General features: G+C 43.0%; 4 protein-coding genes, 1 non-coding gene and 1 pseudogene across 15 annotated transcripts; 5 read left to right on the plus strand and 1 right to left on the minus strand.

Annotated features, from left to right (window-relative positions):
* Positions 1-17,659: 17,659 nt before the first annotated feature.
* On the plus strand, positions 17,660-84,607 carry PIWIL2 (piwi like RNA-mediated gene silencing 2). Of its 2 annotated transcripts, XM_065947127.1 has the most exons (22): positions 17,660-17,851; positions 19,295-19,382; positions 19,547-19,685; positions 20,179-20,382; positions 20,984-21,094; positions 23,049-23,166; positions 23,620-23,744; positions 24,600-24,680; positions 24,953-25,066; positions 46,443-46,631; positions 47,245-47,329; positions 48,011-48,100; positions 50,126-50,266; positions 52,965-53,078; positions 54,348-54,536; positions 56,718-56,819; positions 57,391-57,507; positions 58,067-58,155; positions 59,025-59,130; positions 82,865-83,118; positions 83,548-83,655; positions 84,451-84,607. In XM_065947127.1, exons 1-22 carry the CDS (start codon positions 17,660-17,662, stop codon positions 84,605-84,607), a joined length of 2,913 nt encoding a protein of 970 aa, XP_065803199.1. The 2 variants fall into 2 exon arrangements, with proteins under 2 accessions (XP_065803199.1, XP_065803200.1); XM_065947128.1 differs by lacking the exon at positions 83,548-83,655.
* On the minus strand, positions 49,667-49,801 carry LOC136143915 (small nucleolar RNA SNORA70). Its single transcript, XR_010658416.1, has one exon. It is a non-coding gene; the product is annotated as a small nucleolar RNA SNORA70 (small nucleolar RNA).
* An 11,027-nt stretch (positions 84,608-95,634) lies between the features above and the next one.
* On the plus strand, positions 95,635-143,644 carry SLC39A14 (solute carrier family 39 member 14). 2 transcript variants are annotated; one of them, XM_065901483.1, is made up of 10 exons: positions 95,635-95,784; positions 98,802-99,084; positions 127,620-127,894; positions 129,857-130,043; positions 133,373-133,542; positions 135,474-135,596; positions 136,304-136,492; positions 136,643-136,850; positions 137,898-138,082; positions 140,418-143,644. In XM_065901483.1, the coding sequence occupies exons 2-10, from the start codon at positions 98,970-98,972 to the stop codon at positions 140,562-140,564; spliced, it is 1,599 nt and encodes a 532-aa protein (XP_065757555.1). In that variant the 5' UTR covers positions 95,635-95,784; positions 98,802-98,969; the 3' UTR covers positions 140,565-143,644. The 2 variants fall into 2 exon arrangements, with proteins under 2 accessions (XP_065757555.1, XP_065757556.1); XM_065901484.1 differs by lacking the exon at positions 98,802-99,084.
* Positions 143,645-160,494: 16,850 nt separating this feature from the next.
* Positions 160,495-160,824, plus strand: LOC136176874 (centrin-4 pseudogene; annotated as a pseudogene).
* Positions 160,825-164,127: 3,303 nt separating this feature from the next.
* On the plus strand, positions 164,128-243,470 carry PPP3CC (protein phosphatase 3 catalytic subunit gamma). 5 transcript variants are annotated; one of them, XM_065947599.1, is made up of 15 exons: positions 164,129-164,558; positions 197,203-197,400; positions 197,740-197,864; positions 204,243-204,354; positions 211,261-211,406; positions 214,432-214,571; positions 217,791-217,868; positions 218,100-218,194; positions 221,765-221,890; positions 222,824-222,895; positions 233,266-233,292; positions 234,180-234,261; positions 234,891-234,988; positions 241,822-241,851; positions 242,967-243,470. In XM_065947599.1, exons 1-15 carry the CDS (start codon positions 164,510-164,512, stop codon positions 243,182-243,184), a joined length of 1,596 nt encoding a protein of 531 aa, XP_065803671.1. In that variant the 5' UTR covers positions 164,129-164,509; the 3' UTR covers positions 243,185-243,470. The 5 variants fall into 5 exon arrangements, with proteins under 5 accessions (XP_065803675.1, XP_065803671.1, XP_065803673.1 ...); XM_065947601.1 differs by lacking the exon at positions 241,822-241,851 and having other exon boundaries at positions 164,131-164,558; XM_065947600.1 differs by lacking the exon at positions 233,266-233,292 and having other exon boundaries at positions 164,132-164,558.
* Positions 243,471-255,727: 12,257 nt separating this feature from the next.
* On the plus strand, positions 255,728-281,294 carry SORBS3 (sorbin and SH3 domain containing 3). 5 transcript variants are annotated; one of them, XM_065946732.1, is made up of 21 exons: positions 255,728-256,176; positions 258,645-258,786; positions 259,013-259,130; positions 260,588-260,781; positions 261,827-261,890; positions 264,522-264,560; positions 265,019-265,112; positions 267,144-267,234; positions 267,543-267,629; positions 267,725-267,778; positions 269,304-269,390; positions 269,849-269,895; positions 270,334-270,467; positions 270,689-270,741; positions 270,869-270,915; positions 271,079-271,193; positions 273,223-273,348; positions 274,873-275,184; positions 275,951-276,054; positions 276,644-276,750; positions 280,459-281,294. In XM_065946732.1, exons 1-21 carry the CDS (start codon positions 256,121-256,123, stop codon positions 280,518-280,520), a joined length of 2,133 nt encoding a protein of 710 aa, XP_065802804.1. In that variant the 5' UTR covers positions 255,728-256,120; the 3' UTR covers positions 280,521-281,294. The 5 variants fall into 5 exon arrangements, with proteins under 5 accessions (XP_065802804.1, XP_065802801.1, XP_065802803.1 ...); XM_065946729.1 differs by lacking the exon at positions 255,728-256,176 and having other exon boundaries at positions 265,046-265,112; XM_065946731.1 differs by lacking the exon at positions 255,728-256,176 and having other exon boundaries at positions 259,058-259,130.
* Positions 281,295-282,407: the final 1,113 nt, after the last annotated feature.

Consider the following 282,407-nt stretch of genomic DNA (forward strand, 5'->3'; position numbering starts at 1 on the left):
TTGCTCCGCGGGATGTGGAATCTTCCCGGATCAGGGATGGAACCCATGTCCCCTGCGTTGGCAGATGGATTCTTATCCACTGGGCCACCAGGGAAGTCCTGATTATTTTTCTGATCAGAATGTTTGGGAGGCAAATCAAGGTAGCCTCCTCTGGGAGGTGTCCCTTGATGGGGTTTGTTGTCTCCCTGGTGATGCTAAGAGTTACATCTCTTTTGAAAAACATCTCTTCCCTTGCTCTTGGGTTCTTGTCAAAACTTGTTAAAACAAACACTTATAGAGGGCTTGTGATCAGTATTGGGGCTGGGAGGGGAGGTTAACTCAGACTCAATAACTAACAATGTGGGGAGGGTCAAACAAGCCTCCCTCGTCAGATGGAAATGGTGTATTTAGGTCTTCTCGCCCCAGGGACGTTTTCAGGTTTACATGACAAACAGGCAGCCTCGCTTCCGGGGAAAATGTTGTCCTCCGCTCCACACCCTGAAGCAAAGCCACTCACTCGGTGGACTTCTCAGTCCACAGTGCTGTGGTTTAGTCTCTGAGTCATGGACAACTCTTTTGCGACCCCGTGGACTGCAGTACACAGGCTTCCCCGTCCTTCACTATCTCACAGAGTTTGCTCAGACTCGTGTCCATTGAGTCAATGATGCCAACCATCTCATTCTCTGTCACCCTCTTCTCCTCTTGCTTGCAGTCTTTCCCAGCATCAGTGTCTTTTCCAGTGAGTCGGCTCTTCACATCATGTGGCCAAAGTACTGGAGATTCAACTTCAGCGTCAGTCCTTCCAATGAATATTCAGTGTTGATTCCCTTTAGGATTCACTGGTTTGCTCTCCTTGCTGTCCAAGGGACTCTCAAGAATCTTCTCCAGCACCGCAAATCAAAAGCAACAATTCTTTGGCACTCAACCTTTTTTATGGTCCAACTCTCACATCATATATGACTACTGGAAAAATCAGTTTTGACTATAGCCTTTGTCATCAAGGTGATGTCCCTACTTTTTAATAGGCTGTCTAGTTTTGTCATTGCTTTTCTTGCAAGGAGCAAGCATCTTTTAATTTCATGGCTTCGGTCACTGTCTGCAGTGACTTTGGAGCCCAAGAAAATAAAATCTGTCACTGTTTCCATTTTTTTCCCCATCTATTTGCCTTGAAGTGATGGGACCAGATGCCATGGTCTTCGTTTTCTGAATGTTGAGTGTTAGGCCTCAGTGGTTCCCCTAAATGTCTGGGCCTGATTCGCTGATCGTTTGGCTAAGCGGAATTGCATGGTGCCCGTGGTGGACACCGTGTTGTGGCTATTCAGCTACATGGAACAGAAAACAGACGCAATCACTCTGCTTGGTGGGCAAAATTCAAAGCCGTTCTCACAGCTCCAGCCAGTAATCCTTGGTGAAATTTATTGTATTTTTGCTGACTCTTGTTTAGGCTGTTGACAATGGCCCAGCTGTTTGATGTGCCACGTGGAAAACCACAGACAGGCAGACTGAAGGCTTCCCTTTTTGGGTCACCAACCATGGACACAAATTATGGCTGCTGGTGGAAACATCTGGTCACTCCTATAGGTGCCCCTGGTGAGGGCCCATTCCCTGACAAGACTGACTGGAATGAAGCTGTGGATTGAGCCTGCACCACCCAGATAGCCATCTTTGCTGCCTGCACCCATCATTGAACCAGACATGCAACACACCTACCACCATAGACTGGGTATGTTTCGGATGCACCAGCTACTACTGCATGCCAGACCTGCACCTCCTAATAAAAGCTCAACTGTTGGTCTGGGTGAAGAAGGCCCATTGCACAGAGAAAAGCCATCGAGCCTGTGTCCCCTTCCTGGGGCTCACTGCTATCCACATTTTCTCAGGTTATAGTGTTGTTGTCTCAATCCTGTCAGCTGACTCTGGCCAGACACTATAGCCCTTGAAACTAATCTTCGCTACATTTTTGGCTTTTTAGACATTTGCAGTCTGATGATGACGTACCTTTACTCTCAACGGGCTCTCAAACCCAAAGGTATTTGCTGGACTTTCCTATTGGCCAACCATCCATAGGCATGTGGGCTTGTTGAGCATGGGAAAGGCCTCCTCAAAAATCAACTCAGGTCTTTCCTGGTGATGCAGTGGTTAGGAATTCACTTGCCAATGCAGGGGACACAGGTTCTATCTCTGGTCCAGGAAGATTCCACGTGTCGGGGCAACTAGGCCCATGCATCACAACTCCTGAGCCTGCATATGCTGAGCCTGTGCCCCACAAGAGAAGCCACCACATTGAGAGGTCCAAGGACCACAACCAGAGAAAGCCCATGTGCAGCAACAAGGACCCAGCATAGGGAAAACTAATAAAGTAAAACAAAAATTTAAAAATCAACTCAAAGGGATTTCTGATCCTATATCCACCACCCTGTGGGCCATGAGCATTATTAGCAAGGCAGTGTGGTCACTACATATGATTTGCCGGGAGCCAACACACGGGACCCCACCCTTGGAAAGGCCATAGGGGAGAAAAACCTTCCGAACAAGGGCGAATCAGGTTATCAGGGATTTCGAAAAGGTCAGCTCACGAGACCCTGCCCCTAACAAGGGCGAATCAGGTTATCAGGGGTTTTTTGAAAAGGCCAGCTCACGAGATCCCACCCATGACAAGGTCATGAGGAGAAAGCCTGATAGGCAAGGCAGATCAGGTTTTCAGGGATTTCGGAAAGCTGCCCCCGGCTCTCACCTTAAAGATGATATCTGTCTTTCTGATGCCTGCCTCAATGGACTACTCCCTAATTTCTCTGACACAGGCAGGAAGGCCTTCCCCGATCTCTTCCCAAATAAGAATCAATTTAGAATTTTAATCAATAAGTTTCCCAGGTGGTGGTATTTTATGAAATTATTTAGGGTGAAAGGAGTGTTTTAATTCAAACTCCTTTGCTGGTAGTTTTGTTAGCCAAATGCATTTATGCGCTTGGTACTAATATACATGATTGCTTATAATATCCTAATCATAAAATAACATAAAGAACCTGATTATATAAAAGCCCTAATAGATATAGAGCCCTTTTAAGGGGTAAAGGAGTCCTATTGGAAAACATAAGAAAATTATTCTATAGGTGGTTATTGGGTTGTGATTTGCTTGCTATGTTTTACTTGCTGTGTTTTGCTTGCTGTACTTTTGCCTTTGATGTGCTAAGGTTGTGTTATAAAAACCATTGTTAATATAGTTGAAGATCTAGGGAAATAAAAACTTAGCCCTAGTGTAGTAACATTGAGATGGTTGTTAATTGTCAGCCAGGAGTACTAGGTAGAAACTGCCTCACTGAAGCCGCAGAGTCTGTATGGGGTAAACTTCTTAGATAAACGCAACTGACAACTTTTGCAGAAAGATTAATTTTTGTATTAACAAGAATATAATTCTACTCTGTACTACTTCTCTATGACCCTGTTACCTTTCAGTTAAGGTCACCATAAAAACGGAAAATAGGTTTACAATCACCTGATCTGCATAGAATGTTAAGAGCCTCAAAGATAATATGCTAACAATTGCTATAGAATTTAGAAAGCAAAAAAATCCTGCTTTTCCTAAAAAACAAAATGATGTAATGCTAATCCTGTGTAATCATTAGTAAGCATCTTGTACCTTGAAAACGTTCTGTAAAAGGGTATAAAACGAGTTGTCAAAAAATAAAACACGGACTTGGCCCCATCAAGGCTAGTCTCACGTCTCTCTCTCTCTCGCCGACGCCGTTCATCCTGAGGGTACCCCCTGGATCCTGCCGAGGCTGGACCCCGGCAATGATTGTTTTAAGAAAGCTGTCTGGTCTTGGCCACTCCCTGCGGACTAACCAGAATGAAAAGGTGGAGTGTTATGTAGACCTATTTTGAGAGCTGGGGATCCCCTTTTAGGCAAAATGTTTCTTTATTTCTCCTAATGGCAACCCCAGCAGGCATGATTGCTTCACTCTTTAGTGGCTGCCTGGCCAAAAGGGGACCTAGGGGTTTCAAACCAAATGTTAAGTTTGGTTTTTAATATTAATTCTTTATACAATTTGTTAACATTCACACTCTGAAGTAATATGCAGTGTGTAATATGCAGTGATTTTGAATTCTTTTCCCCAAGAATTTTGTCCCCAAAACTGAGTAACAAGTTTGTTTTTTAATTCAGTTCCCAAACTGGGTCCTGAGGCAAACGAAGGTGCCTTGGTAGCAAGCCCATGGAGCACCGTGGAATACAGTTGACTCTTGAACAAGTGAACCCTTGAACATTGCATGATCTTGCACGTATGTGAGGTTTTTTCAAAAGTAAATATTGTAGTTCAACAAAACTTGTGGTTAATTGGATCTGTGGATATGAAACCTTGAATACAGGTGAACCGTGTATAGAGAAAGCTGACTCCAAGTTGGGCTTCCTTGGTGACTCTGACAGTAAAGAATCTGCCTACAATGAAGGAGACTCAGGAGACATGGGTTCGATCCTCAGATTGGGAAGATCCCCTGGAGAAGGGAATGACTACCCACTCCAGGATTCTTGGCTGGAGAATTCCACTGTCTACGGGGTTGCAAAGAGTTGAACACAACAGATATTCAACTATGTGGAGGATCTGTGCCCCAATTTGACATGTTGTTCAAGGGTCAACTGTATTTTATTCATTACTTAATTTATTTTTATTGGAGTACAGTTGATTAACCATGTTGTACCAGTTTTAGGTGTACTGCAGAGTGATTCAGTTATACATATACAAATATCTATTCTTCTTTAGATTCTTTTCCTATATAGGTTATTCCAGAATATTGAGTTCCTAGGCCAACTATATTTTAAATGTGCAAGAGATGCACAGTGATACTCAATATTTGTAAGTAACCATGCAAACAACAAGTACAAGGTAGATCATTGGTTTCAACATTAGATTGTTTTCCTTTTAATAAGTGATATCTTTGCAAAGTTGGGTTTTCTGCACTTGCTGTGATAAAAAGCAAACACTGCGTGAATCTCAGTGTGGCGTAGGAAATGCCTACGGCACCACCCAGTCTGAGTTCAAGGTCTGAGGAGTAGTACAGCACCCAGCACATCCCGTTAGCAAATGATTATGATTATAGCAGTCCTCCACCCGGGCCACCTTATCCACAGGGTTTATGTTCCAAGACCCGTAGGAGATGTCTGAACCTCAGATAGTATTGTTTTCATTGCTTAAATCTTCTGTGATTATTGGGTGACTTTTTCTCTCTTGGAGAAGGAAATGGTAACCCACTCCAGTACTCTTGCCTGGAGAATCCCATGGATGGAGAGGCCTGGTGAGCTGCGGTCTATGGGGTTGCAAAGAATCAGACACGACTAAGCAACTAACACACACACACTCTTTTTCTCTAGTGATAGTTTTTGCTTTAAGATTATTTTACTTGACACTAATATAGTGCTTCCTTCCTTTTCTTCCTTCCTTTCTTTCTCCTTCAATTTCTTAATTTCTTTCTTTCTTTCATACTTGCCCACTGCATTTCCTTTTAATCATTTAACTTTTTATCTTTTTCTATTATTCTGCTTTATGTCCATCTTTTTCTCCTAAACACCATATAGTTGGGTTTTGCTTTTTTAAATCTGTCTGGTAGTCTCTGCCTTTTACCTGAAAAGTTTAGCCCATTCATTGTAATTACTAATGCAGGTGGGTTTATTTCTACTGTTTATGTTGTGCTTTCTCTTTGTCCAGATTTTTCTCACCTTTGTTCTTTTTTGCCTTTCTTGTTTGGATTGATTGAATTTTTCTCATTTTATTATCTTTTTCCTCTCCTGATTGGAAATATATGGGTTTTATTTCTTTTGTAAATAGCACAAATTTGAACAGTCATATGATCCAGCAATTCCACTTTTAAGTACTTTCCAAAGAAAACAAAAACACCAGCTCCAAGGATATATGCATACCCTACCATGTTCATTGCAGCATTATTTAAACAGCCAAGATGTGGAAACAGCTGAAGTATCTATCAATGGATGAATGGATAAAGAAAATGTGATATGCATACATATGCATGCATGCATGCACAATGGAATATTATTCAGCCATCAGAAAAGGTGAAATCTTGTCATTTGTGACATGCATGGAGCTTGAGAGCATTATGCTTAGTGAAATAAATCAGAGAAAGACACAAACTGTAAGATTTCATTTATATGTGAAATCTAAACAAACAAGCAATATATTTGTGTGTGTGTGTATATATATATACACACACACACATAGATAAAAAGATTGGTGGTTACCAGAAGTGGGAAGTGCAGAGGTGGGAGAAACTGGTGAATGTGGTCATAAGATACAAACTTCCAGTTACAAAATAAAAAATCCTGAGGAAGTAATGTATAGCATGGCAATTCTGGTTAATAATGCTGTATTGCATATTCAAAAGCTGCTGAGAGTAAATCTTCAAATTCTCATGACACAACAAAATAATTTATAACTCTGTAAGGTGATGGTTGTTACCTAGACTTCTTGTGGTGATCATTTTGCAATGTATACAAATAGTGATCATGTTGTACACCTGAAACTAATGAAATATTACATGTCAATTACTCCTAACTAAAATATTTTAAATATATCTATATTTAAAATTTAGATTTCTCATGCAGCCCAGTGAGTAAGACTCTGCAGGAGGCACATGTTTGATTCCTGGTCAGGGAACTAAACATCCTACATACCAGGCAGCAAGGCCAAAAAAATAAATAAAGTACATTTAATATGTATTCTGAGAGAGTGTAGAGTTAATTATTATCTTCCTCCAGAAACTTTTAATGCTTTTATTCTAATGACCTCTCTCCTGACCTAATATGCTATTTGGAGGACTTCCCTGATAGTCCAGTGGTTAAGAATTCATCTGCCAATGCAGGGGACACTGGTTTGATCACAGATCTGAGAAGATCTCCACATGCCTCAAATCAGCTAAGCCTGTGCACAACTACTGAGTTTGTGCCCTAAAGACCATGAGCTGCAACTATTGAGCCCAAGAACCAAAACTACTGAAGCCCATGCACCTAGGTCTGTGCTCCGCAACAAGAGACTCCATTGCAATGAGAGTGGTGTACCCCTCTAGAGGGTGGAACCCACTCTCCACAACTAGAAAAAGACTGCATGCAGCAGTGGAAACCCAGCCAAAATAAATATTATTCTATTTTTCTTAACCTTGTAATTCTATCATTTTTTTTTTAAAATTTCACTGTATTGCGCACCTCTTATGCCCCGTTGTAGTTTCTCTCAGTCTTACCTGTCCCTTTATTTAGCCAGTGCTGTGGTAAACAGTTTTCTGTGGGCATTCACAAGATCTACAGGGATATCTCTTCAAGAAAATTGGAGAGTCCAAGGGAACATTTCATGCAAAGATAGGTACAATAAAGGACAGAAATGTCAAAGACCTAACAGAAACAGAAGAGATTAAGAAGGGTTGGAAAGAATACACAGAAGAACTATACAAAAAAAGTCTTAATAACCTGGATAACCATGGTGGTGTGATCACTCACCTAGAGCCAGACATCCTGAAGTGTGAAGTAAAGTGGGCCTTAGGAAGAACTACAAGGAACAAAGCTAGCAGAGGTGATGGAATTCCAGTTAAGCTATTTCAAATCCTAAAAGGTGGTGCTGTTAAATTGCTGTACTCAATATGTCAGCAAATTTGGAAAACTCAGCAGTGGCCACAGGACTAGAAAAGGTCAGTTTTTATTCCAATCCCATAGAAGGGCAATGCCAAAGAGTGTTCAAACTACTGACAATTGCGCTCATTTCTAGCAAGGTAATGCTCAAAAATCCTTTAAGCTAGGCTTCAGCAGTATCTGAACCGAGAAATTCCAAATGTACAAGCTAGATTTAAAAAAGGCAAAGGAGCCAGAGATCAAATTGTCAACATCTGTTGGATCATTAAAAAAGCAAGGGAATTCCAGAAAAACATCTGCTCCACGGACTATGCTAAAGCCTTTGTGTGGATCACAACAAACTGTGGAAAATTCTTAAAGACATGGGAATATTAGACCACCTTACCTGCTTCCTGAGATAGTTGTATGCAGGTCAAGAAGCAACAGTTAGAACTGGGCATGAAACAACGGACTGGTTTGAAACTGGGAAAGGAGTACGTCAAGGCTGTATATTGTCACCCTGCTTATTTAATTTCTATGCAGAGTACTTCATGCAAAATGCTGAGCTGGATGAATCACAGGCTGGAATCAAGATTTCTGGGAGAAATATCAACAGCCTCAGATATGTAGATGATACCATTCTAATGGCAGAAATCAAAGAGGAACTAAAGATCCTCTGAATGCGGGTGAAAGAGTGATAAAGTGGCTTAAAGTTCAACATTCAAAAAACTAATATCATGGCATCTGGTCCCATCATTTCATGGCAAATAGATGGGCAAAAAGTGGAAACAGTGACAGATTTTATTTTCTTGGGCTCCAAAATCACTGTGGACAGTGACTGCAGCCACGAAATTAAAAGACACTTGCTTCTTGGAGGGAAAGCTATGGGAAACCTAAACAGTATATTAAAAAGCAGAGACATCACTTTCCTGACAAAGGTGTTTATAGTCAAAGCTATGATTTCTCCAGTAGTCATGTACAGATACAAGAGTTGGACTGAGCATAAAGAAGGCTGAGCACCAAAGATTGATGCTTTTGAACTGTGGTGCTGGAGAAGACTCTTGAGAGTCCCTTGGACTGCAGGGAGAGCAAATCAGTCAATCCTAAAGGAGATCAACTCTGAATATTCATTAGAAGGACTGATTCTGAGGTTGAATCTCCAATACTTTGGCCACCTGCTGTGAAGAGCTAACTCACTGGAAAATACCCTGACACTGGGAGAGATTGAGGGCAGGAGGAAAAGGGGGAGACAGAGGATGTGATGATAGCATGGCGTCACTGACTCATTGGACATGAGTTTGAACAAACTCTGGGAGATGGTGAAGGACAGGGAAGACTAGTGTGCTGCAGTTCACAGGGTCGCAGAGCCGGACACAGCTTGGTGACTGAACAACAGCAACAGGGACTCAAGCTGATAATGCCTAGCCTCAAGCTTGCCCTGGGTATCCCTTGCTTTCTGCCCCGTTGCTTCTGCATTGATGCCAAGTCATGGAGCATGATGGTGCACTTAAAAAGTATAGGGATTAATACTCTTTGAGGTGAGACTTTGATCAAGGGAGAGGACAGTCAATGCATATAGGTATCCTCCCAGCTCTTCCAGATAACAACCTGTCAGGACTAGTAGTCTTTTTTTTTTTTTTTTTTTTTAAGATTTATTTACTTATTTTTGGTTGTGCTTGGTGTTCACTGCTGCACACAGGCTTTCTCTAGTTGTGGAGATCGGGGCTACTTTTTTGTCCCAGTGAGCTGGCTTCTCATTGCAGTGGCTTCTCTAGTTGTGAAGCCCAGGTTCCAGGTATGCAGCCCTAAGCAGTTGCAGCACGTGGGTTCAGTGGCTGCAGCTTGCAAGGCTCTCGAGCACTAGCTCAGTAGTTGTGGCCCAGGGGCTTTGTTGCTCTAGGCCTGTAGAATCTTCCCAGACCAGGGGTCGAACCGGTGTCCCTTGCATTGGAAGGTGGATTCTTACTAACTGGACTACCAGGGAAGTCCTCATGTTTTTTGTTTGTTTTTATAATTTTTCACTGAGAATCTTTAGTTTAATTTGATCATTGTGTGATCCAGAATATTCTGTTTTTTGGTTGCATTGTTTAATTGCCAGAGTCTCATCTAGACATCATTTAAATGAGATACTGGTGAGACTTGAGGTCTGATTCATCCTGAGCCAATATTCTGTTCCAGCTATGAGGAGGAAATAGCTTTGTTATATAGGCTTGTGGTAGCAGTGGCAGCCCTGGTCATAGCTGAATCTCCTTTGGGCTTATTCTTCCCTTTTCTTAAGTAATTCAGAGTGTTGAACTGCACTCCTAGTGTAGGGGGCCCAGGTTTAATCACTGGGCAGGAAACTAGATTCTACATGATGCAACTAAGGTTCTTCATTCCACAGCTAAAGATCCTGTGTGCTAAAACTAAGACCCAGTGTAGCCAAATAAATAAATATATTTAAAAAAATACACAAAAACAAAACTTTATTTCATCTAGTCATATAGCCAGTGAGAATTCCTGAGTATGACTCAGGAAACTCAAACAGGGGCTCTGTGACAACCTAGAGGGGTGGGAATGAGATGGGAAGTGGGAGGGAGGCTCAACAGAGAGGGGACATATGTATACCTATGGCTGATCCATGTTGATGTATGGCAGAAACCAACCTAATATTGTAGTTATCCTTCAATTAAAAATAAATTAAGAAGAAAAAGGAAAAAAAAAGCCCTTATTTCATCCAGTCTCTGTTCCCATTGGTCCACACTGGACGTATCTCTGCTGATATAATGCCATTTTTCCTCCAAGTTTCTGCTGAATTGGCTGATTAACTCCATAGTGAATCATGGTTAATCTCCCAATAGAGAGATTTTCTAGCCACATCCTTGGGTGTTCTCTCCAGAACAAACTTTCTCACTTTTGCACCATAGATAGGCTGTGTGTGTGTGTGTGTGTGTGTGTGTGTGTGTGTGTGTGTATTAGTGACTCAATCGTGTCCAACCCTTTGCAAACCCATGGACTGTAGCCCACCAGGTTCTTCTGTCCTTGGGATATTCCAGGCAAGAATACTAGAGTGGGTTGCCATTTCTTTCTCCAGGGGCATCTTCCTGACCCAGGGATCAAACCCAGGTCTCCTGCATTGTAGGCAGATTCTTTACCGACTGAGCCACCAAAAAATTTCCCAACTCTTCAAATTCTGGTTCTTTTTTGTTTAATCTTTCTTTCAACTTATCTTTTTCCTCTTGCATTTTGTTCCCTGGGTTGGGAAGATCCTCCGGAGGAGGGCATGGCAACCCACTCTAGTATTCTTGCCTCAAGAATCCTATGGACAGAGGAGCCTGGCAGCCTACAGTACATAGGGTTGCAAAGAGGTGGGCACAACTGAAATGACTTAGCATGCACGCACTCCTTATCTAAACACCCAAGTTTGTAACTTGTGAGTTCTACCTTCCACAAAGCACAAGCCTACAATTCAGTCAGTTCTTGGCCACTTTATAACAAGGATCACCTTTTGTCCAGTTTCCTGGATGAGGAATAACATATTCCTCATTTCAGTCTGAGACCTTACCAGAAACACCTTTAATATCCATACTTGTACCAACAGTTTCTACAAGGGAATCTAGGGTTTTTCTAGCCTGTTTCTCATAAGTCTTCCAGTTATATCCATCACCCAGTTCAAAAATCACTTTCACATTTTTATGTGTTTGTTACATCAGCACTCTGCATTTAGTTAGCGTTCTCTAGTGAAACAGAAGTATTAGGATATGTAGATATGTATATGAAGCATATATACATGACTTTATACTAAGCATGGGCTTCCCAGATGGTTCAGTGGTAAAGAATCCGCCTGCAGATGGAGGAGACGTGACTTTGATCCCTAGTCCAGGAAGATCCCCTGGAGAAGGAATGGTAACCCACTCCAGAATTCTCGCCTGGAAAATCCCATGGACGGAGAAGCCTGGTGGGCTACAGTCCATGTGGTTGCAAAGAGTCAGACACGACTTAATGGCCAAACAACAAAAATAATACAAAGCTATTATAACACGTGATTATGGAGGCTGACAAATCCTGGGATCTTCAGTGGAGTTGCAGGAGAGCTGATGGTGGTGCTCCAGTCTGAAAGCTGGCAGGCTCAAGACCCAGGAAGAGCAAATGTTTTACTTTGAGTCAAAAGGCAGAAAATGGCTTGGAACGTAAAGAATCCGCCTGCAATGCAGGAGATATGGATTCGATCCCTAGGTCAAGAAAATTCCCTGGAGAAGGAAATGGCTACTCAATCCAATATTCTAGCCTGGAGAATCCTCATGGACAGAGGCGCCTGAGGGCTACAGTCCGCGGGGTCACCAAGAGTCGGACACAACTGAGTGACTAAGCACACACAAAGGCAGGAAAGGGTGATGTTTCAGCTCAACTGTAATCAGGTGAGAAAAATTCTCTCACTCCCAAGCCTTCTTGTCCTAGTGAGGCTCTCAACTATTTGAATGAGACCATCCACAGTAGAGAGGGCAATCTGTTTTACCTAGTCTCCTGTTCAAATGTTAATTTTATGCAGAACACCCTCCCGTAAACACTCAGAATAATGTTGGACAAAGTATCTGGGTACCTGTGGCCAAGTCAAATTGATATGCAAAAGGAACCATCACAGGGAATTTCCTAGTGGACCAGGGTTTGATCCTTGGTCAAAAAAAAAAAAAAAAAAAAGATTAAATTGTAACTATCACAGTTATTACCTGTGCTATTTATTATAGCCATTCTAGTGGATGTGAAATACTGTGTGCGTGTTTTCAGTTTGCATTCCCATAATGGTTAGTGGTGTTGAGCATATTTTCATGTACTTTTTACCTATTTGTATAAATTTGGTGAAAGATCAATTCATATCTGTTGCCCATTTAAAAACCTGGATTGTTTGTCTTCTTATTGAGCCTAATCTGTGTATTTAAATTTTAATTTAATTTAATTTTTTTCATTTATTTTTATTAGTTGGAGGCTAATTACTTTACAATATTGTGGTTTTTGCCATACATTGACATGAATCAGCCATGGATTTACATGTGTTCCCCATCCCGATCCCCCCTCCCACCTTAAAATTTAATTAAAAAAAAATTCCAACAAACAAGCAAAACTCACCCATTTTATTAACCCTCATGTGGTTTGTAATTTATCTTTTTCTAGTGAGTTCCTGTGTGGGAACTTTAAGGGCCAGGGTGAGTATGTATTTCTCCTGGGAGGATCTGTATTTACCTCTGCCTGGAACTCAGATATACTACAGATGTAGATCCAATTTCAATTAAGCTCTCTGTGTAGTTTCTAGGCCAAAGAGGTAATGTCATTTTCTGCCATTAATCTTGCTGTAGCTCTGCGTGACTTTATTTTCTCAATAACAATTCAGTATTTGTGGTCAGAATGGAAATACTTATTGGAGACAGTAGGCCAGAGTCTTTGATGTCACAATTGCCTGGAAAAATCCAGACTGTATATAGTGACACGGCTGTCCTCATCCTGAATTTTAGAGCCTGGCAAGGCCAAGTGGATGGAACTTGGTGCTATGAAAATATACCACCTTATATCATCTGTAATTTAATTTTAAATACGTTAAACAGTACAACATGTGTGTAGTATTTTAAATCAATACCCAAAGGGTTGTTAATTAACAATCAAAGTGCCCTGTTGTGGAATATAAACTCCAGGAGAAGTTTGTTTTTCAAAGTTTCCAAGCAGATGTCCACACTTTAGAGCTTCAACTATCTTTATTTCCAACCAACACTGAGACTGTGGATTTCCCTTTGGTGAAATAACTAGTACTTGTTATGCGTGGATTGGCTAGAAATGTTGTATAGCATATTTCTATACCCTGCTGAAGCTGAAGCTCCAATACTTTGGCCACTTGATGTGAACAGCCAACTCACCGGAAAAGACCCTGATGCCGGAGAAGACTGAAGGCAGGAGGAGAAAGGGCGACTGAACACCACCACCACCAATATCTTGTCTACTTTTGCATGATAGGATATAGAAATCTAGAGAATCCAATGTGTATATCCTTTGCAATGATGCTCTTTCAAAACTGACAGCTTCAGAAAATTGAGAATTGTTATTGCGAGAAGCTGCTGAGTCCTGTCCCTAAAATATTGTTACCAAAAATAGGTATGGAACTATTTTTGAGTTGTTACTAAATGTTTGCATGGGCAATAGAATTCAGTATACATGTTATTATAACACTAATGTTGTAAATTAGGAAGGTTGTGAGGTAGAACTTAAATATAACATTAAACAAATTACATCTACAAAGATGCCAATTAGATTCCTGCTTTGGAAAACCTCCTGCTCCAATAGGTTTCAAATTCTATTCTGATTTGGGAAGGAGAGGAGAGTCCTCGAATGTAGGGATTAAAGCAAGGTATGCAATATCTGAGGCTTGGAAAAGCCTTCTCTAGCCCTATTCCATAAACAGTAGTTGCATGTCTCTACAGTATCAGTCAAGGTCTCTGGAAGCTTGACCTCTGGAACCACCTCAGAAACCCGGGGGTTGGAGAGGGGTGCAGTTAGCTGCCAAAATAATTGAGGAGGGAGAGAAATTTTTATGTCTTTGGAAAATATACTGTAGCTGCAGAATTAACCACCAATGCTTTTACATAATTTGAAGATAACTCTTCTTGGCTCACAGATTCAGGTATCTATAAACAATAATGATAGACAACATTTATGGAAGGCAATCTTGTCCTGGTGCAAAGTATTTTACACACATGCATGTACATTTCCTACGTGGCCCAGTGGTAAAGAATCCATCTGCCAATGCAGGAGAGGTAAGAAATTCCGGTTCCATCTCTGGGTGGGAAAAATCCCCTGGAGTAGGAAATGGCAACCTTTTCCAGTATTCTTGCCTTGAAAATTCCATGGACAGAGGAGTCTGGCAGGCTACAGTCCATGGGGTCACAAAGAGTTGGACACTACAGAGCATACACATGCAATTTCCATACAACCCTATGAATGGATGATTTTATTCCAGTTTTACATATAAAAATAGTGGGGCACAGAGACCGCATAATTGTTTGACTATAACTCAAGCTCATTTCTATGCACCACCATCCTCAATATCTTCTAAAGGGGAAAGCTATGCCTGTGCGTGCTGTCATGTCTTTGAGCTCCCACGGACTGTAGCCAGCCAGGCTCCTCTGTCCATGGGATTCTCCAGGCAAGAATATTGGAGTGGGTTGCCATTTCCTCCTTCAGGGAATCTTCCTGACCCAGGGATCGAACCTGCGTGTCCTGTGTCGCCTGCATTGCCGGGGTGATTCTCTACAGATTGAGCCCCAATGGGAAGGTTGAAAGCGAAAGTGAAAGTCGCTCAGTCGTGTCCGATTCTTTGCCACCCCATGGACTGTATAGTCAGTCCATGGAATTCTCCTGGCCAGAATACTGGAGTGGGTAGCCGTTCCCTTCTCCAGGGGATCTTCCCAACCCAGGGGTCGAGCCCAGGTCTCCTGCACTCCAGGCGGATTCTTTACCAGCTGAACCATGAGGGAAGCCCCAATGGGAAGGTTGAGGAAAGTCAATTTCTACATGAGCATGTAAGCTAACTCTGTTTACATGAGTTGCTCTCAGTAAGACAGTCGGGATATTGAAAGCGTAATACACTTCAACGCTTAATTTCACTCCTAACTTTTGGACCCCCTACTTCCCTCCCCCGCTTCGAGCACCCCTTCCGGGTGAACCTCGCCGCCACCACCGCATGAGACGGCTGGAATGGGAGAGGGAGGGGCTTTTTGCAGAACAGCCAATGAGATGGCTGGTTCTTGTGACTGGCACGTCATTAGGCCAATGGGTTCAGCCCCTGAGGCCTCGCGAGAGGACGGGAACTCGAGGTCTAGAGCATGTGGGATTTTGGCGTGGTGGGAACGTTGAGCGCTGGCGTCTCCTGAGGTGCAGCTAGGCTGCTCGGTGGGGTCCAGCGCCGGTGAGAGGACGGGACGCAGGTGTAGAAGACCAAGGAGGCAGACGTCGCTCTGCTACAGGTCAGGTGCGCTCTCACTCAAGTTCTTGGTGGTAAGCTGGGGTCCCTGTGGCCCTCTTCACCCCTCCCCTTGGGAAAGCTCGGAGTCTGTGGGCCCTTGGGTGGAGGCTGGGCCTGGGGCGTGGGCGGGAAGTCGTTATTTGAGGTTGGGGGTGTAGGAGGAAGCCAGGCCCTTGAGAAGGTGGAAAGGAGGAGGGAGGAGGCTCTTGGCAGGGAGGCGGTTGAACGCGTTGAGTGTTCCCTTGGGCAGGAACAGTGGGCCAGACCGCTGGCGGAGCCTTGGTTTGGGGAATGATGCTTTCTCCATGTGGAAGAAGCGTAGGGGCCTTCCCTTCTGGTTACATCCCAGTCATAGACCCCAGTCTGGAGCTCGCACCTGGAGGAGTGCGGAACATAGTCCTCGCCTGTCCTGGGACCTGTCTGTCCTGGGACTCTTCCGGGTTGGGCCTTAGAGTCAGCCAGCTATTTGTTAACTAATCAAAGGAGAAAATCCACAGTAAGGGAGGGCTTTCTGGAGGAGGTGCTTGACTCTGTAGAAGTGATGGTGGAGGTGAGAGAGGGGTGAAGAAAGAAGAGGATTCCAGAAGTCCTGTAATTGGTAGGCGTCACGGTGCCTCTCAGTGTATACCAGTCAGACTGCTAATTGCTCTGGTTTCTTACAGTGGTGGTAGGAAGGTGTGAGCCAAGAGGTCAGGCTAACTGAAAAGGAGTTTAAACAATTATAGCGGAGAATTCTAGTAGCCTTTGAGGAGGAGGCATGCCTTTCTGTTTTAGTGTAAAAAATAATAGTTTGTATAAAAAAGTTTTGCCAGATCCTGAACCACCTTCATCTGTAGAATTGACTTAGAAATTGTGTGTCAGCCTTTTCTTTTATGTGCATGACCTGATTTCTCAGTAATTTATAGTTAAGACAGGTTAGTGAAAATTAAGAAGAGGCTTACTTGTTAATTACAGAAGCTTCTTTGGGGATTGGGGTGAGTCAGGACAGTGAAAAGGAGCCCCTGAAAGAAGGAGTCCTGGGCCTTTGCTAGGGGTCCAGTAGTTAAGACTCCACTTCAGGGGGCATAGGTTCGATTCCTAATTGGGGAACTAAGATCCTATATGCTTGTGAAAGTGAAAGTTGCTCTGTTATGTTGGACTCTTTGCGACCCCAGGGGCTATACAGTCCATGGAATTCTCCAGGCCAGAATACTGGAGTTCCCTTCTCCAGGGGATCTTCCCAACCCAGGGATTGAACCCAGGTCTCTCACATTGCAGGCGGATTCTTTTCCAGCTGAGCTACCAGGGAAGCCTGGCATGGCCTTCTAAAAAAAGGGGAGTCTTGAAGTCTGTAGATTATATAAAGTGATTTTGAAAAGGCTTAGTGAGTCTGAGACTTGTGGGCCGAGAAGAGCATCATCCCCGGTTACCTTAAGGGTAGGGGCAAGTGTTAAATGTCACCTGTGAGACTAAGCAGGAATCCTAGGCTCAAATCAGGAAAGGTCTATATGGTGGAGACCTCAGTTCTGATAGCGTTTGAGAAAAGAGCTCTGTCGAAAGGAATTGGATAAAGATTCAAAGAAGCACACTAAGGAATCAAGGAGGAGATGGAATAGTTTACTATGAAAACAGACTGGAAAAAAGATTAAATCCCTGGTAGAGAGGCCCAAAATAAAGCAAAACTGATATTTATTTATTGACAGAAAATTTTTGTGATATGTTAACTATATACTTACTTATAAAGTAAAATTATGCCCATACATAAAAAATACTTCTGCTACAACTGGTAGTTAACTGCAGGACTCAGTTCTCAAAGAAGCTCTTTGGGTAGAAACTATGAGTAAATACGAGTAAAATTAAGGAGGGTTTGGCCTTTAAGAGATTTCTGATTGAGAGTATTTAGAACATTCTGGGCTAAGTAGAAACTTTTGAATATAATATATTGTGAATATAATATAGGAGTATCATTGGTCTGATCCAAAGTAGCTTTTTTTTAATGCTTTGTGAGTCTGTTGTGAAGGAAAAGGAAACCCTTTGGGAATCATGTAAACTATAGAATGATGGCAGGTAATTAGCAAGGATAGATTGACACCCATGTCCTCTGCAGCCTTGCAATGGATCCTATCCGACCACGCTTCAGGGGCCTGTCTCCCGTGCACCCATCTCAGTCTGTGCGGATGCCAGGCTCTTGGCCACAAGCTCCAAAACCTTTGGACCCATCTCTGAGCGGGGCAGGACCTGCAGGCAGGGGCCATGTGTTTGGAAAGCAAAAGGAGCCGAGTCCACAGAGTGAGCCAGTGCAAAAGGTAAGATCATGTCTGTGTACATAGTAGCAGCATGCAGCTTATCGTTAGAGCAAATAATGGATTTCAGAGTACTTAGGAAACTGGGAAGCCCCATATGAAAGCAAGGGTTGTTTTTATTTCCCCCTTTAACAAGTAGTTTCATCTTCTAGGAATATATTTCAAGTTCTTGAATTGCAGGTCTAGAAAAAGTGCCTCATAATGAATGTTAGATGGACTTGGGTAAATGGCTTAGCTTCCTGGCTTCTAAAAGTATAAATATGTACATACATACTTGACAGGTTTAGAGATACAGCCTTTAGTGTTTAGATTTCCACTGTGGGTTGGACTCTATGGTATTAGCCACCGTTGCCTCTGAGGTCATAATTGTTAAGAATAGTTCCTTTCAGAAGGCTTTTTGCCCAAATCTTAAAGAAAAAAAGGATCTTCGGCTATTGTTACTGCTGTGTATATACTTATATGGATGTGCATGCTTAATTTCCTGATTATATAGTAATTTTTAAATTGTTTTTTGCCTGTGATTAACAAATTTCAAAGAATGGAGAGTTAGCAGATATAGGAAGAACCTAATAATGCAGTTGTGACCATGTTAAGTAGTGTTGACCATGTTAGATGTAACGTTGTTCTATAAAAAGAAACACTGATGACAGTAATCCTGTGTTTTCACTCAGATGGATTGCTTGAGTCTATATGTGCGACTCTGATTGGTGTGACAGTAGTAAACTTCCAAGCCACAGGAAAACAGTAACAAGTCTTGTTGAGGATTGTTTAAAAAAAACACACAAAACCCCAAGACTTCTGATACCCTTAAATTACATGTTTTTTGGGAAAATTTATTAGCTGGTATGCTTGTGCCCTCTTACCTTAGGTGTACAGAAATGAACTAGAAAAGTGGTTCTGTTTTATTTGGAATACTTACATTAAATCATGAACTATCAGTTCAGTTGCTCAGTCCTGTCCAACTCTGCGATTCTATGGACTGCAGCCAGCCAGGCTTCCCTGTCCGTCACCAACTGTTGGAGCTTGCTCAAACTTTGTCCATCGAGTCTGTGATGCCATCCAACCATGTCATCCTCTGTCATCCCCTTCTCCTCTTGGCTTCATTCTTTCCCAGTGTCAGGGTCTTTTCTAATGAGTCAGTTCTTCGCATTGGGTGGCCAAAGTATGAACTATATTTATGCTTAAAAACCTAGTATGAACTATATTTATAAAATCATGAACTATAATTATGTTTAAAAGCCTAATATGGCATAGTTATAAGTGTTCTTAAAGAAAACCATAAGAATTTAAACAATTTTTATGAGGTACTTTTATCCTTTGTTCTTGACATTTATAGAATTTGAAGTGGACGATTTTTATTATTTACCAAGGTTTGAAGAAAACCAACAATATTTCTGGCCTTTTAAACTGTATCTTAGAGTAACATGATTCTCTGACTTTCTGTAGGAGTCTGTGGGTTTAGTCTCAATGTTCCGAGGACTGGGCCTTGAAACAGCATCCCAGACCCCTCTGAAACGGGAGATGCTTCCTTTAGGTATGTGGAAAACTAACTTGAGAAAAGGTGATGTTGTGTGATGTGATCATTGATGTGATCATTGCTTTGTTCTTAAATTAACACAGTTTATCTTCAAAAAAAATTACTGTATTTTACAAAATGTTCAGCTTTCAGTTACAGCTGGGATCTGACCTTTCCTTTAGGTAGAGGCATTTTAGGTCTAGGCTTACCTACCAATATGGCATGCAAAGACAAAGAAGAACCCCATCCCACTTTTCTGGATCCTTCATTGTTGGCAGCTGGGGATATCAAGATGGCAGAGGCCTCCGTTGGTTGGAATAGGTGGGTAAAGTTGCCCCCTTGGGTAGCTATCAAATTTAGGTGAAATAGCTCCAAGTCCAAAGAGAAACTCTAAAGTGGGTTATATTGTCTCCCAAGGAAACAGTGCATGGTTTCATGGTAAGAATGGCCTTTTTCCAAAAGTAGTCAGTAACTACTGACCCAATCAGTCTTTGAACAAGGTAAAAGCAGTTTTCCACAGCACAGTTCACCACCCTGTTTGCTATAAGTCAGACTGATGGTGGTGATTCTTTATCCCAGGTGGGTCAGACTTCCACCTCAATTTCTGCTTTGGAAGTTGGCCCTCAGAGTCCACATTAATACTAATTGATGAGTGAGTCTTGTTGGCATATTGGATTCAGAGAGAATCCCAATGCTTGGGTCCCTTTTGCTGACTCCTCCAGGGAAAGAATGAGATTTGAGGACTCATTTAGTTGGGAGCATAGATAGAAGCATGATTGAGAAAGTCCTGATTTGTCTCTCTTCAACGATGCAGGATGCTCAGAAGAGGAAATTTGGATGCATCTTTGTTACCAGTGGGAAGAGCAGCTGGTGGTTTAGGCAGAGGAATATACAAGGCTCCCAGTGCTCTCAGCCTGGCTTCTCAGGATCCTGCCCAGCTCTCACCTCTGCCTCCTCTGCCCCAGGCCCCACTATACTCTCTTGATAGCCCTCCACTTGGAACTGCAGAGCGCAAGAAGTAAGTCGGGAGTGCTGCCTTCCTGCTTGGGGATGGTGTAGCGGAGGCCTTCTCAGAGGGTTGCACACCCTGTGCCGTTGTGTCTAAAGTCCTCCCTGGTGGTAGGCACCACAGGGTTTTTTGTTTCGTTTTTTGACAGTGGAGAGAATGACAGAAGAGGTAGACAATTCCTGATGAGGTGAAATGGGGTTAGTGCTGATAATATGTATCAATCAACTCATGGCTTTTCATTTCCTTCCCAATTCAGACATAGATAATTCCTTGTCATGTTGTAGATAAAGAAGTTATCTGGGAAATACATTGCAGTTGTTCATTTTTCTCTACAGAACTAATTCTTTTGTTCTTAGTTAGCTGGCCTAGTTATTCTAGTGATATTACTAGGATGAATACGGTGACCTTGCTGCTCTAATTAGAAATTGCAAGAATTTACCTTCTTTCTTTCAAAGCTTCTTTTGTATGTCTTGAGGGCCTGTGTACCTATAAAATACTACTTCCCCCAATATGTCTTTCCTTCTTTCTTTGCTTTCTCTGTATTTTTGTGGCATGGGCTGTTTGTTTTTCATATCTGTGGGTGCTTTTACTTTTTATTTTTATGTTCTAGAGAACTTTTTGTGAAGCAAGGATCAAAAGGAACACCTCAATTTTTGGGATTGAACCTTATCAAAATACAGTGTCATAATGAAGCAGTTTATCAATATCATGTGACTTTCAGGTATTCATAGCTTCCCCCCCCCCCCCCGCCCCGTATTTACTTCTTAGAGAGCAGTAAAGAAATAGTTCAATAGGAATAACTGAATTGGTTTTCTGTATAATTCCTGATGCATTTACCCCCCTACAGAACTTCAAATACTCAAATCCTTGCAATAAGTTTGAAATTAACTTTTCTGTGTGTCTGTTTAGCTATATTACCTATCCAGATTTTAACTTAATAGGCGCAATTTTATGCATAAAGTTAGAAGTGGATTTTCTTTGAAGTTAATGAAACTTAAGTTCAAGGCCTTTTATTTGCATGATACTCAGTTGTACTGGACTCTTTGCAACCCTGTGGACTGTAGCCCCCCAGGCTTCTCTGTCCGTGGGATTTCCCAGGCAAGAACACTGGTGTGGTTGCCACGCTCTCCTCCGGGGGATCTTCCCAGTCCAGTGATGGAACCTCGGTCTCCCGGGTCTCCTGCACTGGCAGGCATGTTCTTTACCAGGGGCACTGCCTGGGAACCCCTTTACTCGCATAGACCCCTTCATAACCTTTTAACTTACCTGTATTTGTATTCCTTTTCTTTAGTGATATGGAGGAAAAGAAAATAGATTAAAAGAACAAAGGGGAGCATGGGCCATGAGAAATAGCCAGTGAATTAGCCACTTATTTTAAACGTTTGTAAGATGATTGAGAAATGAAATACTAATTAGAGAGGGTAGCCGGATTGCTTTAAATGTTTCTGTGAGGTGAGAAACCAGAGCTGAGCATGTATGACAAGAGAAGGAGCCAAGAAACTGGGTGAAATTGAACTCACAGGAGGAGAAGGTAGTGAGAATGGTCCTGTTCTGGAACGTAAGGAACAGAGATGGGTGTTAATGGGAGGAAAGTGGACTGGCGACTGTTCCTGAAACAGAACTGGTATGTGACTCCTCATGGATGTCTGCATTGACCAGGCTGTGGAGACAGCGTGGATTCTATACATTTTGAGATTGTAGTTGCGGACCTTTGGAGCTACAATGTGATGAGAATGCCAGGCCCTTGAGAGAATACTGAGAGGATGCACTACAGTGACTGGTCGTCCTGTGGATTCCGTGACATGATAGAGCTCTAAAATGACTAACTCAAAAGTTGTCTGGAGCATAACGCCTTGTGTATATTAATATGAATTTTTTTGAAGAAGTGTTTTGAAATGTGATGTTAGCATGTGAGTGCTTAGTTTTGGGGATGACTGCACTGGATTACCACCTGAACTTTTTATAGTTTTTATCTTTCTTCACATACTTGAACACGCTTGACCCTTTTTAGCCTTGGATTTGTTTAAACTTCGTAGCTGTAGGATAAGGTTGTGCATTACTGTAATCTAATGGGAAAATCATTGTACAAAGTAGCTATTGGAATTTTTCAAAACTGTAAGATTTGTGCCAATGAATTGATAAAAAGTTGAAATTGTTGAATGAAAAATGGTCTAGACTATAATACTGTTTTTTAAAAATATATTTTTTTAAAAGTGTGTATTTCTACAGTTGTTGGATCAGAGATTAGCAGACTATGACAGACCTGCCAGGCAAATCTGACCCACTGCCTATTTCTGTAATAAAGTGTTGCTAGAACATAGCCTTGCTTATTGGTTTACCTATGGTCTATAAGGCTTTTGCACCATGTTAGCAGAGTTGAGTAGTTACAGCAGAGACCATATGGCCTCTAAAAACTTTCTGTAGAAGTTGTTTGGCCCACTGATCTAATCTGTCGAAGAATGTACCCTGACATGCTAAGACAGTTATGTTTGAGAGAGGATTGTTTTTATTTTCTGTGAGCCTTGGGTCAAGAGTTCTTTTTTAGTCAGATAGATATATTTGAATTGTTTAGTATGACCACTAGATGGAGCAGTAGTCACAAGTGACTGTTTCTCTAACAAACCTACTGCCCTGCTGTAAAGTCAAACTGAAGTAAAATCCTCTTTATTTTCTAGCCCCAACGTGGAGTGCAAAAGCATGAGGGTTGGCATGTTGAAGGACCATCAAGCTGTCACCGGAAATGTCACTGCTTTTGATGGATCCATTCTCTATCTACCTGTTAAGCTTCAGCAAGTGAGACCAAATAGGAAATGCACTTTGGGACAAAGCCAGAGTGGTGGGAAATCATAGTGTCCCTGAACATTTGGGTTGTACTTTCCTATTGTGAGAGGGAGGGCTGACTTCTCTGCAACCAAGAAATTACAAACTGAGAAACTATTTATATATGAGTTCTTTCTAGTTCCTTCTCTCTTTAAGAGGAGTGGTTGGAAGCCTTTGACCTCAGTGACAAAGAATACTATAAGATTTCAAAATCACGAGGCTCTATTGCTAGTTCTCCATTGGGTGTCTCTTACCAAATCCTCTTGTAAATTCTGATTGTCCTGCTGTGATTTGTCTAGTGTGGACAGCAAAATAATAAAAAAGAATAAAACATGATTAAGATATGTTAGTGTTCTAGAACACAAGTTGGATTAGATTAGGGCTTGGTAATGTCATTTCTTTTACATACATATGTTTTTTTGTTAGGTTCTTGAGTTAAAGAGTCAAAGGAAAACTGACAGTGCTGAGATCACCATTAAGATTCAGTTGACAAAGATCCTGGAGCCCTGTTCTGACTTGTGCATTCCCTTCTACAATGTTGTATTCCGTCGGTGAGAAATGGCTGAAATCTTATTTTCTTTAACCTCAGTCTTTGTAACAGAGCTCTTCAGGAGCCTTGGATGATATTAAAGCTACAGTGTGTATATAAAGAGTTTGGAAATATTTAATAAATAAATGCATGACATTAAAGGCTAACTTATCTCGGGTGATTGGACAGATTTGGGTATATGAAAGTAGATCTGAGGTGGTTGGCTAGAAGGGAATGGGTTCCTTTGATTCATTCCGGAAGTGTAAAAGCAAATGTTGATGGTGTATATTTAATGATGTTACATTAAACACCATGATGGGTCTACATGAAGAGGTAGTGTGTAAAAATTTTTGCTAGAATTTCTCTTGGTCCTTTGAAGGTTTGGATATAAATAGCTCATAATTTTTTATTTTTACTCTTCTGAAAACTCAAATTTTCATGAAACTGTTATTCCCAAACCACTTGTTTTATAAAATACAAAACCTGATTTCTACTTAGTAAGCTGAACTGCTAGGAACAAACATAACTTCCTGTGCCAGACTGATATTCACAAATTTAGAAGTGGACTCTCTTGTGCTATTTTTAGTTAATAGGGTAAAGTAATGTAAATTGAGCTTGGGAAGTTAACTTGATTTTTGGTTACCTAGTTAGGAGAAAATGCTGCAATCATTTGCATATACAGCAAGATAAATGCTTTGGTAATTTTTATTTTCCTTTTGGTAAGAGTGTTCTGTCCATAAAAGCTATATTGTGCAAAGAGCATCAGTCTTTCTGCCCTTTGAGGCTTCCAGAGGAAAATGTAACTAAGAGCACTTGAATTTATTTATTTATTTTTAAATCTTCTACTAGAACACTCATTCTTTACTCTTTATTTCAGGGTAATGAAACTTTTGGATATGAAACTTGTTGGAAGAAACTTCTATGACCCTACAAGTGCTATGGTGCTGCAGCAGCACAGGTTGGTGCTGGTTTCTTCTTCCTCAGTTTTTAATGTTCTACAAAGAAAATTTTCATTGCAGTCACTGTATCGGTTTTTTATGATAGCAGGTACAATTTGTGAGTTAATTGTTTTGTTAAGTTCATAGTGATGCTGACTTCATTTGTTTCCTATTGCTTTCTCATTGTTATTGGGGAGGGGCAGTATCTGCCCAAAGTATTGCCTCAAATGAGGGCATGGAAATATCTCTGGTTCTTTTAGCATCCCAGGATAAAGGCCATCTGTGTCTTCAGATTGCAGATCTGGCCAGGCTATGCAGCTAGCATCCGGAGGACAGACGGAGGTCTTTTCCTGCTAGCTGATGTCTCCCATAAGGTCATTCGGAATGATTCTGTGCTCGACATCATGTGAGTGGATGGATGGGGGGAATCTGCCTTTAACAAGTTAACAGTTTTCTGAGAAGTTCAGTAGTAGCTGCTAATAAATACACATTTAGCCCATTGTTTTTTTTGGGTTTTAAATTGTAGAACAGATTAAAGATACTGAATGGATGTGCTCTTTCTGTGAATCCTACTAAGATAGACATCTGAATAGAGACTGGCTATGCTTAGACTAAGGAGGAATGTATCTAAGTCTGTGGTTGAGAAGACTTAGTGTAATATACATACATCCTGAGTTTTTGTTTAAAAATATTATTCTAGTAAATATATACTGTAGTAAATACAGATGTGTACAACTTATAATGGCTACCTGAAATCCTACATTATACATAAATCTGTGTGCATCTATAATTTTTTTTAAATTTGGGTACCTAGAAGTGGATTTACTTAATGGAAAGGCCAAACACTTTAGACTTCAACTATTTACTATAATATATTTAAATACATATTGATTGATTAGCCTCTGGAAAACTTACTTTATTTTCTCACCAGCTATGTATAACTGCTAGGCTTATCAGGCTCTTGAATCTTTGCTTATTGGATAAATTCATTCATTCCATCAACATGGATTTATAGAGCTCCAGTTTGTGCCAGGGTTTTGGGACTTTGCAGTTAACAAAGATCCCTCTCCTTAAGGAGTTTGCATTGTAGTCAGGTGAGATAAATAGTAAATAATAAACACGGTAAGTAAATTGTGTAGTGTACTAGAAATGATACAGGCTGTGGAAGAAAAAACAGGTAGGAAACAGGGTAGGGGAGATCAGGAGTCCATGGGATGAGGGGCATTGGGATGGAGAGCTGTCATTTAAGCGGCATGTCAAGCTCAATTGAACCAACACTTGGAACAGGTGAGGGAGTTAACCGGGTGAAGATACAGGCTAAGGGCATTCTCATTAGAGGGACAGCTGAGGTACAGGCTTAAGTTAGAAGCATGCCTGGCTCTTCGAGAAGCAACAGAGAAACCAGGTTGGCTAGAGCAGAGCAAGTGAGGTGAGAGCAGTGGGGAGATGGAGTAGATGGAGGGACTGAGGATGGAGAGCTTGGTAAGTTGTGAAGATTTTCACTTTTACTGTGGGCGAAACATAGGGCTTACAGTCAGGAGTGGCACGGTGTGACTTGAGTTGTGAAAGGATCCCTTTCATTACTGCTTGGCGAATAGGCTTGGTGGGATGGGGTCAAAGTGGGGAAGCTAGCAGAAAGCTATAGTGCTAATTCGTGGAGGAATGAGGGTGGCAGCCGTGGTGGTAGTGAGACGTGGTTGGCCTCTGGATGTGATCTGAAAGTAGTGCCCAGTCCATTTCCTGATGGGATGTGGGCTGTGAGAGCAAGAGGGAGGATGGCTTGGATTTTTTTGAATGAATTTGTAGTGGTTTATTCTGTCTCTTCTGGACTCTGTTCTTCATGGTGGGGACCATGTTTCTTTTTCTCACATGGTACACCCAGACTGAGTTTATTCCTAGCCTATAATAAGTGTTCAAGAATGTTTGTTAAATAAAAATAGATGTCTTTGAATTCGCTCTTTTTCTTCATGGTTTCTGTCTTTGTTTCTCTGCTTAGAAAGGTCTGAAAAAGTGAAAGTATTAGTTGCTAAGTTGTGTCTGGGTCTTTGTAACCCCATGGACTGTCCCCACCAGGCTCTTCTGTCCAAGAAATTCTCCAGGCGAGAACACTGGAGTGGATTGCCATTCTCTTCTCCAGGGGATCTTCCTGACCCAGGGATGGAACCCAGGTCTACTACTTGTTTATTTTTATTTCCAATGTTTTAAACCTTCTGGAACTTATCTTGGTATGATGTTAGGATTATCACAATTGTTTTGGTAATGTTACACAATATACTGAAAAACATTTTGTACTTTAAGTATTTCTATTGATGAATCAATTTTCAGTGTTACCTTTTTTAAGGTATTACTTTTTTGGGGGGGGGGTCTTTAGTTTTCAGCAGTTTCACTGTGGAGGTATACCTCATTTTATTGTGCAATGCATTATAGTGTTCTACAAAATGAAAGTTTTGTGGCAATCCTGCATCAAAATAGTCTATGGGCACCATGATTATATTTGTTATGATGATCTTTGGTGTTACTATTACAGAAAGATTACAACTTGCTGAAGGCTCAGATGATGGTTAGCATTTTTTAGCAATAAAGTCTTTTTAAATTAAGATGTGTCACATTTTTAGACATAATGCTCTTGCATACTTAATGGACTAATTACAGTATAAACTCAACTTTATTGTGCACTGTGCTGTGGTCACTCAGTCATGTCTAGCTCACTGCTGCCCCATGAACTGGAGCCCACCAGGCTCCTCTGTCCATGGGATGTCCCAGGCAAGAATACCGGAGTGGGTTGCCATTCCCTTCTCCAGGGGACCTTCCCTACCAGGGATTGAGCCTGCATTGGCAGGCGGATTCTTTACCACAGAGCCACCTGGGAAGCCCTTTATGTGCATTGTGCTGTGCTGGGCTTAGTCACTCAGTCGTGTCTGACTCTTTGTGACCCCGTGGACTGTAGCCTCCAGGCTCCTCTGTCCATGGGGATTCTCCAGGCAAGAGTACTGGAGTGGGTTGCCATTTCCTTTCCAGGGAATCTTCCCAACCCAGGGATCCAACCCAGGTCTCCCACATTGCAGGCGGCTTCTTTAACCATCTGAGCCACCAGGGAAACCTTATATGCACTAGAAAGCCAAAGGTTTTGTGTGATTTGCTTTATTGTAGCCATCTTGAACTTAATTGCAGTGTCTCCAAGGAATACCTGTAATGTGTCTAGATGTAGTTTCCCAGTATTTCTACTGCTTAGCCCTCACCTCAAGTGTGGGCTGGATTTATTGACTTCTTTCTTTTCTTTTTTTTTTTTTGCTATTCTGGATCTTGGCTGTGGTGTGTGAGCTCTTCATTGCGGCGCATGGGCTTTCTCTAGTTGTGATGTGCGGGAGTGTCTCTGGTTGCAACACAGGGGCTACTTGTTGTAGTGTGCGTGCTCCTCTTCTTGTGGCCTGCAGACTTAGTTGCTGCTTGACATGTGGGATCTTAGTTCCCTGAACAGGGATTGAGCTTGTGTCCCCTGCATTTAAAAGTGGATTCTCTACCACTGGACCACCAGGGAAATCCCTGACTTATTTCTAATGAATGAAAAGTGGCAACAAACAGCCAAATCAGAAAATGGGCAGAAGACCTAAATAGACTTTTCTCCGAAGAAGGCATACAGATGGCCTACAGATACAAGAAAAGATTCTCAGAATCACTGATTATTAGAGAAATTGAATCAGAACTGCAATGAGATATCACCTTACTCTGGTCAGAGTGATCATCATCAAGAATTTTACAAATAATAAATGCTGGAGATGGTGCGCAGCAAAAGGCACCCTCCTCTACATTGTTGGTGGGAATGTAAATTGGTGTAGCCACAATGGAGACTGTGGAGGTTCCTTAAAAAACTAAAAATAAAGCTATATGATCCAGCATTTCCATTCCTGGGCATACATCAGAAGAAAACTCTTTAATTTGAAACGACACATCTACTCCAGTGTTCATAGCAGCGCTGTTTACAATAGACAACACACAGAAACAATTTAGATATCCATTGACAGATGAATGGGTAAAGATGATACCGTATACAGTGGAGTATTACTCACCCATAAAAAGAATGAAATAATGCCACTTGCAGTGACACAGATGGACCTTGAGATTATCATATTAAATGAAGTTAGAGGAAGACAAATATATGGTATGACTTATATGTGAAATATTAAAAAAAGTTACAAATGAACTTACTTACAAACCAGAAATAGATTCATAGACATAGAAAACAAACTTATGGTAACCAAAGGGGAAAAGAGGGGAGGGATAAATTAGGAGTTTAAAATTAACATATACACAGTACTAATTACAGAATAAACAACAGAGATCTTCTGTATATCACCGGGAACTATATTCAATATTTTATAATAATTTATAATAGAAAATCTGAAAAAGAGTACATATATATGTATAATTGAATCACTTTGCTATACACCTGAAACTAACACAACATTGTAAATCAACTATACTTCAGTGAAAAAAGAGAATATGGCAGAAGGGATAAGATAGAATATCACTTTAAAAAAATTGAGATGTAGTTGACATATAATGTTGTGTTAATTTCAAGTGTACTGCATAATGATATATGTAAATATTGTGAAATGGTCACCACAGTAAGTCACTGAGTCTTGTTAGCATCCATTTCCAGTTACAAGTTTTTTTCTTGTGGTGTAAACTTTTAAGATTTGAAAGCAGCTTTAAAATACACAGTGTACTATTATTAACTGTAGTCACCATGTTGTATATTACATTCCTAGGACATATTTATTTTATAACTGGAAATTTGTATCTTTTGCTTGTCTTTACCCATTTCATCTATTTCCTGTCCCCTGCCTCTGGCAGCCACCAGCCTGTTCTCTGTATGGATGAATTGAAGGTTTGGTTCCTTTCTTCCTCCCTTCCTCCTTTCCTTCCATTTCATACATACATGAAGTCGTATAATATTTGTCTTTCTTTGATTTATTTCTCTTAGCGTAATACCCTCGAGGTCCATCCATGTTGTCCCAAATAGCAGGATTTCCTTCTTTTCCTTATAGCTGAATAATACTTATAGCTGAACATACATGAACTGTATGTTCATGTGTGTGTGTGTTTAAATAGTATGGTTTCTTTTTCCGTTCATCTGTTCGTGGACACTTAGGATGCTTCCACGTCTTGGCTTTTGTAAATAATACTGCAGCAAACATTTGAGTGCATGTATCTTTTTTGAGTTGGCGTTTTTATTTCCTTCAGATAAATACCCAGAAGTGGAATTGCTGAATCGTATGGTGATTCTATTTTTAGTTTTTTGAGGAACCTCCATACTGTTTTTCAGTGGCTGCACTAATTTACATCGCCTCCCAAGTGTATAAGGGTTCCCTTTTCACCACATCCTCACCAATACTTACTTCTTGTATTTTTGATAATAGCCATTCTAACAGATGTGAAGTGATCTCGTGGTTTTGATTTGCATTTTCTTGATGAGTAATAGTGTGAGCACCTTTTCATGTATCTTTCGACCATTTGTATGCCTTCTTTGGAAAAATAACTCTTCAAATCCTTTGCCCATTCTTTAATCATATTTTTTTGTTGTTACTGAGTTGTATGAGTTTATTACATATTTTGGTTATTAACCCCTTATCAGATATGTGACCTGCAAATACTCTCTTGCTTTCTGTAGGTTGTCTTTTCATTTGGTTGATGGTTTCCTTTTCTGTGCAGAAGCTTTTTGGTTTGTTGTCCCACTTGTTAATTTTGCCTTTGTTGCCTTTGCTTTTGGTGTCAAAGGATGTCACTTCTGAGGTGAGATATACAAAGACTATGGTATCGGTCTTGGGTACTCTCTCTTGCTGCCTTGGGTCACTCACCCTGGGAAAGCCAGTTGCCAGGTTGTGGAGCAGCCCAGTGGAGTGAACTTAGAATCAGAACCTTCTTTGGTTGAGCTTTGAAATGTCTGTAGCCCTGGTTGACACCTTGCTTGCAGCCTTGTGAAATACCCTGAACCAGAGGCACTCAATTAAGCCACACGCAAATTACTGACCCTTCGAAACTGTGAGGTAATAAATACGTGTGATCTTTTTTAACAGATGTATTCAGACATGATTCACACAGCATTCAGTACCTATTTTAACTGTGGCTTAATATAAGTCACATAGTTGTACATCCAAGTACAATCAACTGTAGAACATGTTCATGGCCTCAGAAAGAAAACCTGCACCTCTTAGCTATCACTTCTCAATTCCTTCATCTTCCCCCAGACCTAGGCAACCACTGATATACTTTGTATATCTATAAATTGACCTTTCTGGACATTTCATATAAAAGGGTCATGTAATATATGTGTAATAATCTTTGACTTGGCATGTTTTTAAGGTTCATCCATGTTGTGATATGTATTGGTACTTCATTCCTTTTCAGTGCCTGAATAATATTCCATTGAATGGATATGTATCTTATTTTGTTTTATAAATTCGTTTAGAGACAGACATTAGAGTTGTTTTTGCTAGAGAACTATTGCAGATAACACTGCTATGAACATTCAGTCATAAGTGTTTCCTGTGGACTTGTGTTTTCATTTCTTTCCTGTAAATATCTGTGAGTGGAACTGCTGTTAACTTTATGTTAACTTTATGTTTCTCCATTTGAGGAACTGCTAGATTGTTTTCCAAAAGTGACTCTACTGTTCTGTATTCCCATCAGCAGTGTGTGAGGGTTGTGATTTGTCCATATTCTTACCAACATGTGTTATCTGTGTTTAGGATTCTCATCCTCCAAGTGGTTGGAAATGGTATAGTTTTGATTTGCATTTCACTGATGATTAGTGATACAGAAAATCTGTTTCTGTGCTTATTGGCCATTTGTATATCTTCTTTGAAGAAATGTCTACTCAGATACTTTGCCTTCTTTTTAAATGGAATCATTTGTCTTTTTATTATTAAGTTGCAAGATTTCTTTATATATTCAAGGTACAAGTCTCTTATCAGATACATGATTTGGAAATTTTTCTTTTTCTTTAGGTTTTCTTTACTTTCTTGAAGTACAGAAGTCTTCAATTTCATGAAGTCCAGTTTATCTGTTTTTCCTTTTGCTGCTTGTGTTCCTGTATCATGTAAAAATCCATTGCAGAAAGCTGAGGTCATATAGATTTACCCCTCTGTTTTTTTCTAATAGTTTTATAGTTTTAGCTCTTACATTTAGGTTTTGAATAAAATTTTCAGTGTGGTATGGGGTAGGTGTCCAACTTCATTCTTTTGCATGAGGATATCCAGTTGTTTCAGTACCATTGATTTAAAAAACTGATCTTTCCTCCATTGAATATTCTTGGCATCCTTGTTTAAAATCAGTTCAACACATGGATTTATTTCTGGACTCTCAGTTCTGTTCCATTGGTCTATGACTGTCTTTAATCCAGTGCCACACTGTCTTATTACTATGACTTTGTGTTAAGTCTTGAAACTGGGAAATACGAGTCTTTTAACCTTGTTCTTTTTTAAGATTTCTTGTGACAATTCTGGATCTCCTGCACTTCATATGAATTTTAGAATTAGCTTGTCAAATTCTACCAGTATATCAACTGGGATTCTGATGTTGAATCAGATTAATTTGAAGAGTATTACCATGTGAACAATATTGTCTTCTGATCTAGGAACACAAGAGCTTTTCCACTTAGTTCGATCTTTAATTTCTTTCAACAGTGTTTTGTAGTTTTCAGAGTGTAATCAGTTCAGTTGCTCAGTCATGTCCGATTCTTTGTGACCCCATGAACCACAGCATGCCAGGCCTCCCTGTCCATCACCAACTGCTGGAGTCTACCCAAACCCATGTCCATTGAGTCAGTGATGCTATCTATCCATCTCATCCTCTGTCGTCCCCTTCCTGCCTTCAATCTTTCCCAACATCAGGGTCTTTTCAAATGAGTCAGCTCTTCTCATCAGGTGGCCAAAATATTGGAGTTTCAGCTTCAACATCAGTCCTTCCAATGAACACTCAGGACTGATTTCCTTTAGGATGGACTGGTTGGATCTCCTTGCAGTCCAAGGGACTTTCAAGAGTCTTCTCCAACACCACAGTTCAAAAGCATCAATTCTTCAGCACTCAGCTTTCTTTATAGTCCAACTCTCACATCCATACATGACTACTGGAGGAACCATAGCCTTGACTAGATGGACCTTTGTTGGCAAAGTAACGCCTCTCCTTTTTAATATGCTGTCTAGGTTGGTCGTAACGTTCCTTCCAAGGAGTAAGCATCTTTTAATTTCATGGTTGCGATCACCATCTGCAATATGCTGTCTAGGTTGGTGGTAACTTTCCTTTCAAGGAGTAAGCATTTTTTAATTTAATGGCTGCAGTCACCATCTGCAGTGATTTTGAGTGTATTTTGCAGTGATTTTGAGTGTAAGTATTTTGAGTGATTTTGCAGTGATTCAGAGTGTAAGTTTCACATTTATTCCTAAGTACAGATATTTTAGTCCCGTTAATGATTTTATAAATTGAATTTTTAAATTGCATTTTTGGATTGCTCTTTGTAAATGTATAGAGGCACAGTTGATTTTTGTGTACTGATCTTGTATCCTACAGCCCCTTTGAACTCATTTATTCTATTAATTTTCTTTACATATACCTCAAAATTTTCTGTACAAGACCATGTAATGTGAAAATAGAGATATATTTACTTCTTCCTTTTCAACATGGATATCTTTTATTTTTTTCTTGCTGAATTGCCCTGTCAGGACCTCTAGTACAATGCTGAATAAAAGTGGTAAAAGTGGATATGTTTTCCTGTTCCGATTTTAGGGGGGGGAAACATCCAGTCTTTTACCATTAAGTACAGTGTTAATTATGGATTTTGAAGACCCCCTTTGTCATGTTGAGCAAGTTCCCTTTTATTCTTAGTTTGATGAATGTTTTTTATTATGAAAGGCTATTGGATTTTGTTGACTGCTTTTCATGTGTTTGTAGAGATGATCACTTTAAAAATTCTGATTTTTAAATTGATTTTTGGATGTTAAGTTGACTTTGACATTGCTGGAATCTCTTGGTCATATCGTGTAATTCTTTTCTTATGTTGCTGGATTTGGTTTCCTTGTTTGTCAGGAATTTTTGTGTCTGTATTCATAAGAGATACCGATCTGTACTTTTCTTGTGATGCCTTTGTCTGGTTTTGTTATCTGAGTAGTATTGACCTTATAGAAAGAAATGGGAAGTATTCCCTCCCTATTCTGTTTTTTTTGAAGAGTTGTAAAGGATAAGTATTCAGTTTTCTTTGAATGCCTCATTGAAATTTAACAGTGAAGCCATCTGGGCTTGAATTTTTCTTTGTGTTCAGTTTTTAAATTACTAATTTGTTGTATTGTTAGAGGTTTCTTCAGGTTTTTATTTTATTCTTGGGTTAGTTTGTGGCTTTCTAGGAATTTATCCATTTCATTTAAGGGGATCTAATTTGTTGACATACTGCTAATAAGTGTTCTCTTATAATCCTTTTTGCTTCTGTGAGGCCAGTAGTGAAGTCCCCTGTTTTATTCCTCATTTTAGCCATCTGGTCTCCTTGTTTTGATTGGTGGTCTAGCTAAAAGATTGTCAACGTTGTTGCCCTCTTAAACCAGCGTTTGGCTTTGTTGATTATCCCTATTTCATTACTTTTCACTCTTATATTTATATTTACTTCCTTCTGCTTACTTTATTTCTAAATTTTTTTAAAAACTTGCTGATTTATTATAAACGGTGCAAACTTAGAAGTAATCAAATGGAAGAGCAGTTTGGGGCAGTAGAGAATAGGGCACACTCTCCAGGCACACCCACCCTCCCAGCATGTCCATGAATTCATCAAACCTGGGTCTCCTGCAGGCAGATTCTTTACCAGCTGAACCACCAGGGAAGCCCCTACCAATCTAGAACCTCCCCCAAACCTATCCGAGGTTTTTATTGAGGTTCCATTACGTAGGCATTATTGATTAGATTATTGATCTTTGGTGATCAAGTTCAATCTGCAGTCCCTCTCCCCTTCCCAGAAATGGAGGGGTGGGGCTGAAAGTTCCAATCCTCGAGATATGCCTTGGACTTTCTTGGGATCAACCCCAATCCTGAAGCTACTCATGGGCTTCCTGTCCCTTGTCATCTAATTTTCTGCTTGTTTCATGTTTAACTTGCTCTTCTTTTTCCATTGTCTCGAGGTAGAAGAGTTATTTGAGATATTTTTTCTTTTTATTACAAGCATTTATAACTATAAATTCCCTTCTAATATTGCTTTCGCTGTATCCCATAAGTTTGATTATGTTGTATTTTCATGTTCATCAAACTCAAAGTATTTTCTGATTTCCCTTGTAATGTCTTGTTTGACCCATTGATTATCTAGGGTAATATGTTGTTTAATTTCCATTTTGTGTATTTCCCAAATTTCTTTCTGTCATTTATTTCTAATTTCATTCTATGGTGGTTAGAGGACTTATATATTTCTATCCTTTTATATTTATTGAGGTTTGTTTTATGAGTTAGCTTATGATCTGTACTGGAGAATGTCACATGTGCACTTTGGGCATTTTAACTTTAAGTCAAAAATTTTTTTCCTGTTTACCAAGGAAACGGTAAGATTAGGATAGTAGTGTGTCTTTTTTTTTTTCAATGGTATAGCAATAGTGTGTCTTTTATATCAGAAGCAGGGAGACATTGAGACTTTGACATTAGCAGACCTATGACAAACAAGAAAAAGAAGCGCTAAGGTCATTGAAGGATGTGTGTTTGTGAACCATATCTCAGGTTCCAACCACAGATAGGAAGGGGCCATGAGATCAGTGACCCAACTATCATTGACCCTGGAATTTGAACTAAACAAACAAAAGTGACCTTCTTTTACAAATTGACAAGACAAGGAATGCCTTCATGACTTTTGAGAAATTGCTTTTTTTACAAATTGGTCACTGATGTAGTGGGCCTCCAGTCATAATGTCCAGCTGTAGATTGTCTTGGTTTCAAGATTTATCTGGCTTATGCCTCTATTCATTCATTAGAGAACACTCCCTCATACATTGAACAGAGACAAGGAAGTCCAGGAGAAAACAAAAACAAATGAAAGAAGACTTCATGCATATTGACATGTAATAGCAAAAGCAAAATAAGCAAATGAAGAATAGTCAACAATATCAAAAAAAGTTTCAAATAGTATATCTTCAAAACAGAAAGTCTAAAGACCTTGTACAAAGACCTCGGTCTAATTATATACCAGATAATGCATTTGTAAACTGAAAGGCCAAATGTTATTAAAGCAATTGGAGTCTAATGAAACTAGTCAGACCTTAGCTGGTTTTGGGATTGCCTGCCTTGGCAACAGACCTGAAGGATAAGTGGAGTTAAGCATGGGGGGCCCAGTGAGTGCATCTGTTGGTTTGAGACTGCCTGGAATGTTGCCTGGGAAGAGTTTTCACAGTCATCTTGGTGAGACTTCCAGAATTCTCAAAGGATGATGAAACTTTGAGAAAGCTGATTTACTGCTTACACCAGTAAGAGACTGTTGATCTTATATAGAGTGCTTGCGTGGAGAATGCCATGGACAAAGGAGCCTGGAGGGCTACAGTCCATGGGGTCGCACAGAGTCAGACAAGACTGAGTGACTGAGCGCAGCAGATGGCTACTTGTTACCATGACTACAGAATAATCCATTGTTTCTAAAGTTTGTGGAGATATTTTTAATTCCCAAGAGTATAAGACTGTCTATGTTTTCATCCAGTTGTATTATTTAGTTTTTTACATAATTTTAAATTCATAAAGAATTCTAATTTTTTAAATGGTTAGGAAATTATTCTATCCATATTTTTCTTTTTTTAAAATTGAAGTATAGTTGATTTACAGTATTGTGTTAGTTTCAGGTATACAGTGTAGTGGTTCTTTTTTTACAGTTTATTAATATACCCCATTATAAGTTATCACAAGATACTAGATATAATTCCCTGTGCTATACCATAAATCCTTGTTGCTTGCCTATTATCTGTATAGTTGTATCTATTAACCTTATACTCCTCTAATTTGTTCCTGTCCCCCTCTCTCCCCTTTGGTAACCAAAAGTTTGTTTTCTATGTCTGTGATTCTGTTTCTGTTTTGTATATGGATTCCTTTGTATATTTTTTTAGATTCCACATATAACTGGTATTATATAATATTTGTCTTTCTCTGTCTGATTTACTTCAGTAAGTATAATATTCTGTAGGTACATCCATGTTGCTGCAAATGTCAGTTCATTATTTTTTAATGGTTGAGTATTTTTTCATTGTGTGTGTATACACTGCATCTTCTTAAACTAATCGTCTGTTTGATGAGAATTTGGGTTGATTCCAGGTCCTGACTGTTGTCAGTAGTGCTGCTATGAACAGTGGGGTACATGTATCTTTTTTAATTACAGTGTTTGTTTTTTTCAGGATATATACCCAGGAGTGGAATTGCTAGATCATATGGTAGCTCTGTTTTTAGTATTTTAAGGAGCGCCCATACTGTTCTGCATAGTGGAGAACCAGTTTACATTCCCTTTAGCAGTGTAGAGGAGGGTGTCTTTTTCTTCACCTTTATAGACTTTTTGATGCTAGCCATTCTGACTGGAGTAAGGTGATACCTTATTGTAGTTTTGATTTGCGTTTCTCTAGTAATTTGTGATTTTGAGCATCTTTGCATGTGTCTGTTGAGCATCTGTATGTCTTCTTTGAGGAAATATCTATTTAGACCTTCTGCCCATTTTTTGAATGGGTTGTTTATTTTTTTCATTTTGAGTTCTGTGAGCTGTTTGTGTATTTTAGAAATAATCTCTTGTCAGTAGCATTGTTTGGATATATTTTTTCCCATTCTGTAGTTATCTGTCTGTATTGTTGATGGTTTCCTTTGCTGTACAAAAGCTTTTAAGTTTGATTAGGTTCTGTTTTTTTTTTTTTAATTTTTGCTTTTATTTATTTATTTTTACCTTGGTAGAGTGATCTAAGAAAATCCTGCTACAGTGTACATCAAAGAAAGCTTCACCTGTGTTCTCTCCTAGGTGTTTCATGGTGTCAGGTCTTACATTTAGATCTGTAAACCATTTTGAGTTTATTAAATTTTGTACATAGTATGAATGAATGTTCTAATTTCACTGTTTTCTGTGTAACTGTTCAGCTTTCCCCAACATCATTGTTGAAGAGACCGTCTTTTCTCCATTGTATATTCTTGCTTTCTTTGTCATAGATTAATTGACTCTAGCTGTATAGGCTTATCTCTGGGCTCTCTGATGTATGTTTATTGATCTACAGTCTTTTTTTGTGCCAGTATCACACTGTTTTGACTACTATAGATTTGTGTTTAGTCTCAAATCTGGGAGGGTGATACCCCATCTTAATCTTTTTTTCTGGAGATTGCTTGGGTGATTCAGGGTCTTTTATGGTTTCATATAAGGTTTAGGATTATTTGTTCTATTTCTGTGAAAAATGTTATGAGTGTTTTGATAAGAATTGCATAAATCTGGAGTTTGCTTTGAGTAGTATGGCCATTTTAACGAGAAACTTGCCCATTTCTTATGGGTGGTCCCATTTGTTGGCATGTAACTGTTAATATTATCTTACAGTTTTGCATATGTATGTGGTGTTGGTTGTTACTTCTCATTCTTCATTTTGTATTTGTGTTTATTTGGATCCTCTCTTCTTGGTGAGCCTGGCTAGGAGTTTGTTAATTTTGTTTATCTTTTCAAAAACAAACAGCTCTTGGTTTTATTGATCTTTTCTGTTGTGTTTTTTTAATCTCTTATTTCCTCTCTGATCTTTATTATTTTCTTTCTTCTACTGACTTTGGGCTTTGTTTGCTCTTCTTTTTCAAGTCCTTTTAGGTTGTAGGTTAGGTTGTTTGAGATTTTTCTTGTTTCTTGAGAAAGACCTGTGTCACTATGAACTTCCCTCTGAGACCTGCGTTTGTATTTCATTAAGTTATCTTTTCATTTATTTCTGTCCATGTTTTTCTTCTGGCTGCACTGGGCCTTTGTTGTTGTGCACAGGCTTTCTCTAGACGCAGTGAGCAGGGGCTGCTCTTCGTCGTGGTTCACGGGCTTCTCACTGTGGTAGCTCCTCTTGTTGTAGAGCACGGACTCTAGGCACACAGGCTTCTGTAGAGCAGCGCCTGAGCTCAGTAATTGCAGCGTGCAGGCACGAGAGGGCATGGGCTTTAGAGGCAGGTGAAGTCCTCCCGAACCAGGCATCAAACCCTGCATTGGCAGGCCAGTTCCTATCCACTGTACCACCGGGGAAGTCCTGTCCATTTTTTAATGATCTTTTTTTTCTCACTAATTTGAAATGCCACCAGTAATTACTGTATATGCAGTCTTAATCTGTAGTTCAGTCTAGTTGTGGATCTTTCATTCTGTTTCTTTTTTCAGATCTGTTAAAGGCACAATTGACAATAAGTAATCTGCACACATTTAAAGTCTACACTTTATAGAGCTCTGCTCACTGCTCTGTGGCAGCGTGGATGGGAGGCAGGTTTGAGGGAGAATGGATGCTTGTGTGTGTGCGACTGTGCCCTTTGCTCTTCCTGAGAAACTGCCACGGTGTTGTTTATTCATCAGCTGTGTGTGTGTGCTGAGTTATTTTAGTCGTGTCTGACTCTGTGCAACCCTGTGGACCGTAGCCCAGCAGGCTCCTCTTCTCATGGGGTTCTCCAAACAAGAATACTGGAGTGGATTGCCATTCTCTTCTTCAGGGGGTCTTCCTGACCCAGGGATTAAACCCACGTCTCTTATGCCTCTTGCATTGGCAACCGGGTTTTTTACCGCTAGCACCACCTGGGAACCCCTTAATCAGCTATACCCAGATACAAAATAAAAAGTTAAAAAAAAAAGTCTACACTTTGATGAATTTTGACATATTTTTCTATCTATGAAACATTATAATGAAAAAAAAATGAACATATTCATTGCCCTCTCAAAATTTGCTCATGTTTCTCTGAAACCTCTTCCCACTTTTATTCTTCCTTTGCCCCATGGGCAGTGAACACTGATCTTCTCTGTGTCACTAGAGGTTCGTTTTCTTTTTCTAGAATTTTATAAAAATAGAATTGTATAGTATATAACTTTTTTATTTTTGGCTGTGCCACGTAGCTTGTGAGATCTTCGTTCCCCAACCAGGATTTAAACCCAGGCACTCAGCCATGAGAGTGTGGAGTCTTAACCATTGGACTGCCAGGGAAATCCCAGTATATTTTTAGTTGTAGATGTGTGTATCAAAAGTTTATTCTTTTTCATTGCTCAGTGATATTCTTTTGTATGAATATACCACAGTTTTTAATGTCTACTCACCTGTTGTTTCCACTTGTTGGCTGTTACACATAAAGTTGCTGTACAAGTCTAGGGTACAAGTCTTTCCATGGACACATACTCTGATTTCTGTTAGTTAGGTAATACTTGGGAAGTAAAATGGTGGATCAAATAATAGGTGTACATTTAGCTTTCTAAGAAACTGTTTTCCAAAGTTTCTGTACCATTTTATGTTCCCACCAGCAAATATATGAGATTTCTGTTTGTTCCACATTCTCGCCAACACTTGATACAGTCAGTTTTTTAATATTAAAAATTCTGATCAGTACATAGTAGTACCTTGTTGTGGTTTTATTTCTTTTTATGGTGAGAACATTTAATATCCTGTGTTTAACTTTAATGCTTTCTAAGGGTTTTTAAAATTTTTTATTTTATATTGGAATATAGTTGATTAACAGTGTTGTGTTAATTTCAGGCAAACAGCAGAGTGATTCAGTTATACATGTATCTATTCCTTTTCAGTTTCTTTTCCCATTTAAGGTTATTACAGAATATCATTGTGGGTTTTAATTTGCATTTCCCTAGATGATGTTGAGCATCTTTTCCTGTGCTTATTTGTCATTCATTTATCTATTTTGATGAAATGTCTATTCAGAGTTTTCACCAGTTTTTTTGTTTTCTTTTCATGGAGTGTGTTAAGAATTCTGATGAGTGAGAAATATAAGCCCTTTATCAAGATACATAATCTGCAAACTTTTTCTCTTAGTCTGTGGCTTATCTTTTCATTTTTATTAATGGAGTCTTTTAAGGATCAAACATTTTTAATTTGACTGTCTATTATTAGTTTTTTTCTTTCATGGATTGTGTTTTTGTTTTCAAATCTAATAAATTGTTCCCTAACTCAGAGTCATAAAGATTTTCTGTGTTATTTTAGGAGGCTTTATTGTTTCACTGTTATGTTTAGGTCTGTGATCCAGTCTGAGTTAACTTTTGTGGAGAATATGAGGTAGTGGTCTAAATTCATTTTGTTGCATGTAAGTCATAACACTGATTCTTAAAAAACACTGTCCTTTCTTGATTTAACTTGACACCTCTATCATAAATATGTAAGTTTATTACTACCTTTCTTTCTCTTATAGTTTACAGATGTAAACTTCCCTCTGATCATTGCATTAGCTATAACTCATGATTTTTTGATATTTGTTTTGTGCTTTCTTTCAGTTTGAGGTACTTCCTAATTTCTCTTGTACTGCCTTCTTTGAATTACTTAGAGGTTGCAGTTTAATTTCCAAATATTTGGGTACTTCCTATTCTGTTTTGGTTTTCTAGTCTTATTCTGCTGTGTTTGGAAAACATACTTTGTATTATTTCAGGTGTTTTAATTTTATTGAGACTTGTTTTATGGCCTAGTATAGAATCTGTCCTGGGAGTTCCTTTTGTAGTTGAAAAGGATATATATGCATTCTACTGTTTTGGGGTGGACTGTTTTATGTACTCAGTTCAGTTGGTTTACTAATGTTGTTCAAGTCTTCTGTATCTTTCCTAATTTTCTATTTGTGGTATCAAAGACAGGAATATTGAAATATTTTCAAGTTTAATCCTTTAAACTTTGTCAATTTTTTCTTCAGATATTTGCCTTTGGCTGCACATACATCTATACTTACAATAAATGTACATATCTATAATCACTGTATCTTACTGATGAATTAACTCTTACCATTGTGAAATGTGCCTTTTCATCTCTAGTAAATATCGCCTTAAAGTCTATTTTGTCTGATGTTAGTGTAGCCAATCTAGCTTTTTTATGGCTACTGTTTGGTATGTATTTTCTGTTCTTCTATTTTCAACCTGTTTATGTCTTTGATTATTAATAAAATGTATATCTTGTAAACAGCCTATATCTAGATTTTTTTTTTTTTTTTTTTTACCCAGTCTGACAATCTGCTTTTGGATTGTCCTGTTTAATACATTTTTATTAAGTCTTAGCATTTATATTGTTGACTGTATGTCTGTATTGCTGTTTGTTTTCTGTATGTCTCAGGTCTTTTTCTTTCCCCTCCATTTTTTCTTTACTGCCTTCTTTTGTGTTAAATATTTTTTAGTGTACCATTTAAGTTCCTCTGTCAATTGTGTGTGTGTCTGTGTGTGTGTTCTATGTATTTCAGTATCTTTCACATATCACAATCTATTTTACATTAATGCATACTTAATTCCAGTAAAATATAGAAATTTTGCTCCAGCATAGTTCCATATTTCTCTCCTCTTTATGAATAAATACCCAGAGACACAAACTGGATATATGTTATAAACCCAGCAGTACAATCTTTTAGTTATTGCTTTAAACAGTCTTACAATAAATAACCTTACAATTTTTTTAAGACATGAAGAAAAACTATATTCATATAATCACTTTATATTTACCTCCATATAGATCATTGCCAACATTCTTCCTTCCTGTGGCTCCAAGTTGCCATCTGGTATTGTTTTCTTATGCTGAGGGATAAAAGATTTATCTTCTAGTATTTCCTGTAGAGCAGAGTCTTCCAGGAACATGATCTCTTAGTTTTTATTTACCTGGGAATGATTTTATCTTTTATTTTTTTAAATCAGCTTTATTGAGATTTAACTGTATACCATACAGTTCACTCGTTTAAAAGATAGCATTAATGGCTTTTAGTATATTCATTATGCACCCATCACTACAATCAATTTTAGAACATTTCCATTACAATCAAAAGAAACCCTTCACCCCTTATCCATTACCCACCCTACCCCCTGTCAAATTCCTCTCCCTAGTTCTAGGCAACCACTAATCTACTTTCTATGTCTATAGATTTACCTGTTCTGGACATTTCACATATATATGGAATCATGCAGTGTATGGTCGTTTGTGACTTGTTTCTTCATTTTCACTTTTGAAAAGCAGTGTTGGGAATTCCCTGCTATTCCAGTGTTTAAAACTCCATGCTGTCACTGCCAAGGACCCAGGTTTGATCCCTGGTTGGGGAACTAAAATCTCAGAAGCTGTGAGGCGTGACTAAACAGAAAAAGAAAAATGGTTTCCCAGGATACTATTTTCTTGCTAGTTTTCTGCCCTTTGAATATGTCATTACACTGCCTTCTGGTCTCCATAGTTTGAGACGAAAAGTAGGTTTTTAACTATATTGTTGTTCTCCTGTATATGATGCATCACTTTTCTCTTACTGTTGTCAAGATATTCTCTTTGGCTTTGGGTTTGTCCATGTGTAGGTGTGATACTTACTGTGTTTATCATACTTGAGATTCATTGAAGTTATGGATTTATAAGTTACGATTTTTATCAAATTTGGGAAATTTTAGACTGCTGTGCCTTTTAATATTTGTTTTTACTCTCTTGTCCTCCTTCTGGCACTCTCATTTCTAGGTTGGGATCTTGATATTCTCTCACAGGATTTTGTGTGATTTGTGTTTAATATCTTTCTCTGTCTTCTTTGCATTGAGCAGTTTCTATTACTCTATGTTGTAGGCTATTATCCTGCCTTCTCAGATCTGCTTGTGAGTTCATCTTAATCAGTGTTTCATTTTCATTATTGTTTGCAACTCTACAGTTTCTTCTCCCCTCTCCCCTCCCTCTCTTCCCCTTCTCTCTCCCTCGCTCTCTTCTTTCTCCTTTTTTGTGCTATTTATTTTACAGTTTCTATTTCTCTATTGAGACTATTCCTTATTTGTGGATTTGTCGTCATATTTTCTGTTAGTTGTCTGAACATATTTTTAATAATAGAAGGGCTGGCTGATTCATGTCAATGTATGACAAAACCCACTGAAATGTTGTGAAGTAATTAGCCTCCAACTAATAAAAAAAAATTAAAAAAAAAAAATAGAAGGGCTTTCCTGGTGGCACAGATAATAAAGAATCTGCCTGCAGTGTAGGCTACCCAGGTTTGATCCCTGGGTTGGGATAATCCCCTGGAGAAGGGCATGGCAACCCACTCCAGTATTCTTGCCTGGAGAATCTCCATGGAGAGAGGAGCCTGGCAGGTTACAGTCCATAGGGTCACACAGAGTCGGACACGATTGAAGTGACTAAGCAGCAGCAGCATGTTAATAGAAAAGAATTGCTGACGTCTTCATACTGCCATAATGAGAAGCCTTTTTTTTAAATTTCAGTTTTTATTATTGAGGTATAATTAATGTGCCATAAAATTAGCCCCTTCTAAGTGAGTAATTCCCTGGTTTTTCAGTTCAGTTCAGTTGCTCAGTCGTGTCCAACTCATTACGACCCCATGGAGCACAGTACGCCAGGCCTCCCTGTCCATCACCAATTTCCTGGAGTTTACTCAAACTCATGTCCATTGAGTCAGTGATGCCATCCAGCCATCTCATCCTCTGTCGTCCCCTTCTCCTCCTACCTTCAGTCTTTCCCAGCATTAGGGTCTTTTCAAATGAGTCAGTTCTTCGCATCAGGTGCCTAAAGTATTGGAGTTTCAGCTTCAACATCAGTCCTTCCAATGAACACCCAGGACTAATTTCCTTTAGGATGGACTGGTTGAATCTCCTTGCAGTCCAAGGGACTCTCAAGAGTCTTCTCCAACACCACAGTTCAAAAGCATCAATTCTTCAGCACTTGCCCTTCTTTATATTCCAACTCTCACATCCAAACATGACTACTGGAAAAACCATAGGCTTGACTAAACGGACCTTTGTTGGCAAAGTAATGTCTCTGCTTTTTAATATGCTGTCTAGGTTGGTCATAACTTTTCTTCCAAGGAGTAAGTGTCTTCTAATTTTATGGCTGCAGTCACCATCTGCAGTGATTTTGGAGCCCCCCAAAAAAGTCAGCCACTGTTTCCACTGTTTCCCCATCTGTTTGCCATGAAGTGATGGGACTGGATACCATGATCTTAGTTTTCTGAATGTTGAGCTTTAAGCCAACTTTTTCACTCTCCTCTTTCACTTTCATCAAGAGACTATTTAGTTCTTCACTTTCTGCCGTAAGGGTGGTGTCATCTGCATATCTGAGTTTATTGACATTTCTCCCGGCAATCTTGATTCCAGCTTGTGCTTCATCCAGCCCAGCGTTTCTCATGATGTCCTCTGCATATAAGTTAAATAAGCAGGGTGACAATATACAGCCTTGACGTACTCCTTTACCTATTTGGAACCAGACTGTTGTTCCATGTCCAGTTCTAACTGTTGTTTCCTGACCTGCACACAGATTTCTCAAGAGACAGGTCAGTTGGTCTGGTATTCGCTTATACGAAATCTGTCTCAAGGATACAGGTTTAAGTATAGAAGAATCTTTGTAGAAGATGTTCAGTCAGTTACTTGTAAGAGTGAAATAATAGAACTACTACTTAAAAAGTAAAAGACCAGTGAATTAATGTACCCTCCACTTAGTGAAGTAATGTTATGTAGTCATTAACATAGTTGAAGAGTTTGATTTAAAAATATTTTTAAAAAATAGTTGTATTGTTGAATAAAGCTTTGTAAATAGGAAGCAAAAATTCATGAAATGAGCTGTGATAAAATCTCTAATCTTATTTCAAAACACAGTATTATGCTCTAAGTGGTTTACATGAATAAAGTCATGGAGTTCTGTCAGCAACAGTGAGTTAGGCAGTTTGTTCTGACTCCACTTTGACACAAGGAAACTGAAGCACAAGGTCAAGTGACTTGCTCAGTCTCATGTGTTGGTAAGTGGCAGAGCCAAGATTTGAACCGAGGTTTTGGCTCCAGGGTCTGTAGTCAGTGTGAACTATTTCAAGTTTCTAATGGTTTTTCATCACTTAACTGCAGCAAGTTCAGCAGGATGCTAATCACCTAAAATGGTGGTAGTTGTTCAAGGAATGAAAAGGGAAAAGGCGGGAAGGAGTCTGGGTTTATTAGTAAATTGTATGTGAATGAAAGTCAACATGTTTCTGTTTCTGTAGCAGTCTGATGTCGTAATGTATGTTGTGAACCTCTAGAAAGGGGTTATAATATGAAGATTAGACTCAATTTTTTTGATTGTAGAAACTTTTTCACCCCCTCAAGACTTCTCACGGGACCAGTGATGCTAAGGAGTATACTCTGGTGACACTGGCCCACAGAAGAGTCCATGCTCTGACGCACAAGGAAATTGGTGTCTGGCCCCTGTCTGTCTTCAGTCTCCACTGAGCATCTTCGATGACCTTTTTTCACCTCTTTGCCTTGCGAGTGTGGTCCTCCAACAGTTGTAATTTCTTCCTTCAGCTAGTGAGGGCAAATATAGTTTTAAGAATGTTCTGTTGTTTCTGTGTAGACTGCCTCCTAACAATGATGATACAGATCATTTTGATGATTAGAGTACCTTATTTTAGGACTGTAGTTGATTTTATCAGTTTTTTAGTTTTTATCTTTTCACTCTTTTTGGGGGGCATTGTTTAAAAGAGATGAGAGTCCTGTCTCCTACAGGAGCCAACTGGAGCCTCCTGGTGCCAGGTGTTGGCAGCTGGAGCCCTCACGTGCTCACAGGCATCCCCTGTCCCTTTCACGTGGCTCTGTGTGTGCCCCGTGTGATCTAGCGGTCTTCTGTCTCCTTCCCAAGGCACACCATGTACTTGCAGAACAAAGAAAGCTTCCAGGATGAGTGCACCAAGCTTCTGGTGGGCAGCATTGTTATAACCCGGTACAACAATCGCACCTATCGTATCGATGATGTGGATTGGAACAAGACTCCGAGAGACAGCTTCACCATGTCTGATGGGAAGGAGATTACATTCTTGGAATACTACAGGTAGAGGAGGGAGACTAGGCTTGGGTCTGTGGGTTGGGGTGTAGTCTATCGTTCTCCAGTAAGAGTGGCATGTAGCAGGACATGTCAGAAGTAACTGGATTGGTAATGCACCCAAGATTGACGAGTTTGTTTGTGGGATTTGTTCTGAATTTGCTACCCTTAACAGTTTTATTTCCTTTAGTACTTTTTGTAAGTTATTTCATAAATTAATCTCAGGGCTTTAAAATTATGTTTCCTTTTCTGTTTTGGTTTGAAGTCTGGTTGGAGAGATTAAATTCAAGTCATTAATCATTTGACTGTCATTTTGCCTTTCTAGTTACCTAAGTCCTTTGGCCTGATGCAGTTTTTTATTTTGATTTTTTTGTTTGTTGGCCTGATTCAGGTTTTAAAGAATTTCTTTCCTGGGCTGTTATCCTGTTTCCTCTCTATTTAATTGCAACATTAACTTGAGCCTGCTTTTTCCAGTTATGAGTGTGGTCTGGTCAGAGTTTCTGATGGATCTTTGACAAGGGTATAATACAAATTGTATGCCTCAGTCCTGGTTAATGCTCAGACTGTGTTGCAGTAAGAGTGGCGTTGCTGACAATTTTTTCCTGCCTCTGTTCTGCTCTAGCAAAAACTATGGGATCACAGTCAAGGAAGAGGACCAGCCGCTGCTGATCCACAGGCCCAGTGAGAGACAGAACAACCAAGGGATGGTGAGTGCTGCTGCTGGTGCGTGTCAGGCTGGTGCTGCCTGCCAAACTCTCTACCCATCAGCCACTGGGAGCCATGAGGCGTGATCACAGTGTGGTTAGGGAAGCTGTGCATTCTTTGTCTGTCTCCTATAGCCAGAGGTATTCTTGAGGTCCTCTTAGTGAGGAGCTAAACATCCAAAGAATGAGTTAGGTTAAGGAATTAGGAGAATTGACTGCTAAAGAAGATTGAAACACCAGGTCCATTAGGGAAGCTGGAGACATTTTAACAGGGTTAGGGACCAGGGAAAAGTACCTTGACACCTAATTCCTCTGTCTTCAGAGTGGAGATGAGACAGGTTAAGATGAGACAGAGGCACCAGCTTGATAGGATATATTGTGTGATATACACCTACTTACTTGGAGGCCCAAGTGAAAAAGTAGTTTTAGTTTTTCTAGTTTTCCCTCTGCTTTTGACAATTTGAATATTTTTCTCTTTACCTAGTGCAATAGCCAATTGTAACCCAAGCGAGAAAAGGATAAAACACTGGTTGTGTTTCCTGCCCTCTTCTCTGGGGTCTTGTGTTCCTAAGAGTGCCTGTTATACCCCAGTGGGACCAGTTTGGGCCTGCCAAAGTCTTATACCAGTCAGAGGAACAGGATGTTCTTTGACTGCCTTGCTTTCCCTCTGTTCTCTCCTCTAAGTTGCTAAAAAGCGAAATCCTGCTGCTCCCTGAGCTTTCCTTCATGACTGGAATCCCTGAGAAGATGAAGAAGGACTTCAGAGCCATGAAGGTGAGAAGGGCCTGCTTTGAACCGAAGACCATTTTGATAGAGATATGGGTTGTGTTGGGCCAGATTTGCATCGTCACCTGGGCAGGTTCATTTTTCCTCTCCATAAGCGTGATCTGTGTCTCTTCCCACACACTGTGAAAGAGCCTGTCAGAGCTTTCTTTGGAATGTTGTTGTAATAGTAGAACGACTGGATTATAAGGTAAAAGGATACAAATAGTTCTAGCATCGCCCTCACCAATCTGATGCGTGACTGTAGGCTGCTCATGTGACCACAAATGACGTTCTTTGAGAGCACCGAATTTTTCTAAGGTATTCTGTAAGCCTTCAGTTTATTTGAAGGGATGGAGGAGATAATGTAGCAAAAAGTCAGCAAGTTGGAGGAAGAAATTAGAGGATAGAAGTTCACGCTGTGGTACTTGGGTGTCCTGGGGGTCTCAGGTAGGGCACAGTGTTCTGGAAGTAGCTGGGCGTCAGAGGTGTGTGCAGCAGCGTGGGTCCAGACCCTGAGGGCTCCACTTCCACACTGTCTGCTTGGGTCTTTCCACCTGCATGCTGCCCTGCTGCCTCTGTCTCAGTCCTTGTCTGTCCCAGTTTTGGACCCCTGGGCTTGTCTCAGATGGCATGAATTGTTTTTAGTAACATCATAAAGAGCTAAAGTGAATTCCTTTAAGAGTTCTTTCATGTTTACCTTCTGATACTTCTGCTTTCAGTATGTAGGTCAAGGTTCTTCCTTACAACTCCCAGTTAATGACTTTATGATCACAGAACTGTCTGTATAACCCCATAGACTCACTGCCCTAATGACTGCCACGCAGTTCATTAGTTCCAGAAGCTAAAGAAAGAACTCACTTACATGATTCTGAATCTTCATCCCATTAGATGTTCATTCAACAATAAATATTTAGAAAACACCTATTATGGGTCACACCCTGGACCAAACAAGTGTTTTATAGTGACATTAAGTGACTAGTATCATATGACATGAAGTATAAACTAGATGTATTTTATGTTTGCCTGCGTGCCTGGCATAGGGCATTTTCCTGTCCCAATGTTAAATAGGTATAGTCAAGTCCCCTTACATGGCTTTGAGAAAGAGAATAAGATTTGAATGTCATGAGAAAGAAACAGTGACAATTTTTTTTTTTTTGACAGGAAATAGCATTTATTGGTGAGCGTGATTAAGGAGGGAACAGAGCTGATGCTCATGAGTGCAGGGCCCGCCATTTGTCCAGGGGACCACGATTAGGGATGTATTTGACCCCACAGCCGTCCGGGATGAGTCGCTTTTCTGCGACTAATTCTGTTCTCAAATTATCCGCATTAAACTTGATAAATCCCCACTTCTTGGAGATGTGGATCTTCTGACGGCCAGGGAACTTGAACTTGGCCCGGCGGAGGGCTCCAATCACATGCTCCTTGTTCTGCAGCTTGGTGCGGATGGACATTATGACCTGGCCAATGTGGACCCTGGCCACTGTGCCCTGGGGCTTTCCAAAGGCACCGCGCATACCTCTCTGGAGTCTAGATTGAGAAACAGCAGGCCAGTCATGAATGCCCACTAGGAAGAGTTGTCTCCAAGGTCCCTTAGGGCTACCTGTACAGGCAACAGGTTGCATACACTACCAAGGAGGCTGCTGTTTGCAGCCATTGCACACTGGGCCCCCATGGGGAAAAGAGCACAGTCGGCTTAATTGGCTGCAAAACAATTTTAAATACTTACTTTAAGTATGTATGTGTATGTATATGTGTAACTGAATCACTTTGCTCTGCAGCAGAAATTAACACAACATTGTAAATCAACTATACTTCAATTTTAAAAAATTCTTACTTTTATGGCTAAAATTTTAACCTTATACTTATTCATTTTCATGAGCTATTATAATAAAGTCCTTGGAGACACTTTAAAATTTCTACAGATTTCAGTGGGAAAAAGGTGTTTCTATGGACATGTTTTCTACGTTGGGGTTTCTTTAATCTCATGCTGGAGAAGCAATAGCTTAGTATCTCCGTTTTGATTCTGTTCAGGACTTGACCCAGCAGATCAACCTGAGCCCCAGACAGCACCATAGTGCTTTGGAACGCTTGCTGCGGACAATTTCGAAAAATGAGACAGCTACCAATGAACTGACACGTTGGGGACTCTCTCTGCAGAAGGATGTACATAAGGTAAACCGGAAGATATAATGGTAGGAAATAGCATTAACAAAGAATTTAGAGCTTTCTGAGACTAGGTGATAACTTCCTATCTTGTCTTTTACAGTTTTTGCTTTATTATTATACTTTTTATTTGGTCCTAGTCACAATATTTGAATTTCCTTGACTTAATTTGCTGTTAACTCTTGCAGATTTTCCTCTGTATTTCCTGAGATCTGAGTTGTTAATTTCCAGTCAAGGAAAAAGAATATTGATCCTCAAAATGTACCTCATTTTTAGTTTTCCAGCCCAAATTATTCTTAAAGTCTTTTTCTCCCCCCATTGCAAGTTTTTCTTTCCCAATGATGTGTTTCCCAATGATGTGTTTCTTTGAATACACTACTGTTGTTGTTTCCATTGGCATAAAGTCTCAGACTTGTGCATTTTAATTTTCACATGGCCCTTTCTGCCTGCAGTTTGTCTGAGTCCACTCCATTGTATTTTATGCAGCAGGAGACATCATGCAGGGGCAGCATGAGGTGGGGAAGTCCTTGACTTTGAACCTCAGTTCTGCCTCTTGCCTTGTTGGTTACTTGAACAAATTGCTTAGAATCTCATAGTTTGTTTATCTATTAAATAAAGATGATATTGAGTTAACAGAATTACATGGTAAAATCGTTAGCATAACATTTGACACATAGCACATGTTCAGTAAATACTAGCTTTTATTGCTTTCTTACTTTTCTCTCTAGGTTATACCTAAAATACTAATAATTAATTCTATCTTTTGTTCTCTTTCACTCTGAATTGACTCCTTGTTAAAAAAATTTTTTTTTAATATTTATTTTATTTTTTGACTGTGGTGGATCTTTGTGGCTGCGCGCAGGCTTTCTCTGGTTGCAGCGAGCGGGGGCCACTCTTTGTTGTGGTGCGCAGGCTTCTCCTGACAGTGGCTTCTCTTGTTGCAGGGCATGGGCTCTATAGCATGCAGGCTTCAGTACTTGGAGCACATGGGCTCGCTGTTTGGGGTGCCCAGGCCTAGGTACCCCCAAGCATGTGGGATCTTCCTAGACCAGGGATCAAACCACTGTCCCTTGCATTGCCAGGCAGATTCTTAACCATTGGACCACCAAGGAAGTCCTGAAATTGTTTTTCTTCTTCTTTTTTTTTTTTTTAACAAAAGTAGTGGAAAGTCAATAAGGAAAATGTGGATATAGAAAATGTAAAAAAGGAAATAAAAACATCAGTAGTTTCACCGCCCAAAGATAATATCTTAGTGATTTATTTTAGGCACATTAAAAAGACAGTATTCTTTTCATTATATTTTGTTTCCATAAACTTTTTTTCCTGTGAGTGTGAATCTTTTCTTATAAAATTGTGCTTATACTATATATGGTTTTGTGTCTTCTTTTTCATGTATTATTGTATCTTGAACATGTGTTCATGTTATTAAATATTGTTTGAAGATGTAGAGAACTTAAACCAAAGAAGAAAAATGTTTATCCCATAGTCATGCTATATCAGAATACCTGTAACCACTGTTAACATTTTGGTATATAACCTTGAGTGTTTTTGGTCTGTGTGTATGTGCATGCACATACTCACATGTGGTATGTATTTAAGTGGTTTCCTCTTTTTTTATTCAGTTTATTTGTAATGTTTTTTCATTTAATATTTTTCTGAATATTTTAATGGATAACAGATAATTCATTTTACTAATAATTTCTTATTCTTTTACATTCAAATTGAATTTAGCATTTTCCTATGAAAATGAATCTGTGAACATCCTTATAATTATATCTTTGCACATGATGTTTATTTTCACAGATTTATGGAAGGGAAATTGCTAGGTCAGTGGACATATATATTTATGTTTCCAGTATTTTTTGCTATTTTGCCCTCCAGACAGTCTCAGCAGTTTTTTCCTTTCGTAAGCAAAGATGAGTCTGACTCCTTTGCTCTTCGGTCACTAAGTTGTGTCCGACTCTTGTGTGAACCCGTGGACTGTAGCTCTCCAGTCTCCTCTGTCCATGGTATTTCCCAGCAAGAATACTGGAGTGGGTTGCCATTTCTTTTTCCAGAGGATCTTCTTGACTCATTCTTCAATTCGGTTTTTATAAATACATTATAAATACATTGCTGTTTATTTTTTGCAAAAACAGGAAAAAAAAAGTGCACTTAGAAAATGATTGTAATGGTCACAAAATATCCATCGTATAGATATATCATCAATTTAGTTACCTTGTTACTTTTGGATATTTAGATCTGATTTATTTATTATTCTTCACTTTAATTTGGTCTTTCATTATATGAACTTTTTTTCCTGTTTTTCTTTTGTATAAAGTTTAATAGTAGTTTATGCTCAGTCTTATTACAGCATTTTCTCTTTAATTTTTTACTTAAATTTTTCTAAATATTATTTTCCTGTTCACCTTGAATTTATAGGTATTTTACCTTCATTCTGTGGTTCTAAAAACACAATGTTTTCTGATCCCTTTCTTGGGGACCATGTTGGGAGCTTCAGTAATTAAAAGGCAGTGCCTATTAAAAGTGTGTGTGTTCAGAGTTTTATTGACATGGATTCTTAACTGCTAACAGTTGCATTTTTCTACCATTTTCAGAAGTTATGACAGGAACAGGCATATATAGTGGAGTAGACCAGGCCTCTGAACATTTTTCTAACTAATGTTTGCAGATGGTTCATGTCATAGGTGCTTTATTTTCTGTTTAGATTGAAGGACGTGTTCTGCCAATGGAAAGAATTAACTTAAGAAATACGTCATTTATCACATCTCCAGAACTAAACTGGGTTAAGGAAGTAACCAGAGACCTTTCCATCTTGACTGTAAGTGACTTGGGAGGTGGTAAAGAGAGGGCCAGTATTCCTAGAAGTGTGAGGAAGCAGAAATTATTTAGTGTCCTCTTTTTGAGAGGAGGTACCAACTGAATTCCCATGGAATTACTTACTAAACTAAGGTCCTTCAAACAAAAGCATATTGATGAGTTGTTAGAGGTAAGCCCTTTGCTTGACCATAGATTCAGGACAAGGAAATAAATTGCTATGGTAATTCATACAGTGCCAGCCTATTGCCAACTGCTCTTTGTTCTTCCTTCTTCCTTTCTCTTTCCTTCCTCTTTTCCCCTACAGTTTCCGTGAAAGAAGTAAAATTAAAACAGTTTCCCACCAAGGCAACTAAAGAAAAAAATGGTATATAATTATTTTAAAATCTTTTTTGCTAACCTGGTTGCTATGGCCATGCATAAAGTATACATACTTTGTTTCAAAAATGTTTTTTGGCAATATATTTAAATAAAAGGTACACTTCTGTATATCAGTTCAGTTCAGTCACTCAGTCTTGTCCGACTCTTTGCGACCCCATGAATCGCAGCACGCCAGGCCTCCCTGTCCATCCCTAACTCCCGGAGTTTACTCAGACTCATGTCCATTGAGTCGTTGATGCCATCCAGCCATCTCATCCTCTGTCGTCCCCTTCTCCTCCTGCCCCCAATCCCTCCCAGCATCAGGGTCTTTTCCAATGAGTCAGCTCTTTGCATGAGGTGGCCAAATTATTGGAGTTTCAGCTTCAGCATCAGTCCTTCCAATGATATATATAGTTTTGATTAATTTTCACAAGTCGAGTAATCAGCACTGAGGGTTAAGAAGCAGAACTTTACCAGTGCCCCTGAAGCTCCCCTCCATGGTCCTAATTACTACTACTTGTCCCTTACATAGTCCCAAAATGGCCACTGTTCTGACCTCTAACAGCATTGAATTTTTTAAAGCTGTGTTTGTACGTAACGTACACATGGAACCATACTTTATATATTCTTTCACATCTGCCTTCCTTTCTTCAACCTTGCTTGATGAATTTCTCCATATCATTAAGTATAGTTATAGAGCTTCCATTCTCATTGCTGCATAGTATTCCATTGTGAGCCTGCCACAATGTACTTATCACACACATCTACATTAGTAATTGGCATTAGATAAGACAGGACTGAAGCAGAAAGAGTGAAAAGCAGTTTGTTCTTTGGAGTAACATCTCCTGAAATGATGTTGGAGTGTTGGAGATGTCATGGGAAGTACTAAAAAATAGCTTGTGGTTGTTCCTAGGTCCCCATGCATTTCTGGGCACTGTTTTACCCAAAGAGAGCAATGGATCAAGCCCGAGAGCTGGTGAACATGTTGGAGAAGATAGCTGGCCCCATGGGCATGCCTATGAGCCCACCAGCCTGGGTGGAACTGAAGGATGACCGCGTAGAGACCTATGTCAGAACCATTCAGTCCATGCTGGGGGTTGAGGTATAACTTAACTTGAGTAGAGTTTCTGGACGCCCATTTTGAAATACTTGAGTACTTGATTTTATCTCGCCGTGATCGCTGGCCTGCTGTCGACGGTGTCCAGGAGCCTGCGTCTCACTCGCACGCACGTGGAGCACAGAGTTAACGGTCGTCTTCGTCCCTTCGGCTGGGGTTGCTTCCGTCCAGTGTTGGCGCTCTCTCTCTAGTGTTCTGTTCTCGTGTCATCGACCGAGAGAATAGCTGACTTGACTTCAGTGTGTTATCTTTATAGCACATGTCGTGCCCAGAAAGCAGTTTCCTGGACCAGGTGCTGTCTTGCACGATTCAGTGCTGAGCTGTCACAGTCTGGTCTGGCTTAAGATCCAAATTGCCCCGGTGATGAACTTGGCAGGACTTGTTCCTGATGGCCGAGCAGCACCACTGGAGCTTAGCAGGCCGTGGTATTCACAGCTTGTAGTTTAGGCCTACAGCTCTTATCTGTGCATAAAGCAAAGGAAGGAGATTAAGGAGGGAGCAAAAGCAGGCAAAAAATTTTGGAGATAACTGGTCCTTGAAGAGTCAGTTCATGTGAGATCAATACTAGAATTAGGCTATGTTTGCATCATGACTTTCTCTTGATCCACTGCTCTGGGTGTATTGTCTGTAGCAGCACACTCCTGTTTTCCCTTTCTTTGTATTTTCTTGCTGACTTTCTATGCTGCTTACTCTGCAGTGGCCTTCCCTGGGCCTGATAAATTCTGCCTTGCTTTCAGAAGAAAAGTCCCGCTTAGCACCTCAGCTCCCCCATCTCATGACTTGGCATGTTCCTTTTATGAGAGTACACTGCCAACAATCTTCATGGATATTGACATGGATATGAGTTACATTCCTAATGTAACTTGGTCTTACTTGGTCATATTAGTCTTACTATCTGTCATCTTTAGGGCATTCTGTTTCATTTTTCTCTTTGTTTCAGGGTCATAAACTCAGATGTCTACTGGAGTGAAGTGAGCCAGGAGGGGACTCTAGTGAATAAAGAGAGTAAACCCCATGACTGCAGATAACAGCCCAGCATTGTCAAATTTATTTTTAATTTGTTTTTCAATAGAAGCCAAAAAATCTAGATTTGCACAAGTGTGTATCTACCTATGTTTAAATGTTAACGTAAAAAAGACTTGTGACTCATTATAGAGACTAAAAAACCACATCCGTTTCTTAGATCCAGCCCACAGGCTCACAGTGTACAGCCCTTGTTCTCTGTGACTTTGGAAGTTCTTTGATATGATTGCTGGAATGTGTTTCCTCTGAAACATCTTAATTTAAAACTAATCTGGTTTGGAATAGTATACTATTGATTTCTGATTCTGGCATAAGAGGTTGGCAAACTTATTTTACTTCTGTGCTGCTTTCCTTTATTCAGATTTTGAAAGAGCCTCTTTTTTTCCTCTCTTACTTTAATTTTTTTCAATTTTTTTAACCACACTGCACGGCATGTGGTACCTTAGTTCCTCAGCCAGGGATCAAACCCAAGCCACCTGCAGTGGAAGCGTGGAGTCTTAACCACTGGACCGCCAGGGATGTCAGATCCTTTGTTTTACTATCAGATCTCTTAAGTAATGAGAGGTAGAAGATACTGATATAAGATAATCTGCTGGCAGTATTTTTCTCTCTCCTAATCAGAGAGTTAGGAAGATCTTCTTATGGATTTGGCAGTGACTTCATTTCCTCTGCGTTTGACTCTGAATCGTTTCTTCTGGTATTATGTTCCCTATTTCCTAGTTAAAGTTCTGTGGCATTAATGTCATAAGGTACTTAGTTTACTAAAGAGAGTGGCAAAAAAAATTGTCGGGAATTAGAAACATCAACTAATAAGAAACCCTTTCATATTTTTAAGTCAGGTCTTTTGCAGGCATCTTAAGTCTCCTAATGAATAAGTCAGGTAATCAGGATCAGCTGTAGATAATTTGACATAGCATGTTATATAGCTAAGCAAAGAAGCCTGGAACCCAACAAATGTGAACCCAAAGGTTCATTCACAGACCTTTGTCTGTGTTGGAATGTCCACCATCTTTGTTTCAGCCCCCACTATATACACTAAAGGTCCTCTGGCTTTCCAGATTCTTGAACTGCCCCTGACTAGAACCCTATCAGGGTCCCCTCAGAGTTCCAAAGCCTGACTTATATATACTTTATCTCCTCAAGGGGAAGATACAGATGGTTGTTTGCATCATCACGGGAACACGTGACGATCTCTATGGGGCCATTAAAAAGCTGTGCTGTGTGCAGACTCCTGTACCCTCACAGGTGAGTGGGAGCTGGGCAGGAGACACAGATGGAAACTCTAGCCTCCCTCGAGGCTTGGAAAAGAGGGATAAATGTGTTCAAAAAGACTGACGTCACTGTTAGAAGCCAGCGCGTGTAGACCCAGCTGGTGAAACTCCCTCTGTTAGAGTAACCTGGCGAATAGCAGATGCTCTTTGTAAAGCTGCTCTCGTGTTCCCACATGCGCCCTTGGGCTTGTTCAGAGCCAAGCCACAGGTTGTTTCACATGACTGGGTGCTGAGAGTACAGGCGTCCCTTTGAAAGGGGAAAGCTGGCTTTTCCTATGGAGATTAATTTTTTTTTACTCTGCATGAGATATTTTTGAAAGTTTTTATTGGCTGGTTTTTTGGTTTTCATTTGCATTTTGTGTGCACATGTTTGTACACGCATGCCTGACTAGAGACCCAGTTAGTGTTAGAACTGTTAGTGCAAGTAAATTATCTGCCAGCTGGAGTTTCTTGAGCAAATGTAGTATTTGCTTTAGAGTAGTTTACATTGTCTGAAAGGTTGCTAGTGTCCTCTTTGCCCATACCTTTTGGTCCCTCTATTACAGGTCATCAATGTCCGAACCATTGGTCAGCCCACCAGGCTTCGAAGTGTGGCCCAGAAAATTTTACTTCAGATTAACTGTAAATTGGGTGGTGAGCTCTGGGGAGTGGATATTCCTCTGGTGAGTGCTGCTGAGATATTTCTTTATTCAGTTCATCTCCCCGAACAGTCCTGCCTGGCTGTTTTCCTAATTTTCCTCCCAGAGTTGGTTCATTGCTTGTTTTCGTATAGGCCAAAAGCTTAGACTGGTTTTCACGTTTTTGAATGGTGAGAAAAATAAACATAAGACTTAGTATCTCCAGACACAGGAAGATGATATGAAATTCAGATTTCACTGTCCTTAAATGCAGTTTTATTGGAGCATAGCCTTACTCCTTTATGTACATAACCTGTGGCTTCTTGTGTGTTGCAGTGGCAGAATTGCATAATTCCCCAGAGACGGTGTGGCTCACAAAGCCTAAGGTCTTTACTGATTAGCTCTTTATAGAAAGTCTGTCAGTCCCTGATCTTGACAATCTCTGACTTTGTTCACAGTGTTTAAAATCGTCAGTTTGGTTGTACCCTTTCTCCCCCTCTCCCCAGAACTTACTTTCATATGTTGCTTTGGGGTTCAGACAGCAATTCAAGGTGGGCTGACGGATTACTTGGATGTTGCGGTTTGTTTTTGCTTTCTGACCTAGAAACAGTTGATGGTGATTGGGATGGATGTTTACCACGACCCCAGCAGAGGCATGCGCTCCGTCGTTGGCTTCGTCGCAAGCATCAATCTGTGAGTGCCGCTCCTGGCTCTGTCGTGTTTGGTTACCTCATTTTAACACCTAGTCTTACTATAAAGCCATAAAATTTTTTGAGTATTCAGTATTGTAGTAAAAGTATTCTAAAACCCTTCCTCCTCGCTCTCCCTATGACATTAACTTGTGCAGCCCCTCGTCACACGTGTAAGCTTCTCCCCTGGCTGCAGTGTAATCCCTTTCAGAATGCAGCCTGTGTCTTGGTGGTAGCGGATTTTTTTTCCCCCAGAAATGAGGGTTTTGTTTGTTTTTTCTGATTATAAAAATGAAGCTTGCTCATGCAAAATCTCTGGAAATTGAGAAAGTGAAAATTCCTCATGGCCTATCTTTTATTGACCACCACCAAAGATTTGGCATATATATACTTTTAGGTTCTCCTTTATGTATATATTAACACTTCTACATAACTGGTGGACACACACAAGTGGCATATCACTATATATACTGTTCCTCATTTTTTGTGTATTTAAACTATATATTTTGGACATTTTCCCATATCAATATACATAAATGTCCATTGTTTCTTTTTAGTTGCTGCATGGAATTTATTATATGCTACAGCACTATTTATTTAACTAGTCCTCTGTAGGTAGATATGTAGGTTTTTTTTTTTTTCAATTAAAAGCAGTTTGGTAGCAAATATCCGTTATTTATATTTTGTAGCTGGTCTACATGTTTCTTTTCTCTGCATTAGTGTGTGATTTTACATGTAACATAAATGCATTTGCTGGATACTTGTGTGACTGATACATGGAGAAGCCTGTGTGTGCTGACATTCAGATGTAGTCCTTCCTCTGTAAATGTGTGTTCATCTTTTCTCTTTCTTCTCTCCCCACCTCTGCCCCAGCACCCTCACAAAGTGGTATTCACGAGTGGTATTCCAGATGCCTCATCAGGAGATTGTGGATAGCCTGAAGCTATGCCTGGTGGGCTCCTTAAAAAAGTTTTATGAGGTGAGGAGAACAGCAGTTTTAAAGTATCAGGGTTTTTAAGGACTGCCTTCCTGATAGTTTTAAGAGGAAGTCTGATTTAGTGGGGCTTCTCCAGTGGTTCAGCAAGTAAAGAATTCTCCTGCAGTGCAGGAGACACAGGATATGCAGGTTTGAAGTGGATTCGATCTCTGGATGGAGAAGATCCCATGGAGGAGGGCATACAGCCCGCTCCAGTATTCTTGCCTGGAGAATCCCGTGGACAGAGGAGACTGGTGGTCTACAGTGCATAGAGTCACAAAGAGTTGGATACAACCGAAGCGACTGAGCACGCAGGCACTGGTTTAGAGAGAGAGAGCCCAGGTCGAAGGTGAGTTTGCTAAAAAGACCACCAGCAGGCAGCTCAGAGAGACTGCGTGCTTCTACTTGTCGAGCAACTTGAAGGGCTCAGTGCTTTGATTTGGTTTGGTAAGTAGTGATTATTTCCTGGCTTGTCGGCCTGTTGCCTGTAGATATAATCTTTAGGCCCTTATCAGAAAAGTCAGGGTAAATTTCAGTGATTAAAGCAGCTTATTAATTTTCTCAGCTTTTTATAGCTGTTATTAGGCGCTGGCTCTTTTCATTTAGGTTCAAGATCAGTGCCTCTCTGAAAATCACCCCTACAACTCCAAAGAATGCTGAGTGTGGAGAATTGCTGTCATTAAGCTGATACTGGGTCTGGGACAGTGAGCAAGCGAGGTACTGGGTTTTGCCTTGGCCAGTACATCAAAGGAAGCACTGATAAGTGGCTTTCATTTCTTAGGGGTCAGAGTTAGCCTTTTGCATAAAGATTAAACAGCAAGAAATCTAATAATTTCTCATGATTAAGGTCAATCTCTAGAACTCCACCTTGTTTCACTTCAGAGTAACATTTCCTACAGTGTCCTTCAGATAGTTTGATACTGTTTCAATATTAGACATTATGTAAACCAGAAGTTCAATTTCTGTCTCTGAAGAATTCCATATGATATGCCACTTTGTTACCAAGTTCTCCGCACCTTCCTTCTTACTGCTGTTGTTTTCCTGAAAAGTTCTGTGTGTCTTTTAGGCCATAGCTTGAAGATCACTTCTGTGAAGCCTTTCTCATTTTCCCCCCTCTGTTCTATCCCTTGAAAGAAAGTGAAAGTGATTTAGTTGTGTCCAACTCTTTGTGACCCCATGGACTATACAGTCCATGGAATTCTCCAGGCCAAAATACTGGGATGGGTAGCCTTTCCCTTCTCCAGGGGATCTTCCCAACCCAAGGATCGATCCCTGGTCTCCTGCATTGCAGGCGGATTCTTTACCAGCTGAGCCATACTTAGCTAAACTTATTTTTTATGGTCCTTTCTCAAGGCCTTCTGTTTACATTCTGCATAGTGATGATCACATCCTGCTTTTTGTTAGTTGTTTGTGTCTTTATTTGTCTCTCCCTCTAGGTTGTAAATTACTTGAGCCCTGTTCAGTTATTGATGGGTGTGTAATAAATTACCCTAAAACTTAGTGACGTACAGTGAGCGTTTATGATATCCACTGTCAGGAAGTTGGACAGTGGGCTCCCCTTCCTCTCCATTTGGGTATCTTCATGTGGTCTTTTCACATGAGCTAGTTTAGGCTTCCTCAAGCAAGGTGGCTGGGGTCAGTGCTTGAGTGTTCCAAGAGACTGAGAGAGCCAGGTGGAAAATGTGTTGCCTGGTATACCTTAGCTTTAAAATCCATGTAGTATCACTTCTACTGCATTTCTGTGAGCCAGGTGGTAACATTGTGAATATGCCTAACTTTTGGAGGGGTCAGTTTGGGGGTAGGGGTAGACTAAAAAACTGATATGCTCTAAAAAGTCTTACTTATATTCTCAAACTTCTATACTAATTATTAGTCCCTTCTTCATTTATTGGGCTTCCCTGGTGGCTCAGATGGTAAAGAATCTGCCCACAATGCAGGAGACCTGCGTTTGATCCCTGGGTCGTGAGATCCCCGAAGAAGGGAATGGCAGCCCATTCTGATAAGATTACGTTTGTACCTTAAAATAAAGTTGTACAAAACTCTTTAGCATAGGAGTTAGCTGATGGTTTACTAATCCTGTTCTTCCTCAGGGCAGTTATTTTTCCATCAGTATTATACATCCTGAGGAGGCTTTAACCCAGCTTCCCAGTATATTTGCTAATCAGTTCAGTTCAGACGCTCAGTCATGTCCGACTCTTTGCGACCCTATGGACTGCAGCACGCCTGGCCTCCCTGTCCATCACCAACTCCCAGAGTTTGCTCAAACTCATGTCCATTGAGTTGGTGATGCCATCCAACCATCTCATCCTCTGTCATCCTCTTCTCTCACCTTCAGTCTTTCCCACCATCAGGGTCTTTTCACATTAGTCAGTTCTTTGCATCAGGTGGCCAAAGTATTGGAGTTTGAGCTTCAGCATCAGTCCTTCCAATGAACACCCAGGACTGATTTCCTTTAGGATGGACTGGTTGGATCTTCTTGCAGTCCAAGGGACTTTCAAAAGTCTTCTCCAACACCACAGTTCAAAACATCAATTCTTTAGCACTCAGTTTTCTTTATAGTCCCAAATCTCATATCCATACATGACCACTGGAAAAACCATAGCCTTGACTAGATGGACCTTTGTTGGGAAAGTAATGTCTCTGCTTTTTAATATGCTATCTAGGTTGGTCATAGCTTTTCTTCCAAGGAGTAAGCGTCTTTTTATTTCATGGCTGCAGTCACCATCTGCAGTGATAAGAAAGTCTGTCACTGTTTCCATTGTTTCCCCATCTGTTTGTCATGAAGTGATGGGACCAGATGCCATGATCTTAGTTTTCTAAATATTGTTTTAAGCCAGCTTTTTTACTCTTCTCTTGCACTTTCATCAAGAGGCTCTTTAGTTCTTCTTTGCTTTCTGCCATAGCTGTGATATCGTTTGCATATCTGAGGTTATTGATATTTCTCCCGGCAATCTTGATTCTTCCAGTGAACTTGTGCTTCATCCAGTCCAGCGTTTCTCATGATGTGCTTATCAACATTAGTATTACCACAAGACATGGTATAGTTGAATCTTACCAGCAAGGTTAGTGTCACATCACAGTGCAGGGTGATGGGTAGATATAACCTGAAATGTTAGAGTCAATAGTGACACATTAGTAGAGACCCTCACAGGCTTGAGTAATTGGTCCAGCTCATCATTATACTGTAAGACTAAAGTATCTCCCAGAGCCATGCCACTTAAGTTTTTAGGCTGCCATCCAACTTTGTCAGTTTCTGAAAGCAGCAGTTCCTTGGGATTTCAGACATCTGGTATTTTTGAGCTAACAGACAGTATCATCTCTTGCTCTGGGACTCTTTCAGAAGAGACCAGTGTAATACTGGGAGAAGGCAATGGCAACCCACTCTAGTACTCTTGCCTGGAAAGTCCCATGGACAGAGGAGCCTGGTGGGCTGCGGTCCATGGGGTCGTGAAGAGTCGGACATGACTGAGCGACTTCACTTTCACTTTTCACTTTCATGCATTGGAGAAAGAAATGGCAACCTACTCCAGTATTCTTGCCTGGAGAATCCCAGGGACGGTGGAGCCTGGTGGGCTGCCGTCTGTGGGGTCTCACAGAGTCGGACACGACTGAAGCGACTTTGCAACAGCAACAGCAGTGTAATATGTATTTACCTCCTTGCACAGCCATTTATTTCTTTCATTATCCTCAGCTACCATTCTTCCTTCTATTTATACCCAGACTTTTCCAACTTTGGGTGTATACCTAGGAGTGAAATTGCTGTGTCATATGGTAATTGAATTCCATGGACAGAGGAGCCTGGCAGGCTGCAGTCCACAGGATCGCAAGGAGTTGGACATGACTGAGCAACTTTCACTGATTCACGGATGGTAGTTCTATGTTTTAACTTTTTGAGGAACCCTCAAACTGTTGTCCACAGTGGCTGTGCATTATGTACTTTTCACATGCCTACCAGCAGTATAGAAGGGTTCCAGTTTTTCCATATCCTTGCCAGCACTTCTTACTTTCCATTTTTAATTGTTAACTATTGTGAAGTGGAATCTCATTGTGGTTTTAACTTGCATTTCCTTAATGACTAACGATGTTGAACATCTTTTCATGTGCTTATTGTCCATTTGTATATCTTCTTTAGAGAAGGCCTTTCAACTCCTTGTCCAGTTTTTCAGTTGATCTATTTGTCTTTTTATTTTTGAGTTGTAAGAATTTTTGTTTTGTATATTCTAAATATAGAACTTTTATCTGATGTATGATTTGCAAATATTTTCTCCCATTTTGTGGAATTTCTTTACTTTCTTGATAATGTTATTTGATGCACAAAAGTTTTAAATTTTGATTAAGTCCCATTTACCTATTTTTTCTTTCGTTCCTGTGCTTGTGGCATCAAGTCTAAGAATCTGTTACCTAATTTGAAGTCACGAAGATTTATACCTTTGTTTTCTTCTAATAGTTTTAGAGCTTTCAGTTCAGTTCAGTTCAGTCGCTCAGTCGTGTCTGACTCTCTGTGACCCCATGAACCAGGCCTCCCTGTCCATCACCAACTCCCAGAGTTTACTCAGACTCATGTCCATTGAGTCAGTGATGCCATCCAACCATCTCATCTTCTGTTGTCCCCTTCTCCTTCATCCCTTTAGCTCTTACCATTTATGTCATTGATCCATTTTGAGTTACATTTTGTATATGGAGTAAAGCAGGGGTCCAACTCTACTCTTTTGCATGTAGTCACCAGCTTCTCCCAGCACCTCTTGTTGGGGAGACTATATTCTTTATAGACTGGTATTGGCATCCTTGTTAAGATTCAGTTGGCCAAACAAAGCTGTTTGGGTTTATTTCTGAACTCTCAATTCTATTCCTTTGGTCTGTTTGTCATCCTTAGGTCAGAATAACACTGTTTTGGTTATATTGTTCCATTTTAGTTAGTTTTGAAGTTAGGACATCTGAGTTTTCCATGTTTTTTTTCAATATTGTTTTGGCTATTCAGATACCCTTGGCATTCCATATGAATTTGAGAATAGTCGTTTCCATTTCTTTTTTTCAAAAAAAGCCATTGGAAATTTGATAGCAATTGCATTGAATTTATAGATCACTTTGCAAATATTGTAATCTTAATATTTACTCTTGCAGTATGTAGACACAGGATTTTTTTTGTTTATTTAGGTTGCTTCTGATTTCTCTCAGCAATGTTATGTAGTTTCTGAGTACAAGTATTTCACTTCCTTGATTAAATTTACTCTGGATATTTTATTCTTTTGAATGCTACAGTTATGGAATAGTTCTCATTTTTGGATTGTTCATGCTAGTGTTAAGAACTAACTGTTTTGTGTATTGATGTTCAGCTGTGCAACTTTTCCGAATCTACTAGCTTTAGTAGATTTCCCCCCCAAATTCTTTTGGATTTTCTGTGTATAGAATCAATTATCTGCAAGTAGAAGTAGTCACACTTCTTTCATTTGAATTTAGTTGGCTTTTATCTGTTTTTCTTGCTTAGTTGCTCTGACTGGAACTTCTAGTACAGTTTTTAATAGAAGTAGTAAAAACAGGCATCCTTATCTTTTTCTTGCTCTTAGGTGGATATTTTTAAATCTTTCACCATTGAGCATGATGTTAGCTGGGGGTTTTTCATAGACTCATTTTATCATGTTCAGGAAGTTTCTTTATGTTCCTGATGGGCAGAGTGCTTTTATGGTGAAACTGTGTTGGATTTTAGAACAGTCTCATTCATGTTAATACCAAATTAATTTCAGTAGTACACAAAATATTGTTCCTGTGTGGTTCTGTGGTGTGCCTCCTTCTCTGTGCTAATTTTATATTACGGTTTCCAGAGAATCAGAATCAATACAGTTTGTATGTGTATGTGTGTGCATGTTTGTGTATTTTGAGGAATTGGCTCATGTAATTTACAGAGGCTGGCAAATCCAAAATGTACTGGGTTGGCCAGGAGGCTGGAGACCCAGAGAAGGGTCTTTGCATTGCAAGGCAGATTCTTAACCAGTAGACCACCAGGCCAGCCCCTTTCTTTATTTTTTTTTTTCTGTATTTTTATGGGTAGTCTTTTTTTGTGTGAGATTTCCCTTAAAGTCTTTGGATGTAGTTTTCTTTAGATCTTTGAACATTATTTGAAATGATTGGTTTAAAGTCCTTGTCTAGTATAACCAATGTCTGGGCTTCTCCAGTACAGTTTCTGTTTACTACATTTTTTTCATGTGAATGGGCTTTACGTTACTATTTCCTGGCATGCTTCATAATTTTTTATTGAAAACTAGACATTTTTAATATAATACTGACGACTCTGCAAGTCAGATCTCCACCCCTGTGGACTGTTGTTGTTGCTTTTTGTTTGATGACATTCCTGACCTGATTCTGTAATCTTGGTAATCTAAACTGTGTGTAGTCACTGAAATCTCCCCTTCATTTAGCTCAGTGATCAGTTAATGACAGGGTAAGAATTTCTTCAAATGCTTTGAATGTTCTGCATCCTCCAGTGATTGCTGGATTATTTTCACAGTTACTGTGGTAGTGAAACTGTAGCTTTTAAAGCTACTGCAATGAAAGGGGGATATGAACAGAACAAGTTAAAACACCACAAAGCTGAATATCCACAGTTTTATTGAATAAATGCTGTTCAGATTCTTTCAAGCTCTAGTTGGTTTTCACAGCCTTAAAAAAGTTGCTTTTGACCCTTTGTCAAAAGTAGCAAAGCAGTATGCTTGTTGCTTTTATGGTTGAACAGTTTTTCAGAGGTCCTTATTTTCTCTTTCAAGAAGCATTTCTTGAGGAGTGCTTTTGACAGTCTGCTTTTGTCAAGTGCAAGTACTTTTCTAAGTGGACAATCATTAGACTTTAGAAGCCACTGAAACTAGATCACACTAGAAAACCTCCGTCATCTGGTTTTAGGACCCCAAAGGGCTACTTTCTAGGAATAAGAGGAATTGAAAGCAAATTATGGCTCACCTTTGCATTATTTAAAATTTTTGAATCAAATATGTTGATCTGGTGTGCTAGTGTTTCCAAGTTTCTCATAGTGTGAATACTCCAGGTACCTGGAAGAAACAAACTTGAATATTTTCTGTGTGAAAAACATCATTCCAGGCCCCACATTACTTGTATTAATTGCTTAACAATAATGTAAATACAAGCATACCTCAGAGATATTGTGGGTTCAGTCCCAGACTACAACAGTAAAGTTAGTACTGCAGTGAAATGAGTCACAAGTTCTTAGTTTCTCAGTGCATATAAAAGTTAGGTTTACACTATAGTGTAATCTTATTAAGTGTTCAATAAACAAATATGAATATCTTAATTTAAAAATGTGTTAAAAAAAACGGCACTGATAGACTTGCTCAACACAAAGTGACACAAACCTTTAATTTGTAAAAAATGCAATATCTGCGAAATGCAATAAAGCACAATGAAATGAGGTATTCTATGTCTATGCTATGTGTGTGCTATGTTAGCATTCAGTTTTTTAAAAGGAATATGTATATTACACACTCACATGTATACACATGTGTGTTTGATATAGTTATATACATACACACATATACATAAATATGCATTCAAAATACATATACACACATACATATGTGTGTATATATATATCATATATTTATCATATATACATTTGAGTTTAATTGAAAAGAAAGATTAAGTAGGTGAAAATACAAATAGACTGAAGCACAGTGAGACGATGAGAGCCACACTTGGGTTCTTTTTCTTTAGGGACATAAGCTAATTCTGGAAGAGGCAGCGGAAACAATGAAAAGCTGTGGAGCACTTTTGAAGTCTTTAGGGATCAAAAGACGGAGGCCTGGGCCCCCACGTCAGTGTCATCCGGAATCTGCTCCCCTTTATTTGGACTGTGAATCTGAAGGGCTGCAGACTCTGAATAAAGAAGAGCTGTAGGTAGACCAACTCTGAATTAATTTCAGTTCTTGAATATGGATTCAGGTAAACTCTGACTGCTAGTTTTTCTGCCCATTTGCCAAAAGCAAATACAAATCCTCTGAAGGAAGATAGTAGTATCCTGGGCATCACATTTTTTCTGCAATATCTAGCAATCAATAAATAATAACCAAGGATATGAGATAAAATGAAGGGACTGAAAAACCAAGACGATCAACAGATAATTGATCCAGATACACAGAGGATTCAGCCAGATGAGTAATCAGATAGGTTTTAAAATAACTACACTTAATAAATTTGGAGAAATGGAAGATAACATTAAGAATTTTAGCAAAGAATTCTTGGGGAGCTCTATGGGGAAAAATCGAAATTTCTAGAACTAAAAATTACACTTACCAAAATTAAACAGTCAGTGAATTGGTACATTAGGTTGCTAGGGCTGTCATAACAATATCCCATGGATTGAGTGGCTTAAACATTAGAAGTTTATTTCCTCACAGTTATTATGTAGGGTGGGAAGTCTAAGGTCAAGGTGCTGTTTTAGAGGGCTGGGTTCTCCTGAGGCCTCTCTCCTTGTCTTAAAGATGGCTGTCTTCTCTCTGTGTCACATAATATTCACCCCATGTATGTCTGTGTACCAGTCCCTTCTTCTTAGAAAGACACCAGTCATATTTGATGAGGGCCCACCCCAGTGACCTCATTTAAACTGAATAACCTCTTTAAATAGATATTCCAAGTACAGTCACCTTCTGGGTATGGTGGATTAGGTCTTCAACACACAAATTTTGTAGAAACATGTCTTTGTACATAACAGCGGGTAACCTTAGTTTAGGCTTAATTGAGGAAATAAAGAGACCATTAAAATATAGGTAAAAAAGTAAATTTCACTGAGATACAGAGGGTTAGAAAATATAACAAGGTAACAGTCGTGGGAGTCATGGAGTTAAAATATAATACTTAAGTGGCCCAGAAGGAGGTAAGGGAGAGTAGAGGGCAGAAAAGACAATGGTAAAGAACATTCTAAAAGTGATAGAAAACACATCAGGTCATAGAGACAAGAAATCCGTCAAATCCCAAGCAAGACATAAAAAGTACACTTAGGCACATTATAATAAAACTGTTGAAAGTAAAGACAAATAAATACATATACCTGCTTAGACATATATACACACACCTGTTAAGGAAAACAAGAGCACTTATCTTCAAGAAGCAACAAATTGACAAATAGTGAACTAGTCAAACAGTTTGAACCACAAATAAAGAGAGCTACAAAATGCTGAAGGAAAATAACTACCAACATAGAATCTAATATCCACTAAAAGTGATTTTTAGTAAGGTGAAGAAAAGAGAGACTCTCTCATTGGCAGATTTGCATTGAAGGCATATTACTAAAGAGCATTTTTCACCTAGAGGGAAAATTATCCCAGAAAGAAATGTAGAAATGGTTAAAAGAATAAATATAGGAGTAAAAGTGCCAAACATGGGCATAAATTTAAATGAATGCCCACCATCTAAAATAATTAATGTTTTTGAATGGATATATATTCATTTGTGTGTATAAATTTCAAATTAATGACAATAAAATTATATCTGGGAGATATATTATATCTGGGAGAAGTAAATGAAATTCCAGTGCCTTGAGTTTCTTTAATTGTTGAGGAAAAGGTGAAAGTACTAATATATATATTTTGATACACTGAAGAGTTATGTTGTAATTTCTAGGGTAGCCACTAAAAGAATAAAAGAAGAGCATGTAACAGTTGAGACAAGAGAAGAGAAAATAAAATAATAAAATTTTTAAGGAAAAAATATAGAATAGATGAAACAGATAGCAAGCGATACCTGGACCTTGAATATGTCATGCTAAATGAAAGAAGCCAGTCATAAAGGACCACACATTCACATATTACATGAATCCATTCATCAGAAATGTTTAGAACACTGACATTTTAGGAACAGAAAGTAGATTAGTGGTTGCTTAGGGCTGAGTTAGGGAGAGAATAAGAGATATAGGATGGTGGTAGTTTAAGAGTCTGGAGCTTGTTGAGATGATGAAAATGTTATAAAATTGATTGTGTTGATAGTTGTATATATCTGTGAATACATTAAAAACCATTGAATTTTACACTTTAAATTGGTGAATTACATGGTATGTGGATTATCTGAATAAAGGTATTTTTAAGGAAATTAACCTTATAGAAATTCTGGCATTCTAAAATGTAAAATGAATATTTCATGATGGGGGCTTAACATCAGATTTGATTAAGCAGAAAGAAATAGCTAGAAATTTGAAGATAGGTCAGTTGATATTATTCAGTGTGAAGAAAAGAAAGAAAAAAATAAGGAATTCTAACAGAGGCTCAGCGATCTGTGGGATAACATCAGCCATAGCAACATAAACATAATGTGATTCCCAGAAGGGGAGTTATGAGAAAGGATAGGGAAGAAAGAATACTGGAAGAAATAATAGCCCCAAATTCCCCAAATTAGTGAAAATAATCTTTCATCCAAGAGGCCCAGTGAACACTAAATAGGAAAAACTCATCCGAGACACAACCTAGTAAAACTGCTAAAAGACAAAGAGGGCATCTTGAAAGCACCAAGTGAAAGCCACTCGTTAAGTTCAAGGCATCTTCAATTTGATTAGGAGCTGACTTCTAATCAGCAGTTGCGGAGGCCCGAAGCTAGTCAGATGACATATTGCAAATGCTGGAAGAAAAAGAAGGTTGAATAGGAATTGTATATCCAGAAAAGCTCCTGTTCAGAAATGAAGGCGAAACCTTGACATTGTGCTCAATGAAAGAAGCTAGACATAAAAAGTCACATATTTATATTATTCCATTTCTATGAATGGGCTTCCCAGGTGGCATTAGTGGTAAAGAACCTGCCTGCCGATGCAGGAGACATAAGAGATGAAGGTTCAATCTCTGGGTTGGGAAGATCTCCTGGGGGAGGGCATGGCAATCCACTCCAGTGTTGTTACCTGGAGAATCCCATGGACACAGGAGCCTGGTGGGCTACCACACACAGTCAGACACTCCTGAAGTGGCTTAGCATGCACATCTGTGAAGTACCCAGACTAGGCATTTTTGTAGAGACAGAACAGAGATTGCTGGTTTCCAGAGAAGGAGCATGCTGGCAGGAATAGGGCATAACTGCTGATGGGTACAAGGTTCTTTTCAGGGTGATGAAAATATTGTTGAAATAGGTAGTGTTGATAGGTACAAGATTTTGTGAATATACTAAAATCTCTGAATTATGTTCTTTGAAGTGATGATTATTTTGTGATTTATATCTCATTTTTTTTAAAAGGAGAAAGTAAGACATTCTGAAATAAAAGCTGGGGGGATTTGTCACTAGCAGACCTGTCCTACAAGAAATACTTAAGGGAGCCCTTCATGTAGAAATGAAATGACATAGACTGTAACTTGTATCCACATGAAGAAATAAGTGGCCCCAGGAAAGATAGCTGTATAGATAAAGGAGAGCAAAAATATATTTTTGTTTGTAACTTTTCTTCTAGTTTGTGTCTTAAGAGACAAGGGCAAAAAGCAATAATTATAAATCTAATTGATTGTGTATACAGTATATAAATATACTATATATTTAACTTGTATGACCAAGTTACAATGGGGAGGAGAGGGAGTGGAGCCATATAGAAGTAAAGTTTTTGAACAATACTAAAATTAATTTTTTATTAATTGACCAAATGAGATTGTTGTAATATGTTAATTATAATCCCCAGGTGAAACACTAAGAAAATAACTCAAAAATATAAGAAAAGGAATGATGAGGTAGTTAAAATGGTAACTAGGAAATGCCTTTTTAATACAAATTAAGGCAGTGGAGGAAAAACAGAGGGACATAAAAGATATAAGGCATGTGGAAAGCAAATGGTGAAATGGCAGATGTGAACTTTACTCTGTCAGTAACTGCGCTAGGTGTAAGTGGACTAAACGCCATTCAGTTTGTAACTTGGATTGAGTGAAAATATGAAGATGTGCTTTCTGCACGAGATATAGTTTAGTTTCAAAGACACAGTATGTGGAAAGTAAACGAAGAAAATAAACCATGCAAATAGTACCCAAAATAGAGCTGCCATAGCTATACTAATAGAGCAAGTAGACTTTTAAGACAGCAGTTGTTACTGAAGACAAGGCAAGACAAGACTTTTGTAATAGCAAAAGGGTCTGCCCATGAAAAGATCATAAAACATAAACTCATGTGAAACTATCAATATAGATCCAACAATATATGAAACAAAAGCAAATGTAAGTGAAAGGAGAAATAGACAATTCAGTAATAGATGGAGATTCCAAACTTCCATTTTCAGTAATGGATAAAACAAGTAGAAATAAGATCAACAAGGAAATAGAATATTTGAACAACTCTGTGATCTCACTCAACGTAACAGATGTCTACAGAGCACCCAACAACAGAACTCCCATTCTTCTCAAATGTACGTGACACATTCTCCATGATAAAATGTATGTAAAACAAGACTCAGTACATTTTAAAAGATTAAAACCCTGCAAAATATAGTCTGAAACCACAATGGTATGAAATTAGAAGTTAATACAAGGGACGTTTGGGAAAGTCACAACTATATGGAAATTAAACAGTACTCTTAAGTAACCAAGAGGTCAAAGAAGAAATCAAAGGGGCAATTAGGAAACAGTTTGAGATAAATGGAAATAAAGAAAGCATACCAAAACTTCTGGATGTATGTAAAGCAGTACTTAGAAGAAAATTTATAGCTGTAAATGAGTGAGTGAGTGAAGTCACTCAATCAAGTCCGACTCTGTGCTACCCCATGGACTGTAGCCTACCAGGATTCTCCACCCATGGGATTTCCTAGGCAAGAGTGCTGGAGTGGGTTGCCATTTCCTTCTCCAGGAGATCTTCCCGACCCAGGGATCGAACCTGGGTCTCCTGCATTATAGGCAGATTCTTTACCGTCTGAGCCACCTATATTAAATAAGAAAAATCTCCAAACAACCCAAGTTCCATCTTAAGAAACTAGAAAGAGAAGAGCAAACTAAGCTCAAAGAAAGATGGAAAAATTGATAGAGGTTATAGCATAGTTAAGTGAACTGGAACACTGAGAAGCGGCAGAGAAAATCAGTGCCACCAAAAACTGATTATTTGAAAAGATCAACAAAATTGATAAGCCTTTAGCTAGTACCCATGAAAATGAGAAGAATCAGATACTAAGATCAGGAATGAAAAAGACCGACCTTGCAGAAATAAAAAGGATTTTAGGAAATGATCTATATGCCAAGAAATTAGATTACCTAAGTGAGATGGACAAACTCCAAAAGAGGCACAAACCATAAAAACTTTTTAGTTATACCAAACATTGAAAGAATATTCTTTCACGAACTCTTCCAAAAAATGAAAGGAGGGAGCATTTTCCAGTTTGTACCATAAGGCCAATATTACCCTAATACTAAAGCTAAACTGGTTCCAAATTGGGAAAGGAGTATGTCAAGGCTGTATATTGTCACCCTGCTTATTTAACTTTCATGCAGAGTACATCTTGCAAAATGCTGGGCCAGATGAAGCACAAGCTGAAATCAAGATTACAGGGAGAACAACCTCAGATATGCAGACAATACCACCCTTATGGCAGAAAGCAAAGAGGAACTAAAGAGCCTCTTGATGAAAGTGAAAGAGGAGAGTGAAACTCAACATTCAAAAAACTAAGATCACGGCATCCAGACCCACACTTCATGTAAATACCTGGGGAAACCATGTAAACAGTGCTTATTTTCTTGGGCTCCCAAATCACTGCAGGTGGTGACTGCGGCCATGAAATTAAAAGATGCTTGCTCCTTGGAAGAAAAGCTATGACAAACCTAGACAGCATATTAAAAAGCAGAGATGTTACCTTGCCAACAAAGGTTCATTTAGTCAAAGCTATGGTTTTTCTAGTAGTCATGTATTTATGTGAGAGTAGGGACTGTAAAGAAGGCTGAGTGCCGAAGAATTGATGCTTCTGAACTGTTGTGTTGGAGAAGACTCTTGAGAGTCCCTTGGACTGCAAGGAGATCCAACCAGTCAATCCTAAAGGAAATCAGTTCTGAATATTCATTGGAAGAACCGGTGCTGAAGCTCGAACTCCAATTCTTGGGCCACCTGATGCAAAGAACTGACTCACTGGAAAAGACCCTGATGCTGGGAAAAATTGAAGGTGGGAGGAGAAGGGGATGACAGAGGATGAGATGGTTGGATGGCTGAGTTTGAGCGATCTCCGGGAGTTGGTAATGGGCACGGAAGCCTGGCAAGCAGCAGTCCATGGGGTCACAAAGAGTCAGACGCAGCTGAGCGACTGAACTGAACTGAAAGCTAGACCCAAATATCGCAAGAAAATTACACACAAACACACAAAATTACAGAAGATTTCTAGACTGGAAATGAAGTTAAAGTATGCCTTTTAAAATATTTATTTTATTTGTTTATTTGTTTGCATCAGGTCTTAGTTGCAGGTGGGATCTTTAGTTGTGGCATGCGAACTCTTAGTTATGGCATGTGGGATCTGGTTCCCTGACCAGGGATCGAATCTGGGCCCCCTGCATTGGGAGCATGGAGTCTTAGCACTGGGCCACCAGGGAAGTCCCAAGTTAACTCTCTGTATCTATTTGACATTGTCTTACATACAAAAAAAATCACAAAGAATACATGCACACATGCTATTGTAGCTAATAAAAGTTCAGCAGGGTTGAAGATACAAGATTAATATGCTGTAATCAACTCTTTCCCTAAGCCACTATTGTATTCCTACAGAAAGAGGAAAGTTTGGTCAGAGTCACAGAAGGCCGTGTAAACAAGCAGAGACCCAGACATAGAAGAAGGCACTGGAAAGGTGGAAGTGAGATTGGAGGGATGTGTATACAATCCAGGAAACACTAAGGATTGCCAGAAACCACCAGAAGCTAGAGTGGGCAAGGAGGTACTCTTTCCTAGGGCCTTTGGAGGATGCATGTTGCACTGCTAATAACTGCGATTCTGGACTTCTACCCTCTAGAAATGTGAGAGAGTACATTTCTGTTGTTCCAGGCTACTCAGTATGTGGTTGCTAAAGCAACCCTTGAAAAGAGTACAACAACCCAGTGGGTTATATTCCAGTTATGCAAGGTTGGTTCAGCATTTGAAAATTTGTATACAGTCAATCAGTATACTCAAGAAGAAAAATCCTGTCACACCAATAGATGCAGAAAAAGCATTTGACAAAAGTCAACTCCCATTCATGATTTAAAAAATAAAAAAGCCTCCCAACAGACTAGCACTATAGGAGGAACTTCATAAACTTGATAAAGAACGCTTACAAAAATCCTGCAGCTAACCTTGTACCTAATTCTGAGAAACTAGATACTTCCCCCTAAGATCAAGAACAAAGTGTTTCTTCTCTTGCCATTCCTATTCAGCATCATACTAGGAGTCCTAGCTAATGCAAAAAAGACAAAAAGGAGTAAAACTTATACAGTTGAAAAGGAGGGAGAAAACTTTACAGGTAGCATGTCTACATAGACATCTCAAGAAGTCAACAGCAAAACAACTCTGCTGAAATTATAAGGTTGCAGGATACAAAGTAAATATACAGAATTAAATTGCTAAAAAAAAAAAAAAACCACAAAATCAATTCCTTTTCTATATACCAGCAGTGAACAATTGGAATTTGAAATTGAAAGCCATACAATTTGTATTAACACCAAAAAAAAAAAAAGAGATATACAGATATAAATCAAACAAAATTTGTGTAAGATCTACATAAAGAAAACTCTTAAAACGCTCATGAAAAATATCAAAGAATCTAAAAAAAGGGAGAGATATCCCATGTTCGTTGATAGACTCAATATTGTCAAGATGTCAGTTCTTCCCAATTTGATCTATAGATTCAGTGTAGCACTAGACAGAATCCCAGCAAAGTTTAAATGGAAAGGCAAAAGACACAGGGTAGCCAACCCAGTACTGAAGAAAAACAAAATCAGAGGACTTAGGTTCCTCAAAGAGTTACTCTAAATCTACAGTAATATAGATGGTGTGGTACTGACAAAAAGAAAAAAATAGGTAAGTCAAAGTAACAGCCCAGAAATAGACCTGTGCAAATACATTCCAGTGATCTTTGATAAAAGAACATGGGCACGTCAATGGGAAAAGGAGACTCTTTTCAATAAATGGTACTGGAATAACTGCCCATCCACATGCAAAAAAAAAAAAAAAAAAAAAAAACCAGTGTCAACAAAAACCACAAACTATATCCAGACCATATACCTTTCACAAAATGTAACTCAAAATTATCACAAATTTATCACAAATTTAGTGTTAAAATACAAAACTGTAAAAGGTATAAAAGGTATAGAAATTCTTGGTCACCTTGGGTTTGGTGATGACCTTTTGATACCAAAGCACTGTCTATTACCACATGGACATTTCACTGTCCATGAAAGAAAGAACTGATAAATAGAACTTAATTAAAATTTTAAAAAACTTCTGTGAAAGACACTAAGAGAATGAAAAGAAGCTACATATTTGGAGGAAATACTTGTGAAACACATATCTGATAAAGTCCTGTTACTTAAAAAACAAAGAATTGTTAAAAACTCAGAAATAATAAGATGGGCAAAAGACTTGAACAGACTTCTCATCAAAGAACATATACAGATGGCACAGAAGTATGTGCAGAGATACTCAGTATAATACTGGGGAATGGCAAATTAAAACAAGATACCACTGCACATCTTTCAGAATAGCCAAAATCCAGAAACTGACACCACCAAATGCTGGTGAGGATATAGAGCAATCTCTCATCGTTGCCTGAGGGAGTGTGGAATGGTGCAGCCATTTTGGAAGACAGTTCAGCAGTTTCTTATAAACTAAACATTCTCTTACCATACCATCCAGCAGTCATACTCCTTAGTACTTACCCAGATGAATTGAAAACATAATACACACACACACAAAAAAAACCTACACAAAAATTTTTACAGCAGCTTTATTTATAATTGTTAAAACTTGGAAGCAACCAAGATGTCCTTCAGTGGGTGAATGGACAAATAATCTGTAGGACATCCAGACAGTTAAATATTCAGCAGTAAACAGAAATGAACTATTGAATCATGGGAAGATCTGAAGGAATCTTAAATGCATAATAGTAAGTGAAAAAAGCATATCTAAAAAGGCTACATACTGTATTATTCCAACTATAGGACAGTCTGGAAAAGACACAAAACTATGGACACAGTAAATAGATAGTGATTGCCAGAGGTTTGGGAGGGTGAAGATAGGAAGGATAAATAGGGAGCACAGGGGATTTTTAGGACTGTAAAAATATTGTATATGATACTACAAATGGCATGTGACAAATGTAGACAAATGACATGTATTTTTCAAAGCCTGTAGAATGTAAGAGTAAACTCTTAATATAAACTGTGTGATGTGCTCACTCATGTCTAACTCTTTGTGACCGCATGAACTGTAGCCTGCCAGGCTCCTCTGTCCATGGGATTTTCCAGGTGAAAATACTGGGGTGGATTGCCATTTCCCACTCCAGGAATCTTCCCAACCCAGGGATTGAACCAGGGTCTCTTGCATCTCCTCCATTGGCAGGCAAGTTCTTTACCACTGGGCCACCTGTTGACTTTAGTTAATAATAATGTATCAGTATTCATCAGTTGTAACAAATGTCCTATCCTAATGCAATATGTAGCAACAGGGGAAACTGTGTGTGATTGGTGGGGAAGGTGTATATGGGAACTCTGTACTATGGCCTCATGTGATTCTTTGTAAACTTAAGTGAAGGTGCTCAGTCCTGTCTGACTCGTTGCAACCCCATGGACTGCAGCCTACCATGCTCCTCTGTCCATGACATTTTCCAGGCAAGAGTACTGGAGTGGGTTGCCATTTCCTTCTCCAGGGGATCTTCCCGACCCAGGGATCTTGCATTGTAGACAGACACTTTACCGTCTGAGCCACCAGGGAAGTCCCTGTAAACTTAATACTGGTCTGAAAATTACTAAAAAAATACTTAATACCTAATACTGGTCTAAAAAATAAACTTAGTACTGGTCTCTACTTAAAAACATGCACATACAATGAGATGCTACCGCACACATACTAAAGTGAAAGTGAAAGTCGTTCAGTTGTGTCGGATTCTTTGTGACCCCATGAACTGTTGCCTGCCAGGCTCCTCTATCCATGGAATTCTCCAGGCCAGAATACTGGAGTGGGTTGCCATTCCCTTCTCTGAGGGATCTGCCCAACCCGAGGATCAAACCCAGGTCTCCCACATTGGAGGCAGATTCTTTACCATCTGAGCCACCGGGGAACCCACACACGCACTAAGATGGCTAAAATGAAAAAGAGTGTTGTTGAGTATGTGGAGGAATTGCAACCCTCATGCGTTGCTGGTGGGATTGCCAAGCAGTTGAGCTACTTTGAAAAACAGTTTGGCATTTCTTCAGAATGTTAAGCATAGTTACAGGAGACCCAGCAATTCTACTCCTAGATATAAACCAAAAGAAAGCATATGTCCACACAAAAACGTGTATATGATGATCATAGCAGTATTATTCATAATAGCCAAGAGTGAAAATACTCCATATGATTGATGAATGGACAAACAATGTGATGGAATACTATTTGGCAGCATAAAGGAATGAAGTATTGATACATGCTACAACATGGGTGAACTATGAAAATACTATGTTCGGTGAAACTATTTAGTCACAGAGACCACCTGTCGATTATGTCTGTCCAGAACAGTCTAATCCAAAGAGACAGAAAGAGGTTAGTGTGTTCCAGGAGTCGGGGTTGAGGGCTGATGGAAAATAACTGCTAATGGGTATGAGATTACCTTTTTGGGGTGATGAATATATTCTAAAATTGATGGTTGCGAGATTCTATAAACTTAAAAGTTTTGACTCTTATGTCTTAAAAGAGTGTCTTATGGTGTCGGACATTATATCTCAATAAAGCTGTGAATTAAAAAAAACACTACTCCCAAACATCCGTCTAACTTACGTACATGTGTGGAATCAACAAATTAACACACGCTGCCAAGGGAAAAACAGGCTCGCAACGTTGGCTTATTTCCCTGGGCCCCCACCCTGCCTCTGATATGACTTCACATAGATGTCTTTATATTTTGTCCCGCTTTTGCAATTATCCTCAGCTGTAGGATTTCCCAGAATTCCTGGTCTGTGAGTGAGGCCTTGCTGGCAAGCTTCATTTCATCTATGGTTTTATTTAAAATCTGTGTTTAGATTTGTTTTTCTAGTCCAGCAGTTCTCAGATTTTCTGGTCTAAGGAAACCTTAAATGTTACTGAGTTTTTTGTTTGTATAAGTGTATATCTATCAGTGATGATTATCATATTAGATTTTAAAACAGAACATTTTATATATTTTTTTTAACATTTTATATTTTTAAATTTTACCTTCAAATACTAACAAGCTCAGTACATGTGAATAACAAAAATCACATTTTAAAGACCACAATCACAAAAAGATAAATACTCTATGATTCCACATATATGAGATACTCAAGAGTAGTCAAATTAAAGATAACTACTTTCAAAATGTTTGGTGATGTTTGTTTTGCATTTCAGTGAATGGTTGTAATGTTTGGGTTAGTAAATGGCGAGGGAATGTCCTCCATTTAGTTTATTGTGGTGTCACACATCATTTACTTTCTGGAAAATTCTGGTGAATATTTGTGAGAGAATTAGAGTGAAAATGCCAAGTAATGTAGTGGTATTGTGAGAATAGTTTTGACTTTGTGGACTTCCTAAAATGATTAAGGGACTCCTGGATGGGAAAGGATTGGAGCCCAGAGCACACACTGGGAACCACTGCTGTGGCCCATAGCATTTGTCAGAGCTCCGGGACCACATCTCCCGCTGCCTGCGAGGCTCCTCTAGTGCTGGGATGTCTCATGGGCCACTGAAGCCTGACATGTGAGTCTGAGTGCCAGGGTCGCTTTCCATTCACGTGGGAAAATCAAAACCAAGCTGTTCATGACACTTGCCTTAGCTTTTAGCGCTCATGGTTAGCAATCACCTGATGTTGAGTTTATCTGTTATTTGGCCTGAGGTTGGAGAAGATTAAACTCAGCTGTAGTTGATGCAGCCCCTGTTGCTTCTGATGTGACTCTGGCTGTGGCTGGGACTACTAGCCTGGTCTGACTGGTGTCTGACTCTGAAGACAGAAGGTAGTGGGCCACGGTGTTACCTTTGGCATCAAAAGTTGCAGGCAGCCCGTTTTACGATGTGTGAGTGTATAGGTTCTTTCTGCTTCTTAGTTCCACCTTCACTTCCCTTTTCTTAGCAGAATTGGGAGAATCTTAGGGTGGAGTTATCTGGAGCCAGTGATTATTTGGGAACTCTTCCAGAATTTAGTCTGCCCTTATTGCACCTACTGTTGCCAATATCTTGCTGGCCTCTTCTTCCTCCTTTTTTTCCCCAATTTTTTTTTTTAATTGCTGTACTGGGTATTTGTTGCCTTGTGGACTATTTTTTCTTCTGGTTGTGGTAAACAGGCTTCTCCCTGAAGTGGCTTCTCTTGGTGCAGAGTGGGGCTGTAAGTGCCCAGGCTTCAGTCGTTGTGGTACATGGGCTTAGTTGCTCTGCTGCATGTGGGATCTTCCCAGACCAGGGATGAAACCCATGTCTCCTGCACTGGCAGGAGGATTCTTTACCACTGAGCCATCAGGGAAGCCCCTATTTTTTTTTTTAATTAAGTAAAATACATATAAAATTTAACAACCTATCCCTTTTTAAGTATAACATTTTAATGGTAGGAAATACATTGATAATGTTGTGCAGTCATCTCCATCATCCATCTCCATAGCTCTTTTTATCTTGTAAAACTTGAAACTCTCTTCATTAATTGTTTCCCATGCTCTCCACCCCCTCGCCCCTGGCCGCCACCATTCTATTTTCTGTCTCTGATTTTGACGACTCTGAGTATCTCACATCTGTGGAATGATACTCCCTTATCTTTTTGCAACTGGTTTGTTTCACTTAGCATAATGTCTTCAAAGTTCATCCATGTTGTAGTACATTGCAGAATTTCCTCCCTTTTAAGAGCTGAATAATATTCTGTTGGATATATATGCCACATTTTGCTTACCCATTCTTGTGTTGATGGACACTGGGGTTACCTGCATCATCACACAGGTCAGTCTCCAGTTGTTTACTTGCCCCTTGTCTAGTCACAGTCTAGGACTTCGCTCATGCTCTACCTGGAATCCTTTTACCCTTCTTTGCTGACTGAAGTGTCTGCTGATTCTTTCACTGAGGTTCACATATTCTTCCAGGGAACAAATGTCTTATACTTCTCTGTTCTCATAGCATTTTATTTATACCTTTGTTATATATTTATAATGTCTTGAGAGCATTTACTTTTATGTGTCTGTCTCCCCAGTTTTAAGTTCCACTAATATTTGAAAGGTATCAAGATAATGTTTGGGCTTCCCTGGTGGCTCAAATAGTAAATAATCTGCTTGCAGTGGCAAGAGACAGGGATTCAATCACTGGGTTGGAAGATCTCTTGGAGAAGGGAATGGCTACCCACTCTAGTATTCTTGCCTGGAGAATCCCATGGACAGAGGGGCCTGGCAAGCTATGGTCCATGGGGTCACAAGAAGTCAGACATGACTGAGCGACTAATACTTCGCACATCCTTTCAAGATAATTTTTATGAGACTGGCACAGTGGCACATACCTAGTGGGCATTAAGTGTTTGTTCAGTGAATGAATGTAATCACCCATAAAAGAACATCTCAAACTTTCAGCAGATACTTATTTTCTCCTTGACCCTCACCATTGTATTTAGTGCTAGAGACACCAGGCCAACAAGCGCAGTCCTGCTTTCAAGATATTCATGAATTTATTGTTTCCTGTATTTACCCTAGTACTGAAGTGATTTGATAATGTATATTTACCATTAATGTTTCAGTATTGTGACTTGTCTCATATTTCGACCCTCCTAGATCATAGTCTTATCATTTATGAAATGAGGAGGATGGGCTAGGTGACCTAGAGAAGTTACCATTGTTGGCTGTCACTGTATTATTAGATTTCAGTGCTCCTTGGTGACAGGCGTCGCGTCCTTCACTCTCACTGGAATCTCACGTAGGACCAAGTACAGTGTCGCACCCTCAGTGGTTGGTTGCCGTGCCGTGCTGTCACTTCAGCCATGTCTGACTTTGTGAGACCCTATGGACTGTAGCCTGCCAGGACTTTCTGTCCATGGGGGTCTCAAAGCAAGAATACTGGAGTGGATTGCCAGGGTTAGCAAATTTTAAAGAAAGACGTAATATCAGTGAATACTTCAGTTGAATTTGATTCTGTTTTTCACTTCATTGATCCTGTTAAATCCCTTCCCTGTGCTTCAGAATATCTGTATTTCCTTGATCTAGTTTGTGTTCAACTTGTGTATTCATGTATACACACGCTTTATCTCTCAGCCTTAAGAAGAAGAAGGTGAGGTGATCATTTACCTCCATTTTTCAAGTGGGGAAACAGTCTTCAAGACTGTAGCTGAGGAGCAGCATATGCAGACTCAGCCCCAGGTCTCCTGACCCCAGATCCAGTATCATACTTCTCTATTTCCTGACCTGTGAAGTCAGGGTTTCTTTCAGATCTCAGTGCCTATGTTACCCAGCCTTTAACACAGTGTATCTAGACTCTTTGGGAAGTCACAGAAATGTGCTCACTTTAGCAAAACGGAGATTAGTTGGTAAGATCATGAAGAGCCTCAGGGAATTGGTGAGACAGTTGAGCGTCAAACTGGGAAATGGACAGGAGTTCTAGAAGCAGGGACCTGAAAAAGCACCATCAAACTCCAACTGTTTCTGGTTCTGTGCCCAAGAGTCAGAGTGAGGGAAAGGCGTTCTGCTGGCGTGGCTGGAATCATCTCTTATCTTTTGGTTAGCGCAGTGATTCTCAACTGGGGACAGTTTTGTCCTCCCACTGGGAAACCTGGGGACATTTTGGGTTATAACTGGGAGAGAAAGCTACTGGCATTTAGTGGGTAGAGGCCAGGAATGCTGTGGAACGTGCTCTGGTGTCAGCCCCCAATAACAGAATTCACTGGTCCCACACATCAGTAGTATTGAGGCTGAGAAGGCCTGGATTAGGGGGAGGCAGCTTGATTAAAATCCCACCAGACTATCCTATTGGAGGCAAAAGAACACTAAAATGCTCTTATAAAAAAAAAAAAAGAGTGGAATAAATACTAGACAGAGAAAAACAAGATAAAAAAAGTACTGCAGTTAGGGCAATAATTCCAAGGTTGTAAAGAATCAGATATGACTGAGCGACCAAGCACACACACACACTAAATAATTATTTAGTAAAGGATCCTTGTATTAGCAACTTTGGATGTTGCTGATACACAGAAATATCAGGTTGGTGGATCTGTGGCATGTGCAGTTATGTGTTAGAATCTCTTCAACATTTCACCTTGTTCTTTGCATAGACAGTAATTTAGTGTTAAATCCAAGTAGACGGAAGATTGATTCAAGCCTGTAATTTTCCTTCTTTTTAACTTTGTTCACACCGTTTCAGTATAAGCCTTGTGTATATGACTCAGAGCTTGCTTATTTGGTTCCACATTTTATAACACCTTGGCTGTGCCAGACCTGTTTTACTACCCTGATGAAGTCTAGAAATGACTAGAAGCTGCCTTTCCTTGCCCTCCAACGTGATGGCTTCGGGCCCAGCTGTCAAAGGGATCTGCTGCCACGTCTCCAGTTGCCCACTAAGTGAGCTGCCCTCTGCCAGTGGCCATCAGCCCTCGGGCCACGCGGTCCACCTCAGCAAGCTTTCGTTTCAGGTGAACCACTGCCTCCCGGAGAAGATTGTGGTGTACCGTGATGGAGTGTCTGATGGCCAACTACAGACAGTTGCCAGCTATGAAATTCCTCAGCTACAGAAGTGTTTTGAAGCTTTCGAGAATTATCATCCCAAGATGGTGGTGTTTGTAGTGCAGAAGAAAATCAGCACCAACCTGTACCTGGCTGCCTCTGAGAACTTTGCGACCCCCTCCCCTGGGACTGTGGTAGATCATACAATAACAAGCTGTGAGTGGTAAGTGGGTGAAACACGTATTTCAGCAAGAATAGGTTGGGGAAGTCTCCATTCCCTGGGTATTGGAATGGGGAAGTGGCCTAGAGAGATTTGGAATGAAATCCTCAAGAGATTTTCCTGGTAAAAAATAAAATTTTAAAAGCAGTTTAGAAAATACACAAACCACCAATGAAGCTTTTACCTCTTAAGTATAAAATATTGAGCATGCATTCTTTTCCTAAGAATATGCATGCTTAATCTTCTGCACACAGATGTGGTCGTTTCTACCACCACTTTTAAATAGCCTGTTGAGTCAGGAGACCTGAATTCTCATCCTGGTTTGGTCCTTGTGATGTCCTTAATCCAAGTTTTTGACCTCTCTGAACCTTGGATGAAGAAGCATCTCCAGCTCTGTAACTATACCATTAGTTTGTACTTTTTCCTTACTAGGGTGGACTTCTACCTTCTTGCCCATCATGTGCGGCAGGGTTGTGGCATTCCAACTCATTATGTTTGTGTTCTCAACACTGCAAACCTGAGCCCTGATCATATGCAAAGGTGAGCTGACCAGTAACTTACTCCTAACTTGTGAATAATTCTGGCCACTGAGCTAAGTCTAAGACCTGGAATTTAAAAACCTCTGAATTCAGCAAATTGGATTTGGCTTAATTCAACAAATCACTGGTTTTGGCTTAATAATTTTCTGATTCTCTCTGAAAGCATTTTTTTTCTGAAAGCATTTTGAATTTATCTTTTGGAGTTGGATTTACTAAGACTCATTTTCTCTTATATGATCAGAAAAGACAAATACTGCCTGCCCCCTTACCCCTTGAGTTTCTTTATGTCTTTGATGATAATGATATATCTTTTTGAGGAGTGATTGATAATCGTTGTTGTATGCTAAAATTACTTGAAGACCTTTCAAAAAATTACAACCAGGCTTCACCTTGAAGCATTCTGAAGCATTTGTATTTTTAAAAACTGCTTCCAGTGACTATGACACACAGCCAAGTTTGAGACCCATTGCTCTTGAGCTCAGAGTAAAGAAATACTTTGCTGGGGTACTTCTCTTTCTGCAGCCTTTTCTTGAGACAAGAGAAAAAAAATGTTGTTTTCCTTGTTTTGATATAAAAACAGGAGCACCTAAATTGGGAATTTCCCCATGTCCTCTTAACTTAAAAACAGTGGAAATAATTTCACTTAAAAATAATAATTCCAAGAAGTTGCATCATATACTCCTCAGTCCCCCAGTTTGCTGGTAAATACGCTGTGTCATGTACCCAGAAGGACATCATCGCGCTCCGCGCTGAAGATGGGGAGTGATAAGGCTCATATTTTCTTCTTGGCCTACAGGTTGACTTTCAAACTGTGCCACATGTACTGGAATTGGCCGGGTACCATTAGAGTTCCAGCTCCTTGCAAGTATGCCCACAAGCTAGCCTTCCTGTCAGGACAGATCTTGCACCATGAACCAGCCATCCAGCTATGCGAGAACCTGTTCTTCCTGTGACTGGACAGTCAGGACACGGGCCGGTCAGAGCAGGCAGACTTCTGAGTTCAGCTGTGAGCGCATCTGTGCAGGGTCCCCAGCGACCAGAAGGGAGTTCGTGTTGGTGTTTGCTCTTTCACCAACCCAGCAGAAGATCTTTCTTTTCATTTTCTTTTCTCTTTTAAGTCCGTTAACACTGAGAAGCAGGTTCCATCATAAATTTCAGCTAGAAATTGTCTTGTTGCCTTTGTAGAGCAAATGGGGGTAGTCTGCTACAATATAGATGGGGTGGGTGAAGATGGGTGACCCTTCAGGAGTCTGCAAAGCTGACAGAAGCCATAGAAACCTGAAGAAGCAGCAGTTACACTTATAAACTCTGCTTACTAAGCAGTTCCCATTTCTGGTACCAGAGCTGGTAGTGAATGAAGTCTTTGCAAAGTTCTTAAAGTAGAGAGCTACTTTATTTGGGCAACTGGGAAAGGTAAGAAGGCAAAGTTTCTCAGGATTTGGCTGTTGCTGGCAAATGTGAAAGACATGTCGCGAAACCAGCTGGTGGGTCCTTTTCAGACTCTTGCTGACCTAATCATCTCTAGGGATTGAGTTGATGACACATGACTTGAACTAGGTTTGGAAAGGGTGTTTAGTTCTTTCTTGCCTCCTGAGAAGACAAACGTAGTTTTATCTGGATATTTCAGTTGCTTTATAGTATGCAGTGTTGCTGTCTTCCTATCTTCCTCCCCCGACCTCCACCACACACAACACACACACACACACAACACACACAACACACACACACACAACACACACACACAACACACACAACACACACACACACACAACACAGACCACACACACACACACACACCACAGACCACACACACACACACACACTCACACACACTTCCCTCCACCCCCCCCCCCCCCCAAGATACCTTTGCTCCTTGTCCTTGTTACTAACCTTTGGTAAGTTTCAGTTTTTTAAACTAAGAATCAGAACATGTGAAATTCAACAGCTTTGAAGGTTCATGACAGGCCATGAGCTTTTTTTGACCCTTTCTCTGCGGTATGTCACTTTCTTTTCTGTTGATAGGTTTGCAAATTGAACTACTCACTTTCCTTGCTCAATACTCTCTTCCCGGATGCTAGCTCATTTTGTTAGGAATTTCTCTGAGTCTGCATTAAGATTTCCAGAAGTTGGCTTTGGGAAACATGACCCTCCTTCCAAAGTCCAGACGTTTCAGTTTAGAGAGTTGTCACTATGCCTGCGGGTTTCAATGTTTCGTGTGTGTGTGTGTTTATTTTTCCGCTGTTTAAAAATCTTCCAGTCCCTTCAGGGCTAGTTCAGTCTTACCTTGTTTTATCTAGATTTTTAAAAGCCAGTTTTATTTAACATTTTTGAATTTGTATTTATTTGCGTGTGTATTTTATTTATTAATATACTTTTTGGTGTGGTGGCAGGGAGGGACGACGCGGAAATTCTCATTTTATATGACAGTGTGTGAGAAGAGAAACTTTAGCTTAAAACTCCTTAGATGAAGAAAACCAACCTAGCATTGCTCTGGCTGCTGCCTGAGGCAGAGGCTGAGCAGCCATGGGGCTGGTGGTCTTGTGCGCTTCCGGCTGCATGCGGAGTGAGGGACAGCGAAGGGCTGAGACTGGGGTTTAAACACCGCAGAATCAGGCACACGGGGTCACTGGTTTTAGGCTTAACAGTTCTCCAGTTCTCTTTGGAAGCATTTTGAATTTCTCTTTTGAAGTTAGATTTCCTAATTCTCATTTCTCTTAGATAATCAGGAAAGACAAATACTTGAGATAGCATAAACATTTCTTCACTTTTTCCTCCTGGTTTTCTTTCCTTGTTATTTCAGTCTTAATGTGAAATGACTGGGTTGTGGGGTGGAAAATAAAAAGAAATTTGTATATATGTGTAGTTGCGTTTGTAATAATGTTGACATATGGTAGTGATACAGTTCTTTTTCTTCATAAACCTGTAGCACTTGTTAGAGTTGTTAATTTGTTTACTGGGCATGCTGGGGGCAGCTGCAGTATTGGTACTCAGGTAATTTCACTGAAATCTGGCAGTAAGATTTCTTGAAGAAGATACTAATAGTCTGTCTTCTGGGACAAATGAGGCACGTGTTGTGTATGTGTGTCTGTGTGTGTTCTGTCTTGTTTTCAAAACTCTCTCCCCATCAGAGAATTTCCGTCAGCCTGAGTGAGAGCCAGCTCCTGAGGGCGGCCCTTCCCTCCCGCCTTTTCCTGGTGCTTGTCCTTCTCTGCTGTGCTTCATGGCGTGTCCGGAGCCTTTTTAAGCGCCTTCCCAAAGAACCCTGACTGCCTGCTTCACCACTGCATCCTCTTCTGTTTATTTAGAAACTCCGTCTTCAGGGATTCAGTGCTTCTTGAACTCATCCTTAAAAGAATCTAATTTAGCCTCTTTTTACTTGAGCAGCATTTTATTGAATGGTATGAAAAGGGAAGTAGTTTTATAAATGACTAACTCTTCATATAGAAAATGTTATAACTTGTGCCTGAAATTTCTCAGTGATTTGGGATAATTGGAGAAAGACCCTACTTTCTTTTTTTTCCCCTAAACCTAGCTTTTTCTGAGTGTCTTACCTTTCCCTGTGTAGACTTATTTTCTCTCTTTTAAAAAAATGAGGAAATTCAAGAGAATGAGAAAAAAAAGCCACAGACTAGAAAAAAATATTTGCAAAAGAGACATCTGAGGGGCTCCCTGGCAGCCCAGTGGCTAAGACTGCTCTTCCACTGTAGGAGCTCAAGTTGAAGCCCTGGTAGGGAAGTTCTGTATGCCGTGAGGAGCGTCAAAGGATTAAAAAAAAAAAAAAGGCCATCTGATAAAGGACTGTTATCCAGAATATACAAAGAACTCTTAAAATTCAACAGTAAGAAAACAACCTGATTAAAAATTGGGCAAAAAGATGTGAAGAGATATTTCACCAACTAAGATATACAGTTGGCAAATAAGCATATGAAAATATGCCCAACGTCATATGTCATTAGAGAATTACAAATTAAAATGAGATACCACTGCACACCTCTTATTAATAGAATGGTTCAGATTCAAAACACTGACCATTCCAAATGCTGGGGAGGATGTGGAACAGGAATTCAGTCATTCATCGTTGCCCGAGGGAATGCGAAATAGTACAGTTGGTTTATTTGGTAGTTTCTTACAAATCAAAACATACCCTTATCATATGATTGAAGTGGTCACACTGCTCAGTATTTGCCCAAAAGAGTTTATACTTTACATCAACACAGAAACCTGTGCTGGATGCTGATAGCAGCTTTATTCCTTCATAATTGCCAAAACTTGTAAGCAAGCAACCAAGATGTCCGTCAGTAGGTGAGTGGTACCGGAAGACAAAGGAGTATTAAGTCAGTGCTAAAAACAAATGAGCTATCAAAGCCATGAAAAGACCTGGAGGGTACTTAAATGCATATTACTAAGTGAAAGAAGCCAATCTGAAAGTGTTAAAACACATTGTATGATTCCAACCATGTAACGTTCTGGAAAAGGCAAAAACTATAGACAGTAAAAGGATCAGGGTTTGGGGAGAAGGAGGGATGAATGGGCAGGGCAGTTTTAGGGCAAGAAAACTATTCTGTAGGATACTGTAATGGTAGATACATGTCATTATGTATTTGTCCAAACCCATAGAATGTGAAACACTGAATGAAGCCTGATGTTCCTTGAACCTTGAGTGATTATGACAAGAAGTTGATGTAGGTTCACTAACTGTAATTAACACACCATTCTTGTGGGGGATGTTAATAATGGGGGAGGCTGTGTATATGGGAAACATCTAACCTTTGCAAATTGTGCAGTGAACCTAAAAATGTGCTCTAAAAAATAACTTTTTTAAAAAGAATGAGTTAGGGTGGGAGTTCCCTAGTGGTCTAGAGATCAGGATTCAGTGCTTTCTCTCTCCTGTTGTTATTTAGTCGCTAAGTCATGTCTTAACTGTTTTGCAACCCCATGGACTGTAGCCTGCCAGACTCCTCTGTCTGTGGGGTTCTCCAGGCAAGAATACAGGAGCGGGTTGCCGTGCCCTCCTCCAGGGGATCTTCCGACCCAGGGACTGAACCCGTGTTCCCTGCATTGCCGGCAGATTCTTTACTGCTGAGCCACCGGGGATGCCCTTCACTGTGCTGACTGGGCTTCAGTCCCTGGGTCCCTGGTCAGGGCACTGAGACCCCACAAGCTGCGCCATGTGGCCAAGAGAAAAGTGAGGACAGGAGACTTCTGGGAACATGAGGGACTTCTGGCAATAGAGTGAGCTGACCATACTGAGAAATGTTTAGAAAACAAAATTTTTTTTTACATTAATTATCTGGATTTGGGGGAAATGGAACAAGGGAAGAGATGACGATGGGGGAAGGAGAAAGGAAGGAAAATAATTGAGGCAGAAGAAAGAAAGGGTAGCCAGAGTGATTATGTTGTTGTTCAGTTGCCAAGTCATTTCTGACTGCCTTCAGCCACATGAAGAGCACACCAGACTTCCCTGTCCTTCACTGTCTCCTGGAATTTGCTCAGACTCATGTCCACTGAGTCGATGATACCAGCCATTTCATTCTGTGTCATGCCCTTCTCCTCCTGTCCTCAATCTTTCCCAGCATCAGTGTCTTTTCTAATGAGTCAGCTCTTTGTGTCAGGTGACCAAAGTTTTGAAGTTTCAGCATCAGTCTTTCCAATGAATATTAAGGGTTGATCTCCTTTAGGATTGACTGGTTTGATCTCCTTGATGTCCAAGGGACCCTAAAGAGTCTTCTCTAGCACCACAGTTCAAAAGCATCAATTCTTTGGTGCTTAGCCTTCTTTTTGGTCCTACTCTTACATCTATACCTGACTGTTGGAAAAACCACAGCTTTGACTATCCGGACCTTTGTGGTTATAGTTGATGCCAACATAGCTCCCAGGGTTATGGACAGAATGCAGGGATGGGAGCGCTGAGGTTTTTCATTTCAGATAAGGATAGAAGATGCAGCCTTAGACCCTACGAGGCACAGGATTGCTGGAGTGAATTCTTCTGGATGAAGACAGCTGGAGCCTGCAAGGGGAGTAGAAAGTCTATGCTGACCATCCAAGGACAGTAGGAAGAAACTAAGGGCAAAGACACTGATGAGAAATTCCCAAGCCTGGACCACAGACAGGTATGTGCAACCTGAATTCGTATTATTAGCATGTGGGAGGACCACATGCTGACAAACTATCATGACGATTAGCCTAGACTCTTGAGAGCCTGTAGCCCTGCAGAAAGAAATGGTCAGTCACCTGGATTGCATTGGAAGGACTGATGCTGAAGCTAACACTCCAGTCCTTTGGCCACCTGATGAGAACAACTGGCTCATTGGAAAAGACCCTGATGCTGGGAAGGATTAAAGGCAAAAGGAGAAGAGGGCAGCAGAGGATGAGATTATTGGGTGGCATCACTGACTCAGTGAATATGAATTTCAGCAAACTGCAGAAGATAGTGAAGGACAGGGAATCTTGGTGTGTTGCAGGTTCCATGGGGTCACAAAGAGTCCAACATGACTTAGCAACTAAACAACAAATGGAAGAGAAGGTACAGGAGAGAATGAGAAGGTAAAATAGGAGTTGCTGCAGGTTAAAATAGAATAAGTCACACAATATGGTAGATACAGAATTTTCCAGCATTAGAGACAGATATGAATCCTCCACCAGAAAAAACTAATTGAGAATAAAGAAAAGCACAGCCATTCCAGATGTGCTGTGGTGAAACTACAGAACACAAAAGACAGAATCTTAAAAACAACTGGAGAGATTGCATATAAAGAAAGTTAGATTGGCAGCAGACTTATTATCAACCACAACAGATGCTTAAGACAAAAGGAATAATAAATTTAAAATTCAGTGTCAACTTGGAACTCTGTTCCTAGCTAAAACATTCATTCAAAGGTAAGGACCAAACTAACATTTTCTAATAAGGCTCAGTACCTAGTAATCATGTATGAATGTGAGAATTGGACCAAAAAGAAGGCTGAGTGCCAAAGAATAGATTCTGTTTGAACTGTGGTGTTGGAAAAGACTCTAGAGAGCCCCTTGGATTGCAAGGAGATCAAACCAGTCAATCCTAAAGGAAATCAATCCTGAATATTCATTGGAAGGACTGATACTGAAACTGAAGCTCCATACTTTGGCCACCTGATAGGAAGAGAAACTCATTGTAAAAGACCCTGATGCTGGGAAAGATAGAAGGCGGGAAGAGAAGGGAAGGACAGAGGACAAGATGGTTGGGTGGCATCACCAAGTCAGTGGACGTGAGTTTGAGCAAATTCTGGGAGATGGTGAAGGACAGGGAAGGTCTGGCGTGCTGCAGTCCGTGGGGTCACAAAGGGTCAGGCACGCCTGAGCGACCGAACAACAGCAACAACAAGGCCCAGAGAAGTGGATGAGACGGAGGATGGAAATGCAGCTCAGTCAGTGCAGTCGCTCCATGTGTCCGGCTCTGCGACCCATGCACCGCAGCGCGCCAGGCCTCCCTGCCGATCGCCGACTCCCGGAGTTTACTTAGAATCCTGCCCATTGAGTCGGTGATGCCACCCAACCATCTCATCCTCTGGCGTCCCCTTCTCCCGCCTTCAATCTTTCCCAGCATCAGAGGCTTTGCAAATAAGTCAGCTCTTCGCATCAGGTGCCCAAAGTATTGGAGTTTCAGCTTCAACATCGATCCTTCCAAAGAATATTCAGGACTGATCTCCTTTAGAATGGACTGGTTGGACCTCCTTGCAGTCCAAGGGACTCTCAAGAGTCTTCTCCAACACCACAGTTCAAAAACATCAATTCTTCAGCACTCAGCTTTCTTTATGGTCCAACTCTCGCATCCATACATAACTACTGGAAAAACCATAGCCTTGACTAGATGGACCTTTGTTGGCAAAGTAATGTCTCTGCTTTTTAATATGCCATCTAAATTGGTCATAGCTTTCTTTCCAAGAAAAGCAATGTAGAAAATCAATAAAACCAAAAGTTGATTCTTCAGAAAGATTAACAGAATTAGCAAATCTTTAGCTAGATTGTCAAAAAAAAGACTCAAATTACTAAAATCAAGAATGAAAAAGAGGACCACTGACCTTATAGAAATAAAAAGGATTGTAAAGGAATACTCAGTTCAGTCGCTCAAACAATTAAATGCCAGCAAATTAGCTATCTTAGATGAAAAGGATAAATTCCTATAGGTAACTTGCTCCTGAACGAAGTGTCATTTTTCCCAGTTGTCTGTCTGCTGAAACCATCGAATGGTAACAGAAATGATTGATAAGCCTTCTAAGGATGTTTTCTTTTGGCTGACGGAGTGTAGGGTGCTAGTCCTCTGGTATGATTTTGGGTAAACTAGAACTTGCACATTCCTTCTAATCCTCTTGAATTTGTTAAGACATGTTTTTTCCCCTTAGAAACCTGGCCATTGGCTTTTCTCTTCGGTCTCTCTAGAGCTGGCCTGATAGTTGGGGGTTGGAAAGGGGATCTTTGCCCTACCCTGCTGATCACGTTGTCTACCTTGTCAATATACCACAGAACCAGCTTTGGTTTTCTGAGTGCCCAGTCTCACTTTGTATATTCCCTGGGCCAGGCTCCTGTTTCCCTGGCTTCTTTCCCAAGGCCACTTCTTTCCCTACTCACTTCAGCTTTGAGAAATCTGCCTGCATATCCTTTGAAAAGGCAAGCAGCTGTGATACCTTGTCAAAAGGGAAATAGCAGTCTTGCTAATGTCAGATTTGTATGTTAGTTCCTTAAATATTGCCCAATGTCAAACTTAGTGAGCTGGCCATTCATCCAGCTAATATTTAATGAACATCTGTTTTGTGCAAGATGTTACAGGATGAAGGTATATACAGAAATCTTTGGTAATCAAGACAGATTAAGATCCAATATAGAGGTTAGAGATGGAAGTGAAATACTTTTTAAGAGGAAAAACAAGTATCATTAGTTAGTTCAGTTGCTCAGTCATGTCTGACTCTTGACCCCATGGACTGCAGCACACCAGACTTCCCTGTTCATCACCAACTCCTGGAGTTTGCTCAAACTCATGTCCATCAAGTCTGTGAGGCCATCCAACCATCTCATCCTCTGTCATCCACTTCTCCTGCCTTCTATCTTTCCCAGCATCAAGGTCTTTTCCAATGAGTCAGCTCTTCACATCAGCTGGCCAGAGTACTGGAGCTTCAGCTTCAGCATCTGGCCTTCAATGAATATTCAGGGTTGATTTCCTTTAGGATGGACTGGTTGGATCTCCTTGCAGTCCAAGGGATTCTCAAGAGATTTCTCCAACACCACAGTTCAAAAGCATCAATTCTCTGGCACTCAGCTTTCTTTATGGTCCAACTCTCACATTCATACATGACTACTGGAAAGACCATAGCTTTGACTAGATGAACCTTTGTTGGTAAAGAAATGTCTCTGCTTTTTAATATGCTGTCTAGTTTGGTTATAGCTTTCCTTCCAAGGAGCAAGTACCATAAACCATATAAAATGTTTTAATTCTGTGAATTACAGTCCAATGAAATCAATTTACTGGGTTTGTTAACCACTTTTTAAAAAATTGAAATATCAGTACATTGCATATGCTAAGGTGATTTTTTAAGATTTTTGTTTGCTATGTTATTTATAATGAAGATGCAGTGCAAAATATTTTTTTACAGTGGGTTACAGTAAATTTTTTTTGAAAGGGTAGATCAAATAGGCTTCAGGAGAATCAAGCTTTATGAATGGAAGTGGTGGCTTTGAAGAATTAGAATTTTAACAAGTGGAAATGGGGGAATGAGTGGGAAAAGGAGCATACTTGGAAGAAAGGGAGAATTGAGGCTCCAAATCTGGCACCAGGCAGGAAAGACCGAGTGAGGAAGGCAGGACTTTGAGTATTCCTAAAGAATTTTGTAGGTGGGTGGATATGTAGACCTAAGACCTTTTGATTTTTAGCTGTGTTAATAATTAATTGAACTCCCTAATGGATTACTGATAGCTTATCAGCTCTGGTGGACTTTGGCAGCTCCGCTCCTTGCTGGTTGCAAACAAGTGAGAATGCTGTGATAGGCCCTGTGGTAGGGTGTCAGTGTCCTCCTTCCCCTCCGCTCTCTGTGACAGGCACCTTTCCCCCCAGCCTGTACTATTGACACATTGCCTGGAAGAGCCGTGGGGATTGCTTTGAGACTTCAGTTTTAGGAACAGTATAACACCTCTCTGTAATATGTATTTATGGGCTTCAAACTGTTCAGAGCTCTGTGTGTTAGAAGCATGCTTGTTTTACTTAATCATTGGGTGAGTTTCACATTCCTCTTTCAGAACTTCAAGAAAAGGAAGGCGTGATAGAGACTGGGCCATTTCTGACAGCCCACTGGAGATCGGGTTGAGAGTCCCAAATGGATGACATCATGTCTGAAAAATACTTGAGTTTAACCAGGGAAGACAAACATAAAGGATTATTACAGAGATGAAGGGGCTCTGAAGGAGATTCTGCAGGGATACCATTACTTTGCAATCTCTTGGGAAATGAGAGGAGTCTCACCCCACCCCTTAACTCCACTAGAGCACTATAATTGCAGGGTAAGGATAATTAAATTTCAGAAAAACCCCACAGCCCAGCTTGTCTCTTCAAGTGGCACAAACATTCTGGCCTGCTCTGGCTTTGGTTCAGTGCTTTCTCTCTTTCCCTCTCTACCCTCCTCTAAAGGGGAACAGGCTGCCACTGAGGCCAGCTTCTTCCTGCCGTCCGCTGCGGGGTTGTCTCCTTTTCCTTTCATCACAAGCATTCTGTCCTGGGCCTTCCTCTCCCCAGGACGTGCAGGGTGGGATGTGGTTCCCCTTCTCGGTGCAAATTCAGAGGCGCTTGGCGTCTGCAGAGCAAGTCACTGAGCTGGAGCAGGGCCTTAGGTACTGACAGGCTGCAGCTCTGCTTGGACCGCCTTTCCGTTGGGTCCCCTAGACACAGGTGGCAGCCGGCCTGGCTGCGGAGGAAATAATCATGACGTCCAGCAGACTAGAACAATGGGAGTTTAATGGCTGGCTTATTTTTTCAAGAAATTTGCATTTCCGAGGCTAGATATCCATCTCAATAGAACTGCTTCACATCAGAAAAGAGTCCTAGGACACTCCTCACACAAAAATTAACATTCCTCCCAGCCTCCGTTAAGCAATATGGTTTCTTAGTCTGATCAGTTTGGTAGAGTGGTGCGACATCTTATTGGAAAAGTGAGTACGATACAGCGTATTTGGAACCTGAACAGGAATTTTTTGTTCTTTTGTCTGGTGGCGAAATGCAGAAGAAACATTATTACCAATGGATGCTTTCCCCCCACCCCCAAGAGTATTTCAGAATCGAGTTGGGGAGGAAAAAGCAGCTTTTTATATTAATCAGATGTGTTAAGGTACGCACACACACACACATTTTATATTAATCAGATGTGTTAAGGTACACACACATATTTTATATTAATCAGATGTGTTAAGGTACACACACATATTTTATATTAATCAGATGTGTTAAGGTACACACACACATATTAATCAGATGTGTTAAGGTACACACACATATTTTATATTAATCAGATGTGTTAAGGTACACACACACAGACACACACATTAGGTGGGTGGCAGTGTTACTCCGAGAGGATGGAGACCAGGTTATGAGAGCTTCCCACAGAAGGAGGGAAAGGTCTTGATGGGCGCTTTCCCGAGGAAACCTCAGTGAAAGATGAATGGAATTTGCAGCAGGGTTAGAAGATGAAGCCGATAGAGCTAGGAGGTGAGCTAGGATCTCGGCGAGCTAGGGGCTCGAACTCAGGCCCCAAGGCGCGGGAAGACGCTGGCTTGCCTTGCAAGCCTGGGCAAGCCAAGCTCCGGTCGGGTCTAGCGGGTGGCTGGCAGGGAGCACTCACAAGTCGCCCTACCACCGGCCGGAGCCCACGTGGCAAGCCCTGGGGACAGTGGGGTGGGGCGGGGCGAGGGCGGGGGCGGGCCCGGCCGTGACGCGCAGGGTATATAGCGGGGCATGCGCGCCACGCCGAGGAAGGACGCCGGCAGGGGGCTGAGGGCGCGCGGGCTGCCTGCGCGGGCACGCCGACCTAGCTGCGCTGCCGCTACCACTGCTGCTGCGGGTCGCCCGGGGGACCTGGCTTGTGAGGGTGCGCGGGGCCAGGTGGCGTCGCCCCAGCTCCAGGTGAGGGGGTAAGGACACGCGGGAGGGGCAGCTCTGTGCCCCTGGGATGGGGCATCGCGCGGAGGAGCAATGCGCCTCCGGGGCTAGGGGTCACCGAGTGGGGGCAGGGGCACGGCTGCTCCGAGGACCCGGAGCCTAGCCGCGGTTTCGGAAGTCGCTCGGGCGGACCCACACGCGGGCCTGGACGCTGCATGGAGGCGACACCTGGCCGCGGTGCCACGACGAGGGTTCCTCACTGGCGAGGGAGGGTAAGGTACAGCTACGGCCCCTGGACTGGAGAGCGCGGGATCTGGGCGCCAGAGAGGATGTCGGTAGCCGCACTAAAAGGCTGAGAGAGGTGTCCTGGAGCCCATGGACTCAAGCACGGAGAAAAGCAGAGAGTGGACTGGCAAATCTGGTGGGCAGCTCTCAGGATGGCTCTGATGGTACAGTAGTATCTAGCCTTGGCTTTCTAGGAGCTGAGTCCCCCACTTCACCTGGCCAGACCACCTTGTAGCTGAAGACAAAAGCCCGGTGCCTTTCAACTGGCCCCGAGCAGGGGCTGAAGAATGGCAAAGGAGGGACTAACTGACCTGGCTCATCCTGTGGGCATGGCTTTTTAGCTATTTTTGGTTCCTACCGACCGGGTTAGGTGGTCTGGCGCAGGCTGCCCTCTCTCGGTGGGTTAGAGCAATGGGACAGAATACCATCCAAGCAGTTATACCGTGTGATCCGGAGGTCCAGTTGAGTCACATTTTCCTCTGCTCTGGGTTGTGGCTTCCGTTTGGAGGATCTAGAGTCGGCTAGGGTCTGGGTATCCTGAGCATGTGAGCATGATTTGATGAGGGGCTGACTCCTCTCCTGGGAACCTAGGATAGGGTGGGGGTGGGAGCAGCTTTGACCTGACCCCTCCTCCTGGAGCCTGCCTGGGCTGGGATTTGTCTGGAGTCATTCTTTCCTAGGACCCCCAGGCTGCTTAGGTCTCCCATTTGCAAAGCGGTGGTAACCCGGTGAGTACTGGCCTAGCTACCTGGCCTCTCTCCCACCTCTGCTCCTAACTTGCCCCATGTCTTGTGAAAGGGGTCAGTGCTAAGGGCAGGTTAGATCTGTGGTCTCTTATCCACAGCATGTACAATGAATCCTTAACCCTTAAAACAAGAGCCATAAAAACAGAGAGAAACTTGATGAAGTAAGAGAAAGAATGTCGAGAATCATAACTTAAGTAGGTGAAATTTTAAAAACTACACAACCCATTTCCTGTTGGATGCTCAGAGGTGAGTTTTTCATAAACTGTGATAGGCACTATATAGGGGTACACTTCCTGGTTTGCAGGTATGACTAGAGAGCACCAAACAGAATGACTGGCCCTGTCATTTAGGCAAGAACACTGCATGGAGGTACCAGAGCCCTGTGACTCTCAGTATTCCATCCCTTCAGTTTGTAAATATGCAGTTCCTGATCTGTGCTTGGCTCTGCACTTGGCCACTGGAGAGTACAAAGAGGGTATGGGATATGGCTCCTGGCTCCAATTGGAGGGAGAAAGAATATCCATCCTTACATGAAGAATAATGTAGCAGCATAATAGAGGTCACATTGTTGTGTTTGGTCAAGTTCAGAGAAGATAGCACTCTACTAGAGATGGTACAAGGTGGCAGAAGAATTCTCGGCTTTTGAACCACATGCATGTGTGCTTGCTTAGTTGTGTCTGACTCTTTGTGATCCCATGGACTATAGTCCAGGAGGCTCCTCTGTCTATGGGATTTTTCAGTCAAGAATATTGAAATGAGTTGCCATTTCCTCCTCCAGAGGATCTTCCCGATCCAGAAAGCAAACCCAGGTCTCTTACTTTGCCTGCACTGGCAGGCGGACTCTTTACCACTGAGCCACCTGGGGAGCCCTCTGAGCCACATAAATCTGTTCAAATCCTGCCCCATCACTCTCCAGCAGCAGACATTTCTTCTGCAGACCGGTCCTCACCGCTGTGCATCATGTCGTGATTGTACCTGGAGCGTAGTAGAGGTTTGTTAACTCATCTGAATCAACATTGTCACTTTCTCTAGGGTGAAGTGGATGGTTTAGGGGTCCCAGGAGCTGATAGGTGGCTTGGGTTGTAGGAATAGTGTGAGTCCTGGCTTCAGGTTGATTCATCTCGGGAAGGCGGAGGCAGCTTCCGTGCCTTTCTGGGTAGGTGCCTTTTCTGGGGCGTGCCAGGCATTGGCATATTCACACTTCCACAGAACCTTTTTTTCCCCACCTTCAGTTTCGCAGGCTATGCTGATTCTTCCAGGTAATGGAAGCACTGCTTTTCTGGACCGATAATAGGCGGAAAGGACTAGCGACGTGTGTGTATCTGCACGCATGCGCGCGTGTGTGCGCATGCGCGCGTGCTAGATCGGTCATTGGACTGGATTCAGTTTTAGAACTGTTCCACCTATTTCCTGTTTTCCTTACCTGTTTATACCTCAATTCCAGGAGGAGCCCTCAGTCTGGGTCCACTATTTACAGGATGTTGAGATCTAAGAATTAGTGCCGTGAATAGCTGTATATTTCTGGAAATCGGGACCTCCGAAATAATCCAGCCTTTTCGAGCTTGATGCCTGAAGAAAGTAACGCTTAGGCATTTTTGCAGAATCGCCGATGGTGATAGGATATTGAACTGGAGGGACTTTGGAAATCTTCGAGTTCTAGGCCTTTTGTTTTACAGCTAAAGAAACTGGATCTAGGGAGGTTAACGTGTTTCCAAGTCACATTATTTGCTGCTGGCCAAGAGGCTCGATAGGGCCAGCGTGCGTGCGTTCTCAGCCGCTAAGTTGCATCCGACTCTTTGTGACCCCAGTGGACTGTAGCCTGCCAGAAAAAGAGGTGCAACTTTTATTCGTAAGTGTGATGATAAAACTGCTGGAAATCTCGGACATTTCCTTGAAAACATGAAGAAAAAGGAGCCAGTTGTCCCTGTGCTTATTTGGGGAACGGGAGTTCTCGGCTTGTGTGGATAGAAATTTATTCTGGAGGACTCTTCTCCCTTCTCCTTCTTCCAGACTCGGCGACACAGGAAGATGGGGAGTGAGTGAGGAAGGGTCATGCTGCTAGGGCCCTAGCCTGGACTCTCTGGATGTCTACAGTGGAACTTCTCTGAACTCGGGCTGGCGGGCTGGCTGACTGCCGACCAGATAAGGAGTTCAGAGTCTGCACCAGCCAGGGGCCTCATGCGCTGTCCGGGGCAAGCAGATCAGCTTCACCATAAGGTCTCCGAGGCCCAGCTCTCTTCACACTTACTGTGGCCATCGAGGCTCCCAGAGGGGACTCCTTATTGGGCCCTGGGTAAGAAGAGGCAGAGACCCCTGTGGACCATCCCACGGGGAGGGAAGGTGGCCACAGAATCAGCCTGGACAGAACTGTTGGCATGTCGGTCCATGGGAAACCAACTTACCTACCTCCAATCTGACTGCATTATCAGGCCTCCTAACCTTTCTCCAACCTCAGTCCTGGGACAGTTCTGGGCTTTGGTGGAATGAGAATGTGACTGTCCTGAATTTATTACCATTGGGTCCCTAGAGGCTCTTAGCAGTGTTAGTAATTAAAATGTCAGCTAAAAGTTGGGGATGTTTTAACAGTTCATTTTTTCTTAAAAGCATGTGCTTGCGTTTTTTTCTTCCCATTTTACTGAGATATAACTGACAACACTGTATAAGGTGTACAGCATAATGATTTGATTTATATACAGTTATGAAATGAGTACCACAATAAATTTAATGAACATATGCCATCCCAGAGGTAAAAGATTAAAGAAATAGAAAAAAAATTTTTTTTCTTTTTCCTTGTGATAAGAAGTCTTAGGATTTAACTTTCTTCACAACTTTCACATATGAAAGTTTAGTGGTGGTTTAGTTGCTCAGTTGGGTCCAACCTTTGTGACCCCATGAACTGTAGCCCACTACGCTCCTCTGTCCTTGGGATGTCCCAGGCAAGAATACTGGAGTGGGTTGCCATTTCCTTCTCCAGGGGATCTTCCCAACCCAGGGGTGGAACCTACATCTCCTGCATTGCAAGCAGATTCTTTACTGCTGAGCTACCAGGGAACCCCCATATATGACCTGTAGCAGTGTTAATTATATTTAGCATGTTACACATTACTTCCCTAGTACTTATTTATCTTATAACTGGAAGTTTCTACCTTTTGACTGCCTTGATCCAGTTCCCCCTCTCCACAACCTCTGTGTGCATATATATTTCTATTTGCCAAAACTTTGTTTTAGGGCTGAGGCTTTGTCTTTGGGTCTAGGTCTGCTAATTACACTTGCAAATTGTATATAAAAATCATATCTGCATGTATGACCTGTGATTTCTGGTTTCTTTTATTACAATTTTTTTTTACCATATGTAAATTATGTCTCAATAAAACGGAAGAAAAAAATTTTAACAGGAAAAAAATTTTTTCTATACTATATAGTCCATAGTTCAAAGATTAGAAGGATAAAAAGTTTAAAAAGCAACTACACATACATTAACTGCACCCCCACAAACTCCCACCCAGTACAGTAAAAAGTCTCACCTCTGCCTACCCCATCCCATTTTTAGAAATGCTTTAAGTTAGCATTTTAGGCATTGTTTAGCACTTTGCTTTTTTTCACCTAGCAACTATTCTGGATCTTGCCCTATCAACCCAGGAAGCACTTTTGCTATGGCTGCATATTATTTCAGAAGAGGGAAGCGCAGTAGTTTTAAACCAGCGCATGTTGCTTCCCTCTCTTCCCCAGTCTGGGTGGTTTCCAGTATTTTGTCAGTATGTGCAGGGCCACAGGGGATAACTTTACAATGGCATTTCCTACGTGTATACTACAGAAGTTCTCAGAAGTGAGATTGCTGGATGACAGGATATGTAGAGCTGTTAATTCGTCTCCTTTAAAAAATAACTATAGAGCAAGAATTTAAGACATTTGCAAATCAATCCATGTGCAGAATCCTACTTTTTGAATGCACACACCTAATTTACAGAGGACGAGCTGGTTGGATGGCATCACCGACTCAATGGACGTGAGTTTGAGTAAACTCTGGTGATGGGCAGGGAGGCCTGGTGTGCTGCAGTCCATGGGGTCACACAGAGTCGGACACGACTGAGCGACTGAACTGAACTGAACTGAATTTAATTCCCCCCCCCCCATTTGTAACACATTTTTCAAGATGAGCAGTTCTCAAACTTTTTGATCCTAGGATTCCTTAATTTAGTCTTCCACTTATTGGCTAAACCTGTTATTTACCATGTTAAAAATTAAAGCAAATATAAAAAGTTGTTTATTCATTTAAATTAATAGAAATAAGGTAATTACATGGTAACATAAAATGCATATTTTTATGAAAAATAACTTCCAATAAGTCAGAAAAGTGGCATTATTTATACATTTTTGCACATCTTCAGGACTTCAAAATAACGATTTATTAGATATAACAGATTATAGTAGGTATAGCATAATTTTGCTGGTAAATACTCAGTGGAAGTCTTGAGAACAAACTGAGTTAATCTCTGAAAAGACACATATTTATACCCTAAACTTCTACCTTGGAAATTTCAGAAAACTATACAGGCACACAATCAAACCTCTGAAAAATGAGAGTGAAAAAGCTTTTAACATCTTAATTTTCTAATAAAACTAGTGTTTACCTCTCCAGCCTCCTCACACAGTCTCAGTGTATCCAGGTGTTATCTAAGACCACAATTTTGGGAATTGCCATTCTAGAGCACTTAGTTTCATTTTTGTAGAAATCAAAAGTTTTCCTCTCTGCATTTTTATTTCAGTTACTGTTTAAAACCAAACAGAACTGGCATAAAGAAGTTTGAAGAGAGGCACAGCAGACTTTTAGTAAATGAATCCTGGACAGTGACAACAGAGAGGGCCTCTTTGCTGCAGGGATGGGCCCAGCCAGCAGAGCTCAGCTAAGAGTGCCCACTCTGTGAAGACAGGCAAAACACTGTTTCTGTTCCAAGGAGGCTTGTAAAATATGTGTTGAGATGAGCTGAGTACTTGTTGGAAGCTTCACATGCTCTTTGTGGCATTCTTTAAGCTCCATTGAGTGGAACAGCCAAGAGACACTGAAAGAGGCCAGTGGAAGGTGAGGTGACTGGGGGGCAGGAGTGATCTGGGAAGGCGTCCTGAAGGTGGCAGTGAGCCGGGGGCTCCTGCCAGGGGAGCTGTGTGAGTAATGATGTGTGTGTGCATAGAAGCTAAGTCGTGTCCAACTTTGTGACCCCGTGGACTGTAGCTCCCCAGGCTCCTCTGCCCATGGGATTTTTCAGGCAAGAATACTGGAGTGGGTTACCATTTCCTTCTCTAAGGGATCTTCCCGACACAGGGATTGAACCCATGTCTTCTGCATTGCAGACATACTTCTTTTACTTCCCCATCGAGGAAGACCATGAATAGTGGCATTAAGATGTATGTTCCTGGATCACCAGGGTTCTGGGGTCTAAGGTACCAATATTCTCTGGTAGGTATTAGCTGTTAATCAAAGACTTGCTGGTCTTTTCAGCCTTGTTTTGGGGTCAGCCTGCTCTTTTCCAGAAAAACGCCTTTGGCCCCAAATCGACATCCTTTGTATCAGTCCACTTACTCCAGCCAACCTTGTGTTCTTGATTATCAAGAGTAACGCATACTTACTGAAAAGTATAAGGTATGGGAGAAAAAGGTGTAATCCTGAGATTGTAAGACAACTTCTGTTACGCTGCTCAATTATTTCCTTTTATTGTAAACCTTTAATTTTCAACTTACTTTAAAGTCACAAAGAATGTAGCAGAGTTCCTTTATATCCCCTCACCCTGTGGTATAATCATCAAGAACAGGTAATCAACATTGGCACGAAACTTTAAATTATAGGCCTCATTTAAATTTCACCACTGTTTCTACTGACATCTTTTTTCTGTCTCAGGATCGAGTCTGCCATCCCACGTTGCATTTAGTTGTCATTTCTCTGCTCCAATTTGTAACCATCCCATATCTTTCTCCCTTAGGATAAGGTCATGCATTTTTAGCAAGAATATCAATAAAAATGATGTTGCATCCCTTTAAGAGCATCATATCAAGGCATTCGTGGTGTCGATGGTGATGTTTTCCTGGATCCTTTGGTTACTTGGTGTCTCCTGGACCTCCACACTGGAAGAGTCGTCCTCTCATGTTGAATCCTTCTCATGGTTCAAACCCCTTAGGCCAGGAGGAGCCTATCCCATTTAAGAGCTCACCTGATTAGTTCTGACTCCTACAGGATCAATTTCCCTGTCTTAAGGTCAACTGATTTGGTCAGCTGACACCAACAAAATCCCTTTGGCAGATAATGTAACCTGATAACAGGAGTGATATCTCATATTTTCAGCTCTTGCCCATATACAAAGGAGAAGGTCATTGAGCCCTATCTTGGAATCCTGCCAACTTTAGCAAGAGAATTTCAGATAAAATATTGTTGTATGTGACCCCATGGACTATAGCCCGCTCCTCTGTCCATGGAATTTCTCAGGCAAGAAATCCTGGAGTAAGTTGCCATTTCCTTCTCCAGGGGATCTTCGTGACCCAGGGATTGAACCTGGCATCTTCTACATTAGCAGGTGAATTCTTTACCACTGAGCCACCAGGGAAGCTCCAGATAAAAGATATCAAGCCTTAATTCCAGCATCTAAGTGTTAGTTTCCTATGACCGTCTTAACAAATGACCACAAACTCTGTGGCTTAAAAGAACAGAAATTTACTCTCAGTTCTGGCCAGAAAGTTGAGATCAAGGGGTCAGCAGGTCCGCATTGCCTCCAGAGACTCCTGGGGCACATGTTTCCTTGGCTCTTCCACTTTCTGGGGCCTCCAGGTGTTCCTTGGCTTGTGGCAGCATCACTCTCCTCTCTGCCTCCATCTCCACATGGTCTTCTTTTCTGTGTGTCTGTGTCCAAATCTCCCTCTCCTTTATCTTGTAAACATTCTAATCATTGGATTTAGGGACTACTCAAAGTCCATGGTGACTTCATCTCTAGACCTTAAATCATTATTTCTGCAAAGACTGTATTTCTCAATAGGGTCACATTCTGAGATTTTGGGGTAGACATGGATTTTGGGATCAAGACCATCCCCAGGGGAAAAAAATGCAAAAAAGCAAAATGGCTGAGGCCTTTCAAATAGCTGTGAAAATAAGAGAAGCGAAAGGAGAAAAGGGACGATATACCCATTTGAATGCAGGGTTACAAAGAATAGCAAGGAGAGATATGAAAGCCTTTCTCAGTGATCAATGCAAAGAAATAGAGGAAAACAATAGAATGGGAAAGACTAGAGATCTCAATAAAGGACAGAAATGGTTTGGACCTGACAGAAGCAGAAGATATTAAGAAGAGGTGTCAAGAATACACAGAAAAACTGTACAAAAAAGATCTTCATGGTCCAGTTAATTACAATGGTTTGATCACCCACCTAGAGCCAGACATCCTGGAATGTGAAGTCAAGTGGGCTTTAGGAAGCATCACTACAAACAAAGCTAGTGGAGATGATGGAATTCCAGCTCAGCTATTTCAAATCCTGAAAGATGATGCTGTGAAAGTGCTGTACTCAATATGCCAGCAAATTTGGAAAACTCAGCAGTGGCCACAGGACTGGAAAAGGTCAGTTTTCATTCCAATCCCAAAGAAAGGCAATCCCAAAGAATGCTCAGACTACCACACAATTGCACTCATCTCACAAGATAGTAAAGTAATGCTCAAAATTCTCCAAACCAGGCTTCAGCAATACGTGAACCGTGAACTTCCACATGTTCAAGCTGGTTTTAGAAAAGGCAGAGGAACCAGAGATCAAATTGCCAACATACTCTGGATCATAGAAAAAGCAAGAGAGTTTCAGAAAAACATCTATTTCTGCTTTATTGACTATGCCAAAGCCTTTGACTGTGTGGCTCACAATAAGCTGTGGAAAATTCTGAAAGAGATGGGAATACCAGACCACCTGACCTGCCTCTTGAGAAATCTGTATGCAGGAAGCAACAGTTAGAACTGGACATGAAACAACAGACTGGTTCCAAATAGGAAAAGGAGTACGTCAAGGCTGTATATTGTCACCCCGCTTATTTAACTTATATGCAGAGTACATCATGAGAAATGCTGGGCTGGATGAAGCACAAGCTGGAATCAAGATTGCTGGGAGATATATCAATAACCTCAGATATGCAGATGACACCACCCTTAATGGCAGAAAGTGAAGAAGAACTAAAGAGTCTCTTGATGAAAGTGAAAGAGGAGAGTGAAAAAGTTGGCTTAAAGCTCAACATTCAGAAAATTAAGATCATGGCATCTGGTCCCATCACTTCATGGCAAATAGATGGGAAAACAGTGAAAACAGCAGTTGAGTTTATTTTTCCTGGCTCCAAAATCAGTGCAGATGGTGATTGCAGCCATGAAATTAAAAGACGCTTACTCCTTGGAAGGAAAGTTATGACCAACCTAGATAGCATATTAAAAAGCAGAGACATTACTTTGCCAACAAAGGTCTGTCTAGTCAAGGCTGTGGTTTTTCCAGTAGTCATGTATGGATGTGAGAGTTGGACTATGAAGAAAGCTGAGCGCCGAAGAATTGATGCTTTTGAACTGTGGTGTTGGAGAAGACTTTTGAGAGCCCCTTGGACTGCAAGGAGATCCAACCAGTCCATCCTAAAGGAGATCAGTCCTGGGTGTTCATTGGAAGGTCTTATGTTGACACTGAAACTCCAATACTTTGGCCACCTGATGTAAAGAGCTGACTCATTTGAAAAGACCCTGACGCTGGGAAAGATTGAGGGCAGGAGGAGAAGGGGACGACAGGATGAGATGGTTGGATGGCATCACCGACTCAATGGACATGAGTTTGGGTAGGCTCCGGGAGTTGGTGTTGGACAGAGAGGCCTGGCGTGCTCCAGTTCATGGGGTAGCAAAGAGTCGGACACGACTGAGTGACTGAACTGAAGTGAACTGAATTCAACCCATTGGGCTTCCCCAGTGGCTCAGCGGTAAAGAATCCACCTGCAATGCAGGAGTTGCAGGAGACAGCAGGTTTGAGCCCTGGGTTTGGAAGATCCTCTGGAGAAGGGCACAGCAGCCTGCTCCAGTGTTCTTGCCTGAAGAGTCTCATGGACAGAGGAGCTTGGCGGGCTGCAGTCCAGCAGGTTGCAGAGTCGGACAGAACTGAGTGACAGCACCCATGCACGCACAGTCTACCCGCTACCCTCAGGATGGGGTACTGTCCTTTGTCAACTCTGGTTCTCAGAACTGCAAAAAAAAAGATAAATTTGTTTTTAAAGACAGAAGGCAGGCCTGGCTGTTGGGAGACCAGGGCCCAGCCTCAGGTCGCCTGCTTCCCTCACGTTGCTACACGTCTGAGAACCAGGTGGGTATCAGTTACTGAGGACTCTGGCCTCAGAGTCCCTACATTGTAGACTCTTTGTAATGCCAACAACTTGTCTCTGTGCAAGGAGTTCTCACTGAGGATTAGCTTCCCTGTAGGAAGGGCAGGGCAAAAACGGTGGTACCTGTTGGCCAGAGAGAGGGAACTGACTTCAAAGAGTTTGGGTAAATCACAAGATATTATAGCTAGTCTGTCTAGTCCAGCAGTCCTGACTAGACCAGAATGTCGGATCAGTGCCCCAGACAAGAGGCAGGCTGATCTATAAGAGCTGTGTGTACACTAACCTGGGTCTCACCCAGGACGCTCTGATTCAGAAGAACCATGGTGAGACTCTGCTCCTGGGGGCATCCAGGTTAGGGGACGAGGCACACGGGAAGTCCTGCCCCTGCAGATTAGGGCTGGAATCCCCTGTCAGGCTCTTAAGTGAAGGTCTTTAAAAAAGCGGAGAGAACTGCCTTCCAGTTGGTCATCATTACGCCTTTCCTATTTCCTAATTGAACTCGAAAGTGAACTTTCTTCCTTTTTTTTGGCTGCATCTGAGTTTCCGACCTAAGATTGAACCTAGGCCACGGCAGTGAAAGCGTGGAACCCTAATCACTAGACCAGAGAACCCTCGAACCTTCTTCTTGAAGTAATTCAGGTTCATTGTAGGAAATACAGAGTAAAAAAGATAACAGAAGTCACCATTAAACTCACCACCAAGAACTAGCAACTTGTCAAATATTTTTCATCTTTTTCTGTGAATGCATACTTTGTAAGGAAAACAGGTTCTGCTCTACATAGAGTTTTGTAGCCTCTTTTTTTCTTTCACTTAGCTTATGATGTCTTTCCATGTCATTATTTTCCTGAATATTAACATTTATTGAGCTATTACTATATATCTAGCGTTGTATTTATACTTAGTATCTTACTCAGTTTTCTCATTTGCTCCAAGGGAGACTGTTAGTAGCTTTGTTTTCCTGGAGGAAGTCTCCTTGATGTTGTGACTTGAAGCTTGTAAATGTGTATTTTAGGATCTACACTGAGGTCTGTTGCACATGGAGCCCAAGCTCTGAATATCTGTACTTGAACTATATATTTTGTTATGTGGATTACTTTTCTTTAGCAATCCCCTCCCTTTTCCCCCCCTTAATTTGACTGTACCATGCAGCTGTGGGATCATAGTTCCCCTTTCAGGGATTGAACCTGCACTCTTGGCAGTGTAAGTGTGGAGTTCTAACCACTGGACCGCCAGGGAATTCCCAGCAATTCCCTTCTATTGTATGCTTAGATTGCTTGCAGTTTTTCACTACTATGAGCCTTGCGCTAGAGCAAGTGCCAAGAGGGTAGGGATTCTTGTCTTTTTGGTCATTGTTGTATTCCCTGTGCCCACAACAGTTGGTACTTGATAGATACTTGTTGAATGTGTACTTCCATTCCTCAGTTTTAAAATGCCTTTTTGTTCTGTTTTCATATTTCTGAACTAGAGAGGTGTCTCAGTGATGTGTGCGTTTAATGTAGTATCTTTTTCTACTCTGAAAAGCTGCCATTGCTACTTATTATTAGAGAAGTACTGTAGAATCTATCCTAGTAAGGTTATTGAGAAGGTTAAATGAGCTAATGAAAACAAATTGCTTAGCACAGCGCCTGGCAGCAGTAAATCCTAGCAATTCCTATTGGTATCAAATTAGGGGAGAAAGGATTGTGGATGAGTTACAGGAGTGTTCAGATGCAAATACCAGAGTCCAGCAAGGCTAGTTTAGGCAACAGCATGTAAAGCGTCTGGCGATTAGCCATAGAGGGAGGCTGGGTTCCTGCTCAGGGGTGCCTGCAGGAACCCGGGCTCTCTTCAGCGGATCTTTCTGCTCTGCCGTCCATGGCAAGTAGGACTTCCTTCTTGTGATCTTTGAACCTAAATTTCTGAATGGGAAACAGCACCCTAGCCACGCTCTTAGATTTCACTGCCAGAACTGTCCCCTGTGGCTTTTCTTTGCACAAAGGATGTCGTTGACTTCACCCGTTTCTTATCTTTATCGACTTTACTGTTGAGGTTTACAGGGAAAATAGACCGTTCATTAAAAAACACTGGGGTAATTAGCCAGCTCCTTTTTGTTGTTGTTGTTTAGGTGAGTTTCTCTTTCTCACGCTATGTCAAATTAAATTCTAAATAAATTAGAGATGTAAATTTTTTTTAATGCCAGAAAAAAGCAGGTATGTATTTCTATGATTTCAGGGTGACAAAGGGTTTTCCAAGTATGCTACTAAAAGCAGAAACCTTATAGGAAAAGTGGGATGTATTTGATTTTGTTATTTAGCCGCTAAGTCATGTCCTACTCTTGTGACCCCATATTCTGTGACTCCCAAAATTTCTGTGTTGCTCTCTCAATGCTGGGGTGAGGGGGCAGACCAGAACCCAAACCCACTGTTTTATTCTCGTTTTTACTGGACGCCTGAAAAGTTGGTTTGTGCGGGGGCGAGTGAGGTGGGCATGTGTCCTGCGAGTCAGGGGAGGCCATGTAAGTCCCAGGGAGCAAGCTGTACTGCCGGCTACCCTCTTCCTTTCCTGGAAACCAGAGGGCTCCCAGCCAGCCCTGGGGACTTGCTCTTCTCAGAGCACAGAGTACCAGAGGCTTGGGGCGAGGTGGAGCTGTGCTGGCCGGCAGCGGAGCTGGCCCAGCTTTCCCTGGTGGAAGGTCCTGGATTCCCTCCCCGCCTCTCCCCCTGCTCCCAGAAGACACACCAGTGACATTGATGAGCGTCTGTAGATTTCAGCGTTGACCATTTCGTATCTGAGAGGCTGGGCAAGTCCTCAGGATACCAGGCCCCTGGGGAGTTTCCAGGGGGTAGCAAACTACAACTGTTTTCTCATCACTGTCCCCAGCAAAGCACAAAATGTACAAAGTCACCCACTCCCCCAGACTCGGGCCACTAGCCAGAGTGCCCTCAGGGGCAGCCTGACCGGCTCTCAGCAGATTCTGTCCCGGTTCCTGTTCCCGCCTCAGCCGCCTCCTGACCTCCAGGGGTGCCTCCCACAGCAGAGGCCTTGACCGTGGGTAAACCATGGTGCGCATGGCTCTGCGGGCCAGATTGCGCCTCTGACCTTGGCTGCTCACACCAGTCCCTCCTCTTGGTGGCGGTGGCCACCGCCCCTCCCCCCGCGTTTCAGGATGCGTGCAGCTGGCACAGAAAGGGAGGCTGTGAGCCACGGGACGAGACTCGAGTTTCCGTGACCAGCTGAGAAATGCTAGAAGCCACCTGTACTTGGGGGTTTCCTTTCCTTTCCTCTGTCTGCCTTGGGGAGAAGTTAACATGGGGTTCTTGGCCATGGGATCAGATGGTGGCCTGTCCTTGGCACATTTGCTGCTGGGGTGGGGAAGGAAGGCTGGCTGCCTGCGCCTCTCCCCCCACCTTCCTTTTGGACCCTCCATTCCACCTGATGTTCTACTTTCTTTCCTTTTTTTTTTTTTTTTACTTTGCTTTTTTTTATATTCCAACTCCAGATAGACTTCTCTGGTGCTCTGGGGGTGTCTTCAGCTCTACTGATGCTGCAGAAGGGGGTGTCCCTCCCCCTCAAATTGCTAATAGTAGTTTAACTGGGGGTTGAGACCAAAGAACAGGAGGGTTCTAAACTTGAGGACGCGGCAGCAAGGAGGGGCATGGGAATTAACACATCATTCAGCAGGTATTCTTTGGGATGGAGACTCAGACATAGAGAATAGACTTGTGGACGTGGAGGAAAGGAGAAGGAGGGACAAATTGAAGGAGAAGTAACACTGAAACGTGTACGTTACCAAATGTAAAGTAGATAGCCAGTGGGAATTTGCTGGTATAACACAGGCAGCTCAACCTGGAGCTCTTTGACAACTAGAGGGGTGGGCTGGAGAGAGAGACGGGAGGGAGACAGAGGGGGCAGATGCGTCCACTGATGGCGGATGCGTGTTGATGTTTGGGAAGCTAGCTCAATGCTGTAAAACAATTATCCTCCAGTCAAAAGTTAAAAAAAAATAAAAAGTCATTCAAGAAAAAAAGTTATTCTTTGGGGGTTGTCTGGGTGCTAAGCCCTGGCCTCTCTGGGCTCGGGAAAGAAAATAGGCCGAGTCTGTCTCCACTACTGTGGAGTTTACAGTCAGCAGGAGAAGACAGATAATAAACATGTAAACAAAAGGAAAGAAAGAAAACTCTGCTAGGTAGTGACATATGGTAAATAAAACAGGGTGTTGGGACTTTGAATGCCTTGGGAGCAGGCTTTTTTTCTTTTTAAACTGGGTGGGCCTCCATTTTGAGGAGGTGACATCTGAACTGAGACGTGATATGAAGGTCTAGGGGAGGGGCATTCTTGGCAGTGGGAATATCAGGTGCAAAGGCCCTGGGGTAAGAATGCTCTTGATGTGCTAAAGGGACAGAAAGAAGGGTACTGGATCCTGATGAGGTTGGGGTCAGCAAGGGCCAGATGGCACAGTGACTTCTAGGCCAGGAAAGGGATTTAGATTTGATCCCGCTTGTTTTTGTTTGGTTTTTGACTGCAGTGTGTGCCACGTGGGACTTTAGTTCTCTGACCAGGGATCGAACGCATGCCCGCTGAAGTGGAAGCGTGGAGTCTTAACTACCAGACTGCCAGAAAGTCCCAGATAGGGTTTCACTTGTGCTGGGAGGCCATCAAGGGTTCAAAGCAAAGAAAATGCTGTGATCAGATTTATATTTTTAAAAAATGACACTTTCATTGAGCTGTACACTTTAAGACTTGGGTGTGTTACATGTGTGTATGTTATACTTTAAAAAGAGAGAAGGGACTGTGACAGTTTGGGGATAAGTGCCCAAAGGAAGCTGAAATCTGCTTAAGAGATTTGATTTTATTTTAGTATTTTTATTACACCAGCATTCCAGCGTTTCCTTCACGCAGATTCCGTCTTTAGATTCAGGCAGTCCTTCCAGATCATCTTGAGGAGAAGTCCTGAAGAATGAATTGTCCTTGAGCAAGTAGCATTCAAAAAGCAGTTATCAGAAGCTTGTGATATACACTTGGCATTACTGCCGCTGCAGTTGATTCACGCTGTGTACTGCTCTGTTGTAAGAGTCGGTTAGCTTATTTACCCACTCTCCTGCTGATGGGCTGATGGGCACTATTGTGAATAGTGCTACCACAAGACTTCTCATATCTGTCTTCTTTTTCCCCCCTCTCTGTTTGGGTTTGAGAATCACCCAAGCTAGAGGATATCTATAGTAGTAATGTTAGTCAGTTAGTCGTGTCCAACTCTTTGCGACCCTGTGGACTGTAGCCCGCCAGGCTACTCTGTCCATGGGATTTTCCAGGCAAGAATACTAGAGTGGGTTGCCATTCCCTTCTCCAGAGGGTCTTCCCGACACAGGGATCAAACCTAGGTCTCTCACATTGCAGGCAGATTCTTTACCATCTAAGCAAACTTAAGTCAGAAACCCTTTCCAGGTGGCATTCCGATTGTCCCCCTGGGGCTGGGGTTGGCAGTAGAGGATAAGCCTTTAAGTCTGGTTAGAATGTTGATCCCTTTTTAATAGGCAAGCAGTTGGTAGGGGGTGGGGTAGGGCAAGTGGAAATTCATCGTGACGTTAGGGAAGTCACTTAGGGTACTGGGTTGTCCAGAGGCTGCCACCTGAGAAGGAGGAGCTTGTCCATGTGGGTCTTCTCTTGGCCCTGATCCATATCTGAGGATGACAGCCAGAGATGTGGTTGCCTTTGTTCTGGAGTTCATCTGAGTATACTCTTGACAGTCTCTCTTGAGCTCTGGCTGGGCAGAGATGGGGAATCAGGAGGGCAAAGTATGGGAGTCCTTATGCTGTCCTTCTCACCTTTGAGAAGATGGAGCTTTGAGATGACGCTTGTCCTCTCCTGCTCTCGACCCCCTGGCCCTAAATGCTGCATCTTCACCCTGCACTCCCTGGAGAAGTGAGGTGATGTCTGTGTACATACGCATTTGTATTTACAGCTCCGTGCGGCGGCTCCTCCCAGCCTCCTAGGATTGTTATGAAACAGCCGAGGAAACTAACTGAAAGTGTTTGGAGTGTCATTCTGAGACAGTTACAGCATTGAAACAGAGAGGTTGGAGTCAGAGGCGGGTAGGGTGGGGCTTGTGCTGGGAAGGATTTGGAATGGTCCAGAGATGGTGCTTTTTCCTACAGTTCATCCTTTTTTTATTTTTGGCTGTGCTGGATCTTCCTTGTTGCTCCAGCTTTTCTCTGGGTGCAGCGAGTGGGGGCGACTCTTTAGCTGCAATGCGTGGACTTCTCATTGCCGCGGCTTCTCTCGTTGCAGAGCCCAGGCTGTAGAGTACTTGGGCTGCACTAGTTGTGGTGCAGGGGCTTAGCTGCCCTGCAGCATGTGAGATTTTCCTGGACCAGGGATTGAACTCCGGTCTCCTGCCTTGGCAGGCAGGTTCTTTACCACTGAGCCACTATGGAAGCCCTATCCTTTTTTTAAAACACATCCAACCCCTCCACGCTTGTGGAGAAAGTGCTTGGAGCCCAGGTGGACTGTGTTCAGCTTTCTGACTGTTGGTAGAATCAGATGTTAATTAGCCTTCCCAGGCCTGGTCCTGTGGGCGGTGCGGAGATAGAGGGTGCAGGCGTGAAAGGGAGCAGGGATAGGTGTTCCGGGTGGATCCTGGGGTCCCGGCTAGAAAGCAGTGGCCGCTGAGGGTGAGAGGTGATGGGAGCCTAGTTGAAGGAAAACCCTTGCCTTCCAGGCAGAGGGACTGAACTTTGCTGTTGGTTAGGGGGAGTAATGGAAGGTAGGTATTTTAGCAGGAGAGTGATATGATTGTTGGAGGGGATAGGATGGAACGGGTGTTAATGACCAGTGAGACTGCTGCAATGGTATCTCCTCTGAATCTCAAAAGAGGGGTCCACACTGGGAAGCAAAGGCCTCTCACCTCAGTAATCTCATGGGGACGGCCAGTGTCCTTGGATCAGGGAATGAGCCGTGTGGAAGTTTGGGAAGTGGGCGGGAAAGTGGAGGAATATGATTCAGGAATGTCATTACTCAATCTTCCCCGTGTCTCATTACCTTTCTCTCTCTGATTTGGAAATATGGACTTTTCCCCTCTTTTTCCCAATTACCCTCTTCCCCTGAGAGTAGGGCTCATTTGTGACTCATGCTGGTAAATGTTTATGGTCACTGAGAAATCTCAGACCCAAGATGTAGCCTGTGCCTTCCTGCTGGGGCCCTGGGCATGTGCTCATGACACCCACTTTGGGGAAGAAAGCTGGTAACCTAATGACCTTCCTCTGAGAGTAGTGGTCCTCAGACCTCTATGTACATTATTGTCCCCTGGAGAACTTCCTAAAACACAGATTGCTGGGCTCCACCTAGAGTTTCTGATTCAGCAGATTTGGGTGGTGCTAAGAATTTTTTCTTCAAAAAAAACAAATTGTCCGAAGGGTCGGGGAGGGGAGAATTTGTACTTTCAATGGGTTCCCAAGTGATGGTATTGCCTGCTGGTTGTGGAGCCCTGCTCTGAGAACTACTTTCCTGGAGAAATTATCACGCCCAGTTCAGCATCTCAGCTGTAGAGACTGTCATGGTCAGAGCTTCTGAGGAGGAGCGAGGGGACTTGCCCCTGGCTTAAGGATGCGGGTAGGGAGAGATAGTGGTGTTGCAGGACATGATGTGAAGAGCCAACTCATCGGAAGAGACCCTGATACTGGGAAAGTGTTAGTCACTCAGCTGTGTCTGACTCCTTGCAGCCCATGGATTGTAGCCCACTAGGCTTCTCTGTCCATAGGATTCTCCAGGCAAGAACACTGGAGGGCGTTGCCATTTCCTTTTCCAGGGAAATCTCCCCGACCCAGGGTTCAGACCCACATCTCCCACTTTGCAGGCAGATTCTTTACCATCTGAGCCACCAGGGAAGCCCAGGAATGCTGGGAAAGGTTGAAGGCAAAAGGAGAAGGGGACAATAGAGGATGAGGTAGTTAGATAGCATCACTGACTCAATGGACATGAATCTGAGCAAACTCCGAGAGAGAGTGGAGGAGAGAGGAGCCTGGCCTGCTGCAGTCCATGGGCTCACGGAGTCGGATGAGCGTTAGCAACTGAAGAACAAACAAGGACACGAGGGACAGAGGAAGGGTGGGCTGGCTGCAGGACAGAGAGTCTTTGTGCAGGCCGAGTAGTGGAGCTGACCTGGGGCCTGCCTTCTAGTAGAGAGAGGTTCCTTGCACCAGGGAAACCCAGCCCTGAAACCTCCGCCTGCTGCAGCCACAGGTCCTGTGAAGGCTCACTGTCTGGGAAGAGCCCACCTCACTGCCCAGAGGGCTCAGAGCACTCCTCTTAGCCATTTTGGGAAGAAGGGAACATAGGAGACTTCTCATGAGAGGCCCTTGGTGGCACATTCTGCCCACAGAGTGATGCTGCCCAGGAGTTGGAGTTGGCCTTTATAAATGGCCCTCCTGCTAACAGCGAGAGAGTTGAAGTCTTAGGCTGATTGAGGCAATGATGTAGGGCGGGTTTGGGGAGGATTGTTTTCAAACTCTCTCGCACTTTTGGCTACCAGGAGTTATGTGACCTGTTTCTCTCCTAGCAACTGCTAAGGCGGAGCCTTTCTAGGTCTTCACAGGCTTCCCTTCCCTGGTGGCTCAGGGGTAGGGAATCCGCCAGCCGATGCAGGAATGTGGGTTTGACCCCTGGGTCAGGAATATGGAAATGGCAACCCATGACAGTATGCTTGCCTGGGAAGTCCCATGGACAGAGGAGCCTGGTGGGCTACAGTCCATGGGGTCACAAAGAGTCAGACATGACTTAGCGATTGAACAACAACAGTTCGGGTCTTTAATGGAAAACCGCCACGCCCGCAGCCCCACGAGGCGGGGAGCCCCCCGGGCTCGGGTGAAGTTGGGAGAACAAAGTCTTGCTCTTTAGACCAGACTGGGTACTGTGTTCTCCTTCCTGGGGTCCTAGCTCTCTTCTTGCCTGCCTCTGGTCTGTTCTCCGTACTGCAGCCTGACCAGGATACTTAAGACACAGATCTGCTGGTACCTTAGCTGAAAATGATCGCCACTGCCCTCCAGATGCGTTCAGCCACCTTAACGTGGCCCACAGGCCCTTCCCTGTCCTGGCCCCTGCCTCATCCTCTTATGTACACCCTGGCCACACCGTGCCCTTTAATTTCTTAGATGCGGCATCTTGGCCGAAGCATTCCAAAGGATGCTATGTCTTCCTAGAACATCCTGCCCCATCCCCACCCCATCACTTTTCACCTGGCCCACTTTTACACATCCTTTTGTTGTTATTCAATCACTCAGTTGTGTCCGACTCTTTGCGACCCCATGGACTGTAGCACACCAGATTTCCCTGTCCGTCACCATCTCCCGGAGCTTGCTCAAACTCATGACAAAAAGTGGTCTGCTGGAAAAAGGAACGGCAAACCACTTCAGCATCCTTGCCTTGAGAACATGTCCTGTAGGTGTCAGCTAAAATAACATCCCTTTCTGGAGGCCTCCCCTGACCCCTGACACTAGGTTTGACCATCCTGCTGTGTTCTTCAAGCTTCCTTTGCTCCTCATCATGACCTGTGGCGGATGGTGTCGATTGACTTGTTCCCCAGGAATCCATGCTGAGGCAGCCCTGGTTCTGGTCTGTTTACTAACAGCACCTCCTTTCACTATTGCGTACATTACTTTGGATAATAAATTATGGTCTAACCTACTAAGTGTAGGGGAAAAACAACACTTTCCACAGACATCTTTCCACTGGAATTCCCAGTGTGACTTACATTCTGCCAATGAGCCACATTGGATGTGGTCTTGAATGTGTGGATATCCTCTTCCTCGTGATGGACCTGGGACGTCCGTGTTGCTGGTGTGGATTATGGCATCTTCCTTGTGCCATTAGCTTCCTGATGGTGGCAGGTCAGGGCAGAAGCTCCTTGGAGGGCTGACTCCACTCTGTGATTTTGGGACTAGCTCCTGGAAGCTCAGCCCAGAGTCTGTTTCTTCCACTCTTCTCATGATTCTCTGGGCCATTTTAATATGTTATACAAACTCTATTTCTGCTTAAATTGTCTAATTGAACTCCAATCAGTACACAACCCTGTTGTCACTGTTCTTGTAAGTTGGTTGTTGAATTGTTTGCTTTGCAGCTCTGTGAGGGCAGGTACCAGGCATTCTCCAGCATTATTCTCGGTATGAAATCTGTAGGCAATGACTATTTGTTGAGTGAATGAACTGTTGGAATGAGGTTTTGTTTTTTTTTTTTTTTTAAATGAGTTTTTTCAAGTCACAGGTGTGGCTAGTCTTTTATTCAATGACTATAAATCATATTGAAGGAATGGGAATTGTTTAGTCTAGAGGAATAAATGGTCTGGACATCTGACTTCGGATAACGTATGAAGGCCCCAAGGCAGTAGGGGTGGGGAAGGGGTTAGAATGTCTGAGAGGAGGCACTGAGTTCTATGTTCGTCAAGCTGTAAGGGTGGTGCAGGCAGACATTAGTTAGGTGGGAGGCTGGACTTGGCATCTTCTAGCTGAAATTTTCTACTTCTCCCCTCTTGTGTGCCCAGCACTGGTCAAGCATAAGGGGAGGACCCCCTTGCCTTCATGGAACAAAACTCTGCTGGGAAGGCTCCCTAAGAGACCAGATCATTAGGAGTTCAAAGTAGTTGGAGATGAGTTCTCAGGAAGTGGTCCACGAAGGCTTCCTGGAAGAAGAGGTAATCTGAGACTTGATAGGTCCAAGTCTAGGTAAAGGGATTATTGGCCTGAGAGCCTGGAGGACAGGGAGCAGAGGGAAGAGACCTAAGTCCATGCTGCGTTATGACCTTTAAGCTCTCTGTCATCTATCGGAGTGCCCCTGAGAGGCTGGGCATTTCACAGCCTAATCATGCTGGGGGCACCTGGTAGGTTAGTGGCAGGCCCCAAATTTGAGCCCAGGCCTGCCCGGCCCCTCATGCTGTCTGATGATCTAGCCACCAGCACATACATTTTACTCTTATGCATTTGACCCTGAATAATAAGTTGGGAAGTTCTGCTTCGAGTGGGTGATGTAAGCGGTGGTTGTGAGCACCTTGTTTCCGAAGCCACACGCTGAGCCCCGTGGTCTGACAAACAGGAGCGGACTTAGAGGACAGCAGGTCAGAATTTTGCAATGGAGCATCTGGGAAATGTTGATGGATGAATGATGAGAAGAGGGGTGGGGGTGGGGGGCCTGCAGCCTCCTCCCTACCCGGCTGCCAGACTCATTTCGTTGGTTTTGGAAGGCTTCCTTGCTCCGTCAAGCCCAGGCTCTGCTGGGACGGAGGGGGCGGGGGGGGGGGGGGGGGGGGCCTGGCAGATGCACAGTTCTCCTCTGCTGGTCCAGCCGTCAGAGCTCAGCATGTGGTTAAATCAGCCATCCCAGCCGCCTGTGCTGGCTGCCCAGGGCCCTGATGCCCTACCAACCTCCCCCCACAGGCGCTGACACAGTGGGGGCTCAGTAAATATTGGTCGATGTACAGCAGGCTGCTGGTTCTAATTTTGTTCTCTGCTTCTGGGTCACCACTTTTTTTTTCCCCTAACTTTTCTCATCCTGCCTCTCCCAGCACCGTGAGGTTTCACAGGGACAGTAAGTGGGCCACCGATTCTAGGTACCCCCTGCCTCATCTCCACCCTGCCGGATCTCACGTACTCTCTCTGGAAATCCCCCACGCTGGGTGGCCTCTGGCTGAGCCACAGCCTGAGGCTAAGGTTCTGGGAGTGTGAGCTGGAAGCAGAGAGCACATCCTTTTAGGGATGTAGGAGAGCGGTTAGTTGGGAGGGCCAGGGGAGGCCAGAGAAGAATGGGCCTGTTGAGCCCTGAGCTTCTTGGGCAAGGCCAGGGACTGGTTTTAGGCTGTGATATTTGCACTGTATTTCAGAGGGGGTTTTGGCTTGTCCGAGAGGGGAGTGGCTTCCTGAACGATGTTCTTTTGGTGGTTGGGAAGGACCACAGGCTGGGTAGTTTTTCTCAGAACTCCAGAGAGCCAGTAGGGGGTCTTGAGCACCATGCTGTGAGACTGTTGGTTTTCTCATGAAGTCTATTGAGACTGACACAGAAGACTGTATCATTATTAGCCTGACCATGAGTACTGGGAGAACACTCATATAGAACACTTAGCAGTTTTTGTAGTCAAATTATTAATTTTACAGGTTCTAGGTTTTGTGCCATACTTAGAAAATTTGACCCAACTCCTTGATTCTAAAAATAATTACCCATGTTTTCTTGTATTATTGTACCTACACAACGCCTTGGGACACATCAGTGATGCATTTTAAAAAGTGAGGGGAAAAACCCAAACACTCCAAATCCCACCACTCAGAAATAGTCATCACTAATATTAGGTGAACATTATTCCAGACAGTCTTCCAGGCATGCTTACAGATAAATGGATATAGAGAAAGAGACATAAATGCTCCTGTAACATAGGGGGAATGACAAATTAGGAGACTGGGATAAATATATATGCACTGCTATATATAAAGCATAACTAATAAGTACCTGCTGGATAGCACAGGGAGCTCTACTCAGCATTTGTAATAACCTGTGTGGGAAAAGGATCTGAAAAAGAATATCTATTCTTTTATATATTATATATAAATAAAATGTGTAACTGATATAACCGATTCACTTCGCTATACACCTGAAACCAACACAACATGATAAGTCAACGATACTCCAATAGGTTTTTTTAAATACTCCCATAAAAAGAGTATTAAAACTTTCCTGACTGTAACTGAAGAAAAAGAAACTGTAGTAAATTTAAAGGAATTATTAAACTGTGAAGAAACGTGTCTTTCATAAAAGAGATGATTTGCTAAAAGACCCCAAAAAAGGATTAAAAAAAACAACAACTTGTGAGTCATATCTATAATTACTTGTTTCCATTTTAGACAGTATTTATTGACTCTGCTATGAAAAATAAAGGCGTCAGCAGTTTCACATTTTTTCCCATTTCCTTTCCATCTCTTAATTGTGTTAATTCAATTGTTAAATTATCCATGATTATAACATTTAGATTCTGTCCTGTAACTGTAATGCCCATAGTTTTTAATTCTTATTTGAAGGATTTTAAAGCTTACCTATGGTTTTTGTATTCCTGGAGCACTTCATTTTTGTTTCTCCAATGAAATTTTTCTTTTTGTCATTGTTTAGCAACAAACTCACATTTGACTTTGTGACCCCATGGACTGTAGCCCATCAGTTGCATTTCATTATCATGTCATTTCCCCACTCCCCACCCCAGGAAGGGGACTGAAATCTCTGACTTATTTCATGCTTGACAATTTCTGTTTGTTGTTTTTACCAACTTTATAAGATGCTGGACATCACAGCTGGGAATAATACTCATTGGTTTGTATTTTCTTCCTCTAAGAATTATATAAACTTTGTGACGCTTCTGATACTAAGTGTCACTATGGAGAAGATGAGAGCAGTCTGAATTTTCTGCCCCTTAAGTTTTAGTGTATCTCACAATTTTTGGAAGGAAATACTTGGGGCAGGGGGAAGTTTCTTCTGGTGACCTGGAAAAAGCTTCTTTAAGTTCAGTAACTTAGCTGGGCAAAGTCCCAGTGTTGAACCTTCTGTGTGAAATTTTTGTGAAGTACTGTGTGTTATTTCAATCATCAGATTCTGTTTTTCTTCTCATTTCAGGGAAACCCTGGGGTTTTTTATCTGTGAACATGTCTTCAGCTGCAGTCTTGGGTTCTCTGTCTCAAGCACATCGGGAATGACAGTTATCCCGACACTGGTGTCGTGTCGTCATTTCATTCCATGCCTGCTCTCATTTGTCATTTCCATCCACATTCGCTCTGCTCACCACAAACCTTTTGTCAGCATTTCCGTGTGAAATTCCTGGCAGAATTTAGTTCTCTGTTCATTATAATCTATGTATTAGTTCATCAGTGATGTGTTCTTGGTGTTTTTTCGCTAAGCCTGCATCTCCTTTTGTTTTCTTCCCGCCTTTGAGCCCTGGTTCTGTTGCGTGAGTGTTCTAAGTGAGTGATCTCACAGAGCGGGGCTACAGTGCGGGACTTCTGTCTCCTTTCTGTCGACGTCTTTGGCCGGCTGCCTTTTCTCATCGCATTCACGCCAGTGCTTCTCAGCTCTGCTGGCTCTAAAATAAGGCAGTGACTTGCTTCGAACCACGTCAAAGCGGGTTTGTGCCCCTCCTGAACGACAGCAGTGCCGGGGCCGAGTATTGGCGTCCTCCGTGCAGCCTGAGTTAGACAGGTGGCCGGATGGGCCTCTGTTCTGGGACTTTGGTGGCGCCCAGTGGCGGGGTTCAACCCTGGGTTACTGGGGAGGTGCTCCGTCGTGCTGAAGGAGGAAGAGGGCCCACTGCAGTTGGACAGCTTCCCCAATTCAGCCTGTGGCCTTGCAGCCCTTACTTCCTTTCGGGGGAGTCAGCCCATTGTTCTTGTTCCCCTGTCACCCGCTTCTTTGTTTTCCAGCACCTTTTCCCACTACTCCCCACTGGAAGGGGAAGAAGACTCGGTGGCAGGTTGCCTGTCTCTGCATCTGGGGAGGGTTAGTGTGAATCCTCCTGCTTCCTCCGGGCCCAGCCAGGGCCGGGAGACGAGCCACGAGTGGGTGCCTCCTGCATTCCTTTCCTTGCTTCTGGTTTGGAAGTTATTATATCAGATTATGCCTCTTTCTTTCTTTGCTTGCTTTTGGCAACTTTGGTGGGGGGTGGGGGAGGAGGCTTGCTTTTTATTATTTTTTTTTAGCTCAAAAGTTAATTATTAGGGGAAGGAAAAATCATGACTCCATTTCAATTCCCCATCTTAATTCAGAAATCTTTATTTTTATATAGTGTTTCAACATACATTAGCTTTCCTAATACACAAAGCTCTGGATTTGCTTTCCTTTGTCCAGAATAAGGAACTGACCTAGTGAGATCAGTGAGATGCTTGTTCAGCCGCTCAGTGGTGTCCGACTCTTTGCAACCCCATGGACTGCAGGACGCCAGGCTTCCCTGTCCTTCATTATTTCCTGAAGTTTGCTCAAACTCATGTCCATTGAGTCTGTGATGCCGTCCAATCATCTCATCCTCTGTTGCCCCCTTCTCTTCTTGCCCTCAGTCTCTCCCAGCATCAGGGTCTTTCCAGTGTGTCAGCTCTTTGTATCAGGTGGCCAAAGTCTTAGAGCTTCAGCATCAGTTCTTCTAGTGAATATTCAGGGTTGATTTCCTTTAGGATTGACTGGTTTGATCTCCTTTCTGTCTGAGGAGTTTAAGAACTTCTTTAGCACCACAGTTCAAAAGCATCAGTTCTTCAGCATTCAGCCTTCTTTATGGTCCAACTTTCACATCAGGACATGACTACTGGAAAAACCATAGCTTTGACTAGTGTTGGCAAAGTGATGTCTCTGCCTGTTACTTGAGGTACTTGGGGTCACTGCATATCGGACCCCTTCCCCCAAGCCCCGTGGTCCTCCTGTTGCTGAAGCTGGCGCTCTCCTGCTCACTAGTGCCCGTGACTCAGAAGACTGATGCCAGGGCTTCTGAGTCCTCAGGGCCTCCACCTCTACCCTGAGGCCTGGCTTTGTCTTTGTCTGCAGGTCTCAGGGGTTTTTATACACCTGTCTTGAGGTATAGGCGTGTAAAACATATGTAGTCGTATATACGTCCTCTTGGCTCACCCAGACCACCCGCATCTGTTCACCCCTCAGTAGTTAGCCTTTTGTGAGAGGTGTGCAGTGGGGAGACAGTCCTATTAGGCTAACGGGCCACAGGCCTAGAATTGGGTGAGGCGGGGATTGGAGGAAGAACAGTTGCATGACCATTTTCTGTAGCAAAGAGCTGGTGGTGGACGGCAGTGGCGGGGAGAACCCCCCGGGAGCAGGGGGCTGGTGGCAGCTGTCTTGTGGTTAGTAGTTGGGTCGCTAATGCTCACAGCCCTGGAACATGTGCTAAGGCCACGAATACCTCAGAGACCACACCCCCCCCCACCCCCCGCCACTGCTGTTTATCCACAAGAGGAATATAAGAGAACTCGATGCCTTTCTTCTTCATCTTTTTAAAAAATATTTATTTATTTTACTTGGCTGTGTTGGGTCTTAGTTGCTGCACGTGGGATCTAGTTCCTTGACCAGGGATCAAACTGGGCTCCCTGCATTAGGAATGTGGAGTCTTAGCCGCTGGACCACCGGGAAAGTCCCCTCGATGCCTGTCTTTACGTCCTTTGAATTTCAGACGAGGAGACAGTTGAGATGGCTAAAGATGATTCACTTAGGGCAGTCAGTAGTGCAGCCGAGGACTTTGGGAGCCGTCCTTCCCGTCACTGTCTCCTCCCTCTTTCCCCTGCTCCTTGACCTGCACCTCCTTTTCTACCCCTCCAACCACCTTGGTCCTGCTTCGGTATGAACCATCCATCGTTTCCCAGTTTTAACTGAAGTGCTTTGTAAAAGCCCATTATGCACACGCTGCTCCTTGGCCTGTCTGACAATGCACTGTGCTCCCACGCGGCCTGCGCTTTAGGGGGCACCGAGCAGGCGGGGGGCAGGTAGGTCCCAAACACATGCTTTGCCTGCTTCCTGTGGCTCGCCGGGTGGCCTTGGAGATCGCTGTGGCTTAGCCAAGTCTGTCCCTGGGAGCATGAGATCTTATCTTCCATGTTCACTCCTCAGCCCAGAGGAATCTGAGAGGAAGAACAGTGGGCCGTGTGGCCAGCTTGTGGTCAGGGAAGGGAGTGGATGTTAGAAGGGCCAGCGGCTCCCAGGCCCCCGGGTCTCTGTTGCCCATTTTGCTCACATCAATGTCCAGCCTCTGGACCAAGCAACACAGCAAGGCACTACTCCGTCCACACAAGGAGAAGTAAATGTTTGCTCATCTCTGGGACGGAGTGGGCATGGGATAAGTGTGGCCTGATCAATGCAACAGCGAAGTACGCTGCAGGACAGAGTGCCACATCCAGGATGAGGTGCTTCTGGGCCACATGAAGGGATGGGCAGGTAAAATCCTGTCTGAGCCTCCTCCCAGGAGGCAAGGAACTTCTGAGCTTCCACCGAGGGTCAAGAGAGTGACCTGTTGACTCTCATTCCCCCTGCCCCTGCCCCTGGGGGAGGGTTAGGTCTGGCGCCTTGAAGACAGACCTAAAGCACTAAAGTAATTTACTTCTTTGAACCTGAGCCAAGTGAACAAAGGGGTGGAGAGACTCCAGCTTCTGTTCAGTGGGGGAGCCTGGTCCTCTGAGCCAACAGCATACTCGAGCCTTTGTCTCTGCAGCTTGTTTTTAATGCCTGGCCCCACTTGCTCTTCTTGCTCCTCCTGGAAGGAAGGTGGCCCTGGGGGCAGCTGGCTCAGCTCCCTGGGGGGAAGGCGGGGTGGGGAGCAGCCTACCCAGGACTGCCCATTTCCAAGCCCTTAATAGGGCTTGAGCTTCCTCCTGCAACCGGGCCATGCATCGAGGACCCCTGCCCAGCTTCACCACCCAGCCACTCCAAGAGTGTATGTATTTTCTTCCTCTCTTCTTTGTTTCCTCCTAAGAATCTCTTATAAATTTTTTTTTACCCCCTTAGAATAACTTCAGTGTCCTTTGGAGCAGAAAGCTCCCCTCATGTATCTGCCAAAAGGCCAGGGTCACTTGGGTTTGAAGTATCTTTAGTGACTCCAGGATCCCTGGACCAAGACTTCTTACTACCCTCCAGTTGTTTGTAGATTCTCCTCTGACTCTCAGGTGGATTGGGGCGGGGTGGGGGTGAGGGCTGAGGGCCAGGCAGGAGGGCTCTGCCATCACCCACTCTTGGCTGCCATGGTTGGGGGGCTCCTGGGTTCCTTAAAGAGCAGATGCTAGTAGATGCTTACCTTGACATGAATGCTCATCCAGGTACAATTACATCTGGGTGTACAATGTACATCTTCCATCTGGTCGGGGCTCCAGTATTAAAGGATATGGCTCAGATTATGATCTGTAGCCCTTGCATGCGTGCATTCTAAGTCGCTTCAGTCGTGTCCAACTCTTTGCGACCCTGTGGAGCGTAGCCCACCAGGCGCCCCGTCCAAGTGATTCTCCAGGCAAGGATACTGGAGTGGGTTGCCCTGTCCTCCTCTATGATGCGTTGCTTGTTTTGAAACTTGTAACATGGCTTGTCCCCTGAGACACACTTGGGCAGTTTCCCTCCACAAGTCTTCAGGGCATCTTACGCCTGGGTTTGGGGTACTTACTGGGACTGATAGAAACTGGGTAGATCTGCCCAGAGACACACAGGCTTTGGTGGCTTCTCCACGAGACCTGGAGCGTGTATGTGTGTGTCTCCACACCGCAGGGACAGTGGTTAAGTGCACCCTGACTTTAGTGTCACTCAGACCCGGCTTCAGATCATGAAAATTTGATTTTTGGCTTCACTGGTCTACTTACTGGCCATGGGTCACGCTCCCTAATCTCTAAATCTCATCTGTTGTTGCTGAGTCGCTGAGTCAGTCCAACTCTCTGCAGCCCCATGGACTGTAGCCTGCCAGGCTCCTCTGTCTATGGTATTCTTTAGGCAAGAATACTGGAGTGGGTTGCCATTTCCTTCTCCAGGGAATCTTCGTGGCCCAGGGATCAAACTCATGTCTCTTGCATTAGCAGGCAAGTTCTTTACCACTGAGCCACCAGGGAAGCCCTCATTTGTTAGGCAGAGATAAGTGTTCTACCGTCTCTTAAAGGCATTGGTGAATGTCAGATGCTTCAGTAAAGTACTGGGACCGCTAGCAGCTTATCACATCAGCTCTTTGCCTCCCCTTTCCTAAACCCAAGGCAGCCCTCCCCTACTTGTTTTAACAGCACAGCACATGCCTTAGACAAATCCCACTATGGTCCGGCAGAGAACAGACTTCTTTGTGCAGCAGGGTTTAGCTGTTTTAGACTAAGATCCACCCTACTAACTAACCATGATTTAACTTTGGTGCTTGGTAAAGATTTGAGAGTTTTTAGTCCCCAAATAGCAGTTTTATAAGCTACCTTCTGGGCGGGTGCCCGATCCATTGGCTGGTGCATGTTCATTGGAGTGATGGTTTGCGTCCCAGATTCTGGCGTGTGCCTCATGTGTGGGACCTAGAGCCTGGGATGTCCCAGCTCTGCTTGCAGTTGGAGCTTGTGTCGTGTGTGCGTTGCAGGCCTGGTGCAAAGCCAGCCACAGTGCTTCCTTTGGCAGCTTAGTATCTGACTGAGAGGGGATTGCAGTGGGAGGGCCCTGCTAATGATTAGTCATATAATCATCGTAGCCCTGTTTTATCGAGTGTTCTCTTGCGTCTAGTCGCTTGCCAAAGCTCATGTCATTAAGTTTTCACAACAGTCCAATGATGTGGATACCAATTTTACAGATGAGAAAACCGAGGCGTGGAGAGAGGCCATGCAACTTGGCCAAGGTCACTTCTGGGAATCAGCAGCATGAAAATTCAAGCCAAGTCTTTTGACCCTGAAGGCCATGGCACCCTACATCACTGCTCACAGTGATTCTAGAATGTTGACTCTGGTTAAATAACTTGCCCAAGATCACACAGCTGGTGAATGGCAGAGTTGGGCTGCTAACAGGCCTGCCGTTACCCACTCTGCTCTGGTGCCTCTGTCCATACCAGGCACTGTGCCAGAGCCCTGGATGCCCAGGGAGATGGGGAAGTGACTGAAGCACCCGGGTTCCCGGGCCCAGATTAAATAGGAGGCTCACTTCCCACTCCTGGTATTTGTTTATTTCACAAATTAAATTATAACTCTACTAAGGGAAATGATTAACTAAAGAAAAGTTGTCAGTTGTGCTACCAGAAGGTTTCGTTTTTCTCTGTTCTTTCTCGGTTCTTAACTCTGTTTACATAATTGTTCCACTTCTTTATTTAATGTTATGATTCTGCTTTTTATCGCTGCATACTGTTGCGTGAAATCGATATAGTTCACTTGACCACACACATCTTTGTGCCAATGGCTTTTTTATTTTGGGATTGCTTCTACTAGTGTAAATTCCAGGAGAAGTAGAATTATTAACGGATTGAGATACATTTATTATCATATAACTTTTCCAGAGTCATTTGGATAGCCACCAGAAGTATCTTCTTCTGTTGTTTAACCTCACTGACATTTGGTTTTATATCTTTTTTTAAAAAATGTTTTGCTATCTTAGTAAGTAGCACCCTCCATCTTTTAAATTTATATTCTTAAACCAGGGAGACCAAGTTTTGGGGTTTTTTTTGTTTTTTGTTTTTAATTGGCTGTACTGGTCTTGCGGGCTTTCTCCAGTTGGGATCTGGAGTGGAGATCACTGTCTGGTTGTGGTGCAGATTACTCTCTGGCTTCTCGTTGCGGAGCATGGGCTCTAGGGCATGCGGGCTGCAGTAGTTGTGACTCACCAGCTTAGTTGCCTTGAGGCATGTGGAATCTTCCCAGACTAGGGATCAAAAACCCATGTCCCCTGCCTTGGCAGGGGGATTCTTAACCACTGGATCACCAGGGAACTCCAAGACTAGTAGTTTTCATACTGGTTCCCTAATTTAGGTAGTGTAGAAATAACTCTTTGGCATGTTTGATGGTGTATATTTTCCCCAGTCTACTTCCCCCCACTTTTTAGTTGTACTTTTCATTTTTTTAGATTTTTTCCTTTGAAGAATTTCAAACATATGCAAAAGTAGAGAGAGTAGTATAACAAATTCCCATTACTTAGTTCCAACAGGTGTCAACTCATGCCTAATCTTGTCTCATCTGTACTCTAATGCAAATATTCCCTCCTTTGTGATTTTGAAGCAAATCCCAAGTAAAATACTTAATCCATGATAATCTCAGTATCTCTAAAAAGATACAGGCTTTCAAAGAAAAACATAACCACATGACTTCCCTGGTGGTCCACTAGCAGAGTTCTCCTGACAGTGCAGGGGACCTGGGTTCCATCCCTGATCTGGGAAGACTCCACATGCAGCGGGTAAACTAAGCCTGTGCACCACAACTACTGAGGCTGCGCCCTCAAGCCTGTGCTCTGCAACAAGAGAAGCCCACGCACTGCAAATAGAGAGTGGCCCTGTGCTTGCTGCAACTAGAGAAAGTCCGTTTGTAGCAAGGAAGATCCAGCACAGCCAAAAAAAAAGTTAATTAAAAAACACATAGTTTTTCTTTCCCTTTTTTTAAGAATTGTATATAATTATTTGGCTGTGCTGTGCCCCAGTTGTAGCACCAGAGGTCTTCAGTCTTTGTTGTAGCATGCAGACTCTTAGTTGTGGCATGTGAACTCCTAAGTTGTGGCATGTGGAGCCTAGTTTCCTGACTGGGGATTGAACCTGGGCCCCTGGAGTCTTAGCCACATGGACCACAAGGGAGGTCCCTACTTTTAAAAAATTTACTCAGACCTGTTGAATTTGTTTTTATTTTCTGTTACAAAAGAAGGATTGTTCTCAAAAGTTAGGCAGAGACTTAGAGAAGGGGTGAAGGGTCAGCTTTGGTACTGACGGGATCCAGAGTCTGAGGAGAGACCCTCCTGTCTGGAGTGAGCCCTGTGGGTCTGGTATGGAAGGTAAGAGTGGGTCTCTCTCTTTGCTCTTGCAGGCTCATCCGTCACCATGAAGCTGCTGCGCCCAGCCCTCCGTAGCTACTTCCTGCTGGCCCTGCTCATCATGCGGACAGCTGCTTCTGAGTCTCATGCTGTGTCCACAGGGACCACCCTCAGCGCAGCCTCTTTTCTGCAAAACCTCATGCATCGCTACGGGGAGGGTGACAGCCTTACCCTTCAGCAGCTGAAGACCCTGCTCAACCACCTGGACGTGGGAGTAGGCCGGAGCAACATCTCCCAGCCTGTGCAGGGCCCGAGGAACCTCTCGACGGTAAGGCCCTCAGCTCCGCCCGGCACCAACTCTACCCGTTCGAGGTTCACAGTCTAGGTGGGGGCCAGGTGAGCCTTGATGACAGAACAGAGGAGCTACTTCTCGCCCTGCAGTCTGGGTCAGCTGGTCCGAGACTCCAGCTGCACCTCGCAACCTTCTCCATGGGTGCGTTGAATCCCTTAGCCCAGGAGAGACATGCAATAGGGGCTGCCCGCCGTCCAGACCCTGCCGCAGAGCTGTACCGGGAGCTCCTGGAACTGCTGCTAGACTGGGGCTCCTGGGTCAGCTTGTGTTTCTAATGGAGTTTTTGCAAAGGCCTTTGCCGGTCATCCTAGGTGAGCCTGAGTACCTCCAGGGGCAGGTGGCAGATCTTCATCATGTCCTGTGTACAGTGAGATGGGCTTCTGTGCTGACTTAGTAAAGAATCCGCCTGCCAATGCAGGAGATGCAGGTTCAATCCCTGGGTTGGGACAATCCCCTGGAGAAGGAAATGGCAACCCACTCCAGTATTCTTGCCTGGAAAATCCCGTGGACAGAGGAGCCTGGCGGGCTACAGTCCACGGGGTTGCAAAGAGTCAGACATGACTGAGTAACTAAGCAACAACAATGTACTGGGATACTGAGGGACCACGGCGAGTGCCGCAGGGACCGGGATTAAGACTCGGGTGTTTTGGCTTCGGATTCTCTCTTCTGTCTTCCGTGTCGTCTTGGCCAGTCAGAGTCTGAGGCCCTGTGGCGGCCATGTATAAGTCACCCTCGATGTCTTTATGCATCTGCTCTGTTGCCTGTGCTGAATGTTGTGAGAAAGACAGAGAAAATGAGTCATCTTCAGGGAGTGTACCGTTCAGATGGGGAGCTCAGCCAACCAAGGACAGAGTTAGCTGATACTCGGATGAAGTATTAGGATGCTCTGGGTTGGCGAGTCATTTCTGGATTCAGAAATGACAGGAGCGGGTGAGTATGGGCTCACTGGTCAAGGAAGATGGGTGGGGCATCCTGGAGCTTCTTGAAGGAGAGCAGAGTTCAGAGAGGCCAAGTGGCCAGAAGTTGGGGACCGTGTGGCATGAATATGGGACCATGGGGGTGTGGCGCGCCTCTGAGTCAGGGGAGCCTGCCCTGGGCTGGGGCTCACGCAGCCTGACCCCAGCGGGCTTCCGGTGCAGCACAAGGATACTGGATACCACATCCAGCCCCCAGCTTTGTAGGCCCAGGAAACCCTCCTTCACCAGCCCTCCCAGAGCTGATTAGCTCATTAGACACAGACCCACGTAAAACCACACTCAGCGAAAGACTGACGTGTGAATGTCTAATTAGAAGTGAAACGGCAGTGTTTCAGGAGAATGGTATGTGAGAACCACTGACCTGATGCCTCCCAGGGAACTGAGAGCCCAGGTTCACTGGGCAGCCCACGCCTCTCCCTGGCAGACCCTGAATCTCCAGGTACCCCTCCACCCTTCCCCAGTCCCTGCCAGCACATGCTGCAGGCTGCGGGCATTGCTGCACATGGCCCAGGAGATCCGCGTCCCGGTAGACGCCTGTGCTCGGTGGCTCTGGAGAAGCGTCTGAAATCTGCATTTTACTGTAACAGCTCCCGGGGCTGTTGTGATGTGGAGCCAGATTGGGAATCTGGGAGGAACTGCATCTTCAGGCATCCACACAGAGGCACGTTTTCCAGCAGCCGCACCCTGGTCGTAATGATTGGAATTCAGTTGTTTCCAGAACTTCTGGGTAGCCATTCATAGATGGGCATGTGGAAGGCATGTCTGGGTGGCCGATCTCATAAGATTACTCATCAGTGTTTTAAGTTTAGGGACTACTTTGCTCTCATCCTTGGAAATTAGCCTGCAGATTCCATGAAAGTTAGCCAGGTCCGTCTTCTGTTCTTCATCTTAGAGGGCTCCTCGGGGGCAAGGTGTGACCTTGGGTCCTAAGAAGCTTTCTGCCCCTCTCTCTTGGTTTCAGTGCTTCAGTTCTGGAGAACTCTTTGCTGCCCACAACCTCAGCCACCAGTCGCAGATCGGGAAGCGTGAGTTCCAGGAGTTCTGCCCCACCATCCTACAGCAGCTGGACTCCAGGGCCTGCTCCTCCGAGAACCAGGAGAATGAGGAGAATGAGCAGACGGAAGAGGGGAGGCCCAGCTCGATGGAAGGTGAGCCGGGATGGGGAGGCAGGCAGGTGTCCATGCTTGTCAGCCCAGGGACTGCCGGGCCGATCAGATAGAGTGGCTCGCTGAATGATTAACCAGTTATCCTCCTCTTATCATCGTCAGGAGGGGTGAACTGAAGTAATGTATAAACTGATATCTCCCATGCTCATGAGACCAGTCCAGCACATCACCAGGCTGGGCAGTGTGGCTGGTGAGCGGTCAGTGTGAAACTTTTGGACCACTTTTCCCTTTTGGTTTTCATTAAACTACCGGGGGCCAATGCCTTGGTTTTTTGAGTTTAGCATTTAAGGCCTCTCACAGACTGCCCTCGCCCCACTTCATCCACCTGCCCTCCCCCTCTGCCTGGCCCTCTGCTGCAGCCACCATGGTTCACGTGTGTGCACGTGGCTCCCTTGGGCCTGGATCGAGCTCCTGCAATCCTGTCCTGCTGGTGTGAGCTGCCGGCATTTGGTACCTGGCACATGCCACCTGTGTCCTGCCCCACGCCATTATTTAACTCCTGTAGTCTTTAGCCTTTCGTGGGTCCACCTGCCCCTCCATCTGAAAGGTAAGCTGCTTTAGATAGCAACTTTGGTGTGTGTTTTCAGGCCTCTTCACAGCACCCAGCAAGAGACACTCGGCAAGCATTTATCAATGGGCTGGCGGAACTCTGCCCGCCCTGGTTGCGGCTGAGTTCAGAGTGGGGGGTTGCACGCACCCCCAGCAGCATGAGCACCGCCGCCCGCAGTAACGGCGGCCCTCGTCTGTTCTTGTTCCTCCACAGTGTGGGGCTTTGGCTTTCTCAGTGTCTCACTGATTAACCTGGCCTCTCTCCTGGGAGTCCTCGTCCTGCCCTGCACAGAGAGAGCGTTTTTCAGCCGCGTGCTCACTTACTTCATCGCCCTGTCCATTGGAACGCTGCTGTCTAACGCGCTCTTCCAGCTCATCCCAGAGGTGCAGTAGAATGGAAGTGTGTGCGTCCTCTCTCCCCGGGGCATCCCTGCCCCAATCTGTGCTCCAAGGCCCCTGACAGCCACCACCTGAAACACTGACGTCTTCTTCTAGTCAAGGGACCCCAGTGACTTCTGCCTCTGAATCTCCAGGGCCTCCTGTCACTCCTGGGGCACCCAGGTCGGCCTCTGCCCTCTTCAGGGGTTGTCAGATGCAAGGCTGTTAGCACTCACCCCCTTAACCCCGACCCACCATCACCACGCTGGGGGTCCGTCAGCCTCCTTCCCCTTCCCCAGTCAGCGCCTTTCCGAAGCAGGGCTTGAAAGGAACGTGGCGGTGGTGGCTGCTCCTACCCTTGGTCCACCTGACCCCCTGACATTCGAAATAGAGGCCCTGGCAGTAGTCAGGTGTGGCCACCAAGAGACGATCCACCTGGAGTGAGGTCGAAGGAAAGAGGCTACCAACTGAAAAGCAGAACTGGCCTAAAAAGAGCCTTTTTTTAAAAAGCAGGCCCTAATCCACACAGCGTGGGCTTCTCTGGTGGCTCAGTGGTAGAGAAGCCACCTGCCAATGCAGAAGTCACGGCTTTGATTGCTGGGTCGGGAAGATCCTCTGGAGGGGGAAATGGCAACCCACTCCAGTATTCTTGCCTGGGAAACCCCACAGACAGAGGAACCTGGTAGGCCGCAGTCCATGGGGTTGCAAAAGAGTCAGACACTACTTACGACTAAATAAAAATAATCTGCAGGATACAAGGCCAAACATAGAATCCAGATTGTGAAACAAAAACAAGTGAAAGTGACCCGCAGCCCTTCACACCTTGCATCTGGACTTCTTCCTGATAGGAGTGACTTCCTGGTGCCCTGACTTGACTATTTTGAAATGTTCGTTAATTTTGTTCTTTAATTGTAACCATTGAAGAGCTTTAAAAAAAAAAAGGCCCAAGGTGACAGTCTGCCGATGTGTCAACTCAGGCAAGGCCGTGCAATGGGGCAGTGGTGACGTGTGTCTTGGCTTTGCCTTCCATAGGCAGCTGCCCACCTTTCCCAATCAGAAGACTTCATGGGGACTTCCCTGGCAGTCCAGTGGCTAAGACTCCGAGCTCCCAACACAGGGGGCCTGGGTTCAGTTCCTGGTTATGGAACTAGATCCCATATGCTGTACTAGGAACCAAAAAAGAAAAAAAGACTTTACGGGATGCTCAGCCTTGCCTTACCTCTTCCTACTTCACGATGAGAGAAGAAATTTGGTTTAAGGTGAACCATCTCGATGCTCGGTCAGAATTGCACATGAATCTAGCAAGCACTTCTCAGGGCAGGCCTCATATTGGGCTATTTTTTTTTTTCCGGCTCTGGAAATTGAATTTATTAATTTTTTTTTTCAAGATCAGAAATGAAATGCTGTGTTGCCTCTTGAATAGGAATACAATAATGGTGCATACTCCGCCCCTGGACTCACAGGGGAGGCCGTGTGCTGGCTCGGTTTCATCCTGCCTGGAGTGTGTCACCCTGAGAAATGGAAGAGGAAATATTTTTTGGCGGGGTGATCTTGGAAGTCTGTTCTCTACGCTGCAGCCCTCTCAAAGCAAATGGAAACAAACAAAACCTGAGGGAGTTCTCTGGTTGTCTAGAGGTTAGGGCTCCGGGCTTTCACTGCTGTGCCCTGGGTTCAATCCCCTGTTGGGGAACTAAGATCCCACAAGCTATGCAGCCAAAAGAAAAGACAAACACAAAAAACATAGAGGGGAAAAAAACGGCGAGAGAACCTGGGCTGCTGAGAGAGTGATTCTCGGGCGTCGGGCCTTGTTTACCCTTTCTGCCCGCACTTCTGACCTGGTTGCACCTTGTGCGGTGCAGACCAGCTGCGAGGAGTGTCCATGTGCCTGCAGCGTGGGGCGGATGTGCAAACACGGGCAGCATAATGGTCTCTTCCCCGGCTCTTGTTTCCTCTCTCGGATAGCCCTTGTGTCCAAAGTCCGTCAGGCAGCCTTTGGCCTGGCCTGGGGACACTTGGGCTAAGACCACAGCTGCCCCGCCAGGCACAGCAGCAGGCAGGTGGGACTCGGCCACGAGGCAACAGGGGCAGGAGAGACAGCGTTCCAAGGCCACCTCAAGCTCCTCCCCCATTTCTCCTGAACTTGATTGAAGAAAATTTCATCAGACTTGAATCACTAATAAATGTTCTGTTTCTCTCTCCCTCCCTGCTTGTCTCTCTGATTCTTCTCTTTTGTCTCCTTTGTTAATATCTGTCAACCAAACCCCTCCTGACTGCTCCCTCCCCGACCACCACCACCTGCCTTCCCCCAATGGTGGCTGCCATGCCCTGGGGCGTTGGCCCTTGCCCCTGTCCCGGGTGGGGCTGGCTCCCCTCCTCCGTGACAGTGTGGGGGTACGGTCTCCTCTGCGTGACCGTCATCTCCCTCTGCTCCCTCCTGGGGGCCAGCGTTGTACCCTTCATGAAGAAGACTTTTTACAAGAGGCTCCTGCTCTACTTCATAGCTCTGGCGATTGGAACCCTCTACTCCAACGCCCTCTTCCAGCTCATCCCTGAGGTATGGCGAGCCAGGGCCCTCTCGGGAACACGCCGCCTCCTGGGGACTGCGGGGTGCAGTGGGAGGGACCCCCCCCCATCTCCATTTATGGTGTAGCAAGGAGATCTCTCCTTTTGGAAAGCGAAGATGGGAAGCAGACACAAGCAGGGAGGGGCAGTTTGAGGCAGTGTGAGCAGGGAGTAGGTCTGAGAGCTGGTGCAGATCCCAGCTCCACTTGTGCACTAGGGCAAGTCACCTAACCCCTCTGTGCTGCAGTTTCCTCATGCAGAAAAGGGGGAAAATAATAGGCTGGACCTCAGGATGAGCTTGTGAGGGTTCTATGAGTTCGTGTTCATAAATCACCTGGTGCTCGCTACCTACCAGGTGAAGAGGTAGTGTAGCGAGGTCACATGATGGCCCCCAATTTGGAGCTTTGGGCACCAAAACCAGAATCAGTAGGTCTCAGTGAAAAAAAGTTAGTTCTCCTCAGTAGGGTATAAACTTCTGAAGACCCTCTGTCTTTTGCATCAGAAAGTAAGCTGAACCCAGCAGTCTGGCCTCACACATGTTGACAGCCCCGTTGCCCCTTCACCTGGGCTAACCAGGACACCCTCCGTGGCAGAGGAGGAGCACTGTGTTTGTAAGGTTTAGCAGGGCCAAGAAGGAGTTCCTGATGCCGTGTGGTCTCCTGGTAGACCCGCTGGTGCAGGAAGCAAGCATGAGGTGCTTCACTGTGGGTGGTCTGACAGGCCCGGACCCGCCAGAGGTGAAGCGGAAAGATGACGCCCTGTGCTCCTTGTAGCACTTCGTTTTCCACGATGTGGTTTTGTGTCTCCTGAGTTGGTCCTCAGATCACTTTTGTGATGTGTAGGAAACAAGGGCTGTTTGACCTGTTTAACAAATGCAGAGCCCGGCCTGCATAAGAGCTCATGTCCTGGTTCTTTTAGTGGAGAACTGTTAGCTGCCTGTGTCCACTCCTCTTTTCCTTAAGATGGTTTGACTCTCTTGGAAGGTTGGCCTGAGTGAGTCATTTCTATTCTAGAACTTGACCTTTAATGTCTCTTAGAAAACTACACTGGTATTGGAGACTGCATTTTGTCTCTTTAAAAGAGAAAAGAAAAAAAACACTTAGTTTCTAAGCAGCCCAGAGCCCTGCTTCTGATGGCCCCTTTTATCTGGGCCCATCCATGAGACGGCTGGTATTTGCTTGTGAGGCCCATTTTCTATCAGAAAACTGAGGAGCAGGTCAGCAGACACTTTCTCAAGTTCCCCGCTGCCGCACACAAGTTAGGAGCTTCCCTGGGAACGGTATTCTCCTAACTTCTACTCCTGTCTGCTTTCCCAAGGATTTTCTTTTTTCCCTAAGTGAAGTTTCAAGAACCCAAAACAAACTTCCCCAGGTTGATACATGCAGTAATACTGTCTGCCCCCTTGGCTTTGTGGTCACTGGGAGGTCTGCGGTCAGAGAGATGCTGCAATTCTTACTGTTCCACAAGGGAAAGGATTTCCCATTTTAGAAAGTTTAATTACACCATCTCCCTGTGTGTTTACATGCAGGTCATCCAGGGAGACTAGATAACGACAAAAATAAACACAAGTGTCTCCTTAAATACGGAATTTACCGGCAGTGTCTGCCCTTATTACAGAGCACCAGGAGAAAATAAAGACAGGGTTGTTAAAAGTTCGGCAGCCTTTGTCCGAGCCTGTTCTTCCTGAAAGTAAAATTCGAAAGACGATCTGCTGTCTTTTGCATCAGAAAATCAGCTAGAGAGAACCCAGCAGGTCTGGTGGCGTGACGTGAGAGAAACATCAGGGGTTAGATTTTGCTGGAAAAAGGTGAGGTAGATGGCAGAGTTGTCCCAGTCTCTTCCTTTCCTGGAGTCAAGGAGGTGGTGAAAGAGAGGAGAGGGGACCAGTGAAACTCAACTCATTTTGTTTTCCTGGGTCCACAGGCTTTCGGCTTCAACCCCATGGAAGACTATTATGTCTCCAAGTCTGCAGTGGTGTTCGGGGGCTTTTATCTCTTCTTTTTCACAGAGAAGATCTTGAAGATGCTCCTTAAACAGAAAAACGAGGTGAGGCCTAATTGTTGGTAAAGGAAGTGCCTCTCGGGAGAGCATCATCTCAGAAATGTGTCCCAGGCGTGCTGTTGACCTCAGTGCTGATCCAGTGAGCTTACCTGGATCCTCCCACCGCGGGCTCAAACCCGCAGGCTTCCTGAGTAGACAAACCCACCTCCCCTCGCAAAGGGGACAGCAGGGGCGAGGGCGAACCCGAAACCAGGTCTGGCCTGTGTGCCTCCTCCCAGGCACTGACTTGCCCTCTTTATCTTACTCTAGATTATTTCCTTAACAGATTTTTCAGTCCTTGAGGAGATGTAGGAAGGGCACCGTATATGAAGTATGTCCGCAAGGAAATGAGACCGGTTTTTGTGGCGTAGTTCCCAGAAGTCACCTTTGGTGCCTGGCTCCTAGTTTTCCCCTAAGCAGTTGCTGAATGGGATACAGTCAGCCTCTCTAAGCACCTGTGCTGTGCCTCCTGCCAGGACTGAGCGCTGGCCCCTCGGTCACTGCTCTGAGATCCACCCCATGCCAGCCCCACGCCCCACCCCGCCCCTTTCGGCTTTCTCCATTACCTTGCCCTCGGCCTCTGTCTCTCCATTGCCTGCTCGTGGTTTCCCGGACGGTGGGAGTGAGGTCCTCCCGGTGCTCGTGGCACCTGCTGGGTGGGTGGTTTTGGTGAGCATTGCTCTGGCTTGACTCCCTCTGCGCTGTGCCGCCAGCATCATCACGGACACAGCCATTACACCTCTGAGACGCTCCCCTCCCAGAAGGACCAGGAAGAGGGTGTGACAGAGAAGCTGCAGAACGGGGATCTGGACCATATGATTCCTCAGCACTGCAGCGGGGAGCTGGACGGGAAGACCTCCATGGTGGACGAGAAGGTCATCGTGGGCTCCCTGTCCGTCCAGGTCAGTGGACCGCCCTCCGCTGGGGAACGCAGGTGGGGGTTGGGAGGCGGGAGGGGCTTGCACGGTAACAGCCTTGATGACTCGGGCCTGCCCTGAAGGTCTGTCGTCCACCCTTTGACCTGGGGGCCTTGGGCTCGGGCTTCCCGGCAGGACCTGCAGGCTTCCCAGAGCGCCTGCCACTGGCTGAAAGGCGTGCGCTACTCAGACATCGGCACGCTGGCCTGGATGATCACCCTGAGTGACGGCCTCCACAACTTCATCGACGGCCTGGCTATCGGCGCCTCCTTCACTGTGTCCGTCTTCCAGGGAATCAGCACCTCAGTGGCCATCCTGTGCGAGGAGTTCCCACATGAGCTTGGTAGGTGCCTGGGCGCTGCCCCCACCCCAGCCTGGTCCATTGTGCTGTCTCCCCCGCTGCCCTTCGGAACACAGACCATCTTCAGCGGACACATTCTTTGTGGCTATGTGAAATCAAACCACTGATTCTCAACAGCCAAATCAGTCACTGCAAATCGATCACTGGATAAGGACATCCTTGGCGGTCCAGTGATTAAGACTGCACTTCCACTGTAGGGGGCACGGGTTTGATCCCTGGTCAGGGAGCTGAGACCCTGCGTGTGACACAGTATGGCCAGAAAAACCCAGAAAGTTGATCGTTGGAAATGTTGGAGTTTTTACCAGCATGTTTGTGGCTCAGTTTCTTCACTTCTACACTGGGATTAATAGTGGTACCTGTCTCGTTGACTCATCGTGAGAAACATGGGGGGAGAACTAGTGAAAAGGACTTATGGTGTGCCATTCACTAGACTTAAGTTTTCAGTATTGGTTATCTCTTACATCCTATTAATCTTCCAAAGGCTGAGCTATATGTTAGAGGTCTGGTGGGTAGATGAGCCAGTTGGAAACTCCTTGGTTTTATCAGAGGGAGAGTGTAAAAAGCCTAGACTTTTTTGAGGCTCAGATATTCAAGGTCATATCCCGGCTTTGCCATTTATTGGCTTGTGAATTTGGGCAAATGACTTAACATCTGTCCATCTCGATTTTGTTTCCTAAAAACACCATGCATTACAGTTTTGAGGAAGGAAGCTCCTTCTATTTCACCATCAATCAAAAGAGAAACGAGGCCATTGCTAGGTGGTTTTCTCTCTTGAAAATCCTGTGCATTGTGTTCAGCCTCTAGGCTAGACACGCATGGTCAGCCTCATAGATGCAAGCTTGCAAGCATCCTTGGTGTGGAGGTCAAGGGGACCTTAGTCTGTCATTATGAGCTCTAGTCTGGGACTGTGAGGATTTTCACCCAGACTCCATCCAACATTTAGGCAGCCTGTCCTCATCAAGTTGTGTGTCCCACAACCTAATATGACTCTTCTGTCCATACCCTCCCCTCTCGTCCTCCCCGCTGTAGGAGACTTTGTCATCCTTCTCAATGCCGGCATGAGTCTTCAGCAGGCTCTCTTCTTCAACTTCCTCTCTGCCTGCTGCTGTTACGTGGGCCTGGGCTTCGGCATCTTAGCCGGCAGCCACTTTTCTGCCAACTGGATCTTTGCACTGGCTGGAGGAATGTTCTTATATATTTCACTGGCTGATATGGTAAGTCTTCCATAGTTTTAATGCCTTGTAGGCAAAACTGGATCAGGTTATTAATTAAGTTCATTGAGTGGGATGACAGCTAAGGTGCATTTGTTACTTTGTTTTTAATAACAACTTTATCAACAAATCAGTTCATGTCTGTGCAGGTGCTAAGTCGCTTCAGTCCTGTCCAACTCTTTGCAGCCCTGTGGGCTGGTAGCCTGCCAGGCTCCTCTGTCTGTGGGATTCTCCAGGCAACAATAGTGGAGTGGGTTGCTATGCCTTCCTCCAGGGGATCTTCCCGACCCAGGGATCAAACCCAGATCTCACAACTCTCCTGCATTGGCAGGTGGATTCTCTACCACTCTGCCATGTGGGAAGCCCAAATTTGTATACCACACCATTTACCTATTTAAAGTATACAATGCTTTTTTAAAAGGGATATTAGATTTTTAAAGGATGAAAAGCTTATGTTCCTTAGGCACATGTCACTGAAGAAAATGATCTATCTCAACTCCAGGGTCCTTACCTAAGTATCTTTTAGATATCCATAGATAAATAGAAAAGAGGCAGGAAGGCAAGGAAGGAAAGAAAATTGCCCGTAATTATTCTCCTTCAGAACACCACCACTTGGCTTTATTTCTTATTTCTTCACAATGCATCGTGTTTGTTTTTAAACAAGTAATCACACTGAATATACACTCCTGTATCCTAGTTTCTTTTCTCACTTAATACATCCTAGACGTTTTTCCTGCTGCATACTCTTTAAGGGCATCCTTTTCAGGGAATTCCGTCAGTCCAGTGGTTAGAGTGCCACATGTCCCACGTCAAGAGGCGTGGCTATGATCCCTCTTTGGGGGACTAAGATCCAGCATGGCATGCCAAAACCAAACCAAAAAAGGCATCATCTCCACTGCTGGTATTATTTGGTGGGAGAGTGTACTCGATCCAGAACAGGAATCATGGGCTCAGAAAGGCTGCTTTAGTTTGAGGTTTTAATGTGTGTTGCCAAATTGCTTTCTAGAACAGCTTAACCTTCCTTTACATTATTAGCAGGGTCTGAAAGTGTACATTGTACTGTGCCCACTAATGTCTGTTTGAGTTTGCTACTTTAATACTGATTTGTTGCAGCTTTTTCTCTAACGAGGTTGATTTCTTTCCTTAAGGGCATGACATGTTCTTTGGCATGTTTGAATGCATTATTTTCTGTATCCTTGGAAAGTATTATTTTAAAAAAATCATTTGTTTGTTTATTTTTGGCTTCGCTGGGTCTTCATTGCTACAAGCAGGCTTTCTCTAGTTGTGGCGAGCCGAGGCTACTCTTCCTTGCAGTTCATGGGCTTCTCATTGCTTCACTTGTTGTGGAGCACAGGCCCTAGGGTTCACAGGCTCACTAGTTGTGAAGCACAGGCTTAGTTGCTCAAAGGCATGTGGGATCTTCCCCTACCAGGGGTGGAACCCATGTCCCCTGCACTGGGAGGCAGATTCTTAACCATTAGACTACCAGGGAAGTCCTGAAAAGTAGTATTTTTGATGAGGTGATGAGAGTACCTACCACCGTGGTCCATCCTCAGCCAATGGGTTAAGATACTTGTTGTTCAGTCCTTGGGCCAGGAAGATCCCCTGGGGACGGAAATGGCAACCCACTCCAGTATTCTTGCCTGGGAAATCCCATGAACAGAAGAGCCTGTAGGGCTGCAGTGCATGGGGCCACAGAGAGTCACACATGACTGAGCATGCCTGCCTTGCTAGCCAGCTGCAGGAGACCTTGAGTCATTGCCATGCTTAGCTCCATTTTCTGGCCCCTTACAGTTGCTCAGTTTCCCAAACAAGTGGCAGTTCTATCAGAGTGGTTATTTTTAACCAGCCGCTAAACACATCCAGGGTTACATATACGTTTAGTACTTTGTCTCACCTCCGTAGCTGTAAAGCAGTGACAACCACCTTGGAGAGAGGTGATAATGTTCAAGTTCTAGAAGATACCCTGGTGGTTTAGCAGTAAAAGAATCTGCCTGTTGATGCAGGAGACGTGGCTCAATCCCTGGGTCGGGAACATCCCCTGGAGAAGGAAATGGCAGCCCACTCCAGTATTCTTGCCTGGGAAATCCTACGGACATGGTGGGCTACACTCCATGGGATCACAGAGTCAGACATGCCTGAGTAACTGACATGCACGCGTCTTGATTAAATATTATATATAATAGCTATTATAGTAATCATATACACTAATGATGTGCTATTTTCACATAAAAATATAATAATGATAAACATTGTAATGATTATTCGATAGTGTATATCACTGAATTGTCCTGCAGTTAAAGGACCTGCAGCTCTCGTGTTCTCTTTTCCTTCCCAGTTCCCTGAGATGAACGAGGTCAGCCAGGAGGATGAACGCAAGGGCAGCTCCTTGATCCCCTTTGTCATCCAGAACCTGGGCCTCCTGACCGGCTTTGGCATCATGCTGGTCCTCACCATGTACTCGGGACACATCCAGATCGGATAGGGCCCCGCCAGGAGCCAGCGGGGTTGGCAGTCCAGCCGTGGGCTGCCCGACCCCTGGCCCAAGGACGCCTCATCCAGGAAGCACTTCGGAAGAGGCAGTTCTATTAAAAACTGTGACACGGACTCTATTCCTACATTCAAATGTCAGCTGGTTTTGAAAATGCTCTGTCCAAGGAATAAGCTGCCCTGGAAACCAGCCTCTCGGTAGTGCCTCTGCCCCTTTCCTCCTCTCAACGCAGCTCGAAAGACAAGCCTAACTTTTCCCTCTGGTTACCTTGGCCACTCTCTCTCCCAACCAGCACTGAGACATTCTGAATCCTTGGCCAGGTGATGCAGAAAGAGAGCCAGGGCTCACAGCTTGGTGAGAAATACTAGGAGGTGAATCTACAGTTTGGGGCTCATAAAGTCTCAGTGTGTTTCCTGGGCCTCAGGGTGACCCATTTTTAAGTGAATTTGCCTGTTTTTTTTACAGCAAAAGTACAAAGGACAGGAATCCCTCTTATATTTTCAGTCTGTTCGGTTGCCTGTTCTGTCAAAGAGAAGTCAGAGCTGGGAACGGATGAGCAGGGCTGGAGGAGAGGCAAGGATTGCTGTGTATGGACGAGGGGCGTGTGTCTTGCCAGGACGGTCGCTTATCCCCACTGGGACCCTGGGCCAAAATCGGTTCTGCACCTGGTGTTTCGTGGCTGTCCAGCTGAGCAGCCAGTAGTTTGTGTTGCCTGAAACTCCCCTGCTTTCAGATGAACACTGGAGGACACGGGAGGGCAGAGAAGAGAGACCTCTGAGAAATCCAGTGGCTTTGCTACGATTCCCACCCCTCAGCCCCCACCCCCATCTCCTGAGAGGCGTTTCCACTGCCTCCCTGGCAGCACACTCTAAGCACAGTGACGACACCCGTGTTGGAGGGGAGACCGCACAAATCCACCTCCCTGGACAACAGCTCCTGCTGCCAAGCAACGAGTTGACTTTCAGAACGGGAGTGCCGCTTGGGGTCTTCTTGGCGAGGGTGAGCGGGGTGCAGTCAGCGCAGGCAGCCTTTAGGACTTACTGATGCCGCAGCTAACAGGACGCATGGTAGACTCTGAGCTGGGAGGGGAGCGCCCTTGGGGTTCACAGAATAGGCGACCCGAGAGTTCCCGTGGCAGCCACCTGGGTCCCCCTTCCGCCCTCACCCCACACCAGAGAGGGCAGATCCTGTATGGAGCTGAGTATGAATTATGCCAATAACTGTCTTCAGAAAATGGGTTGATAGCCTCGTGTGTGTGTGTGTGTGTGTGTGTGTGTGTGTGACCGTGGGTCACCTGCTTGCCCTGTGGAGCCGTCTCCGCAGAGCTCGTGTGTGTGTGTGTGTGTGTGTGTGTGTGTGTGTGTGTGTGACCGTGGGTCACCTGCTTGCCCTGTGGAGCCGTCTCCGCAGAGCTCCAGCTGTGAGGGGAGCTCGTCTCCAGGTTCACTAGGTGAATTGCTGTCTTATTATCATATTGATAACGTGAGATTCCTCAGCCACTCTGGGGAGCCGAGCTCCCCAGAAGCCTTTCTCAGCGGTGCCCGCGGTCGCAGACCGGCCTGTGCGCGTGGCTGACCAGCACTGGTCCATCGCCACCGCCCGAGCACATTTCCGTTCTGACAGGAAAACTTTTCCACTCTACAGTAATTGAAAGCATCGACTCTGGGTTTTTTTCTTTCTTTCTTTTTTCCTTTGAGAAACATCCCTCAGACCGGGACTATTCTTGAACATGAGCAGGAAAACCGTTGGTGATGCTTTACAAGTTTTTCTCATCTTGCCTGTTGATTTGGATAGATTTGAGAATGGGGGGAAGGAGGAGGAAAACTCAGTTCTCAAGATTCTAGATGTACTGTCAGGACAGACTCCCTGGTAGGATTATGGTCCAGTTTTTACCAAAGAACCAATTCCTTGAATGTTGGAATCTAACTTTTTATACCGTCATTATTATTGTCACTGTTAATTGTTTTGAAACGAATCTTTGTCTCTTCTGTTTCATTTTTCTGATTGCTTTCAGAAGCTAGTAAGAAATAACACTCAAACCTTAGGACCCTAGATGATTTTGCTTCCCTTAATTTACATGGATGAATTAACTTGATAATTTTAGCATTCCCTGTAGATCTGTCCTTCCTTACAGACACTGGTACTTGTGGAGTAGAATCCTAAGTAAGCATTAGTGGGTTTCTAGTTTTAGGAGAAGAGCCCAAAAATGTAACCTTGAGCAAATTAAAAAACTAAAATGACCAGTAGGGTGTTTTCCCTTCTCGTGCACATCCATATTAAGAACTGACTTTCCTTTCACAGACACCTGCCTCAGAGGGGAGTTTTTTTCAAACTGTCATTGGTCCAGAGGCCAGTCCCAGTTGTAGCTTAGGAAGGGTAGAGACACTCACATTGTGCAACAGATTACCTGTTGCTATGGCAACAGATTTGCCTCATGAATTGAAAATGTGGCAGTTTCTTTTTGAAGTGTTGGGTTTGCTGTTTCAAGCATTTGTACACAGAAGTCTGAGGAGTAGCAAGTTCTGAGGACTTTTTTCACGTCTGGCATCAGCATCTTCAGCCCGTCTCCCTTGTGGACCACCTTTCCCTAAGGATAACCAGGAAGGTATGTGTAACGTGCAGGAGCCGTGACTCCAGAGGAGGGGTTCTGCTGCTGCTCACCCTCCCCCTGGCTTGCAGGTCTGCTCTCCTTGCCCCCAAGGGTTTTTGTGTCTAGTGTCAACTTAGGTCTCCCCTTCACTGGTCTTTCACCCTGGGTTTTAAAAAGAAAGCTGCTCTTTTATGGCCTCCTAAGACCTGTTTTTAGTAAATCTTCTTCCACATGGTAATATGGAGATAGCAATATGTTGGAAATCTGCTTAAAAAGAAACAAAAGGTTGTCTGATTTTTGCAAAAGAGAGAAGTTAGCTTTTTATTATTCATATTTTATTTTACAGTTCTGCAATTCCATCACAGTGTTTTTTTAAATGACTCAGGTGTTATGAAGATAAATTAGAAAATAAAATAAACTTAAGTTATGTGGACTGTAAATGTTTTTATTTGTAAGATTCTATAAATAAAGCTATATTCTGTAACTATTGAATCCCGAGTCATCTTTTGCAATAAGGTAGGTGTAATGGAGACTGTTGAACACAAGGTGGCGATGATGTCTCACTAACATGAAGCTTCCTTTTGCTGGTCCAGCTTACATTTGGAGAGGGTAGAAGAAAATGGCCAACCCACTCCAGTATTCTTGCCTGGAGAATCCCATGGACAGAGTAACCTGGTGGACTACAGTCCACGGGGTTGCAAAGAGTCGGACACGACTGAGCGACTTCACTTTCACTTTAGTTGGTAAAGATTCCGCCTACAATACAGGAGACCCCGGTTTGATTCCTGGGTCAGGAAGATCTACTGGCAAAGGGATAGGCTACCCACTCCAGTATTCTTGGGCTTCCCTGGTGGCTCAGCTGGTAAAGAATCTGCCTGCAATGCAGGAGACCTGGGTTCAATCCCTGGGTTGGGAAGATCCCCTGGAGAAGGGAACGGCTATCCACTCCAGTATTCTGGCCTGAAGAATTCCATATACTGGGTTGCAAAGAGTTAGACACGACTGAGTGACTTTCACTTTCACTTTAGAAGGACCCTCAGATAGTGTAACATGCTCACTTTAAAATGATTAACTTATCTTTTAATGGAGCCTATGTTCATGGATTGGAAGAATCAATATTGTCAAAATGGCTGTTCTACCCAAAGCAATCTATAGATTCAATGCAATCCCTATCAAGTTACCAACGGTATTTTTCACAGAACTAGAACAAATAATTTCACAATTTGTATGGAAATACAAAAAACCTCGAATAGCCAAAGTAATCTTGAGAAAGAAGAATGGAACTGGAGGAATCAACCTGCCTGACTTCAGACTCTACTACAAAGCCACAGTCATCAAGACAGTATGGTACTGGCACAAAGACAGAAATATAGATCAATGGAACAGAATAGAAAGCCCAGAGATAAATCCACGAACCTATGGACACCTTATCTTTGACAAAGGAGGCAAGGATATACAATGGAAAAAAGACAACCTCTTTAACAAGTGGTGCTGGGAAAACTGGTCAACCACTTGTAAAAGAATGAAACTAGAACACTTTCTAACACCATACACAAAAATAAACTCAAAATGGATTAAAGATCTAAATGTAAGACCAGAAACTATAAAACTCCTAGAGGAGAACATAGGCAAAACACTCTCTGACATAAATCACAGCACGATCTTCTATGACCAACCTCCCAGAATATTGGAAATAAAAGCAAAAATAAACAAATGGGACCTAATGAAAATTAAAAGCTTTTGCACAACAAAGGAAACTATAAGTAAGGTGAAAAGACAGCCCTCAGATTGGGAGAAAATAATAGCAAATGAGGAAACAGACAAAGGATTAATCTCAAAAATATACAAGCAACTCCTGAAGCTCAATTCCAGAAAAATAAATGACCCAATCAAAAAATGGGCCAAAGAACTAAACAGACATTTCTCCAAAGAAGACATACAGATGGCTAACAAACACATGAAAAGATGCTCAACATCACTCATTATCAGAGAAATGCAAATCAAAACCACAAAGAGGTACCATTACATGCCAGTCAGGATGGCTGCTATCCAAAAGTCTACAAGCAATAAATGCTGGAGAGGGTGTGGAGAAAAGGGAACCCTCTTACACTGTCGGTGGGAATGCAAACTAGTACAGCCACTATGGAAAACAGTGTGGAGATTTCTTAAAAAACTGGAAATAGAACTACCATATGACCCAGCAATCCCACTTCTGGGCATACACACCGAGGAATCCAGATCTGAAAGAGACACGTGCACCCCAATGTTCATCGCAGCACTGTTTATAATAGCCAGGACATGGAAGCAACCTAGATGCCCATCAGCAGACGAATGGATAAGGAAGCTGTGGTACATATACACCATGGAATATTACTCAGCCGTTAAAAAGAATTCATTTGAATCAGTTCTAATGAGATGGATGAAACTGGAGCCCATTATACAGAGTGAAGTGAGCCAGAAAGATAAAGAACATTACAGTATACTAACACATATATACGGAATTTAGAAAGATGGTAACGATGGCCCTATATGCAGGGCAGAAGAAGAGACGCAGAAGTACAGAACAGACTTTTGAACTCTGTGGGAGAAGGGGAGGGTGGGATGTTTCGAAAGAACAGCATGTATATTATCTGTGGTGAAACAGACCACCAGCCCAGGTGGGAGGCATGAGTCAAGTTGGGCTTGACTGTTGGGCTGTTGGGCTGGGAAGATCCAGAGGAATCGGGTGGAGAGGGAGGTGGGATGGGAGACCGGGATAGGGAATTCGTGTAACTCTATGGCTGATTCATATCAATGTATGACAAAACCCACTGAAAAAACAACAACAACAACAACAACAACAACAAAATAGAAGGACCCTCAGATAGTGTAACATGCTCACTTTAAAATGATTAACTTATCTTTTAATGGAGCCTATGACTTTATCAGTGATGGACGGTGTCTCCTAAAAAGAACTTTCTGTCATACTGTTTTCACTCATACAAATCCATGATTTGAAACTTGGAGAATATTTGTTGTTCAGTTGCTCAGTTGTGTCTGACTCTTTGCGACCCCAGGGACTGCAGCATGCCAGGCTTCCCTGTCCTTCACTATCTCCCGGAGCTTGATCAAACTCATGTCCGTTGAGTCAGTGATGCCATCCTATCATCTCATCTTCTGTCATCCCCTTCTCCTACCTTCTATTTTTCCAGCATCAGGGTCTTTTCTAACGACTCAGCTCTTTGAATCAGGTGGCCAAAGTATAAGAGTTTCAGCTTCAGCATCAGTCCTTCCAATGAAGATTCAGGGTTGATTTCCTTTGGGATTGACTGGTTTGATCTCCTTGAAGTCCAAGGGACTCTCAAGAGTCTTCTCCAACACCACAGTTCAAAAGCATCAATTCTTCAGCGCTCAGCTTTCTTTATAGTCGAACTCTCACATCCATACGTGACTACTGGGAAAACCATAGCTTTGACTATATGGACCTTTGCCAGCAAAGTAATGTTTCTGCTTTTTAATACGCTGTCTACGTTTGTCATAACTTTTCTTCCAAGGAGCAAGCGTTTTTTAATTTCAAGGCTGCAGTCACCATCTGCAATAATTTTGGAGTCCAAGAAAATAAAGTCTGTCACTGTTTCCATTGTTTCCCCATCTATTAGCCATGAAGTGATGGGGCCGGATGCCATGATCTTAGTTTTTTGAATGTTGAGTTTTAAGCCAGCTTTTTCACTCTCCTCTTTCACCTTCATCAAGAGGCTCTTTAGTTCCTCTTTGCTTTCTGCCATAAGGGTGGTGGTGTCTGCATATCTGAGGTTATTGATATTTCTCCCAGCAATCTTGACTCCAACTTGTGCTTCATCCAGCCCAGCATTTCGAATGATGTATTCTACATAGAAGTTAAATAAGCAGGGTGACAATATAGAGTCTGGACGTACTCCTTTTCCTATTTGGAACCAGACCATCGTTCCATGTCCGTTCTAACTGTTGCTTCTTAACCTGCATACAGGTTTCACAGGAAGCAGGTAAGGTGGTCTGGTATTTCCATATCTTTAAGAATTTTCTAGTTTGTTGTGATCCACTCAAAACCTTTAGTGTAGTCAATGAAGCAGAAGAATATACTTGGTTCATTCAAACCATGTCTCCTGAATGTCTCACAGGGGAAAGTTATGTCATGAGATTTAAAATTCTAAATCTGCTCTTTCTCCAATTTATTCAAAAGAGCAAGGTTCTGTTATTAATCTTCAACAACAAAAGTGAACAGTAGGGTAAAAGAACTAATGATAGGGACTTCCCTGGTAGTCCAGTGGTTAAGACTTTGCCTTCCAGTGCAGGGGTTGCAGGTTCAATCCCTGGTCTGGTAGCTAAGATTCCACATGCCTGATGGTCAAAAAATGAAAACATAAAACAGAAATAATATTGTAACAAATTGAATAAAGACTTGGAAAAAAAAAATAAGATGCTGTCTTATTACTACATAGAAATTCCCAAATGCCTGTTTCTTAGTCCTTCCTTTTTTTTTTTAAACTCAAGAATAATATATTAAGTGGCTCCTATTGGAATTTTAAATTGCATTAAGTAGCTGTATTGGACTAGCATCTGATGCAGTTTTCAAAATGATACTGCATCCTCGGCTTGTGCCACCTCTGGATCACCTGCCCGGGGGGGACTGATGCCTCCCTAAGCTTATCAGTGACTGGACTTGCATTGTGGCTGCTTGTTCTTTATGCACCGACTTCCTTCTGGGCAGAGGCTCTACCTGCTTTCTCTCTGTGATTCCAGCACCTGCCACACAGTAGGAATGAATGAGTGAGAAGATCAAATGGAATGCCTGCAAGCTTTGTGTTGATAGAAGGGCTCCTTATCCACTGGCAGCAGTTCCTGTTATGTTTTTACTGTCTTTGGTGTTGGTTTTGCTAGTTCCTTGTTTCCTGGTCCTTCTTTAGAAACAGAAGTTTGAGAGAGGTGAATTTGTGGCCAGTATAAAATAGAGTGGGCTTCTGTGATGGCTTAGTGAGTGGTAAAATCCACCTGCCAATGCAGGAGATAGGGATTCGATCCCTGGGTCAGGAAGATCCCTGGAGAAGGAAATAGCAACCCACTCCAGTGTTCTTGCCTGGGAAATCCCATGGACAGAGGAGCCTGGTGGGCTACAGTCCCTGGGATCGCAAAAGAGTCAGACACAGCTTAGTGATGAAACAACAACCTAGGATAGAGCCGAGCAAAGTAAACAGGTCACTAAGAAGATTAAAACTTTGATTTTAGCCATCTCTTTGTAATACTGTTAATCAACTAAGCCATTTAGGACATTTTTGATGGAAGGTGAATGCCCTCCTATCAAGTTGCTTCTGCACATTTGTCTCTACCATTCAGTAATGCTGAGATCTGATTTGAAAAAAAATGTGTCTTGAGAAATAGTGACACCAAATGTTGACAAAGCGTTTTTGACTTACTGGAAAACAAAATGCTCATCTCTTTTATTAAAGATTTTCACATTCTTCCAGAAAAACATCTATTTCTGCTTTATTGACTATGCCAAAGCCTTTGACTGTGTGGATCACAATAAACTGTGGAAAATTCTGAAAGAGATGGGAATACCAGACCACCTGACCTGCCTCTTAAGAAACCTGCATGCAGCTCAGGAAGCAACAGTTGGAACTAGACATGGAACAACAGACTGGTTCCAAATAGGAAAAGGAGTATATCAAGGCTGTGTATTGTCACCCTGCTTATTTAACATGTGCAGAGTACATCAAGAGAAATGCTGGGCTGGAGGAAGCACAAGCTGGAATCAAGATTGCTGAGAGAAATATCAATAACCTCAGATATGCAGATGACACCACCCTTATGGCAGAAAGTGAAGAACTAAAGAGCCTCTTGATGAAAGTGAAAGAGGAGAGGAGAGTGACAAAGTTGGCTTAAAGCTCAAGATTCAGAAAACAAAGATCATGTCATCAGGTCCCATCACTTCATGGCAAATAGATGGGGAAATAGTGGTTGACTTTATTTTTCTGGGCTCCAAAATCACTGCAGATGGTGATTGCAGCCATGAAATTAAAAGATGCTTACTCCTTGGAAGGAAAGTTATGACCAACCTAGACAGCATATTGAAAGGCAGAGACATTACTTTGTCAACAAAGGTCCATCTAGTCAAGGTTACAGTTTTTCCAGTGGTCATATATGGATGTGAGAGTTGGACTATAAAGAAAGCTGAGCACCAAAGAATTGATGCTTTGAACTGTGGTGTTGGAGAAGACTCTTGAGAGTCCCTTGGACTGCAAGGAGATCCAACCGGTCCATCCTAAAGGAGATTAGTCCTGAATATTCATTGGAAGGACTCATGCTGAAGCTGAAACTCCAATGCTTTGGCCACCTGATGCGAAGAGCTGACTCATTTGAAAAGACCCTGATCCTGGGAAAGATTGAGGGCAGGAGAAGGGGATGACAGAGGATGAGATGGTTGGATGGCATCACCGACTCAATGGACATGGGTTTGGGTGGACTCCGGGAGTTGGTGATGGACAGGGAGGCATGGGGTCACAAAGAGTCAGACACAACTGAGTGAGTGAACTGAACAGAATGATCTAATGTGATATACCTGGACTTCTCAGGGATGACAGGTTTGAATCCCAGAGGAAGTGAATCCTTTCCATCCTTCTGAAATAAACTGAATTCCATTCTATTTAAATAGGGGGAAAAAAGGTTGTTGGAAAAGATCCACAGGTCTGTATCAGCTCTCAGCTAAGTATGTTTAGAGCTGTCAGCCCCAAAATATTTTTCTCTCCAACATCACGGTTCTTGCCAGATGTCTCTTCAAGGTTTGTTTTAAAAGAAGGAAGGGAGTTCACAGACTCTGCTTCCTGTATAAGGACAATCTTTGACCCTGGCAGTGGGTGGGATTCTGAAACAGTGGCATCAATTATAGTTAAGGAGTAATCCAAAAGTGCTCTACTTCTGGCAATCAGAAGCCAAGAAGGAGTTCTTTCTCCCATTAGATTCTGAATTTTTTTTCTCCATCTGTGGTTTGCTTATCTCCTGAGGTTGCCTAAGAATTAACTCAGGCAATAATCCACAGAGGTTTTTATAAGTATACACATTAAAAGAAAGCGATCAAGAAATTCCAAGGAGAAGCTCCTGAAAAGAAAATTTGTTTTCAAAATGTCCCTTTTTTATGACCGGAAACAACATAAATGTGCATCCATCATAACATTCATACATAAGCATAACATAAAATGTCACAAAAACATAACAAGTCTCCATACATTTCAAGTGTTTTGTAGGTTTTTCTTTTGTTTTCTCTGCCATTTTTTGTGAACCATGATCAATCCTTTCATACATCTTTTACAGTTTTTTCCCCCCATAAGGAGCCCAGAAACATGTGCTGAGTCTCTGAAACAAGGAATCTCAAATAACATATTGAAAAGAAATCTTTGATGAACTGATTCTAAATGAAATGTGCTCTTAAAGCATATATCATCCTGTATTTGACTTTGTGTGTGTGTGAAGTCATTGAATAGGAGTGATGGGGTATTGCTATCACTGTCTGTGTAGGGGGTGGTAGGCAGACAACCAGACCTGGAGTGAAAGGCTGTTCTGGCCCCAACCTGGTGGCGGGGAGCACATGGAAGGGACAGGGGAGATGTGTAAGGAAGGTGCACATCATTGAGACTACAGTCTAGGCCCACCCACTTAAAGCAAGAACTTAATAAAAAGGGACTTACCTAGTGGGCTTCCCAGGTGACTGGCCCTAGTAGTAAAGAACCTGCCTACGAGTGGAAACAGTGGCTACTTTATTTTGGGGGGCTCCAAAATCACTGCAGATGGTGACTGCAGCCATGAAATTAAAAGACACTTATTCTTTGGAAGGAAAGTTATGACCAAACTAGACAGTATATTAAAAACCAGAAACATTACTTTGCCAGCAAAGGTCCATCTAGTCAAGGCTATGGTTTTTCCAGTAGTCATGTATGGATGTGAAAGTTGGACTATAAAGAAAGCTGACTGCTGAAGAATTGATTCTTTTGAACTGTGGTGTTGGAGAAGATTCTTGAGAGTGCCTTGGACTGCAAGGAGATCCAACAAGTCCATCCTAAAGGAGACCAGTCCTGGGTGTTCATTGGAAGGACTGATGCTGAAGCTGAAACTCCAGTACTTTGGTCACCTCATGCAAAGAGTTGACACATTGGAAAAGACCCTGATACTGGGAGGGATTGGGGGCAGGAGGAGAAGGGGACGACAGAGGATGAGATGGCTGAATGGCATCACCGACTCGATGGACATGGGCTTGGGTAAACTTCGGGAGTTGGTGATGGACAGGGAGGCCTGGTGTGCTGCGGTCCATGGGGTCGCAAAGAGTTGAACACGACTGAGCGACTGAACTGAACTGAACCAACGTGAGATATATAAGAGATGTGGGTTCGATCCCTGGGTTGGGAAGATTCCATGGAGTAGGAAATGACAACCCACTCCATTATTCTTCCCTGGAGAATCCCATGGACAGAGGAGCCTGGTGGGCTGTAGTCCAGAAGGTGGCAAAGAGTTGGACACGATTAAAGGAACTTAGCACACATGCACCTAATGGTCCAGTGCTTAAGGTTCTGCACTCCCAGTGCAGGAACTAAGATCCTGCATGCTGCATGGTGCAGTCAAAGGAGAAAGAAAAGAATAAATAAAGAGCAACCCTGAGTTTGGGAGATGGGGGAAGGGAGGGCACCCATGCCCACAGCCCACATTCAGTGCTGCCAGATTTGTGGCCCACCTCCTGGCCAGATCCTCTGGTTTGGTCACCCCGAGGCATATCCCTGCACGAACTAGGCGTGGTCTCTGTGCAGCCACTAGTGTAGCATAGACCTTAAAACAGAGGTTTGTTGTTGTTTAGTCGCTAAGTCCTGTCCAACTCTGTGACCCCATGGACTGTAGCACACCAGGCTCTTCTGTCGATAGGATTTCCCAGGCAAAAATACTAGAGTGGGTTGCCATTTCTGATTAGCAGTGATAAAAAAAAAAGTATTCACATATTGCAGTCTGGGGAAGTCATTCTGGCTTACACATGACATAACATGAATTTTATGCTAACTAAAACTGCCTTGTTTGTGGCATATCAAACATACATTGTACATCTGCTTTAATGATTAAGGAAAGGGTACACTGACCCAAAGGAAAGAATGTCCATGTGAAAAGTAAAGACTCAACGTCTCCCTTCCCGGGACACCAGTGCTGACATTCCATCAATGATAAAACTCATTTCCCAGGTGCCAAGGTCAAACTGACTCGCTCTGTATGTGCTTTTTAAACAAAACAAAACCTTGAAGGAATGTATCCCTGACTTGTTGAGTGCTCTTTGTTCTCTGTGTGTGTTTTAGTTGCTCAGTTGTGTCTGACTCTTTGTGACCTCATGGACTGTAGCCCGCCAGGCTCCTCTGTCCACGGAATTCACCAGGTATGAATACTGGAGTGGGTCGCTATTCCCTTCTCCAGGGGATCTTCCCGACCCAGGGATCGCATCTGGGTCTCCCGAGTTGCAGGCAGAGTCTTTACTGCCTGCACCACCAGGGATGCCCTCTTTGTTCTGACAACATATAAAACTGCTGAAAACCATCTCTCCAGAGCAGTTCTTCAGAGTTATCTGTGATGCTGTCTTCCATGCTATCATCCTTAGTGTGGCTCAGATAAATCTCTTCCATTCCTATGATAGAATGTTGATTAGGTTCTTTGACAGCAGCATAGGCCACCGCCTCGCGGGCATCCGTGGTCCGTGCCAGGCCCTGTGGCGTTGCAGTGGCTCTGCAGACTTGATAGAAGGAATGGACAGAGCCAGAGCCTTGGAATGGCCAGAGGCTGCACTCCCCCTGTCAGCCACAAGGGGGCTCCCACTGGCGTCCATAGCTAACCCCACGGAGGCATTGAAGGGTCCACTGCCTCCTATGGGAGGCCAACCTGAAGAGGAACTCTGCCAGGGGCGTCCACCTCCATGGAACGCTTACGGAGATCTAGCACTACACTCGCATTCTTGTTCACAAAGTGAAAGTGTTAGTCGCTCAATTGTGTCTGACTCTTTGCGATCCCATGGACTATAGCCAGGCTCCTCTGTCCATGGAATTCTCCAGGCAAGAAGACTGGAATGGGTTTCTGTTCTCTTCTCCAGGGGATCCTCCCGACCCAGGGATCGAACCCAGGTCTAAACTGCATTGCAGGCAGAGTCTTCACCACCTGGGCCACAGGTGCTGCAGAGTAGTGGTTAGTGGCTCCACGGCCTCCGAAATGGCCAACCAGCTTGCCACGGGCCCAGAAGGTTAAGTTGCATGACCTGTCACCATCGGTTCTGTGGCCACTTCTTTGGGGCCCTCAAGGCCACCTGGTCCAATCTCTGTCTTGAGCCTGCCCTCAGAAGAAAAGATGTTAACCCGATGGTTATCAGAGTCTACCACAATAAGGCCTCCACTGGTGTTCATGCCACCCCTGTGGGAACTGCATTTGCCCACATGAGGCCCTTGGATCCCAAAGTGGAAATTGAACTTGTCGTCAGTGGAGAATCCTGGATACAGTGGTTGCTGCCGCCTGCACCTAGCTGTGGACACAGCCCGTAAGTAGATGGATTCAGGCTTCATATGTGATTGCCAGTAAGGGTAACAGGCCGTCCTCAGTAGGGCTGTCCTTCCACTTGCCACCCTTGTTCTGCACGGAACTGGGCCTTGGCTGGCGGCGGGGACTGGGCGCTGGACTTCACATTGTCCCAAGAAAGTGACAGGTCCCAAGATGCCGGGAACACACACTGCTCGGCTAACGTTTTTTATTTTATTTATTTGGCCACCAGGCACGTGGCATCTTAGTTCCCCAACCAGGGATTGAACCTGCACCCCCTGCATTGGAAGATGGGGGTCTAATGGACCACCAAGAAAGACCCAGGCTAACATTTTTAAATGCACCAAAATCTAAGACTGACACTCAGGCCAGTTAAAAGGAAATTCCTTCCAAAACATGACGTTAACCATGTGCGTTTTAAGGAGAGGAAAATAACTAATTCAATAAAGGAGGACTTTTTTTTTCTTCCTTAAAATAAAGGATTAGGTCTTTAATTATAGATTCTCATAAGGAAGGAAAAAATTCTCTTTGATCTACTGTATCCTCCCAGAATAGGAGATTCTTTCAAGTGGCATGTTCCACATAAGTTCTTGAGGTTAATGAAAGAAGTTCTTTTGAAGCCGGTGTCTGGTTGTATCCTACAGGCATGCCCCCACTTTTTTAAATTGGAGTATAGTTAATTTACAATGTTGGGTTAGTTTCACATGCACAGCCAAGTGAATCAGTTATACATATACATACAGCCGTTCTTTCTTAGATTCTTTTCCTATATCAGTTATTACACAGGCATCGCCCTTGAGGAGAAATGTCTTTGCCCCAAATGTACATGGTTTAATCCAAATAATGTAGGTCCCTCCATCCCATTCCTCTTGAAAACTGCATGAGCAGAAAGGAAAGAGATTAAATTTAGATTTTTCTTTTCTGGGAAACCTAACTTTTTTTTAAAAAAGTAGATTAAATTGATTTTTTAGGAAAGATGGTTCAGTTGTGCATCCTAACTGAAAGGGTAGATAAAATCTAAACATTAAAGATCTCAACATTATTTTCATTTGTTATATTTATCCTTGCAAAGCTACTTCCTCAGTTATGTTCCACTTAACCTAATGGAAAACTGTTTTGCATTCCTTGGTCCATACATTAAATTTTTGCTTGAAAAAAACTGCCTTGATCTAGCTAATAATTATTTTCATTGAAAATTTTAATGCAGCCTTATAAACTAGTTTAAATAAAAAAGCTGTTAGAAAAATGTTTAGGTTTGATGCTTTTGGAAGCAAATGATGTTAAGCAAGAGTGGATTCTGTCTTGGTCTTCAGCCAACAGGGCAAAGTATTTTGAGTCCAGAAGAATGGATTTGTGTCAATTCTGTTATTGACTGGCTATGCAAACTCTGATTTGTTTAATATCTCCACACCTCAATGACTTTATCTACAAGGTAGAAAAGATCATTTCTATACTGTCTATCTGCATAAATGTAAGAGAACTAAATGTGTAAGAAACTTTAGGGACTTCCCTGATGGTCCAGTGGTTTAAGACTCTCCATTGCAGGGGGCTCAGGTTCCATCATGCAGGGTGGCCAAAAAAAGAATTTTTTTTTAAAGGGACAGTGCTTTGTAAATTAAAACTCTGTATCAGTGATCATTAACATTTTGTTGTCTGGATTCCTTCAAGAAAATGAAAAATAAATGCTTTCCTATACACTTCTCACACACACCCCAAAGCACTTAAAAATAAACTCAATACCTTGATTTCACTTATAATTGGGAGCTATATGGGGAGGGAATGATTTGAAATCCCTGTACCACAAGTTAAGAACTTCTGCTTAGGGCCAGAGTAAGAAGATATTCATGAATTCAACAAATTATTAACCTCCAACCTCAGGCCAGGGTCAGCATGACAACGTAATAGCAGTGAACAAGACAGACAAAGATACCCCCCTTAAGAAGTGACAGCAGACATGCTACAGATAAACTAATTTAGGAAATGAGGCAGAGAGTGGAGGGGTGTTCTAGCTTTAGGTAGTACAGTGGTTAGGGAAGGCCAGCCTTCAGGAGATGCACCTGAGTTGAGAGTAATGAGGAGGCAGCCTTGTGAAGATCTAGGAAAAGAATGTTCTGAGCAATTTTGTTGTTGTTCAGCTGCTAAGTCATGTCTGACTCTTTGCAACCTGGCACATCAGCCTCTTCTGTTCTTCACTGTCTCCTGGAGTTTGCTCAAATTCATGTCCATTGGGTCGGTAATGCTGTCTAACATTCTCTGCTGCCCCCTTCTCCTTTTGCCTTCAATCTTTCCCAGCATCAGGGTCTTTTCCAATGAGTCAGCTCTTCACATCAGGTGGCCAAAGTATTGGAGCTTCAGCTTCAGCATCAGTCCTTTCAATGAATATTCAGGAAACGCAAGAGCTCTGGGACAGAAATGAACTTGGTCTGCTTGAGGCTATTTGTATAAATTGCAGTATATCCCGTATAAGGCCACTAGGTCTGAAATGTAGTGGATGGAGGGGAAGAGGGTTGAGCTGAGATCAACAAATTAGACAGAAGTCTACTAAGAAGTAGACCACTTTTAGAAAAAGAGACACTTGAGGGTTTTAAGCAGAGAAATAAAAATCAGGTTTGTTTTTAGTTGAGAAGGGTCTGTTGTATGGGAAATGGACTGTAGGGGGTGTAAGTTTATAGGACGTGATGTGAAGACTGGCCTCCCCCTCTCCCTGCCTCCCACTGTAAATTTTTGGCCCAAGCAACTTGATGAATGCCCCTGACGTTTACCTGTGGCATCTCTCACCTGTGGAATGCTGGAGTCCAGCGATGAGAGAGGTATTAAATTCTCTTCTCCTAGACTGTACTGTATTGTGTAGCCAGTAATGACTGTTACCATCTTTTCCTGTTTTGTCATAATTTAAACAAAAGTAATCATGGGTAATGGCAACTTTGGGGGGGTCCCTAATCCTGCTACAGTTATAGTAGTGGGTTCTCCCAGGAAGACCAAGGGGTAACACACTTCAGAGGCTTGCACATTTACCCCCCAAATGACCTGAATATTAACCTTAAATATATATTTGTTGTTGTTCAGTCGCTAAGTTGTATCTGACTTTTTGCAACCCCATGAACTGCAGCACACCAGACAAGCAAAACTTTCCTTAACGCTTTTCACTTTTCACATGTCTACAGAGATTACTGCTTTCATATCACGTTATGATGGGTAGAATGTTCCTTTGGGTCATGTTTTTCCAATTGCAAAAAAAAAAAAAAAAATTTTTTTTAAATATAAATTTGCTAATTTTGTTTAGACCTCGACTGTTGGTGTGGGGGGGTATTCATGCCAAGGTAATGTAATCAAAGTTAAATGCACTCATGCGTGTGTGTTCAGTGTCTGACTCTTTGTGACCCCATGGACTAGACCCCGGCTAGCCTCCTCTTCAATGAGATTTCCCAGGCAAGAATACTGGAGTGGGTTGCCATTTTCTCTCCAGGGGATCTTCCCGACCCAGGGATTGAATCCACATCTCCTGCCTGGGAAGCCCAAATGCACTCATATAGAAAGAGATAAATGAAATATTAGTATGTGATGTCCATATCATATGTATTACTAATAAAAACATTTAAGAAGTGCTTTTCATATAAAATTACAAATTATACACTATAAAATACCTTTTACTCTGTGTTGCTATTTTAGAAGTGCTCATTTTATTCATTTTAAAAATATTCTGCAGTTCTCTTGCCAGCATTTAACACAGAAGTTTAATATTTAATGGCTTCATACAGAAACTAAAGCCAGGTTACTTTTATACAACAGTGGAAACTAGGTTTCCTTGTGCTTTTGTTAAATTAAAACCATTCATAATTATTTCTCAAATGAGTTAGTCATTAATTAAGATTTATGAAGTCCTTAGGGAGTTTCATAAGGAAATAAAACAAGTCTCATAGGCCCTGTAACATGGAAACCTAGATTTGAAGAAATTAGTAGGATTGCCAATTAAGCATGAATCTTGGTAGTTTTAAATATTTAGTCAATTTTGACCAATGCAGAAAGTAAAAGGAAAGAATCAAATCCATCAATGAAATGAAGATGCATGTGACCATGGCCAGGTGGGTAGATGTACAGGTGAATGAAATAGAACTCTACAGTTGTTGCCAGGAGCTACTAATATGATGACTAAAAACAATACCACCACCACCAGTACATTAAAGCCTTATTTATTTAAAAAAATTGTTTTCGAAGGGAACTTAGAGTTTTTCTTTTTCACTGAGTGGTACTAGATGTTTTGTTTGTTTTGATCAGAGAAGTTTCTCAGAAAGTTCTCCAAATAAAACACTTAATGCTACTGGAAATAGGCACAGACAACAGGCCTTTGAAAGCAAAGAGCACTTAAAATTTGTTTTCTCCTAGTTACAAAGTAATAATTTCTTACCATAGAAAATCTGGAAAACAGGGAAAATTATGGTTCGTTTTTGTGACTCTTTTCTCTTTTTTTTCCTCTTATTTTTATATAGGTGACTCTTAATCATGCCACCAAGAGATGGCTACTGTTAACATCTTTTCATCATCAGCTAATGCTTCATGGTGGTATGAACTGTGTTGATTTCAGTTCATCACTGTCTCCCTACTGCCCAGCACAGTACCTGGCATAGATGATATTTAATTAGTATTTATTGAATGAATGACTATATTAACACTTCTTTCTAGCCTTTTCATGCAGACATTAGCTCGTTTGTTAATAACATGGAGTCCATACTATACTTTTTCGCTTATTATCTCCTGAGATTTTTCTCATGATGTCAAATCTCTTTCCACATAAAGTATGATTTTTCATAAAGTATAATGTTCCATCCAGTGTCATACTTCATTTAACCATTTTCCTATGCAAATGAAATCATATAGTGTCTATCTCATGTCTTGCTTCTTCGTTAAAAATTTATTTGGCTGCATTGGGTCTTAGCTGCAGGCATGTAGAATCTTCTCAGTTGCAGGCATGCAAACTCTTAGTTGCAGCATGTGGTATCTAGTTCCCTGACCAGGAATTGAACCTGAAACCCCTGCATTGGGAGCATAGAGTCTTAGCCATTGGACCCCTAGGGAAGTCCTGGTATCTTGCCTCTTTTGTTCACCATAATGTTTTTAAGATTCATCCACACTGTTACATACTTCATTAATTATTTTCTTTTTATTATCCGAGTAGTATTGGGTACTTTTGCTGGGTTATTATGGCTGTTGGGTAAAATACCCAAGAGTAGAATTACTGAGTGATACTGTAGGTGTATATTTAACTTTTATAACAAACTTCCTAAGTAGTTGCAGCATTTTACTCTACCACCAGCAATGCAGCAGAGTTCCAGTTGCTCCCAGCCTTGCCAACACTTACATGTTGAGAGTTTTTAATTTCAGCTTTTAATTTTTGATTTTTGGTTGCACTGGGTCTTCATTGCTGCATGCAGGCTTTCTCTAGTTGTGATGAGCAGGAGTTACTCTTCGTTGTGGTGCATGGAATTCTCATTGTGGCAGCTTCTATGGTTGCAGAGCACAGGCGTAAGGGTGCGTGGGCTTCAGCAGTTGTAGCACACAGCTCCAGTAGCTGTAGTGCATGGGATCAGTTGCCCCTCAGCGTGTGGGATCTTCCTGGATCTAGGGATTGAAACTGTGTCCCCTGCATTAGAGGTGGATTCTTACCTACTGTACCACCAGGGAAGTTCTAATTTCAGCTCTTCTAGGTTAGTAAAATGGTATCTCAGTATTCCCCTCATGACTAATAATATTGAGTCTTCTCATTGGCCATACATATATCTTCTTTGATTGATACTGCCAAATTCCTTTCCAGAGAAATTGTGCTAATTTATAACTCTACCAACAGTTCAGTTCAGTTCACTCGCTCAGTCATGTCCGACTCTTTGCCACCCCATGAACCGTAACACGCCAGGCCTCCCTGTCCATCACCAACTCCCAGAGTCCACCCACACCCATGTCCATTGAGTTGGTGATGCCATCCAACCATCTCATCCTCTGTCGTCCCCTTCTCCTCCTGCCCTCAATCTTTCCCAGCATCAGGGTATTTTCAAATGAATCAGCTCTTCACATCAGGTGGCCAAAGTATTGGAGTTTCAGCTTCAGCATGAGTCCTTCCAATGAATATTCAGGACTAATCTTTAGGATGGACCAGTTGGATCTGCTTGCAGTCTAAGGGACTCTCAAGAGTCTTCTCCAACACCACAGTTCAAAAGCATCAATTCTTCAGCACTCAGCTTTCTTTATAGTCCAACTCTCAAATCCATACATGACTACTGGAAAAACCGTAGCCTTGACTAGACAGACCTTTGTTGACAAAGTAATGTCTCTGCCTTTCAATATGCTGTCTAGGTTGGTCATAACTCATGGCTGCAATCACCATCTGCACTGATTTTGGAGCCCAGAAAAATAAAGTCAGCCACGGTTTCCACAGTTTTCCCATCTATTTGCCGTGAAACGATGCCATGATCTTAGTTTCCTGAATGTTGAGCTTTAAGCCAACTTTTTCACTCTCCTCTTTCACTTTCATTAAGAGGCTCTTTAGTTCTTCACTTTCTGCCATAAGGGCGGTGTCATCTGCATATCTGTGGTTATTGATATTTTTCCCAGCAATCTTGATTCCAGCTTGTGCTTCCTCCAGCCCAGCGTTTCTCATGATGTACTACCAACAGTATCACCTTTTAAAAATATTTTCCAAATTTCTGATGGGCAGTGCGCTACTGTTGGGCAGCTTGGCTGGCAGGTAAAGCTGGGAGGTCCCGGCTGGGGGCGCCTTTTGGAGACATGATTGCAATGCGGGCCTTAGGATTTGAGCCAAAGAAAGAAGAAATTAAAATGATGATAGCTGAAACTGACAAAGAAGGAATTGGCACCACTAGTTTTGAAGAATTTTTTGCTATGATGAGTGTAAAAATGAGTGAAAAGGATGAAAAAGAAGAAATAGTGAAGACTTTCAAATTATTTGATGATGATGATACAGGAAGTACGTCACTGAACAATATCGAGGGGGTTGCCAAGGAACGAGGGGAAGATGTAACAGATGATGAACTTCAGAAAATGCTTGATGAGGCTGATCATGATGGGGATGGAGAAAAAAACAAGGCAGAATTTTAAAAAATGATGTAAAAGACCACTCTTTATTAATACTGTCTTTTGTGCTTTCGGGAAAGTTGTTAACAAGTTTGTATTTGTTGTAAGTTCCATAATAGCTGAATGTATTCATTTTCAGTGTTTAAGTTTATATACATAAACTGGTCTCTGGATGTCTAATCCATGTGAGAAGTTACATGTTGCTACCAATATATTGTTAAATCTATAACATCAAGAAATAAAATGTAGTGACTTCCTTAAACTATGAAAATAAAAATAAAAATATTTTCCAATTTTCTATGTAAAAAAAATAGCACCTTGATTTAATTCTCATATTTATGACTTATGAAGTTTGGTGTTAAAATGTGGCTCCATTTTGAGATCCAAGGACTTCCACAGCTCAGTCCAGTGGTTGAGACTCTGCACTTTCACTGCAGGAGGCATGTGTTTGATCCCTGGTCAGGGAACTAAGATCCTGCATGACGCCCAGTGTGACCAAAAACCAAAGAAAACAAGTCAACAAACAAACAAAAGCGGGCGAAGATATATCTGAGATCCAGATAGCTGGTTCCTTTCCCCACTGCTATTACTGAATAACCATCTCTTCACGTTGGTTTCCAGTGTTTTCTTAAACTCTTGTGGTCATCTTGTGTACATTCTTCTAGATGAATTTCAGCCTCTACTATGCTGCAAGAACCAATTTATTTTTGACCACTAGAAAGTTGCTCTGTTTGATAGAGGCATGGAGCTCTGGTTACTTCATAGTTGAAGAACTTCCTCAGAATCTCTGAACAATTCTCTCTGGTGAAAGCCTGAAATCAAGACCCAGGAACACAGAACCGAAATCCGTCTGGCTCCTGAAGTGCTCCTGCCTTGCTAGAATTGCCGTGAGTTGCCTTTAGGTCAAAACTGCAAGGTACAGGCAGGAATGGAGACGGACTGCACAGAAGGGACATGCGGATGCAGGTGGGACGAGGAGGGTGGCCTGAACTGAGATCACAACCGCCATGTGTGAGGCAGACGGCTAGTGGGGGTCGCTGCTCAGCGCAGGGAGCTCTGCTCCTGCTCACACACCATGGCCTGGGGGGTGGACGGGGGAGCCGGGTGGGAGGCAGGCGCCAGCGGGAAGGGATGCCTGTATGCACACCGCCGGCTCACTCACTCCCTTGTACCGCAGAAACTAGTACCCCAGTGTAAAGCAATTCACCTCCAATTAAAACACCTGCAAAGCATGACTCAGGCTCTGACTCTAGGGCATACGCCCAGACCACCTCCCATTACATCCGTCAGTTCAGTTCAGCTGCTCACTCATGACCGACTCGTTGCCACCCCATAGGCTGCAGCATGCCAGGCTTCCCCGTCCATCACCAACTTCCAGAGTTTACTCAAGCTCACGTCCATTGAGTTGGTGATGCCATCGAGCCATCTCATCCTCTGTTGGTCCCCTTCTCCCTTTGACTAGATGAACCTTTGTTGGCAAAGTAATGTCTCTGCTTTTTAATATGCTGTCTAGGTTGGTCCCATTGCATAAATCTATATTAAAGGAGATTTGGGTTAACCTTTATAATCTTTAGCTGGGAGCTGTCCAAAAGAACTTTCTGCGATGATGGAAGTGTCCTAGTCCGTTGTGCTTGTTCAGTTGCTCAGTTGTGTCTGACTCTGAGACCCCAAGGACTACAGCACACCAGGTCTCCCTGTCCTTCACTATCTTCCAGAGTTTGCTCAGATTCATGTCCATTGAGTCAGTGATGCCAAGGAACCATCTGTCTCATCCTCTGTGCCCTCCTCTCATCTTGCCTTCAACCTTTCCCAGCATCAGGGTTTTTTCCAGTGGGACGGTTCTTTGCATTAGATTTTATTGGACCACATCCAATTAGATAGTCATTAGCCACATGTAGTTACTGAATGCTTCAAATGTGGCTAGTACACCTGAGGAAATAAATATTTGTTGTATTTACTTTAAATGTACAGAGCCACTTAAGACTACTCACTGGCCACCACAGTGATTGTTAAGATCGGTTTCCCTTCCTTGGATCCCAGTTTTAACATTCCACTGCTGCTGCTAAGTCACTTCAGTCGTGCATTTAAGTCACTTCGACTCTGTGCGACCCCCATAGACGGCAGCCCAACAGGCTCCCCCATCCCTGGGATTCTCCAGGCATGAACACTGGAGTGGGTTGCCATTTCCTTCTCCAATGCATGAAAGTGAAAAGTGAAAGTGAAGTCGCTCAGTCGTGTCCGAGTCTGTGCGATCCCATGGACGGAGGAGCCTGGTAGGATTTTCCAGGCAAGAGTACTGGAGTGGGGTGCCATTGCTTTCTCCATTAACATTTCACCATCAGGACTAAAAGACTTTTGTCTTTGCCAGGCACTATACTAGAAAACACTTTCTATACTAGGCTTGCAATTCAAGGAGAGAAAAGGTCAGTCTTTGACCTAGAGATGAGCCAGATTATTAAGACTCTACGGAGACTTGCCCATCGTTTTCCACGGTAAGAATGAGGGGGGAGGCAGGTACTGTGTCACTGTGTCAAAGGGGAAGGGTTGCTTCCAGCTGTGTGGGTGGCGCGCAGAACTTACAGGTCAGCTGCAGGCACAGAAGAGGTCTGGCCCAAGGACTCGCTGAGGGGGCTGCGGTCCCCTCTCTGACAAGTGCAAAGGAAGCCAGGAGGCTGTGGGACGTGGCGGGGTGTGTGTGGGGGGCTCCTATCCACCCACTCTGAAACCACCGCCCTCCACCTCCCACTACTAGATTAGAACTAGGATGCACGCGATCGTCCTCACTATACTAAGTGCTCTCGACAAATGTGACAGCTTAAACCAGGGGTTTAAATGGGTGTGGTGACTGGGGGGAGGGAAGCTGTGGGAAGGAGCTGGATCAAGCTGAGACAGAGTTGGAGGGGAGACCCCGAGGGAAGGGAGGGAGGCCCCGCCGGGGGGAAGGTCGGGGAGGACGAGGGCGCCCTGCAAGGCGATCCCAGGCGGACAGGATGCGCGCGGCTCCGCCAGACAGCCGCCGGGTCGCCCGGGCCGGGTCACAAGATGGCCGCGGTTCCGCCGGGCCTCTGGGTGCGGGGCCCCGGCCGGCGTTAGGTGCTCCAGGCCCGGGAGGCGCAGGCAGCCGAGGAGCAGTCAGAGCTGCATGGGAGGGCAGGCAGAGCAGAGAGGGAAGACAGACTTTCGGAAGCTGGAGGAGACGAAGGAAGCGCGCGAGGAGCGAGGGCGGCCGCGCGGGCCCGCGGCCTCCGCGCGACGGGTAAAGCCGCGGTTGTCTACTGCCCGGGGGCTGGGCGTCGGGCGGCCGAGCGGCCGGGGCCACTTGCGGAGCTCGAGGCCTCGGCGCGGTAACCGCGGCGGTGCCGCGCGCGCCGCAGGGAAGTTGGGGAGGCGCCGAGTCGGGGGAGCGCGCGCGCGCGCGCACGAGCCCGGCCGCGCGCAGCCGCGGCTGCCCGCGGAGCCTCCCTGATCTGCTGTCGCCTGCGCTCCCGACTCGGCGCCTCGGGAGGGAGCGGTCAGCGGGCCCGCATAGTGTCCGTGGGATTTGAGGCCGGGCTGCTGCGGCCGCCTCCTTCTGGTGCCTGGGCCGCCCTGATTAAGTGGGGCCGGGGCTCGGCCGGTTGACCGGCCCCGGGGAGTCGAGATCGCTGGAGGCGAAGGCGGAGGCGCACGTCTGGAGATCTCCCCGGATCGGGAGGAGGCCGAGGGGATCATGTCCGGGAGGAACCTCCACCTCTCCACCACCGAACGCGTCATCAAAGGTGCCAAGCGGGCCAGGCCTTCCAGTCGATCGGCGGGAAACGGCCCTTGGCCGGGGGATGGCTCGGGGCCGGAGGGAGGGAAGGAGCCGAGGACGGGAGTCGGGAGGGCGGCGGGGTCCCGGGCGGCGCCCATCCAGGAGGAGGACCTGGAGGGGGTGTGGGAGAAGGGAGGCGGGGATCCCCACCGGGGCTGCCCGGCGGGGGCGCCGGGTGTTTTCTGTAGCACCTGGACCAGTAGCTAGCTGGGGATTGCTCATTTATCTCCAGCAGTGTCGGATTTCCAGGCAGGATGGGTGTTTCTAATCCTATCAACCCATGAAGAGTCTGGATCTCCATCTTTTTAGTCTGTTACCTGGGGGAAGCCATCTAGGGTGATGTGGGCAGGGTGTTAAGTAGGCTCTTCCAAGTCAGATCTTTCTCCTGCTCCTCTTCTTAAAGGTCAGATCTTTCTTGCCCCTTCCCCAACCTTTTTAAAGTATGAATACCACTTTCTCCAGATCATCACGTCACTGTTATTACTAAAAGAAACAATATAGTGAAATAAATACAAATAAATTCATTTTATGATATTTGAAAGGGATCTACAGATCTCTTGACATGATTGTTGGTGTTTTATTTTCCTTTTGGCCATAGAGACTTGGAGAATGATATTCTCTGATTCAGGTGTCCAACACGAACTAAAGTGTTTCTTATGTTGTAGTTGTTTCTGCCCTTAAAATAAGATTAGTGGTTTAAGCATAACCACTAATTTTTGTGCTTCTTTTGTTCAGACATAAGACTTAAGTACAACTCTGCTCTCTGAGTTTTAATATTGGGTTTGAAAGCACCATTTTGTAAGAAGGGAATATAGCAAGATCCAGGTGTGTTACTGACCTCTAGATAAAGGGGTTGTAAGTGGGGAGAACTCTTAAAAATACTTTAATTTTTTTATTTTGGTAATTATATGGAGAAAAGAAACCCAGATTGGTGATGAGAAAACATTTTTCTCTTAGTGGAGAAAAATGATTAAATGGTCAATGAAGGGGAAGAGTTTTAGTTAAAACTTAGGCCCCCCCACCTCCAGAAACATTAAGCATCATAAATGTTGATTGTCTGCAGTATATAATTTTAATGTATCATGTAGTTTCCACCCAGAAAGTCATCATCATAAGTGTTGATCATAAATGTTAATTATCTACACTATATAATATTTATTAAATATAATGGGAATTTTGAGATTTACCTCCTCAGCATTTGTCTAGTGTCATTAGGGATTTAAGAGAATTGGTCATATAACTGATAGCCCTTTAACTGCTAAATTATTTTGACCATCTTAATGTCAGTTTTCATAGTATATAACTCATCAAGGGTATATAACCATCTCTTAAGATTTAGAATCTATTAAACAATCTTCTTTGATAAATCAAGGTCATCATAATGTACATTAATTTCTGTCCTATGCAGTTAATATGGCCGGTGCATTCTGCTATATAAGGGTGTTGGCAGTTTCCTCCTGTGGTAAAATGACTCCTCACTGCTATACCAGTTTAGTGCTTTTGTCTGTTTTTAGTTTATCTCCTTCAGTACTGTTCTTTATCTGTCAAAATATGCCCTTCTAATCTGCCACTTATAAGCTGAAGTAGGCAGGGAAACCAGATAAACCAGAATAGTGTGTCAAGTCAGAATAAATAGGATCTGAGTAAAGCTTAGTGGTAGTCCTCAGACCTTTACAAATCTCAAATTCTGATCGCCATTGTAGCGTGTAATTTCTACCATAACGTGTAATAAGCTATAAAGGAAATGATATAAAAGATATAAAAGTCATTTTAAAATGATTCTTTCAAATCGTTAAATACAGAAGTAAAGTAAAATAAAATGCAGCTAATATGCAGGTGCTGACTTATTGCTAGGCATGCCCATAGTTAAGTGAACACCCTCATAGTCTGTATGATTCAAATCTGTTTTTTGGTGAAATTATAAATGACTGTGTGTTATCAGATCACTCTTAAAGAAATGAAACATGAATGATCTCAAGCCCTTAGATTGTATGGATTTGTCTAGTATGTAAAAACTTGAGCATGAGAACTTGAGCACAGCAATTTTGGCTTCTTGATGACTTACCTTGCTTCTTATCTACATTTTCCTGAGTTTGAAATATTGAGGTTTATTCTAAGAAAGTAAGGTGTCACTGTATTTATAGCTAAGGTCCCCTGGTTGTATTGGGTTCTAAATCCTGATCTAATGTTATCTTGTCTGGCCAGAATTGTTTGCATTTATTCACAGCTGGAAATCTTTTTCAGAGGTGAGACCACACCCCAGTTATTTTTGGTTCTGTCATTTCCTGTTCACTTTAAAGTCTACTTAATTGTTTTGCTTGAGCAAACCCTGGAGAAGAGTGGGTGGGTGGGAGTGATTTGTATTTTAAGTGTCTTTTAAACAGCAACTTGCCTAAAATGAAGGACTGGAGGGTGGTTTTACTTCTGTTTCTCAAGCTTACTTGTGACCTTGCCTGTTTTTTTTCTAACCTTGCCTTTTTAGTTAAACCTTTTTTTTTTTTTGCTTCAATAATCTCATCTGCAAAATAGAGTTAATAATACTTTCTTCCTCAAGCATCTCAGCCATGCAAATGACATAATGGATGTGAAAAGCTTAAGACCATGTAATATTATGAACCATTTGAAAAATATCAGCGTCAGAAAGCATATGAAATTACAAGTTAAGAAGCTGTTCTGAGGAAAATACCTCTTCTATAATGTAAAGGACATCTGGGTGGAATCCCATGGTTAACAGCATAGAAACCAATAATACAGTCTGTCTTGTATTCACTGGCAGCTGGTTTCTTCTCTCCCAGTTGAAGGTGTTCATTCTGTGTTTAAAAAATATAAAAATTCTTATGATTTCACTCACTCATTAAATGTTTATAGAGAGCCATCTGCAGTGTATTCCCAATAGGTGCTCATTTGTTTCCTCTTTGTTTTAAAAATTAATATATATGTGAGCTTCTAGAACAGCCCATATACACTAGCATCACTACTTGTGTCTGGAACAGAAACGCACAAATTGAATTGTGAAAATCTTTCAGCTTGATTTTTTTTTCTTTTTCTGATTTCCAAGTTTCTTTTCCTGTTGCAGGGATTTTTTTTCCTTTGACAGTGATTTTTATAAAAAGTTTCTGTTCCTCTGGACTGAATCTTTTCAGCAGCAACAAGGGAATTTCACTGGGCATTACGTGACAGATAGGGAGAATGCATTGTCTTAGTCTGTTATTTGGTGGCCGAATGGAAACAGAAGTCAGGTTTCTTTTTTCATACAGTTCTCCCATTCTTTTGAAATTCAAGTATATTGTATAGTCAGAGAATGTACTGTCGTTTGTAGCAAGCTTTGAAGACTACTGTTTTTTAATATTCTGGCACTGGAACTAGATATAGCTATGACTTTCTTGGACTTCCCAGGTAACTCTAGTGGTAAAGAGCCTGCCAGCCAATGCGGGAGATATATGAGACACAGGTTCGATCCTTGGGTTGGAAAGATCCCTTAGAGAAGGGAATGACAACCCACTCCATTCTTCTTTTTTTTTTTTTCCACTCCATTATTCTTGCCTGGAGATTCCCATGAAGAGAGGAGCCTGGGGGGTTACAGTCCAAAGGGTCGCAGAGACTTGGACACAACTGAAGCGACTTGGCACGCACGCACGGCTTTCTTAAAATTTTTTAAGAAGAGTAGTGTGACCAGAAATGGCTGTTTCCACAAGTTTACCCTGAACCCCATTTCTGTCTCTGGTACTTATACCTCTTTTATTTTCTGTTCGTTCCCTCTCCCATTTTCATATCATGAGAATGAATTTACCAAGGGTTAAAATTATTTTTTCTTCTAAATATACGCTTAACCCTGTAAATTTTGAAAGGCAAAAGGGAAGAAAACAAAGGCTTCATATTCGTTCCTTACAGAAGCAACTGCTGTTAATACTTTTCATGACTCTTCTTTCATTAATACTTTTCATACAGTTGAGCCTTGAGCAACACAGGTTTGAATGGTACGCCCTGTTACACGAGGATCTTCTCAATAGTAAATACTGTGGTGCTATGTGATCTGAAGATGGTTGAATCCGAGGATGCAGAACTGTGGATAGGGAGGCACTTGGGTATGGAGAAGCCGCCTGTGTGTATACAGAGGGCCAGCTGTAAGATGTAGTGGACTTTCTAGTGTTTGCAGTCTTAGCACCCTTCACTTCAGTTCAGTCGCTCAGTCGTGTCCGACTCTTTGCGACCCTATGAATTGCAGCACGCCAGGCCTCCCTGTCCATCACCAGCTCCCGGAGTTTACCCAAACTCATGCCCATTGAGTCGGTGATGCCATCCAGCCATCTCGTCCTCTGTCGTCCCCTTCTCCTGCCCCCAATCCCTCCCAGCATCATGGTCTTTCCAATGAGTCAACCCTTCGCATGAGGTGGCCAAAGTATTGGCACCATTCGGCCCCTCCTTATTCAAGGATCAGCTGTATTTCCATCTACTGGTATGCTTTGAATTTAATATATGTCATGTTAAACCTTTGATTGTGCAAATAATTCATATTCCTTTAATGTAAATATGGTAATTTTACCTAAATCCTTTCATAATGGTTTCAGTCAACATGAAAATGATTTGAAAGTGCTCACATTCATATTTTGATCCTTGATATTTTCAATCATTTGATACAGTGCCAACCTAGAAGAAATGTTTTCAAGGATGAATATTCATGGTGTGCAAGTCTTACAGCACACATCTGTTGAATTTGTCAAAAGTATTTCAGTTATGCTTAGTTTGCCATTGCAATTAACAAGCTGCCAAACTATCTGAACACTTGGACATCCAAGACTGTTGGAAATTCATACCTCTAGGTGAAAGTCCCAAAATTCAGAAAGGATCTCTTAATTTAAACACTTAATTTCTTTTTCTTTTTTTTTTTTTTTTAAGCAGGAATAAGGTGTTCTTTTTACCTGTATGCTAACGGTTATGATGAAAGCCTTATTTATATCAGACATTTGATATTACATTTTTCTTCTATAAAGTAACATCACATTTTACTGTAAAGTAAAAAAAAAAAGCTATTGGATCGTTGGAGAGACAAATGCTAAGGACTTGTGTGCATGTTAAGCCGCTTCAGCCATGCCTGACTCTGCGATCCTATGGAATTCTCTAGGCAATGAGTGATACTGGAGTGCGTTACCAGGCGCTCCTCCAGAGGGTCTCTCTGACTCAGGGGTCTCTTAAATCTCTTACACTGGCAGGCGGGTTCTTTGCCATTAGCGCCAGAAGGACTCATTACTTAAAGTGAATTAAAGAATTGATTAAAAACTTTTTCCTAGGCAGTATTTGATGACAGATTATCTTTCCATTAAAGTAACATTTTGGGGAAAAGCTAATTTTTAGAGGTATCTATGAGAGACAAAATTATTCAACTAGTTCTGTTACATTTGTAGTCATTTTGGGGCTTTGCTGCTACTTAATTGCTAAAGGACTAATGGAAATAAAGAGGTGTTTTTAAATCATCATCCTTTAGTGCAGTCATTAATAGAATATAGCATTATATTTTAACATTTCTATGTTAAATTTTAGCTTCATTCAAAGATACAAAGCTGAGGTCTAAAAATTTCATCCTAACCTAAGTCATATCTGATTTCGTTATCTTTATAATCTACCTAATTATTCAGATGTATGCAGAGAGAACTTTGGTTCCTTATATTCAGTTTTATTTTGTTGGCAAACTAGATTTTTATCATGAAATCTTTTAGTTTCTTCAGTCTTTGTTATTAGAAGAGGGTATAACTTGGTAACTAGGCTCTCTAGCTTGGTTGACAGAAAAATATGCTATACTGTTTGGCCAAGGAAATGTGTATCTTTGATGATTGTTGTTAGATTTATTGAATGCTAACAAATCATGATGTTTTGGTGCAATGTCCAGACAGTGTCAGCACGAGAGTGAAATTCTGAATGAAATAAGCAGTAGGACATAATTGTTATTTAATTACTAGGTCGAGTCTGGTTCTTTGTGTCCTCTGGCCTGTAGCCCGCCAAGCTCCTCTGTCACTGGGATTTCCCAGGCAGGAATACTGGAATGGGTTGCCATTTCCTTCTCCAGGAATCTACCTGACCCAGGGATTGAACCCACATCTCTTGCATTGGAGGTGGATTCTTTACCACTGAGCCACCTGTAATCCTTGTTAAAAATATTTAACCTGTATCTAGTTATAGTAAATAATCAGATAAATCCAACTTATGGGACTTTCTGTAAGACAAATGGTCTGAACTTTTCAAAAATGTCACAGTGATGAAAAATTAAAAAGGCAAGAGGAGTATTCTAGATGAGAGAAGATGAAAGAGAAATGGCAGCCAAGCACAGTGCCAAGCTTGGATGGGGAAGATGGATAAGCCATAGAGGACATTTTTAGGACACCTGGCAAATTTGAATATGGAGTATATGTTAGATATAGTAATTCAATATTAAATATCTTGGGTATGTGATAGGCTGTTATGGTTATAAAGGATAATGTTCCTATTCTGAGGTGATACCTAATGAAGCATTTAGGTTGAAATGTCATGATGTCTGCAATTTGTTTTCAAATGGTTTAGGAAAAAGAAATATGTTTGTGGAGAAGGAAATGGCAACCCACTCCAGTATTCTTGCCTGGAAAAGTCCATGGACAGAGGAGTCTGGCGGGCTGAAGTCCATGGGATTACATGACTGAGCATGTGTGCACGAGGGTGGAGGGAAATGGGTTGGTAGCAATAAAGTGGTAGAACTATAAAAAAAAAAAAAAAGAAAGAAATATGTTTGTTAAAAGAGAAAGCAAAAGTGGCAAGATGTTTACCGTGGTATGTGCTAAGTCGCTTCAGTTGTGTTGGATTCTTTGTGACCCAATGGCTGTAGCCGGCCAGGCTCCTCTGTCCGTGGAATTCTCCAGGCAAGACTACTGGAGTAGGTTGCCATTCCCTTTTCCAGGGGATCTTCCTGACCCAGGTATCAAACCCATGTCTCTTGTGTCTCTTGCATTGGCAGACAGGTTCTTTACCACTAGCACCTCTGGGAAGTCCAGTGGTGAATATGGGTGAAGAGCAAATGGATATTCATCTTAGTATTCTTTCACTTTTTGATAGAATTTCAGTGTTTCAAAATATAAAGTTGGAGAGAGGAAAAAGTACAATTAAGAGATGCCTCCAATAACCAGACTCTGGAAAGGCACTGTCAATTTGAGGATGCAGTGGTGGCCCAGTGAAGGCATGCTGAAGAGAAGAACATGAGTTTTGTTTTGTTTTGTTTTGTTTTGTTTTGTTTTGTTTAGAACACGAGTTTTAAAGTACATACAGCTGATGTGGAATGATGGCTACTTGTTTAGTAGGAAAAGAGGTTGTTGCAGCTGCAGCTACATAGTCGGGCATGGAAGAACATGCAGAAGCAAAGATGGAGAAATAAAGTGTGCTTGACTAAGGAATTAAGAGGAGGGGCAAATAAGTTCAGAGAAGGGAAGCAGCCTAATGAAGAAGAGGAGAAGGACGAGGGGCAACTGAAAACTGGCAGTGATCAGTTGGCAGTGATTCCATTAAGGAGAGAGCAAGACTATTTTGATGGCTATGTGTTAAACAAACTGAGGCTTAATTGACTTATAAATGTAATTCAGAATTATGGAACATTCAAACATTACCTAAACAGATACTGTGACAGGCTTGTTTTTATTTTTTGGGGGAGACTGAAGTGAGAAAAGTGGTAGAGGGATAAAATAAATTTAAAAAGGACTAAGAAGGAGAGAAGATGGAAAGGATTTCCTAAGTATATTTCCCATCCCTGTTAATCACACCACTTACCCATTTCGTCACTGGCTCAGATGACAAGCCTGGGAATCAGGCCAGACTCTTCCCTGTCCCTTGCATGTCATACCCCATCCTATCAGACTCGGTTCTGTGGACTTCCGGTTTCTACATAAGCTGCTGCTTCATCTTTCTGTCTCACTTCTTGCTTACATTAATACTATTGCAGTAGCCTCTTGCTAGGGCGGTTTAATCTAATCTCATGCTGCCATCATGATCCTTGGATAATATAGAGCATCTTTTTTGTGCTGGAAATCCTTCATGAACACTTGCAGCCCGTAGGGTAAACTCCAGCTTTGCTGATCTGGAAGTTCCCCTCGTGGTTACCGTCTAACCTTGTGTTCCTTCCTCCTTATTTCACTCCCCCATTCCCAAACCTACGTTCCCACTCCTTGTCATCCCCTGGAATCTCATGCCATGCTGTATCTGTGAAAGGATTCTTTGCACTACTTCATATAAAATCTTGTCCCCTAACATGACTAGTTCCTAATTTATCTTTCAGGATTTAGTCAAGAGAACAGCTGAGAAACTTTTTCTCCTTTACTAGGAGGCTGTATGAGTAATTGTTTTAGAACTTGGGCTTTGAAGTCAGATGAATGATTCAAATTCTGCTTCTTTTAGTATCTGCACGACCTTGGACAAATCACTTACCTTTGTTTTCCCTCAGTTTCCGTATTTGAGGAAGAGGGACGCTAAAACTTAGCTTATGGGGTGGTGGTGGTGGTTTAGTTGCTGAGTCGTGTCCAACTCTTGCAATCCCGTGGACTGTAGCCCGCCAGGCTCCTCTATCCATGGGATTTCCCAGGCAAGAATATTGGGGTGGGAAGCCATTTCCTTTTCCAGGGGATCTTCCTGACCCAGGGATCGAACCTGGATCAGATTTATTACCACTGAGCCACCAGGAAAGCCAGATAGTTGTAAGGATTAAATAAACTCTGTAGAGTGCAGTGACGGGCGCTTGGTGAACGGTCAGTACCTAGCTGCTCTCGTCCTAGAAGAATGGGGTGTTTGCCTCCTACGTGCTCCCACGAGCACTCTCACTTGCTTTACAAATTTCCGAAAATATTTTAATGTTCTTTATTCATTCTAATTTCTAATTAGAAACTCTAATTTATTCTTTGTTCTAAACTGTTCTTTTCAAGTGCAAGAACTGTAGTTTGTTTTTAAAATTTTTTGATGTGGGCCAGTTTTTAAAGTCTTTATTGAATTTGTTGCAGTATTGCTTCCGTTTTATGTTCTTGTTTTTCGGCCGCAAGACATGTGGGATCTTAGCTCCCTGACCAGGGATCAAACCTGCATCCCCTGCATTGGAAGGCAGAGTCTTAATCACTGGGCTGCCAGGGAAGTCTCCAAGAACTGTGTATTCTTAATGCTGAATACAGTGCCTAGACCATAGGTGCTTAGTAAATGTCTAAGTGAAAGCCTAAGAAACTTAACTTTATTGAAGACAGTGTAGGAAAGAGCATGGGAACTGCTAATTACTAGTTGTGTGACTTCTTTTCCTTGTTTTAATTTTAAAATGGGAGATAACAGTACCTACCTCAGAATCTAAAGATTATATTTCATATTATCTAAAATGCTCAGCATATTGTCCGTAGTGGGTGCTTAATAAATGTTAGCTATTCTTTATTAAACTAATTCTTGAATCTTGGTGAGATTTGACCCCAGATCTGTTTCATTTTAAGTGGTATATGTGCAATGATAGCTTAACAGTGTTATATTTTGTGTTTTCCAACTTTAGTTTCCTTAGCTTTTGAAAGAACTTAAATGCTTAGTCAAAATAGTGAAAATGTCCTTTTCTATATAGTATAGATAGAATTTTGAAAATTGTGTGTTCAGAAACAGATATTTGGTGAGTTCTTACTATAAGCAGCAACATATTTTTGGTTATACTCAGAAGCTTAATTACTGTCTTGAAAAGTACTCAGTATAGCCTGTGATAACTTCCCAAAAATGTAACAGAAAATTAGAACTGTGGAGCTTCCTATGACTAATACCACCGGGAAGAGTGGATGACTAAACCTTAGACTATATCTGGTGAGAGATGTTTGCCCCTTCACTCTATAAATTGATAATCCTTTCAAGTTTAAACTTTAACGGTTGATCGGTGGCCTAACTAGGTAAGATTTAATTTGTGGGAGGTATTTTTTTTGTATGTATGCCTTGGTACCTTTTTTCTTGTGACTTGGGGCTTTGTGGAAGTTTAAAAATAAAATAGGATAGTTTTAATGAAGGGCCAGAGTAAAAAATGTAATTGGTGGACTTATTCATGAAAGTAAGTTAGTTGTTGTTTTTTTTTAACTATTGTGCAAGTTTTATTGAACACATATGATCACTGTAAAGTTATGGTTTCTTTAAGACTGGTGAGTTCAGTGACCTTCAAAGAACAGAGAGAATAATCTGAAAGAGCGATTTCAGATTATTGAAATAAAATGATTTGTTCTGATCAGTTATAAAAGGACCTGAAATGTACATACCACTTTCACTAATAATAGTTAATATAACTTCTTAAGCGGTATTTAACTGGTTCATGATTGGAAAGGCAGGTGAGGAGATTAGGAAATAAGCTACAAAAGTAGGGCAGGCTTGTTGGCTTAAAATAGGAATGAAAGCAGGGTTATTTGCAGTGAACAGAGACAGCTATTTAGGTAAATCCTAGTGTCCCATGAGGATAAGACCACACAATAATCTAAAAATAATAGCTTAAAGGCCAATCACTTTTAAGGTTTATCTCCTATACTTCCTACAGGATTAACATGGTCACCAATGTGGTCTTTCTCTTTAATGCAGTTCTGCATCAGATGTTAGGCATATGAGAATATGTATCATTTATTCAGTGAATGTATATTAAAGCAGTGTATTGAATTGAATTTGACCATGAAAAGGCTGCAGAATTTTTTCAGTGTACTGTAGCAACTTAGTTTTTAAAATTTATTAAATTTTTATTTTGATAATTTTAGATTTACAGGATGTTGCAAAGAAATGTACAGGAAAGTCCAGTACACCCTCCCCTAGGGATCTTCCACAGTGTCAATGTTCCACATCGCCGAAGTACTGTACCAAAATTAAGATACCGACATTGGCACAATCCAGAGGGCTTATTCAAGTTTCACCAGTTACACGTGGACTTGTGTGTGTGTGTAGCTATATGCAGTTTCACATGTTTATAGCTACAACCACAATCAAGATACTCAACTGAATCAGCACCACAAGACTCTTGTGTTACTACCCCTTTGTGGCCACACCCGTCCCCTTCAGAAGCTCATTTTTACAGTTTGGTTATTGTCTTGAATCGTATATGAACTTGATTTGATTAGGGTTTTTGCTTCTGAGTTGAAAGCATTGTACAATAGATTTTTTTTGCAATCGAGGTAATCTAGCAGCAACTGTCTCAGGGCAAAAACTAGGTTAAAATGTGTTGGCCATTTGGGAGCACTGAAAACTTTCTTGGATAAATGTATAAAGGCTTAGAATCATTCTGAACTCTGGTTACCAAACAGAATCACCTGTGGTTACCAAACAGAATCATAAAAAAAAAAAATGAAGGAAATGTGGGTACCTTGGCCTCATTCCAGATAAATCTGGCAAGTAGTGTTGAATATAAAATCCAGGTTACAAATGATACACAGTATGATACATATATAAAAATTTTAAATATATTGTGTATAAATATATTTAAGGAAAATTATATGTATATAAAGAAATTGACATTGGGAAGGATACACGAATACTTAACGGTACTAATTACCCCTGGGATGAAGGAAAAGGATGGAGGCTGTCTTCAATTATAATTGTAACATTCTAGTTCTTTAAAAATATTTGAAACAGATATGGCAGACTTAATATTTTAAATCTATGTGGTAGGTACATGGGTGTTCATAATATTTGTATTACTTCCTATACCATTTTATGTAAAATTTTTTTAAAAACTTTTTCATTAAAAATATGTATAAAGTGTTCATCGTTCAGTCATGTCTGACTCTTTGTGACCCCATGGACTTAGCCCACCAGACTTCTCTGTCCATGGGATTCTGCAGGCAAGAGTACTGGAGTGGGTAGCAATTCCCTTCTCCAGGAGATCTTTCCAACCCAGAGATCAAATCTGGGTCTACATGCAGTATATTACATCTGTGTTTCGAATTTCCTCTTTTTTCCATTTTAGTATACCTTCTGTTTATTTTATTTTGGTGCCAAGAGTGGAAATAAATACCTAAAAGTGAGGATTGAGAAAGTGGCTTTGGAACTTCCAGAAGACCCAGACTTCCAGCTGAGGTTTCCACTTTCTGATGCCCTCCCCTGATTTCTGTAGCTGTCTGCTCATAGCCCGCTCTGTGGTCTTTCGTACAGCCAGTCCAATATAGTGTATTGCTTAACTCTTCTGTGTTGACATTACATCTTATTTTTTGATGTAATGTTGACATTACATTAATTATTTTGTCTTCTTAAGTAGAATATACATTTATTTAAGGTAGACTCATGTGTTAAATCTATATAATCTCTACCTTACCTTCTAGACAGCATGAGTATGTAGTAGGTGCTTGATAAATACTGAATTATTTAACTTATAATATAATTACCTCCCTAGTATTTTCTACTTTTACTCAAAGAACCTTTGCAGTTTTTTGTCTCCTATAGATTTCAGAACTTCAGGTTTTAACAAATAATCACTATTAAATAGGATTTTAGGAAGGCCAGCTATAGGAACTTAGATCTCTTCAGGTACTGAGTGTTTTATTTTTAAGTTAGTAACATTGTATAGCCATGAATTCTATAAAATATCAAATTGTGTAAAATCCTGGATTGTATAAAATTCTTTTGCTTTCTTGAGTGTATCTTGCTTGTGAATTTTTTTATTGTGTGTTATGTCTACATAGTACTCATTTAAACTTAAATTTTAGTGGCTTTTCAGAGAGATTATTTGTATTCTAACCTTTTTTTTTTTACTTTGACTTATGTATGAAGAAAAACTATTAGAGATTATTTGATGAAGCACTAAAGCAAAGGACTTCCCTGAAAGCTCAGTTGGTAAAAAATCCTCCTGCAATGCAGGAGACCCGGTTCAATTCCTGGCTTGGGAAGATCCGCTGCAGAAGGGACAGGCTACCCACTTGAGTTGCTGGGCTTCCCTTGTGGCTCAGCTGGTAAAGAATCCGCCTGCAGTGTGGGAAACCTGGATTTCGTTCTCAGGGTTGGGAAGATCCCCTGGAGAAGGGAAGGGCTCCCCACTCCAGTGTTCTGGCCTGGAGAATCCCATGGACTGTATAGTCCATGGGATCGCAGAGAGTCACACACGACTGAGTGACTTTCACTATAGCAAAGGAACTCAGTCTCTGGAATCACTCGACCTGAGATCAAATTCCAGCTCCTCCAGTTCCCAGTTGTGAGATTTTGGACAAAGTTTCTAACTTCCCTGAACCTTGGTTTTCACCTTTGTCAAGTGGGGATATAATACTTCATAGAGTGTTACTAGGTTAGATGAGAGTAAAGCCCTCAGCATAATGGCTGTTTTGCAGTTAGCAGACAACAATAGACATTATGATCACTATTATTTTTGTGACTCTATAGTTAAAAGTTGAAATCTGAATCCTATACTGAAAAGCGTTTTTTGGATACTTTTGACAACCTAGCACAACATAAATAATTTAGCATCAGATATCGCTAACTTAGCAAATTTAATGTACTAACAAAAAGAATAATGCATTAATATCAAGTAGGATTTATCTCAGTAATGCAAAGTTGTGTTAACATTTGAAAATCAATGAATATAAATCTACGTATTAACAGAGTAAAGGAGAAAACACATAACATTACTTCAGTAAATTCAGAAAAACTATTTGACAAAAACTCAACACCCCATTCATGATTTAAACAAACACACTTCTAGAAATATTAAAGGAAATCAACCCTGAATGTTTACCGGAAGGACTGATGTTGAAGCTGAAGCTCCAGTACTTTGGCCACCTACGGCAAAGAACTGACTCCTTGGAAAAGACCCTGAAGCTGGGAAAGATTGAGGGCAGGAGAAAGAGGTGCAGAGGATGAGGTGGTGAGATATCATCACTGACTCAATGGACATGAACTTGAGCAAATTCTGGGAGATAGTGGAGGACAGGGAAGCCTGGCATGCTGTATATATGTAATATATATATATATTCTTTTCTATTATGGTTTATTACAAGATTTTGAGTATAGTTCCCTGTGCTCTACAATGGGTCCTTACTTATCTATTTTATGCATAATAGTTTGTATCTGCTAATCCCAGACTCCTAACTTACCCCTTCTTTCCCCGTTTTGTAACCCTAAGTTTATTTTGTATGCTTGTGAGTCTGTTTCTGTTTTGTAAATCAGTTTATTTGTATCGTATTTTAGCTTATACATGTCAGTGATACCATATGATATTTGTCTTTTTCTTTCAGACTTCACTTAGTATGATTATCTCTAGGCCCATGCATGTTTGCTGCAAATGGCATTATTTTATTCTTTTTTTATGACTGAATAGTGTTCCTGTGTGTGTGTGTGTGTATGTACACCATATCTTTATCCATTCATCTGTTGATGGACATTTAGGTTGCTTCCATGACTTGGCTATTGTAAATAGTAAGCAAACTGATTTTAAAAAGGAAGAAGCTTGAAGGACTCACACTACTGATTTCAAGACTCACTATAAAGCTACAGAAATCAAGACAGTGTGGTAAAGGTGAAAAGGACAGACAGACCGACGGACGGAAAGGAGCAGAGTCCAGAAATAGACCTACACGTAAATGGTCACTTCATTTTTTGATAAAGCAATTCAGCAGTGAAAAGAAAAAGTTTACAACAAATGGTGTTGGGACAACTGGATATCTGTATGGAGAAAAGTAAAATCTGACATGTAGCCTACACAAAGCTTATTTAATAATGGATCACAGACCTAAATGTAAAAATGAAATGTTACCATTTTTGTAAACTTGGGAGAAATATCAATAACCTCAGATAAGGAGATGACACCAACCTTATGGCAGAAGTGAGGAAGAACTGAATAGCCTCTTTTTTTTTTTTAAGTGATAAAGGATGACTTTTATTTTTAATTAATGAAGGAACAAATAGATGGTGCAACTAGTTCAAAATAAATAAATAGCCTCTTAATGACAGTGAAAGAGGAGAGTGAAAAAGTTGGCTTAAAACTCAACATTCAGAAAACTAAGATCATGGCACCCCGTTGCATCACTTCATGGCAAATAGATGGGGAAACAGTGTCAGACTTTATTTTTTGGGCTCCAAAATCGCTGCAGATGGCAACTGCAGTCATGAAATTAAAAGGCACTTACTCCTTGGAAGAAAAGCTATGACCAACCAGGACAGCATATTAAAAGCAGAGACATTACTTTGCCAACAAAGGTCTGTCTAATCAAAGCTATGATTTTTCCAGTAGTCATGTATGGATGTGAGAGTTGGATCACAAAGAAAGCTGAGCGCTGAAGAATTGATACTTTTGAACTGTGGTGTTGGAGAAGACTCTTGAGAGTCCCTTGGACTGCAAGGAGCTCCAACCAGTCCATCCTAAATGACATCAGTCCTGGGTGTTCATTGGAAGGACTGATACTGAAGCTGAAACTCCAATACTTTGGCCATCTGATGCAAAGAACTGATTCACTGGAAAAGACCTTGATGCTGGGAAAGTTTGAAGGCGGGAGGAGAAGGGGACAGCAGAGGATGAGATGGTTGGGTGGCATTGCTGACTTGATGGACATGAGTTTGAGTAGGCTCCAGGAAGATGGTGGTGGACAGGGAAGCCTGGCGTGCTGCAGTTCATGGGGTCACAAAGAGTCAGATGCGACTGAACTGAACTGAAAAGAAAACCTAGAAGAAATCTTTGTGACCTTGGGGTGGACGAAGTTTTCTTCAGTGACAAAAAGCAAGAACTATAGAAACTGATAATTGGACTTCATCAAAACTAAAATCTTTTCTTCTTCTAAATATGTTTTGTTAAGAGAATGAAAGACAAACCTTGGACTAGGAGAAACACGCTAGGTGTGTCTTACAGAGGACTTTTATTAGGGATATATAAAGAACTTAACAACTCACTGATAAGCCAACCAGCAAAATTTAAAAATGGGCACAATTTGAACAGACAAGTCACAAATGAAAATATATAAATAGCCAGTAGTAGACGAGAAGATATTTGATATCATCAACTATCAAAGAAGTACAAATTAAAACCACAATGAACTACCACTACACACCCATTAGAATGGCTGAAATCGAAGGGACAGCTATCAAGTTTTAACAAGGATGTGGAGTGACAAACTCTTAGGCACTGTTGGTGGGAATGTGAAGCTGTAAATCCTTGGCGAAAATTGCTCGACAGTCTCTTCATGTGTTAATTATACACCTGCCTTCCGTCTCTGGCACTCCACCCCTAGGTATTTACCCAAGAGTAATGAAAATAAGATTTGTACACAAGTGTTTATAGCAGGTTTGGTCATAATAGCCCAAACCAGGAAATATTCAATGGGTAAATGAATGACCTCATGGTAAATCATCACAGTGGAGTACTAGTCAGCAATAAAAAGATACAGACTACTGATACATGCAACAGCACAGGTGAATCACAAAACCACTATGTTTATGAAAAATACCAGACACAAAAAAACTATACGCTGGACTGCTCCATTCATATGAAACTTAAAAAGTGCAAAATTCATGTATAGTGACAGAAAGTAGATCAGCTGTTGTCTGGTGCTGAGAGGCAGAGGAAAGGGTCTTTCAAGCGTAATGGAAATGTTTTGTATTTTGATTGTGGTTGTGGTTTGACAAAGACATGTCATATTTTATCGAATTGTGCACATTAGTGGATACAGTTTACTGTTCCTAAATACACCTCAATAAAACATTTTTAAAAAAGAAGTTAAGGGAGCTGTCAGTTCAATTCAGTCGCTTAATTGTGTCTGACTCTTTGTGACCCCACGAACCACAGCACGCCAGGCCTCCCTGTCCCTCACCAACTCCCGGAGTCCACCCAAACCCATGTCCATTGAGTCGGTGATGCCATCCAACCATCTCATCTTCTGTCGTCCCCTTCTCCTCCTGCCCTCAATCTTTCCCAGCATCAGGGTCTTTTCCAGTGAGTCAGCTCTTCGCATCAGGTGTCCAAAGTATTGGAGTTTCAGCTTCAGCATCAGTCCTTCCAAAGAATACCCAGGACTGATCTCCTTTAGGATAGCCTGGGGGGTGGGGGGGGAGCTATACCCTAAAATTAATCTAGGATTTAGTGCAGATGACTTTGGCTAAAATGCGTTTGCAGGTTGATAGGCTACTGCAAAATTGAACTGAAAACCTGAAAGAAGGAAATAAATAGAGACCCCCTGTGAACTAAGGGGATTAGTAGTTTGCTTTAGAAGCATACAATTTACTTTGAAATACTGCCTGGAGTTGAAATGCCTCCTTTTCAAAGTATGCTTCAGAGAGAAAATATTTGCACTATATGACTAGCTTTAATCCATGGATGTATTCTTAGTTATTTTTTATACTTATTAAAGCACAGCAAATCATTCAGAAGGACAATAAAAATGAGCAAAGAAGGTGATGTTTATAGATAATTTATGAATGAATAAATTCGAATGACCAGTGAGCATATGAGATGATAGATGTATGAACAAAGATATTTGTTGCCACATTACTCATGATAGCAAAAAGTAACAATAAAAATAGATGCAGTGTTTAATAGCAGATTGGTTAGGTGAATTATGATGCAAACTTTGAGAATTCTATTGTAGAAGAATATTTGTTGGTGTGAGAAGATTTTAATAGTTTAATACAAAAGTCAAAAAAACAGGTTACAAGAGGAGGATTCTGCAATATTTTTCAAGAGACAGATTACAGGATTGTATAGTACAGCTGATTATAAAATAAGATATTTAACTATTAAAAATAGTAAGATCTACACCAGAATTTTAACAGTGATTATCTTTTGTTGGTGGCATTCTAAGAGATTTGGTTTTATGGGGGTTGTTGTTTTCTGTGATCTTTAGTTTAAAAAAAATTTTTTTTTTTAAATAGAAGTATGGGGATTTCCCTGGTGGTCCAGTGGTTGGGAATCGCCTTGCAGGGGCCATGAGTTTGATCCTTGACTGGGTAACTGGGATCCCACATGCCATGGAGCAACTAGAGAGTCTGTGTGTTGTGACACAGGCCCCAGTGACGAGAGGGGAGGCTGTGTCCCACAGCCAAGACCTGGTGCAGTCAGATAGATAGGTGAGTAAATAAGTATTTTAAAAAGTTTGAGTATACTGGATATATAACATTTTGTTAGTTCAGGTGTATCACAGATTAATTCAGTTATATAATATATATTTTATATTGTTTTCCATTATAAGTTATTACAAGATATAGTTCCCTGTGTTATACAGTAAATCCTATTACTTGTCTGTTTTATATACAATAATTGGTATATGTTGTTAAAAATTGTTTTGCACTGAGTATATAGTTTCTTTGATGTGATTTGAAGATAAGCAGAAGGTTAAACATTGATACTGTAGTATTCATTATGCTGTACCTTCTGTTTTTGCAAATTCTTTGAGAATTTCAAAAAAGTTTTACAATAGCTTGAAAATCTTCACTTTATTTACAGTGTGAGCCATGATATTTATCAAGCATAGCGCCACTTATGAGGCTATTTAATGGCAGTGCTTAAGTTTGATTCTAATAAATACGAAGTTTAATAAAGTTTTGTTCACATTAGATACAAAGCAAATTATCACCTATAACTACTGGCTGATTTAGATTTGTTAATAGTTTCACAATAGGAAGAGGTTTTGCATTTGGACACCAAGATCTGTTGATGATGTATTGATGATCCATTAATGGTCAGTAATCTTTGGGAATTCCATGGCAGTCCAGTGGTTAGGACTCAGCACTTCACTGCCTAGGCCTGGGCTCAGTCTCTGGTAGGGGAGCTAAGATCCCTCAAGCTTTGCAGCATGGCCAAAAAACCCCAAAGAAACCAAAAAGTATTCTTTCTAGCCTTGTAGAAACAGGTGATGAATTTACCTCTCGGACATCCAGCAATACTCTTTGATTCCTATGAGTTGCAGCCTAATTAGATATTGGTAGTATTACCATTGGATTGATTAATTTATAATAGAGTTATGTACATTTTGAATAAGTAATACAGTTTGTTGTTGTTGTTGTTAAGTCTCTCAGTCATGTCTGACTCTTTGTGACCCCATGGACTGCAGCATCCCAGGCTTCCCTATCCTTCACTAACTAACTAACTGAAGCTTGCTCAAACTCATGTCCATTGAGTCAATGATGCCATCCAACCATCTTGTCCACTGTCGTCCCCTTCTCCTCCTGCCTTCAATCTTTCCCAGCATCAGGATCTTTTCTAATGAGGTTTTTCGCATCAGGTGGCCAAAGTATTGGAGCTTTAGCCTCAGCGTCAGTCTTTCCAATGAATATTCAGGACTGATTTCCTTTAGGATGGACTGGTTGGATCTCCTTCCTGTCCAAGGGACTTTCAAGAGTCTTCTCCAACACCATAGTTCAAAAACATCAATTCTTCAGTGCTCAGCTTTCTTTGTGATCCAACTCTCACATCCATATATGACTGCTGGAAAAACCGTAGCTTTGACTACATGGACCTTAGTTGGCAAAGTGATGTCTCTGCTTTTAATGTGCTGTCCTGGTTGGTCATAGCTTTTCTTCCAAGGAGCAAGCGTCTTTTAATTTCAAGACTGCAGTCACCATCTGCAGTGACTTTGGAGCCCAAGAAAATAAAGTCTATTACTGTTTCCATTGTTTCCCCATCTATTTGCCCTGAAGTGATGGGACCAGATGCTATGGTCTTAGTTTTTTGAATGTTGAGGTTTAAGCCAGCTTTTTCACTCTCCTCTTTCACCTTCATCAAGAGGCTCTTTACCTCTTTGCTTTCTGCCATAAGGGGGGTGTCATCTGCATATCTGAGGTTATTGATATTTCTCCTGGCAGTCTTGATTCCAGCTTGTGCTTCATCCAGGCTGGCATTTTGCATGATGTACTCTGCATATAAGTTAAATAAGCAGGGTGACAATATACAGCCTTGACGTACTCCTTTCCCAATTTGGGACCAGTCTGTTGTTCCATGTCCAGTTGTTTTTTTTTTTTTTTTTTTCTTCCATGTCCAGTTCTAACTGTTACTTCTTGACCTACATATACATTTCTCAAGAGGCAGGTATGATGGTCCTGTATTCCCATCTCTTGAAGAATTTTCCACAGTTTGTTGTGATCCATCCAGTCAAAGGCTTTAGCATGCCAATGAAGCAGAAGTAGATGTTTTTCTGAAATTCTCTTGCTTTTTCTATGATCCAGCCGATGTTGGGCAATTTGATCTCTGGTTCCTCTGCCTTTTCTAAATCCAGCTTGAACATCTGGAGAAGTTCTCCATTCACATACTGTTGAAGCCTAGCTTGGACAATTTTGAGCATTACTTTGCTAGCACGTGAGATGAGTGCAATTGTGTGGTAGTTTGAGCATTCTTTGGCATTGCCCTTCTTTGAGATTAGAATGAAAACTGGCCTTTTCCAGTACTGTGGCCACTGCTGAGTTTTCCATATCTGCTGGCATATTGAGTGTAACACTTTAACAGCATCATCTTTTAGAATTTGAAATAACTCAGCTGGAATTCCATTACCTCTACTAGCTTTGTTCATAGTGATGCTTCCTAAGGCCTACTTGACTTTGCACTCCAAGATGTCTGTCTCGGTGAGTAATACAATAATATGGTATAAACTTTTAAAAGGTGTGTAACAAAAGTCTTCTTCCTATCCCTAATTCTAGGCCACCAGTTCCCTGTCTTGGGGAGGTTAAAGCCTGTCACCAGAGACCACCAGGAACACATCTGTATCTTATCAAAATGAAGTTACACTTAGCTTGTTGCAACAAGGAATAACATACACTAGAATAACTGGTGGAGCATCTCAGAAGGAGGGAGTTAGAAAGGAAGATACACAGTATTTTCAGAGCAGAGATTGGTCATAGGGTGAATTTAGGGTGGAAGTTAGTAGTCTGGGCAGCGACTAGCTACACTGTGTGATTTAGTTGACTTGCTGGAATGGTCAGTGATTTTATCTTTAGTACACATGAGTCCCTGAGGTGTTTTTGTCAGATCAGTTTCTCTGTGGTACTGGAACATACATAATAAGCTAATGTAAAAAAAAAAGAAAGAGCTTAGATAGTCTGTAATGCACCTTGTGGATTGATTTGGTTCACTTTATCGGATTTTTAAGTCATAGCGTTTTCTCTCAGAGTTTGGGAACAATTTGTGGTTTCTGCTTCAATTTTCACTCTTTGCTTCTGATCATTTTATAAAACTGGAGGATTTACCACTTAGGAGTTATCAGTCAAGATCTGTGCCATTGTTAAGAGAGGTTGTGAGTGTTTATCAAGCTTTTGATGGTAGTCATTTTGACCTCTGTAAACACCAAGCCATTTTGTTCTTCTCCTTAGATGATTTTTTTTGTTTTTATTTAATTGGAATATAATTACCCTGCAGTGTTGCATTAGTTTCTGCTGTACAACGTGAATCAGCTGTATGCGCACATATATCCTCTCCCCTTGGGGCCTCCCCCCTCCATCCCACCCTTCTAGGTCAGATGATTGTTTTTTGAGTCAGAGTCACCTGGCATGATAATGACTGAGTGCATTATTTAAGACTTGGGAGACCACACACATGACATCTGTGACAGACAAAACTTCAATAATTATTGTTAAAACTTGAGATAATGTCCCATATATCTCATATCTATCTGGATCTTCATATGGTAACCAAGTCGTTTTTCCCCCGTTAATTTGGGTATGGGGTATTTACCTTTCCCAGTGTCTGAGGAATTAGTCCTGCATTTGTTGATTATCAAGGATAAAGGTCTTGGTAATACTAAGAATAAAAGGCAGGGTGTTTATTGACAGTCTACAATCTGGAGACAGAAGAAAAGAGCCAAGAGAATAAAGGGCAAAATCATGGAATGTGCATGGTAGTCAGTGGCTTCTGGCATCTGAGAGATTGTGTTCTGTTGATCTTGGACATAAATGGTCTATTCACATTATCTTCTAGCTTTTGAACCAAAACAGTTCTGGAAATCCTAACTCAGGCACAGTGTCTGGCCATAGCAATGATGTCAGCAGTACGCATAGTTAATTTGTTCCATGTAGTTACGAGCACACGATACATACCTTTACCAAAGTTCTCTGGACATGTCTCCCCAAGGTTAACTGTTGATCTTTAGATTATAGGTGGAACTTTAGGTGAATGTAAGGAAGAAGCAAAAACTCCTTGTAGGTGTTGAGTCTGCAGGCTTTATTTATTCATTTAATTTATTATATCAACCATTAACCAGCCTTATCAGAATGGAAGAGAGTGGAATCTTCTGTTAAAGTATATAGTCAGTTTCATAAAGAGTCAGTCATTGAGTATTCTGAAAGTATGTATATGTCTTGAACAGAGAGGATATTGACAAATCTCCAAGCCTTTTGATTTACCCTATAAAATCTATGAGGAGTGTCACCAATACAAGCTTATTTAAACCTAGAGATAAATCTTTTGTCCACAGCTATTGTGTCAGTCTTTGTATGTAATTGTATCTAACCTGAAAAATATAGAAACATTGAAGCATATCTACTTTAACACATTTTAAATTAACACATCATTAACTTAGGAAGGCTGAAGGCTGAACTCTTTTCATTTGTGAGATTTTTTTTTCTTTTTATCCCTTTTCTTTTAATAAAGCAAGGAGCTCTCACAATAGTTTTGAGTTAATTAAAAGTTGGAGAATGCCAAACAGAGCTAATAATTTCTGTTAATCCTTTAAAAATATTTTTAATAAGGTAAAGGATCAAATCTTTGTGTAACCTAATGGTTCTTTAATTGGGTAGACCCAAAAGTATCGTAGGCATAAGAGACATCTTTACAGTTTTATTGTTCTGAATTTGGAGAAGATCAAAATCAAAGAGAATTGTCGTGTGACAGAATACTAGTTGTGACTATCCAAAGGTGAGTAGTTAAAGGCAATATATTTAAAAATACAGCAATAAGTGACACTGTTTAGTAGGAGTGTCATGTTTTTTCTGAAAGTAAGGAATGTAAAATAAAAAGAAGACTTACAAGTTCGTTAAAAGAAAAAAAGCACAGAATTAACAGAATACTTTGATTTAAGGAATGTCTTCTCTCGGCACAGAATAACTGCCCTTTTAACAGAAAGAAAATCAAATTCTGGTTTTCCTCTATTACTCATGAAAGGATTTACATTAAAAGGATTTATAAGCCTTTATTCCTTATGATAAACCCCTCACATTTGACCAGTTTTGTCAGAAATTTTAATGTATTTTCTTTCTCTCCTCAAAGGTTGTTTTGTTTTTGTACAAACCCAGATAAATGAAATATACCAGTTCTCAGACTTGCTACCTTTATTAAAGTCTACTGTCTAATTTATCTTTAGCTGTACTCTTGTCACTTTTTGACACAACCAGAAATTTCCCACCCCCCAGCTTTATTGAGATATAATTGACATATGGATGTGAGAGTTGGACTATAAAGAAAGCTGAGCGCAGAAGAACTGGTGATTTTGAACTGTGGTGTTGGAGAAGACTCTTGAGAGTCCTTTGGACTGCAGGGAGATCCAACCAGTCCATCCTAAAGGAGATCAGTCCTGTGTGTTCACTGGAAGGACTGATGTTGAAGCTGAAACTCCAATACTTTAGCCACCTGATGCAGAGAACTGACTGATTGGAAAAGACCCTGATGCTGGGAAAGATTGAGGGTAGGAGGAGAAGGGGACAACAGTGATTGAGATGGTTGGATGGCATCACCGACTCAATGGACATGGGTTTGAGTGGACTCTGGGAGTTGGTGATGAACAAGGAGGCCTGGCGTGCTGCGATTCATGGGGTAGCAAAGAGTCAGACACAGTTGAGCGACTGAACTGAACTGAATTGACATATATCATTTTGTGAGTTTAAGGTATGTGATATGTTGATTTGATATATACTGCAAAATGATTATTTACCACAATGGTGTTAGGTGACAACGTATAAACACCCTATAATTACCATATCTTTTTTTGTGGTGAGACAGATATTTCTTATTCTAAAACAAAATTATTCTCCTTATTTCTTTATAACCAAAAACATATCTGATACTATGCATTCACATTTCCGTGTCTTTACATGCATTCTTTTACATTCCTTCAAAATCAGTAACAAAAGACACTGTTAAGAGTTAAAGATTGATTGAGAGGGGAATTGTGAGGGTGTTAGAAATGAGTAATCTTATAACTTCCAGAGAGTTACAAATTAAAAGGGCTTTTATTGCCTGTGGATTAACTGGCCTCTCAATTCTCTTTAGGGTAATGCCAACTAGTCTTTCCCAGGTTTTGTGTCCTCTGCCTGTGTGAGTGCTAAGTCACTTCATTGGGGTCCGGCTCTTTGCAACCCCATGGACTGTCGTCTCCCCAGGCTCCTCTGTTCATGGCATTTTCCAGGCAGGAATACTGGAGTGGGTTGCCATTTCCTCCTACGGGGGATCTTCCTGACCCAGGGATTGAACCTGTGTCTCCTGCATTGGCAGGCGGATTCTTTACCATTGAGCCACCAGGGAAGCCTTGTATCTCCTAGACACACCAAAATAGGGACTAATTGATAGAGATCAGGGATATTTACACAAGCCTGAGTCCTTCAGTAAATGTTCTTTTTTCCTGGCATTTGGGGATTCTTTCAGGGAGCCAGTTTTAGAATTTGAATTGCATTTGGAAGTCTCTTCATATTAAAGAATGCAGAGCATTGGCTATTCAGAATTCTGTTTGCTGTTGTTTGAAGGTGCCTCTCAAATAATTTTGTTCATGTTAGAAGTTCCCCAGGATACCATTTGTATTTCAGAATTTTTCCTTGGTGAAATTATGGCATTTATTGAGTATATTGGTAATCTGAAATGTAAAGGAAGCAGATAGAAGAGGCCCAGCGGAGACAAAGGCTCAGACTGAGAAAGCTCAGTGGGATCTGAAGCGGTTATCAAACGTGGCACTTTTGCAACCACGTGTCTCTGGAAAACGCAGAGTGACACCAGAGATCACCTGTTACCAACTGAGGGCCAGTCAGAGCCTCAGCTCAGATAGACAGAGCTAAACAAGACACTTCTCAGCATTTTAAGGCCTGAGGAAGATCCTTAGGAAGTTTTAGAGAAGTTGACCTAGTGCAGAGTTGATCTAAAGACACTCATCTAATGAGACTTTCCAGACTTGTCTGAGGCTGTCTGAACCAACCTTTGGGGCTGGCTGGAGGATCCCCTTCTTAACTCTTGTCTGTCCTCTGCCTATTACTTCCTCGTAGATGAATGACACTCAAGATACTGAACAGACAGGTGATGGGATTGCTGTTAACTAGGGAGAAGCCAGATTTTGCTCCCAAACAGTACAATCTGATAAGACTGAAAGAGGACCCATATATCACCTTGACCCTGAAGTGCTCGACAAAAGTACTGGAGCTCAGGCAACCCGCTCCTGTAGTCAGGGTGGGTGAGCAGGTGGCTATCAAGTGGCCTCATAAGTGCACACTCTTACAGAGCCACGGATGTACCCAGAAACAAGGTCAGCTGAAGGATTTGTTTATAAAGAAACAGAGTTAGGGTTGGGAAGATCTCCTGGAGGAGGCAAATGGCAACCCACTCTAGTATTCTTGCCTGAAAGATTGCATGGTGGGCTGCAGTCCACAGGGTCGCAGAGAGTCAGATATGGCTAAGCAACTGAACACAGGCACCCAGAGCAAGTGAGAACCAGAGGGGCCAGGGACCTTCTCTGAGGCGGTTAGGAAGGCTCCTCACAGATACTCTTGTTAGATGAGAGACTGTTGGATTTTTAGGCTGGAAGTTTGTAATCTGGGCAAGGGCTAGTTAGAATCTGTAAACTTGGTAAGTTGCTGGAACTCATAAGTTCTAGTGTTAGATCAGATCTGGTGTCTATGCAGAGTTGCTGTTAAATTACTTTGCCTGAGGTCTTATCTTGAAATATACAGATCTGAAACATCTGGTGTGAGAAAGTTTGAGCTCAGATAGTCTGTGATGTATGTTGTGGTTTGGTCTGGCTCACTTTATCTGTCCTATGAGTCATAGTACAGTTAAAAGTTGGGACTTCTGTTTCGATTCTGAGAGGTATCTGGTGTTAGTTTCTTGTGTGTATAAAAGTGTATTTGTGATTGTTGAACAGTTTAAGGAAGAAACTTTGACTTCAGGAATTCAATATTAGTTTTCCACTGCTGTGTAACAAATTATCACAAACTCAGTGGCTTAAAACAATGATTTTTTTTAGCTCATAGCTATGTGGCTATGAGACTTCTCTGCTCAACAGCTCAAAGGCTGAAATCAAAGTGCCCACCAGGCTGAGTTTACATGTGGAGGCTCGGGGAAGAATCTGATCATTAGCATGTTCAGGTTATTGGTAGTTCCTTGTGGTGGTACGGATGAAATCTTTATTTTTATCTGGGGGCCTCTCCTTGCTCCTAGAGGCTGCCTTCATTCCTTGCTCCGTGGCCGCCTCTGTCTCCAAGCTAACGACGGAGAACTTACAGGTCGGTCCCTTTCATGCTTCAGATCTCCCTATGTCTAACCTCTAGATCCAGATGCAAAGGTCTCCTGTGCTTAGGTCGGGTATACCTGGACAGTCTCCCTATTTTAAGGTCATCTGATATGGGACCTTACTAATGCTTGCAGACTTCTTTCCTACCAGCAGTACCTAGATTGTGGTTTGATGGAGTAACTGGGAGAAGATGTGTGTATACCATGGGCCAGGCATCTTGAGGGGTCTGTCTCCCACTCACCACAGTGCCTTTGTGTGTTTTGAAGCATAAACCATAGAGTTTCCTCTTTGTCATCTTAGGAACTCTTGATCATTTATAGGTGTAACTTAAACTTGATGTTGAATTTTTGAATGTCACTGGTAATAAGTCAGTTTGGGGTACAGCTCTGCTGATTTGAGAAGTCTTATTTATGTATAAAACTGACTAGCATAGGGAAAGTTATTGCCAACGGGATTGCCTTTTTTGTCTTTGGCATCTCCTATTTTTCTCTTAGTAAATTTTTTTAATAAAAACTTGGGAAAATGTAGGGCAAATCAGATGGGGTAAAAAAGCCACTTGTAGTCCAAACACGTACTTTCATCCTATTCTTTCAATTTTTATTGTTCACTAAAAAGAATATCAGTATGATCATGTAGTGTAGAAAATAATTATATACTAGCTTCTTATAGATCTATTTCTGATTGTAGAAGTGATACAAGGTAATTGGAGAAAGTTAAAAAAAATAGGCAAGCTGGAAGAATAAGATAATTTAGAATCTTGTTACCTAGCACTAAAACTTGGGTATATTTCTTCACTGCCTTTTCTAATGCATTATTTAGTCACAATTTAGATCATAATATATGAATTTATTTTTAAACAGAGTTAATACTGGAACACTTAACAATTTTAAACAAAAGATATTTGGTGTATTACTTATCACCCAGGAGTTTCTTTGTATCTTAACCTTTAAAAGTGACTTTGTTAATTCTGTGCGAATTTTAAATTCATAAATAAGCTTTTTGTTTTAAAATTTTTACATGCATATGTACATATATACACACACATATATATGTATATGCATATATACATATATATATATATATATGTATGATCACTATTTTATGGGAAAAAGAGAGAATTCCTTTGTCTTTTAAATTGACTCACTCCCTCAGAGTCCCTGACAGCTGAGTGTTCACCCTACCTTACATTTTAATCCCATCCATGGACCAAGGACATTAGTGTTTCCATTGGCTCTACTTCCCTCTTGCTTCTTGAGACAAGATGCCACGACCCTGGCCTCGCTCTGGGGAATAGCAGGTCAGAAAAGGAAAGTGCTTTGAAAAGCGGACTTTAAAGAATGTTCCAGACTTAGAGAGTGAAGGAGAGCCCCGCGTGCCCCCTCACCCCTCTTCTCCTGACTTCTCAGGCTGACTGTGCTCAGTCGCAGTCACGTCCTCTCTCTGTGACCCCATGGACTGCAGCCCGCCAGGCTCCTCTGTCCATGGCATTTTCCAGGCAAGAATACTGGAATGGGCTGCCATTTCCTACACCAGGGGATCTTGCTGACCGAGGGATCGAACTGTCTGTTAAATCTCCTGCATTGGCAGATTCTTTACGACTGGCATCACCTGGGACTGCCGAGAATGTTAAAATGTTCCACCTGAAGGTGCAGACTGATATGAGGGCTCAGTGCAGTATTTTCCTGCTGAAACATTAATAGACTGGGCACTCGCTGTATGAATTATTAAAGAATACAGAAAATCACTATTTACTTGGTGATGAAAATAGTTTGTTTTATTACTTACTGTGCTTCTACTTTTGAGGAGAGAGATGAGGCAAAGACAAATACTTTGTTTTGTAATATTCCTTGCAAAGTGTCCAAAATGTGGTCTGGATTTGGTCATCAATCATGTCAACAATGATTCTGTTTTAACAGTGGGGTGAAAAAAATCCTATTAATGCTTTTCTTAGGATTGAGGAGGAACTGAAATGGAAGACATGTACATGAGTGAAAGTTTGATTATCTGACTTACATAATCTTACATAAGGAGCCGCTGACTCATTGGAAAAGACCCTGATGCTAGGAAAGATTGAGGGCAGGAGGAGAAGGGGGCAACAGAGGATGAGATAGTTGGATGGCATCACTGACTCAATGGACATGAGTTTGAGCAAACTCAGGGAGATAGTGAAGGACAGAGGAACCTGCCTCTGCAGTCCATGGGGTCGCAAAGAGTCTGTCACGACTTAGCAGCTGAACAACAATAACAACAGTGAGAACTCTTAGGATTTACTCTCTTAACTTTGTTATATATCATACAGCAGTGTTAGCTATTATCATTATAGCACATTATTCCTAGTACTTATTTATCTTTTCACTGAAAATTTGTATCTTGCTACCCCTTTCCTCCATTTCTCCTTCCTCCTACCCTTCTCCTTTGGTAACTCTAAGTCTGATCTCCTGTTCTAGGAGTTTTGTTTTGTTTTTAGATTCCATATGTAAGGGATACCATACAGGATTTTGTCTTTGTCTGCCTGACATATTTCACTTAGCATGATGCCCTCAAATCCATCCATATTGTTGCAAATTATAGGACTTTCTCATTTTTTGAGGCTGAATAATACTCCATTGTGTATATATGTACCATAACATCTTCATTCATCCATCAATGGACACACAGGTTGTTTCCATAACCTGTTAAATTTTACATGCCTCTTATACACCTGAGTAGATGTTAAATAGACTGTTGAATTTAAGACTCTGGAGGGCTCATCAGCTTTCAGGTTTATGTTGAAAGTCTTGGCTGTATTTGTACAAACAACTCCCTTTGTAATCCTGTTGCAGCTAGTTTAATTATGAAATAAAATCACTTCTACAGTTTTTACTTTCATTTATTTATTTGGCTGTGCTGGGTCTTAAGTTTTGACATACATGATCTTTAGTCGGCATATGGGATCTAGTTCCCTGACCAGGTATTGAACCCAGGATTCCTGCATTAGGAGCACAGAATGTTAGCCACTGGACCACTAGGGAAGTCCCTTATTTTTAAAGATAAAAAGCTGAATGATGTCCCTCCACTATTTTTTATGTGGATACACTTGAAGTGACCTGTTCTTTTTTAAGCAGTTGCTTAATTGTTTGTTTATTTTTGGTTGCGCTGGACCTTCGTTGCTTTGTGTGGGCTTCCTCTAGTTGTGGTGAGCAAGAGCTGCTGTCTCGTCGTGGTGCTCGGGCTTCTCGCCGTGGGGGCTTGTCTTCTGGAGCACAGTCTGCCGGAGTTGTGGCTCAGAGGCCCCAGAGCATGCAGGAGTTGTATCTGCAGCTCGTGGGCTCTGGAGCGTGGCCCTAGTAATTGTAGCGCATGGGCCTAGTTGCTCCGTGGCGTGTGGGATCCTCCCAGACCGGGGATTGAACCTCGTTACCTGCATTGGCAGGTGGATTCCTAACCAGTGTACCACCAGCGAAGGCCTAAGTGGCCTTTTCTAGTGCCAGTCATCTTTGAATAACAAGAACCTCCTCTCCTCCCCCCCAAAAAATGTACTGTAGTTTGTTAACCCCTAAGTTATCATATTTCTGGGTAAATGACCTTTCAATTCATAGTCAAAATTTTTTTAACTCTATGCTTGCATTTTGAGACCCTTTGATCCCTCTGTTAACCCTACTTTCTTGTTGATAAGGATCGTAGCTTTTAAAATGATGAGTCTATGTTAAAAATAAAGGAACCAGTGCCCCAAGTGACAATATGAAATAACCAATAAAGCAATAACTTGAGTGCTGGCACTACTGACATTTTGATTCTTTCATTTAAAAATGCCTAATTTGGTCCTGAAACATTGTAAGTCAACTGTACTTCAATTAAAAAAAAAAAAAAATATATATATATATATATATATATATATATATATATAAAGAAAAAAATTAAAATGCCTACTTTGGTTAGCATAATTTTTTGAACAAATAAAATGTCTGGAATTACTTACTACCCCTGTAATTACACTTGAGTTTCTTTTCTTTGAAAATTGAAAAATTGTGCTAAGACTTGGTTTTGGGAGGATGATAGCTTTAGAAATAGAATAAAGAGGCGACACACAGCCACAGAAATGAAGAAGGGAGACTTCTGTGTTTGGTGGCATATGGTTTATTTATGACTTGAAAGGATACAAGTACTAAACCTCAGTGTTACAGTTTAAATACTTCATAGTTTAAAGCATGGGTAAGATGTTAGAAGCTTAAACTTCAGAGTCCAAGTGCTTAGATTGTATTTTTTTTTTTTTTCGTTTATTTTTATTAGTTGGAGGCTAACTACTTCACAACATTGCAGTGGGTTTTGCCATACATTGACATGAATCAGCCATAGAGTTACATGTATTCCCCATCCCGATCCCCCCTCCCACCTCCTCTCCACCCGATTCCTCTGGGTCCTCCCAGTGCACCAGGCCTGAGCGCTTGTCTCATGCATCCCACCTGGGCTGGTGATCTATTTCCCAATAGATAGTATACATGCTGTTCTCTCGAAACATCCCACCCTCGCCTTCTCCCACAGAGTCCAAAAATCTGTTCTATACATCTGTGTCTCTTTTTCTGTCTTGCATACAGGGTTATCGTTACCATCTTTCTAAATTCCATATATATGCGTTAGTATACTGTATTGGTCTTTATCTTTCTGGCTTACTTCACTCTGTATAATGGGCTCCAGTTTCATCTATCTCATTAGAACTGATTCAAATGAATTTTTTTAACGACTGAGTGATATTCCATGGTGTATATGTACCACAGCTTCCTTATCCATTCGTCTGCTGATGGGCATCTAGGTTGCTTCCATGTCCTGGCTCTTATAAACAGTGCTGCGATGAACATTGCGGTGCACGTGTCTCTTTCAGATCTGGTTTCCTCGGTGTGTAAGCCCAGGAGTGGGATTCCTGGGTCATATGGCAGTTCTATTTCCAGTGTTTTAAGGAATCTCCACACTGTTCTCCATAGCGGCTGTACTAGTTTGCATTCCCACCAACAGTGTAAGAGGGTTCCCTTTTCTCCAGTAAGCACAAATTAAAATGAACCCCTCTGTTGGGACTTCCCCAGCAGTCCAGTGGTTAGAACTCCATGCTCCCAGTTCAGGGGGCACGGGTTTGATCCCTGGTCAGGTAACTTTGATCCCATGTGACCAAAAATTAAAAAGAAATAACATGAACCTCTCCTTTCAAATGTATGGTTTATAGACTTATGGCTATAGGTCACAGGAAATCTAAAGTAGACTGTTTTAAAGATAGGTAAAAGAAGAGATGATAGCCAATTCTAAAATGTGAAAAATTTTTTTCTGTTCAAGTTGCTAACTTACCGTGATGTTGTATATAATCTTTATATCTAGTGTAAACTGAAGTTAGTTGTTAGCATTTCCAGATTAGAAAACAAAACTAGGCCTCCCGTATCTATTTTTCTCAAGTTTGTGCTCTGTTACTATAGCAAGTTATTTTCTGAAAGAGCTCCATTCTGTTGGTTGTGTCCTTATCATCAGTAATATTTTAAGTGACTATCTTTTAATAGGGCTTCTCTTGTGGCTCGGCTGATAAAAGAATCTGCCTGCAATGCAGGAGACCTGAGTTCAATTCCTGGGCCGGGAAGGTCCCCTGGAGATGGGAAAGGCTACCCACTCCAGTATCCTGGCCTAGAGAATTCCATGGACTGTATAGTCCATGGGGTCGGAAAGAGTCAGACACAATTGAGCGACTTTCACTTTCATCTTTTCATAATACATACATACACTTGTGTATGTATTATTAATAATATAATCATATATTATATTAATAATAAAATCATACATTTTTGATTCCCCTAAACAGGAACTGAAGTTAAACTTCCAAGAGATGGTTTTATTATGTCTATTCTTTGAAGGAAATAAATGCATTTTTACTAGTGTTGTGGTTTCTTTTCCTTCATTTTTTAAACTATAGTTTCTTTTTGAATACTTTTTCATAGAAGAAATATATTCATTGTCTGTTAGCTTATTTACTGAATCAAGTGTTTCATGTTTATATGTAAGGCATAATTTATACACACCTAGATCTTTTAAATGACTTTGACTTTGTGGCCTTCTAAAAAATTAGAATCAATCATCTATAAGTCTCTTTATTTTTTTTCCCCATGTAGTTCTGGTGCTGTGGATGTTAAATCATGGTGATGTTTTAGACTTAATTTGTTATGTAAAAGTGATGTGTTTATGGTTGTTTTCTATAACTTCAGCTGTTTACAATTTTTTCTTTTCTTTTCTTTCTAGCTGTCCCCTTTCCTCCGACCCAGCGGCTTACTTTGAAGGAAGTATTTGAGAATGGGAAACCTAAAATTGATGTTTTGAAAAACCATTTGGTGAAGGAAGGGCGACTGGAAGAGGAAGTAGCCTTAAAAATAATCAATGATGGGGCTGCCATTCTGAGACAAGAGAAGACCATGATAGAAGTAGATGCTCCAATCACGGGTATGAGAGGATCTGCACGGTGGCACTTAGATTGGAGCTAGTGTGAGGAATGATTACAATTCATCATCAACTAAAATGTGTAATAATTATTCTAGGAATTGTGAGCAGTCTTACGATTGTTTGATATGTTTGTTTTTCATTGAAGAAATATAATTTAAAATGTCTAATATTTCCAGTAGGACTGTTTCAGATTGATAGATTACCTGCAGTTATCAAGCAGTTCAGTCAAAAGCTAGAGTGATTTAAGTTAAAAGTTAAATTGTGATCTAAATAGTGTAATGCTCTTTCTCTTCTAAAATGTAATTTTTCGTCTCACCCTATGTCTTTTTTCCCTCCTAGTATGTGGTGACATTCATGGGCAGTTCTTTGACCTGATGAAGTTGTTTGAAGTTGGAGGGTCGCCTAGTAATACACGCTACCTCTTCCTGGGTGACTACGTGGACAGAGGCTATTTCAGTATAGAGGTAAATGTTAAACTGGATATATTGGAACCATCATATTGTATTCTTAAAAATATTTTCTTCACGAAAAAAAAGAAAAAAGGAAAAAAAATATTTTCTTTTCTTTCTTCAGTAGAAGAAATTAAAATGAACACTGGCAGAATTTATGAACGTCATTACTTTCATTAATTAAAGTGATAGAAATTGATATTAAAAAACTATTTCTTTTATTTACCAGTAAAAATCTGACATGTCGAAGGCTGTATTAACCCAGTTTTACAAATAAGTTAAGTGTTTACCAATCTTTCCTCTTTGGAGGTAGTGTACAGGCTATATATAAATAACTTAAATTTCTTTTCACCCTAAATGGGGTTTGGATTAGCTCACCTTAACTGTAAAACCATAAGCTGTTGGGCTACACTGAATGCATAGATTAACTGCCAATGCTAAATAATCAGGCATAACGTATTGTAGGAATAATTTCTGATACTATTGCACGTAGTAAGGACATGTTCATTGAAGGAAAAATAATTATAGTTAATGAAGTTAATGAAAACTCACAATTTTCATATTTTGAAAACTGTGTGATGACAGAAAAATGGTTAGATTTAAAACAAAGTATTAATATAAGCTTTTACGTATAAAAAATAAAGCTATTTTAAAACCTAACAGAGGTACTTTTCTGGTGGTCCGTTGGTTAAGATTCTAGGCTCCCCGTGCAGGGGGCCCAGGTTCACATCCCTGGTCAGGGAACTAGATCCCACATACCACATCTAGAGACCCTGCACACCGCAACAGAGACTGAAAATCTTGCAGGCTGCAACTAAGACCTGGCGCAACCAGATAAATAAGTATTTTTTAAAAAGCTGATGGAAGGACTTAGAACATTCCTATTTAATGTCTATTGATTCAGCTGTACGTGCTCGGCAAAGAAAAGTAACTTTTGAAATAGTACAGGTAATTGAATTATTATGTCCCCAGAATAAGCTTGAGATGAGACTTGAGATGAGGTTTATTGTTCATGCAGCATGTTGCCTAAATACAAGTCAACCATGTCACCTGGTTCTCAACCAGAGAAGCAGCTGTGGTTCTAAAGCTGCCAAAAACACAAGAAACAGGAGAAATGGATCTTAGTCTTCAGTTAGATAGACAGTCTAAATCTAAATTCATGAGTCAGAAAACCTCAGTGTTGTGTTGCCAGTGTCCCAGATCCTAAGTGCCTCACCTCCAGGCTGCCCCCTGCGTCGGGAGCACAGTCTTAACTGCCGGGTTACCAGGGAAATCTCACTGTTAGGTTTCGACACGTAGTAGGCACGTGGTATTTGTTGGTTGAATGCATGTTAATAAATCATAGGTTGTATTTGGTTTTATCTTGTTACTTGATGTTTGGCTACCTTAAAGTGTTTGTCTAGAATAGTTTAAGAGGTAAATTAATCAAAACTTTAAAGTGACAGCGCTGTATCACATCAGTTTTAAAACTAAACTGTAGGAGATATCTGGTGTTAGTTGGAAGTCACTTATAAACCAATAAGTTTATAGGTTCTGTAAGCTACAGCTTAGTCCAACATGATATAAGTATGTAATTGAACAATAATTTTTTTATCAATGTGCTTGATAAACATGAATGTTATGTTTGTCAAACAGAGGAAAATAAGATAATGGAGCCCCGTTTACAATTTTTTGTTATAAATAGTCATTTTTTGGGGTAGAAAAATTGGGAAATCTAACAAAAACATTTATAAATGAAATAATTACTGTTACTATTTTGTTATATTTCCTTGCATTCTTTTTTCTCCTTTTACATGTATATACAATTTTCAAAGAAAGTTGAGATTGTTTTGTGTATTCTCTTTTGTAATCTTTCCCCCCTCTTCAACTTTGTGTTGAGAACACTTTTCTCTGTCATTAAAATTTCTCTAAAAGTGTGATCAGTGGCATAAATACCACAATTTATTTCACCATTCCTCTTTGGATAATTCAGTTTGTAGCAGGTACTGCTTATTTTCTCCTTTTTCTCTTCTTATTCCTTACTAGCAAAATCCTTATTTTTTCCAAATAAATGAGCTTGGGGGTTCAGGGAGAACTTTTAATGTTGGGGAGGGAAGGCCCTTATCCCAGCCCAAGGGGATGAATTTTTCTGGTTGGTTTGAACCAGTCATGGCAATCCATTCCCTGTCACTGGTTGATTAGTCTAAGTGAACATGGGGTCCTCTTTCACCCAGTAGTATGTGAAGAGACCTTCTGATGATCATGACCTTTCTTTGTTGTGGACTAAATAATCATAAGATTGTCTCCTGATGCATAGTATGAGGGAATAAAACTTGAAATTAGAGGCCGAGAAGTATATCAACCAAATCACATTGTAGAGTGGACGTGCACTGTGCTTTTTATAGCTCATTACTTCAGAAAGGTTAGCTGGTCATTTCAGGAGGCAGAAATAAAGACCAAATAAATCAAAAGATATATCATGTTCTTGGAAAGGTAAGTATAGAAAAGAGAAAGTGCTTTCTACATTTATATATGAATTTAATATAATTTTTCCTTGGAATATTGTGAAAGTTGGTATGTTGCAAACAGAAGTCAACCCCAAAAAGGGAAAAGCCATCTAATTATATTTGTATGTGTCTATGTGTTTACATTTTTTAATATGTTTACATTTTATAATGTTTCTTTTGCATTGTCTTTCTTAAAACATACACATATTTTGATCTAACAATTTCACTTTCTGCGAAATTATACTACACATATACTCATAATTATGTACAATGACATGAATGAATAGTTTGTCACATAAAGTTCTTCTTGGCGAGCTACAGTCATGGAGTCGCAAAGAATCAGACTTGACTAAGCAACTTAGCACACAGGCATACAAAGCATCCTGCAACAAAGAATTGTGCCTGTTAATAGTTCCTAAGTTGGGAGACATTGTTATCATTCTGGGGATGTGAAGATAAGCAAGCATAACCAAGTCGTTTGTTGTGTTTTCTAGTAAGAGAGACAGCATCTTTATATTTGTTTAGTGTCCATGAAAGTCAAGTCAGGGTAAAGGACTAAAGGGGACAGGAGTAGCTCATCTGGGGCTTCCCTGGTAGCTCTGATGGTAAAGAATCCGCCTGCAATGCAGGAGACCCATGTTCGATCCCTGGGTCAGGAAGTTCTCCTGGAGAAAGGAATGGCTCCCCACTCCCGTATTCTTTCCTGGAGAATCCCATGGACAGAGGAGCCTGGAGGCTACAGTCCAGGGGGTCACAAAGAGTTGGACACGACTGAGCAACTAACACTTTCACTTTCAATTTAGTTGGAGGTCAGGGAAGTTCTATTTGAAGAGGTAACATTTGAATAGAACATGTGAATGACCGGAGAGAATGAGCCATGCGTAGGTGGAGGTGGGGTGAGTACCTTCCAGGCAGAGGCCGTGTAGAGCTCTGAGGAAGGAACTAGCCTAAGACAGCTCAGGAACAGAAGCAAGGTCAGCGTGGCTAGACAAAATGAGTAAGGGGACAATGTGGATGGTGCATCAGAGAGAGAGGCAGGGGTTAGATGATGTCAGGCTTTGCAAACCATGGTAGAGTTTGGGTTTTATTCTCAACTCAATGAAAATCCTCTAGAGCTTTTTTTGTTGATGTGTTTTTTGTTTTTTAAGCGTGGCAGTGATATAACTTCCATTTATGTTTTAAGACAGTTCCTCTAGCTGTTATGTGGGAGACTGACTCTAGGAGCCCAAGAACGGGTTCAGGGAGACTCGTTAGGAGTCTCATTCAGGAGCGTAGGCAGAAGATGCTGGTGAGCTGGAAGAGGACTTCAGAGAAGTGTCTTGATTCAGAATTTTGATGTCTTTCCTTTTAGGAGGTAGGCAGTCTTGGTTGAATTCAGCCCTTCAGGTCATGGCACATTTATTGCTAGTTTTTCCTAAAAAGTCCCTTTACTGATTTTTTTTTTTTTTTTAATTTGTGACCTCTATTTTCCTTACCCCCTCTCCAAAGTGTAAACATTTGTGTGGTATTTGGTATATACCTCAGAATATATACACTAATTATATTAACTTTTTAGTATATAATGTTTTTGAGGAAAAAATATTTTTTAGTTTTGCATAAGTGATATGGTGCTGTTAAGTCATTCTCGAACTCTAGCAGGCATCATAATTACCTGGAGGGGTTATTCAAAAACAAATTGCTAGACCCCACCCCAGAATTTCTGACTTTCTTAGGTCTGGGGTAGACCCTGGGAATCTCTGTATTCTAACAAGCTTCTGTTGATTTTCGTTTTCACGTATCATTATGTTTTAAAGGTCTGTCTGGGTTTCTCTCTGTTCCGTTGTATTCCGTAGTATACATCTGTGACATTTTAGTTCTCTGTTCTCAGTGGTGGACAACTTGGTTGACTCCAGTTTCTTTCTATAATGAACACTGTTGTGAGGGACACCCTTGTATAAATCCATTTATGGTCCCATGTTTTATTGGTAGTCACTCTATGGCTTTCTCTAGTGGCTCAGTGGTAAAGATCTGCCTGCTAATGCAGAAGACACGGGTTTAATCCCTGGGTCAGGAAGATCCCCTGAAGCAGGAAATGGCAATCCACTCCAGTATTCTTGCCTGGAGAATCCTGTGGACAAAGAAACCTGGGGGTCTGCAGTCAGTGGGGTCACAAAAGTGACTGATCGAGTCAACAACAGCGAAAGACAAAGTGGTGAATGAATGAGACTGGGATGGCTGGGGGAAAGGGTGTGACCCATCCATGAACTGAGTGTTTCAGATCACTCTTTAGAATGGCTGTAACAGTCTATATGCCTACCAGCAGCACTTAAGAATTCATGTTTCTTCCCGTCTCTTTCCAGAATTTGCTTTTATCTCATTTTCGAACATTTACCAAAATGATGGGTATAGTGTTGTTTCAATTAATATTTCTTTGATTACTAGTGCAATTAAACATCTTCTCATGTATTAGCCATTGTACCCATACGATCACTGTTAAGAACTTCTTGTATGATCTTTCATAGATAGGTTAAACATATACAGATATAGTTACATGTCTGTTTTAAAAAATAAATGAATGCCACTTTTCTTATATCTCAAATTTTTATGTATGCATGGATTCAGTTCAGTTCAGTTCAGTCATTCAGATGTGTCTGACTCTTTACGACCCCATGGACTGCAGCACACCAGACTTCCCTGTCCATCACCAACTCCCGGAGCTTGAATTTATGTGGATTAGTATGTGGGTTAATTTCTGACCATTTTGTTCTACTGGTATATTTATCTATATATGTGTCAGGACCACTGTTTTAATTTAGAAATTTTACAGTATGTCTTTACACTCTTTTTCAGTGTTTTTCTGTTTCCTGGCTATTCATGCATGTTTATTTTTTCATATCAATTTAATTATCAACTCATCTAATTCCATAGAATAACTTATGGTATTTCCATTGGAAATGCAATGAGTTTATAAACTTGGAAGAACTATATTCTTTTAATGCAGAATCATCCTATCCAAAAACAGGGAAAGTCTATTTGTTCATGTCTCCTTTTGTGTCTTTCAGGAGTGTTTTTTCAAGTTATTCCTAATGTGAGTTTTGCACACTTCTGTTAAGTTTATTCCTTTATGTTTAATCTTCTTTGCTGCTGTTGTAAATGGAGTTTTGTCTACCATTGTGTCCTACATATTGTTTGTATATATAAAGGCTACTGGTTTCACACGTTGATTTTATATCCTTTCATGTTACTGAACTTTTTTATTATTTTAGTTAGTTGTATCATTGGAGTTTTTCTGGTAGGAAATTATATTATCTTCAAATAGGAACAGTTTTATTTTTACTCATTCTTAAGCCTCTCATTGACTTCTTTTGTTGAATTCAGTTGACTAATATCTCTAGTACAGTGTTGAATAGTGGTGGTGATAGTATGTATCTTTCCTTGTTCCTGATTTTAGTGGAAATGTCTCTAGTGTTTCTCCACTAAATAAAATACAAGTTTTAGGACTAAGGTATGTGTGTGGGTGGCTTTATCATAGAGATCTGGATATTTGGATAGAATATGGGAGCAGAAAGTAAGAAGAGGTTTCTGTGAAGGCTACTCTCCTATGTTCTTTCAAACTTTTAAGGCAGGGAATTCCTTGGCGGTCCAATGGTTGGCACTCTGCGCTTCTACTTCAGGGGGCTGGGCTCAATCCCTGGCCTGGAACGGAGATCCTTCATGCCACACAGTGAGGCCAAAACAAAAACAAACAAAAAAAAAGAATTCCAGAGTGACAGCAGCAGGTCACACTCAAAAGACGGATTCCTCACATTTTGTCTTGGGAATAGCAATGAGATATGCCATTACAGCAAGTCATTTGAACTTGTATAAATTGTCTTTATATGTTATTGTAATCAAAAATAAAAATTTTATCCTTATGTTTGGCTTGTAGTGTGTGCTGTATTTATGGAGTTTAAAGATCAATCATCCCAAAACATTGTTTCTGCTTCGAGGAAATCATGAATGCAGGCATCTTACAGAATATTTTACCTTCAAACAGGAATGTAAGTATAATCAGTTCTTCAGAACTTTTTAGAAGTTATGCTTTAGCTCATCTCAAAGCAAATTAAACACACAAAAAAGAAACTAATGAACCTCAAATGCTGCCTGTTCTGTTTTGTTCTTGTTTTGTTTCATTTTCTAGTGAGAACCTAGGTTCCACTATTTAAGCAAAATAACTTTTGAGTTTCCCCCATGGGAATATTTGGAAAACATTAAAAAGTCCAAAGATATATATTGTCCACACAATTACATCACTTAAAATTAATAACTATTAGCTCACTATTTCGGAGAAGGCAATGGCAACCCACTCCAGTACTCTTGCCTGGACAATCCCATGAACAGAGGAGCCTGGTGGGCTGCGGTCCATGGGGTCGCTAAGAGTTGGACATGACTGGGCATCTTCACTTTCACTTCTCACTTTCATGCATTGCAGAAGGAAATGGCAACCCACTCCAGTGTTCTTTCCTGGAGAATCCCAGGGATGGGGGAGCCTGGTGGGCTGCCGTCTGTGGGGTCGCACAGAGTCAGACACGACTGAAGTGACTTAGCAGCGGCAGCAGCAGCTCACTATTTGAGATACAGATTTCTATTCTGTCTACATAAAAACCTATCCTGAAATAGTTCAAATCTATACATATGTACACACACACACAGCCATCCCTTGATGTCCCTGAGGATTTGCTCCAGGACTCCCACAGATAGCAAAATCTGCAGATTATCAAGTTCCTTATGTAAAGTGGTGTGATGTTTCCATATAACTTTCATACATGCTCCTGTATGTGTGTGCTAAGTCACTTCAGTCATGTCTAACTCTTTGCAACCCCATGGACTGTAACCTGCCAGGCTCCTCTGTCCATGGAATTCTCCAGGCAAGGATACTGGAGTGGGTAGCCATTCCCTTTTCCAGGGGATTCTTCTCTACCCAGGGATCGAACCTGGGTCTCCCACATTGCAGGCAGATTCTTCACCACCTGGGCCACCAGGGAAGCAAATGTCAGTAAGGAGCTGCTTAAATAAGAGATAATACTTCTTAAAAATGGAATGCTAGGCAACTGTTGTAAGATCAAGGTGGATATGTATGTCCTGATATTCAAATATGTTGTTAGGTGACCAAAGCCATTTGCAGAAGATGTATAGTGTGATCGCCTTTGTAAATTACAAATATGTAAGGTACAGAAATAATTGGTCATAGTGATTACCTGTGGGGAGTTAATAAGATTTTAAACTGGTAACTTCCAAATTATCCAACTGGGGCTGAAATCCTTAACTTTTTAAAGCATCTCAGGTGATTCTGTAGCACACTGCTAGTTAAGAACACCTGTTACAGAGGCTTGGCACATATCTACTATTTGTCATTTGAGAACCACTTCATTAAGTGATTTAAAAATTGGAAGCATTTTGCCTTATTTTTCTAAGCCAAATGTTGGAGTGGTTCTCATTATGTCTCTATGTCTTTACCTGGGAAAATTAAACAGTTCATATTAAGCAATTCTCAAAGGCCCTGGAATGCCCAATATTTAGCAATACACAAGAAACGAAGAAAGAGGTGTATGGATGCCTTTGAATTAAGATCCAGGGTTTTTTAGGTAAATTTAGTTTTTCCTCCATTTTGTTTAGAGCTTTTTTTGATGAGTATACTTGGTTCAGGCTATTTTTAGAAGATACAACAATAGTTTGGGGAAGCATTTTGAGTGTGTCGCTTTGCACAGAATTTCTTATCTCAGGTTTTTATTTACTTTTCACATGCTTTAATTTTTTAGTTAAACCACGTTTTTCCCTCTCATCTACCAACGTACTCCTGATTCTAACCCTGCATCTGAAATGTAAATAAATCTTGGAATAAACACACAAATTCAAGCACAATTTCAAATTTTTTTCCTATATAAGGAAAGGGCATGTGTGCTGCTTTGCACAAGTGTTTTTACTGAAAAGCTGATCTTTCTTATAGAGACACCGTGGCATTTAGAATCAGCACTTATAATTACTGCCAAGTGATGCTTAGTTCCAAATTTTGCAGCTGCAGTCTTGTTAATATTTCCAAAAGGGGCAGGTGGAGGCTTTTATTATTTCAGGTTTTAAAGTACTTTATATTGCAGATATTTTTTAAGTTTCTTTCAAATCCAGAGATAAGTTTTTCAGAGATAATTTGATTAGCAAAGTATAACAGTTAATTTTTGACATATTATTTATCTTTGCAAAAACATTTCTTTATTGCTATAATATTTAGAAAGCAAGTAACCTAGTGGTTTTATGATTCCATCTCATAGCTCTGGGTTCAAATTTCTAAAGTAAATTAATTTCTTTTTTCCAGGGGCCCTTTTTTGATGTGTAGTTAAACATTACTAAAATTTCAGGACGTTCCAGAAACTCCTATAATTTTGCTAATGAAAATAGTATTGTTATGACAAGGTGATTGTTTTTAATAAACAAATAATGTTTGCCATTGTTCATTACTTATATAAGCATTATTTACAGTAGCAAGAGATTGGTGTCCTTAGATTGTTTTATATCCATAAAGTGAAATATTATGTAGGTATTTAAAAATTACAAAGCTCTTCATATAATGATGTGGTGTGATCTCCAGAATATGTTTTTGAGTCCAAAAAGCAGGAATTCCCTGATGGTCCAGTGGTTAGGACTCCATGCTTTCACTGCCAAGAGGCTGAGTTCCATCCCTGGTCAGAGAACTAAGATACAACATGCTGCACATTACAACCAGAAAAAAAAGGTCAAAAAAGCAAGTGAAAACAGTGTAGATATGCTGCTGCTGCTAAGTCGCTTCAGTCGTGTCCAACTGTGTGTGACCCCATAGACGGCAGCCTACCAGGCTCTGCCGTCCCTGGGATTCTCCAGGCAAGAACACTGGAGTGGGTTGCCATTTCCTTCTCCAGTGCATGAAAGTGAAAAGTGAAAGGGAAGTCGCTCAGCCGTGTCCGACTCTCAGTGACCCCATGGACTGCAGCCCACCAGGCTCCTCTGTCCATGGGGTTTTCCAGGCAAGAGTACTGGAGTGGGGTGCCATTTCCTTCTCCGAAGTAGATATGCTACATTTATGTAAAAAACAAAAGGCTGTTGTGAAAGGGAAACACACATATTTGCATGTATGTGCATCAAATATCTTACAAAGACACCCAGAAAACTAGTTGCCTAAAGGAGGGGCAAGAGACACTAATTTTGAAACTTTTTTTTTTAACCTATTACCTTTTTAAAAAAAAAAAAATGAAAGCAAATAAAAATTAAATATATATAACCACTGTTTAGAGCAATTCATGGTTTTTTGCAAATAGTGTTGACTCTCAAAATTACTTTGAAAGAATATTGGTGAGAATTTTGTTTTGTTCATGTTCTATAACTGATACTGGTTAGAACTTGTTATCAGTGTGATCCTGTGACCGAGGTGCACATTTGCTTCATTATGGGATGTTCCTTACAATTTATTATGAAAATAAAACACTCAAGTCAGCTCGTTTAACCTTCGGTAACTATATATTTGGCTCTTTAGATTCTCCTACTAAATATTTAACTTAAAAAATAAAGACTGGGAGGAGTATGGCATCATGTTAAGAGCATGAACAGGTTCAAGTTCTAGTTCCATTACTTACTAGTTGCAGCTTTGGACAAGTGAGCCCAGTTTCCTGAACTTTTTAATGAAGTCAGTGATAGTACCTACTAGATAGAATTTCTCTGAGGATAAGACAAGGTAATTTTATTGGTTAACACTCACTGGGACTTCCCTGGTGGTTCAGGGTCTGAGACTGTGCTCCCAATGCACAGGGGCCTGGGTTCAATCAGGGAACTAGATCCTGCATGCCATAGCTAAAGATCCTGCATGCCACAATGAAGCTCAAATATCCTGCATGCTGTAACTAAGACCTGGTGTGGCCAAATAAGTAAGTAAATATTTAAAAAAAAAACCCCAAACTTATATAGTACCGACTTTGTGCCACACATTTTTCAAAGCATTTTACATATGTGAATTCACTTGATCCTCATAGCAACCTTGTAATGTAGGCGGGCATTATTATTAGGCCCATATTATAGATGAGAAAATCAAGACAGAGTTAAGGAATTTGTCCAAAGTACAATTGCTAGTAAGTGGTGGGGCCAAGGTTCAAGTCCAGGCAGTCAGGTTCCAGACTCCACTCCACTGTGTTTAAGATGGCACAGGAACATTGTGAGCCTTCAACAAATTTTAATAATAAAGATAATATAATAATAAATATTACTATACAAAAATTATATATCCATCATAGAAAATGCAGTTAAACTTAGTCATCTGCAGTCTAACCCCTCAGAAAAGAAGAATTGGTGTTTATGTATCTACTCAAAACTTTGAGAACATAAAAACGAGAACATTCTGTAACTCGTATTTTGGTTGTGTGCTTAGTTTGATTCGTGACTTCCTCTTTCAATTTACAAAATGGGTTAAGACACTGTATTTCTTTCTTCAGACTTGGCATTCTCTGGAAATAGGCTAAGGAATTGTTCTGAGTCATTCTTAGGGTTGAAAGGCAGTTTATTGGTGTAAAATGGTGTTTGGAGCATGAACTAATATGTAATTAAAATCCTGCCTATATGCACCCTTAGGACTTTTACAAAGGACTTGCTTATTGATGTTGGCAACAAGGGGAACTCTGGCTCCGTGGATTTACAAGAGAAAAAGTAAATCACTGGGCACAAATGAAAGGCTTTTTTTTCCCTTGCCTTTTTTCCCTTCAAAACTTTTTATGGCTATTACTGGGTCTACTTTTGAAATAGCCAAAGGTGTAGTATTCAGATGCAAAGGAGAATGGAAGGATGTAATTGCAAGCAGATACAAAGATGCAGAAGACATGGCTCTTGTTAATTTGGATGTTGTAATAGAGTCAGCATATATTGTGAAATAGATTTTAATTGCCTTTGTGGTAATACAGAATTCTTTAAAAGTTTCTAAAGGAACCCACAGACTCCCTTAACATCCTCAAGTCCTAATCAGTATTGGCAGTAAAGGGACAGTGTCCACCCTCGGGGATGAAGAGTGGTCCACTGGTTTACACCTTCCCTTCAAGAATTTCTGCCCAGTCATTCCTGCTACCCAGGAATTGCACTCTGACCCACATCCGGACCCATCACCCTTCATTTTATTCCCCAAAACCTTGCCAGGACCAGGCTCTGATACTTGAACTCTGACACTTTTAAAAGCATGGAGATGAGAGGAAGGCAGTAAACCCAGAAATCATTAAACTGGACAGTCTGACTCACTCGCTGTAGCAGCGCTGTCTGGGCTCTTGTAGGCTTTCTGTCATCTTCATGAAATTGTGGAAGAGGTGGAGGAGCTCACAGTTCTGTAGGGCTGCCTGCCTGTACGACTTCTGGCCGTGTCTACCAATGTGCACCTCTAGAATATTGGGTTTTTGAACCCAAGGCCAAAGAAGAAGAAGATGGTCCCTCTCTCTTTAAACTAAAGCCATCTTCCAGCTTGTTATTGTTTAGTTGCTCAGTCATGTCCAACTCTTTGCAAGCCCATGGACTGTAGCCCACCAGGCTCCTCTGTCCAGGGAATTCTCCAGGCAAGAATACTGGAGTGGGTTACTATTTCCTTCTCCAGGGGATCTTCCCGACCCAGGGACTGAACCTGCGTCTTCTGCATTGCAGGAGGATTCTTTACCATCTGAGCCACCAGGGAAGCCCCCTTCGAAGTTCTCAACTATTACCTGTTCTTTCATGACGTCAACTATTATATATCATGACTAGATAACTCTCAGCCCACTGGAGTATTTTTGTTGCTGTTCTGTAGCCTCAGAAACAACCACCACATTAAAATACAGTTCACTAAGATGAATGTTTTTACCTAAAAGAGCATAGGACATAATTTGCTTAAAGACCTTAAAAATCTTGAGCAAAAATATTATTGACATTTTATTGATGACTCCTAAAATTTCAGTTTCTATTTATATATTTTCAACACCACCAGGAAGGCTTTTTAGAACCAACAAAATAGTCAGACTCATGAGCGACCATGGGCCATGGGTGCTTGGCATCCATCCTAAAGAGCACAACCCAGGAGGCAGCGCCAGGTATCCATTTTCACGGAGTCCTCTTGGGAGTGCAGAGTCCATGCCTAGTCCAGAGGTTTCTTGCCTTTTGCCTTCCCTTTCCCCAGTCTGCTCCTAGTCACAGTTCAGGTGCGAGGAAACAGTATCCACACTGGACAGGTGAGGGAACCACCTGCCTTAGAAACCTCGTGCATCCCAAGTGCCAGTATCACTTGTCAAAGCTTTATTGGCGTAGCTTTCAGGGTCCCACCAGGGACATACCTCATGAGTCCCCGCACTCAGAGCTGCCCAAAGCTGTAGCTTCCACCAGGTAATTGGGTGGGTTTCTCAGGTGCTGCGGTGGTAAAGAACCCACCCGCCATTGCGGGAAATGTGGGTTTGATCCCTGAGTCTGGAGGATCCCCTGGAGAAAGAAATGGCAGCCGATTCCAGTATTCTTGCCTGGGAAATCCCATGGACAGAAGAGCCTGGCAGGTATAGACCACGGGGTCAGAAAGAGTCAGACATGACTTAGCAACTGAGCACTGAGGTGATGAGGTAGTTTTTACCATAAACATCATTGCCTAATGACACAGGTGATTGCATTCACTTAATCAGGTTTCCAGGGCAACAGAACTAGAAATTTAATCCAAGGTCACACTTGTCTTTAGAAAAAGATGGAGATTTTGTCTACCCTTTATCCACAACTTTCCAGAAATATCTTTACAAAGATGATTGTTTTTGAATTTGCCTGCATTGAATGGCTTTGGAGTAGCTTTATAATCATTGGGCCTGTATCCTTTGTCAGGATATGATATCCTTTGTCAGGAAATGCATCATATCATACAGGATATGATAAATTCTGTTTCTCCTCCTTTGTTTTCCCTTTAATAGGTCGAATCAAATATTCTGAACAGGTGTACGATGCCTGTATGGAAACATTTGACTGTCTTCCTCTTGCTGCCCTCTTAAACCAGCAGTTTCTGTGTGTACATGGAGGAATGTCACCTGAAATTACTTGTTTAGATGACATTCGGAAAGTAAGTAAGCATTCCTTAGTCTCATGGAGTAAATGTGCTTTTAATTTTGTTTTTTATTGCAGTTAACTAATATGTCTTTATTGCTGAAAAATTCAAATATGGATAACTAAAAGTAAGAAAAACAAATCACCAGTGATCTTTTATTGGGCAGTAGCTTCTATTAACATCTTTCCTGTATATCTTCCAGTAAATGTCTAATTTTTAACAAAACCTGGCTTTTACAAACTAGAAACATAACATATTTTGAGTATAGTCCTGAAACTTTAAATTATATTGCAATAAGGAAAGAAGGGATGACAGAAGATAAGATGGTTGGATGGCATCACGGACTCGATGGACGTGCGTTTGCAGTCCATGCGGTCACAAAGAGTCAGACGTGACTGAGTGACCAAACTGAAGGAAGGAAGAAACCCAGGGTTCTAATCCCTGTTCTGCCATTAATTATGTGATAGGAAGTGAAAGTGTTCGTCACTCAGTTTTGTGTCTGACTGTGGCCCAATGGACTGTAGCTCGACATGTTTCTCTGTTCATGGAATTCTCCAGGCAAGAATACTGGAGTGGGTTGCCATTCCCTACTCCAGGGGATCTTCCTGACCCATGGATTGAACCTGGTTTACCTACATCTCAGGCAGATTCTTTACCATCTGAGCCTCCAGGGAAGCCCCCATTAATTGTGTAACCCATAGCAAATCACTTAACCTCTTAGATTTTCTTCTCTGTAAAATGAGGAAATTGAAATGGATGGGCTGAGGACTCTTCAGCTGTGAAATTCATTGACTTTGACTTTTTAGACGATAGAGTTTAATTGCTATACTTGCCTTAGTTGGTAATCATGATTTTCAGGGACTGTGTATATTCACGATTGAAAAAAGGCAGTCAGTCTTTTTTCAATTATATTGTTCTGCATCATCGTCTTCTCTCCTCTGCCTTTGTATTCTCTTGTTGTTTAGTGGCTAAGTCATGTCTGACTCTCCGCAACCCTGTGGACTGTAGCCCGCTAGGCTCCACTGTCCATGGGATTTGCCAGTCAGAATACTGGAGTGTGTTGCCATTTTCTCCACCAGGGAATCTTCCTGACCCAGGGAGCAAACCTGCATCTCCTGCATCGGCAGGAAGATTCTTTATTGCTGAACTGCAGGGAAGCCCCACGACAGAATATTATGAATAGCTATATACCAACAAATAGGGCAACCTAAAAGAAACAGAGAAATTATTAGAGTCACACAAACTTCCAAGACTTAATCATGAAGTGAGGTATTCTCTTACCTCTCTTACCCAGGTACGGAAACTAAAAAATTTTCTGTTTGGAGAACTATTTTCTCTGACTTAAAGTTACTATTTTCAGGGTAAGAGGGTAGTAATAATGCACAGCCTTTTCTGCTGCATTGTTATTAAATAAACAGCTGGTAAAGAATCCGCCTGCAATGCAGTTCAATTCCTTGGTCAGAAAGATCTGCTGGAGAACGGATAGGGTACCCACTCCAATATTCTTGGGCTTTCTTGATAGCTCAGCTGGTAAAGAATCTGCCTGCAATGTGGGAGACCTGGTATTCAATCCCTGGGTTGGGAAGATCCCTGGAAAAGGGAAAGGCTACCCACTCTAGTATTCTGGCCTGGAGAATTCCATGAGCTATATATAGTCCATGGGGTCACAAAGAGTTAGACACCCTGAGCGACTTTCACTTTCACTGTTTTACATAGTGACACTTTCACTGTTTTACATAGTGAATCTCAAATTTTACAATTCTAAATCAGTTGTATTAATGAAAAGCTCCCCTGTCATTCAGCAGGAGCCCTTTTCTTGGCATTCAGCACTCCTAGTTACTTGGTGGGTGTGGTTTCTTTTGTTTCTCTGTTTTTCGCTTTTTAACTAAAGCACCAGTGAATAGAGGCTTCAGTTAATAACTTTGAAATGCCTCCACTGCAGAGAATGGAAAGGATGAAACCTTTTGCAAACCCCCCCCCCCCACCAGAACTAGCATTCTTTAAAATAAATCTCCATTGGAATGAGATAAACAATGAACAGAGCCATTGAAAAACCCTTGCTGCTCTCATGGTAACCTGGACTTACCTAGGCAATTGAAATAAACTGTACAGAGTCTTTCTCATAAATAGTATGTTTCTATAGTGATGGACTTCACATTCTAATTAAATGAGCACCACTTTTAAGATGAGGATGTAAGGAGATCCTTTTCTACCATAGGGATATAGATATTAATTAAAATTTATGGAGAAGGAAATGGCAGCCCACTCCAGTATTCTTGCCTGGAAAATCCCATGGACAGAGGATCCTGGTAGGCTACAGTTCATGGGGTCGCAAATAGTCAGACACGACTGAGCGACTTCACTTTCTTTCAAGGATTATATCACACATGCCACAACTGGTGCAATGGGCATGAACTTCGGCAAACTTTGGGAAACGGTGAGGAACAGGGAGGCCTGGCGGGCTATGGTCTATGGGGTGCTGCAAAGGAGGGCTGGCATGCTGCAAAGTCAGACGTGACTGGGCGACTGAACATCAACAGGCAAATAAATTAGTAAATACTTCAAAATAAATAAATAAAATTAAAATATATATTAAAAATAAAATAAAATAAAATTTATTACCAAAAACTAGTAAAAACTATGCATCTAAATTTTTAAATGTTCATTTTTATCCTAAAGGAAAATTCTTTAGGGGTTACTGCCCACTCTCCTCATACAGTCTTATGGTTGGAAGGGTCTTTTTTTGACCTCTACCAGGGCTTCCCCGGTGACTAAGCAGTGAAGAATGCGTCTGCAGTGCAGGAAACTAAAGAGATGAGGGTTCAGTCCCTGGGTCGGGAAGATCCCCAGATGGAGGGCATGGCAACCCACTCCAGTATTCTTGCTGGGCAATCCCATGGACAGAGGAACCTGGCGGGTTACAGTCCATGGGGTCATAAAGAGCCGGACATGACAGAAGCGTCTGAACGTGCACATGCAGTTTCCAAAAGCTCTTTTGCTTTCATGATTTCTCTTCTTTTGGCTTTTGCGTGTCTTCTAGTTAGACAGGTTTAAAGAACCTCCAGCCTTTGGGCCAGTGTGTGACCTGCTTTGGTCTGATCCCTCCGAGGATTATGGCAGTGAAAAGACCTTGGAACACTACACCCACAACACTGTCCGAGGGTGTTCTTATTTTTACAGGTAAGCTAATCCTCAGTTAAGATTAGATGGGGAAATAATGGAAACAGTGAGAGACTTTATTTTCTTGGGCTCCAAAATCACTGCAGATGGTGACTGCAGCCATGAAATTAAAAGACACTTGCTCTTTGGAAGAAAAGCTATGACCAACCTAGAAAACATATTAAAAAGCAGAGACATTACTTTGCCAACAAAGGTCCATGTAGTCAAAGCTATGATTTTTCCAGTGGTCATGTATGGATGTGAGATTTGGACTATAAAGAAAGCTGAGCACCGAAGAATTGATGCTTTTGAACTATGGTGTTGGAGAAGACTCGTGAGAGTCCCTTGGACTGCAAGGAGATCAAACCAGTTCATTCTAAAGGAAATCAGTCCCAAATATTCACTGGAAGGACTGATACTGAAGCTGAAGCTCCAGTACTTTCGCCACCTGATGGGAAGACCTGACTCATTTGCAAAGACCCTGATGCTGGGCAAGATAGAAGGCAGGAAGAGAAGGGGACGACAGAGGATGAGATGGTTGAATGTCATCACCGACTTGATGAACAAGAGTTTGAGCAGGCTCTGGGGGTTGGTGATGGACAGGGAAGCTTGGTGTGCTGCAGTCCATGGGGTCACAAAGGGTTGCACAAGACTGAGGAACTGAACTAAACTGAATCCTCAGAAAATGAGAAGAGGAAGTTGTAATATACTTTACCAAAATATTTTTAACTGCATATTTGGTATCTTGAATCTGTGTCATTCAGGGACTTCTACTTAATTTTTTGATTAATAAAAGGAAGAAAACGCTTTTCTTCCTTTGCTTGTTTTCTGTACTTTATTAGGTGTTATGCCCTGATAAGTGTAATATATGAAACAAAATTGAACACAGCATCTTGTGGTGCTTAAGTGTTGTTGTCTGACTCTACATGATCTAGATTATTTGTTCCCAAACATCCACTATTGACTTCTTGAAAAATAAAGATTTCTTGGTTCTTCTTTCAGAGATTCTGGTTCAGTAAGCCTGAGACAAGGGAATCCTGTTATTTTTTTAAAAGCTCTCTAGCTTTTGGAACTGCTGGTATTGGCAAAGATATAAAAAGAACAGGACATTGTGAACTAAGCCCAGGACATTTCCTGGAAGTTGATTGTTGTCTTAAATCTCCTGTGTGAGCTTTTATTGTGCTTTGCCACTCCAAACTAGGGAGGTTCAGGGGAGCTTGAAGCCTACCTTTTTAAAAACTCCAATATTTTATTCCAATAAATCATATCTGTATTTAGTACCCTAAAAATCTCTGATAGTTGCTTAAGATAATGCATTCATTAAGTTAAATCTGCACACAAAAAGAAACCTCAGTTTTGCCATAGTTTTAACATTCTTCTAAGTAACTTTTTCATTCTATTCTGCCAACTTTAGCAGTGACTAATATGATGGAATCATTTAAATTTTACTTCTCTTTACGTTGCTTAAAATAAAGAGCATAAAGCTTTTTATCTTTAGGAGAGTATAAATTGGTACAGTTTCTGTGACAGTCAGCTTGACAATATTTCTCAATTATAAATGGCCTTGGCCTTTATTCCAGAATTTCTACTTCTGAAGTGTAATCCTGTGGCTATTATCATTCATGATCTTGGATCCTCATTATTCACGAATTCTGCTTTGCAAATCTGCCTGCTTGTTTTTATTTGTAACCCCAGAGTCAGTACTCACAGCAGTCCCAGTCACTCACAGACATTCGTGTGTACAGAGCAATGGAAAATGTGGGTCACCCGTTGCACGTTCCCGCTGAGGTTGAAGGCACAGTTGCTCTGCCTTCTTATTTCAGCTCTCACCCTGTAAGCGAGTTTTTTTTCTGTGCTCTATTTAGTGAAACATTTACCACGTTTTTGTTGGTGTTTTACTGTTTAAAATCACCCCAAGCATAGTGCTGAAGTGCTATCTAGTGTTCTTAAGTGCCAGGAGGCGGTGGTGTGTTAGATAAGTTTCATTCAGGAGTAAGTATGGCCCTGTTGGCTGTGAGTCCCATGTTCATGAATCAACACTATATCTTCAATCAGGGTCTTTGCACAGAAACACATATAGAGCAAGGCTGTGTGTTGATTGGTTTATGAAAACGTGTGACCAGAGGCCCACTGGACCCTGGCCGTGTATCTCCCCTCGGAGCAGTGGTTCAGTGTTCTATCATTCCGTTCTGCAGCAACTGTATGTAGAACACAGCTGTTGCAAGTGATGGGGATCCACTGTACTTGAAAATGTGTTAAATGCATGTACAAGGTTTTCCTTCCTGCATTGTTTATGCTGAAGGATTTTTAACAACCTAAACATTCAATAGAAGACTAGTTAAATAAATGGTTGTACATCCCGACAAAGGAATATACCAGACAATGCAATGAGTCTGTTTTTTTAAAAAATGAAAAAAAGAAAACAAATCCTTTATATGCTGATTGGAATAATCACTAGTATAAAGTGAAAAAAAAAAGACCTACGAAAAAGCTATGTGTACCATCTGATAACATTTCTTAAAGGGGGCTATGCATGTGTGTGTGTATAATTGCTTGAAATTGAGTAAAGTATCTCTGAAGGGCTCTCAGAGACATCACGGACATTGGATGATTCCAAGGTAACTGGAAGATAGAGGTAGGCTGGAGGGAGACATTTCACTGTAGAACTTTTTGTATCTTTCCATTTTATACCACGTGAATGAATGTGCAACCTGTTTTAAAACTTATTGAACATAATAAGAAACAAAGATTAAACCTAAATTAAATAAGTAACCCTTGGATAATTCTGGGATAATTTTGTATCCTCTAGTTCTTCCTATTGGGTATTTGCCATTCAGAAAGCACCTATTCAGTTCTTAGTACCTACTATACACACACATGCGCATGCACACGCACACTCTGTGGTATTAATACTTTTTTAATATCAAGATACCAAGAAAAGTTTTGGCGTTGTATTATGATTGTTATGAGTTTTATGGGTTAAAGAAAGCAATTAGAGGGTAGGGGAGCTCCCTTCTGTCCCAGGGTGTCCGTTACGTACGTCCTTGGTCTGGAGTGAGGTATATGAGTGACACGGGAGAACAAGAGTGATGATTGCTAAGCTGTTAATAAAAGTTCGGTGGTAATGAAAACCTATAAATTTAAAACATATTCAGCTCATTTCATCTTGATTTTTTCCCTGCCTCCTATTAGAAGACAAGTGTCTTCATTCTGAATTTGTTTTCTAATTTTCTTTTACAGTTACCCTGCAGTTTGTGAATTTCTGCAGAACAATAATTTGCTCTCAATAATCAGAGCCCATGAAGCCCAAGATGCCGGGTAAGTTATAGCAAAACTGGACCAGGACTTCCCTGGAAGTTCAGTGGCTAAGACTCCATGCTTCCACTGCAGGAGTTGTGGGTTCGACCCCTGGTTGGGGAAGTAAGATCCGCTGGCTGTGTGGCACAGCCAACAGCAGTAATAATGAGCAAAACAAAACTCTGAACCCAGCAGCACCGCAGAGTTCCTTCTTTTAATATGAAGACAGACGGGCTGCCATCTCTCTTCCAGGTACCGAATGTATAGGAAGAGCCAAACGACGGGCTTTCCATCGCTCATTACGATTTTCTCTGCACCCAATTACCTCGATGTCTATAACAACAAAGGTAAAGGGGACCAGCGATACTTGAGTTTGAATTTGTGAGTAAATGTGAGCTCTAGTTTAATCCTATGTTATGTGCATAGGTAATTTTTGGAATATATTTATAAATTTTAAATAAGAAAAAAAAGAAGTCTTAATTGAAACAAAGGCCAAGAAACTTAGAATTTAGGCTTCTGTTCAGTTTTCATCTCCTAAGGATTTGGGGACTCTGTGATTATAAGTAATGATTACAGTAGGTTTGACTTGCACCATCGAATCAAAATAAGAAATAAATTACTTCAGGTTGAAGTTAAAACAGCATAAATTATTGGTTTTGGTGAATCTAATTTATTTATAACAGTCCCTCAATAAAATGTCACTATTTAGTGTTTTAATGTCTATTATTAAGCTGTTTTTCTCTTGAAAAATGATACAGTTAGAATGAATACTGTACCAAAAGTCAGAAAAATCTTTGTTTAGTCCAAGCCCTGCTCAAAACTAATAGTGTGACTTTAGGAAGTCACATAGCTTTCTTAACCTCAGTTTCCCACATAAAAAAAAGAGATTTGAATATACACTTGCCTTTTGATCCAGAAATTCTACTTTTAAGACTTTCTTGTAGTTTTAGTCATTTTTAAAAAAAATTTAACTTTTATGATCCCTAGTTGATCAGTTTGTATCAGGACGATCTTCTACCTAAAAGCCTCTTCTGTAACATGCCTCTGTAACTGTTTTGTTGTTGATAAAGTATGACTATAAAATAATAGAACTTTTAAACAAACATGCCAGAACAAATATATCCAAGTGAGTATGGTCCCTTCAAAGTAGTTGCCTTGGGAGCTTATACCCTTATTCCAACAATGCTACCCTTGTTCAAAACATTTTTGGAACTCCTCTTTTGGCATTGCCTTCAGAGTCTGCGACACATTCTTTTGATTATCCTCAATGATGGGAAATCTTCGTCCTTTGAGGGTGGATTTGATTTTTGGAACAGCCAAAAGTCATTCGGAGTCAAGACTGAGGACTCAGGTGAGTGATCAAGCTAGACGATACCATTTGGGGTCAGGAACAAGGTATGATTATAAGGTAATGAGACTGGTTTTCCTTGTGTTGCTTATAAAATGGCTCTGGAGGTAATTCCAAAAGAAGAGTTCCAAAAACATTTTGGGTAATGGCAGCATCTTTGGATTAAACACACAGTAAGGCAGCAGGGTACATTGATAAGAACACTTGAGAGCTAGGAGGCAAAAATCCTAATCTAGTCCTGCTTCACTTCTAAATTCACAATCAACAAAATACTGAACTTCTCTGAGCCTCAGTTGATGTTAAATGACTGTCATATAGGCTTGTTGAAGATAAGCTGGAGTAATCAAAATGAATATTAAAAGCATTGGTCAGACTATAAATTGCTACACTGCTATAACATCCTACTGTTACTGTGCCTGGTGTGATTACATCAAAGGACCACACTCATCTGATATATAAGGTCTGGTGTGTTTGTTGTTGATGGTTTCTTAAGTCTCATTACTTTATAGTCATATCTTGTATATGCAGTTGGGGAGAGAAGTGTAAAAGAGGTCCATGGTATACTTATTTCCTCTATTTCAAAGTCAACTATGAAATGGCACGTCTCATTTCAGTCTGATTTGGATCAGTTGTCTCTGGATGTCCTTAGTGACATGCTGTCCATTTTTAAAAGGCATTTCTTTGACTTAAATTCTCTTCCAGTCTTACGTTTTTGCTTTCCTTCTCATCATTCTTTTCTGAGTCTTGGCTATCCTTCAGTACTCTGCTTCTCCCTAAGTCCATTCTTTCTTATTTCCCTTTTCCTAGTAGAAACTTGGTTTTGTTTTTGTTTCCTCCCTTATGAATGGTATGTGCCACTCACGTTGTCAGACTTCCTCAAGGACAGTCTGTCCCTCACCCTCATATCTGTGATGAAGACTTTCCCTTCTTACTCTCTTTATTAACCTTACTATTAAAGTGTCTATTGATTGGCCGGTGGATTTATCAGTGTGCTAAGCTAAAACATGTCATCTAAATCAGCAGTCACTTTACTAGCTTAACTAACTGCCAGCTTGTTCTTCGCCTCATTCTAATCTGGTCTTGTTTTGATCATTCCATTAGTAAACTATTTTAGAGTCACAGTTGATTCTGAGTTTTTTGTTGGCCTTGACTTAATTGGTAACATCCTTTACCTTGCGACAATCTTATTTTCCTTGGTCATTTCATAACCTTTTAGGGGGGATGGGGAAGGAAGAAAATGTGGCATCTAAAATAACCTCTGGTGATGCGTCATTATTCCTCTTGAAAAAGATGACTGTTCCCCTTTCCTTCTTCTTTTCCTATCGCTTTTCTTTCTTGCATATTCTTTAGACTTATTGGTACGAACAGACATTTTTTATCAGTAATTCTACTGGTTACATGAAAGACCTTTAAGTCATGATTTTTAAAGATCTCTGTTTCTATTTTTGTGTCCACCTTCCATCTCTTTTTCTTGTGTATATTGAGGGAATTGTTGAATATTTATATATTCGTCTATCTTAAATAAAATACATATACATGAAAATAATGGGACATGTACATTATAACCAGTATTAGAAGCTTCTTAAAAGCTGAAAATCCTGTTTTCATATATTTATTTAATAATCTATGGTAAACACTTTAAATATTCAGTGACTTAAAAATTTGAGAATACTAAGGGTATCTATAATAAGCAAAGAGACAGGGATCAGGAGATGACCTATACCTGTCATTTCTAGAGAACTGTTGTACCCTATTCTATTTATGATCACAGTAAGAATAATTTAAGAGAATAATGCAAACCACATTGCATTGCTGTTGATGCAAACTAAGGGAATGGATTTTTAAAAAATTTTAAGTATAAAGAGAATCAATTTGGTACCAAAGTATGTGTGTGTGCAATATATGTATATGAACCGGTTAATATTAAACATTTAAAGTGTGAGCAGTATACTGACTGTGTATAGGAGAGATGGACAATTTTTATTCACATATTGTATTATTTGCATATTGTATTATTCACATATTGTGTGCAGAAGTGATTTAATCTACTTGGAACCTTGTTAAATTGCTCCAAGTTTACCATCTATTTGCATTCCCCACTATGAATTAATAACTGCTATGTTATAAACTCCTAGAGAGTTTATAAAATCTTTGGCCCTGGCTAATGACTAGGAAAACAGGCTGTGTTCATTTAATGAGAAATGTGTGCCATCAAAGGAAAGTTGTAATTGTAACCATTTGGCCTATAAACGGAAATCATAATGAAATTTTTCTCATGTGGAATCTGAGATTTCTATAGATAGTTACCATGCAAGACCTTTGAAGTCTCAGAGCTTAAGTTTCTTTTGTACTTTTATTATATGAGCTCTTCAGGTAACTTTGTTCCCTTGGGATAATTCTTAAAAGAATGAACTGTACAACATGCTGTAAGATTTTCCATGTGTCCTAAATTTATAAATGGAAAGTCAGTTCCTGAAATCTGGGTAGTAGGTACACAGCTGTATACAGTATACCATTTACCATGTCCTGTTTCTCTGTGCCAGATATTTTTCTTCTTTTTCCTTTTTAGCTGCTGTGTTAAAATATGAAAACAACGTCATGAATATCAGGCAGTTTAACTGTTCTCCACACCCTTACTGGCTTCCAAACTTCATGGATGTTTTCACGTGGTCTTTGCCTTTTGTTGGGGAAAAAGGTAAGAGAACTAAGACAGAGGGACCATCAGTTATCCTAACTAGTGACACCCTCCTACTTGCATGCATTCCCTGATGGTTCAGAAGAGTTTTTCTTAAAGTTATCAGAAGTGTTTTCCATTTTCATTGTTCTCTACAGAGACTTTTAGGTGGTGCTTAATTGATTTTAAATTATACTTCTAGTTGATTGTGTTTTCTTTTTCTAAGTATCAATTTAAAATAGCTGTCCTTGTATGATCAAGATGTTAGAATAACAAGTAACAGTAAAAATAACCTTTCCTTCTTTGATAAAGAGACTTAAATGGGAAGATTTATCCTTAGAATTCTATTGTGCATCTATACAAATAAGCTTCCCAGGTGGCACAGTGGTTAAGAGTCCTCCTGCCAATGCAGGAGATGCAGGTTCGATCCCTGGGTCAGGAAGATCCCTGGAGAAGGAAATGGCAACCCGCTCCAGTATTCCTGCCTGGAAAATTCCATGGACAGAGGCATCTGGAGGGCTACAGTCCATGGGGTCATAAAGAGTCGGACAGGAGTGACTGAGCACGAGCAAATGAGCAGTGCAAATCTGTGAGTCTGTTGTACGTCGGCCTGGTGGCTTACTTTCTTTGTAAAATGGGAGGAAATCTTCTCCTGTGTGTGTCAGTGTAGAAAAGTCTAAACTGGCAGCAGTCTAAAATGAAATCAAGTTGTTAAGCATTAGAATCTTCAAAGACTCTGTGCTTTAACTGGAACAAGTAATCTTCCCCCAAATCTGTATAAACTTGAAGGTCTGCATTAATGCTGCTCCTTAAGCTACTCTGAATAGCAAAGCAATCAATCATTTTTATCTGTGTTTATTTAATATATATATGTTTGTTTATTTATCCACATCCTTTTAGAGAAAGTGCCTTATTAGTTATACAAATTTTGGACTGTTTTGTCTTGTCATCTAGTCACAGAGATGCTGGTTAACATTCTCAACATATGCTCTGATGATGAATTGATTTCCGATGATGAACTTGAAGGTAAACTTGCCTTTTCCTTCTCTGAACTAGAAACAAAGAACTTTTGGTTTGCGTTTTAGTTTGTTTTGGAGAATTTTCTTTGCCTTAGTAAAAAATAATTGTGTTTGTTGTAGAAAAATAAAATTTGAAAAATACAGGAAACCATAAATAAGGGGAAAAAGTTACTGGTAATCCTACCATCTCATAGATACCCACTGTTAACATCGTGATATAAATCCTGTTATTAGCATCTTTTTCTCCTCTTTTTTTCTTTTTAACAAAAATGAAGTCATGTGATAGCATCACATACATTTACTGGTATTTTTGTAGACTAATTTTCAATGGCTACATAGTTGTCCATGTTGGTTATTGTTTGTTTTAACCAATCCTCTGCTGATGGATTTTGAATTTTTTCCAACTTTTTTCTTTTACAACTCCACAGTTTTGAAAATTTTTATAGATAAATCCTTGCATATTCGGTCCAACAATCAACGTTTATTATATGCCTTATACATGCCAAGAACTATATAGGTCCTTGCTCTCAATAAGCTTGTATTCTAGCAGTGGGAAAAACAAACAGTAAAGCCAGATGTTGACATGTGGTATGAAAGAATGGAAAGCACTATTAGGAAATGAAAAATAATACTTTCTTGATTATTTCCATAGCATAGATTTCTAGAAATTGAAAATCTGTGTCAATCAGTACTTACAATTTTAATTTAGACACAGATCACCTGAAAGGCTGTAACCGTTCACATTTGTCATGTGCAACATGTAGGTCACAGTGCTCTCTTAAATACTACTTATTAAAAATAAATAAATAAATGCTACTTATTATAATTTTTATAGTCTGGTGTTTTTTTAATTTAAAATTCTGTTTTTATGATGACTAATGAGCATTTTTTCTTTTGCTTGTTGACCTTGATTTCTTTTTTGTGAGCTGTCAGTTCATGCATTTTCCCCACTTTTGTACTGTTGTGTGCTTGTTTGTTTTTCTTCTTATTGGCCTGAGAGATTTTTATATAGTTACATTTTGCTTATGTAGCCAAGTATTTTTTTTTTCTAGTATTTTGTGGGAGGTTTGATTTTAAAGACAGATCCTACCTCATCTGAGGACGCAGGAGATTCTGAAAAGATGGTGGCACCTTAGCATAAACCTCTTGACTGCCTCATTCTCTCCAAGCTTATACTAAGGTGATTCACTCAGCTGTTAGGATGAAGTATCTGTGTTGCGAAGAAAGCCCAGCTTACTTTGAGAATATAGACGAAAGTCCTGCACATACTTACGCTTCAAATTCCACGTTGAAGATGCAGAGCAGATGGAGCATAACTATGTTTACCTTTATGAATGGGATAGGAGATCACTGCAGGGAACCAGTTCTTGTGAAAATAGTGCAGCCAAGTGAAAATTAAAACAAAGAATTCAAGTTAGGAAAGAATGAAATATGTAGGAAATAGATCTAGTAAGTTTTATATTTTAATCGAAGTGGAAATTATTGTGAACTCTCTTGTATGTATTAATGCTGTTATATGTATCCTTGTAATGCTATATTATATGCATCATAAGGATAAGATTCCTAAATTATACCAAAAATTATATATGGGAATATTTATCAAAGTATCATATATAGTAGCAAAAGGTTCAAACGTCACAATATCCCTCAGAGGAGAGCAGGGTAAGTCAATTATGATATATTCATATGGTAGATTGTCAACGTGGAGTTAGATTATTTCCTTGCTGTAAGCCTCCTTTCCTTCCCACCTCTCTTCTAGTTAGTTCCTATTCAACTTACTGCCACTTTTGGAAGTGTATTTCTGATCTCCCAGACTAGACCCAACACACCTGACCTGTTCTCACATCAATGGTGCTAACTTCTTAGCATTTGATAGAGTTACAATTTTGCATTTATTTATACTGTTAATATATATATGTTGTTACAAGTCACTCAACAGGGACTTGAGTGATGAGGACAAAATTAGTTTTTGCTTACCGTTGTCACCTCAAAACCAAGTATAGTAGGTGAATGAGCATAGTAGGTAAATATTTGTTGAGTTAGATTGAATACTATGAAGTACAGCCATTAAAAAGTGAAAAAATGAAGTAGAGCTATTGGTGCTGATACGGAAAGTGTGCTAGATATTAAGTACAAAAGTAAATGTATAGAATCTTCTAATTTCCTTGTTCTTTAACAAAGTGTGTGGCTATAAACTGATACAGGGTTTAAAAATTTTTTTTTCTGAAGGGAGATGAAGAATAACCTTTTAGGTTAAGCTGGTGAATTGAACATACTTCTAAATCCATTCCTTCCTCAAACCATACTAAAATTACAATTTTGGTTTTATCCAAATGATATAAAAGCTAAGAATTTTTGCTTTAATAATGCCAGACAGTTCAAACCAAGCCTGACTCTTAAAACAAGTAGAAAAGCTAGACAAAATATTTTAAAAAGTTGCTTCAGAGGCATTCAGAAAGCCAAGGAAGTGAAAAAAAATTACCAAGTAGAGATCTGGGGAAAAGCATACACCCAGAGAGGTAAGACATTTGGTAACATTTGGGACTAATTTTCTCCCAAACACATTCATGAGTTTCAAAAGAGGGGGCTAAGATATTGACCAGCCCTCTTGATAGAAGCTGAGAAAGTTGGGAGTTCATGACTTGTCAAAAATGGATAGAGTGCGGTTAAGCTTCTGCTCATTGGTTTTGGGCCCCTAAAGCTTGTATCTATGTAAGAGTAAGGATGAACTAGAAATATAGTTCCCTGAAAGGGACTATCCTCGATCATTTCCATCTCTGAAATTTAAATAAGGTAGTCCCAAGCATCTGGCAAAAGCAAACCTTTTCAGACTAAGATAGCATTATATAGAACCTCAAACTACTGAAGTTTTTCAAATATAATACATGGCTTACAACCAAAAATAAGTAGATACATGAGAAGACATAACAACACAAATGAAAATGAGCAGAAAGAGTGAGAAACAAAAAATAGTCCCGTAAGTTCTTCAGATGTTAGCTTTATCAGACCAAGCTTTAAAATAACTGTGCTAAAAAATTAAACAATGCTAACTATGTTCAAGAATGTAAAAGACTGAATTAAAAATTTTGGCAGAGAACTGTGAATTATAAAAAAAACAATGTAGCAGAGCTGATAAAGCATCAAAAGAAAATTCCAAGAATGAAAAATAAAAAAACTTAACAGATGAATTAATAGAAGACTCAATAAAGCTAAACAGAGAATAAATGAAGTAGAATATAGGTCAGAAGGAACAACCTAGAATACATCACAAAGAGAAAGAGTAAAATACTCAGAAAAAGTATAAGAGACATGGAAGACACAGTGAACAGGTATCAACTGTGTGTTTAGAATCAATCTTAGGAGAGAGAGAGGATGGGGTACAACCAGTAATTGAAGAGATAATGGATAAAAGTTTTTTAGTACTGATTAGTTAAGCCACGGATTGAAGAAGTCCCCAAAACCAAAACAGAACGAATACAAAGAAAATAATATCTAAGTACATCACAGTAAAAGTGCTTCAGATGAAAGACAAAAAAATCTTAATTGGACCAGGGAAAAAAAAGATTACTTTCAAAAGAGAACAGTTAAACTGACAGTATATTCTTACTGGAAACAATGGAAGGAGGAAACCATGGACTAACATATTCAAAGCGCTGAAAGATAGTAATTGCTACACCTAGAATTCTATACCTAGCAGAGATAGCCTTTAAAAATGAAGAAATAAGCACTTTTCAGGTATTCCTCACTGTAAAAACTATACTAAAAGAAATACCAGGAAACCCACACTAAATGAAATTCTAAAGAATATTACTCGAACAGAAGGAAAATACCAGATGGAAGCTTGGAGTGTCAGGAAGAAATAACGAGAATAGTAGAAAATGCGTAAATGGGTAAATAAAATGAATGTAGACCTTATTAAACAATGATGATAATGTTTTACTGAATTTAAAAGAAAATTAAAATATATGACAATAGTAGTTGGCAGTGGGATAGAATTAAAGTGTGTGAGGACTTTATATTATCTGGGGAAGCTGGGGGGAAGTACCTGTTAACATTATATTTTGATAAGCAAGAGATGCATGGTGTAATATGCAGAGTAATTTTCAAGAAGAGAGATTTATTTTTAAAAAAGTATGTAATCTTTAAATTATAGGGGAAAAATGACTAATAAAAAAATAGTCTAGATGGCAAAAAAGGAGGGAGGGTACTTTTAACACTAGGGCAAATAGGATAAATAAATGATAAATATGTCAGCAACTTCATTACATGTAAATAGATAAAAGATTGTCAGGTAAGAGTAAACAAAAGAAAAAAAACACTGTATGATGTTTTATAAGAGAGAGATAAAGCACAAAGATACAGAAAATTTGAAAGTAAAAGGATATAGTCTACTAACCAAAGAAAAGCTGTTGTAGATAGATTAATATTACATGAAATAGGGACTTCCCTAGTAGTCCAGTGGCTAAGACTCTATGCTTCTAGTGCAGCGTGCCTGGGTTTGATCCCTGGCCAGAGAACTAGATCTCACATGCTACAGTTGAGTTCTCATGCTGTGGAAAAGATCATTGATCCCGTATGCTGCAACTAAGACTCAGCACAGCCGAATAAATAAATAAAAATAAATACTGAAAAATTACATGAAATAAACTCTAAAACAAAAAGATGAAAAAATTTTGTTTGTGTGCATTAGTAAAATGGCTTCATAATATATAAAGCAAAGGTTAACCAAAGTACACTGAGAAATAGAAATGTCCACAGTGATAGTGGCAGAATTTAACAAATATTTTTCAGGGATCGGCAGAATAAGCAGACAAACAAAACTAAAAATGTTGTAGAAAATTAGAATGCAAATAATAAACTTGACTACTAGACTGACTCAGCAGACGTGCACTTGAGCCAACTGTGGGAGCTAGTGAAGGACAGGGAGGCTGGGTGTGCTGTAGTTCATGGGGTCGCAAAGAGCTGGACACAACTTGGTGGCAGAATAATCGACATATAAAGAGAAAGCGTCTAACATACCCGCTATACCTTCTTTTCAAACACACATGAACACTTACAAAACTTGACCTTTACAAAAAGTGTTCTGGGTTAAGAGCAAGTTTCATGTGTCAAAGCATTAAAATCACAATGACTATATTCTGACTATATGCAGATAAGATATAAGTCAATACAAAAAGATAACTAGAACGCCACCATGTTTTAGGAGATTTTAAAATATACTTGATTATCCAGCGGTCAAATAATAAATCGCAATTAAAATTGAAAATAATTTGAACTGAAAATAAAAAGCAGTGCCATTAAAACCTGAGGGCAGGCAGTGCCCCAGACGGGCGTGGGTTTGGCACTGGAACCAGAACTTCAGCAGAGATGTTCGCTGTTGACAGCAGGCGAGAGGAACTGAGTTTTACTTGACCTGAAAGCAGCTGGATGGTCAGAATTAAGTGAGAGAGATGCCATCAACAAGGAGTTCTCTTTCAGAAATTTTAATCAGGCATCTGGCTTTGTGTCTCAAGTTACCTACAAGCAGAGAAGATGCATCATTACCTAGAATGGTTCAATGTGTACAGCAAGGTCCATAGGCCTCTCACCTCCCATATCTGTGGGAGACTGACCAAAAGGGATGTGAAACTGGCTAATCTTGTTGAAAAAACAACTGCTTCTGTGTGATTGCTTCCAAAATGCATGTAAAGTTTTATACACATCTTAGCTACAGTGTATTTTGAAGGCAATTTACATGAACAAAGTAAATTGTAAATTTAGTTGACCTTTATACCACATTTTGTAAAATCAGTGCTTAAATACAAAATGATCCAAATTGAACAAAAATAAGCAATAACGCTTGAGAGTTGCATCTAACATCATAGTTAGAGGAAAACTTATAGCCTCAGATGCATATGTTGGAAAAGAAGAAAGGTGAAAAATCAAAATCTGTCTCAAGAAATTAAGAGAAAAAGGGGCTAACATTTTAAACCTAAAGTAAGCAGGTGGAATGAAATAAAGAAGTTACGAGAAGCATAAGAAACAAAACAAAATACAGTATAGGGAATTTCCTGCTGGTCTAGTGGTTAGGGCTCTGTGCTTTTACTACCGAGGGCCTGGGTTCAATCCCTGGTCGGGAAACTTAAGATCCCACAAGCTATGCAGTGCACCCTTCAAAAACTAACTAAATAAATAAAATATAGGATAGGGGAGCAGTAAAACCAGAATGTACCCATTTCAGTCAAATTGATAAATCTCTGGTAAAAAAGACAAAAATAACTGATGACAGAACTGAAAAAGAAGACAACATTCATTTCCAATCCTACAGACATTAAGAAAATAACAAGAATAAGTTTATACCAGTAAAATTCAAAACTTAGATAAAATAGATTTCTAGAAAAATATAACTTACTCAAATAAGATGTTTGAAAATATCTTACTAATGTAAGATGTTAATAATAGTGGAAACTAGGAGAGGGTATATGGAATTTCTCTATGCTATCTTAACATTTCTATACATCTAAAACTATTGAAAAGTAAAATATATATATATTAAAAATCAATCAACAGGGACTTCTCTGGCAGTTGAGGGGTTAAGACTCCATGCTCCCAAATCGGGGGGCACACACTTGATCCCTGGTTGGAAAACTAAGATCCTGCATGCTGCAGGCATGGTCAAAGTTTTTTTTAAAAATCAATCAATTAATATAATTCACTGCATTAAGGGAAAAAATGGAGAAAAATCATAACCTCACCAGGTGTAGAAACGGCATTGGATAAGATTCATCCTTCATTTACAATAAATCTCTTAAATTAGGTTTAGAAAGGAGTTCTTTAATCTGACAAATGTACCTGTGAAAGCCTATAGCAAATATCATATGTGAAATATTGAAAGCTTTCCTTAGTGATTGGGAATAGACAAGGATGCCAGCTATCAAAACCTCTTTATAATATCTTATTAGAAGTCGTAGCCAGTACAGTAAGGCAATAGAAAGAAATGCAAGGTATAAAGATTGAGGAGGAAGGAACAAAATGATCGTTATTTATAGATGTATAGATTTATAAGATCATTATTTATATGATTATATATAGAGGAAATTTAACAGTTTATAGATTATTTATTAGAATCAATAAACAGATGTAGCAGAGCTGCTGGATACAAAGTCAGAAAGCAAAAATCACTGTATTTCTATTTGCCAGCAACAAACAAAATGAAATTTTTAAAAAGATGCCATTGACAATATCATTCCTAGCAATAAATCTAACAAATAATGTGTGATACCTCTAAGCAACAAACCAAACCATTATTAGAGAAATTAAAGGACATCTAAATAAATAGAAATACCATAGAAATGTCCATAGATTATTGGAAGACTCAATGTTATAAAGATATGTTATTCCCAAATTGATCTGCAGATTCAATACAAAGTCAAATATTAACAATTTGACCCTAAAATTTATATGGAACTTCTAAGGGTAGTTTCTGAAATTCATATGGAAATATTTAAGGTCAAAGAAGAAAGTAACTGGAATTATTAGCTCAAGGACAGAGGAGCAGTGAAACAGAGAATCCAGAAGCAGACCCACTTGTATAGATACTTGATTTACACTAGAGGTGTCTCTGCAGAGTAATAGGGAAACGACGGTATTGGTATGGTTGAGGATATCTATTTGAGAAAAAAATTAAACCTAACCCCTATTCTAAACCAAGAATAAATTCCAGATGGACTAACACATTCAAATATAGGCAAAACAATAAAGCTTCTAATATGTATTACATAGAATGCATTCATGACCTTGAAGTAGAGGAAAATTTCTTAAACAGCACACAAAAAACACTAGCGATATAGGAAATTATTGGACTGCCTTAAAAATTAGACCTTGTGTTTATCAAAAGACTAAGAGTGTAAAGACAGCTACAGGGACTTCCCCGGTGATCCAGTGGCTCCAGGACTCTGCACCCCCAGTGCCCGGGGGCCCGGCTTCTGTCCCTGGTCAGGGAACTCGATCCCACATGCTGCAGCTAAGGAGTTCACATGCCACAACTAAGGATCCCACATGCTTCAGTGAAGATCGAAAGCACAAATAAGACCTTTGGAGTAGCCAGATAAATAAATGTTTAAAAAAAAAGACAAGCTACAGAATGGGGGAGGGTATTTGCTACAACCAAAAAACAGTTCACTTGCAGAATATATAAAAAACTACAATGATCAATGAGGTGAGACTTGAATGAGCACTTCACAAAAGAGGATATCCAGATGGCCAATAAAAATATGAAAAGTTATTCAGCCACATTAGTCATTTTGAAAATGCAGATTAAAACCACAATGGGTGATTCTGCATGCCTACCAAAGTGGCTAAAATTAAACATGAATAACACCAAATGTTGACCAGAATGTATAGCAACAGGAATGCTCGTATACTAAAGTATAAATGGATACATCCACTTTAGTAGATAATGCCAAACCATTATCCAAAGTTGAACATATACATACCTTATATCTGAGCAGTCTAACTCTAGGAATGTACTTAGCATAAATATGTGCAGCTAAGAGAAATACACCAGAATATTCATAGCAGCCGAATTAGCCAAAAATTGAAATCAGCCCATATGACCACTGACAGTGAAAAGGATAAATAGACTGTGACATATTCTTATAGTGGAATTGTATACAATAATGAGAGTGAACTACAGGAGCAGGGGAAACATGGATGTATCTTAAAAACGTAATGTTGAACAAGAGAAGCCAGACACAAAAATGCATTATTTGATTGTTCCAACCACATAACATTAAAAAGAAAATTAAAACTAGTGCTTGTGAAAACATGCTTAAATGGTAAAACTATAAAGAAGGGCAAGAAAGTGATTGCAATAGAAGTCAAGAGAACAATTTTCTTTTGGAAGAGGGAGACTCTTAATTACTAGGAGTGGCCCAAGTAGGGGGAAATCTGTGGTGCTGGCAAGGTTCTGTTTATTGTCCTGGCTGGTTATTTGGCCATTTGTGTTTTAATAAAAAGCACTGAGTCTGTCTTTGTTTTGTGTACTTTTCTGTATGTTTATCATACTTCACAATAGAAGAGTTTTTTTTACCAAAGTTATAAGCCTACAAAAATGTAGAGATTTTTGTAGGAATTTTGGAAGCCAGGAAACAAATGAATTAGTATGACTAACTTGGCTGTTTCAAGAAAGCTGAAGCCTGGCTTAGTAATGTAGAATGCTGAGTTCAGCACAGAATCTTCAAAAAGCAGAGGAATTGCTAGACTACACCAGTTGCTAGAATTGGGGACTATTGAGAAGAGGGAGATGGGCCCCTAGCTAAAATAAGTAGAGCAGGTAAAAGGTATTTGAAAGGCAGTTAAAGTCCTAGCTGTCTTTTCTCCCAAGACCAGAGGCTAATATCTAAAATAGTATAAACCAAAGAATTTCTGGACAGGGATACAGTTGAGGGCATCGATAACTTTGCCAAAAACAGGTAAATTAAGTAATCTCACGCATTCTCGGTGGTCTTCCCTGTGGCTCAAAGAATCCGCCTGCAACGCAGGAGAGCCGGATTCAATCTCTGGGTCAGAAAGATTGCCCTGGAGAGGGAAATGGCTATACTCACTCCAGTATTCTTGCCTGGGAAATCCCATGGACAGAGGCACCTGGCGGGCTACAGTCCATCGGGTCACTAAGAGTCGGACACAACTGAACAGCTAACACGCACACAGGCACATGTGCGCACGTTCTCAGTACTGATACAGAAAATTCCCTAAAAAAAGACCCAGCCTGATCACTCCATGTACAGAAAGCTCCAAGTCAGCAGCCAACCGCCAACCAGTTTAGAAAGCTTTTCAGTCTGTCATTCTTAACGATGAGCAAACACCAAGGTTTATGGGACTTCTCCGTAGATCTCAGAGACAACAGCAAAAAACAACCTAAATAGATGAACTTGAGATTCTAAAGACTATATAAAATTTAAACATTGAAAAACTATAATGTCTCCAGAAGGAGATGAGAAGATAATTGTGATCATCATACAAAAACAAGATGCTCCATTTAGAGATGTATGCGCTGTTCATTCTATCCTTTGTTGATTGTTTTCAGCATTATTTATTACACAAATAATATCTTTTTTCCTTGTCTGATTTTATCTTCATGATCTGTGGGGATAGAATAAGTTGGAATAAGAGTTGTGAATTCATTTAAAACTTTGAAGACTCCATGCAAGAAGTCTGTAATTTAATATTCTATCATGATACCGAGGATGTCTCTTCTGAGCTGATAAAGATAATAGCCTGCTTCTCTCATTGCATTTCACTTTGATTTTGTTTTTCTCTCTCTTCCATGCAAACTTAAATTTCTCTTCCCATATTTCTATTTCCATCTCCTTGTTTCTTGGTGTCTTCTCCCTGAAGATCACTACATTTCAAGCTTTCAGAAAGGTATCTGAACAGAATGTGCTACAAGCTTAATACTCGCTGTCTGTCTCATCACGGTGTATTAATTAGACTTTTTTAGTTATAGTTGAATAATTTCAGACAGGCCCTCCCTCCTCCCTTTCTGTTTTAATGTATACGTTTTCTCTGGCCCCTGCTGTGAGATCCTGCAGGGTTTTGAGAGCTGGGTGGGTGAGGAAGGAGAGGCCATGTTTCTTAGTTTCTGACTTTTGAATGCGGCCACCTGATGCATGCCTGGACATTGACTTCTGGTGTGTGAGCTGTTTCCTAAATCTGGTATGAGAAAAGGCCACAAAGTCTTCTGTTAACTTTTTTGATGTTTTATAAAATACCTTACCCATCATCCTCATTTGTACTGCACAGCTGTCTGTGGTTGGAAATAACTCACCAGTGTGTAAGTGAGGATGATAGAATGAAAGCAGCTCCTGCTCAGTTCAGGAGAGCCAGCTATGTGCTGTGTTTCCATGTAGAAGACAACTGCTTAAGTCATCCCTTGCCATTTGGTTGACCAAGCCCTGCATCGTAAGGTGGCCCACAGCACTCTCAAGAGATATTTTTGCTGTAGTACCGACTGTCTTTGTTTATATGTATTTCATTCTTCACTGTGTTCTGCCTTTCAGAAACACCAGTAAGTTCCTACCTTCAAGCATCTGCTCACTCTGTCCTTTTGGTGGCCCCTCCATTTTTTTACTTCATCTTTATTTTTTTCTCCTGCTCCTTAAAACTTCCTGGGTTTTTTGTTTGTTTAGGCAAACTTAAGCCTTGATTTCTTTGTTTAAAACCATTTCTTTAACTTAGAGGCACTTCATCCTGCATTTTTTAAAACCTGTTAACATATTCCTTTAGCTCACATATTGTTTGTATTCTCTAAGGAGGCACTACAGTTCGCAAGGAGATCATCAAGAATAAAATCAGAGCTATTGGGAAGATGGCACGGGTCTTTTCAATTCTTCGGTAAGGAGAAGTCTTGTCATTATGGTGTGCAATAATCATGTTTTGAGAGTGATTTAGAAGTTGATTTCAGATCGGTAGTTTTAGAATTGGAGTGTGGTATCGAAACTGTGGGTCTCTGGGTTGGATGCAGATTGAATCAGTCCTACATGTTAAAGTGACTAGAAACAGTTCTGGCGAACGTTTATTTGGTGTGAGCTTGGATACAGTGCAGTGAGTGCTAGTGATTTCATTCCAGTGATTTCTGGAGCTCAGTGGCCTCTGTTCACATCCTGGCCCTGTATCTTCTCAGCCATGTCATCTTGTGCCTCATTTTCTTGGCCTGTAAAAAATAATAGCAGGATCTTCCTTTTAAGGTTATTTGGAGGATTAAATAGGGTAATATATACAAAACATAGATTAACACCTGACTATTAAGTGGCTCTAATTGAAAAGGAGGGCCTGGCTAATTGCTTAAAGTTGAAATATGTACAGAAAACATCCCTTTTTGGGGTCAGGGAAGGGGTAAAAGAAGGAGTACCTATCCTCCATCTTTGTGCATCTTTTCTTGTCTTCTTTCAAGTATCTTTGTAGATACTGAGTGGTAGACACCCTGCCTGGCATTAACCCAGGGCTTTGATCTTCTTTTGCAGGGAAGAGAGTGAGAGCGTGCTAACTCTCAAGGGCCTGACTCCTACGGGGACACTCCCTTTGGGTGTCCTCTCAGGAGGAAAGCAGACCATTGAGACAGGTGAGTATGAGCAACGCTTCTTTTGTGGAGTGTGTGCTCCTATTATCCAGCATCAGTGTCAAATTGGAAATTAAGGCTCCTTTCAGTTAGTGGCACTGAAGCAATTGAATATCCATCTCTGGAGGGGAGAAAATGGATTGATTCTTCTCGCCATGTACAAAAACTAAATCAAAATGAATTATAATTTAAATGTGAAAGATAAAAAAAAAAACCTTCCCAGAAAAAGATATGCAAACTAAGCATTGAGGAAGATAAAATTTTAAATACAGCACAAAAAGCACTAACATTAAAAGAAAAAAATTAATGAATGAGTTTCATTAAAATTAAGAATGTCTGTTCACAGAAATTCATGACTAAAAAAGGGAAAAGGCAAACTGTAAACTGAGAGATTTTTGTAGTAGATACGTCTGACAAAGAACTTACATTCAGAGTCTATAAAGAACTGCAACTCCATATGAAAAATACAAATGCTAATTATTTTAATGGTCAAAAGATTTTAACAGTACTTCGCAAAAGAGAGTATCAAAATGACCAAAAACATATGAACATTCAATGCTTAAAATAGTTACTCTTTGGGGAAATGGATATAAAACCATGGTGAGATACCACTACGCATCCTCTAGAATGGCTAAAATTTAAAAGTGTGACAATATCAAGTGTTGGTGAGTTTGTGGAGAACTAGATATATTTATTGCCAGTGCATTTGTAAATTGGTTCAACTACTTCAGAAAATTGTTGGGCAGTAAATCAAAACATTTGTCTACCCTATAACCAGGCAATAAAAATAACATTATGAATCTATGCAAAAACATTATAAATACATGCAAAAAATATTCCACTTAATATTTATACAACGGAGTATTACTCAGCGATAAAGGTAACATCATGAATATATACCAAAAAATAATATTATGAATATATGGTTGAATCTCATGGATACCATGTTTAGCTAAAAACACTAGATACAAAAAAACACAGACTGTTTGACGTGTATGATGTTCAGGAGCAGGCAGACGAACACTTCTGGGTGAGACCAAAGTGAGGGTGTGGGGCAGGAGCTGGCAGCTCTGGCCACAGCCATGGTGCACACAGCCTCATGATGCGCTCATCGTGAGGAACGTGTTCCTGGGGCTTCGTCCTCCTCCTGGAGCCCTGGTTCATCCCTGAGGGTCCCAACCAGGGAGTTGTCATCCCCTTGTTGGTGACCTGGTCACTGAGCTGTTGTCTCTAGTCACGAAGAGATGTAAAATCACCTCAATACCCTGACCACCTTTCTTGATGTGCCTGCTTTGGCCATCCACTGCCTTAAATATTCACAGCACACTGGAACGTCTTACTCTACAATGCAGTACTATTTTCCCTGTCACCTTTTTTCACCTTTTGACGAATTGTGTGCCTAGTTAATATAAACTGTACAAACTCCATAAAATGTTTGCGTACTCTACTGAGATAGAAAGACCCTGATGCTGGGAAAGATTGAAGGCAGGAGGAGAAGGGGATGACAGGGGATGAGATGGTTGGATGGCATCACCGACTCAATGGACATGAGTTTGAGCAAGCTCCAGGAGTTGGTGATGGACAGGGAAGCCTGGAGTGCTCCAGTCCATGGGGTCACAAAGAGTCAGACACAACTGAGTGACTGAACTGAACTGAGACAGAAAGTGCTGTTCTTGGGGGTGGGGGAGAGCTTAAAAATATTAAATAATGAAGAAAAAAAAAGGAAGTGCTCTTCTAGAAAAAAATACAATTAAAAAATAATAAAATGAAAAAAAAAAAGTGCTGTTTTTCTAAGAAAGATACATGACTGTGTTAAGAATACGTGACTGTGAAACCTGTGGATCCGAAGGCTGCTCCTGCCTGCTCACCACGTGAGCATCAGTGAGGGGTTTGAGAGCTGTTGCAGGACGGTGGGGCAGCCAGCAGGAGAACATGCTCAGCAGGAAGGTCTGTCCCACCAGGATTATGCCTGAGTGTATTTCAGGGTGACTTTACTTCTGCTCTCTTCTGGAATAAATTATTTTTCTGCTTTAACAACAACAACAACTGGCGGACTCATAAATAGTAAAAGAAGTCAAAATGGCCCCTCTGGTGGGCGAATGTGGACCCAGAAAGGGCACGGGGGACTTTTGGAGGAGGAGTCATGTTCTGTATCAGTGTTGGGGTGGTGGTTATACAAGTGCATGCATGTATATAAAGATGTATTAAGCAGTGCACTTCAGATCTGCGCATAGCATCTGCCTCATGCTGTGAGGCATTTTATATCTTAATTTGATGGGGAGGGGTGGCAGTTAAAGTTCCTCAGTCAGAGAAGGAGCTTGCCTCTTTGCCTGCAAACCATATCCTGCAAGAGGACCACAGTCGCCTCTTCAACCATAATGTCAGCTCTGAAAATCATATGGGTGCTGACTTCCTAAGGAGAGGGCTTGATAGAACCCAGGAATGAAAAGGTTGATGTTTATCAAAATAAACAGATCTGGTCAAGCAGCGGGAAGAGATATGAGATCAGATCACTGGATGACTAAATTCTAGGCTTGAAAACTGGAGTTAAATGATTAACAACTTAGAGTTCACTGCTTTTTCCCCCCCCCTTTTTTTAATTGTTTCTACTTCAGTTTTTCTTTTTTTCCTCTTCTCCTATAGGAATACCTCTTATAGGAATTCTTTGTGTTTTGTGAATATTCCAAAAGGCTATTGATTCTTAGGAACAGCCTCGTTTCCCCATACTTTTTATAGGATTGGTTTCCTCTTTTCTCTTTCAAATCAAGTACTGAAATATTAGAGCTTATTTATGAGGAAGAATGAATATTTTCTCCTTAGAAGTATATAATTAATTTTCTTAGCTTCTGTAGTTTCATAGGAAGAATATTGTTTCCGATTGAATTTTTCCTCTCAAATGCACAGTTTCTTGTAAGCAAAATACTTTTCCATCATTCCTTCATTGTTAGTCATGTGAGATATTGCGAGCAACTCTGACAAGGCATGTTAGAGTTAATAGGAAGTAACATGGGTAAGGAAAAAAAGGAACATCCTATACATCCTTGCTTGAAATGTTTCGAAAATTTGCTGACCCACAGAGTTGTTTTAATCTGAATCAAATTTTTCTAGATCTTGATTTGAAGAAGTAAATCGGCAAATCTGGGATAAGTAACAGAATTTTATAGATGTGTTGTTTGGAGGCTTGTTGTTTATAACCCTTAGTCTACCTTTTGTTCTCAGTCCCAAATATATGCAGTTTCTCTTCATTCCTGACTTGAATATGAATGTTTTAGTCAATATAAGATTGTTATTGACACAACCCATTCCAGTGTTCTTGCCTGGAGAATCCCAGGGACAGAGGAGCCTGGTGGGCTGCCTTGTATGGGGTCCCACAGAGTAAGACACGACTGAAGCAACTTAGCAGCAGCGTTGATACTTGAAAATTGATAGAAAGCTCAGGAATGTGTCAGAACATAAGTAAAGTTGCAGCAAACTTTTCAGAGCTTCTTATTCTCCCATTGATTTTCAAGAACTGAGTTAATTTTGTCATTTTCCCATCAGAGTCTTAGTTCCACAGGTTCAAAGACCTTTTATTGTTCATATAACGTTACTTGGACAGCCTTCAGTGAACAAGGTTCCATCCCATATGGCCTTATAACCTACGTTCATTTATACTCCACTTTATTCCGGGGGGATTTGAGTAAGTCACAGTGTGCGTCCAGCTTGGTGGGAGAAATAAATACGCTGAGAAACTGGAGCACAAAAGAAAACAAACCAGTGAAATCCAATAATCACACATTTAATTCCAGGCTTCCAAGTAGCCAAAATAAAGAGGAAAGACCGTAAGATTAAAAAAAGAAAAACAAAAACAGGTCAGTTATAAATGGCACCCCATTGAAAATTTTAAAGTTTTGTGCTACAAATAGAACCATCAAGAAAGTGAGAAGACAACCCACAGCATGGGTGAAAATACCGCGTTGACCAAAAAGTTCCTTTGGGTGTTTTCATAGCATCTTGCAGAAAAACCCAAAGGAACTTTTTGGCCAACCCCATCTTTACAAAGCATATATTTGATAGGAGACTAGTATCTAGGAACTGTAAAGAACTCTTGTAACTGAATAACAATATGACAAGTTACCCAATTAAAAATGGGTAAAAAGTTGAATAGACATTGTTCCAAAGAAGGGATACAGATGACCAATAAGCATGTAAAAAGATGTTCCACATCATTAGGCATTAACCACAATGAGACACCACTTTAATTAAAGTCCCACTGGATAGTTGTGATCAAAAAGACAGACAGTAACAAGTGTTGGTGAGAATGGAGAGGAATTATGATTCTCATATACGGCTGGTGGGGATGTAAAATGGAGCAGCTCTTTGAAAACCAATCAGGCAATTTCTTTGATGATTGAAGATACAGTTAATCATATGACCCAGAAGTTCTACTCCTAGTTAATACACAGAGAAATGAAGACATAGCCACACAAAAACTTATACAGAAATGTTCACAGCATCATGCTTTGTAATAGCCGATGAGTGGAAACCACACAAATGTCTATCACCTAATGAACAGACAAACAACATGTGGTATGTCCATACAATGAACTGTACCACTCAGTCCTTAAAAGGAATGATACACTGACACAGTCCTCAGCACGAATAAACCTTGAAAGCATTTTGCTGTCTGAAAGAAGCCGATCACTAACACCACGTAGTATATGATTCCATTTATGGACATGTCTGGAACAGCCAAATCTGTAGAGACAGAAAGTGGATGAATGATTGATTGTAAGGTTAGGTGAAGGAATGAGGGAGGGAAATGGTTTGTTTTGGGGGGGAAGTGATGAAAATGTTCTAACCATAGATTGTGGTAATGGCTGCACAACTCTACATATATTAAAATCATTGAACTGGACACTTTAAGCAAATGAATTTTATGGTATATGAATTATATTTCAGTAAAGAAATTTCATTCAATAAAGAAAAGTATTTCAGTACAGAGGGGAAAAAAAACAGTTCTTCAGTTTTATATGACTCTTACTTATAAAGATTATCCCTCATGCAGGCTAATATCTTAATACCCAATGCAAAAAGCAATTCTAGGAGGACCCAAAATAATGCGATATTAGTACACATTTTACCGCAAACATAGCTTTTAAAGTCTAATTAAACCAACACTCTGTATACAATTTCAGGTAAAGCTTTGTTCTCTCACTTCCTAGCAGTTGCTGTTAAAGTATCCTGCCTGAAGGCACTGTCCTTTTCTTCTGAGAGTTTGTTTGTTCTCTGTGAGGGGATTTGGGAGAATGTGGCATTCCTTTAACACATGTCAACATGTGGCTGACAAGTGTAAACACTCACTTGATAAGTTGATTCCAAGTTACCAGCATTCGGAAGTTAATTTTCAGTTCTTAGAGTTTTTCCTTTATGATTGATTATAAGAAGCTTCAGGAACAGCAAACTGTTATTGTTCACTATTCTTCCCTGCCTTCTTTTAAAAAATTAGTTTTGGGGGAGCTGACAGGATTTTCCTATTAAGATCTTTCTTGCTACAACCTGTAACCTTTTCATATACAGTAAGTCCCCTACATAAGAATAAGTTTCATTCCAAGAGCACGTTCATATGTCCAGTTTGTTTGTAAGTCCAACAAAGGTAGCCTAGGTACCCAACTAATTTCATGTAATACATAAAAAACAAACAGAAACAAAGGGAACATTTTTCATCTCACAGCACAGTACCTTGAAAAGTACAGTGTAACAGTTGGCATACAGGGGCTGCCATCGAGTGAACAGGCAGGAAGAGTTGCTGACTGGAGGAGGCGAGAGATGGCAGAGCTGAAGAATCACCAGTCAATGGAAGACAAGCTGCCGTTTCACTTAAACTAACTTACATGACTGAACATGAGGACACATGTTCAGATCTTTGAAAGTTCTCAGCTTGAAGGTTTATATGTAGGGGACTTACTGTCTTAAAAAACAAATGCAGGAAAGTTTACCTGTTAGTCTTAATTTTTAAATAGCTTCCTTTTCCATCACAAAGAAGAGGGCCTTCTTAGTAACTGGCCTGCTCTCTCACATGGAGAATGGAAGCCATGTAAGTTGGATATGTCAGCCTCTGCTGTTTCTCTAATTCCAGATGGTACATGAATTTGTATTTGAAATGGAATAGCTTTATGCCTTTCCCAGCTTAGTAATTCACCCCTTGGAAAAGAAAGAACCTCTCACTTATATTCCATTTTTTGTCTTCTTCCAAATGCCAGTCTGTTATTCAGAAGCTGCTCTTTAAAAAAAAAAAAAAATTATTTATTTTAATTGGAGGATAGTTACTGTAGCAAAAGCCACTCTTATTAAGTAATTATAAAGGATAGCTAGACCCTATACAAGTTGCTTGAAATCATTCATAGTTTTAAATAACTTTTTCTAATAGGATGCAGCAGCAGCTCATTTAGTACCATCTGAACTATCACAAGCTAAAGAACGGTTGTAACATCAGGTGATTTGACTGGACATGTCAGTATTTTGATACATGAATGTCAAGGCGTAAATTAGCAGCTGGCTATTTAAAATGAGGAAAGCTGCATTTCGTTTCTCCGAGTCAGCTTGACTGTCTTAGCCATGGATGCCATTAACTAAAAGGTTCTCATGCCACTTACAGTGTGAAGAATCCCCCAGCCCCACCCCCAGTTCAGTTTTTCGCAATACTCCTCTGACTTCTCTGACTAGTCCACTCTTACTATGGATGGAAGCAGGCTCGAAGGTCGGGCCGGGGTGTCTGTGCTGGCAGCGGTGCTGTTGGGTTTACTCACTCTCTCTCTGTCTTCATTTTTGCATGCCACTGCTCCTGTCTGTTACAGCCACAGTAGAAGCGGTAGAGGCCCGGGAAGGTATGGCCGTGTTCCTACGATAGATGTGATCATGTGTCTGTCTATTAGTTCTTAAAAAAGCTCTGTCAATGTTAGACATCTTTTACTGTTGCATCACCAGAACTGTTAACACTGAGAAAAGGGAAAGATAACTCTAGCTACGCTCACAAAGTACTGCCTTTGAGTCCTTCATTTGTGTAATATTAACTCAAATGACCCTCTCCACAGCCAAAGTCCTTTCTGGGCTCTCTCAGTTTTAATGCAATGGCTGAAGTTTAAGCAACCAGTCATGGGGTGTTCAGATGTTGCAGTCTGATAGCCCTTCCATAACTATGAGGTATCCATTTAATTATTGGAAATTCAAACCATCAACCTCTTTATCTAATGATTCTGAAACATATCAAAAGTGGAGGCAAGAGCAGATAGGAATGCAGTCTGATTTGTTTTTGAGGTTACCCTCAGTCAGCCAAGCTAAATTACACAAATTTTAAGGAACAAATTATCTATGAATCCGAGGCTGAAAATCATCATAATCAATAAACTTGTGTTATAAATTTAATTGTTCTGCTAGAGAAGGTGGTTCACACTGGGAATGCCTTTCCTTGGTGATACAGAAGTTCAGACAGAAAGAAAATACCTGGAAACTATTTTTTTTAGATGGTTTTTAACTTATGTTCAGCTCCTGGTTTTGCAAGATTAAAAAAAAAAAAAAAGCTATCCTAAACAAACGGATTAGCTCTTTTGTTACTTTTTTGTGTGGTCAGTGTGATGTTTGTGTTAGAGTAACTAGTCTGCTTCACTTGTTCTCTTATTCTAATGTTGCCTTCTTTCCCTTCTCTGAGCACGTTTCTGGCCCGTAAGGGACTCTTTCAAAGATATTGGGGGCTTTTTGTCAGGTCCACTTCTGCTGTGATGAACTGAACTATGAAAATTACTTTCACAGTTTCAGTGGCCCTTTGGGCCTTAAGAAAACAATAGCTTCAGACCAGGCTAACTGAAATCAAATATTGCTCATCGCCTTCACCAGACATGTGCTCCACAGTCCCCCTTCTGTGTCTTCCTCTCGGAACTTGCTGGATGCTAAGAAACCTAAACGATGTCTAATGGAGCGCCTCTCTTTCCTGTTTTCCCTGTAGCCATCAGAGGGTTTTCGCTTCAGCACAGGATCCGGAGTTTTGAAGAAGCCCGAGGTCTGGACCGAATTAATGAGCGGATGCCACCCCGCAAAGATAGCCAGTACTTTGATGGGCCGGTGAAACTGGTCCAAGCCAACGCTACGCACAGGAGCGACAAGGGAAGAAGAGCCAGTAATGACTCAGAGTCCTGCGGTGGCACTGGTGGACCCAAGACCTAATCGTCCATGTTATTTATTTATTATCGGAAAGCTAAACGCAAACAACTTAAACAACTTAAACCTGGAGGTGCATTCAAAATACACTCTGCATTTACTCTGTAAGAAACGTGACCCTTTTATAAATTCTTTTAATTTATGTTTAATATATATGTAAAATGCATCTGTTTTGTTTTTCCTTTTTTTTCCCCCCTCTAATTTTTAGGAACTGATCTGATTGTCTGACACATAGTGAAGTCGTGTGTTATAAAGGGGACTGTCCCCAAATAAAAGGGCCTTGGAAACCTCTTCCCTGGCTTTCTGACTTGAATTAGTCAGCCTTTTCTCTTGTTTTTAGAGGTAGTATTGTTCATTTCAGACTAATCATTTTGCAAACACAAAAGGGTGTTTTCTTTTTCCTTTTCTACAGGGTACCACTGAAAAATATCTCTTAGATTTCAGTGGCTAAAACTTCTCTTCTTATGGAAAACTTGATTATAGTAGAACTCCTCAGTGAATAACCCAAACCCAGTGATTTTAAGGGCCAAGGGAAATGCTTTCCATAATAGCCTACTCTCTTCTGGACTCTCAATTACTCTTAATGTATCCTGGTATGGCAAAATAAAAAATAATGAGGGATTTTTTGTAGAATGACTTAAAATTTATTCATCTAACCATGAGCGTGATTGGTTTAAACTTCCCTTTGAACTTTGGAGATTTCTTAACTGTTGCCAGATTCTTTTGCTTTTATTTTTGAACCCTAGGTAATTTACCTCATCTGCAAAGGAAGTGACATTTCTAAATACTGTATAAATGCCCTCTGTAGAGCCTCCGGCAGTCACGCCCTTCCATATCACCGCCTTAGCTCTCACATCTCTTCTCCCTGTCTTCCATCTGTTTTTCTGTGTTGACATTTTTTAAACCAATTGGGGCCCCTGGAGGAGGGCATGGCAAGCCACTGCAGTGTTCTTGCTCAGAGAACCCCATGGGCAGAGGAGCCTGGTGGGCTGCAGTCCATGGGGTTGCAGAGAGCTGGACTCGACTGAAGTGATTTAGCACGCGCACACAGGGTCATGGAAACTGATGAGGTTAAAACGGTCCCCTTGTGAACTGGAAGTCTTGCTGAAGGGCATTGGGTGAGTGATTTTATGATCTCCTGTCTGCCAAATACTGGGATGTTCCTCCATTTTTCAGCACTCATTAGGTTGAACTATGTATTATTAGTCTCTGCTGGGTATTTTAGAATATAAAACCAAGTGTTCAGATATAATATTTGAATTATCTTCCCTGAGTTTTTCAGGTCACAACCAACTAGTGAAGAAAGTTTCAGGGATCCTTAGGCTCCCATTTTTGGTTTAGCCTGGTGACAGGTGCCATGTCATAATAACTCGCTGGTCAGCCTTGTAATGAATGTACAAGTCTGGGTGATACTGTGCCAAAGTGCATATTTGTAGAATTCCTTAATGTCATTTGGGATGTAGAAGCCCAGCCTTGAAACATGTATCCCAGACAGTAGTACTTTATGTTTGGAGCTTCAAGGACACCAGAAAACATTTTTCCAAAAAATACAACTTCAGGGAATTCCCTAGTTGACCAGTAGTTAAATTCCTCCACACTTTCCCTGCCCAGAGCCTGAGGTTCAACTCCTGGTCAGGAAACTGAACTCCCACAAGCCATATGGTGTGGCTCAAAAAAGAAACAAAAACAGCAAACAAAACCACATAACTTCATAAGGAGAATGAGGATTTAGCCCACCTATCTCTGTTTTCCTATACCTTGCTAACAGTTCCCAATTTGTTTATGACAGAAATCAAAGTATTTTGGAGATTGGAACCTGATGGCATAGATTGCTCTCTTAACAAGAAAGATAGGAAGGATATTGGGAAGAGGAGAAAAGATCTTTTTGGGTTGTGAGTAAAACTTCTGAAAGGAGGGAGTCTCCAGTAGCTGTCTTTACTGATCATCATTTCTTTACAATCAGAGGAATTCATCCCCTAGATGTCTCCATACTCCTCTCTTCCCCAGTCCTAACAGAGAAGGGACCTCCAGTTTGGAAATCTCTTGCAACGCTGACCATCAGTTCACAAGTTTGATGGATGGGTGTCCCTGATCCCATTCGCTTGTCCATCGAGGCTATTGTTACACATACACGGTGCACAGGTAGAAACCTGGGGCTTCGATCGTAAGGGCTTCAGTCAAGAGGCAAATAGTGAAGTAGTTACTTTAAATCCTTATAAGCAAAAAATTATATTAGTTTTTAAAAAAAGAAGTTACTTAGTAAGGTCTTCATTTTCTTCTCAAAACGAAGTAGTATGATAAAGCAATTTTCCTTGACAGAGCCGAGTGAAAAGATGGATACCCTCTGAGCTGTTGAAGTACCAGCCGAAAGTTAAGTGGTCACATTCAAGAAAATTGGAAGGGGTTATTAAAAGAGCAACAGCTCTTATAGGAAGTTGGGTTTGAAAATCCTGTTGAATGCTAGAGGTAAAAGCATTTCTTACGTCCTGTGGAAAGCTGGGGTATGTACTTCAATGCTTTAGAAAGTTGCGTGGTGAGTGTAATACAGTGCGTGCATACATGCGTGCTAAGTCACTTCAGTTGTGTCTGACTCTGTGCAACCCCATGGACTGCATGTAGCCCACCAGGCTCCTCCGTCCATGGGATTTCCCAGGTAAGAACACTGGAATGGGTGGCCATTAGAACCAGACCACAATCAGTGTAAGTGTATGGGCATTTGCACCTGTGATCCAAGACAGTCTAGATGTGAGCCTTAGGAATATATTGTAGTAACAGTACTTGTTCTTCCCTGTAGACTTCATTGGAGGATTTTAACCTATTTTTTAATGTTTTAATCTAAACAACAGCTCCCGAGAGAGCTGGTGGCCTGCCCTCGGCTTGCCATAGGATACCTGGTGCCTGATGGTTTGCCTGGAGGCATCATTTCAAACGTTTTAAGTTTGGAGAACCTCTTCTGTCTTTACTAAATCTTTCCTCTGAATGTTTGCTCTAAAGATACTAGAAATACTTTTCTCTTGTTCTCCTTCACTTTAAAGTTCACGGGGACCTTATTCAACGCTTCTCATGGTGGGGGCAGCGGTGGGGCACTTCTTACATCATTTCTCTAGAGGGCTTCTTTGTGACCTTTTCCGAAATAACCATTTTTGAAATGACACTTCCCAAAGCTCAGTTTTCCCAATTTTGTTTACATCCACGTCATACGAAACTTCAGATTAATCAGTTGACAGTTCTCATTAATCAAAATTTCCGAACTCATCTAATACAAGTTCAAAACATACATCCTTTTTTAATTTCTGTGTCCTGAATATTTAGAGCAAAAGCAAAACAAATAAACTGTGTGTGTGACAGAATGCTAAAACAAAAACGGTGTGTTTTCTTCAAAGCCTTAGGTTACGGGTACAGACATTGCTAATTCACTGGACTTTTTTGACTAGATATTGACCGGCAAAGCGAAAATGGCTTATCACACCAATGGGCATGATGTGCCTTCTTGCCTAAGATAGAAGCATCAGACTCTCCAGGAAAATCAGTGTTTTTCATATCTTTTAATTTATGTTTACATAGCCTTTTCTGTTCCTACAGAACAGATACAGTTCCATGAAACAAATTATTAATAGCAAAGATTCACTTTCTTATCCTGGTAACAGGATAACTGATTTCATGACACTATTCAAAACAGGGCTTCCCTGGTGGCTCAGATGGTAAAGAATCCACCTGCAATGCAAGATACATGGATTTGGTCCCTGGGTCGGGAAGATCATCTAGAGAAGGGCATGACAACCCACTCCAGTATTCTCACCTGGGAAGTCCCATGGACAGAGGAGCCTGGTGCGCTTCAGTCCATGGGGTCGCAGGTTTGGACATGATTGAGTGACTAACACACATTCAAAATAGGAAAAGAAATGCTCTTGTTTTATAAACAGAATGTCATTATTTAATATCCTTATGGAGCAAGGGTGGGATTCCTTAGAATTGGATAACTTGGGGCCTTGGCATTGTCCCTTAGGTCCTCTTCTGAGTAATTTTAACACACAAAGTTTGAGGTGGCTGCTCTCTGTAAGAAAAATATAAACCATGCCTACATGAGATACAGCTGGATTCACTGCTCATGGTCATTACTCAAGAGTCTCTCTAGCCTCAGAGTAAGTAAGGCTGAAATCTGTTCCCTCTACTCTCCCTTGTTTTATGTAAATATTGTTGCTGATCTTCAGAATTTTCGATTGTACCATACCTATACATATAAAACTCAAGCTCTTGAGAATTAAGTTCATCCTGACCACTCTCGGTGACCAGTCAGTTAAAATGGTTTAGAACAATCTTGTTACTGGATTGACTGATTCATAGTTTTTCTCTATTTTAATTATCATTTCCCCCCTCTCATTTTTGTATTGAAAATATTTTCGTACCCATAAAGACTTGTTGAGATATCATTCTAGAATCTCCAACATTTATCGTAGTTGTTATAGTAACTGTGGAACCCAAGTGTTTTCAGAGCATTGTTCAGCTTTCTGTATCCCGGCAGAAAAGACCAGAGGGAAGGTGAACCCAGAGCCCGGGTTGTGGGAGTGAGGCTCCAATTTCTTAAGTCATTTGTGATTATAAACATGGATTTCCACCTTGCCTGGGACCCAAGTCTACAGCTTTTCTGAAATCTGCTATACGAGAGAGTAAAGGGCAGGCTAGGGGAACCCAACAATAGCTGGAGGAGGGTTTTTATTACCTGGAGGATAGCACTGAAGCATTGACATGCCACAGTCCCTCTTCAGCTCTGCTGTGATCAAAGGCTCCTAGGAGAGTTGTAAGAAAGAGCAGATGCATGTAGGGGAAGAAAGTCATGTAGTTGAAAAACAGGGTTATTCCTCTTGAGTCCAGCAAAGAACTGTATTCACAGGAGAGCTCTGTGCCATTGACAAGAGTGAGAAAGAGGAAGCCTACATGACTTTGAGACTTGTGACCTGACCTGCCTCTCTCCAGCCAGCCAAATTGAATGGGGTCAGAGTTAGCTGCCTTCATCTATGGAGTCACAAAGGTAAAGATGATCCTGGAGAGTATATTCCCTCCAGTGAGGCCGTGGCCTCATGCCCCAGCACCCTTGGCAGGACTTGCTAAATAACACCTTTGTCCGAGACAGGGTTATGCATCTTCTCTCCTACACCCTCATGAGCAGTCCAGGTGGCTTAAGATCAAGAAGGGAGGACATGGATGTGGACCATCCCTCTGAGCAGCCCTAAGGGAGGGCCATGCACACTGCCTTTTTGTAAGTCTTTGCCCCGATTCCTCTCACTCCCTTAACATAGCTGTCTTCAAATAAATTTCTTTTTTTCTGCATGTTAAAGTGAAGTGCATGTAACAAGGAGGTGGTCTACTGTAGATTTGTGGCAACAAAGATATGATTTTTGTCTGTCAGAGAAACTTTTTGGAGACACCATCACTAATGCCTCACTTTTCCTTTCTCAGCGCACTGTGACCCAAAGCTGTGTTTCCTAGTAGAAATGTCAGCAGGCATTTTTCCAAGAAAGGATCCAGGCTTTGCTTCCTAAATGAGACAGTTAGACATATGAGACAAGCTGGTTGTGTAATTTTTTTTGAGGCTTTTCTGAATGACAGATTATTTGCTTGTGCTTAGAGGTTACTGGCTTTTTCTTGCTTTCTGTTATGTTAAAGCAAATGGTGGAAATGTTATTTATTGATAGAAATCATTTAATAAAATAATTTTTTTGTGAACAAAAAATTAATTTGTTAGAACTTTCTTACTGTATGTTGGAAGTCATCTTGGGAAAAAAAAGCAGAAAACGCTCTTCAGATTAAATGATAATGTTATTGGCTCCCTGTGTCTTTATTTCCTTTGTTTCCTGGTGGAGGCACTTGTATTTGGCTCTTGTTGTTTAGTTGCTGATTCATCCCGGACTCTTTTGCGACCCCATGATCTGTAGACCTCCAGGCTCCTCTGTCCTTGGGATTCTCCAGGCGAGAATATTGGAATCAGTTGTCATTTCCTTCTCCAGGGCTTTTACCCGTTCCATAATTCCAGAAGTCAAGGGAAAGCCTGCTGGTGGATGTCTGGTCTGGTCTCTGGTAATGCTAATCCTGCCAATTCCCCTCTCTAGTGAAGGAATCCCATCACAACGAGAGGAACCGCTTCCCTTGACCTCCTCAGCTCCCTAGTTTTCAGCCTGCTTTGCTGGCTGCGGTGTTGGTTCTGCTGCTCCCACTTAGAACCCATGTCCTTGTCTTGGCCTCCTTCCTGGCATCCTGCCAACTCACTCCCAAGTCCCAGCTCCTTCCATGGCATCTCCGGCAGAGGCCGCTGCCTGAAGAAAAGGAAGAAAGACATCCCAGAAAACACACAGTCTTTACAAAAGATAAAAATAATTTCTATTAGAGCAGCTTGATAACTTTGCATTTGAGCCTAATAATAGACACAGAGGAATTCCATCTTGGGAGAAGTCAAGGAAGCCAGAGAGGAGTCGAGTGTGGAGTGGGACCCCTAAGAAAGGAAATGTCAGGCCAGCTTTTAATTCCTCTGGGAAGTAGAATACCAGGAGGTGCTGTTGGATTCATGAGAAAAATAGCTCCTCTGGCCAGGTGGGGGTTAGGGGACAGGCTCTCTAGACTGGAAAAGGCATAAGTGAGGGGATTCTATCAGTTACGGCAGTAGAGGTAGAAAGTGTCAGTCAGGACCGACCAAGCCTAAGCAAGGTGATTTCATCATCAGTACAGACACAGCAAGGACCACAGTGCAGCTTATGGGCTGGAAGACAAGCCCAGATTGCTCATTCCGAATGAGCTAAGTATGTATTTTGGGCTCTTTGCGATCTCAATAGCATCCTGAATTAACAATGTCCTCAGCTAAACCCTCAGTAAAATAAGGTGATATTTGCCCTTATTTCAGTCTTTTTTCTTATTTTTATTAACTATAGTTGATTTGCAAAGTTGTTAATTCCTGTTGTACAGCAAGTGATTCAGTTATAAACATTCTGTTTTTATTATTATTTTACATAATGGTTTTTCATAGGGTATTTTTTTAACTGGAGGACAATTACTTTACAATGTTGTATTAGTTTCCGCTGTAATACAGCATGAATTGGCTATATGTATACATACATCCCCTCCCTCTTGAACCTCCTTACCACCTCACCACTAGCCCAACCCTCTAGGTCATCACAGAGCACCCAGCTGAACAGACATTTTTTTTTAAGCCTGAAAATTAAGAACTCAAATACAAATTTCTATTTACCTCTCACTACATCTAGATCCAATCTGACTTTCTTGCCAGTTCTCTGTAATTGCCTGATCTTTTTATCACAACTTTCAGGTTTTAGAAAGAAAATCTGTTCCGTTTTGATACAGGGGATTAACACTGGTAAATTATTCTTTTTAATGTGGCTGTGGTTCAGGCGAAGGTTCATTTTAGAATTCAAGGAGGTGGGAAGACGAGGTCGTTCTGTGTTTGGAGGCCAGACCTCTTACCCCGTGCTGCCCGCTGGCCAGCAGACCAGCCCTCTTCTCTTCCTTCTTTCTGCTCACCTGCTGTGGAGGGCCATGCAGACCTACTTTTCCAGCTTCTGGTCTATGTGCCCTTCTTTGTGGCTGAGTCACCTTGGCTGGATTTTCCCTCTGAGGTCATCACTTATTTATCTTTCCCTTATCAAATCTGTTCTCTGAAGAACTGACAGCCACTCGCTCTTCTCTTCTGTCCTGAGAACTAAAAGAGGTTCATCCAGCTCAGCTCTTCTCAAAGACATCCCATCTGCACACTGTGCTTGCTTGCTCCTCTATAAAAGGAGGGAGAGAGAGAATAGTTGGTGTGATGTCAGTGTAGAGGCCTCCCTGAAGATAGACTAGATAATTGGACAAAAGGCTGAGTTCTCTCTCAGCCTTCAGGGTTTGAATGTGGCTGACTCTGAGAACCTTGAATAGATGGCTGTTACATCATGTGTGTGCTATGGAAAGATTTGTGCCAAGCCGGCCCAAAGGCCTCATTCTCTGTCCCATGGGAGCCGCTCACTGTGGTTACCAGGCTCCAACAAGGACCACAGCTGACCTCTAATGGGTATTTTTTCCCCTTACTTGACAGTGACTATACCAACACACTTGGGTCAAGCCACACCACTGTCAGCTTCAGGGGGACTTTGAAGACCCACAGTGGGTCACTCATGTTCCCCTTCTGTCCCTCCTGCTTCCCTGACTGATAAGCAGCTCTGGTAGAACTTGGCTGGCTACATGAGCAAAAGCTGGAGTCAGGTGTGGACCCAGGAGAAAAAAGATGAAGTCCAGGGGATGAAACAGTGCAGATCTGTACTCCTGTCTCTGGTGTGACCTGTTTTCAGCTCCTCACTAATGGCTCACCATGGCCGGTGAGAAGTCCAAAACCCTCGAAAGGAGCAGGGCTTTCTATGCTAATCCATTCTGGTTGGTCTGCTTTGTGCAATGTCCCTGGCAGGAAGAAAACACGCTTCTGAGAGCACAAATTAAGAACCTGCTCATAGCCTAACTAAAGACTCTATAGCAAAGTTTGTTCATTCCTGTGGACAAGAAAAGAAGGAATGGCAGATGCTCTTCCTCCGTCTAATATGGGGGGACTGAGGCATACAGCCAGGGGGCCACTTGGCTGCTCAGAGTGTGACATGCAGACGCCAGACTCCCAGCACCAGACACTCCTCAAGGACTGAGAGTTAAGGGTCTTCTTCTTTAAAAAAAAAAAAAAAAAATTCTTAATTGTAGGATAATTGCTTTACATTATGTTGGTTTCTGTTGAGGCAGTCCTAGCATGGGTTGGAAAAGAATTTCCAGACACAGAGCATTTCAGAAGGCAGTGAGTTTACTAAGAACAAAGAGCAGAGATAATGTGGGCACTTGCAAATGCAGTGGGCCGACCGCCTGACAGACCAGGGAGAGCCAAGGCTTTTTGTGGGTTAGTGGCCAATTTTTATAGCCTCAACACAAATCCTACCAAAAGGCCGAAGTTAGGTGATTGGTGGGCATTTTTGCCTAATATGGGTCACAGAGTCTGCTTGTGATGATCAGGGGGACTTTTGGCAAGGTTACAAGGGGGCTCAGTCAGCTTCAGAGGTGACCTTTGTTCTGGGCTCCACTTCTGTGGCCCTGGGGCAAGGCCTCGAACCTGTGGCCTTGGGGCAAGACTCCACAGTTGCTTCCACACATCCACGTGAATCAGCCACAGGCAGATACACACGTTGCTGAGAGTTCAGGTTTATGGCTTCTGGGATGCCTGGCTTACTTTTTCTCACTTGAGAAACGAAACTGAATTCTCCACTCACCTTATTCACTTACATTAAAAAGCTATTTAAATGCTCTTTCCATTCATCCTTCCTTTTGGTGACTGAGGCTGATGTTCAGAGCCACCCACATTCCTGTATGAACACCCACCCTCTTCTCCCCCTTCCTTATAAAGAACATAACATCTACTGGTAGTCTCTTGGCTAATCATCCCTCAGTGTGGAGGGCGTGGACGGACCTCAGTTGACATGGGGGCCGTGGGGGGATAATCCATGGAACAAAAGGTGGCGGCCTCAGGGGGCAGGGTGGGGGCAGGCACGCGGCCAACCAGGATCAGATAGCTAGAAAAAAACACAGCGGTTATGTAACAGTGTTTACTCTGTCTCAGGTGGCTCTGAGAGGACGCAGGCAGCAGCCCCCCGACAAGAGGTCGTGCCAGAGCCCAGGAAGAGTCAGCGGGAGGGAGGTCCCTGTCAGGCGATAAGGCAGTCGCCAGAGCAGACAGTGCACTGGGATGAAAGGAGCCTGCTCTGCTGTTGGCTACAGCCCGGCCACCTGGGATGGCCCTCCCTGACCTCAGCTTCTCCCCCGAGCCATGCCAGCTCTCTGCCCAGTCAGGCCAGCAGCCAGTGAGCTGAGGCTGGCAGGAGGAGTTGAGAAATCAGACACCTGGCTTGGGGCTGAATCTCTGGATGTCTCGACTCTTTTCCTTTTAATCTCCCACTTTTCAAAGAGAGAGGATTCTTCTCCCTGAAGATGAGCAGAAAAGGAGGCGTCAGTTCGAGTTTTCTTAGACTCTGTGCTCCCACCAATTGCTCATCCTCTCTTCCATGAGGCTGTGGGTTGGAGGGAGCTCCTCCTTGATCCAAGTACACAGCCTCTGACTCTCAAGTGAGTGATTCCCATAGGCACAGCAGGTTCTGACCTAAGACAGAAGGTGATAAGCCTGGCAGGACCTGAAGCAGACAGGCAGAAGTCAAAGCAGCTCAGGTCTCTGGCAGAGCTTCCCCTACCACCTCCTACAAAGCTGTTTACTGGACTTCCCATTCCTATAGAGATGAGGCTGGTAGCCAGGCCCCCGCTCCTCACCCGTGGCTGCCACCTCCCCCTTGTGAGAAACAGGAAGCTGGGGACCTTTGTCGACTCAGCTGCACCCTCTACATTAAATATTTGTCTTGGAGTCCAGGTCAGAGCTCTAGAGAATAAGAGAAGCTCGCTGCTGGTGAGAAGCGGGTATGGCCAGGATTCCTGGAGTCGGAAGATCATCAGCTTCACCATCTTTGGAGAATAAGGAAGAACATGAAAGAGATGTGGCCCTTAAACACCAGGATCCTGAGAGGTGGGGAAAAAACTGGTGACAAGGGAGATGGGCACAAGCTTTGTCCCTCAGGGAGGGAAGAGGGTGGTGCCTGGGGGTGAGTAGGTATCCAAGCATTAGGGAGGGGAAGGGCGATGCACTGCCCCCTGCACTCAGGTGCTCCCAAAGCTCCTCCCTCCTCTCTGACGCTGACTTCTGTGGGCAGAGGTTACCCGGCCCATGCCGGTCCCTCCAGCTTCCCTGGAGAATCAGAAATTCTTGGAAGGGGCCTTCAAAGTGATCTGGTTCAGCTCCCTGCTGCTGTTTGGTTGCTAAGTCCTGTCCGACTCTTGTGACCCCGTGGACTATAGCTTCCAGGTTCCTCCGTCCACGGGACTTCCTAGGCAAGAATACTGGAGCAGGTACTCAGTGCAATGATTACTTTTATGGAGAGTCCCCACAATTTGCAGACTTGGAACTCCTGAAATCATTTAAAAGCTCTTTCTTGGAGACCTTGGATCTGCTTTGGAGTATGTACCCAATGGTCCAGGTCTGCTGGTGCTGTTTCCACGCGGCAGCCCTGCAGACACTGGAAGCTAGGTGGCAGGCCGCTCTCTTTCTGAAGCTTCTCAGCCTAAGCCTCCCCTCTTTCTGCGCTTCACACGTGAGATTGTTTCAAGCTGGTTCACTGCAAAGCAGACATCTCTTTTAACCTGAATCAGGGAATGATATAGCTAATAGCATCTGTGATGGTAGGGATTTAAAAATAAGGTTTCATCTTTCTCCATTCCCTTCCTTCTCAACTTTTGTGCTGAATGGAAAACACTCTGAAGTGCATGGTGGCCTCAGAGTACCAGTCTAACTCCCAGTTATTGTTTATTTGCTAAGTTGTGTCTGACTCTTTGTGACTCTTTGGATTGCAGCCTGCCAGGTTGCTCTGTTCATGGGATTTTCCAGGCAAGAATACTGGAGTGGGTTGCCATTTCCTTCTCCAGGGGATCTTCCTCATTCAGAGATTGAACCCGTGTCTCCTGTATTGGCAAGCAGGCTCTTTACCACTGAGCCACCAGGGAAGCCCCCTAACTCCCAGTGGGTCCTAACAAATGGTTCCATATTTTCATAATCTATAATTGATCACTCCCAAAATAGATCTGAGATTGCCCATCAGGTATTTACGATTCAGTTGACTTGGGGCATGGGATCTCCGAGCCAAGCCAAGGACTAAGAAATGGTACCCCAGCGTCTGCCCACTAGCAGTAAGCATTCATTAATAGTAAAGCATTCATCAAACCTTCACTATAATAGGCTCTGCGCCGGCACAGAGGCTCTCTCGCACAGGGGAGAAGGGGCAGTGGGGATGGCCAGAGGGGATGGGAGCCAGTGGGCGCGGACTCTTGGGACCAGTGTCAAAGCAGTGGGAACAGCGGAAAAGCAGCAAGATCAAAACAAATGCGGTGTGTGGGAACACCAAGACCCCGGTAACCCCATCCCTGCCAAAGGGACCCGCCCTCATCCTCCTCAGGGGCGCGGCACGCCCAGGGGGCCGCTGCCTCGGTTCAGTTTCCTCCCGCCGCTGTCCTCCGCCGGGCCTGCACGTGTGTGAGCATCCGCCCATTGGCCAGTGCGCGCGTGTGTGTGTGTGTTTGTGTGTGCACACGCCCGGGACGCGCACTCGCGCAATCAAACTGTCTCCAAGAGAGGAGGGAGACGGCCGGGCCTTAACTCGGCCCACTAGGCCACTCTGTCCGTGCGGCGACCTTACCCCGGCCCCAGCCTGTCTGCATCCGGGTCCCATATCAGCGGCTGGCTCGACCCGGGTTCTCTAATCACTCCTGCCCTCTGTCCTGGCTCCGCCGAGCAGCGGCTCCCTTCCCACCCGCTGGAAATGTCGCTGGAAACTCTGAGTGCCGCTCGTGGCCCCCGCCCCCGCCCGACGCCAGCCCTGCGGTGGGGCGGGGGAAGCAGCTGGGAAGCCGGAGCGGTCTCCCAGGGGACCCTGGACCGCCTCTCCCGGCGCCGCCTCGCGGCCGGCCCGGCCCCCGGCAAGGCCCCCGGCGTCCCCGCGGCCCGCCCGCTCGCACCCCGACGGGGGAGCTCTCTCGCGCTCCGGCCGTTCGGAGCCCCCGCCCTCCATCCCAGTCCGGCCCAGGGGCCAGATCACAGGGAGAGACACACTCCGCCCGCGCGCCTGCGGACCCCGCGCGCCGCTCACGGTCCTTCCTCCCAGCGCTCGCCCTCGTCCCCACTTCTTCGGCCCCGCCGATACCCCTCTTCCTTCTCGGGCGCCCGGCCTCGCGGAGCCCGTCCTGACCGGGTCACGAGGGCGGACGGCACAGCCCGGACTTCTCCCTGCCCTCCCTCCCCGAGGGCCCGCCGCGGCCGCGCCAGGCAGGAGCCGCGCAGAGATGCTCCTGTGTCCTCTCGGGCGTCCGCAGTCCCCTCCACCTGCTCTCCTGGGAAGGTAGGTGCCCCGGAGGAGAGGCGGCGGAGAGGAGGCGGGGGCTGCAGTCGGGGAGGGACCCGCTCTCCAAGCCGGGGGAACGCGGGAAGCCCCTCCTTCGAGGGTCCTGGTCCCAAACTCCGGGGGAGGGAAAGAGGTGAGAAGTGCCCCCTCCATCCAGATGAGGCGAAAGTCGAGAAAACCTGAAATTGTCCACGTGGATTTGTAGCTGGAAAATACCCCTGGGATGCGCCTAAGGCTCAAGCCCCCAAAGTTAAGGCAGTTTTTGGAGGGAGGAAGGAGTCTGCCAACTACAATGAGCTATTTCACGTTTTTCAGCCGTTAGGGGTGAAGAGCCGCCCGATTTCAGGGAGGACCTGGGAATTTCCTGTCCCCTCTGTCCTCTGCCAGATGCAGGACCCACTGCTCCAGTGCGGCACCCATTGCCCGGTGCTTCCATCCTCCCTCTGAAAAGTCCTCCTTATCACCTCCTGGTACGGGAGGAACACTCAGCCCATCCTTCCCCACCCCGCCCTGCGTATCCTGAGAGGTGCGTCACAGGGTGCCCTGTTAGGGAGGGTCAGACAGCTGGGCCACCAAGGATGAGCAGCGCCTGAAGAATCAGCCCTCCTCCCGGCCCCTTCCTCCTGCAGGGCAGTTCTCAGGGAGTGCAGCAGGGGATGGCAGTGAGAGGGAAGGAGGCTGGGTCAGCTGATGGTCAGGGCTGCCCGTGCTGACCTCGCATCTTGGCCTCTGTAGTCAGCTGTCCAGGGTGGGGTTGCGGCTAGGAATCAGCATGCCTCAGGGCTCCAGATCTCCTACTTTCCCCTGCCTCAGTTTCCTGCCCAGAGTGGGGGAGAGTAGCCGGGAACTGGGGTGTGTCTGCCTGTTTTGCTTTTGGTAGGAGCCCTAATTGGATCCAGCTGGTGTGCTGCCCCTCCTCCAGCCTCAGCCATTCACTCTCCCCCCGCCACCCCAGCTAGGGATGAGCCCGGAAAAGCTGTGTCCCCAGTAGGTCTTCTGAAATGTCCGAAGGAACTGCCACTCCCCGACTAAAGTCAGAGAGCTGCCCCCAGCTTTGTCTGTACCCTACAGCCCCGCCATGGCTGAGCAGAAACTGGGAACAGCAGTAATCACAGCCCCCATGGCACCTTCATCCCCTCTGCTCTCCACAACACTTGCCCTGCTCATATGACCCCCAGCTGCACACCACCCCCACTGCATACCTCCCACCTACTATTCAGCTGAACCTCCTCTGTGCCTACAGTTCCCATACTGCTCACATGACCCCCACCCCCGTAACCCTGCACAAGCCACGTCCTTACACTCCATCCAGCATCTTAAGCATCCACTGAGCTAACACTCCATGCTACACAAACGGCACCTCACAAAGGCCTTGCCACCCTCCTGTGAACCCCTCGGCCCCACAGGCACACGCGAGCCTCTAAACAAAAGTGCCAGAACCGGTCCAGCGCCAGAAGGTGGCCAAGGTTGGCTCAGCCTCTGGCCACGTTCAACAGGACAGGCGAAGTGGGATGGGACGGCCTGGGCAGCACAGCTCTCTGGTGGCAAAGCCCCATTGCCTCCTCTCCTGAGTGTGGGACCTGTCTCTTGACCTCAGCTTTGCCTGGGGTGGAAGGACCCAGCTGGCCAATCTGGCATGATGCTCCCAGGAAGACACTCTGTCTAAAAGACAGCCTGGAGGTGTAGGAGAAAGTAGGGTGTGTGCACACCTCTGTGTGTGTGCGTGTGTGACACTCAGCAAGCACCACCTTCCTGTGAGCTGGCCAACTCCCTGCTCACCCACTGACTCGCTGCCAGCCCAGGCCCCGGCCCAAGCCACCTGACCCCTCACTGCACCCTGAGTCCTCTGAGGCTTCGGTCTGAGCCAAGAGGCCAAAGAAGGGAGCTGATGCTACTTTGAGCTCAGAACGAATGGTTCCTGCAGACTGGACATGCCCAGCCTCCCTAGAATCTTGGCCCCGCTGGGCAGTGGGCGGGTGGCCGCTCCCCACCCCACTGCCTGACTAACCACTTGTGCCTGCTGGCAAGCAGATGCTCATGGGGCCTGGGGGTGGCAGAGGGAACTGAAACAAAGTCCTGGTACCCGGGCCCTCCTCTGCCAGCTGCCCCAGTTCCCTCTGCCTTCCCTCCGGAGCAGAGGGCCGCGCTGTGCAGTGAGAGCCCCAGAGGGGCCGGCCGCTGGAGGTGTGCTCCCAGCCAACCTCCCTCCTCCTCCTTGCCTGGCCTCCCCCTCCCCCTCTCCCACCCAGAGCTCCTGCCCGAGGCCTAACAAGCGGCCCATTGTGCCTCTAGGAGTCTGCACGGGCAGCCTGAAGGCGGGTGCCCACAGTGGCCTGTTTCCTGGGTCTCTGAGCTCCCACCCAGCTGGCCCGACCCCCTCCCTCCCACAGCCCCAAGGTTGAACCCAGAGGACAGGGGCAGCCTGGACCCAGCAGGGCTCCCCCTTCCTCCTTCCTTCCCCACAGAGGACACGCTGAGGAGCAGCCCTCCAGCCTTGACCCGAGCATGCAGGCCCCACCCCACAGCCTCCCAGCTGGGCTCAGCCTGGATGACTTCATCCCGGGCCACCTCCTGGCCCACGTAGGGTCATCCGCCCGGGGGACACGGGTGAGTGAGACTGCAAGGGAGCGGGTGCTGTGGGCCCCTAGTTGGGGAGGGGGCTCAGGACAGGTGGGGGGCAGCAGGAGAATCAGCACGGGGAGGGGGGTGGGTGACAGCTCTAGAGAGCCTCGCTGTTCACCAGACCGGGTCCAGCCCTCACCTTTTAGCCATCCGTCCCGCCGCCTGCAGAACCCTCTGGGCCTGAGCTGCTGCTCCTGGCCCCTCCCCACAGGTGCCCGTCATCCGGAATGGTGGCTCCAACACCCTTAATTTCCAGTTCCATGACCCTGCGCCCAGGACCGTGTGCAATGGGTATTTGCCACCGAGGAGAGATGCTTCCAGACACCCAGGTGGGTCTGCTTGGGAAAATCAGCTCCAGGGTTAGGGGTTGGGGAGGGAGGGGTTCAGTCAGAGCTGCTTGGGCTCAGCCTTCTGGCACCCACCCTGGGTCAGGTGGAGGGACAGGAGGTGGGTGAAAGTCTCTCAAGGCCCTGGGGCCAGTGAGCTCAGCTCACCACCCCTCCCTGTAGGCACGTGCTGGCCTGTGAGAGTGAGACTGCTGTGGCAGAGACCAGGCTGACACATCCCTTCCCCTGCCTCCCCCACCCAGTGCTAGGGGGAAGGAAATGTGCAGGGAACATAGCCTTAGGCCAGGGGGACCTCCAGCAGACCAGGGGACAGCTTGGATTGGGAAGGGAGGCTGAAGGAATGTGAGCATAGGTGGGTTGAAGAAGGCATGGGTGCTGAACTCGACACACCCCCGAAGGGCTGCCCGCCCCCCATCGGTATGCAGCAGCCCAGCAGACGGTTGCAGAGACAGTTCTGGGACTCTGCCAGCTCCTGGGCTCCTATGAGTCAGCCCAGCCCAGCCCAACCCAGCCCATGGGGTCTGGGAGATTCCTGGGACCTCCTGGGTGCACGTCCACCAGGGCACCTCTCTTTAGGAGGATGGCAACATTTATAGAGCATTCCTTTGAGGCACCAGTGTGTTCAGTAGTTTACACATTTAACAAATGGTAAGCACGTAGAAAATCCTGGACACTGTAAAGACACTTTCCAGGTCTTACCTCACTTCATCCCTCCATAGCCTGGCAAGGTAAGGTGTCATTATTAGCATCTTCTCAGTGAAGGACCCGCATCTCAGGGATGTTCAGTCACAAAGGCTGAGCTGAGGTTCAAACACTGGTCCATCCTGCCCTGAAGCCTTTTTGTTGTTACACCCGGAGGCCAAAGGTGCTGGTGAGTGAGTTTCTGCCCCTGGTGTGTCGACTGTGTTCAGACACTGTCCTGAACACAGTCACACACATTAGATCTCCCTGCAGCTCAGCTGTAACTACCCTCATTTTACAGAAGTTGGAAACCCGCAGGTGAGGTTGATTGCTGTGCCTAAGACACACAGCCAGTAGGTCTGCATTCAGGTCTTCGCCCCCAGCCCCGGGCCCTTTTCTGCCACACCTCACTGTCTTCCCCAGCTGGGATATTTGCCTCTAGCATTCTCTGCATGTGACAATTCCAGCTCTCAGTCTAAAAACTCTGAGGACATCCCCAACAAAGCAGGGTGGAGACGGGCATAGATTTCTCAAGATAAAATCCATTTTCAATCACTTTAACTAAAAAGTAAACAAACACAGGAGCCCTGTGGTCCTGCCAAGGATGGGGACGTTTGTAGAGTCTGCGTCATCAACTTAGACAAACAAGGGGTTGCTGGAACTTTTGAATCCACAGGGCTGAGTGGTCTGAGGAGCTGAGGGACAAACAAGCTTCGGTGGGGTGCCTTTGCTGAAGCTCCTCTCCATGTACCCCACAGACCCTGCTTGGTATCAGACCTGGCCGGGCCCTGGGAGCCGGCCCCTTGGGAACCAGAAGACCCCTGCCTCCCAGAATTCCCAGAAGTGGTCAGCCACGTGGACCAAGGACAGCAAACGGCGGGACAAGCGCTGGGTCAAGTATGAGGGCATCGGACCCGTGGATGAGAGCGGCATGCCAATTGCGCCCCGATCTGTGAGTCCAGGGCTGGGGCCGCTGATAGGTGGGGCCCAGGGGTTCGCCCTGAGCCCCACGTCTGCCACAAAGCCTGTTCCCAAACCATACCAGACCGAAGCAGGGGTTCAGCCTTTATGGGTCTGGGGGTCACGAGCCATGAAGTCAAAAGCAGTCTGGCATGTCTGAGTTGTGCAAGGGATTCTTTTTGGCAGGGGGGCAGTTCTAGACTACCCCATAGTTCCCCATGGTAGAGAGCCACTGATGTACGGGCTGACCCTGGCAGGGGCTGCCCTGCTCCCCCATTCATGGCCCTGGGCCTGGCACAGTACTGGTGGGATGGTTTCTGAGTGACTGATCGAATGGGTGAACAAGAAGAGTCCTGAGTGAGGCCTGTTGGAGCAGCAAGCTTGGAGGATCTGAAGGATTCATGCTGGGAGGACCTGCCCTTCCACCACTCCCAGGCCTATCCTGAGCCAGCTGTTTGTCTCTAGTTCCTTATCAGAAATTCAGATTGGTAACATAGCCTTCTGCTTCCCTAGGTTCTTTGGCATCACAGGTGAGGTGGAGGATGTGAAATACCTTTCTACCCTACCCCCCACCGATACTGTTTATTTTTCATTACATAGAAACATATGTTCTCTGTAGAATCATCAGAAATACATAAAAAGAAAAATATATATATAAGCCACCCCAGATCTCACAATTTAGGGCTCATCACTGGTGGAGATTCTTCCATAAATCTGAGTATTTTTTTTTTATAATTGAAAAAAATTTTTTTTGGCCATGCCACACAGCATGTGGGATCTTAGTTCCCCGACCAGGGTTTGAACCCACGCTCCCTGCATTGGGAGCACCAAGTCTTAACCACTGGACCACCAGGGAAGTCCCCCTTCTGTATATCTTACTCAAACATAACAGACTACACAGAGTCATTGTTACTAAAGATGTCACAACAGCCCACCCAGGGGGGCTTCAAGGGTGGCCAGAGAAAAGACTCAGCGAGGAAAAATATCTGTGGCTTGATATTGGGAGGGTGGCCTGACTTTGCCTTCTTTGATCCCAGAGTGTTGACAGCCCCAGGGACTGGTACCGAAGAATGTTCAAGCAGATCCACCGGAAAATGCCGGGTGAGACCCCCTTCTGGGGCCCTCTCTCTGCCCGAGTGGGCTTGGGACCCCGGGGCGTGGGGAGCGGGAGGCAGACGGGAGGACTCACCTGCCCGGGGAGTGTCTGCACCCACCCCAGGCTCTGCGGTGAGTGGTCGCTAAACAGCCCAAAGGAGGGAACCGCCAGTCTGCTCCCTGTGTGGGGAACAGTGACCAGACCCTGTCCCCCGTGAGGGTCGGGAACCGCGCGGCCACACATCCGCTCAGCCAGCCCCTTAGCCATGAGTTCAGCACTTGCTGTTTGCTGATGACTATTCTAGGAGCTAAAGACAAAATAGGGGACAAAAAAAGGTCGTTCCTGCCTTAGCAAAGCTTGAGGCAGAAGGGGTCACAGAATAAACACATAGACATTTAACATGGCAGATGGTGTTAAGGGCTAGGGAGAAAAGGTCAGAAGAGTGCCCAGGGCAGGAAGGCTGCCACTTCATGCCGGTGGTCAGGAAAGGCCCCTGAGAAGTGGCTTCTGAGCTGAGAGCTAAGGTTGTGAAGGAGCTGGCCCTGCAGGGCTGGGGGAGGAGTGTTGCTGCATGGGGAGCATGGGGAGCCCGGAGGCAGAGCAGGCCGGATTTGTTCTGGGGCCACAGAGAGGGGCTGGGCCGCAGTGAGGGGCACGTGGTAGAGATGGAACACAAAGATGCTGGGATTAGGGCACTGAGGGCCTTGGGCTTTTACTCTACAAGAACTGAGGAGCTCCCGGGAGGCTCTGAGCTGAAGAGTGAGTGACAGGTTCTGACAGGTGGTGGCTGAAGTGACTCCCTCTGGCTGCCAGGTGGGGAAGAGATGGGGCCAGGTAGAGGCAAGGGACCAGTCAGGAGGTCTGGCCAGAATCCAGGCTAAAGACGACAGTGCCTCAGATCAGGACAATAGCAGCGGGCCTGGTGGAATTCTGGAGACAGAATCATGATAATTTGATGATGGATTGGATGTGGCATGAAAGAGACCAGTCAGGGATGACTTTAAACCTGAGTGAATCCATGAAGTTGCCCTTTATAAATGCATATACACACAGGAAAGGCGGGGAGGGGGGTTGTGTGTGTGCAAATCTAAGGGGCGTTCAGTTTTAGACACGGTTCACACAAGTGGCACTTGATATTTTTGTTTTTGAGTCGCTAAGTCATGTCTGACTCTTTAGCGATCCCATGGACTGTAGCCCACCAGGCTTGTCTGTCCATGGGATTTTCCCAGGCAAGAATGCTGGAGTGTGTTGCCATTTCCTTCTCCAGGGGCTGTTCCCCACCAGGTGATCAAAACCTGCATCTTTGGCATTGAAGGCAGATTCTTTACCACTGAGCCACTGGGCAGTTGATAAACAAGTCTGTAGTTCCTGGGGTGAGGCTTAAGCTGTAGATGGAAATACCAAGGACCCACTCAAAGAGATTTTTGGTGTAAAGGTCCCTTGAGTAGCTTCGGTGTACAGCTAAGGTTAGGGGTCCCTGGAATAGACAGTATTGTTTAAGGTAGAAAACTGGACCAGATCACCCAGGGAAATGGAGAGACAGAGGCCCAGGGACTGAGCCCTGAAGCACTTGCTTGGGGAGATGGGCAGAAATCATCTAGGCTGCCTGGGAAGGGGAGCTTGGGAGGCAGGAGGAAAACCAGAGCAGCCTCCCTGAAGCCAAGTGACAAGACATTTCTAAAGGAGGAGGTGCACCTCTGTGACTGATGCTGCTGATGATCAAGTGGGCTGACCATTTGATCTGGTAACATGGAGGTCACTGAGTCCTCGATGAGGGCGGCTCAGGCTGAAAACCTGCTTATCAGGAAGTGGAATTGAAGACACTGAGTTTCTTATGGCCAGCATGCATGCAACCCTATGGACTGTAGCCCTCCAGGCTCCTCTGTTCATGGGATTCTCCAGGCAAGAGTACTGGACTGGGTTGCCTTGCCCTCCTCCAGGGGATATTCCCAACCCAGAGATTGAACATGTGTCTCTTATGTCTTCTGCATTGGCAGGCGGGTTCTTTACCATTAGCACCACCTAGGAAGCCCCTTATGGCTAGTAGTTGGCTGCAAAGGAAAGCAGAAAACTCCAAGAACTGGAGGAAGGTGTGGGATCCGGAGAGGGGGGTTGTGGTTTGCGTTTAAGGTCAGAGCTGTGGTTACGTGTCTGTGTGCCAAGGAGATCAAGAGGGTTGGCTGGTCAGTAGGTCTTCCTTGGAGGCCCCAGAAAGTCCTGAGCACCTTGAAGAGTGGGTCTGGGCAAAGGGGGAGGATTTAGGAGAGGGTGCAGAAAGGGCAAGAGGGTGAAGGGGAAGTAGAATTCTCCAAATTGACCTGGTAGGGCAGGTCTCCAAAGGTCAGGGAGAGGGTGTGTGTGGGAACCAGGGAGGGAGGGGCAGGAGGGTTTGGGCAAGGCCACTGCCCTCTTGGCTCCCTCAGGCCCTAAGGCAGCCAGAGGCATTTCAAGCCCTCCTGAGAACTGCCCTCCTAATTCCTTCCCTCCCTCGAGACATTCTTTAGGCTCTGACTCAGCTCCTGGGCCCCTGCTCTAGGCAGGAGGGACTGGGAGCCTCTGGGGCTGCCTCCCAGGGCTCCCCATCCTTATCTTCACTTGCTGCCCCCACCCTGACCTAGTTCTTTCTGCTACCCTAGACCTACAGCTGGACTGGACCTTCGAGGAGCCACCCAAAGGTGAAGGCAGGGGTGGGGGGTGGCATGCCCCAGCCCGGCGCCTGCATTACCCTCCCTGCAGCCACGCCTGGCTTTGGGGCTCCCCAGTTGGCTCAGCTCAGCTTGTGAAGTCTGTACAGCCCATTTCCGTGAGCTCCAAATCCCCTGGTCCGTGGTATTAATAATTCAGAGCCTCTGAGTCACTGTCCGGCAAATGCCTAGCCCTGGCTCTGCTTTCTCTGGGCCTCTCTTTTCTCACGTGTAAAACGGGAACATCCCAGAGATGTTTCAAAGGTTTGGTAAAGAGTGTAAAGCTCTTGGCACCCAGTCCATAGTTACTGGTCCAGAGCATCACTCCTGTTCCCACCAGCCACCCAGGAGCGTGGGTGGGAGTGGGCCAGAACCTTCCACGGTCACCCAGGTGCCCTCAACCCCAGCTTTCACCTCCCTCCGCCCTGTTTATCTTCTCTCACTTTTAGTGGATTCTTCCTGTGCCACCTCTGCAGATGCAAGGCATCCAGGGCCTCAGCAAAGACCACCTGCCAGGCCAAACCAGACGTCGCCTCTGAGCGGGTGAGCCATCAAGGGGAGGGCCCCAGAGCCGCAGAGGGGTGCTGCCTTCCTCGAGGGGACTGACACCCCCTGGTGGCCACAGCTGGCGAAGTCTCGCACCAGGCCGGCAGGCTCCCACCCATGGCGCTGCCCCTTCTCAGGGTTCCCACTGCTTGAGATCCTCTCCAGGCCACCAGAGCCAAAGGGGGATGACCTGACCGCTATTTGTGGTCAGGATCGCCTGGGATGCCTCTGTATTTGGCAGCAGGAATTCATCACCCCAAAGATCCACGCCTCATTTGGGGTGGAGAGCAGGGTAGCCCATGGCTAGGCGTGGACCTGCAGCCATCCACTCTGAAGCCTGCGAGAAAACAAGGGGCATAGAGGATCGCAGGCTTTGTCCCAGATGCCACTGAGAGCGGAACCCTCCAGACAGGTCAAGGGCGCAGTGCATCTTTTCTGAGCAAACCACACAAGCTCAGCGCAGGCTGAAGGGGCTCAGCCCAACCTCAGGAATCAGGAGGCTCTCTGTCACAGTGTCACTAATGAGTTTCTGATTCCTTTCTGGGAACAGAGTGACCTCATTAGCCTGGCCTTAACTGGGCTGTGGTTCTTGGCATCATCAATAAGGTAGAGACTAAGATTGGGTCAAGATTTGGACCCAGATTTCTGGATTCTTGCCTGGAAAATTCCATGGACAGAGGAGCCTGGTGGGCTGCAGTCCATGGGGTCGCAAAAAGTCGGACAGAACTGAGCACGCATATGCACCTCTGGATTCAAACCAGTGTGCTGCACTAGCCACGTGACCTTGACCAAGGTAACCAGTCTGAGCTTCTCTAGCTCCATCTGTTAAATGGGAATCAGAGGGTGGCATGAAGATCAAAGTACACCGCAAGTCTCCACAAACATGATTATCATACAAGCTTGATTATGAGTAGTTGTTGTTCAGTTGCTCAGTCATGTCTGACTCTGTGACTCCATGGACTGCAGCACGCCAGGCTCCTCTGTCCTCCACTATCTCCTGGAGTTTGCTCAAATTCATGTCCATTGAGTCAGTGATGCCATCCAACCATCTCGTCCTCTGTTGTCCCCTTCTCCTACCTTCAGTCTTTCCTAGCATCAGGGTCTTTTCCAATGAGTTGGTTCTTCCCATCAGGTGGCCAAAGTATTTGAGCTGCAGCTTCAGCATCAGTCCTTCCAGTTATGACTACAGCTTCCTTAAATTAGGAACAATGTATTCCATTCTCACATCACTGTTGTTACTGATGTTCTTCCTAGAGTAGTCATAGTAACAGCTGACAAATCCTGACCCTCCCCTCAGACATTCCATCACTTGATAAGCTTGGTACAGTGTTTCCACTTGGTGGAAACATTCAAACTCAGCAGAAACTGGAAGATTTCAGCCAGCCAAGAAGGGAGTCCTAGAAGGACACTCAGGTAACTGTGACAGATGATGTCAATGATCTAGCACCTCAGGGAACTGAGACCTGTGAAGCAGAAGTAACTTGTTCAGAGCTCCTGGGTCAGGCCTACAGGCTCTTTCCCCTGACCTGGGTTTTCTGGGAACGAAGATGTAGTCTCACACCCTTGGGTATGGGTGCAAGACCACTTGGTCATGGCGACCAACTTCATCAAAGCTGCACAGACATACATACCCACAGTCATGGAACCAGATAGAACCCAAATGCAGGATATTTCACCAAGGCCAGCAGGAAAGGGACTGGCCACTTCTGGAGCAGATGTGTACATGTTAGTCCCTGTCTTGGGTGTCTCAAGTATGTTCCCTCACCGAAGATTCCCCATACCCTTATAAAGGTGGGAGTCATTCTCATATTACAGGTATTGAATCAGAGGCTCTGAGACCAAAAGAGACAGAGCTAAGTGGTGGGACTGGAATTTGAATTCAGAGCTAATAACATTTTACTATTTAACATTGCTTCTACAGCCCACAGCAGGTGGGGAGGGGGTGAAGCTCCCTCCCCAGGACTGTGTGCTCACGCCTGCCTCTGTTTCCCTAAAAGGAAACTGAAAGATGTCTTTCCCTTTCTTTAGAAGAAGCTGGGATGTCTCTGAAGAGTCTCTTAGAAGCACGTTCAGTTGCAGTCCTGGAGCACCCTCCTCCCTGCACCAGACCTCGAAGCAGGTAGCTTGCCCAGCACTTCCCCCATCACCATGCTCTTTGGTCAGGCCCTCTGCTGCAATAGTTGGTATAGTCTGTATAGTCCATGGGGTCGCAAAGAGTCGGACACAACTGAGCGACTTTCACTTTCTGCTGCAAGCACAGGTAAAGCAGTTCTTCATCTTGGAGCCTGTGCAGTCAGAAGATCCTGGAATTCTTGGGAGGGTGCTGATGGGCATGGAAGTGGACTGTGGCTGAAAGCCTGCTTTTTGAGCCTGGCTAGTATCCCAGTACCCCTCTCTTCAAGCTTATGCCTACTCCCTGCCATGCAGGTGCTCAGACGCCGAGAGAAAGCAGACAATGTCTGGACGGAAGAATCCTGGAACCAGTTTCTGCAAGAACTAGAGACTGGGCAGAAGGTGTGTGGGCCTGGTTCTCTGGAAAAGGATGTACCCTCGCCTCGTGCATTGGGGGAGCAATTTCACCCCCTCTGACTCACTCTTCCCACTCTTAGCCCAAGAAACCACTGGTAGACGACCCTGTTGAGAAGCCCTCCCAGCCCATTGAGGTGCGTGCTGTGGGCAGGTGGGCGGGAGTGGGACACAATATGTTGGGGGACCAGTGAGGGACTTTCTGGGTGGTCAAGGTCTCCATGACCATGGGCCAAGGCCATGGACTCAAGACTCTGACCCTCTCCAGTCCCATACGGCTTAGTTCTGTGCCCCCAGCGCCCAGGACAGTGCCTGGCATACAGTGTGTGAAGCTGTTAGGTGCTCAGTCATGTCCGGCTCTTTGCAACCCCACGGACTGTCGCCAACCAGGATCCTCCATCCATGAAATTCTCCAGGCAAGAATACTGAAGTGGGGTAGCCATTCCCATCTCTGGAATCTTCCCAACCTAGGGATTGAGCCCAGGTCTCCTGCAGTGCAGGCGGATTCTTTACTGCCTGACTCACCAGGGAAGCCTCTGGCATACAGTAGGCGCTCTGGCATACAGTAGGTGCTCAGTAAACACGTGCTGCAAATTGTGTGTTCATCACAGCAGGCTGAGAAGAGACTGATCAGTGTGGACTGGAATTGTCTTGAAGATGGAGCTTGGAGGCCAGGCAGAGAGAGGGGGCACCTAGGCTGGGGACTAGGCAGAGGCTGGAAGGGGTGTGTGTGTGTGTGTGTGTGTGTGTGTGTGTGTGGCAGAGGCTGGAAGGGCGTGTGTGTGTGTGTGTGTGTGTGTGTGTGTCAGAGGCTGGAAGGGGTGTGTGTGTGTGTGTGTGTGTGTGTCAGAGGCTGGAAGGGGTGTGTGTGTGTGTGTGTGTGTGTGTGTGTGTGTGAGAGGCTGGAAGGGGTGTGTGTGTGTGTGTGTGTGTGTGTCAGAGGCTGGAAGGGCGTGTGTGTGTGTGTGTGTGTGTGTGTGGCAGAGGCTGGAAGGGCGTGTGTGTGTGTGTGTGTGTGTGTGTGTGTCAGAGGCTGGAAGGGGTGTGTGTGTGTGTGTGTGTGTGTGTCAGAGGCTGGAAGGGGTGTGTGTGTGTGTGTGTGTGTGTGTGTGTGTGTGAGAGGCTGGAAGGGGTGTGTGTGTGTGTGTGTGTGTGTGGCAGAGGCTGGAAGGGCGTGTGTGTGTGTGTGTGTGTGTGTGTGGCAGAGGCTGGAAGGGCGTGTGTGTGTGTGTGTGTGTGTGTGTGTGTGTAACAGCAACTGGACTGGCTGTGGGAGGGAGGGCGGGGTCGGGTAGAGTGAAGCCAGGCTGTGGAGGGCCATGAAGAGACTTGACAGGAGAGGAAGTCTGGCGCCTGGTAGGCTCCTGAATAGAGAAACACATCAGGAAATACTGAAGCGTTCCCCTGGGAGTAAGGGATGGGTGAGCTGGGTCAGCAGGGAGGGCCCTCCTGACACCCCAAGACACACCTCCTGGCAGGCCCAGAGGTAGTCAGCCTGGCCCGGCGCCCTGAGCCTGCCCTTTACCCCAGCGCCGCGTGCTTTGACGCGTTGCCATTGGCCTTCTCACATCTGACTTTCGCCCAGCCCAGCGCCCCCCACGGTACACTCCCCGCCCCCCACCTTGCCCCTGGCCCAAGTCTCTCCGCACAACCCGCCCCCAGGTCCTGCTGGAGAGAGAGCTGGCCAAGCTGAGCGCCGAGCTGGACAAGGACCTGCGGGCAATCGAGACTGCGCAGCCGTCCCCCAAGGTACCGGCCCCCCAGGGCCCTCCCGGTGGGCGCAGGAACCCCGAGCCGCACAGGCGTGGCTTTGGTGGGAGGGCAGGCCGACGAGAGGCATCGCCTCCAGCTGCACTCGCGACCTTGCGCGACTCCATCCAAGTCTCCTCCCTAAAGTGCGGGGCGATCACTGTTCCTCGCAACCCCTAAGAGCCCTCCGCGGGCCGACTCCGCGTCCAGCCTGCCGTCCGGAGCCGGAGGGGTCCCTCGCCCCCGGGACCTGAGCCCGGCGGCCCCACGTCCCGGCCTTCCCTCCCCCTTCCACAGCCGCGGTCCCTCCCCCCGGCTCCTCGCTCCTCCCGCTCCCGGCCCGCCGCCCCGCGTCCCTCCCGCCCCTCCTTTCCCGCTTCCCCTCCCGCTCCCTTCCCGGCCGCAAACTTTTCCGGAGGCGGCGTCCCGGGCCCTGACCGCGCCCGTCTCCCGCACAGAGCTCTCAGGCGCCCCGACGGTCCCGGGAACCGCGGCCCCCAGCGCGGTGAGTGGCGGCGGAGACGTGGCGCGGGGAGGGGTGGCGAGCCCGGGACGCCGACGGCGGGAGGAGGGGCGAGCGCGCGGACCGGGGCCGGCGGGGACCTGCTCCGCCGCTCGTCGGCCGGGGTCGGGGGCCGTCCCTGCTCCGCCGAGGGAAGCCGGTTCCCCGGCTCCGGGGCTCGGGTGCAGCTGCGAGGGGATCCCGCGCTCGCTCCCGCCTCCCCCACCCCCGGGCCGCACCCTTTCCCGGCCTTGACCGCTCGGGAAGTAGGACATCCTGCCGAGGGCCCGGGACCTGGGAGATGCCTCGGGAGGAGGCGGGCTGGGGTAGGGGAGATGGGGGGAGGCAGTGATGGGGGTGGTGGGCATTCGGGCGGGCAGTGGGGAGCCGGGTCGTGGGTGAAGCTTCAGACAGGTGACTCACTCGTGCGTCCCCGTGCAGCCCGGCCTCCGCCTGGAGCTCCAGCTCCCCGAATGCACTTTACCCGGCTTCCTCCCTGAGCCCCCACAGGATGGCGGATGGAGGAAGCCCCTTCCTAGGTCGGAGGGACTTTGTCTACCCTTCCTCAGCTCGAGGTGAGAAGCAGATCCTGCTCTTGTTCTCACGCAGACGGCCCTCTCTGCCGCCACCACTGCTTCAGATACAGTGGTGCCCCTGCAGAGGTGGCAGGAAGGTCACGGAACCCCCCTGTTCCCACTGGTTCCTGTCCTGGGCAGGGAGGCGGGGAGCAGAGCCCCACCCCAGCCCTGCCCCCCAAGACATGGCCTTCCCAAGCTGAGGCAGTGCTTCTCCACAGACCCTAGTGCCTCTGATCCAGGGGGCAGCCCTGCCAGGAAGGAAGAGAAGAAGGTAAGGGGGGGTGGTACCATCAGGGTCAGGGTGCAAGGAGGGCCTGGGGTGGCTCCCTGTGACTGCTCTGGCCTACTTGCCAGCTGAATGACTGAGGTCACTTGCTCTGTTCTCTCCTCCTGCCCAGAGGAAGGCCGCCCGGCTCAAGTTTGACTTCCAGGCCCAGTCCCCTAAGTAAGTACCATTCTGCCCCTTGCCTTCCCTGTGGCAGTCCCTGGGAGGACAGGACTGCAGTGTGGCCCCCCCAGAGGGTGGGGAGGGATTCCAGGGGCGCTGAGCAGAGTCTGGAGGACCCTGAGGACTTCAGATTGCTGGATGTCCTTGCTCTGGCCTTCAGGGAGCTGACTCTGAAGAAGGGTGACATTGTCTACATCCATAAGGAGGTGGACAAGAACTGGCTGGAGGGAGAGCACCATGGCCGCCTGGGCATCTTCCCCACTAATTACGTGGAGGTGAGTGGGGGTGATGAGCAAGGGGCCCTGCCAGGAGGGCGGAAGGGTTTGCAGAGACTTAGAGAATGCAGACCCCCTTTAACCAGCCAGGGAGCCTCTCCAGAACTGGCTGCTCCCTCACACCTGGCAAGTTTCCTAAAACTAAAGCCGTGAGCTGGGGTAGGGGCCAAGTCTCAGCCTCATTCGTGCCCTCCAGGAAATGTTTGTTAAGGGTAGGCCTAAAGGTGGAGGCCAGACCAGGGGGAAGAACCAAACAGCCCCGTTCCTGTACTGGAGGCCAGGAGCCCGCTCAGCGTCCCCCACGTTCACCACTCAGGAGCCACCTCTGAAAACCTGCATCTCCAGCTGTCTTTTGGGAAGAAATCTAATTGCAACTGACAAGAATATGAAGTCTGAGACAGTTCACCAGTCACATATATTGTGGCGTCTCCTTCCTGTGTATCACCTCCCTCGATTCCCCGATCAGCCTGGCAAAGTGATAGGTCACCCCCACTTTACAGATGCACTAAGGTTCAGAGCCAAGTTGTTAAGTGAAAAATCTAGAATCTGGATCCAGAGACAAGGTTCTGGGTTTGATAGATATGGGGCTACAAGTTATTGAGTGTTTGCATCTTTTAAGGAATTTCAAATTATCTAATTTATCAGCATAAAGTTGTTCATAATATTTCATCATTGTCCTCTTAAATATTTATTTATTTTTGACCGCACTGGGTCTTCATTGCTGCCTCTGGGCTTCCTCTAGCTGCAGCAGGTGGGACTACTCTCTAGCTGTGGTGCGTGGGCCTCTCACCGTGATGGTCTCTCTTGTTGCAGAGTACGGAGTCTAGAGCTCAGGCTTCAGTAGTTGAAGTGCTTAGTCGCCCCAGACCATGTGGGCATCTTCCCAGACCAAGGACTGAACCTATGCTTGTTATTATCCTCTTAATGTCAGTAAGATCCAAAGTAATGTCCTTTCTTTCATTCCTGACATTGGTAATCTCTGTTTTTTCTTATTCTGGCTAGAAATTGGTTAATTTTATGGATCTTTTCAAAGAACCAACTTTCAGTTTAATTGATTTTTCTCTACTTTTGTTTTCAATTTCCTTGATTTCTGCCTCTTCATTATTTCCTTCATTCACCTTGTGTTAGGTTCTTTTTCTAGTTCCTTAAAGTGATAGTTCAGATTATTGATCTGAAACCTTTTTCTCCTAAATGTAAACATTTAATGCTATAAATTTCCCTCTAAGCATAGCTTTACCTGCAACCCACAGATGTTGATATTTTGGGTTTTTTTGGTTTTCATTCAGCTCAGGCTATTCTCATTTCCTTTGTGGCTTCCTCCTTGACCCATCGATCGAGTCGTCTATTTCAGGCTTTTTATCTCATAGGCATCAATAGACCTTCTCTATCCTTAAAACAATGTCCCTGATCCTGAAGTTCCACAAGTATGAATGTCATCATTCATTTACATCTTGAAGTGCGGAAGTATTACTCAGTTGTGTCCAACTCTTGGCGACCCCATGGACTGTTGCCCCACCAGGCAATCGTCTGAGCCACCAAGGAAGTTCTTACATATTAGTATGCACTAGTTTATTAGCATCTTGATTTTTCTGAGTGGGATGAAGTGAAAAGAGCATGGGGACGCTGGGCACACAGTGGGGTGAAAGTGGAGGGGAGGAGGGACGCTTGGTTCTAAGCAGCAGAGAAATGGTAGGTCCTCGCTCTTAGAACAGGCTACCAGGAGTTCCTGCTCCTTGGTACTTCTCACGTCCTTCTGTGCCCCGATTTAAACTCTCCTGTTTGCACCGCCGTGGTCCACTCTGATAGTGCCCACTCCACATAACCTCTGGTGAAAACTCTTCCTCCAGAAGCATTCTGGGACTGACTACCCCCTTGCCCTATGCTCACTGCTGGCTACCCCCAGGCTTGTGTTTGGCATCTGCCTCCTCTCTGGTCTGGGGGATAGACCTTGCTCCTATTGCTTCCCCAGGAGCCCAGATCTGTGCCCAGTTGATACCCAAGCTGAATCTCATGTCCTCTCTTCCTCCAGGTGCTGCCAGCAGATGAGATTCCCAAGCCCATCAAGCCTCCGACCTACCAGGTGTTGGAGTATGGAGAAGCCGTGGCCCAGTACAACTTCAAGGGCGACCTGGACGTGGAGCTTTCCTTCAGAAAAGTACGCTTGGGCTTGGCTGGGGGAGGAGGCGTGGGGCAGGGCAAGGCAGGTGAAGACATAGGGAAACGTGCGTGGTAAAAATACTCTTTAAAAAAAATCAGACACACCTATTTTCACTAGTGTTTCAGATTTTTTTTTCTCAATATCTTTGGATATATTTCCCTTAATTGTACCCATTTTAATTTTTGTTTATTTATTTACTTTTATTACTTTTTTGGCTGCATAGGCTCTTTGTTGCGGCAGGCAGGCTTCAGTTAGAGCACATGGGTTCTAGAGTATGTGGACTCAGTAGTTGTGGCGCTCAGGCTCTCTAGGTGCGGCATGGGGACTTAGTTGCCCCACGGCATGTACGATCTTAGTTCCCTGACCAGGGATTAAACCCGAGTCCCCTGCATTGGTAGGCGGATTCTTAACCACTGGACCATCAGGGAAGTCTCCTGCCCATTTTTATTTGTTTATTTATTTTAATTAATTTCTTTGGTTGTCCTGGGTCTTAGTTGCAGCATGTGGGACCTAGTTCCCTGACCAGGTACCGAATCTGGACCTCCCGAATTGGGAATGCAGAGTCTTAGCCACTGAACCACCGGGGAAGTCCGTTGCCCATTTTCAAAACTTCTAGAGTAGTTGTGCTTTTTCTCAAGTTGCGGGTTGGTAGGCTGTGAGGATCACTTCAGCATTTTAAAAATAATAACAATGGAAGTCTTAGAATACCTTGCACATGGAAAGGGTATTTCATCCAGCTCTTGGACAGTTGTGTGTGTGTGGGGGGGTGTACTGGATTGACATTACAACATATTCTTTTTACTATAGATAATGGTTCAGAAAACTTGAAAAATGTTGAGACTTCCTTGACAGTCCAGTGGTTAAGGCTCTGCACTTCCATCCCCTGGGATGAAACCAGGGGACGCAGGTTCCATCCCTGGTCAGGGAATTAAGATCCCACTTACAGTGCAGTGCAGCCAAAAAATTCAAAAAGAAAGAAAAAAAGAAATTGGGGTGATGTCCTGGAAAGCAAGGGAGCTGGTCTCTCTCCATTTACTGTGAGGGCAAAGGCCGTGAATGCTCCTAGTGAACGTACCCATACCCGTGGGAGAGCTGGCCTCGGGAGAGAGGGGGAGGGAGGGGGCTGGAGGGAGAGAGGGGGAAGGAGGGCGCCGGATGGAGAGGTGGGAGCAGGAGGGCGCTGGAGACTGTCCTTCCTAGGACAGCCCCACTAATAGTAGTCAGTGTGTGGGCTTGGGGACACACCAGCTGTCCTCAGGGAGTTTGTTTTTTGATGCTGTGATGACCTCCAAGGTGGGGGCGGGAAAGGACCCAGTCATGGCCGTGGTGCTCACCCCTGCCCGGTGCTCCTTACCAACCTACCATGGGGCCGTGTGACCTGTGTATCACCAGCTGGTCCACTCCAGGCCTGATCCCTCCATGCAAGGTGTTAGGTTACAGTGACTCTGCCACGTAGGCACCCTCCTGTGCCTGGCAGCCAAGGGCCCTGCAGATACCACCTCCCTCCCTCTCTCTGACCAGGGGGAGCGCATCTGCCTGATCCGCAAGGTGAACGACCATTGGTATGAGGGCCGCGTCTCGGGCACCGCACGCCAGGGCATCCTCCCCGCCAGCTACGTGCAGGTGACCCGGGAGCCCCGGGTCCGGCTCTGTGATGACGGCCTCCAGCTCCCTGCGTCTCCTCCCCGCCTGCCCACCGCCCGCCCGGCCCGTCACCCCAGCTCTCCCTTAACGCCGCACAGCCCAGCTGACCCCAGTGACTGGGGAGGCCAGACCTCCCCCCGCCGCACCGGCTTCTCCTTCCCTCCCCAGGAGCCCAGACCTCAGACCCAGGTAAGGCGACCTGCCTCAGACCCGAGAGTGAGCCCTGCTCCCCACGCTGTATTCCCCATTCCTGGGGAATCAGGAGTTGTGGAATCCCCCCAACTGCTCAGGATGGTCTAGTGGGCTCACCAAAGAGAACCTTGTGTTGCAGTCCTTGAGGACCCCAGACCCTGGAGCTGCAGCCCAGGATGGCAGGGGTCTCTAGGTGGGACGCCCAAACCAGCACAGGCCTCCTGACTTTCCAGAGTCCACTCTTGGGATTTACCTGTATCGGCGTCTGGGACAGGGTGTGCTGTGTGTCAGGGTGTCTGCCATTCACCTGCTCTGTGACCTTGGGCAGATGACTTACCCTCTTGGGTTTGGGTTTCCTCACTTGTAGAATGCAGATAGCGAGTCCCACTGCAGAGGGTGGTTGGTAGGAAGTAGCTGATGGGCGATGATGGCTGTTGGTCGTCAGGCTGACACTGACCACAGGCAGGGGCGTGTGCTCCTATGTTCATCCCTCACTCAGCAAACTGTGACGGGCAGATGGAGCCCATGCACAGGACGCCTCCTGCTCCCGGCTCTGCGCACACGTGCAGACCAGCTACCTCCCCTACCTGGGCCCAACTTCCCAGCACCTGTGAGGTCACACAGTCAGACAGGTCTCCTTGTGCTGTGGGGCTGTGAGATGAGATGAGGCAGCGTGGGGCGCTGTTCCCGGGGAGCAGGGCAGGCCGGTTCATGCCTCCTTCCTCGTGCTTGCATGTGCCTGCCTGCCCTCCTGCGGACCCAGAGTCTCAGCACCTCCGGGTCAGCTCTGTCCCATCCTGGAGGCTCCAGCCATCCCCTGGACCAGGGGACCTCGTCCTCCACCACCACCGAGATACACTGGACCCCGTGAGCACCATCTGGGACGCTTGGTCGGGGTGGGGGGCTCCTCTGCAGGCAGTGCTGAGCACACACTAATTTACTCCTCCTCCCTACCCAGGATGGAGTTGGGTAATTTCTCCTAAGGAGTGCTTGTCCTTACAGCGCTTACGGGTGATTTTGGTGGGGTGTGTGTGGGGCAGGGGGTGCGGGAGTGGGAGGACACTTGTCTGCAGGGTTCCTGACCTGTCCCTGCCAGCTCTGGGCCTGAGAGCAAGCCTCCCACACTGGGCACCCCGCCCCTCCATCTCTCACTGGGTTTCCAGGGCTGAGGTCAGCGTGGGTGTGTGCGCAAAGTGGAGCATAGATTTGAAGGCATTGAGAACTCAGGGGAGGTGGAGTGTGGGTGATTAGGGCTTGGAGAGCAGGGAGCAGGCCTGCAGATGGAGGCACTGAAGCCAGAAAGAATCGCCGTACCCAGAGCTGGGCCAGGGACTCACGGGAGCATGGAGGGACCTGGGAAATTCCAAGAATGTGTCCACCTTGGTTGGGGACTAGCCAGGCCTGGTCTGGGGAGGGGCTAGGGCCCTGGTGGTTGCTATGGTGATGTCTCCTGCAGGTACCGGGCGATGTACCAGTACAGGCCCCAGAACGAGGACGAGCTGGAGCTGCGGGAGGGGGACCGGGTGGACGTCATGCAGCAGTGTGACGACGGCTGGTTCGTGGGTAGGTGGGCCTGGCGGGCAGGCTGGGGGCAGGTGCATCTCAGAGTTCTAGGGGAATGGGCTGGGAGACAGGCCAGAAAGGGCATCTCAGAGTCTCGGGGGGAGGGGCCGGGGGAGAGGCCAGAAAGGGTATCTCAGGATCCTACGGGGATTTGAGTGGCCGCTCCTGCCTGCCAGGACTGGTTCAGCAAAAATTCACGGGCTGACCACCTCCCACCCTTCCAGCCCAGCACTGGCTGCTTTCCCAAAGCCAGCACTCTGTTGTTCTCATTCTCTGAAGAAGGGTGAGGCCTGGGAGGAAACCAGACTAGCTCAGGGTCATTGCTGAAGCCAGTGGGACTCAGGGAAGCAGGGTTCCTGGCCCCCAGGCCTCTGTTCCTTCCATCATACACCTGTGTCTGTGGAGCCGTCCCTGGGTGGGAGGGTTGTGGGGGGCCTGTCTCCTGAGACACTGAGCCCTTGATGGAGAGGACCAGGTCTCACACGTGTGTGTCCCCACCCCCACCACCCATAGCTAGAAGCTAGCTCTCTCACCCCCAAGAGAAGAGAGAGGAAGAAGATCTGAGCCCTCAAGGCTGTCGCAAGGGCAGCTCAGGCAAGGACTAAAGCAGGAAGTCTCAGGTTGGCCTTGGCCTGGTTCACGGTGACCACTCAGCATGCTTTTTTCCCAGAGTGAGCAGATGAGGTCCAGGCCGCAGCTTCAGAGGATGGGGTCATCCCTGGAGAGGAGTGAGCATCTAGAAGCTCTGGCTTAGCAGGCTCCAGGGCCTGGAGGGTTGCGGGGCTGCCTTGGGAGGAGTAGCCCCAGGAGTGACAGCCTTCCTCTCTCCTCTGAATCCCAGCACCTCAGTGCTGACCACGCTTCCAACACACCAGTAACTGTGAAGCACCAGCTTATTAGCATGGGGCTTCCCAGGTGGTGCTAGTGGTAAAGAATGCGCCTGCCAGTGTGGATGTAGGAGATGCTGGTTTGATCCCTGGGCTGGGAAGATCCCCTGGAGGAGAGCATGCAACCCGCTCTGGTATTTATGCCTGGAGAATCCCACAGACAGAGGAACCTGGCGGGCTACAGTCCATAGGATCGCAAAGAGTCAGACACAATTGAAGGGACTTCACACACACACACACAGCTTAACACACACACACACACACAGACACACACACACAGACACGGACACACACAGACACACACACACAGACACACATACAGCTTAACACACACACAGACACACACACAGACACAGACATACAGATACACATACAGACACACACACACAGACACACACACAGATACACACACACAGCTTAACACACAGACTCAGATACACACACACAGCTTAACACACACAGACACACAGATACAGACACACACAGACACACACACAGATACACACACACACAGCTTAACACACACAGATACACACACAGACACACAGATACAGACACACACAGATACACACACAGATACACACACACAGCTTAACACACACACACAGCTTAACACACACAGATACACACAGCTTAACACACACAGACACACAGATACACACACACAGACACACACACAGATACACACACACAGCTCAAGACACACACACAGATACACACACAGCTACACACACAGACACACAGATACACACACACAGCTTAACACACACAGATACACACACAGACACACACGTACAGACACACACAGATACACACAGCTTAACACACACAGACACACACACAGATACACACACACAGCTCAACACACACACACAGCTTAACACAGATACAGACACACACAGATACACACACAGCTACACACACAGACACACAGATACACACACACAGCTTAACACACACAGATACACAGACACACACAGATACACACACAGCTTAACACACACACAGCTTAACACACATACAGACACACACAGACACAGACACACACACACACACACACAGCTTGTTAGCAATCCTTTCCTTGGATGGGTGGGCTTGAGGGCACATTCTTTTCTTTTTTTCATTCACAAGTTTTATTCTATGCAGTTAACTTTTTTGTATCTTCAAAGTCAATTTGCTTTAAAAAATTAATATTTCTTATTCATCGTAAAATCCATTCCCCTCCCCCAAGGAAACCAAATTCATGGAAGGAGTAATTTAGGTCTAAGGTGTTAGTTGCTCAGTTGTGTCCGACTCTGCAACCCCATGGACTGTAGCTCTCTGTCCATGGGATTTCCCAGGTAAGAATGCTGGAGTGGGTAACCATTCCCTCCTCCAGGGGATCTTCCCAACCCAGGGATCAAACCTGGGTCTCCTGCATTGCAGGCAGATTCTTCACCATCTGAGCCACCAGGGAAGCCCAGTCTTGAATTTTTTGGCTACACCACACGGCTTGTGGTATCTTAGTTCCCTGACCAGGAATAGAACATGCAGTCTCTGCATTGGAAGCATGGAGTCTTAACCACTGGACTGGGGCAGCTGAAATAGGTACTGTAGGTTTGTGACAAAGGCTTCCGAGCCCACCATGCTGCACATATTTGGCAAAATGGCAGCACTCTGTGTGTGAGTGCGAAGTTGCTCAGTTGTGTCTGACTCTTTGCAACCTTATGGACTATAGCCACCAGGCTCCTCTCTCCATGGGAGTCTCCAGGCAGGAATACTGGAGTTTGTTGCCATGCCCTCCTCCAGGGGGTCTTCCCGACCCAAGGATTGAACCCACATCTCTATGTCTCCTGCGTTGGCAGTCGGGTCCTTTACTGTTGGCACCACCTGATCGAGTTCACCTAATTGAAGTCTTGGGGACACATTCTAATTTTAGTCTGTACACTTCTACTTCTGCATTTTTTTCTTTTTTTACAACTCCTAGTAAAGACAGGAGGAAAAAGCACCACTTTCGTGGAATAAGCCCCAAGGGCTTTTAGAGGGAAGGTTGAGAACAGTTGTTTTCTCAGTTACACTGGCACATTTCAAGTGCTCATCAGCCACATGTGAGTGTCACTTTGGACAGTGCAGGTCAGGGAAGGCTTCCTGGAGGAAGTGAGGGAGGTGGGGGGAGGATTTGGGGAGGCAGAGAGGAGAAGGGAGGCCCTCTAGGCAGGGGAAGAGTATCAGTAAGGCCAGGGGCAAGAGGGCCCTTAGCTGCTCACAGAAGGGGGTGGCTGCCTAAGGGAAGAGATGGTCCAGAACTTTAATTTTATTTTCCTGTAGCTCCTAGCATTTCTTCTCCTCTACCCCAGGACACAAATTTTGGGGGGTTGTAGACAGAGGCCTGAATTTTGGTCCTGCTTCTACCTCTGAGCTGCTGAATGCTTTGGGGGAACTGACATGGCCTTCTCATATACCTTACCTGCCCTGTCTCTAAAATTAGGGTGTCATACTAGACCAGTGAGATTCCTTCCTACTTAAGTTCTGTGATTCATTCTCCTGCTTCCTTGCTTTCCCGAGGGGTTATTCAGGGCTTTGTGCAAAGTTATGCATGGTTGGTTGAATGCTCAGATTCGCCCATCATTATCAACATCATAATGCGTGGCTGGGCCCATCTATGCTTCTGCTTCTAGGGTGCAAGAGTGAGGAAAAGCAGAATCCTCCTTCCCTGTGACCTGGATTCCACCTGCAGTCCTGGGTACTGCCAGCAGAGGGCTCTCGCTTCCCCCCCACCACCAGCTCACCCCATTCCTGTTTTTAAAAGTGGGGAATGTTCTTTCTGTCTTTCCTCTTTCAGGTGTCTCCAGGAGGACCCAGAAATTTGGGACATTCCCTGGAAATTATGTAGCCCCGGTGTGAGTGGTCTCCGTGGCAACTCAGAGCCCACCCAGGATGGGGTGGGGAACAGAGCACTTATGGGAGGGAGCGAGGACCCCCCTCCACACACCCCTCCCCCAGGACCTGAGCTGCTGGCATCTGCAGACAAGCCCAGCAGTCTTTCCTACAGAACCTCCCTTGAAGCCCCCTGGACTGATTCCCACCCACGACTCACAAGCATTCCTCTAACAGCCCTTTTATTTCCTCCCCATCCCCACTCCCCAAATATAGAGGTCTGCTTTGAAGTGGAGCCTGTTTCAGGCCTTATTGAGACCAGACCCCCGAGTCCTCCACCCTGCTACGGCGTTTCCTCTTAACAGGGGCCGGCTCCCAGCTTTACCCCCATGGGGTTCCTCTAACAAGAACCAGCCTCCTAACCTAATAGACCAAAGGCCGCCTGCGCCTGGAGGGCTTTCTCCCTTGTCACTCCAGCTTGCTTGCCAGCCTCTCTGCCTCCCTGCCTCCAGCTGGGCCTGGGAGTGTGGTGGGGGAAGGCAATGGCTCTTCCTTAGCATTTGCTGCCTGGCAAGAGGTCTTGCCTGAAGGCTCCCTCTTCCCAAAGGCTGCCAAACCCTGCGCCTGGGCCATGCTTATCATTCTGGCTGCCTTGGTGCCCAGGAAGAGCGGGACTTCCTAGGACTGGTCTGTCCCAGATGTATTCCAGGGAGATGGGTATGTGCTGTCCTCCTGCCAGCCCAGCGGCCCCCAAGTCCCCCCTGGAAGCAGAGAATGTAAAATAAATCTGGGTACCAGGGACCTTGCCTTCCTGTCCTTTTTCTTTGGGGAATGGAGAGGGCTCCTCCCACTTATGGTTATGGGAATTCTTTGTGTTGTAGGCTGAGCTGGGAATCAAGTGGGATGTGAATGAGTGTGTGTGTGTGTGTGTGTGTGTGTGAAAGGGGAGGCTGGACAAGCCCCATCATTATCTCTTAAAGATCTCAGGTCTCAGGCAGGATTGGGCAGCCTGGAGGATCTGGCAAGCCGTGCTGAGAGAACTAACATCACAGGGCCCGGGGCAAGGCTTGATCGTGGGGAGAAACCAGAGACGGGAGCTGAAGGTGGCCTGGTCTGCAGCAGTTTGATCCTGGAGCTGCCATGGGGTTGCTGAACTAGACAACGTTCTGTTTGCTCTGCTCCTCATGTTTTCTTTCTCTGCGTTTGTTTACTTTCTTTTTTGGGCTTGGGTTTTTGAGCAATCGATGGCAGGAAGCTGGGAGTGGTGGAGCACAGCTAGCCAAGGCCACTCTTCTGGCCCAAGGACAAAGTCCTGGGGCCTGGCGGTGGCTGTGGGCGCACAGTCTGGGCCTGGCTGCTCTCATTAGGAAGGAAAGGTCCATTCCTTGGCCACTGCTGGGAGATGAGCCAAGTGTAAGGTGCTACCCACATGTTGTTTGATGTAAGCATCCCAGCTGGCAGGTTATGGGTCCATTTTACAGCAGGAGAGACTGAGGCAGAGAAATTAAGTTGTCTGGGTCACATCATAATAAAATGCTGAAGTCAGGTCTGATGATGGTTGCTGCCTCTCTGCACAGCCTACCAAATGCCCAGGCAGTTCTTGTCCAGAGGCCCTGGAGAAGGAAGATCACGCATGAGGTACCGGAGGCGGGCCTGGGCCGGGCCTCTCTCACATTCTTCCTGGCAATCGTGTCATCTGGGCCTGTCACTTAGGGCACCCCCACCCAAGGTGGGTGGGAAGAGTGATGGTTCCTAATTCTGTCAAGACAGGTGGGAGAGGTCTGTAAATGACGGGGCTGTGGCCGGTCCCTGGCAGGTTCCTTGAGCCTGGGTGTGGCCTGGGCTTCAGTGATGGTTAAACAGCAGCCTGAAGAATGAGACGTGCTTTCAGTCCTCTGTCCACCACAGTCCTCG

This window comes from Muntiacus reevesi, chromosome 10, assembly GCF_963930625.1.
Source record: "Muntiacus reevesi chromosome 10, mMunRee1.1, whole genome shotgun sequence".
Classification (NCBI taxonomy): domain Eukaryota; kingdom Metazoa; phylum Chordata; class Mammalia; order Artiodactyla; family Cervidae; genus Muntiacus; species Muntiacus reevesi.

Excerpts from the sequence above, each read along its gene's own strand:
- PIWIL2 (XM_065947127.1), top strand. The coding sequence starts at position 17,660 with ATGGATCCTATCCGACCACGCTTCAGGGGCCTGTCTCCCGTGCACCCA. Across the intron at positions 20,383-20,983 it reads GGAACTGCAGAGCGCAAGAA|AGAACTTTTTGTGAAGCAAG; the intron begins GTAAGTCGGGAG and ends TTTATGTTCTAG. Across the intron at positions 57,508-58,066 it reads GGGGAGTGGATATTCCTCTG|AAACAGTTGATGGTGATTGG; the intron begins GTGAGTGCTGCT and ends TTTCTGACCTAG.
- SLC39A14 (XM_065901483.1), top strand. The coding sequence starts at position 98,970 with ATGCGCTGTCCGGGGCAAGCAGATCAGCTTCACCATAAGGTCTCCGAG. Across the intron at positions 127,895-129,856 it reads GCCCGAGGAACCTCTCGACG|TGCTTCAGTTCTGGAGAACT; the intron begins GTAAGGCCCTCA and ends TCTTGGTTTCAG. Across the intron at positions 136,493-136,642 it reads TGGGCTCCCTGTCCGTCCAG|GACCTGCAGGCTTCCCAGAG; the intron begins GTCAGTGGACCG and ends GCTTCCCGGCAG.
- PPP3CC (XM_065947599.1), top strand. The coding sequence starts at position 164,510 with ATGTCCGGGAGGAACCTCCACCTCTCCACCACCGAACGCGTCATCAAA. Across the intron at positions 204,355-211,260 it reads TTTTACCTTCAAACAGGAAT|GTCGAATCAAATATTCTGAA; the intron begins GTAAGTATAATC and ends TCCCTTTAATAG. Across the intron at positions 233,293-234,179 it reads CATTTCAAGCTTTCAGAAAG|GAGGCACTACAGTTCGCAAG; the intron begins GTATCTGAACAG and ends GTATTCTCTAAG.
- SORBS3 (XM_065946732.1), top strand. The coding sequence starts at position 256,121 with ATGCTCCTGTGTCCTCTCGGGCGTCCGCAGTCCCCTCCACCTGCTCTC. Across the intron at positions 256,177-258,644 it reads CCACCTGCTCTCCTGGGAAG|AGGACACGCTGAGGAGCAGC; the intron begins GTAGGTGCCCCG and ends CCTTCCCCACAG. Across the intron at positions 259,131-260,587 it reads AGATGCTTCCAGACACCCAG|ACCCTGCTTGGTATCAGACC; the intron begins GTGGGTCTGCTT and ends TGTACCCCACAG.